General features: G+C 39.9%; 6 protein-coding genes and 2 long non-coding RNA genes across 24 annotated transcripts in view; 4 read left to right on the top strand and 4 right to left on the bottom strand.

The window, feature by feature from the left end:
• Nucleotides 1–33,343: 33,343 nt before the first annotated feature.
• LOC130571061 (uncharacterized) lies at nucleotides 33,344–39,672 on the bottom strand. Of its 5 annotated transcripts, none has more exons than XM_057361756.1 (10): nucleotides 39,102–39,631; nucleotides 38,829–39,012; nucleotides 38,647–38,740; nucleotides 37,829–38,173; nucleotides 37,534–37,651; nucleotides 36,532–36,813; nucleotides 36,031–36,222; nucleotides 35,638–35,790; nucleotides 34,746–34,942; nucleotides 33,344–34,107 (listed from the first exon to the last, which is right to left on the bottom strand). In XM_057361756.1, exons 4-9 carry the CDS (start codon nucleotides 38,084–38,086, stop codon nucleotides 34,746–34,748), a joined length of 1,200 nt encoding a protein of 399 aa, XP_057217739.1. In that variant the 5' UTR covers nucleotides 38,087–38,173; nucleotides 38,647–38,740; nucleotides 38,829–39,012; nucleotides 39,102–39,631; the 3' UTR covers nucleotides 33,344–34,107. The 5 variants fall into 5 exon arrangements, with proteins under 5 accessions (XP_057217739.1, XP_057217730.1, XP_057217765.1 ...); XM_057361747.1 differs by having other exon boundaries at nucleotides 34,746–34,948; nucleotides 39,102–39,615; XM_057361764.1 differs by having other exon boundaries at nucleotides 33,345–34,107; nucleotides 34,746–34,948; nucleotides 36,697–36,813; nucleotides 39,102–39,548.
• Nucleotides 39,673–41,203: 1,531 nt separating this feature from the next.
• Nucleotides 41,204–43,168, bottom strand: LOC130571146 (uncharacterized). The gene is made up of 5 exons (XR_008965057.1): nucleotides 42,589–43,168; nucleotides 42,269–42,361; nucleotides 41,838–42,033; nucleotides 41,397–41,566; nucleotides 41,204–41,302 (listed from the first exon to the last, which is right to left on the bottom strand). It is a non-coding gene; the product is annotated as an uncharacterized LOC130571146 (long non-coding RNA).
• A 2,617-nt stretch (nucleotides 43,169–45,785) lies between these two features.
• LOC130571080 (uncharacterized) lies at nucleotides 45,786–55,761 on the top strand. 10 transcript variants are annotated; one of them, XM_057361857.1, is made up of 9 exons: nucleotides 46,057–46,138; nucleotides 47,202–47,469; nucleotides 47,625–47,724; nucleotides 48,001–48,098; nucleotides 48,173–48,322; nucleotides 48,403–48,817; nucleotides 51,031–51,110; nucleotides 51,208–54,367; nucleotides 55,257–55,761. In XM_057361857.1, exons 2-8 carry the CDS (start codon nucleotides 47,218–47,220, stop codon nucleotides 51,268–51,270), a joined length of 1,158 nt encoding a protein of 385 aa, XP_057217840.1. In that variant the 5' UTR covers nucleotides 46,057–46,138; nucleotides 47,202–47,217; the 3' UTR covers nucleotides 51,271–54,367; nucleotides 55,257–55,761. The 10 variants fall into 10 exon arrangements, with proteins under 10 accessions (XP_057217860.1, XP_057217840.1, XP_057217803.1 ...); XM_057361820.1 differs by having other exon boundaries at nucleotides 46,061–46,179; XM_057361804.1 differs by having other exon boundaries at nucleotides 46,061–47,469; nucleotides 51,208–51,276; nucleotides 51,369–54,367.
• Nucleotides 55,762–63,372: 7,611 nt separating this feature from the next.
• fras1 (Fraser extracellular matrix complex subunit 1) lies at nucleotides 63,373–206,582 on the top strand. Its single transcript, XM_057361919.1, has 74 exons — nucleotides 63,373–63,803; nucleotides 64,548–64,579; nucleotides 107,856–107,963; nucleotides 108,393–108,485; nucleotides 108,974–109,133; nucleotides 110,174–110,307; nucleotides 110,526–110,609; nucleotides 112,089–112,190; nucleotides 113,036–113,227; nucleotides 114,804–114,893; nucleotides 115,097–115,135; nucleotides 115,267–115,414; nucleotides 117,122–117,268; nucleotides 126,788–126,922; nucleotides 130,031–130,174; nucleotides 131,238–131,378; nucleotides 132,117–132,257; nucleotides 133,248–133,415; nucleotides 140,231–140,371; nucleotides 140,515–140,658; nucleotides 147,809–147,964; nucleotides 149,378–149,524; nucleotides 151,344–151,490; nucleotides 155,232–155,372; nucleotides 156,016–156,156; nucleotides 156,304–156,444; nucleotides 156,627–156,897; nucleotides 160,470–160,554; nucleotides 162,120–162,440; nucleotides 166,354–166,513; nucleotides 166,624–166,799; nucleotides 169,900–170,016; nucleotides 172,251–172,365; nucleotides 173,711–173,848; nucleotides 174,223–174,255; nucleotides 175,712–175,843; nucleotides 176,609–176,737; nucleotides 176,843–177,090; nucleotides 177,359–177,510; nucleotides 183,117–183,279; nucleotides 183,373–183,505; nucleotides 183,994–184,184; nucleotides 184,338–184,494; nucleotides 185,388–185,651; nucleotides 187,460–187,648; nucleotides 187,750–187,869; nucleotides 188,273–188,452; nucleotides 189,974–190,098; nucleotides 191,999–192,139; nucleotides 192,690–192,917; nucleotides 194,220–194,333; nucleotides 194,530–194,680; nucleotides 194,791–194,950; nucleotides 195,047–195,215; nucleotides 195,315–195,561; nucleotides 195,680–196,024; nucleotides 196,708–196,868; nucleotides 196,982–197,129; nucleotides 197,226–197,431; nucleotides 197,574–197,730; nucleotides 197,910–198,110; nucleotides 198,208–198,395; nucleotides 198,543–198,818; nucleotides 199,246–199,478; nucleotides 199,623–199,783; nucleotides 199,950–200,164; nucleotides 200,326–200,476; nucleotides 200,583–200,690; nucleotides 200,849–201,008; nucleotides 201,093–201,209; nucleotides 202,540–202,706; nucleotides 202,786–202,991; nucleotides 204,321–204,467; nucleotides 204,716–206,582. The coding sequence occupies exons 1-74, from the start codon at nucleotides 63,737–63,739 to the stop codon at nucleotides 205,289–205,291; spliced, it is 12,015 nt and encodes a 4,004-aa protein (XP_057217902.1). The 5' UTR covers nucleotides 63,373–63,736; the 3' UTR covers nucleotides 205,292–206,582.
• Nucleotides 206,583–206,839: 257 nt separating this feature from the next.
• Nucleotides 206,840–210,738, top strand: anxa3a (annexin A3a). 2 transcript variants are annotated; one of them, XM_057361888.1, is made up of 14 exons: nucleotides 206,840–206,942; nucleotides 207,299–207,330; nucleotides 207,433–207,471; nucleotides 207,562–207,646; nucleotides 207,841–207,935; nucleotides 208,057–208,170; nucleotides 208,322–208,412; nucleotides 208,492–208,571; nucleotides 208,703–208,759; nucleotides 208,937–209,030; nucleotides 209,117–209,212; nucleotides 209,319–209,377; nucleotides 209,471–209,593; nucleotides 210,308–210,738. In XM_057361888.1, the coding sequence occupies exons 2-14, from the start codon at nucleotides 207,316–207,318 to the stop codon at nucleotides 210,362–210,364; spliced, it is 1,005 nt and encodes a 334-aa protein (XP_057217871.1). In that variant the 5' UTR covers nucleotides 206,840–206,942; nucleotides 207,299–207,315; the 3' UTR covers nucleotides 210,365–210,738. The 2 variants fall into 2 exon arrangements, with proteins under 2 accessions (XP_057217871.1, XP_057217879.1); XM_057361896.1 differs by lacking the exon at nucleotides 206,840–206,942 and adding an exon at nucleotides 206,949–207,068.
• A 1,525-nt stretch (nucleotides 210,739–212,263) lies between these two features.
• Nucleotides 212,264–254,205, top strand: bmp2k (BMP2 inducible kinase). 2 transcript variants are annotated; one of them, XM_057361736.1, is made up of 16 exons: nucleotides 212,264–213,276; nucleotides 234,089–234,207; nucleotides 235,387–235,492; nucleotides 235,918–236,060; nucleotides 237,704–237,825; nucleotides 238,108–238,189; nucleotides 239,437–239,569; nucleotides 239,847–239,950; nucleotides 240,038–240,117; nucleotides 241,036–241,181; nucleotides 241,254–241,444; nucleotides 243,486–243,608; nucleotides 244,999–245,147; nucleotides 245,363–245,517; nucleotides 245,755–245,874; nucleotides 251,209–254,205. In XM_057361736.1, the coding sequence occupies exons 1-16, from the start codon at nucleotides 213,132–213,134 to the stop codon at nucleotides 252,588–252,590; spliced, it is 3,300 nt and encodes a 1,099-aa protein (XP_057217719.1). In that variant the 5' UTR covers nucleotides 212,264–213,131; the 3' UTR covers nucleotides 252,591–254,205. The 2 variants fall into 2 exon arrangements, with proteins under 2 accessions (XP_057217719.1, XP_057217712.1); XM_057361729.1 differs by having other exon boundaries at nucleotides 212,265–213,276; nucleotides 245,360–245,517; nucleotides 251,209–254,203.
• Nucleotides 254,206–254,229: 24 nt separating this feature from the next.
• On the bottom strand, nucleotides 254,230–261,790 carry paqr3a (progestin and adipoQ receptor family member IIIa). Its single transcript, XM_057361906.1, has 7 exons — nucleotides 261,653–261,790; nucleotides 260,940–261,158; nucleotides 260,665–260,827; nucleotides 260,064–260,219; nucleotides 258,713–258,910; nucleotides 255,976–256,066; nucleotides 254,230–255,591 (listed from the first exon to the last, which is right to left on the bottom strand). The coding sequence occupies exons 2-7, from the start codon at nucleotides 261,125–261,127 to the stop codon at nucleotides 255,449–255,451; spliced, it is 939 nt and encodes a 312-aa protein (XP_057217889.1). The 5' UTR covers nucleotides 261,128–261,158; nucleotides 261,653–261,790; the 3' UTR covers nucleotides 254,230–255,448.
• A 13,039-nt stretch (nucleotides 261,791–274,829) lies between these two features.
• LOC130551398 (uncharacterized) overlaps nucleotides 274,830–288,358 on the bottom strand; it is a 23,835-nt gene continuing 10,306 nt past the window's right edge. For both annotated transcript variants that reach the window (XR_008962591.1, XR_008962590.1), the window contains one exon: nucleotides 274,830–280,145. This is a non-coding gene — a long non-coding RNA (uncharacterized LOC130551398). The remainder of the gene's footprint in view (nucleotides 280,146–288,358) is intronic.

Genomic DNA, 288,358 nt, shown 5'->3' with positions numbered 1-288,358 from the left:
ACGCCACGTCAGTGTTATGGCAGTTCTTGAGTTTGGGCTATGCTCTCATGCTCTGCCCGTTTGTCATCGTGCTGGGAGGGATGTTCTTCCTCGCCACCGCCCTGTTCTATCTCGATGATCGTGAAAAAGCGGAGCAACAGTGAGTGCTTGTGTCTTCTTTACCCATAATCTTAATAGCTTGCAGTATTTCAGTCAAATCAAGTCATCTTTATAAAATCTAAAGCCTCAGTTCATTTCAAGGGTTCGACACTTCACGTTCCTAAACTGGGCTTTCGTTTATCATTTCCTTCAGTGACAATGACAGGTCAGAGAATAGCTGTTGCCATGGTGATTTTGGCTATCTTGGCCATACATGTGTGCCTGGTGAATAGCCTCAGGTGGATCTGGCTAATCTGTGAGGTTGAACGAGTTAGACTGCCAATAGGTGGACAGAGATCTATTCTCAGACAATGACACATGGCATAAGTAATCCGCCGAGGGGAAAGTGAATATTTTTTATAGGATAAAGATGTCAGAGTGAGCTACTGGCAAGGTAGTGCTTGTATTGATCATGACTGCAAAAATGAAGGACACAGAACGACCCCTACACACATCATACTGTAAGCATAACCATTATGATAGATTTTAAAATAGACCATTCCTGTAAAACAGCTTTAAGCAGATTTCATGTGAGTAGTATTTGTGATGATCATACTTAAAAACAGAATCGTGACACTAAACTAAATATCAAATAAACCCCAATGTTGCTATTTTCATTATGTCCAAACATGCCATTGCATTTTAACAGGGCTTACTTAAGCTATATACTGTAGGTATATTTATGCCTATAATTTTTAAAACAAAGTTTTAAAGAAGAGACCCATTCCCTTAAAAGGTAAAGACAAACATGATACCCGAACTGTACGACTCACTTTCTTTTTTTGCGTCCGTCTTTTATCAAGTGGATTTCCTGTGTGGGTTGCCACTCAAAAATGACTTCCTTCCTGTCTGCTTGGGGACGTTTTTAGGCAGGGTGGTATGTTGGATTACTGCGGACTCTCTGAAGATCTTCCCACGATAGGTCTTAGAGACACAACCTAGGAGGTTGAGGCTTCCTTTTGTCTAGCCACATATTATAAATATATCAATCATTATACAACACAAGGAGTTGCTAAATCATTTTATAGTGTTATTTATTGTTTTCTAAATGCGGTGTACTGCTAAATACTAGGTCTTAATTAAAACAACCTTTGGCGATGTTTAAATATAAGTGTATCAATAATAGTGTTCAAAGAAGCTGACTTCCACCATGCAGTATAAACCACAAAAACCTGTAATACTTCAGTTTTTTTATTGAACAGAAACTTTTGAAAATAAGCCCTTGAGAAAGCTTTGATATTTAGCACCGATGTAATACACAAACACAACCTTGTGGGAATGATACAGCTATCTCGCAGTAATGTTTATTTAATGATGTTTTACATAATATGCAGTGTGATGAAATATAGTGCATGCCAAAGCAGCAGCTTCAGAGATTAAACGGTTATGTTTGTGGATTCTGTAAAACTTCATTTATCTCTCGTGGTAATGAACCCGTGCATTAGTACATTTCCAACCAATACTCTCTTACATCCACAATCGGGATTTTTCATAAGCACTGCATCACTGCTGACATTCGTGCGGTCCAAAAATAGAGCATTTATTAAAACTGTGCTTTTCATGCCCAGGAGTTTTTTTACTCACAATATCTTTTACAGTCTTCCCCGTGTCCTTATGCATCCTCTTCTATTTATAAAATGTGACATGCAAAATGAAAGCTGCTCACTGAAGCAAAGGAATATATATTGAGCTTGAAGAGTGCTTTATTATTTCTAGGTTGTTCGCTGTTTTGGCCCAAGAGGGAGCCATTTATAGCACAGGGGAAAACACTGTTCACCCAAGCAGTCACGCAAAAACACACACACATTTGTCACATATCCTTTGCGTTGCTGGTTGGTGGGGCATCCATGGAGACTGTTTAGCATCCCTAAACTTCTTGCAGGGAACACGAACACATTTCCATGAAGCTGGAACTGAGAAAGCCAACAGTCTGCATGTCTAATCATAGCGCAGAAAAAGAGAATTGAAAGTGTTGAAGGTGATGTTAAGAATAAAATAATAAAATGCCAAAAATAAAAGGTCATAGTATTTTCCCAAATGGAGGCACCGTATGTTAATTTTACTCAGAATTATAGTTTTTCCTGCATTAAGAACTTGGATCCTCATCAGGTTCTTTTACTACCCCAGCCATTTTGTGGTCACACCGACTCAAACCACTAGCTGCGTCTGCTTTACTTCATAACTTATTGAGCTTTAGCTTCCAGAGCTTATATTTTATTACTGCTGCTGTAAATTTGTATTTTAATGGATCTTGTCTGTGTTCAGGTAATCGCAATCAATCATAGCTTTGCTTTTTCTCATTATTCTGTTTTCCTCTAGAGTGGACCCGCTTTCCGGACAGCCATCTATAAAGGTAAGACCTGGTCAAATTCCTGTATCTGACTCCAACAAAGGCCCCCTGGTCATTTCCTTACATAATTGTGCCTTTCTGACCTTTTAAATAAAGAATACAATGGCTATTTAAAGATTATTTATGAGAACGCATTCAGGAGAGATGATAACATACCGCCTTTATGAAATTCCAGAGCTGAACACTTAACCTTTGTTTACCCCTTAACCTGCTTGTGACTTCTTACCTTATAAATACAATAAAATATATAAGTTCATAAAATATATTATGTAGAAGCTTTACCTGTACAGTAACACATTTTGAGCAGTGCTTGATTGTTATTTGAGCAGTTAATAATCGCAAATCTGGATTCCTGCCCCATTTCCTTGCTTCTCTTATCAGCCTTTCACACTCACTGTTATGAGTCTTATTGTATAATTACCGTTGCTTTATTTGCCCTAGAGAACAAACATACTAGCATCCAAAGAAAGAAAAAGAAAACATCTAACATTTGAGGAAACAGACTTCTGGTTGCCAGATTTTTAGGTTGAGGACAATATGTGTGGGAGCAGTGTACTAAAAAAATACATCCCCAAACTATTCGGTTGTGAGGGCGGATTTTCCCTCTTTATGTTATTGTGATAAATGTGGTTAAGAATTATGTTCTTCAGGGGAAGAGATCTATTATTATAGTCTATTATACTTAGGCTCAGTGCTGGACTGGGAATAAATATCGGCCCTGGCATTTTTAGGCCCGCATCGGCCCTCCACCGAATCTGTTGACGGGGAGGGTGTTGCATGCATGCGTGTCTTTTGCATTCGTGTTGCATGCATTCGCATTTATAATACATCCATCTAAGCGGCCAATGCCTCCGTTACAGCCCCATACGTTAGCGGCAAACACGTCCGTTATGGCCCCATACGTTAGCGGCCAACGCCTCCGTTACGGCCCCATACGTTAGCGGCCAACGCCTCCGTTCCGGCCCCATACGTTAGCGTCCAACGCCTCCGTTCCGGCCCCATACGTTAGCGGCCAACGCCTCCGTTCCGGCCCCATACGTTAGCGACCAACGCCTCCGTTCCGGCCCCATACGTTAGCGGCCAACGCCTCCGTTCCGGCCCCATACGTTAGCGGCCCGCCGGGAAAACGCCCAGTACGTAAAAGGCCTGATGGCCAGTCCGCCCCTGCTTAGGCTCTCCCATATCATGTGTCTAAAGTTTCTGTCTAGCTTCTGTCTTGGATTGCCTCTGTCTCCTGTGCACTTTCCAATTAGCAAAACCATTTTTACTGCTCTTACTAGCCTAAACCGAATGCCTAATTAAATTAGAAACTACAAAAACAACCCCGTCTTAGGGCGTAAACCACACAGCCTTCAGCACCCTCCTCCCGGTTGGCGTTTAACATGAAATCAATACGTTATCTCTGAGTGGGCGAAGCACCGTGGCTTCAGGGTGGGTCTGTCAGAAGCACGTAAATTAGCATAAATGAGAGCCTGATGGCAAGGCACACGGCCTTGGACACTTCTATAAATGGGAAAGCTCTCTGATCAATGAAGTCCATAGGGGTCGAACAACAAAGTGCACAGGAAAGTGCACCATTACATAACGGACAGAAGCCAACGTGTGCACTGTTAAATAGAGAAATGTATATGTATATACAGTATGGGTGTATATTGTATATATATACAGTATATGTATATGTATTGTATATATGAGAGAGAGAGCAGATTGCCTTTGTGTACTGTACAATTTAGTTCCAAATAGAAAAACTACAGCCACCCACCGATGAATGAAACCCTCTGAGGTCTGAAGCTTCATTAACCCAAATCACATATTTGTCATGTGAAATTAATAGGCCTGTATTACATAAATCTGCGGGGGTTAAATGGCCACATCGAGTATTATTTCATAATTACAGATTTTCTGTGCCAAAGCTTTTTTCCGCTGTGTATGAGTGTGTACTATCACATAATGAAGAAAACAATAAACACAACAGCCTAAAGCTCTAATCCTTGTTCATTGTAGCGGAGGACCTTCTGGGTCAGATTATTCATAGCATAATGATAGTCAAATCCTAAACAAGACCCTGGATGCTCTGGAAATCGTCACTGATGTGATTGTCTGAACTTAATATCCCTCGTCGTTTTGAAACATTTGTAGCATGATGGGAATATCATCTTACAATGCAGTTGTTCTCTGCGGTTTCATATGAAAATGTTATTAAACAGAATATTTGTCAGCTTTGGGATAAACACATGGTGATGTCCGTGGGGCAGTTGGGGACAGCATTTGCACTCAGGATCTGCCTGTTTGGGTGCGTGTTTGGTTTGGCTTACCAGAAGCACCACACAGATGGCTCAGTGGGTTACCGAGTTATAATAATTAAAATGAAACCTCATGTTGTGAAACCAGAGACTAGGATATTCTTGCTCTTATTCAACGACTACAAACAGTGAGATACTTACACCACTCTCTCTCTCTCTCTCGCTCTCTTTCAGGTCACCAAATGAAGTGGGCAAGCAGAAGGATGAAATCTTGCAGCTAACTCACGATACGCACACGCAACATTTTCTGTTCTCATTGCATCATCATCTCTGCTTTATTCGTTCCATTCAGTGAAGGCTATTTGGAAGTCACACTTTGCTTGCCCTGTGAAACCTGGAATCGCACCGGTCGGCTGCCGAGTGGCAATGCGATGTACAAAGGTCAGCCAATCAGCAGCTGGTGTGCGGCTATTAATGATGTATTATATTAAGAGGGGTAAAAGAGAGTCACCTGGGCTCTTGATGGGTATTTAGATGAAGATAAGTTAGCACTCTCTGTGCCATACTACTGAACACAGCACGGACACACGCTCCCGTCCTGTCACGCTGCCTGTCGATCTGCACCAAGTGCCATAGCATCACATTCCTAATGGGGGCCATTACCGATCGTGCTAACAGTCAACAGGGGCTCACCAATAAACCGGATTCTGCAAATGTGTAAGATATGAAGCTGAAAGATTTGCTTACATCGCAAATACCAACCGTATGCGGTGAGCCCTGCCTTAAGAACGGTGTAGGTCTGGTCCCTGGTCTTTGTGTTTCTTTTCTTATTACATGTATTTTTCTTTCTTTTTCTTAGCACTTACCATTTTAATGCAGTGCCAGTTACACCATGCAGCCACACATGACACAATTATCATTTTCATTCTCTTAACTGTGCGTTTATAAAATCGAAACTGGAGGAATTTCTACGGACAGCATAAATAAGGACACTGGATTGTAAATAATATCTTTTTTTTACAAAAAAACTTTATAAATTCTTTCATATTCTTTCATAATCCGATTAGGAGTTACTGAGCAGTCCGCCAGGTTAAACAGGACACGGGCACATCACACAGTTTGCCCAAGAGAAAAGTAGAAATACTGAAAGTATTCAGACAAGTGAACAAAGACAAGGTTATCATTGCTTATCTTGCGACAGCGCAGAATTCTTTCCACAGTGCACCCAGCCAGGCAAACTTTCATTTAACTGGGGTTCAGATTCAAAGCTCGATCTATAAGAATGAAAGTCTTTGTGTGCTGGGTTACCTTGCTCATTTGGTTTTACATATCCCTTTACTGAAAAAGGCAGAGAAAGGCTGATAGTGTATCGGAGTCGATTCCATCCTTTTTCAAAGAGGGATGCTAAATACTGAGGTGTTTTTTTACCTATTTTAATTATTATAGGAATTTGGGCAAGTCAGTTGTGGTGCATATTGTTTCTAAAGGACTTTGTCTTTTTTTAGTCTGTGGATCGATTTTTAGCTGTTTCATAGCTGATGCAGATATATGAATATGTTGCATGAACTAAGAAAAGCCTTAGGAACGAAAGGATAGTACAGTTGCAGAATCTTTTGCTGTTATTGGTCAGTGTGGTTTTAGCTTTGGAATATAGTTTTGTAATATATGCAATTTTTAAGAGTTAACTTTGACAGTGGCAATAATTAGAATATTCTCATATTCATTTCGATTTCTCAGATCACACCACTGTCACTTTTTTGGTGTTAGCAACCAAATGTTTGTCTGCGTCTAAAGCCTTCGAAGTACATCTGTTCTCAAAGGGAAACTTTCCCGTCATGAAAAAAAACACCTTGCCTGTGTAGTGTAGTGTTCATTGGAAGAGCGGGAGAAGCTTTAGCATAATCTTTTATTTTGAAGGTCTGACTTAACATGTCATGTGAAATTACCGTCCCTGTTCGCCAGTCTAAGCTTTGATCATGCCAGATGAAAAGCCTTTGAATGTGATTCTATCCAATCCAATGTGTTTACACATGCAAATTGATCTTAATGAAGCTTTTGTACTATTGTGTCTTTTTTTTCTTTCTTTTTACAAATATGAGTTTTATATATAAACACTATAAAGATAAACTATATTATGCAGCAATTTTAATATATTGTAAACAAACTGCTTTGATGCCATGTATTTATTATGTTTTTGTTTTGTTTATTTGCTACCCATGCTGATAAGATGGTATAAAGGGAATATAATGTTATAGATAATGTACAGTTCGGTTTAGGTTTATTTTTGTTTGTAAATGCCCATGAATCCTCATCACCAGTGAAGAATCTCCATTGTTCATCTCAGAGAACTGTGTTCACAGGTCAAAGAGACCCGAGCTAATTACTTACACATGCACACATACACACGCTCACAGAGGCACAGCATGCCAAAAAACACGTTGTGTATCATTATTTTTGTTAGACCAATGATCTGATCATTTACCTGATTGTTTTTTGCACAAATGTGTGACTTGTGTGCTCATCAGGGGGTTTTGTTTTACTGTTCAATCCAATAGTGTTACACTGGCATTTTGTAAGTGCTAGCTTTGAGGGATTATTACCCATTCACTGCCTGGCTACTAGCTTTTTAAAGTTATATTACATGCTGTTGATTATTATAAATATTGATTATTTGTTTGAAAGGCAACACTCACAGTGATCTAAAGATGAATGACTGGCCTAATATCTGTAATGCCAAGTTAATGCCAACAACGAATCGGATGCTGATGCGTAATTGTGTGAGATCATTGTAATTGCATAATGGTGAGAGTTGAGTATTTCAGAATGCACATTTTCTTGTCATACAAGAATTCTGTAATATGTAACCTATTTCTGATGTCAAGCAGAAATTCAAAGGTGATTTTATTTTTTAGAGCATATGTGATTATAAAGAAGGAAAGTATCTAGGAAGTTTACTGTGATGCTCCCACGGGGATATACACCCTATATGTAACTGATCGAAATAAACTTATTTAATCAAAACAGAGTAATCCGTTATCTTTCTTTATTAAATTCAAGTATACCTTTTCTTAAAGGGGTCATATGGCGGAAGTATGTGTTTTTGGTGTGTTATAAGTTGCCCATGCATGTATTAGACACGTAAAATTGCACAAATGAAAGTGGGGGAACAAAAGATGCATTCTATCTAAAAGCGAATGCTCAACCAGACTTGCCTGAAACGCCTCGTGTAACCACACCCCGGCGAATCTACGTAACTTCGTAACATGATTTGACTAAGACCGCCCAAATCTACACGTAGTTAAGGTGGGCGTAATTGTAAATCTCATTGTATCGCCTGTCAGTACAATTGCTTTGGAACCTGATGTTCCGAATATGGTAAGAGGCGTTACATTTCCGTGAAATGCTTGCAGTATTTGACCAATCACTACGCACTGGTGAACTGGCCAATCATAGCACACCTCGCTTTTCAGAGCGATGAGCTTTGTAAAAAATCAGCGCGTTTCAGAGGCGGGGCAAAGAGGAGATACAAACATGCACGGTATGTGGAAAATAAAGCGTTTTTTAAACTTTAAATGGTGTATACACATTGCGTTGCATCTAAAACAAACAATAATATTCGTTTTAGCAATAAAAGGAAACCTTTGCTGTCTATGCTGGCTTGCTGGTTTTAGATGAAAAAGAACTTTTCCATGATATTCTAATCAATTTTTTTTAGATGCACCTGTATATGACTATCTAGGCTTCAGAAATCAGACTACGGACTTCTGAATCTCGTTAGATTTTTTAGTTCGATTTTGAGACTTGAATAAAAGAAAAAGAACTCTGAAGCAGGACACCTTACCCTGAAGCTACACTTCCAACCCAGTCTCACGGCAGTTCGTGATATAGTCACGAAATTTTATCTATTGGTTCGTGTTGGTGGACACGAATTTCCCTCTTTTTTCGTGTCACTCACCACGAATTTCCATCTAATGTATTTCAATAGGAAAAGTCTTTCGTGACCTCCACCACGAACATAACCCGTAACGCGAACATAACCCGTAACGCGAACTTGCATTGTTGGTTGCGGTGCTCTTCCAAGCCAAATCAGGGTCCAAGCAAGGTCATCGGGATTTCCCGGTGCTCCCAATTGCCAGTGAAAATGAAATACAGCCTGAATCATTATCCCACGGAACAGAACAGCCCGGATAAAAAAAAAAACAGCCACTGGCACGCTTTTCTTATACTTTTCATACAGGAGACGCGCGTTCAATGCAAACGCGCAATCAGTTGCTGTGGGAACATAATTCTCAGTCGTTTCTGTGAAGGACCAGACGCATTTGAAACTCATTGTCAACACAGTAGGCTATACACACGTCAGGGTCGAACACCTTACATTGCCATTATTTAGAATAAACTCCTACTACACAAAATAAAAATAAATCAACTAAAAGATGTTTATATTGTTTTTCAATTAATCTTTTTAAATATTTCCCTTGCCGCGGGCTCCCTAGAGGGCGGAGCCCCGCCCAAAAGACGGCTCTGGCGGTCATACATACAAATATACGAGACTGCGTTAATTAGAGACACACACATTTATTACAGTATGTAAATGATAAAATATATATTCTGCCTTATTCTCTGATAAAAATTGGGGGGGGGGGTACATTTGGCATTTCTGTCAGCATTACCCATGATCCTCAGCCTCCGGAGCCAGGCCGCAGCCGCGGGTGAATTCTTCTCATTGCGCGCTCAAACCACAGTCCAGGTAAGTTACGAGCTAATTACCAATGATCACGTTTTGTTTAAATGTTGTAATTGATGCCTTTCTTTGCATTAAACTCACATGGTTTAAATGCTTAGAGCAAGCAATTAAACCCGACCATTGGGTTTGCTCCTTATTAGCGAATAATCATAATAACAACAAATTAGGCTTGCTGAATGGAGCTAGCTAACTTCAATATAAGCTAACTCTATTAATAGAAAGAAATTCAAGGCACTTCTTCTGGTCCAAAAAAGTTAAAAATCCTTTATTCACTTCACTGCACACTGATGCATTTGGGCCTTCATCAGTGTGTGTATAATTAACAGGTGTAACTGTTATATATAATTAGTCAGTGAAGTTGGGAGAAATCAAAAGAACTGTTACAGGGGGACCTAAAATATACAAATATCAAATAAACAACTACAATAATCATACATTAATGATACTAGTAAAAGCTAAGTGTAGTTTAAGTTATATCAGCTGAAGGGTAACTCAACATGGAGCATTGCATTATTGTGTGAGCTCTAGCGATGACATTTTCTCTCGGATCATCGTGGTTCACCCACAACTTCACTGTAATGTGTCAGTAATAACAATATAACTTTGCCTAAAGTTTCTGCACATAAAGTGTCCTTTAAATCTGGGATGAGGAACCCAGTATGTTATATGCATTTTAACTGTCATACAGGAAATTGGTCAATCTTGCATTTTTATTAATTTACCTTAAGTATTTATAAGAAAAAGGGAACCTCTCACTATTGGGGTTACCCTTTTTAAACCTTATTTTAACATAACTACTCTACACTACATAAATAACATTTTCTGTTCTCACTTGCAGATCCTGTCAAACAAGTCACCTGTCCGAACATATACACCTGATTTACTGAACCCAAAGGCACTTTTAAGAGCCAGCCTATCTATCTATCTGTCTGTCTAACTATCTATTTCTCTGACAATGCCAGGGGGGTCTACAAAAAAGATTTGTCCCTTTTGTCAGTGTATTTTATATTGTGCACAGAAGATCTGTTTGAATTGTAAAAAGGAGCAGCCTCTGAAGCAGCGGCTCAAGAAGAAGCTTCAGAGGTTTGATGAGAAGCGAGAGGAATGGGTGGTAGTTCATAAGAAGAACCACAACATTGCATCCATCATGGATGAAGCAATTGTCATGGTATGTACAAATTCTTACATGACATTACACTGTCGGGTTGAAAATTGAAGTCTCAAACCAAAAGAGATGTTTTATTTAAAAGCGGAGGCTCATCCAAACCTGCCCAAAACACCTCGTTTAAACACGCCCCCACATTTCTACATCAGTTCGTGAGAAGCGTTGAAGAACACCGCCCAAAATGTATACGCAAAGAAAGAAGGCGTGTCTATCCCCGCTGTACTGTTGTTGTTGCTGCCGCCATGTCGTGGAGACGCTGCGTTTCATTACAAAAGGAAAACTACTTAGTTGGGTCTTCCAAACGAGGACACGATTAGAAATCAGTGGTTTAGTTTTATTTACAACACTGTTCCAAAACAGCACAACTCCAAGATCCGAGTGTGTGCAGCTCATTAACACCTGGTTGTGCACAAAGGCTGTTTCTAAAAAGTGGGGCAAATCCAACTTTGTAAGGAAAGTCTGCTGCTTCTCACTCACAGCCTGTAAGTATGTTTTCATTATTAAAGAATTTGCAACTGACTATTCAAACGTAAGCTTTTTTGTCGGTCCTACGATCACAAATGTAGAAATGGTTTTATATTTAGGAGGCTGAATCCATCGGGAGCTGGACACGGCGAGACACGGCGTCAAAGGCTGTTCAAGAAGTTAGCTATAGTTAGCTAATTGTTAAGCCTAATCGTTTTTTTTTCAAATAAAACCTTACCGACCAGTAACGCTCTGCTGGCAAAGTCGCACTGGCAAAGTTGATAATCTACTTAATCAAATGCATTTTCTGAATCATATTCGGGCTTGAACTCACACGGTGCCGGTGACGTTATCAGCTGTCAATATGCTTTGAAGGCTGATGTTCCGAATATGGTAAGGTGTGTTACATTTCCGGCACATGCTTGAGGTATTCGGCCAATCACAACGCACTGGGTAGCTGGCCAATCAGAGCACACAGCGCTTTTCACAACGATGAGCTTTGTTAACAATCTAGGCATTTCAGAAAGGCGGGGCACAGAGGAGCAACAGTAATGCACAGTGTGTGAAAATTAAAGTGTTTTTTTAACCGTAAACTGCATAAACGCACTGTATTACAGCAAATAAACACAATAATGTTCGTTTTAAGCATCCAATATGACCCCTTTAAATAATACAATTTTAGCCTTAACACATCACAGTCCTAAATTATCTACCACGACAAAATTGGAACACAGCAAATATAAGTGATAGTTGGGAATTCTGAATTCATAAAAAGCAGAGACATGCATTAATGATAGAATCACAGATGCAATATAGTAATCAAACTGTCTTATCAAGGGTATGAGAAATAACAAATGGACTGCATTCATTCTACTACATTCATACTGTAGTGTTTAAAGCTCTTTACAATGTGCACATATCAGCTGTAAATGTATGTGGAGCATTCAGCCATTTGGCCATATAATCACAAAGGTTCTTATTTTGAATAAATCTGTAGATTGTCACTGTCCAATTGTACATTGGTTACACAATCTTGCCAATGTACACTGTAAAAAATGATTCGTGGCCGTAGTAAATATGGCTCAATTAAATAGGCTGATTTTCCTCAAAAAAATAAGTTTTGCACATTACTTAATTTCTTGCTATAAATGTTACTAAATTTATTGAGATTGCAGTTTGCTTAAAATAATGAGTAAACACAGCAAGTAATTTTTAGTAAAGTCGCATGAATCTGGTTATTAGTCAATTTGACTAAACATTTTAAGATTCGGTTAGATCATGTGACACAGCAGCGGCCATTTTCTGAAAATCATCTCCTCAGACGATAAAGGTGAGTAAACTTAACTTGTTTTATACTAAAATGTTTCATAAAATAAATCCCACCAATAGTGTGAAGATACATGTTTCTTGGTGTTTTCATTTGAAATAAGTTTAATTGTGGTGGTGCACGTTTCTTGGTGTTTTAAATAAGCTCCTAGATATCAAATGTACAGAAACGTGCGTGCACAGCCCACTTCAACTTTTGTGAGAAGAAAGTTTATTTACGTTGCTTAAATGAGATTTATGGTAAACAATCACGATTGCCTACTTTTATGAAGGCATGAAAACACGTTGATAGTTATATTCGCCGTCCAGCTCCTTGAGCTTTTTAGGTTCAATTTGACACAACGCGCCACATTAACAGACAACGTTTTTAAGTGAGTTAAAAAGAGCGCGAAGCCGTCATTGCTTTATTTCAAACCTTTCATCTGTTTATCTATACCGCGTGCGAGCATTGCGATGCATCGCGACAAACGCCTTGTTGTTAATGGTTTCTGTTATCTTTTGTCATGTGGCATCTTGAGGTGCGGACAGGGTGTGACCGCTTACCGTGAGCTAGAAGTGCGAGGCGGAGGCTGGAACAGCGGGCTCAAATCTCTATGCATCGTGTTGGTTAGAAACCTCCTTAAAACGGCACACTGTCACTTTGCAGACACGATAGAGGAGAATTGTGTCGGCTAAGGCTAGTGATTAATTTTTCTTTTATTGTAGTACTTATATAATTGTTTGTGTGTGTCATAAACGCATATTTTTATACTGAGCAGTGGAAGTGAACAAAACACAGTAGTGTTAAGTACAATCAACTTTGTTAGTGTGACATTACACTATGGCAATGTTGTGAAGTTCTGGTAAAGTTCCATTATGTGACTTTAATATCTTTGTTTTATATTTTAGGAAAGCCAATTCCTGAATGAATGTTAAAAAATATTGGGAGACCTAATTTTCATAGTGAGGAACTTATACAGAACTAGGTAAGAACTTATGCAGAATCCACATGATGCAGCAGACCTGTGTGTGCAACATAACAGTTCATATTGATTCTTTACATTCTTTTAATTATCAGTATGTATATGTATATATTTTATACTATTCTAAATTTATATTATACATTAATATCATATTGTTTTGTTTCAGGACAATAATGGTGAAGTTAATCAACCTTGCAGAGCACACAGTAATCACCAGAGGGGGATCTCCAGATACTCCAGATCTCCATATTCAGCTCAACACCACACATAACATGCAAGCATACAAGACCACACACAAACTTTATATAAATAACATAACTCTACACGGTTATCAAATGCACATACACACTCATGCATACAACACCAGAAATATTAAAAACCACTAGCCTTAGCCATGTTGATGGTTACTGTTGTTATAATGTTGTCAGAATGCCTGTTGTTTAGTATCGTTTATTTGTTTTTGTTGTACAATGAAATTTACATTTCTGAACTGCTGTATGTTTCATGTTTAAATTATTCAGTGAAAAAATAAAGCTTTTAACATTTCACAGCTGTCCATTGTTTCTGTATTTTAGGTGTTAAGAACATAAAATTATTCATCTAAATGAGCTTACATTTGATCATGAGGGTAAACTAGACTTTTTTGGTAGAAATAACAAAAATGTGTTAGTAAAAACAACTTAAAATTGTGAGTCACACCAACCGAAAAAATTAAGCAAAATCCCTTGCTGGGAATAGGGTTAGGGTTACTCAAAAATTTAAGCAATGCCTACTAAATAATTTAAGGTAATGCTGCTTAAAATTTAATGTAGAACTGGCTTAAAAAATTGGTCGCAAAAATGATGCACTATATTTTTAAGTAACTTCCGCGTAATTTTTTTTCAGTGCAGGTGCTTAACCTGAGCTACTAATGTTGCAAAAAGTTCTATGATACCCTCATGGTTTCAGATTCATCTTTTTGCTTTTTTTCTACTGTATATAGAAGAGTTGTTTTTTCCTTCTGCTGTATGAGCCTTTCTTGGTTGCACGTACTTGGTTATACAAAAGCTAAATTGACCATAAAGTAAAAAATCCTGAATCGCATTAACCTGTATGCATTCATCAATAATGTTATATATTCTCAATAACTAATAAGCTTAGTTTTTTTTGCTGTTGTATTTCTATTACATTACAGTAAACAGCAAATACAAAATGTTGTCATTGCAGCTTGAAAAACTCCATGCCATTGGATACAAGACAGTTCTCCTTCTTGGCAAGGAGACCAAAAAGAAAGAAAACAAGTGTGAAATATTAACCCCTCGCTGCATACTCTCCTCCTATGCCCAGGACTACCTTCAGAAGATAGGTTCATTTTATGAATGCCTTTGTGAAGGTTAGATGCATGCACTATATTTTTAAAGTCACAGTTCACAACTTGTGTTGAGTATGCAAAGGATTTTGTATCAATGTTTAGGTCTAGCAAGCACCTACAAAATTGGATTTTATGATTCAAACAGAATTAACACTTAAAACATAGAGGTTAACCATGAATTTGAACTGCACCTGTTTTAAGTAAGCAAAACATAACACTTGTTTAACTTGCACAGGTTGGAACCAGGATTCCAGTTGAAATGATGATCAGCTGATTACACTGCACCTCACACCCTGTGACCCATTGGATAACACACGCAACCAGGAGGAGGTGAGGACCACACAGGTGGAAGAGACAAGAAACATGCAGGTGGAGCAGATGAGCACTACAGTGGAGCAGGTGGAGCAGATGAGCGCTACAGTGGAGCAGGTTGAGCAGAATAGCACTACAGGGGAGCAAGTGGAACAGATGAGCACTACAGTGGAGCAGATGAGCACTACAGTGGGGCAGGTGGAGCAGATGAGCACTACAGGGGAGCAAGTGGAACAGATGAGCACTACAGTGGAGCAGATGAGCACTACGGAGGGACAAGGTAATTAGGACAGATTAAAAGAGCTACAGTTTAAATTTGTTAAGGCTTGAAGTATTTGAACCATGGGTTACCTTAACATTACTCGACTTCAAGCGTTATGACATATCTTTTCAGCATAGACATTGCTATGTGTGCATGTGAAATAGTCACATTGCAGGACGCATAATGCCAAGTAGGGGAAAATAACTCAAACACATCATGCTATGCTGGTGCACTAACCATATCAAACTCCTACTTCATGTCTCATTCACATGTATGAAAACTCTGAACATTATTAACAAATTCCCCGTGAAACTAAATAAATACAGCAACCATGGTGTCACTTCAGGCTCTTCAGCTCCCTAACGTTAGTTCACTGCTGGTTCGGCAGCATACCTTGGTCCCTCGGCGGTGTGTCAAACTTGTATGGACTCACTTGTATTATACAGGCACACACTCCCGATCTTAGCTGCCAATGTTAATACGGTGGAAAAGGCCACTGCTTATTACAGACATTCGAGGAGGCTACATTTCAGAATTTACTATATTAGGATTATTTTTATATTTCTATCTGGCTATGCCACACCACCATTTACCCACCCCTTGCGTTCCCTGAACAAGTCAGAAAAGAATCAGCACTTGTTAAAACAAATTGTGATTATCACAAACAGTATGGGCATAAGCAAGAAAACAAAACACGTGGGGTTAATGAATCAACCTTAATTCAATCGCAATAAAAATGCATGTACTGTACAGTACTTTACACCTATTAGTACATATACTGCTGCCTATTAGTACATGTACTGCTGCACTTGTGTGATGTTGTGGTCTTGATGTATTTGAAATAATATGTTTAAGCTTTATTTGGTATATGAGTAATTTTCTTTCTCAAAACCCACTGCTGTTTTCACAGGGTCAGCCATGGGCGCAGTTGATCTCAGTTACAAAAAGAAAAACTCAGGTATGTAAATTATGTTTGTAGGGTAATTATTGGTGGTTCTGGTAACTATGTATTACCATAGCTCATTAGTCAAGCAGATTCTCTTAAGGAACTGAATTAATTAAACACACTCAGGCTCTAAAGAAAGCGGCCCGAAATATATATATATGGATAGATAATGATGGTCTACTCACTGTTGACAAATGGGAGGATTGGAAACCAGTTTCTGGATGAAGTCGTTTAAGCCCATCTTTCTTTCTTTAATGAAAGCTGCAATAAAAAAAGGCATTTACGTCAGAAGGAATTCCACAGCTGACGTCACGAATACCACTGCTTTTGAGCTGAACAAAATTTCAACCATGTGACAGAAAACCTTTAAACTATCAAATAGTAACAGTAAATTATATAGTATGTTTGCATTTCAATGGTATGCCAGAGAAGATGTTATACAGAAAATGGTCACAGTCTTACACAACAGACTCATCATAACTGTATGTACTGCATAGGCAGCTATTTTCTTATGATATGTTACAGGAATTGACGCTCATCATTTACACTTAGGTTACTTGAATGAAATGCTGACCCCTATATTTAATTGAATGAAAATAAATAATCAAATACACTTGAAAATACAAGCCAAATGTAAAATGTAATGCCAAATAATTTAATACACGATTATCTATTCGCAAACACTGGATCCTCTTTGGAAAACAATCAAAGATCACAAATCCAAGACAATTGTTATACGCTTCTTTCATTACAATTGCTCCGTTACAGTTTTGTACAAAAAAGCACAAATCTATGAACCACAATAACTAAAATCTTTTCAAACGCACCAGTAAGGACTGACACGATCCCCCTCATCTTGCAGTATGTCAAGTCGCATCCAGCCTGAGTAACAGCCATCACACTTAATGTGTGATGATAATAATAAATCCAAAAGAGGACAAGTGTCCCTTAATATTGAATCGCGCTGGTATCCCAGCAGCAAACCGCGCTACTCGGTCTCGATGTTCCGCTGTCGGTCGGTCAGCGCTACTGTGTTCCCTGCCAGCGCTCATCTGATGTTTTTATACGGAACACGTGGTTGTGGAGGCGAGGCTCGTGACATCCCTAGTGACGTCACGGGATTCCGCAACTCCCCGTTGCGCCTGTAGGTGGCGACGGGATGAGAGGCGGAAGCGCTCGTTCAACCTGAGAAGATTGGACACTTTCTAAAAAAAATTTACAACACATCTGGCCTGTAATCCCATCAGAGTGTAACAGATGAACTGACATAGCCTACTAATCCTCATCAGTCATTATGAAAAAGGAAAGTGAAGCGATGAAAATGGAGAAATGAAATGCACGCAGTAATGTAGTGCTTTGTGAAAAAGTTTCAGTATGACGTTTATAAAATAGTTCCTGTAGCTCCATTGGTAGAATACAAACGTTACAGACTATGGAACACATACTGATAACCTTATATGCACTATTGGTTTGGATAAAAGCATCTGCCATATGCTTAAATGTACTGTAGGATTAAGGTCTGCATGAAATAAATGCAATTTATTCGAATGGTGAACAGGTGTTCTAAAAATACATTGCTTGATGATTAGCTTTGCATACAGATGGTGATAAACTCATATGACGCATATTTTAAATCTTGTGACTCTCATCCCATCTACAACTCAATGATCAAGCCATCCCAGCAGGTCAATGGTGTAAGGAGGCAGCACTGTCAAGATTACATAAACTGATGCCCTGTGCCATCTCATGCAGACTGCAGATGCAAATCTGGTCCACTAACCCTGTAAATTACATAAGTGTGCCCTCATGTCATCCTTGCTGTCTTTTAATACAGAACTCGTTTAGCCGAGGTCAATGTTGAGGAGGCACTTTGATAAATAGTATATCTTATACAGTAGACTAGGGTTTAGCCATAAATAAATATTGTAAATTTAAGTTATTCTACAGACAAAATATGATGAATCAAGTGGTTTTACTTTTAATGCTTTACTCCTTAAATCCCACTTCCCCTAGGACTTTGCTTGTGGAAGGCATAACCTGCTCTCTCTGTCAAACCGGTCTGAAATGTATAATGTTCTTGTCATCCTTTCATTGTAGACAAAGACTTTCAGCAGTTTCAGAGAAGCCGTTGTCCGGTCGTGGAAGCAATTTAACACTGCAGGTGATGGGTTACTTTAGATGAGCAGTCCTGTCAAGATCTGTTGACATGAAAACGGGATCGGGTGGCATGACATCATCTAACTTAGGTAACATGCGAATAAGAGTTTATTCAACCAGACATCCCATCTTTCAGTTGTTAAGAGGAAACTAGGGTAATTTTTAAATAAAAAATAAAGGGTTATAGTTAAGTGAACTACTGGATAGTGCTCTTTAACTTGCAATGCACATATTCACCTCAACAGATCAGAATCAAATGAGTTTGCTACCGGCAACACCAAAGTTGTGGGTTTGATTCTCAGGAAATGAACATCCTGATAAAATATTAAGCCTGAAGGCACTATAATAAATAGTGTCTGCCAAATGCAAATAGATTTTAATGTACTGTTGTAGGTTAATTGTAGGTTAACATCAGTGTTGGGTGTAACTAGTTACTAAGTAATTAGTTACTGTAATTTAATTACTTTTCCCTTGAAAAGGTAAAGTAAGGGATTACTCTTTTTTTGCTGAAATTTTATTACAGTTACTTCTGATGTAATTAAACAAAATACTGTGTAATATATTCAGTAGTGGAAATGACATCAAAATTATAAGTCTAACTTTAAAATGTATGCTGTAATGTATCCTTCTCACATTTGAATACTTTGGTTGGTTAATAAGTATAATTTATGTTGTTATTTATTATTTATTTGAATGAATTAAAAGAGCCATTTCACGTCTATCCTTGAATCAATTCTATTCAGAGAGAGTAATTTGTACAGTAATCTAATTACACTATTGAATATGTAATTAGTAACTAGTAATTAATTCCTTTTTCAGAGTAACTCACCCAACACTGGTTAACACATTTTATTTTCACGAGATGATTCTATAACAAACGCAGCAGGTTAAATGCATTTTTCTTTCATTAAGAAATATGTTGTTATATACGTATGTTATTATCTGGTTAAAATAAGCCAAATCATGTTGCACTTACATATACAAGTTAACAAGTTAACAATACTATGTGAAGATTGGATAATGTGGTGTGCAGTCAATGCCTGTTAGCTTAAAGGTTAAATGCTAAAGACAGACAAAATTCACATTTAGCAGATATGCATAGCTTTCTCTTTCAGGAAAATGTTGATGAATCATCTTGCACGTTTTTCTCCACCCAATACCACCTGACAAAAACTTTTTCTATACTTAAATATATTTAAACATGTATATTTTACAAATGTTGCAATTGAAAAACAATCAACCTCTTTTATAAGGAAATTGTCATGGCTCTGCTTCCTTAGTCATGTTTTTCTTGGTCCTGTAGCAGAGCCATGACAAAGTCTTTGGTTATGTGTGTAGAGAAACTTATTGTTGTCCTTTGGACAATAATATACGTTCTCTCCAGTGTCTTGTCATTGGCCCCGCTCCTCTCGTTTCCTTGTCTCGGTTACGTTTGTAACCTCGGTTCCCTGATGGAGGGAACGAGACGTTGCGTCGAACCGACAGATGGGATTCGTCCTTGAGAACCAATCACTTCTGACTTCTTAGAAAAGGCCAATGAAAATTGGCGAATGAAATTTGCATGCCGGACTCCGCCCCCGGATATCCGGGTATAAAAGGGAGACGGCGTGCCTCATTCATTCACCTTAGTTCTGAGGAGCCTGAGACCTCTCACGACTGCTGCAGTGGACAGCACGTGTTGTGGCAAGAGGACACAACGTCTCGTTCCCTCCATCAGGGAACTGAGGTTACAAACGTAACTGAGACATTCCCTTTCTCTCGGTCTCTCGACGTTGTGTCGAACCGACAGATGGGGTTCCAATGGAAAACGCCATAACACTGTGCCCTGTCACAATCTCAACGAAGCGACGGTGACTGGCCTGGGCGTGTCAGCCGTGACGCTACCGCGAAATTGTAACCTACCAGTGGGTAGGTAGGGGGTCCCAGAGCTTTCTTGAAAGGTGGGAAGGCCCCTACCTTCGGCCTCACAGGCGGCGGCCTTGTTTCTCTAACAGCGAGAAGCCGCCCGGAACCGTAAGGCCACTGGGTAAGCGCTACTTCCTCAAGCGGGGGATGCGCTACAGAGACCACTTCCTACCACAGGGAGGAGACTAGTGGAGATACCAACATGGTCTCACCGATGGGGGAGAACTCATGGGAAGAAAGTGCGGACTGAAGGAGTTAACCGCGAGGTGGAGGTCCACCTAAGGAGGTCATGGGTTACCAAGGTGGGAACCAGCATGAGGATACATCAGACGGAACCGCCCTGCTGGGGGGTTGCAACGTCTGGTAGCACTAGGTCCGGTTAGAGCTATGTTGCGAATAACTCAGGTGATACCCGGCCTAAGGGGCAGGGCTGCTCTGCCCAGCCCGCCCACAGGAGGTGCTTGCTAGTGATGGATGGAGTGCCTGTTCTTCACCCAGTGGGGGAAGAAGGGAGGCTAGTTAGTACGCTGACCCCCTTAGGAGAAAGGGGGGAAGGTACTGTCATAGGCGTACACCCTACCGGCCGCCAGTCTTGCCTGATGCCTGCAAGACTCGAGCTGAGACCGGTTTTACGCGGAGGCTGTAGGACCTCGCGAAGGTGATGGGTGTAGCCCAACCCGCAGCTCTGCAGATGTCTGCCAGAGAGGCGCCTCGAGCCAGTGCCCACGAGGAGGCTGTACTCCGTGTGGAGAGAGCTCTCACCCAGTGGGCGTAGGCGATCTTAGGACAGGTACGCCATAGTGACGGCGTCCATGATCCAGTGCGCCAATCTCTGTTTGAGACAGCCCTCCCTGCTGATCTCCAAAACAGACAAAGAGCTGCTCAGAGCTACTGTGGCTCTGCGTGCGGTCCAAGCAGAGGCGCAATGCGCGTACTGGACACAACACGGATGGGGTTGGGTCTTCCTCCCCGGTGGGGAGCGCCTGTAAGTTCACCACCTGGTGTCTCGGGGGAGTGGTGGGAACTTTGGGCACGTAGCCGGGCCGGGGTCTCAGGATAGCGTGAGAATAACCGGGCCCGAGTTCTAGGCAATCTGTGGACACGGAGAATGCTTGTAGGTCCGCTACCCTCTTGAGCGTCCTCCCGAGAGCCGTCTTCATCGTGAAGTGAGAAAGAGCGGCATCTCCGAGGGGCTCCAGGACCGCATCAAGGTCGTAAGAGGGTACGGAGCGTGGGCGAGGTGGTAGCCTTCCCGCGCCCCTTAGGAACCAAATGATCAGGTTGTGCTGTCCTAGAGACTACCAGCAACTGGGTCGTGATGAGCGGCAACAGCGGCTACATACACGTTCAGTGTGGAAGGGGAGAGATTATTCTCGAGTCTCTGGGAGGACCGCACCCACTTGATCAAGCAACTCCGCGGGTCTTCTCTTCGAGAAGAGCACCAGGATGAGAAGAGGCACCACTATAGGCGTATAGTCGCCTAGTGGCCAGGGCCCTAGCCTGAGTAGTGGTCTTAACCGCCGCAGGGGTTAGGCCACTCAGGATCTCCTCGTTCCGTCCAGGGGCCAGACATGGAGGTTCCAGAGGTCTAGCCCGTGATGCCATAACGTGCCCTTCCCCTGGGAAAGCAGGTCCTTCGTCAGGGGAATCGGCCAGGGGGGAGCTGTCGTCAAGAGCATTAGCTCCGAGAACCAAGTCCGGTTGGGCCAGTATGGCGCAACTAGTACACTTGATGCTCCTCTTCCCTGACCTTGCACAGGGTCTGTGCAATGAGGCTCACTGGGGGAAAGACGTACTTCCGCTTGTCCCACGGCCAGCTGTGCGCTAGAGCATCCGTGCCGAGGCAGGGAGTACCTTAGCGGGCAATGGGTGGTGTCCAGGGAGGCGAAGGGGTCTACCTGAGCCCGCCCGGACTGTACCCAATGAGCTGGCTACGCGGGGGTGGAGTCGCCACTCTCCGCGAGGCGTCAACTGACGAGAGAGCACATCGGCTGTCTGGTTCAGGTCACCTGGGATATGTGTGGCCCTGCGGACTCCACAGGAGGAGGCGTCGGGCGAGTCGTGTTAGCTGCCATAAGCGAACGCCACCCTGGCGGTTAAAAACGCTACGGCAGTTGTGCAGTCCGACCGGACCAGCACGTGCTTGTTCTGCACGAGAGGTTGTAACCCCTTCAGTGCGGGTAGCACATCCAACAACTCTAGGCAATTGATATGCCTGCGCAGGCGGGGGCCCGTCCATCGCCCTGACACTGCGTGCCCGTTGCACACGGCACCCCAACCCTGCAGGGAGGCGTCTGTCGACCCTGACGCGTCTCGCCTGCCCGAGAGGGACCCCCGTCCGTAGAAAAGGTCATTGAAGACCAAGGGGTTAGGGTGCGTCGGCAGAAAAGCGTAATCACCATCCGCCTGCTGCCGGTGTGCCACGCTCTCCAGGGAACTCGACTCTGTAGCCAGTGTTGGAGCGGTCTCATGTGCATCAACCTGAGGGGTATCACCACCGTCGAGGATGCCATGTACCCAGGAGCCTCCTCCCGCTGACTGCTTGAAATATTCCAGGCAGTTCAACACTGACTGAGCGCAGTCGCGCTGTAATGGAGACAGAGTTGAGTTCCATACCAAAAAAGAGGATGCTCTGCACAGAGGAGAGCTTGCTCTTTTTCGGTTGACCTGTGGTCCCAATCGATCTAGGTGCCGAAGCACTAGGTCCCTGTGTGTACATAACAGATCTCACGAGTGTGTCAAATGAGCCAGTCGTCGAGATAGTTTAGTACCCGCACACCTCTCTCCCTGAGGGGAGTGAGGGCGGCTTCCACGATCTTCGTGAAGACTCGTGGGGACAGGGACAGACCGAAGGGGAGGACTCTGTACTAATATGCCTGACCCTCGAAAGCGAACCGTAGGAACGGGCGATGACGAGGGAGAATTGAGACATGAGAGTAAGCGTCCTTCAGGTCGATTGCCATGAATCCATCTTGACATCTGATAGATGCCAGGATGCGCTTCTGCGTGAGCATCCTGAACGGCAGCTTGAGTAGGTGCCTGTTCAGGGTACGCAGATCTAGCGACCCCCGCTCTTTTGGGGACGATGAAGTACGGGCTGTAAAACCCGTTGAACATCTCGGCTAGAGGGACGAGCACGATCGCTTCCTCACCAGAGGGGTGGCGACCTCGGCCCGAAGCACGGGGCATCCTTGCCTCTGCTGAGGTTAAGAGGATGCCCCGAAACTTGGGCGGGCGTCCGGGGAGTTGGATCGCGTAGCCGAGACGGACCGTATCCCGTAGTCACCGTGACGGTTTGGGAAGCTCTTGTCAGGCTCCCAGGGACCGAGACAGGGAGGCTAGGGGTACGTTCTGCTTCATCGACCTCCCGGGGGTGGTTCGATGGCTGGCAGTGCGGATCCCTCGCCGTGGGGGGGCCCCCGGAGAGGAGATCGGCTCTGCAGTTTTACCTGCCTGGCGATGATGTAGCACAACGCACCATCGAATGAGAGTGCTTAGGCTGATGATTATCCTCGACATTGGGTCTTGCCGCAACGTCGAGTTGCCGAACACCGTCGTGTAGAGGGTGAGAGCGGCTGTGATAATACCCAGACGATGATGTGGCACAAAGCACCGTCGATTGAGAGTGCTTAGGCTGCTGATTATCCTCGACATTGGGTCTCGCCGTGACGCAACGTCGAGTTGCCGAACACCGTCGTGTAGAGGGTGAGAGCGGCTGTGATAAACGCCCAGAGAGGGAGAAAACTTTTAGAAAGGTATTCTCGAACTCCCTGGGGTCTTCCCATGAGGGCCGCATTGGCTTTCGCCGCGGCTGCTGATGGGGTGGTGGTCTCCTCTTCGATGTCTCGAAGAGGACCAGGGCTGCTGGGAAGCAGACGGTGCACGGGATCTCGGCGGCCAGAGGGCGGTCGAGTCGCGGCTGGGGAGGACATACGTGATATCCTCTGTCTGCTCCCTAACTGTCGAACCCGACAGTATCACCAAACAGCCCCCCCTTGCGAGATGGGTGCATCGAGAAAGCGGACTTTCTCAGAGTTACTCACCTGTGCAAGGTTCAGCCAGAGGTGTCTCTCCTGGACCACAAGTGTGGACATCGCCCGACCCAGGGCCCGCGCGATCACCTTGTTCGCCCGAGAGTGAGGTCGGTGAAGCCGCGGAGTTCCTGCATAAGCGCTGGGTCGGTCTTACCCTCGTGGAGCTCTCTCCGCGCATTGGCCTGCAGGAAGGCCATAGCATGGAGAGAGGGGACAGCTTGGCCCGCAGCAGAGTAAGCTCTCGACACCTCAGATGCCGAAAAGCCTACGTGCTTTGGACGGGAGTCTAGGTCGAGCCCCGGGGGGACAGACGTATCCTCTAGCTGCCCCACCATCGAGGGAAGAAAGGGTGATGGAACTAGTTGACGTGTACACACCGAAGGGGGCGTTCCAGGTCGTACTAGGTTCCTCATGCACTTCCGGGGGAATACGGCACTGAGGGCGAGTAACGGCTTGGAGCCGCTCTCAAGCCCGATGTACCGTGTATCCAGCCGCGAGCGTTGGGAGAGGCAGTGCGGTGCACCGCAACCCAATGCCGGCGGCCCGGGAAAGCATGGCTGACATTTCGACATCCGCTTCTTCCTGATCTCGACCCCCCGAGGGAGGGAGCTTCAAGGAATCGTCGGAGTCTGATGCCAGTAAGTCACCCTCCGATGCTGCAACAGACATCTCATCATCATCACGTACCGTGTCCGATACGTGATTGAGGAATAAGACGGCGGACCGTCTTATGGGGAACGGTCAGACGAGCAAGGCGAGGTGCGAACGGTCCGCGAGCCAGTGGCTGACGGATTAGCGCTCACAGTAGTCCTCATATCACCCTCGCTGCTCGCCGTAGCGGGCGGCAGGGCCGTAGTCCTGCCATCACGCAACGGGAAGCAGACAAGGTGGTGGCTGAGTCCCGTGGGAACAGCCACCAGTCACGCAACGTCTGAATCGTCAGCCGCCCGCAGTGCGGGCAGGACGTATCCACAACATCTGACCCAGCGTACTGGAAGCAGACATCGTGTCCGTCCCCCTCCTCGATGAGTGTGTTGCACCCAAGAGAACAGCGGGACATGCCACGCTGGAGAAATTTGCTCTTTTAGAGAAAAAAACTCGAACACTTCTGGAACCGCCGAGACGCCCAGGGGAAGTCGCTGCAAGAAGGGACAGTCCGCCGCACCACGTCGTAGAGCCGGCAGTCTTGTAGCGAAGTCTGTTGATCATGAGCAAAGGCTCCGAAGAACAAAAGGTGAATGAATGAGGCACGCCGTCTCCCTTTTATACCCGGATATCCGGGGGCGGAGTCTGGCATGCAAATTTCATTTGCCAATTTTCATTGGCCTTTTCTAAGAAGTCGGAAGTGATTGGTTCTCAAGGACGAACCCCATCTGTCGGTTCGACACAACGTTGAGAGACCGACAGAAAGGGAACCACTTTTCTTAGAACCACTGGTCCAGTATAAAGGAGAAACTGTCTAAGTTCTGTAGCCTTCCATCTGTCTAATTCCAGTAAAGTCCTAGGTTGCCGTGCAAACTCACTAGGTAGTTCTCCATTCAATGCCTTCAGTTTATCTGAAATGTCACTCCTTTGCTGAAATGACAGTCTGCATGTGTGGGGTCCTCTCTGCATGTAGTGAAGCATTCTCCTAACTACACCCAAACACACCAAGTGCATGTAGTCCAATGCAAATGGCTGAACACATGGAATTCCAGCTAGTGTCAGTGGGGATTTCCTAATTTGATGGTCTTTGTAGGCAAGTCTACTGAATTTTGCTTCAGACCTTGCAACAACACCAGGCGCTGAGTGTACTACAGTCACTTGCAGTGCTTTCTCTACATGGACTATGCCATCTGCATAAGTTGCTGCAACTCCTGTAGAAAATCAGAAACGTAATCTTCAACTGGGCTGGGTTTTGCTTTTCCACAATAGAGTGCCACAATGAAGGGTGCAAAATCATGTAAACTGCACAGGATTGGCCACATTTGCAGACTTGATGATTTAAACAGTGGAATACCATCAATGTTGAAGCACATATCTATTCGGTCTTCAGGGAAAACAGGATTCTGGGATAAAACCTTCAGAACTCCTGATGCAATACCAAAGTAGGCATATTGTCCACCACACAGTTCAACTACTTCCACTCTTTTAGGGGTTTTCAGCAGGGTTCTGGCATCCTTGGGGAGGCGATGTCCTTGGCGCCTTAGAATATCTAGTAGTTCATTTAGTGCAGACCGCTTGCATTTGTTGGTAGCTGCCCAAGCTGCAATTTCCTCACCCAGATCAGGAGCAGTTTCCTCTGCAGAATCATAACACAAATTGTCAGCAACCTCAGAGTCAGTGTCAGAAGACAGCACTAAGGCATCAGAGTCATAATCTGAAATGTTGCCATCTGCTGGTGACAAAGAGGCAGTTTCATCCTCACTGAACAGAGCCCTCAGTAACCCATCTGTATCACTGCTATTTGAATCATCAGCTGCAAGAGACAGCACTTCAGCATGACATTTCCTCCAGTTTCTGTGGTATGCCATCATTTAGCGTCACAAGTAGCTGCAAAATAGGAGGAGCATATGCATCTCTAAAAACATTTACATATATTTACAAAGATGTTGTGGAATAATGACATGCATGGGCCTTTGTTATATTGTTAAACATTAAAACAAATTCTCATGCATTTCAGCAGTAAGGAATACCATCATTCATCATTCACCATAATCGTAATCGTATTTATGGGTTTGGTGAGGGGAAAGATGTGGAACTCGGTCCATTGTTACGCCAAACAGCACATATAGGCTGATCACATTGTATCTGTGTTTTATGTGTTTTTATTTTGGCGATAACTGTCTGTGCTGTTTAGCTTGTTGCGTTTCTTTGTCTTTTGTAAACGTGATGAGCATTACTTGGGAAATAACAGTAGATACATTACCTAACATTACTGTGGTGTGTTTTTTTTGGGGGGATAGGGTTGTCGGGGCACGCACGTCATACTTGGTCATACTTTCAGGTCTCACATCAGACGAATTTATACTGTAAAATATTACTGATAGGCTTTAAAAAGGCTTACATCTTCTAAAACTGGCCTTAGACGAGTCATATTACATTCACAAGGTGTATTCTCAGGGTTTTTCCTGGCTCAAAATGAGGCGGAGGTGGTGCCATCCTGATCTTGGCTTGTGTACACACACACACACACACACACACACACACACACGTAGGCCTACCGTACCTTTAAATGGCTTAACCAAGTGACTTCAACATATTATAAGTTCTAATAAAATTAGATGAAAATGACAATTATTAAGTTATATAAAACATTACTTTTATTCAACCAAACAGGAATTTTTTTAATCAAATAAAGCTTTTTATCATCTTCAACTAACTTTTCAGTCTTACTAAATGAGCAAAGCTCATTCACATCTTGCATGCTCTTGTGGTTCACTTTAAATGATCTCTTATATTCGCTAGTGACTGAAAAGTTCAATAGTTTAAATGAATCGGTTCAAATGAGTCATTCGTGTGCCGTTCATACTGGCGAACTCGCTGTGTACTGTGCTGATTCAACGATCTAACTGCACTGATAAAGACATTACAATGATGTATGTCATGTTAATTTGAGAAATTTCAAGAAATTAAACGTACTTCGAAGCAAAACAAACAGCCGTGAAACACAACAAGCTCTTGTTCTGCAACTCTTTTTAGCGCCTCAGTGAGCTGATAACGAAATAGCGCCTCCATTGTGGCGTAATGCCACAACTGCAGTTACAAATGACAGTCTTGTGAAGACACCCGACATAATGTTGGCGAGAGTCTGAGACGGCACGACATTTGACGGAGGGGGCCGCCTTCAATTTCTCGATGCAGGAAAAACCCTTATTCTGATTTGAGAAATATTTCACAGGTCCGTTTTGCCTACTGACCTTTCTCAATGATCAAATTACGTGCTTGCAAATTTGCAGCGTTTTGCTCCCCCTTTAGGTGACCTTTGCAACTGTTTATGAGGAAATTTACTGTAGCTCATGGTTAAATTTCACTTTTTCGCGATGGGGTGCGACAAACCAATAAGAACAATATGTATTTGTCGCGTCGCATCAGAGTGGACAAAATTTTGAATTATAATGGGTTATGTTGCGTTTTGTCGCATTCAAATGAGGGCATTTTTATTAGACCGAACAAAAATTGTAAAACTAACATTACTCGCGACATTTCAAAATCGTTAGCTCAACAATAGTTACATGCTTAATGGATCTAACTTAACTCTGTTAATATTACCTCAGAAACCTTTGCAGTACTATAACTGGCGGGAAATTTTAATTCACCAAAAAGAACAAAATACTCATTGCAACGTCAAATATTTCATCAAAACACAATCTTCTAAGTTTTCAAAGTTACCCAATATAACTTAAGTTTTATTTCATGAGATGTTTATTACTCACCTGATAAAAAAAGCGCCAACCTTCTCGAGCTGCTTCGACTTCACCGCACAGCGCGCACTGGCCTTTACGCAAGACGTGATGACGTGCGTTTCAACGGTCATCAACGTCGTAACTCCTCCAAATATTGTTTTTCTTAATTTTTTACGTGTATACATGTATAACATTATGTCATACTACATTTGCATCAAATTACACACAAAAAAAGAAATTAATTGTTGTAGTCCATTGACTAACTTCAGTTGCTGAGAAACCCGGAAATGTGAAAAAGCTCATGGCGCCATCTACAGGTGGTATTAAGAAATAGAGAATATGAATGGGCATTGTAGGCCCTACATTTTTTATAATTAAAAATTAAGAAAAAAATGGAATTTGTGAAAAATAACTTTGATTTTTTTAGAGCCCTAGCATTGCATCTATCAGTTAAAACCAAGAAAATCTAAATAATTTGAAAATATGTAGCCTGTTCACTGTGAAAAATTTAGACTAATGAAAACTTTACATAAATGAACATGTACTTGTAATACTGTATATATGGTACTTACATTATAGGGTATTACAATTTTATTATCAATTACAGCAAATATATTTTAATTTTACAGTATATAATATCACTATAAATAAAAAATAACGATGGGGTTACAGCAAAAATGCTGCATAAGTTTTTCATTTTTTAATTGTAATTAAGCAAATCAGTATATATTTTTTATACCTCTTATTTCATTATCAGTAATTTACATACTTTAAATAGTTTTTTGTTTATTTGTTTTTAACCACAGAAGTCCATTTTCATGCAGAAATCCAACAACTACATATGATTCAAAAGATGTGCCAAATGGATGCATTTTGAGGCCCCAGTTAAGAAAAAAAGCTATTTAAACTTAACATATTTTTAATTTACATTGATATCAATGTGATGTCAATATGACATCAACTGAACGCCATAACACGAAGTTGATTTTTGACGTCAACTCAATATCAAACATATTGGCCTATACTTACATTAATCAATTTCAGTATGGGATAAACCTCATATTTTCACCAATTAACCACCGGAAGAACTTGATGTATGATCTGAATTTGAAATGATGCTTTGCAGCATCTTGATCAAATCTTGTCTAATATTTGACGTCAAATTGACATCAAGGTGCCCGCTGGAAGTACAGATTACGATACATTTGCAAATGTCACATTTACTTTCTTGTCAAAACGCTGCTCATAAATACATATATTTTGTGAACTAATCAATAGGCAGACTAAATTACATCTAAATATTTACTTTGCTTTTACCACTTTGGAATCAATAAGAATCGTAATCAATAATCAGAATCTTGATAAATTTCAGACAATAACCAACCCTACTGATAACATGTTCTTTTTCTTGTAGAGGATAACCCTGATTGAGACATCCTGCCCTTAATTGTCCCCCGTGTAATGCAATGGCTTACTGGCCAGGGACACAAACCTTTTCTAATGTCAGAACTTAAAGAATTCAAAATCTCTCTACATTTTGACCATGAGTGTATGAAGAGGATGCCAGAACACAAAATATGCTTCCCAGTTGTAAGTGCCTGTGCCAGGAAAATTACATTTCCCACAGCACATAAGGGTGACTATAATTCTTTTAAATCAGTCATGTTGCAAGCCATCCAGTTTGACTATGGATTTAACCGATTTTAAAATGTACAAGTGTACAATGCTATACATTTGGTAACATGTTCGAAATGTTTTTATGATATGTCTTACTGTATATATGTGCAGAAAACATAACCTGTTACACATTGTTAAATGTTCTTATGATTGTGTATACAACTGCATGTGTTCAGGGAACACAACAATGTTTTCCTCTGCTTTAAATATAGAAAATAAAGCCAGCATGCAATGTCAACGTTTAATTCAAGAGTTTTATTAATTGCATTGGATGTTCATTTACTTTGATAATTTGGTCACTATTCATTTCAATGTTGTCCATTAAGTATGAAGTAGCACAAAATTTAAAACCGCTAAGTATTTGTCTCTTCCGTAGTTTAGAGAGTGTGTGGTTCTGTTAAAGGGCATCAACTGGAGGAACTACAATTCCCATACATGGCTGATCACTCCATGGGATATTCCTTTTCATATCATGCATTTCTCTTCTACTTTTCAAATGATGTCTCCATGTGTTCTAATTGCCAAAGTCTAAATAGTTTCAACTTATGCACCTTGTCATGTTTGATCGCTCTTGCAGTCAATAATTAAGCAATAAATAAGCATTTGGCATTTGTTCACTTGTATTTCTGAGAAAGACCACAAATACACTATGATAAACACTTGCAAAAGATAATCACTTTTCCTTACATATTAACTGAAAACATTGACTGTGACAAAGTTGAGAAAAATAAGCAAAAGAAACAACCTACACTGAGCATATTTATGAGGAATTTGTTCAACTTTATATCACATTGATTTACTAGTTGTTTTTAGTGGATTATTTTGAAATGACAATTTGGGGTAGCATATACATTTATTATAAACATACTTATCTGGATAACTGTCGTGATTCAGGGCAGGATCCCTTGTTATGTGTGGAGAGAAACGTATTATTGTTCTCTTGACAATAATATGCGTTCTCTCCGGTGTCGCGTCTTCTAGCCCCGCCCTCTCGTTACCTCGTTAGCTTCTCCTTAGTGTTTGATCCCTATCACCTGCCCGTCACCCTCCCTGTGTTATCATCCCTCGTTTGTATTCCCCTATATATTGACCTTGTGTCTTGTGCTGATTCGTTTTTTATTACTTTGTATTGTTCCGTGTCTCACTCTCTAGTAAGTTCTGATATATTGCTCTTGCTCAGTCTTGTGTTTGATCAGTGTGAGTCCTGTCTCAGTTTTATTGATTACCTCGTCCATTTGTTTTGTCCCCCACGTGGGAAGTTTTGGTTTATGTTTTATATTATTTATTAAAAAGCCTTGTTTAACCCCTTACCCGCTGTCTGCGTCTGGGTCCTCTCTCCTTGTCTCACCTTACCCGAGAGCCGTGACAGAATGAACCGTCCAGCCGGCCATCCAGCCGGCGCCATGTACCGTCCAGCCGGCCATCCAGCCGGCGCCATGTACTGTCCAGCCGGCCATCTTGCCGGCACCATGTACTGTCCAGCCTGCCATCCAGCCAGCGCTATGTACTGTCCAGCCGGCATTCCAGCCGGCGCCATGTCAGTGTTTGTTTTTTATGTATCATGTTTTTGTCATGTCTTGTATTATGGTTTTTGTCATTGTCTTGTCTTGTTTGTGCCTTTTGGAGCGTCAGGATATCGCTCCTTAAGGCGGGGGTTCTGTCGTGATTCTGCCTCGTCGTGTCATGTCTTTCTTGATCTTGTGGTAGAATCACGGCAGGATCCCTTGTTATGTGTGCAGAGAGTCATTTTGACCCTGTCGGCCTTCGATACTCTCTCCGGTCCTTGTCTGTGTTCCCGCCCTTTTGTATCTCTGTTATCGGTTGTTTATTAGTTCATGCCCCACACCTGTTCCCCTTTGATTTGTCCCTCTATTTAATGCCCCTCTGTCTGGTGTCGGATCATTGTACTGTTATGTTGTACTCTGTCGTGTTTCGTGTGGGTGAGTTCTTGTCCTGTTAAGTGTAACTTAGTCCTGTGTAATATGTTGTTAATGTTATTTTTAGTGTTGTTTAGTGTAGTTAGTCTTTGTTCTTATTATAGCCTTGTTTTCCCCCTCGTGGGTTTTTGTTTTGTGTGTTTTATTTATTAAAAAGCCTTGTTTAACCCCTTACCCGCTGTCTGCGTCTGGGTCCTCTCTCCTTGTCTCACCTTACCCGAGAGCCGTGACAGATAACCATGGTTATAGCCACTAGAATTTATTGAACAGTTTTTGTCACTAAAACACAACTATTGAGCACAGATGCAGTTTACTACATTCCCGAGGGGGCTAAACAAACATATTCATGCCATATTATAAAAAAGATTGCATAACTCGAAATAATTTCTGGAGTAACTACCCCAGATGAACTGATATCCTGAAGATTTTTTCATAATATCCTTAAGATCATCTTAATGTTTCGGCTGTAGGACACTGTTGATATAAATATACGTTTTCATAACCCCATTCCTACTCTGGAAACCGGAAAAACTACAAATATGGTGGCTGATTTATATGCTTTGTAAGAAGTTCACGCGTCTCTACTGGGAATTGTAGTTTAAAAATACACTGGAGACGGCCACGACTTGGTGGTTCTACATTAACGGTTAAATATCGCCGATNTTGCTTTATTTATTCACGCATAAGATACGCGTCAACCTCATTAAAACATGTCCAAACATGATCTCCGGAAAAGAGAGAAAAATGTTCGGTAACCGTACGGGCAAAAGTTCAAGAGTTCAACTCCAGACGTGGGCAATCCCTCACGACGTGGACAGATACTGTCAAAGGGCAAAAGTTCAACACAAAGGGGGCAGTCCCTCACAATGGGGCGGATACGGTCAAAGGTCAACGCAAAGGGGGCGGGCCCTCACAACGTGGGTGGTCCGGAAGTAATTCAACCCCCTCGCAAAGGTCAAGGGTCAACATCACTCATTTTGACACTATGTCCCCTATATATACTACTGGGAATCAAGTTATTTGTCAACTGTAATAGCATGCAACATAAAGTTCTGTTACATAATATCTAATGCATTACACATGTACTTAATGTAAGTGTAATGTACAATGTGCTTATAACAGTATCTGCAGGATTTTTTATTTAAGACTTTTAAAGAGTTTTTAAGGCCTTCAAACAAAACGTATACCATGAGTGAATGTAAAAAATACATGTTTTACTGTGAAAAGAGCAAGTTCAGTTCAGGCAAGATTTTCACAAAAACAGTTTTATAAAAGAAAAACTTCATATTTCAACTTCTTTTAAGAATGGAGACAAGTCAAAAATATCATATTAATTTAAACAATTATTATCAATCATTTATATTAATATAATAACATAACATATCCATTTATTTATTTTTATTATTTATTTATATAAATTAATTGTTTGGAATTTTATAAAGCATTAGCATGAGTCTACTGCTGTCTACCAGTTCACATTTACAAATGCGTGTTAAAATATTGCATATTAAGTAAAAATATGTGGTACATATGGTATGTGCAAATTTAACATTTTTGGCTGAGATTTGTGCACCTATACTAAGAGGTTTGAGCATCTTCAAGTGCATTCATGTGCTTACTGAATTGCTTGGCCAATCTACAGACAGGTTTAACTTGCATATGATGTGGTAAATCAATCAGCATCCTAAAAATACACAGATACTGGGCAAGTCCATTTCCTTCAACACAATCCTTTGTGCAGCTTCCATCTGGGGAAATACATAAAAACAAAAATGCAAAAGGTAGAAGGTGAAGCTCGGCTGTTTAAGAATGAACAAGGTGTGTAAAGCATCAATAAATACACAAATAAATGACGAAGAGTAGCAGTAATGGGGACATTCCATCAACACAGCTAATGAAAGCTGTGCTCTCTTGAAAAAGCCTGGCTTGAATTAACATTGACTTTCACTTCAGGCTCAAGCCAATCCAATGACATAATTTAGCCATGTCTAGTCAACGTTGACTTTAACCAGGCTTGAATAAGCATGTACTGTGCTTGTGCATGGAGTACATAAGCAGCCCTGAGGAGTTGAGTAAATTTTAAGGCCTGTGTCATGCAGACACAGTTGTTCCTCAAACAAATGGATGAATTGATCCTGTCTTTCCTCCATCCAAAACCTCAACCAGGCGAAAGTTTAGTAACTTTACCAGCATCTGGCAAACTGACAAGCTGAGTTGCAGCGGCGGCATCAGCCGGCTTTGAGTCGAGCTAAAGACGGGCCAGATGACGTTGCTGCAACTTTTCTCTGCAATGTTCCTAAGCCAGGCTTTTCCTTTATCTACCTTGATGGAACACCCCAGTCAATTTTTGAGAACAAACAAACATACATGTGAATAAATGAATTACCTAAATTGTGTTTTCTTCTTCATCCTCACTGGTGTCTGGACTACTGAGGCCACTTTGATCTTCTGCTTCAACATGTAGAAGGGCAGAGGCCTCAGGGCCTAGAGCAGTCTTGTACTGTTGGAGGACCACTTGCAACCTTTCTGACACCTCTGACAGTCTTCTTCTTAAGACACAGAAACGTCCCTCATTTCCCTTGTCTACATCTGAAAATTCAAAAGAGACAACATTAAGGACAAACTACATATTAATACTGCTTCACGACGCCAAATAACTTCAATGGAGTAAAAAGATTTCACCCATTCAAATCTTTATACCAGGATGGCTGGCATGTTTATGTGTATCATTGTCATCCTACCTGGCTACCTTCTGTATAAACTCTGATGGCTCACTGAGGAGACTTTATGCAGCGAGGCCCAAAGCAGCAGAAAAGCGTTTTGTGTTGCAGCCAATGTCTAATAGCGAACATCTTTCTTCTTCACTACAGTTGTGCTAAAGTAACACCTTGTGAAGCATTCGAGAATTTACATCAAGAAAAGGTGTGTTTGATGGTGCTGAGTTAGATTTTCTATGTTGACTGGAGGAGATAATAAGAAGCTTAATCTTTATGTTAACCTCGTGTAACACAACAGGACACCAATTCAAATGTAAAAAATTGTTTTGTTCATTTCAGCTTTCATGTAACAGCCACAGTATAACAAATCTCTCAAGCAAATGTGACACACTTTAAAGCCTTACTGACTTGTTCCCATAGTGAACAACTATTCCCATTTTATTATGTGCAAGCCAAATGACCATGGCAAACAGAGCAATAACTGTTCTACTCCATCCAAGTTCTGTGACTGATGTTTTTTTTATTCATACTTTAAATGGACAGGGTTTTTATTCAACTTACCCTCCTCAGCTATCTTGTTCTTCAGAACCAATGCCAGGCTCTGCAACCATGTGCAGTGTTGTGCCATCTCCAACACCAAAATGCTTTTTTCCTCTTGCAGTCGCATTGTCAACATGACTTGGTCATGCAGTTGTTTCTTCATTGAAATATTTGCTAAGAATCAACAACATGAATCAATGAGACAATACAGTATATACATGAGCATAATAACATTTCAATGTTTTGTAATGACAAACATGTACTTTTTTTAATCAAATTGATACATAAGAAAACTGGAAATGTGCCTATTAACTAAATTAACATTTCATCACTCAATATTACATGCATGTCTTAGTTCAGTGTACTAGCAGAAATGTAAATAAATTCTTTTGAAGCATCTGAAATCTGATTTACCACTTGCATGAACCTCCCACGGCCATATTTGAGACACAGTGCTCTCTCCAGTCAGTGAATGCTCCACCACAGCTACATCAATGTTAGTGGCAGAGTCTAGTACAAGACCATTGTATTTCTCTATCTCATGAAGAAGGAGCTTTTTGTCTTCTGCCAGCTTCCTTCGAAGGCGGTGGCGAAGCTTGCTGCTGTCTAGAAAGACAGGAAGTACAGGTGTAGGGGTTTGTAACAGCACTGTTCAATAAGGAAAGATATATTGCACCCAAAAAAACAAAGACAAAGCTGCAGTAATTTAAGTATGTGAAAATTTTTATTTAGATTTACAAACAGATAACCCAAAGGTCCAGTGTGTAACATTTAGGGGATACACACATTCCTGAAAATAAGACTTTCGAGTGGGAAGTTTGTATGTAAATACGGTCCCCTTCCACAGAGGCCACCATGTTCCTACGGTAGACCACAATGGACAAACAAACACTGGCTCGAGATAGGACCACTCACTTTTTCTCGTCTGCCACAGTAGTTCTACTATAGCTTGGAAAGGGAGAGGTGAGGGGAGTTGGTTGCAATCTAGAACCTTGTACATGTAACATGTATTTTTGGTGGAGTAGGATGCATACAGTGGCTTGAATATATCAATCAATCTATTATATTCTGTAGTTATACCATTCTGACGGTAAAGGGTTTGCTTCCGCTGCCTCACACTAAGGTAAAGCCCCTCAATTGACTGCTGAAGTCCTCTGTGTGTGGTGCCTTGACTGGCATGAGATGTATCTGGTGTCTCTGTAGAAGTAATCGTGAAAGCAAATTCACTGTAAAAACAACACAGAACCGTTTCAGTGTTTGAATTTGTATTTGTATATTAAACCCCTTTTAATCCTTCATTGATATTTATTTTAATACTTCATTGAACTTGGTATGTGCACTTCCTGCAGGGAAACAGAAATACCCAACATAAATGTGGCAAAACATCTGATGGTGACATGTGGTTTACTGTAACCCATAGATGATCAGCCTATTACCTTTAGCTGCTCTTTAATATCAAACCTAAAATTTCAGATAGTAGTGGAAAAGGATATTTGCTGTTTTTTTTATCTGGTCATGCTTACCGCCAGCTGCCCATTCCTTCACATCAGAAAGCCACTGTGACACCACTTCATCTGTGCAAATTAACCCTGTTTTTAGTTCATTTAGCCTTGCCGTTTCATCCCGGAGTCTCTGACAAGTCTGATGAACAGTGTTATACAATAATCAGGACTTTAAAACACGATTAAAAACAGGCCAAGTGCACACAACAAAAGGATACACAAAACAATTAATAGGAGACTTACCTTGTTGAAAGTGACTGATGTAGAGATAGATGTTTTTTGTGGTTCCACCCCATTGCATGCAATGTAAGCATGTCCACCCGTGCTGTTTAAAGCAAATAATAAGGTTATGATGCTTAACCTAAAAAAAAATGTTTTCATAATAAAAAAAGAATATTGCTAACAATCTGATTACCTGCTTTGGACATATATTTGGTTGTCAGGGCACAACGTGAGAGGTAGCTGTTCACTTGCTCGACCTCCTCACCGGCGGTTGTCCCTGCTCCTTCCTTGTTCCTACCACTCCATTTAATCTATTAGTAAATGGTGAAATTAAATGGGCACAATTTGCCTCAAAGGGCTTTACAACCTGTACAAGAAATGATTAAGCAAAAAGGCTACATAATATAGTGTAGTCCATCACTTCTATTTCACATTATTAATGTGTAAACATTACAAATGTACATGTGATGCAACAATATTATACATACTTCACACTTAGTAGCATGGGCTCGAGCATGCATCACACTGAGGAAAGGTTTCATTTTGGTTAGATCCTGAAGAGCAGGAAGGACACTAGCAGCTTTCTCCAAGTATGGCCAATATTTGCAAGCCACATCCATTGCAAAGAATTGCGCCTTGGCTGGCATGAGCTCCTTCTGAAGATACAGAGGGTAGGCAAATATCTCCCCCCTGTACATATTAAGAGCTTTCAGAAGGAATCCGTGGCGACACACTGCAACCTCCATCCCTTCTTCATCTAATTTGGAAGCCCTCCTTGATGTCTCCCTTGCTGCTGTCCACTGGGAGTCCCCACATGTGCCTTTTCCCTGTGTCTATGACACACATAAGGGGCAGTTGTGGTCTAATGGTTAGAGAGTCGGACTCATGACCAGAAGGTTGCCGGTTCGATTCCCAGGGCCGGCGGGTAACAACTGAGGTGCCCTTGAGCAAGGCACCTTACCCCTACTTGCTCCCCGGGCGCTGTAGTGATAGCTGCCCACTGCTCCGGGGGTACGTGTGTTCACTACTCTCTGGATGGGTTAAATGCAGAGGTCACATTTCGTTGCCTTGTACTTGTACATGTGCAATGACAATAAATTGAATCTAAATCTAAAAAAAAAAAAAATAACAAACACAACAAATCAAACAAAAGCAATGCTGTCATACAATACATGGCATTTATTCTCTCAGTTTGAGTTTGGAGTAGTTGGTTGGTAGAAGTAGTTGAAGTGGGGAGGAAATCAAGGTCAGACATATATGGTTCTTTTTGTGACAACTTTTCGGTTAAGGTATGATTGAAACTTGCATTTCTCACTGCTTTCTGTATGGTTTCCACAAATCTAGACACCGCACCGTCTTCAGCCACAAAGAGCCCCTCAAAAAAGGCACGATCATTAGAGCTGAGGAAGAAATAAAAATTGGAAATACATCCATACAATATGTAAAGTAAATAAATCAATCAATAAAAAGACTGGAACAAAAGACCACCTTGTGTCTCGGCGAAAACGATATACAGTAGCTTTCTGTTTCCATCAGCTGAAACAGCCAACATTTCCAGCGTGCAGGCTGGGCAGGTGAAAGGAGCACCACAGCAGAGCTGGATTTCCTCAAATGAAGCATATGAAAACTCTAAGAAGCTGCGCTGTAGTGTATCGCCTTTGATTTGTCCAGACTGTTAGATATATAGAATGAAACAGTATATGTAACAATGTCTGATAATGGAAAGAAATTTTATAACATGGTAATAACAATTACACTTACTCTTCCTCCAATCTTAGTGCGATGCTCCAACAGGAGCTTGTCTGGAGAATCCTGGAGATATGACCTTGAGTTCTTGAAAGGAGCTCAGAAGGTCCAGTGTATAAAGTGTTGAACTGTTGACAGAGGCAGGCCAATATCCACTCCTAAGGAGGTCCTTCAAGTCAGGGGTCCACTGATGCTGGCACGTTTGACATACATATAGTGGCTGATGCAAGTCAAAACGCCCTTTGAACAAAAACGTACATTTAAAAAAATATTTTAAAGAGTAACTATTACAATGTCCTTAAAATGACTTTTCATGCAGTGTGTAATGTTGCTGTGTGTGAATGTCAGCAGTCTGCCAAGTTGTGAAGCCGAAAGTGAACGAATAACAAAGTTATCGGCTTGGGAAAAAAGGAGTGGACTCTGAACCATGCAAACAAGTCTCTTGTCATTCTATTTTCAGTTCCGGGTCAGATTTGCGTCACTCTGTGTATTGCCCGCCTACGTTCCATTTGCGACAGTACGATGCTGTACGCGGTAGACCAATCACAGCAGACTAGACCATCTGACCAATCAGATTAGATTAGGCTGACAGAAAGGAGGGGATTAGACAGATGAATCGCCAAACGAATGATTTGAGAGTCAATTAAGAAGTGAGGTAATAATAACTGCCTATTATTAGAAAATAAAAGTGTTTCACACTGTGTATGCACGTAAACTTGTTGTTAGACACTCCATAAAGCAAAGTAGGATCTTAAAAATCACAAAATACTAATAACTCTTTAAAACAGTTAGGTAATTCTGCACATTGTGAATGGTTGAGAGACACTGCACAAATTTCTATAATCCTGGCACTCAAATCAGACTTCTTGAGTAGTTTCACACATTGTTTACATTTGTCTAAATCATCAAATTACAAACAGCCATGTTGGCTAATGACAATACCATGTGCAATACCATAGATTTTGACACGACTGCAATTGACAATTCGCAAAACCCCGTTCCCCATCGTTACTGTTGCTTTGTCCGACAAGCTTCGGTATCAGCCATGTGCTCCCAGTATAAATGTGTGCACTCCTTGGAGAAAAATGGTGAAGAATTTCTGGAAAAATGACATGCTGACAGAAAGGTCAGTGATATGCATTTGACGGATACATTCAGGATTTGAGATAACTAACAATAATTATACCTATATTTGTGTCCACACCAGCAGACGATAACATTACGTTAATTCTAAGCTCACATGATGCAGTAGGCTACTAACGTTACTGTCACACAAATGGATGTATAGCTAACCTAAATGTGGTGTATTAAGTGTTTATATTTACTCCGAAATTTGTAGTAATGACAATTTTAGAGAGAGAGTAACTCCAGGCAGAGTTTTGGTCGGCCGTGATCCTTCTTTGTGAAAACTAAAGTAAACTTTGTTTTAAATATTAGTTCAGTACAGAAAAGAATAACAGTCCATCAGTGTCTTAATCTTTATTTGTGTTAAATACAACAAACATGGTACAACTTTTGCTTTACGACTTCATTGCTGAAAACATCTTTCTTTTAAAATGTCACTGCAAATGCTGCTCTCTGAAGGCTGAAGGTGCGCTCATCACATCACAGGACGCAAAACATATCTTGCCAGCTTGCTCATACATGTAATATGTAAGTAATATATCAATAAGTATTATATTCCGCCTTAAAACACCACTTCCGAAGCTTCCGTCTGTAATTCGTACATTAATGATTCCAACAATATCGTGTCTCTTATCTGTATTGGTATAGTTGTGATGTGAACTCCGTTATTCTCCTTCATTTAGAATGATGTTATAACTTAGTTATCGTTTATCGTTATAGTGTGAAGTCCATTAAAGCTTGATATATCTTCTGTTTACTATTACAATAATTAAAAAGCTATTTTTTCATATTAATCACCAAAGCTCTACTACGCCAGCAGCTCGGACTGGTTTGTTTGTCGGACAAAATGGCGGTCAGTCACGGGGCACATAATATCGGCGTTATGATTGGTCAGATCGCCTGTCAATCAAACTGCTTGCGAAGGGTCAATTGTAAGCTGCCATCACTACTTATGCATACTAATAAATCATACTAAAAAGTGAATTGATTTACATTGTTGGTAATTAAAATCACTGGTTTGCCCGGTAATATGGTGAAGTTTGTGCCTTCACAGGAGCAGTATGGCACCTTCACTGTTGGCGAAATGCATGCTGACAAAAAGAAAGAAAACCACTAATTTAGATTATCTGTAACTGGCTGCAGGCACACATGAGCAGCAAAATGAGGGCTTTTGCGAGAACATACCTTTCTCACGGATGCAATATCCATCTTGCCCTTTAATGACGCATGAGGTTGGAGGGTTTGCTTCAAAAAACCCATGAATCACACGTTCCCTGTTGTGGAGTGGCTGTTTTTTGTGTCGCAATACATCACAGTCCCCACAGAACCACTCCTCAGGAAGACACTCTCTGCACCTAGGGAGAAAAGAAAAAATAGTGTAACATTATTTCAGGTGATTAACTCATATAAAGTATAACACACTCAATTTAAGCTATTCCAAATGTGGTTAGATACTAGGTTTGATTTTATTGTATTGGACTGATGGTGGCTCAGTGTTTAGCGCTGTCACCTTACAGCAAGAAGGTCGTAGATTTACTTTCCTCATAAATGTGGTTTTCATCTGGGTGTCCCCCGAAACACATGCACATTAGCCTATAAAGCAGAGCACTAAACATTAAAACCAACCTAATAACAGCAGGCTCATAGTAAAGAAAACACAACGGCTGACCATCAGCCTCTTTTGCAATAAGGCATTTTAGGTGGTATGGTCTAGCGCTCTGAGGCTTTCTGCTGCCGCAAAGACCATGATGATGCAGAGCTTTTCTGAGGCTCAGCAGCAGGATAAGATGTCAAAATATCAGAGAGCCTCTCCATATTTTTTCTGTAAAGAAAATATGAAAAAAGCTGTAAGGGACAATTTAGATGAGGACAAATTAAAAGTCAACTGATCAATATTTAGAATAAACACCATTTCATGATTCAGTATCAAACTGGCCTTAATCTTTACTAAATTGTGTTCTCAATCCATTTACGGCACTGTCAGTTTTGTCTAAGGGGTTTTTCTTTAATCACACATGGATTTTAGATGTAAACTTAAATTCATCACTTTGATTTACCAAATTGCTCTTGAGGATTTAGCTCTGCTGAGGGCACAGTAAGTGGAACCTCCACACTGGATGATAGGGAGCATTCAACCGGGGTGTGTGTGACTGAAAAACAGTACATAGAAGAATAAAAACATGTTAGGCTATGTTTGTTTTTATCCAAAACTGAACAATTTATGAAATCAGACATACTTCTGTTATGTTCTTGGTAATGTATTCTACTACAGTGCCACCGAAAGGTTTATGTACTTTTTTAATGCCTTTTTAGATATTGGAATATTTTAAACTCAATTAAACTACAATTTACAAATGTAAAAGAATTCAGATATAACCTGTAGCTGAAGATTGGCGTCGCCCTCCTTGCCTCCCCTCGGCTTGCCATGTCCTTATAAGTCCCTTTTAGAGGTCTGTGGAGGGTCTCCTACAGAAGAGCGTGCACGTTTCCTCTCCACAGCTGCTGTCTGTGTGTTGGGGGAATATTTCTTGTAAGATTGATGTTGTTAAAGGTACTGGATCCAAAAGGCAGGTGATTAGTGAAAGGAAAACACAACACAGTGTGTTAGTAAGGTGTTGAATGGCTAAAATGAACCTTGCCATAGATTCTCCAAGGGCCCTATTTTAACCATCTAAACGCATGGTCTAAAGCGCAAGTGAACTTAGGGCGTGTCCGAATCCACTTTTGCTAGTTTAATGATGGGAAAAATGGTCGGCCCAGCAGGCGCATGGTCTAAAAGGGTGGTCCCTATTCTCTTAATGAGTCGGGTGTGTTTTGGGCAAAACGTGCAGTAAACCAATCAGAGTCTCATCTCCCATTCCCTTTAAGAGCTGAAACTAGCAAAAAACACTTGCGTTCAAATTTTTCCTTTAATTTGTCACCCATCCACGTTCAAGTAAAATGCCCCCCTCTTGGTAGTGGGGATCCTGTGAGTCAAGTTTATATTTGGAGGCCATTGCAACGTAAACAGATACAGACAGACAGATGAACACACACACAGCCAGTCAGACAGACAGAAACAAACCGACAGATGTACTGTATACAGAGAGGTTGTGAGAGTTAGACAGATAGATAGATAGTTAAATAGACGGACAGACAGACAGATAGGTTAGGCTCTTAAAGGTGCCTTTGGGTTTGGTAAATCAGGTGTATATGTTCGGACAGGTGACTCGTTTGACAGGATCTGCAAGGGGAAACAGAAAATGTTATTTATGTAGTGTAGAGTAGTTTTGTTAAAATAAGGTTTAAAAAGGGTTCCCATTTTCTTATAAATACTTAAGGTAAATTAATAAAATGCATGATTTTCCAATTTCCTGTATGAAAGTTAAAAGGCATGTAACATGCGTCTGGGGTTCCTCATCCCAGATTTAAAGGAAACTTTATGTGCAGTAACTTTAGGCAAAGTTATATTGTTATTACTGACACATCACAGTGAAGTTGTGGGTGAACCATGATGATAGAGAGAAAATGTCATCGTCTAGAGCTCACACAATAATGCAATGCTCCGTGCTGAGTTTCCCTTCAGCTGATATAACTTAAACTACACTTAGCTTTTACTAGTGATCATTAATAGTATGAAAATTGTTGTTTTTTCATTTAGTTGTTTATTTGATATTTTTATATTCCCTGTAACGGTTCTTTTGATGTCTCCCAACTTCACTGACTAATAAACGTTATATATGTAGTGGGTTGGATTCAGCCCTCGTCTAATGGGGTGACATCACTGCAAAGTGCGTCCCACGTAAGTTCCGCTTGAAACGGGATAAAATGGCGGACGGTATGGCGTGTTCTGGAGTGCGCACATGGCTGTCTAGCGTGACACTCGCAAGAGGCTCTCTTCAGGGAGTTATGCATTTTTCGTTTTGTTTAATTTTCTTTTCTGTGCTTCGGATCTTGGAGACAAACGCTGTGGATCAGTTAACTCTTGTGTGCCATTTACCAGTTACTCGCCCATCTAAGGTCGGGCTGTGGACGATAATGCTTCCGGTAGGTGGGAATTGCATTACGAGCAGGGTGTATAGCATTGTTTGTTGACGGTACCTGACTGGTTTTCTTTATCTGCAGTAACAAATTCCGCATGCCAGCTGTGGCTCTGTGATAGGGTGTGTGACTAATACACCAGTACAAATTCTTATTCTCCTCGATACATGAGGTTTTCTATAATGGGGCAAGTCATGATCACGGTGCAGTCTGTAAGATGTCATGGTCAACACGTATAACGTTTATTGTATTTGCAGTGAAGCGTGTTGTTCTGCAGCTGCTGCTGGGTGACATGGCCCTAGAATGAAAGAATTGTAAAGGTAATGAATGTTTGTTTTTATGATAGATGTATGTATTTATTATTGGAATGGGTGTTTTAACTGTGTATTGTGTTTTAACAGAGTCATCGAAGTTTGTTTTGTTGACCACTGCTTTTCCCATTACTTCAATTTGGTAGAATCTGTTTTCTATTATTTGGATGTTTGATTACGTTTCGTAGTATTGTTTTTTTTGTATTCTTATTATATAGTTTTGTTTGTTCTTGGCTGTAGCCGCCATTAACAGGTTAATCGTCCCCTTGGCCACTAGAGGGTGGTGTGTTGCAGTGAATACACATATAGTGGATTGATTGGTGCTGATTATATTACGTGTGTGCTGCGATTTGATTTCTTGGGTTGTACTAATGATAGCCAAGGGTGGTCGTTTTGTATACATCTAGAATCTAGTCTATTGACTCTTTTGTGCTGGCTACAGCATATTTGTTATTTGTTTTCTTTTGGCGTAATCTCAGTTTTTCTGTTACATGTTTTGTTACCTTGGTTAAGTGTGCATTTTGTTATTTTTTTGTCTAAATAAACGAATGGAGGTCGTGTACCAACACAAAACCTAATTGTTCATTCCATTGATGACTTGAGCGGGGTTATTGCCTTGATTGGTAATTAGGGTGAATGTGAACATCATTACATATATATCAGTTCCACCTGTTCATTATACGCACACTCTGAGGAAGGCTGAAGGCTCAAATGCGTCAGTGTGCACTGCAGTGTTTTAGTTATGTTTCTATTAATAGAGATGATGGCCTTGACGTGAATAAAGGATTTTAAACTTTTTTTGGACCGGAAGAAGTGCCTTGAATTACTTTCTATTAATAGTTAGCTTATATTGACGATAGCTAGCCCCGTTCAGCAAGCCTAATTTGATGTTATTATTATTCGCTAATAAGGAGCAAACCAATCTAATATTTAAACCATGTGAGTTTAATGGCAAAGAAAGGCATCAATTACAACATTTAAACAAAACGTGATCATTAGCAATTAGCTCGTAACTTACCTGGACAGTGGTTTGAGCGCGCGATGAGAAGAAGCTCCGGAGGCTGAGGATCATGGGTAATGCTGACAGAAATGCCAAATGTAATCTCCCACCCCATTTTATCAGAAAATTGGGCAGAAAATATAATTACAATTTCTATACTATAATAAATGTGTGTGTGTCTCTAATTAACGCAGTCTTGTGTATTTGTGTAGGTGTCCGTCTTTTGGGCGGTGCAACTGCGACCGCACTAGGCTCTGCCCCCAGAGAGCCGCTGCAAAGGAAATATTAAAAATATTAATAATAATTTAAAAACAATTAAAACATATTTTAGTTGATTTATTTTGTGAAGTAGGAGTTTAATCTTAATACTGGCGATGTAAGGTGTGCTTTGCGCAGAGTGAGTGTATTGGATGGCTAGAGATGTAATTTGGAAGTATTCAAAAAGTAGCGAGTGTCTGACCACCAAAGGACTGCGGTTTAAAGAGGCTTTGACGGCCCGCGATAGAGAAACACGGAACTGTCTTTGGCCGGCAGTAGAGAAAGCAAGAAAGGAAGCAAAAATGCAAACTTCAGCGGAGCAAGAGCTTTCGTGGATGGTAAAGAAACTCACCTTGAAGTCAACGGAAACGGTAGTATAGTGAGTAACGTTAACTAGTATCTGCAGTCGACGGTAAAGATAAATATTCGCTGTAAAGATGTGAAGGTCTAGATATGTACTAGACTATGCTGGGTATTGTAATAAGAAGCACTTTAAGTTTTATTTAAATGTTTGGACCTGTTAGAGTTTATAATTAGTGATTGTTTGTGGGGATTCCCAATTTTGTAATTTAAACAACTCTTGTTGTTACATTTCAGTAGTTATTTGTTCTTTTTATGTCTCTTTCTGTATTTTCTATTAATAGCTGTCGGTGTCCCGGTGGTACATCTCAACCTTTTCCCCTTTAACTGCTAATTTTCTATGCCAAAACATAAAAGATCCCTGACAATCTATATATCATTGGAAAGCTTTAAGTCTCTAGTTTTAAAATGCTTTTTCCGTTTTGTGATAGGATAAACGTAGTAAAAGTGTTAATTAAAATGTCACCTGTACCACCGGTATAATGTTGCAAAACGTTTTTTAAACGGAAACGGTGGTGCGGTTGAACACTGTGTTGTGATGACGCAAGAGTTGAACTATGGCAGCTGAGAAGGCCATTCTTTGTGTTACTTTTAAAGATATTTCGGAGCCTGGTGAAATCGGTATAAATACGTGTTGAATACTGCAAAAATACATTTATTTTAATATCTCCGATTGTTGCGTATACCGTGCTGCAGCAGACACATTTAAACAACTTTACCTAGACCCATTGTGCGAGCTGTCTCTTTAATACCGCGTGGGTTATATACGTGTTGCTGCTGATTGGGCTGACATTCTTGACACACCCACAAACGAGGGAAAACTTATCCCGTTGCAAACCGTTTCCAGGAAACACGTCGTTCAACCCAGAAACCGCAGCAAAACGTTGCGCACCGGTTTGAGCTTGAACATGCCCCAGGGCGAGCCAAACGTTCTAAAAATGACGTCACAACGGGTCTGATGTTATCTGAGCGTTTATAGACGCTGCAAACGCTTGTTTTGCTCATTCTGCTACTCGTTTGCTTTCTGTTGACTTACTGCAGTTGATTATTTGCGAAGATGGGTCAGAAATTCCGCAAATCCGTTCAACCCGAAAGCGTGGACGATCGGAGCGGTGTCAATCAACGTGCATCTGCACCATCGACCGCAAATCGACCTCCGAGCTGCGAAAGCGACCAAGAGGATGGTTTGTCACGGACAAGGCAAAGATCAAAAACATGGTCTGCCGTGTTGTGGATCCTCCAGTTCAGAACAATGTTTACCATCTTCTTTTTTATTAGTGTCATCTGGAACTGGTTGCATCTTTATATGGTAATCCTTTTTGTTTTTACTATATTAGAGGTTAAAAGAGATCCTGTACTGTTTATGTGCTATATTTATGCTTTTTTAATAAACAGATGACAGTTAGGTGGATAATTGTTTTGTTTGAGATGAAGAATTTTGTAAATCCTTTTTATTTTTGCTAGCTCGAGCTTGCTGAGCACCAGAATGACCTTGTGCAGATGGAAAGCTTGCAAGCGAAATGTACTGGGGTGAAACTGCTAGACTGGCTGGAAAGTTTGTCAGGTGAGATGCTTTGTTTACGTCATTCCTATGAGTCCCTTTAGGAAACAGGTAGCAATATTTTCACATTGTCTAACAGAATTCCTTTGTAAACGTTAACATTCCCTCACAATAACTCGTTTTGCATATTGCAAGTGCACGCAAAAGTCATTCACAAGGTTTTGGGAGTCAACACAAAACTTGACATAAATAATGACAGGATCGTTTTAATTGAACTATTCTTTCATACTACAACAGGTCATACACACAATGTTCAATCTTTGTTTTATTTTGATTCAGAGTGGTATAGACGTACATGGACACTGCAAGAGGATCCATGCAAAAAGTATCATGAGGTCATGATGGTCGACCCTATTTTACGTGTACCTCCAATTAAGGTTTGTATCGTTTCCAAAATTGAATACAAGACACATTGATCATGCATATGAATGTCATATGATTTTGTTTTAAGGCAATCGAATTCACCATAATCAGCACGATCACTGATCCACTCAAGCAAATTGGACAGGGCTTCAGTGAATTCATCAGAGCTTTGCTGGACGGGATCCCAGTCACTCTTCAGATTCCTGTGCTGCTTATAATTTCAGCACAAGTCGTCTGGGTAAGGATTTATGCAAATGTATTTTATGATATCTTAGGTTAAAAAGCACACTTAAGCAATCACACCTTTGCTTTCTTCAGGTGTGTTCATGTGCTGTTGACCCTATACTACATGCAATCTTGCTTTGGCTTGGTGGACGTCTTTACCTGCCGCCACCAGCTGTAGAGCCACGTCTTTACCTGCCGCCACCAGCTGTAGAGCCACGTCTTTACCTGCCGCCACCAGCTGTAGAGCCACGTCTTTACCTGCCGCCACCAGCTGTAGAGCCACGTCTTTACCTGCCGCCACCAGCTGTAGAGCCACGTCTTTACCTGCCGCCACCAGCTGTAGAGCCACGTCTTTACCTGCCGCCACCAGCTGTAGAGCCACGTCTTTACCTGCCGCCACCAGCTGTAGAGCCACGTCTTTACCTGCCGCCACCAGCTGTAGAGCCACGTCTTTACCTGCCGCCACCAGCTGTAGAGTCACGTCATGACGTCAGGCCTCAGCGTAGGTGTATGTCTGGACCTGCCACACTATAATAAACAACTATAGAATTTACTTACAAGTTTTGCACACAGTTTTTTAAAGTAAATTTTATTTAAAAAAAAAATGGTAATGTTTTTCTCACACAGTTTTTTAAATAAACTTAAAAAAAATTTACTTTAAAAAAATATATGCAAAAATGTGCACAAATAATACAGTAAAATAAGTAAATCTTACTAGTTGTTTTTTAAAATGCATTGTCTGACACGCGTGCGTTGCGTTTGGTGCGTTTGCTTGGATGACATATTTTATGGAGGTAAATGATAGGAGCAGCTAGGGCGCAGGAGTTGACATCTTTAGGTAAGTTAAACGAAGTCCTCTAGGTCCTTGCTGAATATTTTTGCATGACAAATCAAGATCTGCGTGTCCACATTTCGTTGGGAATGTCACGTCGTTTGTGATGCACTGTATTTCGCGCCAGTTAAGGCTTAGAAATAACGTTGAATCAGTTTCCACATAGACTAATCTATTTATTATAATGCGTATTTTCTGGTGGTAGGCCTATATAATGATTGTATAACATAACTCTGTAATAAACGTATTGGCTTGAAATGATCTGGGCTATCAAATGTATGTAAATCAATTATTTGGTCATAATAGGCAGAAGGGGCAATATTATTATTCTAAAACTGGAAAGTGTCTGGGTTTAACTGGGCAGAGGGCGGTGAAAGTGCTTGCGTAACTTGTTTGTTTATAGAGCTGTCAAAATGTCGCTGCAAGATTTAAACCGCTTACTGAACCTCTCAGGCGGAAACGAGGCTTCAGACATCATCTGTGACGTTAGGGCTGGGTGGAATGACGGAATATTCCATTAAAATGTCAACCGTAAGAGATTTTTCTATTCCGCGGAATGTAAATAAGTGGGCGTGGTTAACTCGGCGCTCTGCAAATTAGGCGCTATTCTGAAAAAAACTAATGAATTCATCCACACGTAACAAACATTCTTTTGACCTTCTTTCAGTCTGTAGTTTAGTGATCCGCTCCAGTCCGGTGCTTCTCTCACCCGCAGTGCTCATGCAGGGATCTGCGCCAGCATTTAAAAAAGCTCATTCTCAACATGTATTTCAGAAGTCAGGTTGTTTTGAAAAGCTGTTAATAGTTTTATAAAGTTTAACTTCAGGCGTTGAAATGCGCGATGATGCTCGCGAGCGCTTTGATGTGACGCGCTTCTACCTCCAGTTTTGGGAGACGCGTGAGGAGTCACCAGAGACTCGCAGTGCAAAAACAAGCCCGGGAATAAACTAACCTAAAGACAGAGAGTCGCAACACACTAAAAGTGCTCATCTAATAGAGAGTGAAGAGCGATAAAGACCTACAGTACATACCCCATGAACACCAGTTTAGTCATATACTGTACTCTCATTGTTTGTGCATATTCATACTTTACTGTTATACATGTTGTCTATCTTCCTACTGTATACATGATATAGCCAGAAGATAAATATGAATAAATAATACATCTGATTATCAGAACTTCATTTCATATCTTTAGTACATTTTCATAACTTACCTACATTTTAACTATGGTGAGCATTTAAATGAACTGTAATAAATAAATTAGTTAAATCAATCTAAGAAAAATGAGGTATAAAATATAGAATTATAATGGGAGATTGTTTAATGAAATATATCGTTACCGTGAAATAAAATGACTCATTCCGTGAAATAGATTTTTGGCCATTCCGCCCACCTCTATATGACGTCATTGATCTAAAGCGATGCAAGCCTCGATACGCGCTTCACTGAAAGCTTCCAGGATTTCTCGGCACAGAACGTAACATCACTAGTGAAACCGTCTGAAGGATCTTATGGTATTGATGCACAACTTGAAACAGGTGACTCATTTCCCTCGAAAATGAAACCAGTAGATGCTTTATTTGAAGCTATGGCAGCCGTTCATAAACAAAAAAACTCTAGGTTAAAGAAGCTACATTGTTTTTTTTAGTTTTAGTATTCTAATCTATTAGATCATTGTGCATGAACTGTCGATTTTTGCGTTTTCCAGTTTGTTTGACTCTGAATCCAAAGACAGCGGCCTCCTTTTTTGAGCTGAACTTTTATAGGTTTGGATATCTAAAATTAACAGAACATGTAAACAACACCAAAAATGCGTAATTGTAAATTGTGAAAAGCACCACAAATTTAGCTTTTTACATGTTTGTTGTTGCTTTTTTAAAATACAGGCTGGTTGATGAGATTACATATGCGCTCAAAGGACTCAATTTGCAGACCGTTGCCTGACTGTTACATGTTTCTGGTCAAGGTCTGTAAATTTATTATAAAATGTGATTTTACATACTAACATTTGCTGTATAAATCCATCAGATTATTTATTTGCAGATTGTCTTTGTCTTCCACAGTTGCCATATTGGAAAGTTGAAAATAACTCGATTTCGTCAGTAGCATGTGCAAGAACTAGCTGATTCCAGGTACAGGTATATGAAGAAAAAGGTTTTATTGACATGAGAATGACATGTTAACTTCATCTGGTCAGTATGATGTACTATTGTCTTATTCTCAGTTCAGAAGAGTACACACTACCTCCTCTTGTTCGATGGCTTTGATATTGTGATGTGTGTCATCTCTGCGGTTCTTTGCACACGGTCCATTATACTCGCTGTCAGACTGCTTCAGGTAAACCTGCTTGAAGGAGAAACAATCCATTAAAGGTCTCCTCAGCTGAGCACTTTCAACAAGTTGGTATGATTTATTAGGGTCTTCATGAAATGTCTGGAACATATTTTGCTTAAAACACTCAGCGGCTGTGTAAACAAAACCCTTCTTGCCTCGTCAAAAACAGCTCTGCTCACAGCAACCCGTTTTGGTGCATGTCTCTTTAACTGATAATGCGTTACAGCGAACCCCACCCCCTTCTGTCCGGCGTGTCAACACAACACACGTGTAGTACTGCCATGGCAACGGTTTAGCTAAATGATATTTCCTGAATTCCTCTGCAGTTAGTTTCGGCTTAAACGTCTCAAACCATTCGTCCGGAGACAAAAAAATCAGTCACAGCAAACAGCGCAGCCTAATGCTAAAATCCACGGAATCCACTGCAGATCTCAACGGAATTACATGGATATGGATTCAGACACAACGTGAGAGCTAGTTTGCTGTGGCAGATTTTTCAGCCTAAGCACGAATGATTTGAGACGTTTAAAACGAAACTAACCCCAGTGTTCACCCCTGTTCATTAGCAAAACAAACCGCTTGCCACAGCTGAACATATTAACGCACATAATGTATTAACATTCATACAGCTAAACTCCAAGTGTCCATCTGCACTTATATACAGTAAGTTTAACACTGGCTTTGAATGTTCTATTTAGACCGTGACTGACTTAGCTCCCTTTGCTATCATATGCTAACGTTATCCTCATATATATACGGTACATTTACGTCAGTTCAGACTGTTGATAAATATTACTTGCATCTGTAGTTTTGTCTCGTTCAGTCGGTCTCGATCCCTCTTGAGGAACAACTTTGAAGCTAATCCTGCTTGTACTGTCCCAGGTTGAAAAAGCACTCCGGTTTGAAGTGATTCGCGCAAACAAGCAGGTTTTTACTTAAGGTTTCTGATGGATTTCCCACTACCGCTGTCGCTTGTGAAAACAACAATGGTGGAGCGCGGTGGGTGGAACTGTGTAGATTAAGGGGCGGTAACATTATCATAAAATCCGCTTTGGACGTCACAATTGGAGCGAAATCTGAACGGCTCGATTTCTCACATGCTTGCAGGGAAAGGCACACCAAAACAAACTTACTGGGTTCTTATTTTTCACGTCTTCTGGGTTGCTAGATGCACCGGGCACCCGATTATAGCACTTAAAGGGCTCATATGGCGGAAATACGCGTTTTTCTGTGTCTTTGGTGTGTTACAAGTTGCCCATGAATGTATTAGACACGTAAAATTGCTAAAATTAAAGTGTCGGAACAAAAGATGCATTCTATCTAAAAGCGAATGCGAACCCAGACCTGCCTGAAACGCCTCGTGTAACCACACCCCGACGAATGTATGTCACTTCGTAACATGATTTGACTTAAGACCACCCAAATCTAAACGCAAGTGAGGTGGGCGTACTTGTAAATCTCATTGTATCGTCACCGCCGCAGCCATGTCGCGGAGACGCTGTGTCTTTCGTTGCGAAAAGAAAGACACTTTGTTTGCCATGCCAAAAGATGAGACAGCTAAAAACAAATGGTTACATTTTATTTACAACACTGTTCCAGAAAAGTACAATCGGAATGTTCAAGTTTGTGCAGCGCATTTCACCGAAGATTGCTATACGAACCTGGGAGAGAGATTAAGACCGGCTGTGCACGAAAGCTTTTGTTAAAAAGTGGGGCCGTTCCAACCATTACAACTTCGCTGGCGCTTCAGATTCGCAGCCTGTAAGTATATTTTTATTGTAAAAGACTTTGTTACGGACTAACGCGAGTTGAGTTTGTCGTGTGTTTGTGATCTGCAAATGCAGACACGCACGCAACGTGAAAAAAGACAACATAAGTCCTAATAATCAGTAATTATGTTCCCACTAGAGGCAACAAATGTCGTGTTTATGTCTTTTTATATTTAGTATTTATTTTGGGTTTATTGTCTTTGTTGAGTCGCGACGAGACGTGGCGTAACACTGGTTGATCAAGAAGGGCCGAAGCGCTGGCGTTATTTATACCATTCCCTGCTGTAATGTGAGCTTGTTTCTATCTCACACAACTCTGTATGATGTATATGCTTGTTTGTTTATAGTCTTTATAACGTCGTATATAAGAGGTAAAACAGTTAGCTATAGTTTTTAACTATTTAACATCATTTTTTTAATAAAACCTTACCAATCCTTTACATCCTGCTCAAGTCGCGCTGGCAAAGTTGATGTATCGGCTTGATCATCTTCATTTTCCGTATCAGATTCGGGCTCGAATTGATATAAGGAAGTACCGATGACATTTTATCACCTGTCAGTACAATTGCTTTAGAACATGATGTTCTGAATATGGTAAGAGGCGTTACATTTCCGTGAAACGCTTGCAGTATTCCACCAATCACTACGCACTGGTTAACTGGCCAATCATAGCACACCTCGCTTTTCAGAGAGATGAGCTTTGTAAAAAATCAGCGTGTTTCAGAGAGGCGGGGCACAGAGGAGATACAAACATGCACGGTATGTGGAAAATACAGCGTTTATGAACCTTTAATCCTGTATACACACTGCATTTCATCTAAAACAAATGATAATATTAGTTTTAGCCCTGTCATATGACCCCTTTAAACACAGAAAAAGTGGGGTTTTCATCTGATGACTCCTTTAAATCTACGTTAGTGTGTTATACTCAATATGAACTGTTCTGATAAAGTTTGTTACATTTCTGCAGTGTTTTTCTAGATTCTGTCTTGACAGTTATAATCGTGAGGCGTGTGAAGATGACCGAAGGGAATTCCTGAATGGCTGGTACTTCTTGGTTATCATCAGTGATGTTCTGACCATCATTGGGCCGATACTGAAAATGAAAATGCAGGCTAAGGTATGTTTGTGTTGATGTAATTTTTATTTTGCTAATGGGCAATTTCATGCAAATTTAGATGAAAAAAGTCAAGGTTTTCACCATACTTAAAGCACCTTTTTAAAGCATAGTTTTCAATAGTCTGCTACACTAAGTCACATCCATAATCGAACTGTCACATCCATATCGGTCCATATTTCTCATAAATGGGGACATGAAAATTTAAATAACTATATTTTGTTCTATGAAGAGCCCTCCCTTCTCCATTTGTTGGGTGTTATTGCTTCTGGTTTGTGTATTTTAGTTCACAAAAATCCTACAAAGTATGTTGTCTCTCAAAAAGTGTCCTTTTTTGGTCACATCCGTAACCCATTCGTTTTTCTCTCTTTTAAAATAGAAAATTTGGTCATAGACTGATATTATTCTGATGTCTGGACTCTATCGTCAAGGGTTTAGTAAAATATGAACAGATGATTTAATATATTGGTAATGAATACATTCTGTGAGAATTTATATTTCAAGTTTTGACTGAAAATATCACATCCATAATGCTGGAACTGCCCAAATGCATTATTACATGTATCTCTCATCAGTCTTCAATATTGTATTTTAGAAGCATTATTGTTTACCGAATTCATCATTTGAAAATGTGAGAAAAGATTTTTTCACTTATTGGAACCTGTTTTTGCATTATGATAATTGGATTTTTGTGGTAGAAATGTGCTTTAACAACAAAATCAATATAAAAACTACACCGGTTGATGCATTATTATTAGTTATTATTATACTATATCATATAACAACACTAACTGTCTTTAAGACACTGTTTACTGAAGTTCAAACAGTATTTACTGTGTATAACATGTTTACTGGTACTAATAAATCATTCCTTTTGACGTTTTATCCACAGAGTTCGACTAATTATGACGTATGCAGTAGCTTTCTGGGCACATCTACTTTATTGGTCTGGGTGGGCATCATCAGATATCTTGGATACTTCCAGAAGTACAATGTAAGTTATGCAAAGTTATGAAATGAGCAGGAGTGTTTGCCAGCTTCTGTTTTATGATGTGATTAAGTGCATGTGTTTTTACATTGAGTCATTTAGCGTACGCTTTTATCCAAAGTGACTTACAGAGAGTTCAGGGAGCAATAAGCCATATGTCATACAGGAGCAATAATACAATAGGTGCTAATACAAAAGGTTAGTTTTTTTATTTTTTATTTGTCTGTCAAGTATTCACAAAAGAGACTGGTTTTAAGTAGTTTTTTGAATGTCGTGAGAGATGTGGTTGACCGGACCGAGTTAGGAAGAGTGTTCCACCAGGAAGGATTTGTGAAGGAGAATGAGCGGGAAAGCGATTTACTGCCCTTATGGGAAGGCAATACAAGACGCCGCTGGTTTGCTGAATGCAGGGATCTTGATGGGGTGTAGGAGGGTGTGAAAGTATGCCGGTGCAGATCCAGTGATAGTCCTGTAGGCAACATTAGTGCTGATCTGCCATACGGCTTTTCACGTTTGTCTGACCCCCAGGGTATTTTCCAATTAAAATCAATAGGGCCCACTCTATACTATTCTCCAATATATTTCTCTTGTAAGTTCAGCAGATGACAAAGAAATGTTACAGTTTAACAATAGCGGTATGTTTATACTGATAGACAGATTTTATTTTATGGGCGACATAAGCCTATTAAATATTATTGTACACTCACCTAAAGGATTATTAGGAACACCATACTAATACGGTGTTTGACCCCCTTTCGCCTTCAGAACTGCCTTAATTCTACGTGGCATTGATTCAACAAGGTGCTGAAAGCATTCTTTAGAAATGTTGGCCCATATTGATAGGATAGCATCTTGCAGTTGATGGAGATTTGTGGGATGCACATCCAGGGCACGAAGCTCCCGTTCCACCACATCCCAAAGATGTTCTATCGGGTTGAGATCTGGTGACTGTGGGGGCCATTCTAGTACAGTGAACTCATTGTCATGTTCAAGAAACCAATTTGAAATGATTCGAGCTTTGTGACATGGTGCATTATCCTGCTGGAAGTAGCCATTAGAGGATGGGTACATGGTGGTCATAAAGGGATGGACATGGTCAGAAACAATGCTCAGGTAGGCCGTGGCATTTAAACGATGCCCAATTGGCACTAAGGGGCCTAAAGTGTGCCAAGAAAACATCCCCCACACCATTACACCACCACCACCAGCCTGCACAGTGGTAACAAGGCATGATGGATCCATGTTCTCATTCTGTTTACGCCAAATTCTGACTCTACCATTTGAATGTCTCAACAGAAATCGAGACTCATCAGACCAGGCAACATTTTTCCAGTCTTCAACTGTCCAATTTTGGTGAGCTCGTGCAAATTGTAGCCTCTTTTTCCTATTTGTAGTGGAGATGAGTGGTACCCGGTGGGGTCTTCTGCTGTTGTAGCCCATCTGCCTCAAGGTTGTGCGTGTTGTGGCTTCACAAATGCTTTGCTGCATACCTCGGTTGTAACGAGTGGTTATTTCAGTCAAAGTTGCTCTTCTATCAGCTTGAATCAGTCGGCCCATTCTCCTCTGACCTCTAGCATCAACAAGGCATTTTCGCCCACAGGACTGCCGCATACTGGATGTTTTTCCCTTTTCACACCATTCTTTGTAAACCCTAGAAATGGTTGTGCGTGAAAATCCCAGTAACTGAGCAGATTGTGAAATACTCAGACCGGCCCGTCTGGCACCAACAACCATGCCACGCTCAAAATTGCTTAAATCACCTTTCTTTCCCATTCTGACATTCAGTTTGGAGTTCAGGAGATTGTCTTGACCAGGACCACACCCCTAAATGCATTGAAGCAACTGCCATGTGATTGGTTGATTAGATAATTGCATTAATGAGAAATTGAACAGGTGTTCCTAATAATCCTTTAGGTGAGTGTATATATATATACATATATATAATATTTATATATATATATATATAAAAGGTATGATCTTTTATCAGGCCATTTATTTTATATTTGATATCCACAGTATGTATGTATTGTAGGCTCTGTGGCTTTAGGGGAATGCCCTCTTAAGTCTGATCATTAATATTTGTAAATAAAAAAGCTATAAACAACAAATTTAATGTAAGAATTAAATTGCTCTCATCATAAACAAGAAAACAAAGTTACTTACTAAATTATCCTTTCCATGCCTTTCATACCAGAACTACTTCTATCTTTAAATTCCCAGTTAGAACAAAATGTGATCCTGCTTGTGAAAACCCAGCGAGTCTTTTTACTGTTTTCTACATAAAATCATCCTACAGAATATTCTGTGAAAATATAACAACAATATATTCAATATTGACTGAATAATGCCATTTCAAAGATCAAAATTTTAGTTAATGCTTGAAATTAATCTTTTATGCTTGTTATTTAATAATTCATTCGTTTATGAGACTTAGCCTGGGTTTTCACAGGGACACAAATGTTTACATGCTGATCAATAATGCTAATGATAAATGTAGGCTAGATAAANTTTTTTGTACATTTTGTAATGTGAATAACTCACCCATTGTGTTTTACCCTTGTCCTCCATCCCACAATAAAAGCACAGGCTGCTTAGATCATCTGCTAAGACAAACAGTATTCAACAAATATGTTCAGACCAAAAAAGTTTGCATTGCACAGCAAAACTTCACTAGCGTAGAGCTGCATATTTATGATAGACCTATTAAATGCATAAAACCAACAACATGAAGTGATTAACATGCTGAGCAAAAAAAAACGAAACAGACCTGATTCTCTGAGGAGGGAAGTAGCTATGTCAAGCCTCAACTTGTCCACTGCCTTCTGTGAAGTGTGAATATTTATCGCCTCCCCCAGTAAAATGTTCTCTGCAAACTGAAGAGAACTTTGATTAGCAAAATGGCACAAGCAATGCATTATGTCAACCGGCACTAGGAAAACACCCCATAACAACCAATGTACTTGTTACTTTATGAAAGAATGGCATCTACAATTTGTCTCTCTGTTTCATTCTTATTCCAAGGTCACCGTAGTCCAGTTTGTATCCAGATGACTACTGAGGCACCCGGATCCGGTCCAAATCCAATTCAGATGATCACAGTAATCACCTGGATACAATCCGAATTCAAACTAGGAGGTGACCACAACAGCACTGACAACTAGACGTGTCTTAAAGACAGATCGCCTGTGAAGACTTTGTCAACTAGACGACCATCTGCACAAATCCTCAGCTAAAACCATGAGAACCAGACCAGTCCTCTGCAAAATGGACTCCATTCACCTGTGAAACTGAATGAATATTATGAATGATATCAAACCACAAGAGAATTTAATTTAGCTGAATTATGACATAACTGTTGTACATTCCACTGTTTTGCACTCTATCTACCATTATCTATCTTATTTTTCTTTTTAAATATCCCTGCTTGTAAATATATATACTGTATATAGTACACACACACACGCACGCGCACACACGCACACACACACACACACATATACAGTAATATCTGTATGCATCTGTTTTTATATATATTTTTATTCTGTTAAAATATTTTTAATATTGCTGACATCTATGAGGGAGACTGCTGCATGTCCACCTTGAGACATTGTAGCCCTTTTTCCTCATGAATGCTCTGAAGAAATATAGTATGTGTGAAATCTGTTGCAGATCACAATTTAACAACTGAAAAGACACAAGTACAACTACTTTTTAAATTCAATTTTACCTTGTAGACTCCAGGCATCTATTCATCTTTGTGTCAGTTTCTCCTAGTGGATCCATGAAAATGGTTCTTTTCTCGTGTGGGTACATAACCTTTTATTATTGACATGGAATCACAACATACATTAGGCAGAAACCTATGGTATTAGTGAAATTGTACAGTATGGGGTATTGTAGATCAATTTTAATAATTGAGGGCATGTATGGATTGCCCAATATAGTTAAAGGGATAGTTCACTCAAAAATAAATTCTGTCATGAATGACTCACTCTATAGTTGTTCCAAATCTATATACATTTCTTTGTTTGATTGAACACAGAGAAAGATATTTGGAAGAATGCTTGTAACCAAACTGTTCTTGACCACCATTGACTCCCATAGTAGGGAAATTTACAATGGTAGTCAAAAGTGCCCGAGAACTGTTTGCTTTCCTTAATTTTTCAAAATATCTAATTTTGTGCTCAACAGAACATTTCATTACGTACATTTAAATTTACGCATTTGGCAGAAAGTTTTATCCAAAGCGACTTACATTGCATTATACCTTTACATTTGTATCTGAGTATGTACAATCCTCTGGGGTCGAACCCATGAATTTGGCGTTGCTTGCTCCATGCTCTTATCACTGAGCTACAGGAAAGAATAAAAAATAAGAAATATTTTTTTTACTACGGTACTCAATGAGGTCCAAGAACTGTTAGGTTATAAGAATTTTTCCAAATAATTTTCTCTGTGCTCATCTGTGACATTCTCGTCGATCCCTAGTCTAGTTTTCCCCGTTTGTGCCCAAGAACGTTACTTTTCCCACGCTCCCTCATCATTGACTGTTTTCACCTCTTCCTCATCTAGTTCATACCCTTCACCTGTTTAGCCCTTTTTATCTGTTTTATTTAATTTCTCCCCTTAGTTCAGTTCTTTGTCGAGTATTAATGTAATGTATAGTACCATGTTCCGTGGATTTATTTGGATTACCCTGTTATTTGTTCCCTTGGATGTTTCCCTGTTTTTGGATTGTATCATTTTGTTCCATTGATGTTTTGTGGATTACCTTTTTGTTCCTGACTACACCTATTGTTATTAAACCTTTTTTACTTAACTCCTGTTCCTCTTGGATTTGTCATCAGTGAATTTTACATCGTCAGAACAAAGCAATGTGTACAGACTTGAAACAATTTGAAGACGAGGAAATTATGACAGAATTTTTATTTTTGGGTGAACTATCTCTTTAATAAATGGCTAATTTTGTGGAGTGTATATATCACTACAGATAAAGAGCTTGAAGTAGCGAGATCTGTGCAATGCTCTTGTTCTCACCACCAACAACCAATGATGGTGCTCATTCACAATTCCCACAATAATTTTGTGTGCCATTGGATCAATATGAAAGTAGTCACAAGAAATACAAAATCACATTTACTCGAAAAGTGCATATTTGCATCATTTACAAAATGTGAAATTATTATAATCCAGTACAGACCCGGATTCTTCCAAAGGTTCCCTTCCAGATTGCGTTCATTGCATAGCTGTCAATTACAGCTGCTTCACTAGCATTGCACTTGTTGTATTTCCGAACAAGAACTGTCAAATATGCATTGATCACCTATAAAAACAAATTGTCCCACAAATGGCATTATGTGTTAGACAGATTGTACTATTATCAACTATATTGTTGTTGAAGTGTTGCTGAATTTTAAGACAGGGCCTGGTGCTGCAGAGGAGACTGGTGCTGCAGAGAACAGATACGGGAGGGAAATACGGGAGGGTGCATTTTCTGGCAGACTGGCTTGCCGTGAAAAGCAACCCCCTCTTAAATTTGCTTGTGTTCGCCTCAGCATGAAATAACTATGAGATTTTAGTTATAGGACTTATATAGTTAAATGGGGTGAGTTTCATGCTTGTGACACGTTCCTAGTGAGAGATACGGGAGGGTGCATTTTCTGGCAGACAGGCTTGCCGTGAAAAGCACCCCCCTCTTAAATTTGCTTGTGTTCGCCTCAGCATGAGATAATTCTGAGATTTTAGTTATATGACTTATATAGTTAAATGGGGTGAGTTTCTTGCTTGTGACACGTTCCTAGTGGGAGATACGGGGGGGGTTTGCATTTTCTGGCAGACAGGTTTGCCGTGAAAAGCATCCCCCTCTTAAATTTGCTCGTGTTCGCCTCAGCAGATTTTAGTTATAGGACTTATATAGTTAATAGGGGTGAACTATAGGGGTGAGTTTCATGCTCATTTAAATGAGGTGATTTGTTGTGAAAAGCAGTACAATTGCTCTGTGCACGTACATTGTTACACAGTATATGTCACTTTACAAGCTTATTGGCTGAAATAATCCATACGAAAAGTAATTTATAAAACGGTCAATTCTGGTCCTGATTTGTATTGCTTTATAAAATTATAAAATAATTTTTAATAATAATTGCTTTATAAAATGCCTGATTTGTATTTATGAAACTATGCTACGCGTATGCAGTAACCGTTTCATAAAAGCAATTGCATTTTATAACTGCTTAACACACTGAGGACATCTAGTGGATTTAAACAGCACTGCAGTTTCTGCCTTCTATTTTTAGAAGAATTTCAGCAAATGCGCGTTCCCGCGACGGGGGTGCCTTTCACGGCAGGCGTGCTTTTCACGGCAGGCGTGCTTTTTTCGGCACAACACAGGTGTTGTGCCTATTTTCGACCCCCCGGCTGGAGACTACCCCCCTTCGCTTGCACGCGGAGACTAACGTCGTGTCTCCTGTAGATGGCAGTCAAAAACCTTCACTCGGACGAAAACTTGCGCAATTTCCTGTAGATGGCAGTAAGAAATCATAAATGCGATTCCTGGTTCTCGAACCAAATCGTAAATGAGACTAGCAATGTTCGTGGCTTCTGTTTAGGTGACGCGTGTTAGGCTTTACTATGGCAAGCCGAATTAGCTTTTGCTCAACAACAATAGCTTTAAACAAGAATAGCTTTAGTATTTTGTAATTGAAAAATACTAAAGGGTTTATTTTTACCCACACGCCTGGATTCTACCCCCCNCGAAATTTCTCAAAATAATGAGAAACTAAGTCGAAATTTCGACTTAGTAACTCATAATAATGACTTAGTATCTCATAATAAATGGACCCAAATTTCGACTTAGTTTCTCATTATTATAAGATACTAAGTCATTATTATGAGTTACTAAGTCGAAATTTTGACTTAGTTTCTGATTATTTTGAGATACTTAAGTCATTATTATGAGAAAGTTTCTCATTATTATGAGATACTAAGTCATTATTATGAGTTACTAAGTCGAAATTTCGACTTAGTTTCTCATTATTTTGAGATACTAAGTCATAATAATGACTTATTAAATCTAAAAAAATCCCAACCCTGGCGGAAACGGGCTTCCATACAAAACTGCTCAAAATGCAGATAGAACTTTATAATTCCACACTGAACAAATACACAGCCGTCCATGTTATGTCAAAGAAAACGGAACTCTGCCTCCACAATCTCTTTCAGCGATGGACCATGAAATTTGTCAAAGTAGTTTTCAATTTAAACATCAAAAACGCACAAAACGTTTTTTTTGTCTGTGCAGCTGTTCGAAAACACGTAGCGTGAAAAGCACTGTATAATTATAGGAATCTCTTCTTGTTGTTCTCAACGTATCAACACCAGGTGGCAGTAAAACATCACGCGCCATTCTTACAGGCAGCAACCACCTCACGTGTCGCTGATGATTATACTGTTAATACTGCGGTAAAAATAACAGTCCTTTATTTGGTATTTTCAAAATATCTTTAGCACATGAATGTTAAAAGAACAAGATCAGAGTTTTGCTGCATGTACCAAATATGAAATCAATATAATTTATTTACAATGCTTAGGATTAAATGGTGATTTGAAAATAGTGCATTGGTTATAGGGGTGTGTCACGGTTTATTGCAAAGCAAAAAATGTCCATGTTTCTTTTTTATCTGTGGTTATTGACCAAGGATCGGATTGCACTGTTGCACGTGACTCACTCAAAGCAATCCGTGTCAAATATAAACGACTATCGTTCTACTAATGCATTTTGTTGACACGTTTAATAAAAAATAGAAAGAAATGTATTCTATAAAATTCAGAATACACATGCAGGATTCTGAAAATGAGGCACAACTAATTGAATGTAAAAGTGCTTCCATTGATTTGAAGTTTCACAAGAATTTAACATATCCGTCAAAACTCGAATGGCTACAGGTTTTGTTCCCACAGAAGGGTGAGGAGAAGGAGGGGGGACTGCTTAACTCGTGAATGCATCTAGTGGTAGGGTCTCCAGTAACTCACTTTAATGAGCAGCTCGTAAGTTCAAAACGACGTTGGTTGTTAGCGCGCTCCTGTGTAATTATTCGCCTCCCAAGTTTTCCTTGCAATGTGCTTGTACTTTTAGGAGGCAGGACTTTTCTGTTGTAAGTTTCGTTGATCATTAAGTTGGACAGCGCACCGGAGTGTATATTCGGACTGGAAGCTTTCCAGCAACGAGACCGACCGTCTTACTGCAGGACTTCAAGCTCAGTCACTGTCGCAGCTTTTGCTTTGAGTCCTCGGGAAAGCAACGATGATACCCTCTATTTCAGATTCAAGTTGAAGTGATTGTGATTTTTAACATTTGGATTACAGAAACAGTCTTTAAAGTGAATATGGGTCCTGTTTGGATCCTTATCGCCGCTTTAATTGGATGTTGTGCCAGCTCGCTCGGTGTAGAAGGTTGGTGTTCTAGCTATCGGGATTTTACTTTATTCAGTAATAAATTGTTTGTCAAACTAGCAAATTCATGCACATTTTGAGTGGTTGGTCGATTTACAATCAGTGCGCAATACAGATAATTCAATGGTGGTATGTTCCATAACTGCATGTTTATGACTGATGCTGCTTCCTTATTTGTGCATCAGCATATCAAACGCGATCTGCATCCTGCATTTCGTTTCTAAACTATAAACATCTCAGATCAAGGGCAGAGATTCACTACAACTCACTAGCGACTGTGTTGTTTGGCAATGTTGTGATAGGTGATTCTGTGAGGAACTTTGATGCATAAATTGTTCTCATGCGTTATGTCGTCACTTTGAATGAAATTCTGAACTTTTTCTGTAGGTTTTCAGGTATGTAATCAAAAAGAATGAAATCTTAATACATCGTCTTTACAGTATTTACTAATATATAAACTAAGAATTGTAAACAACTCAAAACATATTAGGAGTGTAACACACTGACATCAATTTTCTCTTCATCCATTTGAGTGTAAACCGTTAAATTTCATTAAAGCAGTGCGTGACAATCTTTTGTTTTCTCTCACACTGGGAGACAGGAAGGGCATTTATGACTGTCCAAGACGTTGTCAGATACATGCCATGACTGTGACACTTGTCTGCAAGTAATAATGAACTTGTCAATTGGATTGTGGGTGAAAGCTCATGCATTGATTCTTTTCTCCGTTCTCCCCATCCACAGGAGCATGTGTCCATCAAGGCTCATTGTTTGAGGTATGTACCCCCTCCCTTGTTTTCGCTTTCTTTGAATCCGAGTTTGAATGTTCCTGGGTGGAGATCTGGAAATTTAAATAATAATCTAGTCCCATTTTTGCAAGATGGACATTGTGTTATTCATTATTTGGGGGACCATTATCAGAGCACTGGCTCTGAAAGGAGTCGCCTGATAAAGTATCAGTAAAAAAAAGACCTAACTGTCACTACGGATATATTTGAGGAGAAGTGCCTCATAAATAATGAATCCATACGGACTTTGTGAATGCCAATGAGGATGAGATGGTCTAGATTATGTATATTGAGAAATGGCTGCTGGGAGAAAGCATTCAGGTGTCTCTTTCGCAGCTTAGTGCAAATTGTAGGGCACCTCTCAGATATCCACGGGTTTGTTTTTCTTCATTTGCCACACTGCGTGCTTGCGGAAGATAAGATTGCCCTTTCGTTGTTCCCTTTACAGATCTGACAGCAATTTGGGTTTAACATAAGCGTGCAATTTTAAACTTCACCCATGATTACTTGCAGGAATTATATTATCATACATGCATAGAAGCTGTTAAAAGTGTTTCTCTCTTGTGTTATTACAAAAGAAAATGTTTAATAGGTTTTCTTTACAAATGCATAATTTAGAACTGTGCGCAACAAGTTTTCTTTGTGGTTTAATGGGGAATAATGCCATTGCGTAAATGACCGTAATTAAAAGTAGTGTAAACACAGCAGCGGGATTCCTCTGTCCTTGCTCTGAGAACTGTGCCATGGAAGTGAATGGTATGTGTAATGCCCTATAACTTGGCTTCTCCTGGGATTGAAGAGTCTTTATGTGAAAAAGTGGGGGGGGAGAGTTGGGAAGATGGTCGCGGGCAGGTGGAGACATGCTGGAAAGAGGCAGCAAGAGGCTTTTTAGAGTTCAAAAGAAAAATCTGCCAAAACATATGAAGCCAAAGTGTCCTGATAAAACACGTAAGAAGACAAGATTTAAGTAGCTGGTCCAAAAATGTGGGTAGTTTGAAAATCAAAGCTTCAATATAGTAAAAAAATCTTAGTTTAATTTTATAGTGGCTATGTACTCAAAACCAAATTTGCTGAGTATATCCGTTTCTGTGAGTGTTACATTTTTTTTCAAAGGTTTGATATACCATTATGTTAATATAGCAGTGTTAATGTAATTTACTTAAGTGTCATGATTATTTTGTACATGTGATGTATTATGTGATTTTAAAGTAAAGATTATCTTGTTTTTACAGATTAATGAACCAACTAGAAAGTAATTAAACGTTGTTCTTTAAAATACAATGCAAGTGTTATGATGTTGATATTGGCTTGTAATTCGAAGGTGCTATTGAGTTGCTTCAGGCAGTTGCTTCAAAGTTTTTCAACAATTATTTGTAAATTGTTACTCTGTGCTTTTTAAAACAGGTGTCTTTACACAGCAGGTTTAAAGCAATTATGTGTAAAGACACAGTGCAACAAAGCTGTGTTAGAATATGTATATTTGTTTAAATGCATCTCTTTGTTGTAGTTGTGCTGCTTTGGGATGCAGCGTCTGTGTCATGTTTACGTCTTACAGACAACAAGAGAGTATTAACTGAAGATAAGATGACCTGGCAGATGCTGTGATTTTTCAGGAGTGTTGATTTCTAATGCGAAGACACCTGTAAACACCTGTGTTGCATGTGTCTGCTGGACATTCCACAAAGATGAATGAGACTCGGTACCATAACACTTGCCCCTATGCAGCACCCTCTGAAAGATAGTACGATACCATAACTAAACATATCACTCTTGCCCAGGGGTACAAATTCCGTGCGTTGCAAGTAGTACTCCTTTAAGCAATCGAAATGTAGGGCAACTCAAGAATAGAACTCAAGAATCATCTATATTGCCAAGTACTGTGGGTTTACATGTACATGAATTTGCCTTTGTGTACTGGTGCATAAAAATGATATTAAAGGGATAATTCACACAAAAATAAAAAATTCTGTCATAATTTACTCACCCTCTTGTCCTTTTTAAACCTGTATGACTTTCTTTCTTCTGCAGAACACAAAAGAAGATACTTTCAAGAATGTTGGTAACTGAACAACGGCAGTACCTATTGACTTGCACTGTTTTTTTGTCCATACAATATATAATAGTGAATGAGTACTGCCGTTGTTCGGTTACCAACATTCCTCAAAATGCCTTCTTTTGTGTTCTGTAATTTCTGAAAACAACAAAAATATGGGAACCCTGTATCATTATTTTGTCAATGGGATAGCTAAAGTGATTTGTATTTAATATAACATATAACATAGAATATACTGTAACATCAGTAACAATGGACTGGATTATTTGCCAAAGCTCTGATAATAATTCCCCAGTGGAGGAACTGACGTTCGTACCACCCATGATGTTAGAAATACCTCATGTCATTCAGAAGGGCAACCATGTTCTTCACCGGCTAAAACATTGAGCGTTCATGACCTCATGACACAAAGAGCTTCTCTTTGACTTAAGCCTCAGTAGAATGTTTCCCTAATTTATTGTTTTACCTCTTTTATAGTGAGACAGGTCATTTAATACGATTTATATAGCATGTGTTAGTGCACGTAAAGATGGAAACCTAATCCTGTAGACCTTTACATGGCCTTGTAAAACAAAACATGCATCAAAACATGTGGATGACAAGAACATTTCTCCTTCAGAGAGTTTTTTCCTAGTTGCTAGTAGTAACAGACCTTTTTGTTTGCTGTTGGATTCTATTTTTACATCACCACAGATAGACTTGGGTTTTATTTGTGGTGAATTGGCCCTGTTACATTAATGCTACAGTGATGGGTTGATGTAGTTTTGCATGTTTGTGAGTGGCTTCAGTGGGTTATCCAGCAAACCTTTAGGTAAGCTGATCCCCTTTTCTGGCCCACTGAACACATGATTTTCTCCCACTGACAGGACTAAACAGCACTATAAAAAAACCCATTCACTTGTGTCCAGAGCACACAGCGATGTTTGACTTACAGAAAAGTTGCTTAGCCGCATTTAAATTCCTCCATCTGGGATTTCCTGGATACTTAGTATAAAGGAGACCAGATTTTGAATTGTTCTTCATGTCTGCACGTAGTTGACTTGCTTGAAAGCAAAGACACTGATTGGCTAATAGACAAACACTCAAAACACACCAGACTGTCTTAACACCTCAGACTGCTAGTTTTAACTTTGTCTCATTTTTGAGTTGTTTGTCTAGAGGTCATCAGCTTTTGTTGCCCAGTTCATTTCGAGTATTTTACAGCTTAAAGTGTGTTTGTCTTATGTCCCATGCTGTGGACAGATTTGTAGATGTAAAGGGTGTGTGTTGTTAAACTACCACCACCCAGGAACTTTAGGCTCACATAGTGTTCTTCAAGCAAGTCTCTCTCCGTCTCTCTCTCTCCTCTGTCGCCTAAAGATTTAAACAGTAGGTGCATTTTGCCTTGTTTATGGCCATGGCACGGCTTTTCAACACAAGTGTTAAGCAACAGCAGGTAGGAGAGATGTGTGGCTGTTGTCCAAATGAGAAAATCAGTCATGAGCAGTCAATCCATACAGGGTCAAGAGTGTGTGTGTGTTTGATTTTTCAGCTGGCATTCTATTCCAAAGACTTATGTAGTCTTTGGAATAGACCCACAAAACACGTTTGTTGTAAAACAAATAGTTCCGAATCTAAGTTCTGATTGGATGCGTTGTGTTTGAAGGGTTTTTAAAATGCAGATAAACACATCTGTGACTACACATGTAATGTTAAACTTCATTCATTGACAACTGTAAACAGCTGTGCTAGTTTAGTGGCTTCCTCAAGGATTTTTTTAAATACCCCTTCCATTGATAAATATCCTCATGTAGTAGTACACACCTAGCAATGCCAGGGTCATAGGTTTAATTCCCAGAGAATACAATGCATGGACTAATATACTCTAAAAAATACTGGGTTATTTTTAACCCAGTGTGAGTTATTTTCAAAAAGGGACGAACCCAATCATTGGGTTGTGTAATATGCTATGCTGGGTTGTTTTAACCCATTGTTGGGTCAAAAATAAACCCTATTCTGGGGTTAATTTAACCCAATGACTGGGTTTGTCCATTTTTGAGCCAACGCTGGGTTGAAAATAAGCCAGCAATATATACACTACCGGTCAAAAGTTTTGGGACACTTATGTGTTCATATTTTTCGCATTTTATAATAATTGTAAACTCCTCAAAATGATCAAATAAAACATAGGGAACTATGGGAATTATGTAACAATAAATAAACAAGTTAAAATAATGTTTTATTTTAATCATTTTCCATGTAGTCACCTTTTGACTAGAAATTGCAGAAATGTTTTCTTGACATTTTATCAAACAGCTTCTTGGTGTCCTTTTTTAACAATATTTAAGGAGTTTCCATCTATTCTGTACTCTTATTGGCTGTTATTTCTTCATTATTCAGTCATACATTTCAGAAACATTTTTTATAAAAAAAAAAAGTTTAGTTTTGTCAGGAAAAAACATGTATGTTTGCAAAATTATATTTTTGTCTGCTTCAGATATTTAAGCATATACCTTCATATACCATATACCAGATCTTTTGACTGGTAGTGTATAGTGTCAATTTTGTATCATGCTTAAAGAATAGTTGAAAAATCTGACAAATAAAATTCTTTCAGAATTTACTCAACCATGCAATTCTATTACTGTAAGATTTTTCATCTTCTGCAGAACACACAAGATATTTTGAAAACCCAAAGATTATTGGCTTCAGTTGACTTCCATTGTATGAACACAAAACCAGTAAGACATTTCTCAGAACGTTGTCTTTTATGTTCCACAGAGTCATATACAGATTTTAAACGACATGAGGGTAAATAAATGATGACAGAATTTTTATTTTGGGGTGAACTATCCTAAAAAAAAATAGATTCATGGTATCCTAATATAAAGCCATCCCAAGATGAGGTCATTTCCAGATTGAATCTGCAAATGTTTACCTCAGAATAATGCTTAAGAAACTCCTACGGAGGTTTCGGCTACTTGTTGGTTTCCCCTAAGTGCTGCTGCTGGCAGAAGTCAACCTGCTGCCAGTCAGGATAATTCATGCTCAGACATGATTCATTCTGACATTTAGAATTCAGCAATTGATGCACTACAATTTCATCCCCTACCAAAACGACCAAAAGGTTGAAGGTTGAGGGATGAAGAATTATGTGTAGACTGAACTATATACTGTAGTGCGTAATAAACCGGAGGCCTTGTTCGAAAGATCACTTTAAAGTGTTTTTGTCATTCTTGCTAAGTTTTTGAACCAAGGAATTTTGAGGGCTGTAACAAATACTCGGCATCTCCACCCTGATAATCTGTGACTTCACCTCTGCTATTGTGTCTGTTGTGTTTGTGTACATGGCTCTTTCTCTGTGAATTCCATGGAGACAAGCGGAGGTAAAATGACAGAGGTGCAGAAAGATGGTAGCCTGAGGAAGGAGAGAGCCAGACGGGGCCTGTCTTTGGCTCCAGCCTCCTTCCCCCTCAGGTGCTTAATTTTGCTTCTTGCTTATGTTCTTCTGTTCAGGGGGCAAAACAAAGCCATTTGCGGTGTGGCCCTCCGCACAAGGCGTTGGAACAGAGTTTCTACTTGTTTTGCTAGTACAAAGAGATCTTCACACGTCAGTTCTACAGGTTTTGGATTGAATCCCAATTTATAACAAAGGATCTAGCAAGAAGCTTTAGCCAAGAAAACTGTCATCCAATTCCACATTGTTTAGATCATTTGATAATGAACTTAACTAGAGGCAAGCCCTTGGCAGGTTCATGCGGCAGAATGAATAGCTTATATAATTAGCATCAATCTCATTCACGCTGGCATTTATGCGTGCTAATTTAGGAGTGATTTGCGATAGAAGATGCGATTATTATCTTGATTGTATCTTTTTCTGTGTTTAATGAAAACCCCACAGGTGCTTTGGCAGTGTAAAAGGTGTTCGAAATCTGAATGTTGGTGTCAGTTTTGGAAATAATAATCCACCTCATGAGCCCCTTATCACTATTATAATTATTATTATAAATGGTGGGAAATTGGTAAACAGAGGTAAATCTGAACTCTCTTAATAGCATGACTTATATTAAAGGTATAGGTTACAAAAAATAATGAATGAATTCTTTCATCATATAGTCATCCTCACGTCATTCCAAACCTGTATGACTTTACTTTTCTGTAGAACACGAAAGAAGATATTTTGAAGAATGTCAGTAATCCAACAACATTGGCCCCCATTGACTTCCACTGTATGGACACAAAAACTTTCATTTCACAAAACACCTTATTTTGTGTTCCACAGAACAGTCAAATACAGATTTTGAACAACATGACAAAATCTAATGACTTTTTTTGGTCAGTTACACACATTAGGGGCAAGTTTTTTTTCCATCAAGGCTATATCATTTAAGATTGAGAGAAGTAAAAAAAAATCAAAGCCAAGGATTCATATTGTTTGGTGATATTCACATTCGCATTGTGGTAAACAGTGTTTTTAAGACATACTGCAGACAGAAATCACAAGGAAACTTGAATTTGAGAATTTTAGTTTCCACATTTTATCCCAATCGAAACCTTAGCCTTTCACCTCCCCCACTAAAAAGCTCTTCATCAGGATGAGATGCATGGGAATGAAGAAAGACGGGGACAGAACAACACACAATGGAGTAGGAGGGTTAAGTGTGGGCTCTAAAGGTTAGTGACCTTTACACCATGAACCTTCTCGTAAGCAACACCGGCGAGGGGGTCAAACCTTTGCAGGAAGTATGTGACGAGTGACTCAGTCTTTGCACGTGTGACAACAGATGAATGGCTTAGAATAGACTTTGCTTCTCAAAGTTGGTTTATTGGTGAAGTAATCAGTCTAGTCACTTTGTTTTTGATTCATTTACAAGATATAACATTTTACATTTTTATTTGGAGCTTCATTTCGTTTTCCTTGGTCGTACTCAATAACTGACTTAGAGAGAAAAGCTAAAAAAAACACAATTTTTTTTTTCCACAAAGTGAAAAAACTCAAAGGGGGTTAAATAATGTCATCAGTTGAACTAGTTGTGCTAGTTTTAAAATGTGCTAGGCTGTGCTGCCCAGCAAGTTGTGAGCTCCTGCTTCTCAATGGTGTCGAGATGCCACAACCAAACCTGTGAGTGTATAAATAGTAAACAGACGATTACATCTGCTAGGGGTCATGCTTCCCATGCCTTTGCACACAGGCATTCTTTATATTGTCCTGAGGAGACACCCTCTTTGCTATAGAGAACCATGTCAGCAAAGCTTGCTTATATTTCTAGCAGTCAAGGTAACAAGACTCTTCATGCCCCGCCCACACTCAGTTTTTCACTTCAGTAATCTCATCTCATCAGATTTACACAAGTGTCAGAATCCCTGGATTTGTGTTTTTCTCTAATATTGTATATTTTTTCTATTTTTAAAGGGATAGTTCACCCACAAAGAAAAATTCTGTCACCATTTATTCACCCGCATGTCATTCAAAACTTGTGTATGACTATCTTATATGAAACACAAAAGAAAATATTTTGAGAAGCGTCTCAGTGATTTTGTGTTCATAACATGGAAGTAAATGGGGTATCGTATGACTTTAGCAGACTTGGAATTCAACATGTCTTGTAATGCTTATACTGTTTTTAAGTTTGTTTTGTTATTTTGCAATAAATATCCGTGTCTCACTTCTTTTTGATTGTTGCGTGTTTTGTATTGTTGGGATAGGTTTAGGTGATCCAAAATATCTATTAAAGTGGGAATAATACGTATTTATAAAATCGCTTCATTTGGACGCATCTACTCTCCACTGAAGCTAATGGGAAGGATTGGCGTATTGAATGCACGCAAAATTTGACGTATACATTACACGCAATCAGTAAAGTCTTGTTATTTATACGGAGATTGATGAGAGTGGCCCCACAGTTCATGTCTACATAACTATATATGAAATAGTTATAGAAGTATAAATCCTAAAGTTTAATGCCGCTTCAAAGGTTCAGAGCTATTCTGAGAGAAATATGCTATACCAGACTAGGGTTGCGCGGTGTACCGGTGCTACGGTAGCATCGTGATGCTAAAGCTTCAAAATACCCGCGATGCCTCTCTATTTTTGAAACGATAGTATCGTAGTACCGTAGTTAATGTTGCATATGCGCAATAATATTTATTTGAACACTTACATCTGCCTTTTTGCGGTGTTTATCTCCTAAATGAATGTGTGTTTTGAATGTCTCGGACGAGTTAATGATTCAAATTGGCGATTTGAACGAGTTGGTTAAATGATTCACTAACTAAGTGGAAAATTGACGCCACCTACTGGCCGTTTTAGTTCTGCATTTAAAGTAAGCCTAATATTTCCCTTTATAAAGACTGCTGTATCAATTAAATTTTTCCAACATTTGAATTAGTTCCTACGTGAAAAATGATCTAGTGCACTTTAGTATTTACTACAGTAAACTACTAAAACTCATAGATACTAGTGTTTTTTACTCTTATCATAGTAAATATTTAAGTATACTACAGTATTTATAGTATTTACAAATGACTAAATGTAAATGTATTTGCTACAATTTATCCAATTACTACAGTTAATACAACAACATATTCTAGTGCAAAGTATAATACAGTTTACTATAGTAAATACAAAATGTTTAATCTAAATCTGTTTTATTGTATAGATTTGAATTATATGGCACAGCATCTTGATACTACTTGGTATCGAGATACTTCAGCTGGTATAGTATCGTAAGACATGTTTATGGTACCGTGACAACCCTATACCAGACCCATATGCACCACTATCCAGTCTCTTTTTTAATATTACTCCCCCTACCTTGACTTTTTTGGCATAGTGCTGTCTTGTTGAAAGGAATCTGCTTGTTCCTTGTACCACCTGTGTTCAGTCTCTGGTCTCTGGTTGACTAATTGTCAGTATCTGTGCTATGGGATGATTTACAGGTAGACAGGGCAGCGAGGCTGGTAATGTTTCCGAACATTCCCTGTGGTTATCCCACGGCTGTCTCTACCTCTACCTCTCCTGTCATCCATCTCGACATCAAACGCATGCTACACTTAGCTTCTCTGTGTTCAGGTGTCATGACAGTGATTGTAAGCAGTACAAAACACCTGGATACGGTCTGCTTTGCCTTTTCATAGGGAAAACTGTAATTTGCAATGGAAGGATTGTAAAACAGAGAGGAACGGAAAGGGAGGGATGACCTTCAAGGTATTTTCAGAATCGAGTGCTGATCTGTCATTAGGACTGTTTAGTCATTTCACAGGCGCTTGGGTTAAAATGACCATTTACGCAATTGATAACAAAGTCTTAGGGTTGTGAGAGCCTGAAAGCATTTCGTGGGAAATGTAATAATTTGTAGGGGGTCTGCGTTTTAGATCTTTTACACGACAGCTTTAAGGATTTAGAGTAAAAAAATAAAGTAAAGGGTTATTTAGGAACCCAGGACCTCTCAAGTGTGTGTGTGTGATCCAGATCTCTGTTATTATACCAGATTCTTTTCTGTGCTGGAGAGATTCTCAAGTAAGCTGCTGGAATGAACATTGCAGTAAAATATTCATGTCTTTGCTCTGTGTAGTGAGTGTTTAGGGACGGGGCTTCAGCATTAGGGCTACTTGGTATAGGCATTTATACTAAATATTCTTAGCTTTTTAAAGAAAGAAAGATTTTGAGACCGTTTCTCTGAATTAGATAAACCAGATCCAGTTGTGTCATTCTTTTAATATCTTTAGATGGAGGAATAAACACGTTTTAGTAGCTAGTATGAGTCATGCCATCTGTATTATAGTGAGATAGATATGGAGGACCTCTCTCTGTTAAAGTGATTTTTAATACATTTCAACAACAATTTTTTAAAGTTTGGTGCAAATATCATGTCAAATGTGTGTTTTCCCGTTCCAATGTACTACCACAATAACTCGCCATTCATGGTCAAACAGTAGTTAAGAGCCTAAATTAGGATTTAACAACCCAGCAGACGTTCCACTACCTGACCTCGAGTCATTCCATAACAAAGCCATATTAATGAGCACCAGGCATTCAAGTCAAGCTTTATACAAAGGCTGCCTTCCTTTGACCCCTCAGAAGATTTTTGGTACCCAATAAGACCAATAGCAAAGAAGTGATAATGACAGACGAGAGCTTCCAACCACCCACTACTTGATCCTGCATTTGTGAAGATCAGAGAAACCATTGAGTGTTTTTAACAATAAAAGCATGTGTAGTTTTATCATGTACACTGCGAAAAACAAATGGCTCTTTAATGTTTTTATTCAATTACACTATTTAAATGATGTGATTCTGACAGCTTTAGCTCATCAAATTGATCTAAAGTACATTACATTTTAGTGTGTGTATTAAGAATTATATTTTGTTTAACGTCAGAGCAAACTGATTTTATGATTATAAATGGGCTATAAAGTTATCAGTATAATGGTGATATTAAATGTGAAAATATGCATCGCTGCAGATTTTTGCTGTATTATTGTGAATAATGAGACCGTAAAGGGAAATTCTTGGAATTTATCAAGCCAGAAGCTCCCTGGAGTATTTCTGCACTAAAGGAACTCTCACAAACTCAATAATATTTGAGAGTCTTTCTCTAAACACATTTCAGTAGTTTAAATCAAAGCTTTTTTTACAGTGGGATTTATCTTGTGGCCCAGCAAGCAGCACTGTGCTGTACATTAAGAGCTTACAAAAAGAATACAAGAATGACCTTTGAGAGGGCCGTGTTGTTATCTTTCCTCTCAAACAGAAATGGGTCAGGAGGTGGACAGGTGTGAGGTTTGCTTTTTTACTGCATTGAGTGATACATGGTTAGAGAAAGTACTTTAACAGACAGATTAGATATCTAGTGAAGTGCTAAATATGTAGACTGAAGCTAAATCCACTGAGGAGAATACTTACTGCTAGTGCTGATTAATACTGAAGGGGGTTTGTGAGTCATGCAGCTGTCACCTGTTTTATGAGTTATTATCATTTAATAGCGTAATTCTGTCAGCTATGATTCGTTTTTCTGTCGGTTTGTTAAATTATAAGATGAAGTCACAGTAAAGAGTGCCAGACTCATCTCTCGTTTTTGATGAAACAGACAGTAGCTGCATTTCCTTTACTCTTCAAATTGAAATTGAAATCGTGAATTAAAAATACGCCCAATTTCGCGAAAACTCCCATATATTGCAAAAACGTTTTTACGCTCGCACGAGGTGTTCTTTTAGGCAATTCACTAATGGAATATTTCGTAAAACTGCAATGGAAAAGTTTTATGGCATTTACAGGTGACGTGGCGTACGAAAACGTCACATTATCGTTCTTTTAAGATGGTGTGGTATGTTTGAGCTAGATTTCTGTTTACACTTGGGTGGTGGTATGAAAAATATAAAGTTGGTTTACAAACTGCCATAAAACCTAAAGAAGAAATTTGGATTGAACAAATGGATGTGTGTCGTGGCTACGTGGCTATATAAAAGCAGTGAATAATTGGATAATAATAATAATAATTTGGATGACATGTTGACACTAGTTCACAGAACGAAACAAAAATGATCATTTTACTTAAACCTATAAAAAGTAAATTCAGAAAAAAACTTTTTTTTCTGTGTCTTTTTATATATATGTGTGTGTTTATGTTTTCCATAGTCACCTGCAGCATTAGCCATGCCTACTTATTTATATACCACGATATAGACATTTTATTCTGGTGCACTGGTATATAACTTTGATACTGTCCAGCCCTATCCGGTTAGGTCAAAGAATGACTTTAAAAGAGTTGCCTACATCATCAGAATTGTGTCTTTGAGCAAGACACTTAAAGTCAGGCTGTTGCACGAGATCCACCCCTGCAGAGACTTTGAGTTACTTCGGAATGATAAGTAATTTTAACTAAACATTTACATCCAAAAAGAGTATAGTCTAATACTTTAATCTGTATGGTTTTTTTTGTATGTGCATTTACAGGGAGGAATAATCTTGGCAGAAAAAGCTACATCTTTGTTCATTTGTACAAAAAACAATTTATTTATTTATTTTGTTAGGGTCCATTTATCATTTTAGGATTTAGTAAATTTGGTTCAATTGACCAAAAAATGTGCTGCCCTTTGAATCTGCTGAGCTTTGTTCTATTTGTTCTTTTCTTTTACATTGTGCATCTCTTTTTTGCTGTCATGTTTTATTCCATTTATTGAAATCCTCTTGGACACCAGAAATACCACCGTGACGTGGCATTCATGGTCAAGCAGGAGTTCAGGGTCTAACAAGCAGACAGAGTCATGCCATTACAAAGCCAACAAAGCTCCAGGGGCATTCAAGTAAAGCTGTATACAAAACACGACACCCACGAAGACAAGACTCAGCGCTTGGTACCCAAAGTTTTGTTACAATGGAAAAGGAGTGATTCAGACAGAGCTTCCACCCACCCCCTACTTCAGTCTGTGTTGTTGTGCTTGTGTCTTAAGATCCCTAAAACAAAGATAAAATAAGTGTTAAGTAGCATTTCACATTGTATTATTCTAACAGCTCATTGTTTTGTTGAGAAGCCTTTGAGATCGAATCGGGATGGTGTGTGTAATGTTAGACTGGTGCCCCCGGGGTGAGGAGGGGAATGATGTTGTAAGATATGAATACTATTCTTTCATATCCTTTCTTTTCCAGGGGTCAGAATCAGGTCAGCACATTGTCTTATGGCGGTTTTGTTATTCTAACGATTTGTGTTGTAACTCAAATGAGACATTCACTAAAATGTGATTTTAAGTGAAAAAGTCTCATATGGATCACCAATAGGCAAAAGGGAACCTGTTAATGAAAATTGTGTGAACTGTTTATTTTGCATTTACGTCTGACATGCTCTTTAAAAATCTTTAATACAACCTGGATGATCCATATTTTTCATTTATTTTCTTTTGTAATTTGTGACCCTGGACAACAAAACCAGTCTTATGGGTCAATTTTTCGAAATTGAGATTTTTACATAATCTGAAAGCTGAATAAATAAACTTTCTATAGATATATGAGTTGTTAAAATAGGACAATATCTGGCTGAGATACAACCGTTTAAAACTCTGGAATCTGAGAGCGCAAAAAAAACAAAATATTGAGAAAATTGCCTTTGAAGTTGTTAATCAGGGGCACTGTGGCAGACCATCCACTCAAAAAAATGAAGTTATTATATATTTAAGGTAGGAAATTAACAAAATATCTTCATGGAACATGATCTTTACTTAATATCCTAATGATTTTTGGCATAAAAGAAAAATCAATAATTTTGACCCACACAATGTATTTTTGTCTTTTACTAAAAATTTTCACGTGCTACTTAAGACTGGTTTTGTGATCCAGGGTCACATTTATATGTATGTCATGCATTTGGCATTGATTTCACACAATCATCAGCATTATTGCCATGTCACCAAAATGTCACAGCAATTCCGATACCATTATTGCTACAAGTGCCGCATTCTTATTTCCCAAAGTACCACAACAACAAGAGCGCATCCTTCAATTTAGCCAAATGTGGTGGACCAGGGAACGTTTTCTTGCCTCCATTCAAGGCATGTGGGTGGAAAAGATGAGGGGTAGAAAGAGGGGGAGGCTTTTGTCACCGTAAACCTACCATGAACCCCAAAAAGAGATGGCAAGGCCGAGTTATGTGTAAAATCCCGCGACTGGTCGCCATGAATACGTCCATTGTTAAAACCTTTGGCTGCGTTGTAAAGGAGCTGACCCCGTTCCAAAACCTGCCCCTCCATCCTCACCATCCACCCCGTTTGTCTTCTAAGCATCTCTGCTTTCCACCTTTTCGCTGAGGTTCAAGGACTCAGGGCATTCTTAGATGTGCAAGCCAGAGACTTATTACCTGTGTCCACAAAGCCTGTTAATATTATACCTTCATCTCCAATATCGGTTTTAGTCTTCCGTAGTCATTCACTAAGTTTTTTAGTATCAACAGTGCATGCTGCACTGAAGTGAAAGGGGAGGAGGGGTTTGCACCAGCCAGACTCTGTCCCTATTTTTGACATTGGATTTGATTTCATTTGTTGCACCGAGAAGGCGCCATAACTTCTCTGAATGGATCCCTGATGAATAAGCGTGTTTAAGCGCTGTTTCAATCAATTGCACGATGCTCGTCCTCTATAGAGTCAAGCTGTTTGATTTTCTATGAAGGCTGATTTTTAGCAGTTGCACAAACATTTCTTACTGTAGCAGGTGTTATAGTTCATTGTATTTTCTGTTACAGTCTTCATGCACAGAAATGAAGCAGGATTAGCATTGCTGTGAGTTTTTCTAATTAGAATGCTGTGCTTTGAAGTGGTGCCAGTGGATTGCTGTGCTGTTTTGTGTGGCGTGGCTGGGTAAGATGTCTACCGTTCTCTGGAGGGCAGCCACTTATCCTGCTATGTGTGCTCAGGGATTTGCCCAACGTGGGACATGTTCTAGGTAGCAGCAGTGTTGGTGCCGGCACATGTCACCGTGTTTCATTCTCTTTCTGTAGTATTTCCCTTCTAAATAGAATAACATCATAACATGTTTTTTCTTTGTATTACATATGTGAACTTTGTTAAAAGGTAACCAGTGTTAGGGAAGTTCTCTTGACAAGCAACAAGCTAAAATAAGAGTATTGTTTATTTTGTAAATTATATAAAGATACACGTAATGCTTAATAGGATGTGTGTGTTGAACTTTAAATATCTATCCACTACTGTACGTCTTTTACGTTATCATTAGACGATCTCTTCTCAGTCAATTGTTAAGCCGCAATACTTGGATACAACATCAGATGGCGATCATAATTGATTTTAGTTTGTGATCTAGTAAGAAGCTACACTGCGCTGGTTTAATAAATTGAAGGTTTGTCAAAAGGAGAAACGGAATGTAGCTTTTGGTCACGCTACATTGCTACTTGCTGGAAAAAGTATTTAAGTACTGGAAAAGCTACAGTGTTTTAAAAGTAACTGAGATATTGTCAAGCTACTGAAAAATGTAAGTTAGTAGATTTGCTAGTTGTACTTAGCTATTCCCTATCACTAAAAGTAACAGTTGTCCAAAGAAATGCAGAGCAAAAGTACTTAATAAAATAGACGATTTCCTTATGTGACCGAAGATTTTTCCATAACGTCCATAGTATTTAGTCGTAGACCAATATATCGCCATGGTCATTTTAAAATGTTCAGTTATTAGCATCAGCCGATACATTTTTTTTTTTACAATCGACCGATTCTTCTTAAAAAAGAATAACCAAATGTCATGTGGGCACCTAGGCATGGGCTCTTGTATTTATATTAAGCTGACATATGTTTATTTTTGTTCCAAATATTCTATATGTTCCCTATAAATAAAATATATTGTGTTCAATTAAAAAAAGAGACATTTAAAAATGACATATTTTAGAGATGTAATTTCAATACCGTGGTATTTTCGCTTAAAGTGATAGTTCACCCAAAAATCTTGTCATTTAAAACCTGTAAGACTTTCTTTCTTCCGCAGAACACAAAAGAAGATATTTTGAAGAATGTTGGTAACTGGCCCCCATTCACTTGCATTGTTTTTGTGTCCATACAATAGGAGTGAATGGGGGCCAATGCTGTTCGGTTACCAACTTTCCTCAAAATATAACCTTTTTTGTTCTGCGGAAGAAAGAAAGTCATACAGGTTTTAAATGACAAGAGGATGAGTAAATGATGACAGAATTTTCATTTTTGGGTCAACTATCACTTTAAGGTTATCACACCGGCTCAATGTGCACCTTTTCTTAGTTTCAAGTCTGTTTTAATGCTATGCTATACAATGCTATACAAACTAGCTATGTAATAGACAATAATTGTTAATTTAGTTTGACCAATTTTCTATATGTTTCTCATTTACTGTAATTGAATTTATGTTATAATGACCCTTATCGGCCTTAGGGCTTTTTTAGTTTCTGTATCGGCCTTGGCTATTAAAAAAACAAATCAGTCGACCACTAATTGTGTTTATTATATTATTTCCTGAACAGCATGACAAGGCTTTTATAGCAGATTTAAATTATCTTGGTGAAAAATCACAGCTGAAGTGAGACTTCTGTTCAGACTATTTGTGGAACAACAGATCAAGAAGATAAACACTAGCATGTGTTACATTCGGTGTTGTCACAGTTTCTCACAGGAAGTTGATAGACTGTGCTTTGTGTGAACTGTTGCTTGTCAGACTGAGTAAGCAAAGGTGAAGATATTGTCTTGAGTTAGTTCTTTTCTCTTCTTGGGGTTTACTTCCTGTGCTTTCTCTGTCTGTTTGCTTCTAGTGGTAAAATAGCATGCTTAGCTCGAGAAACTGTCTTAGATGAAGTGTATGGTAAGGTCAGAGGGTTCTTTCTGATGGCATACATTGCTGCATGCGCAACAAAGTAATTATGGTGCGATCTGATGAAGCATGCTAGGGAGTTGAGCTTAGGGAGTGTGTCTTGAAAGTACACCTATAACTATGGGCGTGACTCCACTACCCTTGCATCCTGGGAACAAGTGGCTTTGAAAATTGCCTAGAATCCTTGATAGACCTATTAGGAACAACAGTGCCTGTCTCTTGTTTTAATCTCAAACTAAACTTCAAAGCCTTCCACAGAGGCCAGGCTAGATTCAAATGTTTGGCATACCATACAAAAATCTTATCGCCAGCTCCCCTTGACTTGGATGTTTGCTCATCCACAGCTGACTTGACCTGGTGAACTGCATATAATTTTAATACAGACCAACTGACTGAGAACATCTTTCAAGCATATATTGGGTTGTGTATTTTGTTAATCGATGTTTATTATATGCTATTTACTGCTTCATCACACATTCTGTCAGCTGTCATTTACAATAAATATTTGATTGCAATTGAAGGTCTAAGTGTGTGAAGATCTTCTGCCTCAGCACTTCTGTAAATTATTAAATCAAGCCCTAACTTTAATTAATATTATAATGGAATTTCATGTCTTGATTGTCAACTGAAGTCAAGAAAGTTTCACCTACAAATTAATAATTTAGCGATTATTTACTCACACTTATGCTGTGTAATATTTTTTTTCTATTCTCCTGGTCTCCATGCACAAAATATAATTGAGTAAATTAAGAAATTTGAGTTAACAATGAGTTTGCATCAAACTAATGTTTTTTTAAGTTGAATGGACTCAAAATTTTAAGGCAACCAGGTAACTTATTTTTTTTAAGTTGAACCAACAAAAACAACAAATATTTTTTTTACAGTTGAACAGGTTGAAAAACAAGCTAAAATATAAAAATATAAACGTTTATAATCTTGAATGACATGAGGGTGAGTAATGACAAAATAACAAACTAACGCTTAAGTCAGTGGTTCCCAACCTGGGGTCCGTGAATATTTTTGTAGGTTTTAAAAAAATCATGTGCTTACAATGCCAAGATAATGCAGTCAAAATTAGTTATATCTTGTATAAAATAATTATTAGAATTTTTCCGGCTCCATCGGCAGACATTCACAAAGGGATTCGCGTCAAGTCTCAGACAGAATGTGTGTTCTGTGGTGAAAAATTGGTAAACGACAGCATGAAACCAAGCAAAATGAAAAGACACCTTGTAAAATAAGCAGTAATTGACAGTAGCCTACATCTCTTTATGCAAGTACAGCAATGTTAATGTTTAACAGTTCTTTCATAACGTTCAGTATACTCTGTATGTTTATACAATAACCTGAAAATAGACTGAAATAAACTGAAAATTTATTTGAGTATTCAAGTAAAAATGTAAATAAAATCTTTTATATTACTCATATTTAACCATTTAATTTAATTTATTATTCAATTATTTCATTTAATTTATTTATATTTACTATCTATATATGTGTGTTTGAGTAGCAATTATGTGTGTATACACACACACACACACACATATATGAGGGTTGGGGGGGCTCCGATTGTCATATACCTGTATGTACGTGGGGGGGCCCCAAGGAAAAAAGGTTGGGAACCACTGGCTTAAGTGATCAGTCAGACAGTAGGGATGGGCTGCAGCGTTGTGAAGTGAGGCGCGTGTGGCACGAGCTTCGCAGAGACACATCTTTATTCAGTGCGAGCTGGACAGTTATAAATTCCGGCTTGTGTCCTCTTTATACAGCGCGAGCTCCACTGATATTCTGATGTTATATTCAATAAAAGAGTTATAAAGTGAGGTGCGTCTTCTGTAGTCATTCACTAAGTTTTTTAGTATCAACAGTGCATGCTGCACTAAAGTGAAGGGGGAGGAGGGGTTTGCACATCATTTGTTGCACCGAGAAGGCGCCATAACTTCTCTGAATGGATCCCTGATGAATAAGCGTGTTTAAGCGCTGTTTCAATCAATTGCACGATGCTTGTCCTCTATAGAGTCAAGCTGTTTGCTTTTCTATAAAGGCAGATTTTTAGCAGTTGCACATACATTTCTTACTATAGCAGCCAGGGGCGGACTGGGATGGGGGGGTTACGTGTCATTGCGTTACATGTACTGTATATGTGTCTGTCTCTCTAATGCCTTTGCGTTGCGTGCATTCGCGTTAATAACGTCCGTCTGTCTGCCCCGAGTGTCCATTATGGCCCCATACATTAGCGACCCACTGGGAAAAGTTCCAATACTCCAGATGGCCGGTCCGCCCCTGATATCAGCTGTTTTAGTTCATTGTATTTTCTGTTACAGTCTTCATGCACAGAAATGAAGCAGGATTAGCATAGCTGTGAGTTTTTCATTTGTGTGGCGTGGCTGGGTAAGATGCCTACCATTCTCTGGAGGGCAGCCACTTATCTTGCTATGTGTGCTCAGGGATTGTTCTAGGTAGCAGCAGTTTTGGTGCCTGCACATGTCACCGTCCTTCACTCTATTTCTGTAGTATTTCCCTTCTAAATCGAACTCACTCCTTAACATCATAACATGTTTTTTCTTTGTATTACATACACAGTTATAAAGTGAGGCGCGTCTTCTTTATACAGCGCGAGCTGCGCAGACACACGTCTTCTTTATACAACGCGGGCTGCGCAGATACAGTTATAAAGTCAGGCGGGTCTGCGCAATCTGCGCGTCCTCTTTATACAGCACAAGCTCCACAGTTAAAAAGTCAGGCTAGTCTGATCTGTACAGTGTGAGGTTTTATGCTCATTAGCTTTGTTCATATTTCTTTACAACGCGATTTGCAGCCTGCAGCACGTAACAAAAGTGAAGCATTTGTTGGAATCACGATGCCGGCTCAGTCTATCGGCCCAACCCAACTGTACGATAATACCTCGGTACAAAGTCAACGGTCCGGTAGTTATTGCAATATGTAAAATGACAAATGATGACTTGGAAACGTGCCATAAGCATCCTCTTTTCTTTATCCTCTAATCATAACTGTTGGGTATGAGTTATAGTATGAGATGTGTCAAATGACCTAAAAAATCCCTTATATAATCCCTTAATAATTGCACCAGATGGACCTTGCCAAAGATAACATCTATTATTTTTCTAACTTTCTCTGTGTTAGGCCTGGAAGACCTATCGTTTCATACAGTTATGTGACCACGATAATATTGAGACAATTTTACTATTGCGATAACACGATATCGATAATATTGTTACATCCCTCTCAGACAGTGTTGCATTTATGCTATCTAATAGGACTGTGCAATTAATCGCAATCGATTTTCAATTTCAGTTTTGACTTCCGACAATTACGAAAACAAAATAATCGAGGTGAAACAGTTATTGTGCTGGATATCGCAAGCATTCTCTCATTTCTTTTCCCTGAAAGACAAAACTAACTCCCTGTAAGGCTATAAGGTTAGACTAAATGCATGTTTTGTCAGACATGTTGAACGTTGAATCTAGGAGTTTTCAGTAGATTGTGGCAGTGCACAACATATTTTGATCAAATTTATTTTAATGTGATTGATGTTAATTCATTTATATTATTAATATTATTTAATTGATTGAACTGTATGCATTTATACTATAACTATAATATATTTATACTTTTTTATTTTAATTGGTTTTTATTATTTATTTTTTCTTAAACAAATATATGTTGTTTCCAAAGTCAATGAGTAATGAAAGTCAAAGGCTAATCGTGTAAACTGTAAAACTGTAAAAATCAATACAAAGAATTTATATAGAAACATATTCATCATGCCAACAAATGTTTCTTATTTACAGTTTGCGGGACTACTATTCCAGAAGGTTGAAAAAAAGGCGATGTCAATGTTTACCCTCGGGTCCTTTTTAAAGAAATAATTAAAAGAGTGCCAGGGCTTACATTGTTTGTGTGGGACGTTCGCTCAAGCTTTGCACATTTACGCAAGGTTAAGTTATAATGTCTCAGGGATTTTAGATATGCAGCCTAAAGAGCTCCAATGTCTTAGGGTAACATTATTAAGTGACAGTTAATTTACGTAGTATGTGCTTAAACACCTGGGATGTTGATGCCAAAGGTGTCATGGTTCTGCTTCTTTTAGTCTTGGATTTCCTGGTCCTGAGGCAGAGCCATGACAAAGTCTTTGGTTATGTGTGGAGAGAAACATATTATTGTCCTTTTGACAATAATATGCGTTCTCTCCAGTGTCTTGTCATTGGCCCCGCCCCTCTCGTTTCTTGTATTGCTTTCCTGCCGTGTCTAATGTCTTCCACCTGCCCTGTGTTGTTATCCCTCGTTTGTGTTTCCCTTTAAATGCCCTCATGTTTCATTGTCCTGTGCTCGATTGTTGTGCTTGTTCCTGTCTGTGCCAGTGTCCTTTTGCTGTCTAAAGTACCAAGTCAAGTCTGTGTAAGTCTGTTAGTTAGCGTTTGTATAGTGTTGTTCTTTTACCCTGTCTTAGTTTATATTTGTCCTGTCAGCGTTAGTATCTAGTTTTGTTGGTTTGCCCCATCATGGGTGTTTTGTTTGTGTTTTTAGTTAAGAAATAAAAACCTTTGGTGTTAACCCCTTCACGCCTGCCTGCATTTGGGTTTTTTTGCCACATCCGTGACAAAAGGTATACAGTAGATTAATAGTGAGACTGAATGTTAAAACTGTAGCCTTTGGCTCTCCTTCACCAACACATGCCCAGTATTTACATTTTTAGCATTGCTAATGTTCCTGCTTACTGTTCCCCTGGGCACCTGACTACTGTATCTCTGAGGTCTTTGCTCAGGGCGAACTAGTCAGGAACCTGTCTTTCAATGTTACACCATGACTTCTTCAGCTCTGTTTTTTTATTTTTCTCCCACTGTCAGCTATGTTTTCCTTCCCTCAGAAAATTACTCGTTGCATGTATTTTTTTGATACAATTACGTTTATTCATTTGGCAGACGCTTTTATCCAAAGTGACTTGCAAGTAGGAGAGCATATAAACATTTTGTCAACACGCTAAACAATACCATTAGTTTAAAAGGCCAACTGGCAGCCAGTGAAGTGAAATCAGGAGGGGTGTTACATGATACAACTAATAATCTGTCGGTTGAAGAGAACAAATTTAGCATTTTAAGCTAATTTATTTTAAAACATTGTATACATGAAAGTGTTTTATATTTTAGTATTAGTTTTATATTCTTTGAACTCCATGCTGATATTTTTGTAGATCTTTTTATAGAGTTCATCCAAGTAGGCATCATCATATTTAGAAATGCAGTTTGAAGCAAGCATGCAGTATTGCTGTTGCTCTGAATACAGCACATGGCATCTGAGGTATATAACTGTTTCCTTTATGGAGTCGCAAATAGCTGGCCAGCAGTATCATATCTGACTCTTAAAAATAGGCCAATCCATGGCGACTTCACTACGGTCATTACTGACCAGACTGCTGACTCCCAGTGATCAATGAGAGGAATGTGGTCCATGTGCTGCTTTAACTCAGAGGGCACAAGTTCAGTGTCTCTGATGTGCTGTGTGTACAGTCTACACGTGACGTGTCTGTTTGTGGGAGTATCGTTTAAAATATTAACTCTATCTCCTATACACTGCCTTAGAATAAATAGTTCATCATTTACTCACCCTCATTTCATTCCAAACCTGTATGACTTTCTTTTGCAGAACATAAAAAAGGTATTATGAAGAACATTGGTAACCAAACCAATTGTTTGGCCCCCATTGTTTTTCATTATATGGACACAAAACCACTGAGACATTTATTAAAGGGACAGTTCACCTAAAATTTTTAATTCTGCCTTCATTTACTTCACGTTGTTCCAAATCTGTATGAATTTCTTTGTTCTGATCAACACAGAGAAAGATATTTGGAAAAACCAAACATGCTTATAACCAAACAGTTCTTGGACCCCATTGACTACCATAGTAGGAAAAATTGCTTTATATATTTTTTGTTCCGTTGAACCGAAAATAAGATATTTTGAAGAATGTAGGACAGCAAACAGTTCTGGGGCACTTTTGACTAATGTTGTAATTTTTCCTACTATTGGTAGTCAATGGGGTCCAAGAACTGTTTGGTTGCAAGCATTCATCCAAATATCTTTCTCTGTGTTCTACCAAGCAAAGACATTTATAGAGGTTTGGAACAACTAGAGAGTGAGTCCATATACATGTATGAACGACGTGATGGTAAATAAATGATGACAGAATTTGTATTTTGTGTTGAACTATCCCTTGAGGGAATGCTTCATATTCATGTAGCATTTTCTCCCATATATTCAGCAAGTTAAAATAGAAAACATATTATCTGCCATGGCGCCAGGGTCAGCTGATTTTGATGCGTTCAAAGTCGTTACTAAAATAATCTGTTCTCCGGATAGTAATAGGAGGATCATAGGGTTTGCTAAATATGGATGGGACTGAATTATATATACCAGAACACCTGTTTTAGATATCTAAATGGTGTAGGTAAAACATCACTCTGGGAGCAATACAACACCAGACCAAATAGAAATTGGTAAATATATGACAGTCATCTATTTGAATTGTGTATTATGTGGTATTGATTTTAGTCTGACCTTTTAAAGCCCCGGTGGTAAGCGGACTGATTGAAAAAGCAGCATTCATCTCGGACAGTTGAAACTCAAATCCATCTTTGAAAACCTCATCTTAATTTGTTAGACTTGCCCCTTAGTGGGTAGTAAACTATAAATCATGCTGGACATAGCTGAGATAATCTATTCTTCCATTTCCAAACCGACAATCTCATTGAAACCAAACACCTCTGTGTCTATGAGGTTTAGTACCTGCAGGTTAATACACTGTAACAGGAAGGAAATTACTGTGTCATTCAGTGCCAGTCAAGGCTTGTTTGAGCCACGATTACCTCTTTGGCCTTTTCTCTCCTAGAGTTACAGTATGAGGGACTGCTGGAAAACTTGCTTTACTTACTTTTTTTCATTCTCAAGTTTGCAGGGGTTTATAATTTTTGTCCGTTTTTTTTTCATTAAAGCAAATTCTGATATGGCTCTTGATGCTTAAGCAACAACTGATTTTTAAAAGGATAGTTCACTCAAAAATGAAAATTCTGACATCATTTACTCACCCTCATTTCAAACCTGCATGGCTTTCTTTCTTCTGCAGAACACAAAAGAAGATATTTTGAAGAATGTTGGTAACCGAACAATGGCAAAAACCCATTTACTTCTATTGTATAGACACAAAACCAATGCAAGTCAATGGGTACATCTTCTTATGTGTTCTGCATAAGGAAAAATGTGTTAAACAAGATACAAATTTGGTATGTTGTAAGGTGGCGATAAAGCAGAATGAGAGAAAATATACTTTATCATCTTTTGGGGTTAATAGAAACCATGTTGATTAAAAGCTTTCCTGTGGCTCAGTGTATAGAGCATGGTACTAGCAATGCCAAGGTCATGGGTTTGATCCCAGGGGATTGCACATAGTCAGAAACAAATGTATAGTACAATGCAATGTAAGTCGCTTTGGATAAAAGCGTCTGCCAAATGCGTAAATGTAAAAGTTCTTAAATTAGGTGTCTATGAAAATAGACCAGATTTATGAGTGCTCTCTCAAGAACAGCCTACGGTAATATTTAATTGTAGTTACATATTACTACATGCTCCAGGACTTCGGGGCACAGCTGTTGTGTTGCATGTACTCATACTACTCCTACTGCTAGTAGACCCATTTTGCGCCGACGTTACGCTTACGTCACAGCATTAGCTGGAGGCAAATCATCTCCGAGAGGAATTTAAAACGCCAATGGGCTTGGCGAATGGCACACGCACGCCAGTCCCCGCCCCGTACATACGGGTATAAAAGGAAGATGGCGGCGGTCATTCATTCATCCTTTATTCTTCGGAATCTGTGTGGCACATGTTGTCAAGCGATTTCTCTTCGAGAATCTTCATTACTGCTGGATTTACGACGCAGAGCAGCGGACTTCTCCCTTCTGAGAGCAGACTTCCCCTGGGCGTCTCGGCAGCGAGCTACAGACCTAAAAGGGAAAATTTCTCACAGTTGCGAGCATGTTTCGCAGCTGTGTCCTTGGGTGTGACAGACTCATCCCTGAGTCAGACGGTCACGACACCTGCGTCACATGCTTGGGGGGGTCAAGCATGCTGAGGCAGGGTTCGTTGATCCGGCATGTTCTGTCTGCGAGAACATGCCGATCAAGGTGTTGCGGTCACGGCTGGCGACGTTCTTTGTGAGCGTTTCCGCCACCCCGTCTGCTTCCCAGGTGATTTCGACTGCCGCTTCGGCGAGGTCGACCGCTTCGGCGAGCAGCGGGGGTGATTTGGGGATTCCTATGGATGTCGCTCCATCAGCTTCGGCCTCGCGGACCACCCATACCCCAGCACGCTCACCTGGCGGTGGTAGACCGTCCCATAGCGGGCAGACTCCACAGAGGTATGAGGACAAACTCTCTGTCATTGCATCGGATAGCTACCTCCTGGCATCAGATGCGGAAGACCTCTCTGAGCTCTCTCCCCCGTGCGGTCGAGCTCAAGATGAGGCCGATGCTGAGATGTCAGCCATGCTTGCCCGGGCAGCCACGATTCGTGGTTTCTGGGGTCGGAGCGTTGTCAAAAGCCACGTGCCGCCCCGGTGCCATTTTTCCCGGAGGTGCATGAGGAGCTCACTAAATCCTGAAATGCACCGTTCTCGGCGCATTCCAGGCTAGCGGGCTCGGTGGCTGTCACTTCCCTGGATGGCAGGGTGACCCCCAGGTGGAGCGTGCAGTCGCGGTGCACCTGTGCCCGCAGACAGCTGCCACCTGGAGGGGTCGACCTAGACTTCCATCCAAAACTTGTAAGCTTTCTTCGACACTCGTGTCGAAGGCTGACAATGCTGCTGGACAGGCCGCTTCTGCCCTCCACGCTATGGCGATCCTTCAGGTCTTTCAGGCTAAAGCCCTGAAAGACCTGGACGATGGTCAAGAGACACCCCGCGGAGAATGGCGACTCCATCCCCGCACAGTTCGGTTCATATGGAAGCGGTTCGGCCTGGCACAGGTGGACAGGTCCTGTGCAAGGTCAGGGAAGAGGGGCATCAAGTACTTATAGTTGCACCTTACTGGCCCAACCAGACTTGGTTCTTAGACCTGGTGACTCTGACGACAGTCCCTCCCTGGCCGATTCCCCTGATGAAGGACCTTCTGTCGCAGGGGAAGGGCACGGTCTGGCACCCCAAGCCAGGCCTCTGGAATCTCCATGTCTGGCCCCTGGACGGGATGAGGAGACCTTGAGTGGCTTGCCGCCGGCGGTCAGAGAGACCGTCCTGCAGGCTAGAGCCCCCGCCACTAGGCGTCTATATGCTTATAAGTGGCGTCTCTTCTCGTCCTGGTGTTCTTCCCACCGGGAGAACCCACGGAATTGCTCGATCGGGTCAGTGTTGGCCTTCCTACAGGAGAGACTCGAGAGTAACCTCTCCCCATCCACATTGAAAGTGTATTGTAGCGAGTTCGTTGTTAGAAGGAAGGAAGAGGACAAGGTTGGCGAGTCTGACACAGCTTTATTCAAAAAAACCAAATGAAATAGAGCACCCAAAGTAAACAGTATAAACGTCCACGGCTTCTCTCTCAGCCTGGCTTGTGTCGCTCGGAAGCCAGCGCAGGTCCTCCTGGCTGACTGGAAGGTTTGGGTCTGTGGCAGCTCGTGTTGAGTCCGTCTCTCCTCTCCCATTGTGCCTTCCTCTGGTGCTTATATCCTCTCTCCGCGCCCTTACTGGAACGAGACACAGGTGTTGGTCGTCTGTAATTACTCCACTCACTTACCGCTCGTCTCCCGGCTCTCTCTCCTGCTGCACACCTCGCTACACCACGCTCCCCTCGCCACATGTATGTAGCCGCTATTGCTGCTCATCACGATCTCGTGGAGGGTAAGTCTCTCGGCCAACATGACCTGGTCACCAGGTTCCTTAAGGGCACGAGAAGGGTGAATCCACCTCGACCGCACTCCGTACCCTCTTGGGACCTTAATGTGGTCTTGCAGGGCCTTGGTACGGCCCCTTTCGAGCCCCTCAGAGACGCCAGTCTTCCTCATCTTACGATGACAACCGGCACTCTTGATGGCGCTCGCTTCTATCAAGAGGGTGGGGGACCTCCAGGCATTCTCCGTGTCCCATGGGTGCCTAGAATTCAGGCCCGGTAGTTCTCACGTTATCCTGAGACCCTGGCCCGGTTACGTGCCCAAGGTTCCCACCACTCCCTTCCGGGACCAGGTGGTGAACCTGCAGGCGCTTCCCTATGGGGAGGAAGATCCAACCTCCAACGTGTTGTGTCCAGTACGTGCATTGTGCCTTTACTTGGACCGCACACAAAGACTTAGAAGCTCTGAGCAGCTCTTTGTTTGTTATGGGAGACGGCACCAGGTGAGGGCTGTCTCTAAACAGAGATTGGTGCACTGGATTGTGGATGCCATTGCTTTGGCGTACCAGTCCCAAGATCGCCCGTGCCCGCTGGCAGTGAGAGCCCACTCCACTCGGGTATGGCCTCCTCGTGGGTACTGGCTCAGGGAGCCTCTCTGGCAGACACTTGCAACGCTGCGGGTTGGGCTACACCAAGTACCTTGGCAAGGTTTTACAACCTCCGAGTGGAACCAGTGTCAGCCCGTGTCTTACACGCTACCGGCGTATAAGACAGGCATCTGGTTTGGGCGTACGCCTGCGAAAGCGCCTTCTCCCCTCTCCAGGTGAGTCTAGCGCGCTATCTAGCCTCCCTACTTCCCCTGTTAGGGCATTCCATCCATTACTAAGCTTATTTGGCATTACGGTAAACAGACCGGGCGGAGCGGTCTGTTGAAACCAAGTCCAGTACTGGTAGATTCGCCCCTGCTCAGGTGGACCCCTATACTAGGACTGTTGCCCCATACGTAGTGACTCCCCTGCAGGGTCGTCCTGTATGTTGAATTCCTCACTCCTGGTTCCCCTGTTGGTGAACCTGTGACCTCCCCTCCGGTGGTTACCCCACCTGGGTTCTGTCCCCCCATCCGGGCTGACACAAATACTCACGTTGTTCTCCCCACTGGTGAGACCATGTTGCTGTCTCCACATGTAACCTCCCCTAGTGGTCGGATGTGGTCTCTGTAACACACTCTTCAAAGAGGAGAGCAGTGTTTCCCCAGTGTTCTTATGGCTCCGGACGGCGCCTCGCTACTAGAGACGAACGCCACCGTCCGTGATGGCTGTCGGTACAAGCTTCTCAGTATGACTAGTACTGGTCCCACTAGAAGATTACGTCTCGCAGTAGCGCTCACATGTGACTCGTTTAATCCAGTCAGTGTCACTCCCCTTGAGGTCTTGGTACGGGTCAGCGCCGTGGCGTGTAAAGATAGGTCCCCAGTCTGTCTCTCAACACAACGTCGAGAGACCGACTGAAGGGGAACGTCTCTGTTGCGGCTGTAACCTCCGTTCCCTGATGGAGGGAACGAGACGTTGTGTCTTCATGCCACAGTGCTTCGCCGACCCGCTGCATACCTCTCAGGTTCCTCAGCCCAAAGAGTGAATGAATGACCACCGCCATCTTCCTTTTATACCCGTATGTACGGGGCGGGGACTGGCATGCGCGTGCCATTCGCAAAGCCCATTGGCGTTTTAAATTCGTCTCGGAGATGATAGGTTCTCAAGATCAAACCACAGTCTGTCTCTCAACACAAAATATCATCTTGTTATGTTGTTTAGTGCCACAATCGACAGAATATAGTCTCCAATTTGATATTTTAACACATACCTGCTGCCATTGCCAAACAAAAACACTGACAACAGCTGTAGTTAAACACAATAAAACTAGCGGACTGAACAGAAACGATCATCTAAAGTGCTCGCGTTTCACTTCATAACACTTAAGATTAAAAAACTACTGTCTTTTGTTGGTGTGGATTATGATTTATGTATGTGTCTAAAAATATCTCACGTAAGTTATGCCGAACTCAGAAATTGGGGAACAAGGTTCTTTTTCACGTAGAGTTAACCTATATAGGGTATGCTAGCTAACTTTGTTAGTTATACAACTAATTTAGCAGTTAAATACCGGCCAGAAACTAAACATAAAGGAAACTGTTTGTCATCTATTTTTCTTTAGTTGTCACAAGTGCATTAGTATAAAGGGACAGGGAACAGTGAGAAAGCTCATGTTATGTGTCAGGTTTGTGTTCAAGTAAATGCATTTGCTAACGTTTGCCACTGTTAGTACACCGGTATCTATAGATGTATACGCTCTCAGTTTATCTTTACTATACAAGCTTGGTTTCTCTGTCTGGTAGGTGTAACGTTAGATGTCAGGCCACTTAACTGGAGGTAATCCTGTCAGTTCGTACCTGGATCCATTAAGTGAGCGTACAGGTTGGCCAGGTTCCTTGCGTTAAAGTTAACTTTTTCAAAAACAATATCGGTCCTAGACAGTGAGTGGCTTGCATGTTAAAATTCAATCAGATTTTTTTCTAGTCATTGTCAAAAAGCAACCAAACAAAACGTGCTACCTAGCATTAGTAATGCGATCAGGGGGATCTTACTGCCTCCACATAACCTCCGCCCACAAAAAAAGTGTCACAGTGTTTACTAATAGTAAAGGAGATTGTCGTGCTGCGGGATGCTTGTACAATCAGGTTGGTCTATGTTCAGCATCCACAAACACAGCGTGCATTTAAAAGAAATGGTTCCACAATAATATTAAACCTCCAGGGAGTGGTGTTGTGAAAGAGAAATAGATTACAATGGAATATAATAGCAGAAAAATCACTAGCTCTTGGTGAAAAGCTACTCAGTTATTTATAAAATGTTATATGCTAGCTTTGCTGCACAGATAGCACTGATTCTAAATACACAGTACACGGCTTTTGAAGTTCAGAGGCCTTGTATAAAGGCTTTGTGCATAGAAAATGGGCACCAAGCGTGTACTTCTTTTACACATATTTTGAAGTATATAACAAATTTGACTTTGCAGTGTGCATCTTAAACATTACTGTATTTTATCTACACAAGAATAACAGGAATAATAGGCACAAATGTAACTATGGGAATTATGTTGTGACAAAACATCCCAAATAAATAATATTTATCCATTAATTTTACAGACATTTCTATAAAATTCAAATTAAGAAACAGTAAAAATCAATAGGGAAATTCCTTTATATTAATATAGTACATTGTGCTCTATTTTTATGGGTTTTTTTCTAAAATGTGTCACTCAGGGATGCTTTTTAAATACTATTTAATGAGTTCCGATCTATAGGGACGTGACGATCCACTCAGTTCGCGATGCGATTCACGATACTGATCTCACAATACGTTTATTCACAATTTATTTTTACCAAATGAGTTGCGACAAATTAGAAATGATCAACTGCCCTTTTATTATTTCTCAAATGCTGCACATTTCTATTTTTTACATATTTTATGTCAAATATCAAAACTAAACTGAAATTTCAAAACAAATTCCAAATAAAAAAAAGAATGAATAAAACAAAAGTCTCAGACTTTGTCTGTGCTTTTCTTGGATTTTTTTACATTTAAGAAATATCATTTACATTTAAGAAATATCAGCATATCCACGTTTTCCAAGTTTGCAGTAAACAGCCCCTGCTGTTCAAAACATGTATTGCGATTCATATAACACCTCAACCGACTTGAATCGTCACATATTATAATCGATTTTCAACCGGCTCGCGGTGAATCGTTACATCCCTACCGATCTATGATGGACTGATTGTACTTCATTATTTGTTAGAGGTTATCCATTTCAATTTTTTTGTTTGGCGCAGTAATTTTTCCCACCTCATAAATAATTACAAGCATTCAGACAAATGCTTTTGGTACTTCACAACAAGTAGCAATTCAAAACAGTCCCAATTACAAATGCGCCCAGCTACCAAATTAAAGCACTTTTGTCAATAGTAATCACTAATTTCATCAGCATGCAATTTATCGTCAATGTGCAGTTAGTTGTGAAGCGGACTGAGCCACGTTTCCTGCTCTTCATCAGATGGCAGTGTTGGTAACTTGTGAATTATCTTCTATTCATTTTAGCTCTCAGATTCTAGCTCCTCGCACCCAGACAGAAAACACGAGGTGAAATTGCTTGCCACCTACAGTGATAGAAAAGCTTCAGTTGCAAGATGAAGCTCTATGATAATGTTTGGCTTCATTGGTTGGTACAGTACTGTTCAACAACAAATGTGTTTTCTCATTGTATTGCCTCGTGAAACATCACCCTTAAAGGATTTCTTATACCATCCCTAACCTTGAGCCTTCATCACGGTGGCCAATGCAGCGGCAAATTAAAGATTTTAGGACTCTATAATCCGCTGCGAAGAAAATAAGCGTATTTAAACATGCTCTGTCAATGCATTTCAAACAATTAACTGAAAGCCTTTTTATGTGAGTACACAAAATCAGCTGCATTGGTATGGATGGAAGCTACACAAAGTTATATTCACGAGGCCCAAGGGCTTTAACTTCTAGGAGCATTACTGATTAACAATTTATTCCTGTCAGTGTTCTTCGGAACACGTTGTATATCAGCATCGAAAAAGTGAATTAAACCGATGACCTGGAGTACCCCTTTTAATCCCAAACATATGCTTATAATCCTTTTAGTGCAGGCCTAAAGTGCCTAGCTCTGGTCCATGCATGGCGTCTGGCGAGAGCAGTGATAGGCTTACTGCAGTTGTCGTCAAAATTTGACATCTATTTGTCCCCAGCTGTCTGGTCCTCGGTGGGGTTCGTCCCCTGGCAGAACGCTCAAAGAGTTTGTGGTATTGACTGAAGCTCTTTTTTCACAGTCGGCTTGCTTCTGACCTGCTTCCTCCTGCTGGCTTGTAAAGCTCTGGGCAATTTGTAATCCATTCATCCTCATTTCCTAGTGTTTGCCTGCAGGTACACAGCGGGCAAAGCGTATTCTAATGATAATGCATAAAGGAGAGAGGGGAACTCTGTATTTTAAGGACTACAATATTTTCATATCACAATACTAAATAGATATTTCTATATTTTCTATTGTACGGAAAAATTATATTGACCACCATTAAAGGAACAGTTTAATGCTTGTAACAGTTACCATTGACTACCATAGGAGGAAAAATTACAATGGTAGTCATAATTGCCCCAGAACTGTTTGGCTTCCAAATGTCTTTCTCTGTGTTCATCAGAACTAAGAAATTTATGCAGATTTTAACCAACTCAAGAATGAATAAATGATGACAGAATTTTCATTGTGGGTGAACTGTTCCTTTGAGAACATGTGAAAACTAGAAATTCACTGTTGCATTAGGTTAATGAATACTTCTTTTCATAAAAACAGTGCATACAGTATGAAAATAAAATAGAAAACTCACTGAAGTCTATATGTATACCTGAGCAAATCCATACTGCATGTCAAAAATATGGATTGCTTAGTGCAAATATGTCATTTTTGACTCACAAAGATGTCAGTATGCCATGAAGAACTGTTGGTAAGAAGTAAATCAATGTCTGTCTACAGTCTTCTGTGGAGCATGCTATTTCTCAACATAACACTGTTTATATAGGCCTCTGTCTGGGGTACATTGCAGTCAATAGTCTATGGCAGTATTAGTTCCCAACAGAGACAAGTGTTTTCATTTTAAAATTTTACACACCCTCTGCAGTTCCATCTTGAAACCATGAGGGGTTCGTGGCGCTCTGTTTGGGCTACTGGATCTTGTCGGATTTGGCTAAATGTAACATGATGAATGTAGAGAAACACCAACAGAGTTTTATTCATAATACCAAACCGTAAAAGGGGATATGCACTGAATATAATACTTCAGCATAATGTTGAAGCAAAGCACACTGCAAACAAGATTAAGACCTGCGTAGAAAAGAAATCTGAATGGAATTCCACACAGGCCGGCCAAGGTAGGGATCTAAGCTCTGTGTGGAATAAACGTCACATGCACCGCTATTGTAAACGCTATTGGATGTTACTTCTGAAATACATGGCACAGTATTAAAGCTCTGCATGACTTTGTGAGCAGAATGTCCTTCTGGTTCACGTCTGTTTAATAAACCATACAGCACTTAAATGTTAACCATTAACAAGTGTTGTCTACATACTTTAGTGTCAGAAAAGGCACACGTAAAGAGATGTCGTTCTCATGGCAAACTTACACATTGTTTGACAGAGTCTGCTCCAAGGACAGGATATCCACCAAACAATTTTCTGTGAATAATTTACTATCACCCTCTCATGTCTTCAGGAATTTCATGGTCCGATGTTTGGGATCGTAGAAAACATGCTTTGTTTGCACAGGTTGAAAGATTGTGTGAACAGGTGATTGATCAGCATAAGGTGCGGTGGTCTTGTTGTACCCCCCTCTCGTCATCCGAGGTTAATAATTTAGCAGCGGCATTGTGCACTCACATAAAGGTATAGTTAACTCAAAAATACTGTCATCATTTATTCACCCTTGTGTTGTTCAAAACCTGTATGACTTCTGTAGATTACCAAAAATATATATTTTGAGAAAATTACAAAGTATTTTCAAAATATCTTCTTTTGTGTTTTGCAGAAGAAAAAACTCACACAAGTTTAGAATGACAAGAGGATGAATAAATGATGACAGATTTTTAATTTTTGGATGAAATGTCCCTTCTTTTCTATGGGAGGCAAATCCTGCCAAATTTAAATAAATAAATTAAACAATGAAAATGAAAACCAGATTAGCAATTTCATTATACACAACTGCGTGCACAATATGTGCCAAAATGAAAAATAAAATGAAATTATTTTATTTTCATTTTCATTTTTACACTGACAATGCGTTGTCCCTGTCAAATTGAAAAAGAAAATACAATTGGTGATTTGACATTTCATTTTCACTAAAATCTCGAGGCAAGACTGCCAATTTGAAAATGAAAAGGCAAATGTGAAAAATAAATTGTAAAAACATTTTTTACAAAGGTTTTATTAATGTTCACACAACAATACTGACACAATTAAAATTAAAATGTAAACTTTGATTTTCATTTTATTTTATTTTATTTTCTCTTCTCTTCTCTTTTATTTCATTTTCTTTTTCTTTTTCTTGTTCTTGTTCAAAGTCATGCAAATTACATGTTAATTAGTGGGTGTGGACGAGCGTCTGCATTACTGGGAACGCCCACAAAAACCGTCATATCCGTTTATTCGAACGAACGTGTGTAGACCTTGTCAGGCGCTTGACCTTAGCGATTTGTAATGATGACGATGACTGTGCCTGGTGCAATACCGAAAATTGTTGAGTGGTGTACTGCATATCTGATAAGTTAACAAACGAACAAACTAAAGCATTAGAGAACCAGTATCTCTAGCGTGCCCTGAAACATGCCGGAGCGCGATTGTCCCCACTCCGCCGCTGACCTGCACTAACACTGTACATTACCATCCGCACCCGAGCACGCTATCATCATTACACTGTGACTGCTTTTAAGAAAACATAAACAAAGCGATCTTTCTCAGCACAATAGAATCCATCGTAATGTTCGGTTTGAGGTTGATAAGATGTGTTTAACCTCACGCGCGCTGTGCGCAGACCAATTCGCTTATGGTATCACAAGAGCGGCTCATATGTGTTTAAATCAGCCCCGCGTACTTCATTCATTATGATTATGAGCCAATCGTTATACAAAGTGCTGCACTATGTTATGAATGCATGTTTTAAATGATGCGCCTGTTTAAATTCCTTGAAGTTCAGCTGTCATGGCAAAAAACATCTAATTTTTTTTAGATGTCATCTAATTATGGGATTTGCCTCCCATACTTTTCAACCTTTTTAATAATAAAATTAAAGAATTAACCAACTAAAAAATGACCAATGTTGATATCAGCAGTAGTGTCATGCAGCTACACTGAGCTTTATTAACAATGTCATTGTAATAAAGATCAATAAAACGGAAGGAAGGAGGCGGGAACCGGAGAACATTTAAAGACTTTTAATCAAAAATAAACAAACAATAACACAGAAGTAAAAGGCCGGCAGCCACCTCACGGTCAACTGCCGGCCACACAAACATAAATAAAACTTAACATGTCCGGGCCCGGTCCTCTCTCGTCGGCAGTCCTGTCGCTCGTCCTCTTATGCTCCCGATCTCCTCCGTGAGGCATGCGGGACCGGTGCGCGTACAGCTGATACACATTACCACTCACGCCACCGGCCCCGCCTTCCTGCCCCACGGCTCTCGTCCCACCTTCCTAGCTACAGTCATTTATATAGTTAATTTTTAAACCAAAGTCAACGCGCTTGCCTTTACCATCTCTTTTTCATTAGAGATTACAAGCTGTAAAACAGAAAGGGTGAATTATTGAATCATCCGTCTGTCATAGTCATGGTGTTTGGCCACATGGGGCTGACTACACTGTTGAATGAAGTTTATCACCAAAATGTTTGATCGTGTTCCATTTCCTCCTTATTTTCATTTTCACATTGATTACTTTGTCTTCCCATTCTTTTCATCTTCTAGCACGCAGAGTCTCCATGTCTACACTAATACACATCAACTATAGTATATTATATCAGCTGCCCTCCAGTCAAACTGGAAGAAGCTTTCTGCACTAATGTACTGTAGAATATTATTTGATTGTGATCAATTAAAATGTCTTTGATACTGTATATTTCACTGTTCTCTCTCTATAGCTGTTGGCTCAATAAATTTGAATGCAGCCATTTCAAAGCATTGGATTAAATACAGCATTGTAGAAGGTTTTTAAAATTCGAAATAGCTTTCGAGAGAATCTGTTCTGAGTTTTAGAGCTGACAGACACATTACTGCCAGTCATTTTTAAAATGATGGCAATATTAAGGTTGATGAATTCTTGCTTTCCTTTAAACCCGCCATTAGCCTACAGGATACTGTTTTATTTAATCTATGACATCAGGACAGTTTGGAGTATAATTTTAATAACTGATAGATATAATAATTGTAATTATTAAAGTAATTATGCTGATGACTGGTAAGTCTTCAAGTCATTTGCAAACGGAAGCTGTGAAGTTTTTCTAATATGAATGGCACAACAATACGCTTTGGGTGAAGTAAAGCTATCATTAAATGTTTTCTTTTTATAGTAGAGCTGAGCTACATGTCTTGACAGCATTCGTTTTACTGTAATAATTTCAGTCTTTACAACAGGAGCTCGGTTGCGGTGAAGAACTGCACATGGAAAATATTATTCACGCTGTGTGATGGAGATGAGGGATGATTCACATTTAATTTATTCATGAGACTATACAGTATCTCTACACTGTAAACCCCGTTAAGATAAGATAACTCGAAAGTTTTGTGGTTTCCACAAATGTTTTAAGTTGATAAATCAATTCTTTTGAGTAAAGAACAAACTCAAAATAATTCATTTTGAATAAACTTCATTTTTCATTTTACATTTACTTGAGTTTCACTTATCAATGTTGTCATGAAGGAACAACAATTATCAATGTAATGCCTTTAGATAAAATTTGAAATGAGTCTGTTTTCCTCCTAAGCAAATGCTCTACTCGTCTGCACAATGGTTACCTCATTAAAATACTAATGTAACAAAACTCTTTAAATAACAGAATAGAACAGAATACTAAACATGTATAAGCCTCCCATTGTAATTTTTATATAAATACATAAAATAACACTTTATTTCCAGATTTACTTCCATTATCCAGTCCACACAAAGCATGATGGGAATCGCTCTGACGTCATTGGAAGATATAATTACATTTTTTTAGTTAAGTGACTTATTATTTTTGTGTCCCTGGAACTCAAAATATCAAAATAGTTAAACACACTTAAAAGTTATAAGATAAATGAACTTTTTACTGTTTTGAGTACAGTTTGCTTATTTTAGCTGAGTAGATTATACTGTTCGGGAATACAGTGTACTCATTCACATGATCATATTCGCTTTTGAATTTTGTGAAGGCTATAATACCAGATAAAAGTCACGGTACATTATAATTGTAGTTTTTATATATATAAGGTAGTAGAATTAGAGCACATTATAAGCCTGTAATCCTTATCCTCAACATTCATATATTTCTTCCCGCTTTAATATTCCTAAACAAGATGTGGCCATTTAACCATATCTGTGTGGTGACAAATGGAATTAGACGTCTTCCCTGGCAACCTTTTAGTCTCACCGCTTGCCTTGCAAGAAATTTGCATATAATCACGCTTGGCTGGCATAAGAAAGAAGTTGTGTAGAAGGCGATTCAAGTGCAGAGACTGAATATATTTAAATGCACTGAACCTCAGATTTATTCAAAGGAACGGGAATCATAGAGCTGTCTTCAGTGCATTATCCTTCCCTAAAACATGGTGCCAGATGTCCCTCGTGCATTTTACATCATGTTGCAGGGCTCGACATTAACGCTTGTCCGGGACAAGTGAATGTTTTGTATGGGCAAGTGAGAGAGAATTTTACTTGCCCGACCAGACAAGTAACGTTAACTTGAAAAAAAAAATTAACAACAGTGCGACATATATGTAGGATAATAAGAATATGTGCATTAGACAGAGCTGTGTGTTTGTGTGTGACAATAATCAATGTCGATGTAACTAGATACGGACACGCAATCCTGTTATTTAAATGTCATCTGGCTGTTCTGCGTGTCTGAGTGAATTATGTGCACAGTTTAACATACAACACGAGTGATGGTCGAGGATTTATCTGCGTCTGCACTGTATGAGGATATGAACACATGAACACATGAACTTTATCTCCAGAGTTGCTCTGAGAGTTTATTTTACGAGCGTTTTACTGAAACTATCGGCAAACACACAAAAACTCGAGTCTTTCCGATGACCCGTCAAAATAAAAGTCCCGTTAAATTGAACACTTGGACAAAAAATACTGTAGGGTACTATAGTATTTGCTATTGAAAATTGCAGTGCCCTTGTAGTAAATTGATAAACACTGTATAGCCTACTATAGTAAAGTTCAAGTTCAAAAACACTATAGTATCTAAGAATTTTACTGCAGTTTAGTATAGTAAAAACTATAGTATACTACAGTCATTTATGTGGACAAATATACCACTATTGTATAGTAAAAAAAAGAAAAATGAAAACAAATTTAGGTAATCTAAAAATGATATGGCCCTAATTTATCCATCCGTATGTAACATTAATGTCTTTTGTCAGTTACCTGCCTATTCATGATGAACTGCACTTGCATATTTTTTTAATGATGACAACAGACGATTTATACTTGTGCTACTACTGTTTGACCTGTGCTACCAAACTTTAAACCTCTCTAGCACCAGCGCTATGTGCAAGAAAAGTTAACTTACAGCCTTAACACTAATAATAATTACTGCTTACCTTTGTTTTATAGCAGTCACGGAGAATAGGCCTATAACCAAATTCAGGCGGCCGAAGCGGACACTAGTTAAAATGCTTAGAAGCAAACTTGACCAATCTAAATCTGAAACAATTATATTGATTGTATTATATTATAATTCAAATGAAATATATATTTTTTATCTTTGGACAAGTAATTTTTGTACTCTGACAAGTGAATGACAAATGTAGGCCTACTTGTCCGAAGGACAACCACATGAACAGTTTAATGGCTTAATGTCAAGCCCTGTGTTGTAAAAAGTCTGCTGCTAAAAGTCTGAGCCGGTTTGCTGGTCTCCAAGTTTGACTGGTCTGTTTGGTTGTTTTAGAGGGGGGTTGTCATTTTTTAGCTTGTTAGGCAGGGATACAACTAAACTGAGCACCAACACGGAAGCTCCTGGTTCTTTGTTGTGTCACTGGCACCATTTTAATCATAATTCAACTATGATATCATGATGCCTCATTGAACTGTGACATAAATTTCAATGTGTTTCATATTGCGAGCAAAGGCAAATCTTGCTGGTTAAGATGCCCGATAGGGGCACATCGACATATATTCTGGTGACCAGCCATATTTGTCATTTCAGTGGAGTAAGAACAACTGCAACAAACTGCAATTTTCAGAGACTCCTTTGTCGTCCCACATGGCTAAATATCCTCCATATAATCGATCTAGGATGTGCTTACTCAAGACTTCTGTTCTGTTAATCAACAGCCAAGATCTTTTATACCATATGTTAAGTTGCTCTGGTTGTAACTGGCGATCAGCCACCGCTTTAGTGGACTAAATTGGCTGGGGACATGATTTAGCACATTCTCTAATTGAATTAGTCTGCGCAGTGGTTCGGTTCTGGCTGAACTCTCACTGCCTAAATCAAGGCCAGCTCAATTTGGACTCAATTGCCTTCTGCTTGCTTGGCAATCGGTCTGTAGCTTTTAGGACTTAACTAGAAAAAAGGCACGCGTGCATATAACTCTCTTTACAATATGATCTTGAGGTTTTTCAGCTTTTAATGTCCATTTATCCTGCATTTTAAATACCCACTACTGCTTATTTTATGGAGTGCAGCGATCATATGATACTTCAGAATGACGCAGCAACAGAAGATAAATTGTTCAACTGTAGTCTATAGTTTTGATACATCCGCTGCACACAAGAGACCGCTTGTCTGTGGTTAATAGTGTGTATCTGAACTTTTCCTCAGCGGCCCACCTAAGATGTCACATTAGTTCCCTAGTAGATTCATCAGAAATGTTCTTTCACACAAACTCAATGTTCCCTAGAGATTGTGCAGGTACACCTTATCCAGAGAGTATATTCCTGTTAAACATCAACTGGACAAGGTCCAGACTTATGCTTCAGCGAATTGCCAAGTGTCCTTATTTGTCCACTTTTCTCATTCCCTGTTTTAAGATATTCCAGGGGATGGTTTGAACTTTTCTTTGCTTTTCAGGCAACCTAATACTTCAACCAAACAGCTTTATAGCATAGATGCTCATTCTGTCTTCTTTTTGGGGAAGAGCTAAAGCTTTATGGGCCTGCAAAGACACCATTACTTCAGCTGCAGTGTTCAGCAGAAGAACTGTCAACGCTGTTTCAAAAATCAGTTTAAAGGGATAGTTCACCCAAATGAAAATTCTGTCATGAATTACTCACTATCGAGTTGTTCCAAACTTGTATACATTTATTTGTTTTGTTGAGCACAGAGAAAGATATTTGGACGAATGCTTGTAACCAAACAGTTCTTGGACCCCATTGACTACCATAGTAGGAAACATTACAATGGTAGTCAAAAGTGCCCCAGAACTGTTTGATGTCCTACAATCTTCAAAATATTTTCTTTTGTGTTCAACAGAACCAAAAAAAAATAAAGTAATTTTTCCTATCAGGGTTAGGGTTAAGGTTAATGGTGGTCGAAGAACTGTTTGGTTATAAGCAATCTTAAACACCATTTTTGAAGATAAAACATAAATATATGTAGTCTGAAGTCTGACGTTTGAGAAAATATAAGGGATCACTAAAATTGACAATTCTTCCACTGTTTTTTTTTTTTTTTCTACCAAACTGTACTGTAAATGTGTCTTATGGTGTGACAGCAAATATTTAGAAAAAAAACATTAACGTACAAATAGAATAATGCAGCAGTCAGACTAGACTTTGAGCATGCAAAATTTGTTCGGACGGTGCTGCGAAAATGGGCAGGAGCAGGATGTCCTCCATCTTTTAAATTTCTGTACCGAGAGGTTACGCTGTGAAGTTTTGATCTTCTATTGGTCTCACAAACTCACATGACGCAAATTCGCAGGTCAGAGTTCACCAAACTTGAAGTTTGCTACGCAGCGAAATGCGGATTATCTTCGGACGGGCTTGCGTTTCCGGTCTGCTGGTCACATGCGTTTGAATGGAAGTCAATGGAGCAAAAAGGCAAGTGTGACCGCAGCATAAGAGAAATTATCTTCATTGTCAGGTATTAATTGACATATAACGTTATTTATTTAATATGAAAGCATTGTTTTCCCCATGAATATGTTGCACAAAACGACAACAAATTTTTTATAGTGGTTCCAAAAAAGGCTTCAGTAAAATGGTTTTGAAAGGAATCCTTCAACTAATTAAATTTTTCTGTGGAATTACACAATTCAAAATCAGGATGTGGTGTCACACCAGAGGACATGGTTTTCAGTGACAAGATCAAGTCAATTTCCTACACTTTTAGAAATAAATGGATGGAATTAATTGCCATTTATTAAAATAGAAATTATTGTAAAATTATGCCTGAGGTATTATTAAAAATTTTATGCTTTTCTTTTTAATTTATAAAAGTTGTAATTTGTTGAAACATGCTTGAGACAGTCAAAGTTGTGTAAAAGTGAAAATGCCATGTCATGTCAACAATCTATATAGACAGTTTCATTGGATGCACGCTCCTGGCCCGAAGTTAACGTCTGTGTTTGGTTATCGGTCTGGATAGTAGCTAGTAATATAACAATTTATTTATTTTTGATTTATATTGTATTATTTGTATTAATATTTTATTGTATTAAATTAAATTAAATTAAAACTACTCAACAGTTATTTATTCTTTGCGGAGGTCTAATGGAAGTTAAGTTAACACCACATAACTTTTGTTTTTGTTTGCCGCTGAAACCGCCTATACAGTAGTTTCATTAGAGCTGTATCAATCTGATGCATCATATTTTGTGATAACATTTATTTGACAATACTGTGATGTGATGCTAGGAACACACGTCTGTGTTGCTCGCTCAAAAATGTTACAAACCTGCTGGGAAAATACAACACGCTTTGTATCTTAACTAAAACCAGCGATTAAAAATTCAGTACTTGACAGCCTCGCTTACTCATGAAACCCACAATGCAACAGTAATGTAATCCTAGTGAACATGAGGCAGACATTTCGGTGTTAAGCCAACAACGACAAAAAACAATGTTACTTCTGACTCAGGTGGTTTTGTAGGCTTAGTGGATACAGACTAACTTTGGCTAATTAAAGTTTGATTACATTATTATTTATGAAATGTATGATATGTAAGGGTCTTACCAAATGATCAGATAAAAAGCTTAACGTTTTATGTATAATCCTGCAGGTGTCCTTGTGTACCGGATGAAAAGAAAAACAAGCTTTTGTCTGCGACTGTTTCCATCGTAATCACTTGATAAATGTCACCAAAAATACTTATCATCCTAATGTGTTTAAGGCTTCATTAAACCATCAACAAATGAGCACAAATGCGTTTTGGTTGCAGATACTCCAGTGCAGCTTCAAGTGGAAAAGGGATTAAGTGTTATGTTTTCACATTCAGTTTCAGTAGAAGGTGTTGCGTGTCACACATCAAGCGGGAAGTTTTTTTTAGAATGCCAACAACTGACGCTCTACCCAACCCTCAGGTCCTCTGGATACTCACGGACAGTTTGCTGAGAGATTGACTGTCCTTAGATCTCCGGCCATTCAAGAGAAACTGGGGCCATTGGCCATTACGTCGCCTGTGCCGGGTGTCACTTCAGAGGATAGGTGCTGTGCTGAAATGTGCAACCCATCAACACTTGCTCAAAGTTTCAGATTGACAAGATGGCTCCTTGGGATAGCTGTCACTGGTGTGTGATTTATAATACATCTGCTTGTGAATTTATGATCAGTGAGAAGAAATCAAAAGCTTTGGGTACATATCTGAATCCTCAGTTAAACCTTGAATATTCCAACAAAGCTAACTTCTTGCTACCTTTAGCTATTTTTGTTTGAGGCAAATTGGAAAGTTGTGATTCCTCGTAAGCAGTAATACTGTATTAACATAAGCATAACATACGTTGATGACATCTTTGCATTGGCACTGTGTGTTGGAAGGTTGCTGTCGTCATTTCAAGACTGCCTCAATTAAAGCGTCTGTGGAGTTAATGGCGGTGTTTCTATCTTTAGTGCAGAAATGTCCTTTTTTATCTCCTCTTACAACTGATTCCTTTTGGCTTCATAGTTCACAGTGTTCCCTTAATCTGTCCTGAAGGCGTTTTAGGTGCATGTCTTTGCAGACGCCCTGTTTGAGGACTAGCCTATACTCCAGGACGTGTCTCTGTTTGTTTGGGTCTTGCTGGATTAGCTCAGTAAAAAGGCTACATTCACGAAAAGGAGACTTGTTCTCTGTTTGGTCTGTTATCTGTTCATCTGACACTCTTTCTATGTAGTAGGTACCTCGGGCAAGACTGTTAATACATCCTTAAATACCACAGATATCTTTCGCAGTCTTATCTGTTGATACTGCAACATGTCAATTATTGCAGGGATGTTTAGAGATACTGTACATAGAAGACAGCAGGGCAATTGTAAATGTACATATCAACCTTAAAATTAAATCTATAACAGAACTGTCACATCCATATCCCTCATAAATGGGCACATGAAAATTAAAATCAAATAACTATTTTGCGGTCTATGAAGAGCCATTCTCAATTTGTTGGGTATTATTGCTTCTGGTTTGCGCATTATAATTCACAGAAAAAGTATGTTGTCTTTCAACACGTGCGTCCTTTTTTGTCGCATCCGTAACTCATGACTTTGAAATTGAAAACTTGTCCATAGACTGATGTCTGGACCCTATCATCAGGAGTTTATTTAAATATAAAGATACGATTCAATATGTTGGTAGTAAATACGTTCTCTCAGAATTTATATTTCAAGTTTTGACTAAAAATGTCACATCCATAACACTGAAACTCCCTAGCTGTACTGTTTCTAATGGACTTGTTGAAACTTGCTGAAGATGCTGTTTAACTTTCTGCTGTTCAGAAAAAGCCTATAAGCTTATGAAACACTATAAAACTCAATGATATTTGAGATATTTGGTGTTCAGGTTTGTCCTTGGGATCTGTAGTAGAAGTTGGACACCAAGCTCTCTAACCTGTTTTTATTTTGTCACAGTTTTACACAGGTGTAAAACTGTCGAGCCTCTGCTTTTTAGTGCTGTGTCATTTCCATCGCACGCTTCATAAACTGAGAAATGAAGGTGTTTGGCATGCTTGGATTTATGTCTGTGTACCGATCTTCCTATTACAGAACAATACATCATGGAAACCGGACACCTGTCAGGACTGTACCTGCTTCAACGATATTGTCATCTGCCGACCCACTCGCTGTCGAAATCCCCAATGTGACTTTCAGAGGGTAAGACTGAAGTCTTTGCTCATACCCGGGCCATTACAGCAGGGTAATAACAGCGTCTGGATGGATGAATGAATCGATAGCGTAAAGGATGGAATGGATGGGTGGGTGGGTGGGTGTGCAAGCGTGATGAATGAGTAAAGGATGGAGGTCTTTTTCCTGCATCATCTCCGCTCAATTCCAAGATGCAGTAGCCCGAGACAGAAAAGGTACACGTAACACATGGCAGTTTAATGTTGTTGACATTGGGCACGGGTAATGGCTTTATGTGTTGTCGAGGCTTAAAGTTATAGATATATATGATATTTATAGGAAGGCATAGACGAAGCCAACACTGTTAATCCCGTATTACCTCATTGCCCGATGACTCTACATTTTTTTTAAATGTTCTCTTTTTGGGATGCTAATGCATTTCTCTGGATGCTTTCCCAGGGTGAACGCTTGAGAATTCCACCCGACAAGTGTTGTCCTGAATGTTTCGCATCGTCGTCTGGTATCTGCCACCATGAGGGAGTGGCATACGGGGTAAGTGCTTTTCCTAATGATACGACTGAAATGAAAAACACTTAAAGGCCTCATCCTGTCCGTTGGCAGATTTTCCCACTTCTGGTGGAGTAGCCAACACGCTGATTGCCTCGCTTTTAGCACAATAGCGTTCTTGTTTGTGCCCCACTCTTTTTCTGACAGAGCGAGCTTCTTTCTTGTCCCAATCACCCCTGCTAAAGAGCCACTTGGTGACCTGTTTGAGATTCCAGCAGTGTAGCTGCCAAGTCAAGTGGCATTTACTTAGGAAAGCGGGCTGTGTTGGCGTTGAGGCTCGGAACTGTAATTGACATGTGATACACTGGCACAGATTTAAAGATAATGCAGGATAGGTTTCAGGGAATCAGATACCGAATCACTTCCTTTGCTGATATGTTCTGGAGAGCTATTATGGTTAATATCATTACTGCACTTCAACCGTGTCTCGATCTGCTGTTCTGACTGTGTGATTCTCTCTCCCACTCCATCAGCATGACAGTCAGTGGAGTAATTCCAAATGTTCGGTGTGCACATGTTCTCATGGGAAGGTATCCTGTGGGTCACATGATTGTGCTCCCCTCAGCTGCGGGAGAGACCAGAGTCCCTTCATCCCAGATGGTGAATGCTGCCCTATATGCGCTCAGAATGGGGGTATGTTGAGACTTCATCCAAGTGCATTATGGGATACTATGTCATTAAATATTACCGCAGTGGCAACTTTTCTGAGTGATTTTTCTCCTCAATCTTTTTATGGTATACCATCCTTACTTTACACTGTCCTAATGTAAAATCACATAAATCAGTTCAGTCTTCAGGAAATCTTGGTAACACTTTACAATAAGGTTGTGTTTGTTAACAATAGTAAATGCATTTATTAAAATGAACTAAAAATGAACATTATGGTTTGGTTTTCAGCATGAATTAATTCTTGTTAATGTTAGTTAATGTCAACACAATTCATGGTGCATCAACTAATGTTAACACTTTTAAAAATGTTTTAGTAAATACTGAAATGAACATGAACTAAGATGAATAAATGCTGTAGCAGTATTGTTTACGGTTAGTTCATGTTAGCGAATGCAATAACTAATTGTTACCAAATAGAACTGTATTGTAAAGTGTTACCCAAATCTTTTAAACTGTTATACACAATGATCAAATTGTTTTGTTGTTTTTATAGAAAAACATTTAATAAAATGTATTAATTTATCCTTTATTTTAGTAATTTATTATTACTAGAATATAGACTAGATATGATATTTATATTTAAGTGTTTGAAAGTGTTTAAAGCTTTCATTATGTTTAATGAAGATCTGTGTAGATGAGTCATCAGCTGTCCATTTTAAATGAAAAAATGTTCTTTTTGCCTAGTTTCAAAGAACAGTATCATACAGATGGCCTCAAATCTTAGTAGAGATGGCCTGAAAGCAACAAAACTGCTCATTTGATTTCATGGTGTCTTTAACTTGTGTCCTTAACTCAGTAACTTTTAAATGGCACGTTTGCCTCAGATGCAGCTTTCTTTGTTGTATGTTTTGCTGATAGATTTTAAAGGGATTTTTTTTAGCTTTATTCCCTTAGACCAATGCTGTGCTTTCTTTAAGAGTTTCCTATAGAGATACTAGTGGAATATTGCCGAAAAATAAAAATGTTAAAATTTTATTCTCTATCTTGCACATATTGCTTTATAGACTCTTGTTCCTGGGAAGGCCATGAGTACAGAGATGGTGTGGAATGGACACCCAGCCCATGTACAAAGTGTCGATGTAGAAACGGACTAACTGAATGTTTGGTTGCAGAGTGTCAGCCTGTTACATGCAAAACGGTCAGTAACCACCCTGAACAGTCTCAGTTGTGCTTCATGTTTTTATTCTGCATCTCCGAGGTCATGGGTTCCATTCCCAGGAAATCACCATAAAATTGCTTGTTTATGACTGTAAATGGCTTTGGAAAAAATCGTCAGCCAAATGCACAAATGCATTGAATGTTTTGACAGTAAAGTCTTAACACAGCGCAGCACTCATTCTGTGTTTTTGTATGTAGAATGAGAATCTGGTGGTCCAACCAGGGCACTGCTGTCCTGTATGTGAGCCGAATTCCTGCATGGAGGCTGGGATTGAGTATAAGGTAAGCATTATGAATTATGCACGGTATATACAGTATATGAAGAAAAAGGTGTATTATGGAAAAAATATATATTTTTAAAAAAGGGAAAGCATTGGAGAGGGAAAGCGAGAGTAGGTTTGGAATAGTTTAGCATTCATGCTTTAGCCAGATGGATTGAGGATCAAGCTGTGTGTCTTGGGAGAGTTTGGCGTATGCGCTTATCCACACCACTTCTGCCATGCTCTGTTTTTCTTTCTTCAACTTGTATTATATCTTTATCTCTTCCTCCCTGTATTTTTCACACACAAGACACATTATTCCACCAGATTGGCTATCCGTCTGTCTGGTCTCTCTCCCTCTCTCTCTTGAGGGATGAAGTGGCACCATGACTGTCTTTCTCATGATACATAAACATTGTACAATATTTTAACATGACATATTCAGAAATTATTTCATCCCAATAGTCCTTAAAGTGATAGTTCACCCAAAAATGAAAATTCTGTCATCATTTACTCACCCGCTTGTCAATTCAAACCTTTATGACTTTCTTTCTTCTGCAGAACACAAAAGATGATATTTTGAAGAATGTTGGTACCCGAACAGCACTGGCCCCCATTCACTCCTATTGACTGGACACAAACCCGATGCAAGTGAATGGGGGCCAGTTAACAACATTCTTCAAAATATCTTCTTTTGTGTTCTGCGGAAGTCATACAGGTTTAAAACGACAAGAGGGTGAGTAAATGATGACAGAATTTTCTTTTTAGGGGGAACTATCACTTTAATACAGTATGTGGTAACATTCAGTCTTTATTCGCCTCTATAGGGGGACATAATCTTTCAAGGCTCTCTCTTCAGCACGAGTCATTAAGGACTCCTTCTCTCTTTAGGTGCTCTTACCAATAATATCTCACTCAGCAAAATTCAGATGTTTGATCGTGTGATAGCAAAGAAAAGTTTATACAGGTAGACAGTCACCAGACTCATTATTTCCTATTTCTTTTCTTGTTTACTGTAACATTGGCTGAATTTCTCATTTATTTCTCATTTATTATTATGAATTATGTATGGTATGTTTTCTACTGCTGAGAGTTGCCTTAAACTTTAAAAAGAGTTTTAATTGCCTTTAATTTAATTTGTGATTAGTTATACAAAGATTTTTTGCTTATATACAGTATATACAGTGATGATAAATACAAGGTTCCAGAAGCCATGATAAACATACTTCTGTATTGCAGTCTATTTTTCATTACAACAGTTTAACTTTAAGTTTAACTGAGATATTACACTATTATTTGTTTTGATTGCCATTTTGCTGTAATATCAGAGGGCTATTATGACATATATGACTATAGGCCCACACGTTTGTGCAAAATCTGATGACCAATTGTTTTTTCAGTGTTGTTTGAATATTTTACAGAAAGCATCTGAGCAAGGAAAATGCAAGTTACCATACCTTATGATTATGCAAAATGAAATACTGTGTTTGTGTGTTCTTAGTATGGTGAACAATGGAAGAAAGGAAGTTGTACCACATGTTTGTGTGATGGAGGTCAGTCTCGCTGTCACACAGAAAAGTGTTCTCCTCTTCACTGTGACAAGGTCAGTAAAATCCATAACACTTCATATTAGTTACTTTACCACTGAGAAAATCACAGAAAGCAGAAGAGCTGTTGGCTAACTGACTAGTGTCTTAACAATGTAATACAAATTTGCTTTGATTCTTGTAGTTCATACTTACTGTATGCCTGACAGAGATAGCAAAAAAGGATTGTTTGCGCATGTATTTCACATTTCTCAGTTGCTCCGGGTTATGTGCAATCCTCTTGGAGTCTTTTGCTTTAATGCAATATTCATGATGTTATATAATTGTACTTTAGAACAATACTCAACAAGAACAAACAGACATTTCATTTTTATGACTTACCTTAATATGGGTGAATGCTTAGGAGCTATAGACCCTGTGAAATCAAAGTTTTCTCAGAACTTTTTGTCCATTTTTTAGTCTTGAGGCCATTTATTAGCTAGCTTCTAAACATTGACTGCTATACAATACACATTTTAATTAAAATGTTAAAAAAAATCCCGCAAACCATTGATTGACATCTTACACTACACAGATTTGGTTTTTGGTTTAATCAAATGCTTGCTATAATGAGAATATGTTTACCATCTAATATCACCTGCAAACAAGTTTGTGGCTGTGACATAATTAAAACCTTTTGGCCATTAAAGAAAAGAATGAACCCTTTGACAAAACCTCCTCAAAAAGATAGACTAACTCAAGAGAGAAAACTGTGATTGTGAAACAATTTCATGGGCTTTTTTAAAAGAAAAATTCCAGGTTAAGTACAAATGAATCCACTGCAGCTGTGATGAGCTTTTTTGTTTATTTCGACTCTGTCGACTTTTTGTAGAGTTCATTAAAACAAATGTGTTCTCCTTAGGGTCAGATGAAGGTCAAGCGAGTCGGGCAGTGCTGTGAAGTGTGTGTCGCATCTAAAGACAGCTGTCGCTATGAAGGTGTCATCCGGTACCATGGCGATATGTGGAACGGCACAGGTTGTGAGTTCTGCATGTGCGAACGGGGTCAGGTCCTGTGCCAACGGGTGGAGTGTGCCAGACTGGAGTGCCCACGGGTATGTGCCCAATTTTAGAACATTTTGGAAACATATTTTGATGCAAACTCATCAATGTTGAGTGAACCACATGCCTACATAAGACGTTGATCATTAAAAGACATCAGATCAACTAGGGGGCTATATACCGGCATTAAAATTACGAATATGAACGAAAAGTTGAGTCACTCTTATCGCTCCGCTCATTTTTCCTGGTTATGAATGATAACTACCCAATCAAAGTATTTCATGCTGCTTCATTAATCATAACTAACATTGAAAGGTTAAGCACGCTGGTGATTTATTGCTTTTTAAATGTACTTTTAGCCGATATCCATGATAGTCATTCGAAAGGTTATTCTTTAGAGAGGTACAGAGTACAATAAGTGTTACCTCTTAAAGGTCCAATGTGTCATGTTTTGGAGTATCTACAGTATTGACAGAAATGCAATATATTATACATAACTATGTGTTCAGAGGTGTATAAAGACCTGAAGCGTTATGTTTTTATTACCTTACAATGAGCTATTTCTATCTACATACACCGCGGGTCCCCTTACATGAAATTCGCCATGTTGTTTCTACAGTAGCCCTAAACGGACAAACTGTTCTAAAGAGTGCGTTTTGTGAATGTTATTTCCTTCGGCTAATAATAATTCGTTACATTTATATAGCACTTTTCTGGACACTCAAAGCGCTTTACATGGAATGGGGAAATCTCCTCAACCACTACCAATGTGCAGCATCCAGCTGGGTGAATTTGACCAGGATGCCGGGGTTACACCCCTACTCTTATTCGAAGGACATCCAGGGATTTTTAATGACCACAGAGAGTCAGGTCCTCGGTTTAACGTCTCATCCGAAGGATGGTGCTTTTTGACAGTATAGTGTCCACGTCACTATGCTGGGGCATTAGGACCCACACAGACCACAGGGTGAGCACCCCCTGCTGGCATCACTAACACCTCTTCCAGCAGCAACCTAGCTTTCCCAGCAGGTCTCCCATCCAGGTACTGACCAGGCTCAGCCCTGCTTAGCTCCAGTGGGAAAACGTGACGACATCTTAGTCCTGTGTCAGCCACCATAGTGCTTTGAGCTGTTGGTTGCAATTCGCAACCTCACCACTAGATGCCACTAAAATCTCCCCATTGCTCCATTAATACTGACTAATTGTAGATCCGCGAAAAAAATCTGATTTAAAATATGAAAGCAGTGTTTTGAAGGCCTTGCTTTAATAAAAACGAGAGCTAATGAAGTATCTGATTTAACAACACAGAAAACATCACAGCCTTCTATTTCATTTTGAAAACATTGATCAAACCTTTTGTACTTCCATATTTCACTGTCATCTGCTCATTTGCCTGTAGACCGCCATGAGCTTATGTAAGACAGTTTGATTACTCAAAGAAACAACCAGAGATTCTCCCATGAATGTAAATAACTATCGATAGCCGCCCCACTGTAAAGAGCCTCAGAGATAGAATTGGAAATTGCTGAGGTAATTACAGTTTTGTGGCTCCGTGTCAGACAGCTAATCATTCCCTTAGGAATTTTCACTCTGAAATTAAATGAGCTCAAACTTCACACCTTGTTTTAGGGAGAAAAGCTGGTCCAGTTGCCGGGAAAGTGCTGCCCCGAGTGTAAATCAACAACTAGCTTCTGTTCATACTTACTGCCAGACCAAAAGGTATGAACTTGTTTACTTTTATGAACTTATGAACTTACATTATTTTGATTTAACTGATTCTATGAATAGTGCTTTTGTTAACGTATGTATTACTTGTTTTAAACATCTGTGTTTGCATGTAAAATGTGTACAAGTAGTTTTTAAAAGAAAACCAATGAAATAAGCAAATCAGTATCTCAATAAATCACTTTTATCTTTGTTAGGGGCAGAAAACAAAAGTCAAGAGCTTCAGACGTCTGGCTGTAAGTAAACATCCTATGGTTTGGTTTATATTAATGAATAAATCCAGAATTCCTGGTTAAGCAAACATGCTTTTTTGTATTAAAAATGTTTTATGTTTTTATATTTTCTGGTTTGTGTTCGCTAATCTCAGAATTTAGAGAGTGTCAGAGAGGGGCCGTGTCGTGAATGCCAGTGTCAGGAGGGTCATATGACCTGTTACCAGCGCTCTTGTCCCACCTGTCCATTGGGCACTTTGACTATACCTCACCATGAGCAGTGCTGTCCAGATTGCAATCCAGGTAATACCAGCATCTGTAATTCACTGTATGGGTGACACAACGAAATCGAATTAAATCAAACTGAAATTGGGTTGTTTATTATATTAAGATGCATATATTTACACTGGATTGCATAAATAATTGAGGATTCCCAGTGTAACAGAATTCCTTTATGTGCCATATACGCACAGTAAAATACCTTTCAAATCATTTTGAAAATTTGGTCCTCCAGGGAACACTTCCTCAACCATAAAGACAAAACATTGTTAAGCTCAGCGGGAGAGAGATGAGAGTATTAGGTATTCTGGTTAGATAACATGGTTATTTAGCTCCGTGGCCCTCATGAGATTGTGACGTGCTCTCTATATACACAATTTCCTTGCTGAATTCCAAAGAGGCTGGAGGACGAGAACATGCTTCTCTCTCTCTCTCTCTCTCTCTCTCTCTCTCACACTCCCTCATCAGTCCATAGAGAAAGAAAAGTATACATTGATTATTACAACATGTTAATGTTGGGTTGTATGTGGGTTGATAGCATCTCCATGTTGATGTGTATAAGATTATGCTAATGTACCCTTTAAGTACATCAAATGTTCCGGCAGGCAACTGGGTGTCTTGTAGTGGTGGGAATCAAATCAGTAGTCGGCTGGTGATATTGGTGCCTCACGATTCAAATACAAGAAATATTTTATTTAGTGCATGGTTATTTCAAACTAATCTATATTGCAATCTTTACTCGCTTGTTGGGCTTTTATTTGCATCAGAATTCAGTGTTTTGTATTGTTATATTCTTAGCAGGTTTCAGGTTTGGATTTGGCTGAATGAATAATTAAGTGTGAGTTGACCTGATGATACAGTATTATTTGCCTTTTTGCTATCTCGCAAACTTATTGTACATTCAATATCCTCATGTGAAAACCTAATACTCCTTTCTGTGAGAATATCTATAAGGTGTTCTGATCTAAAATATCACAGTACTTCAAAAAAATATCACTCCCTCCACTGCTATTATTGTTAATGCTAAAAATGCTAAGAATGCTTGTTAGCTGGTTCAATCCAGATTTTTTCAATAAGGTGAAGAACCTGTACAGTATATGTTGATAGCGTGACAATATTTCAAGCTTTTGTTAACCACAGACCATAGTGTCAGGCATTTAAGCAAAAACCCTTTCAAAAAAAACATTGACTTGGAGGTGGTTGGAAGCGGAAATGCTAACTCACTTTCGGTTTTTGTTTGCAAAATTATAAAACTCATTGATCCATATTAGCGTAAGTGAGAAAATGTAAGTTTTGAATGCTTATGTCACCATGTGAGAATAGAGAAGTTATTCAATAATGCCCCATTCACACTATAAGCGTCAAAGCGACGTAATCCCATTTCTTTGAGTGGAGAGCTGGCGACATCCGGCGACACATTTGGACCATGTGGAGAAGTCATGTGCCTTATCAGTAAACCAAAGGCTGGGTGGGAGAATTCATTTGGATGAATGTTCCCTAAGGAGTTGACACAATTATTTTGACTGTGGATTGGTGTTTGCTAACAAATATTATAGTAACCAAGATAGATAGACTAGATTTTGACTACACTGTCTGAATAAACCAATCTGGTTACATCTCTTACAAAATAACAGTGTGAACAGTCAATCCTAAAGATCCAATTGTTGTTTGTGTGCAGTGTTAACAAAGCCGTTCCTCTTATTCTCTGCTGTACTGTATGTTTGTCTACAGCCGTCCAGTGTCACCAGGACTGTTTAACATGTTCTGGCATGCCAGATCATTGTGACAGTTGTAAGAAACCTTCTGCCATGCTGATGAATGGACGCTGTCTGCAGTACTGTCCCCAAGGCTTTTTCGCTCAGGGCAAAGTTTGTGCAGGTATGAAAATGAATACTTATCCTCCCTTTTCCATAACATCTGAGGTGTTACAGTAGCCCTGTTGGAGAAAGCATTTTAAAGCATATTAAGTGCACTCCAGATGCAGAGGCTGTTACAGATGGTAGGTTTCTTAATTTTACCAGCTCATAAAATAATAAGCTAATTTTCCAGAAATACGAAGGTAGGATCACATGTATACTCAATGGAAAAGGCAATTCCAGAATGCATTGCAAATAGCTAGGTGAGAAATAAGCTCGGATGGTGGAATACGCCAGAGAAATGTTGACTATAAATGCTTGATTAAATACATAATATACTGCATATATTTATGTATTTTCAACAAATGTATCTATACTAGTGCTGTCAATCGATTAAAAAAATTAATCGGATTAATCACACATTTTTCTGTGATTAATCACGATTAATCGCACATAACAATAATATTTTAAAATATACTTTTACATTTGAATAATTTCACATTTAATCTTCAAATTGATGTAGAAACAACATATTTCTTTAACAGCATCATTTTATGAAAGCTAACATTTTGATATTAGTATTGTAACTGATGTCTCTATTAAATTGATTATTTTAACATGAATTGTAGCCATTCAACAGTATAATTGAGAGCTCATGTAGGAAATATACAGAAATTGAAGGACACTTTACAGTCTTTAATGCTAAATTATAAATTAAATGCAGAAGAATTCTCATTAAAGCTACAAAATCACATTGATTTCTTCTTTTATTTTGTTCTTTGATTAACATTAGTGACAGGAGTCACAGCAGCACATTTAAGAACGCGGCCCCTTTAAGAGCTGTCTCAGTACGCAGATCTGACCGTCACCGCACTCCCATTTTCACAACTCTTTGCATTCATTAAGATTTTATTTTACACTTTGAAGTCTTGCTTAAGAAAATGCTAGACAAAACGGGCTTTCTGACATAATCTTGTGTGGTTTTATCCATTCAAGCACGAAAGAGAACTTAACACGGATGCGCTGTCTGACAGAGATTCACCGACGCAGCCTTCAGCCCGTCACTGTTTACACCAGACTGGACCTCTCGTTGCGTTTTGCCGCGTCCCACAGTTTAGAAGCTGTCTATCTTCATTGAACGCGTCAAAGCAACTGTTTCAAATCGCGCTTAAATGGTTTAAAAGCCTGTACACGAATAAGAGCGTGATTACATAATGTAACGCTAGACAAAGGATGTCAAAACAAACGGATCCTGCGTTAATTGCGATAAATATTTTCTCACGCGTTAATTTGAAAAAATTAATCGCATGCGTTAACGCGTTAACGTTGACAGCCCTAATCTATACAGTATATATTTGTTGATAATACATAAATTATTTGTGTATGTATTTTTTTTACATAGAAAAGTGTCATGAACGTGGGAGGAAGAACCCAGATGCAGGCAGCCAGTAAAGGGTTAACACAGAACTTTAATTATAAATACAAAACAATAACCCACAGTGGGGTAACAAAAAAAACACTATAAACAAAGACCTTTCAAAAAACGAACAAAAACTTCCCCCAAGGGGGCAAAACGAGAGCTAAAATCATAAACAAACAAAACTCACTCTCAGGGACACGCAGGGCAAGGCAAGGCAGGAACATGGGGAACACGGACAACATACGAGAAACCTTGAACAATGACCCGACACAGGACAGGAAAAACAGAGGCTTTAAATAGGGGAATACAAACGAGAGATAATAACACAGGGAGGGTGACGGGCAGGTGACGGGGATCAAACACTAAGGAGAAGTTAACAAGGGAACGAGAGGGCAGGGCTTAAAGATGCAACACCGGAGAGAGGGAGTATATGGAAGGCCCACAGGGCCAAAATGTCTCTCTCCACATATAACAAGGGATCCTGCCGTGATTCTGCCACAACATAAAGAAAGACATGACAAGATGAGGCAGAATCACGGCAGAAAAGATTTGTCAGACAAATGAAATTCATCCTGTGTGGAGCAGTATTTGTGTGCACTTTAAGGGTTCCAGTGTTTAGCTCCCTATGTAGGCAGGGAAACTGCCTGCTAAGTTTCACGACAGAACCCTCACCTGACAACCCCCAGGTGACAAACAGGACAAGACAGACTGTGACAAAGACAAAATCCAACAAGACATGGTAAACAGGACCAGGGGCAGACAAAAGTGTATAATAAAAAAAACAAGGGAGGGGGGAGGGGGAACAACAAAGTCCACAGAGGGAACAGTCTTGGTCCCTGGGGACCTAACAGGGGAAGTCCTGGAAGGAACAAGGCTGGGGGCCGGCTGTGTCACCGGCTGGAAGGCCGGCAGACTCCCCGGCTGGAAGGCCGGCTGAGTTCTAGGCCTGAAGGCCGGCTGAATCACCGGCTGGAAGGCAGGCTGGAACGCCGGCTGAATCACCGTCTGGACTGCCGGACTGGACACTGGACTGAACACTGGACGGGATGCCGGCTGAGCCGGACTGGATGCCGGCTGCATTGGACTGGATACCAGCTGCACCGGACTGGATTCCAGCTGCACCGGACAGGACGCCGGCTGTTGCACCGGACTGGATGCCGGCTGGATCACCGGCTGGACAGGACAGGGTACCGGATGCACTGGACTGTACGCCGGCTGCACCGGACTGGACACCGGCTGGATCACCGGCTGGGATGCCGGCTGAATCACCGGCTGGGACGCTGGCTGCACCGGACTGGATGCCGGCTGCACCGGCTGGAATGCTGGCTGGATCACCGGCTGGACAGGACAGGGTACCGGCTGCACCGGACTGGATGCCGGTTGCACCGGACTGGCCGCCGGCTGGATCACCGGCTGGGACGCCGGTTGCACCGGATTGGATACCGGCTGGGACGCCGGCTGGATCACTGACTGGGACGCCGGCTGGATCACTGGTTGGGATGCCGGCTGGCTCACCGGCTGCACCGGCTGGGACACCGGTTGCATCGCCGGCTGGATCACCGGCTGTGCTGGGTTCCGTGCCCCCCTCCGTTGTCTCTTCTTCTTCAGCCGAGCCACCCGTCTGGTGGGCGGCTGGAGGAAGGAGGTGAAGGGCATGGCAGGCTCGGGGTTGGAGGCCTCTGACGAGGACCCCCAAGACTCTCGCCTCCCCCGCTTGTTACCGAGGCTGGCCGGGGGTGGAGAGGCTGCAGAGATTGACGTGGATGGAGGTGCTGAGCTCCCCATGGTGAGGGTGGCCAGGACGCGGTCCTCCGGGACGGTAGCCAAGGGTGAGGACACCCAGGCTGGAACCAAAGGCCAGGGATCGTCCCGGTTGACCACATACCTGATCATATCACCCAACCACAGGGAACATCTCCATCTCAGGCCGCTTGAGAGGCTCGGTGAGACAGCAGTTAAAAATAACTTTGAGCTCTGCCTCACCGAACTCAGTCTCCCCTGCTGCAGCCACAAACTCCCGGGCGAAGTCCCTAATCCCGCGATCCCCTGCCGAAGCCCAAAAAGTAGGCGGGCCTGGTGGGATCGCAAGGAGCTGTCCATATTGCCTGCTGGGTTCTGTGATGGTCGGTTCATTCTGTCATGAACGTGGGAGGAAGAACCCAGATGCAGGCAGCCAGTAAAGGGTTAACACAGAACTTTAATTATAAATACAAAACAATAACCAACAGTGGGGTAACAAAAAAACACTATAAACAAAGACCTTTCAAAAGACAAACAAAAACTTCAAGGGGGCAAAACGAGAACTAAAACCATAAACAAACAAAACTCACTCTCAGGGACACGCAGGGCAAGGTAAGGCAGGAACATGGGGAACACGGACAACATACAAGAAACCTTGAACAATGAACAACTCTATTTTGGTCCCTTTAAACTTGTGTTTCACCTTTGTACATTTGCTCTTCATGCAGTTACATGAATTGCTTTTCACCTCTTTGTCTCACTTTAGTTCCCTTTGGGGTTCGCTCTTGAGAACCTATCAACTTCTGACTAGTTTAGAAAAGGCCAATGAAATTGGCAAATGAAATTTGCATGCCGGACTCCGCCCCCGGATATCCGGGTATGAAAGGGAGACGGCGTGCTGCATTCATTCACCTTCACACTGATCAACTTCGAGACTTCAAACTCTATGCCGAATTACTGCTGGAATCTTATGACGTGGTGCAGCGGACTGTCCCTTCCTGCAGCGACTTCCCCTGGGCGTCTCGGCAGTGCCAGAAGTTTTTTTCTCTAAAAGAGCAAATTTCTCCAGCGTGGCATGTCCCGCTGTTCTCATGGGTGCAACACACTGATCGAGGAGGGGGACGGACATGATGTCTGCTTCCAGTACGCTGGGGCAGGCGTTGTGGATATGTCCTGCCCGCACTGCGGGTGGTTGACGATTCAGACGTTGTGTCATGGGTGGCTGTGTTCCCACGGGACTCAGCCACCACCTCGTCTGCTCCCCGTTCCGTGACGGCAGGACTACGGCCCTGCCGTCCACTACGGCAAGCAGCGAGGGTGATATGAGGGTTACTGTGAGCGTTAATCCACCAGCCACTGGCTCACGGACCGTTCGCACCTCGTCTCGCTCGTCTGACCGTTCCCCAGGAGACAGTCCCACCGTCTTGTTCCTCAACCAGCGTCTCTTGCAGCATCGGGGGGTGACGTACTGCCATCCGACTCCGACGATTCCTCAGGCTCCCTCCCTCGGGGGGTCAAGCCCAGGAAGAAGCGGACGTCGAAATGTCAGCCATGCTTTCCCGGGCCGCCGTGAGCGTTGGGTTGCAGTGCCCGCACTGCCTCTCCCAGCGTTCGCGGCTGGCTACATGGCGCCTCGGGTTTGAGCGCGGCTCCAAGCCGCGCCCGTCCCCGGTGCCGTGTTTTCCGGAAGTGCATGAGGAACTTAGTAAGACCTGGAACGCCCCCTTTCCGGCACGTTCACGTCAAACAAAGTTCAGTCACCCTCTCTTCCCTTGAGGGTGAGACAGCTAGAGGATATGTCGATGTCCCCCAGGTGGACTGTGCCGCCGCGGTGCACTCGTGCCCGCAGGCGGCGGCCACCTGGGGGGCTCGACCTAGACTCCCGTCCAAAGCATGTGGGGTCTCGGCATCTCTGGTGTCGAGAGCTTACATTGCGGCGGACCAAGCTGCCTCCTCTCTCCACGCTATGGCTCCTGCCAGGCCAAGGCGTTGAGAGAGCTCCACGAGGGTAAGACCGACCCAGCGCTTATGCAGGAACTCCGCGCCGCCACCGACCTCGCTCTATGGGCGACCAAGGTGACCGCGCGGGCCCTGGGTGGGCCATGTCCACACTTGTGGTCCATGAGAGACACCTCTGGCCGAACCTTGCACAGATGAGTAACGCAGAGAAGGTCCGCTTTCTCAACGCACCCATCTCGCAAGGGGGGGGGGCTGTTTGGTGAAAGAAACAGACAGAGGATATCAAGCATATCCGCCCCCGCCGCGACTCGGCCGCCCTCGGCCGTCGAGTCCCGTGCACCGTCTGCTTCCCAGCAGCCCTGGTCCTCTTCGATGCCCTCCGGCTCTGGCGCCCCCCACTCAGGCGGTCCCCCCGGAAGAGACATCGAAGAGGAGACCATCGCCCCGTCAGCAGCCATGGCGAAAGCAAAAGCGGCCCTCATGGAAAGACCCCAGGGAGATCGAGAATACCATCGCGCCCGACCCCAGCCATTCCATCGCTGGGTGGTCGATCCGGGACGGTTCCTGCCCCGTCCCAACAGCCCACTCTCTTAAGAGTTTCCTCTCTCTCTGGGTGTTTATCACAGCCGCTCTCACCCTCTACACGACGGTGTTCGGCAACTCGACGTTGCGTCACGGCGAGACCCAATGTCGAGGATAATCAGCAGCCCTCAGCACTCTCAGTCGACACTGCGTCGTGCTGCATTATTGCCAGGCAGGTAAGTCAGCAGAGCCGATCTCCTCCCCGGGGGCTTCCCCACGGCAAGGAATCCGCACTGCCAGCCATCAAACCACCCCCTGGGAGGTCGATGAAGCAGATCGTACCCCTAGCCCCTGTCTCGGTCCCTGGGAGCCTGACTAGAGCCCTCAAACCGTCACGGTGTCTATGGGATACGATCCGTCTCGGATACGCGATCTAACTCGTCAGACGCTCGCTCAAGTTCGGGGCATCCTCTCAACCTCAGTCAGAGGTTAGGATGCTCCCGTGCTTCGGGCCAGGGTCACCACCCCTCTGGCAAGCGATCGTGCTCGTCCCTCTAGCCGAGATGTTCAACGGGTTTTGCAGCCCGTACTTCATCGTCCCCCCAAAAAGGGGGGGGGTTGCTAGATCTGCGTACCCTGAACAGGCACCTACTCAAGCTGCCGTTCAGGATGCTCACGCAGAAGCGCATCCTGGCATCTACTAGATGTCAAGATTGGTTCATGGCAATCGACCTGAAGGACGCTTACTTTCATGTCTCGTTTTCGAGGGCGAGCATATCAGTATAGAGTCCTCCCTTTTGGTCTGTCCCTGTCCCCACGAGTCTTCACGGAGATCGTGGAAGCCGCCCTCACTCCCCTCGGGGAGAGAGGTGTGGGGGTACTAACTATCTCGACGACTGGCTCATCTGGGCACACTCGCGAGATCTGTTGTGTACACACAGGGACCTAGTGCTCTGGCACCTAGATCGGTTAGGACCACAGGTCAACCGAGAAAAGAGCAAGCTCTCCCCTGTGCAGAGCATCCTCTTTCTCGGTATGGAACTCGACTCTGTCTCCATGACAGCATGACTGACTCAGAGCACACTCAGTCAGTGTTGAGCTGCCTGAAACACTTCAGAGGCTTTCAGAGTCTCCTGGGCACAAGGCATCCTCGGTGGGGGTGGTCCCCCTCGGGTCGATGCACATGCGTCCGCTCCAACACTGGCTACAGAGTCGGGTTCCCTGGAGAGCGTGGCACACCGGCAGCAGGCGTATGGTCATCACGCCTTTCTGCCGACGCACCCTGACCCCCTGGTCTTCAATGACCTTCTTGCGGACAGGGTCCCCTTAGGGCAGGTGTCAAGGCACGTCGTGGTGACGACAGATGCCTCCCTGCAAGGTTGGGGTGCCGTGTGCAACGGGCACGCAGTGTCGGCAACTGCCTAGAGTTGTTGGCTGTGCTACTTGCACTGAAGAGGTTGCAACCTCTCCTGCAGGGCAAACACGTGCTGGTCCGGTCAGGACAGCACAGCTGCCGTGGCGTATATCTATCGTCAGGGTGGCATTTGCTCACGGCAGCTAACACGACTCGCCCAACGCCTCATCCTCTGGAGTCAGCAGGTGATCAGCTCCCTGCGAGCCACACACATCCCAGGCGACCTGAACCAGACAGCCGATGCGCTCTCTCGTCAGTCGACACCTTGCAGAGAGTGGCGACTCCATCCCCGCGCAGTCCAGCTCATATGGGAGCAGTTCGTCCAGGCGCAGGTGGACCTGTTTGCCTCCCCGAACTCCTCCCATTGCCCGCTTTGTTACTCCCTGACCGAGGGACCCCTCGGCACGGATACCCTAGCGCACAGCTGGCCGCAGGGTAAGCGGAAGTATGCCTTCCCCCCAGTGAGCCTCATTGCACAAGTCTTGTTCAAGGCCAGGGAAGAGGAGCATCAAGTGGTACTAGTTGTGCCCTATTGGCCCAACCGGACTTGGTTCTTGGAGCTAAGGCTCTTGAAAACAACTCCCCCCTGGCCGATCCCCCTGGTGAAGGACCTGCTTTCCCAGGGGAAGGGGCACGTTACGGTATCCCAGGCAGACCCCTGGAACTTCCATGTCTGGACGGGACGAGGAGATCCTGAGGGAGATCCACACTCCTCATGGGCACTGGCTCAGGGCGCCTCTCTGTCAGACATCTGCAGAGCTGCGGGTTGGGCTACGCCCAACACCTTCATGAGGTTCTAATACCTACGAGTGGAACCGGTGTCAGCCCGCATCCTGCAGGGCAACATGTAGGACCGGCAGCTGGTAGGGTGTACGCCTGCGAAAGCCCTTCCCCCTTCCTCTAGGGGGATCAGCGGCTATTTACGCCTCCCTTCTTTCCCCACTAGGTAAAGAACAGGCATTCCATCCATCACTAAGCACCTTCCTGGGGGCAGGCTGGGCAGAGCAGCCCTGACCCCTTAGGCCGGGGAACAGTTGAGTTATCTACCACATAGCTCTAACCGGACCTAGTGCTCCAGACATGGTAACCCCCCCGTGGGTGGTTCCGTCTGATGTATCCTCATGAATGGTTCCCACCTCGGCAACCCATGACCTCCCTAGGTGGACCTCCACCTTGCGGTTAACTGCTTCAGTCCGCACATTTCCCCATGAGTTCTCCCCTGATGGTGAGACCATGTGGTGTCTCCACTAATTCCTCCCTATGGTAGGTAGTGGTCTCTGTAGCGTTTTTCTCCCAGGGGGGAATAATGCTTAACCAGTGGCCCTTACGGTGCCGGGCGGCTTCTCGCTGTTAGAGAATCAAGGCCTCTGCCCGTGACGGACGGTGGCAGGGGCTTCCCATCTTTTCTTCAGAAGCTCTGGGACCCCCTACCTCTCCACTGGACGGTTACAATTTCACGCTAGCGCTCACGTCTGACTCGCCCAGGCCAGTCAGCGTCGCTCCGCTAGAGATTGTGACGCGGCACAGCGCTGTGGCGTTTTCCATAGGAACCCCATCTGTCGGCTTGACACAACGTCGAGAGACCGACAGAAAGGGAACGTCTTGGTCACAGATGTAACCTCAGTTCCCTGATGGAGGGAACGAGACGTTGTGTCCTTCTTGCCACAACGCTGGCCGCCGCCGCAGCGGTCGAGGGATGCTCAGGCTCCTCAGACCAAAAGGTGAATGAATGCAGCACGCCGTCTCCCTTTTATACCCGAATATCCGGGGGCGGAGTCCGGCATGCAAATTTCATTTGCCAATTTCATTGGCCTTTTCTAACGTCTCGTTCCCTCCATCAGGGAACTGAGGTTACATCCGTAACCAAGACATTTTCATATTATTCTCCGTCTGTTTTCCACCAACAAACACACACTTTTGGCTCTTGTTTGACTCTTAGTATTTTTGCACCATGGTATTTAAATCCTCTAAACATTTGGTGCTTTGACTTGCCATCCAGGTAGCTATGGATGTGTATCCAAATAGCTAATCCTATAGCTTGGTGCATGTGTATGTACATGCACATGAGTCTTATTTGTGTCACAGTTATTTTAACAAGTCAAAACACAGACTGGAATTTCCCCTCTTATTAGAGGGCTAGTGGTGTTTTCACAGGATTAGAGCATCATTTGACAAATCTCGTATCTAACCAAACAAAACCACAACACAAGAGTCACTCTTTAATATTTGTCTCTAAAAAATGTAAAAATATTAAACACACTTTTTGAAAATGGCAACATTATGGATAACACTAAGTGCAACATGACTTGTATCTTGTAAGATATAAATAAGATACACACACACACACACACACACACACACACACACACATATATATACAAGAGACACAGTGTTTTGTTCTTGTCCTTTACAATTTGTTTTAATTATGCTGTCACAAACTGTCTCCCCCCTAACGTTTATCCCATTTCCTGTATTCTTCCTACCAGCCTGTCAGCTGTCATGTGCCACCTGTGAGAATGACTTTGAATGCACAGCGTGTGGTGGGTCTTTTCTCTTCAGTGGCAGGCAGTGTGTGACCACCTGTGAGAGAGGTCTTTTCCAGGACCACACACGCTGTCTCCGTAAGTCACTTTTATTGTTTTGGCTTTATACTCTTTACTTCTGTACTTTTTTTTAGCTCGAAGAAGGCAAATTTCCTATTTGCTAATAAAATCATATAGCGCATTCACCTGTACCTGCTGTTCATTTATTCACTGCATATGAATTAACTTAAATATAAAGTAACATGGTCTTGACAAGCTTTCTGACTGTAGCAATTTTTTCGGGAAAGTCTCAAGCGTTGGTAACCTGTTAACTGATCTGGTACTGTGAAACTGAGAGTACTGACTGTACAATTATTCCAGTCTCCAATCTCATTCAATTTCACACTTTAATAAACTCCTGCCATAGATTGAGCTTTAATGTTCTTAAAGAGACAAGATGGAGAAGGAATATCCATCTTAGATTGAACCCATTATGGTGGAATTAGCGAAACTGAGTCCTACCAAGGGATCGAATGTGGAAAGTTTTTATTGTTTTGGAGTCATAACCATTCATCCTCTTGTTTTTCTCCCTTGGCTGAGTGCCAATGTTAGTCTGCAAAAAGTTAATTTGCTTTACTAGAAAACGTTCTTTCTTTCTTTCTTTCTTTCTTTCTTTCTTTCTTTCTTTCTTTCTTTCTTTCTTTCTTTCTTTCTTTCTTTCTTTCTTTCTTTCTTTCTTTCTTTTCATGCTGCACAAAGCCATGTGAAACTTTAAAGAGTTTTGTAGACAGTTAAGCACAAGTGTGCCGTCCATAATTTTTCAAGCATGCCAAGCTTATCCAAACCCAATAAATATGGTTGCCACCAACCTCTCTTGTTCACACTCTGTTGTTGGCTGTCAAAATATTTTGGTACTCTTCCAGCTTCTCAATGTTTTGGGCCAGCTTGGTGCCAGTTTGTGTGTGTGTGCGGAGACGGGCTGTGTAAATGGTGAATGCATGGTCCACCCTGGGCACTGTGCCCAGAATTAGTTTAATCCTGAGCTCCACACTCACTCAAAGAAAGAGAGAAGACGTCTTCTGACATATTCATACATCCTTCTTTGGTATTTTTAAAAATGAATATTTAAATAAAATATATTTTTTAAATGATTCAATTTTGATTGTATTTGTACTTAAAATCTGGATGAATGGATTACCACGTGAGACAACATGAGAACTAGTTTTTATTTTCCTTTATTTTTATGAAAATGTAAGATGTTTACAGAAACGTGTACTTAGTGTTGCTTGCTAAGTTTAGCACTACCAGTACTATTGCACACCCAGTGTAAGAGACATAGTGTTATTTTATAGTGTTAAAGACATGATTGACACCTCAAATGTTGTTGAGCAGAGATGTGTGTTTTTTAACAACAACCTACAACGCCCATAAACTGGTGACCTGTAAACACCCACAACACACTAGCTTTATGGCAGTGAGTTTTGCATTGACAAGACATTTCATACAAACACATTTAGCCTGTTTGTTACTCTGATTATTAATAATAAACCACTTTAGTGCCAAAATAAACTAAAAATGACAATGTAATATATATGACTCCGGGTGTAACAACGTATGCAAAATATATATTTTTCTAAATATTGTGAATTCTTGAAGTAGTGATCAGACTTCCTTTATCCATAAACCATAAATCCGGAGACCTCTCTCTCTCTCTCTCTCTCTCTCGCTCAACACTAATAGAGAGCTAAATGAGGAACGAGAGGGCGGGAACAGAGACAAGACCAGAGAGAGAGTATATGGAAGGCCTACAGGGCAAAAACGCCTCTGTCCACATAAAACCTAAGGCTTTGTCATGATTCTGCCACAAGACCAAGAAAGACATGACATGATCTCAGCAACCTCTTCTCCGATGGCGTGAGGCACCGAGTGAGGCAGCAGTCGAAAAATCACCTTTAACTCTGCCTCATTAAACTCCGTCTCCTGCGCCACCGCCGAGAATGCCCTGGCGAACTCCCGGTTCCCGTAATTCCCCTGACGGAACCCAAACAGCAAGTGGGCTTGGTGAGATCGCAGGAACGACGCTGTATCGTCCATTTTAGCTGCCTGCTGGGTTCCGTGTGGCTCGTTTGTTCTGTCACGATTCACACAGAGAGAGAACCCAATTGCAGGCAGCGTTGAAGGGCTTAACAGAAAGACTTTAATAATAAAATACAAACAAAACAAAAACCCACGATGGGGAAAACTAGACACGATAACGTGGGAAACACAGGAACATAAACTGATTACAATAAACTAACAAAGACTAAATACAACACTTGACAAAACTACAATGAACTAACACTAGACTAAACTTTACTTGACTTGACTTGACTTTGTGAAATATAGCAGATAACAATAAGACACCGTCATCAGGATATGGAACAAAGCACACAAGCACAACGAACGAGCACAGGACAATTGACAAGAGGATATTATATAGGGGGACAGACAGAGGATAATTAACAAGGGAACAGGTGTAGGGGATGAAACACTAATGGAGAGCTAAACGAGGAACGAGAGGACGGGAACAGAGACAAGACTAGAGAGAGAATATATGGAAGGCTTACAGGGCCAAAACGCCTCTCTCCACATAAAACCTAAGGCTTTGCCATGATTCTGCCACAAGACCAAGAAAGACATGACATGATGGGACAGAATCATGACAGAGTGCGCCTCTTTCTAGGTCAGCTGATAAATAAATGTAAATAAAGATGTAATTATCAGGATGGCTTTGTGTCTGGTGCTTAAACTTTAGATCTCAGCATGCTATTTTAAGTCGCTCGATTAGATACACAGAAGCTTATGTGAAGTGTTTTTTTTTGTGTGTGTGCTATTTGTTTATATCTGTGTTATTTATCATACAGTAAATGGTTGTGTGTATCCACTTCAGATCATTCCTCTTGTGAATATGGGAGTATGTTCTTCTCTCTTGTTTCTTCACAACAGAAAGGTCTTCTTTTGCTCTTGTTTAACTGATGTGTTTTTTCTCAAAGTCAAAGCCATTTTTATTCCACAAAGAAATCTTCACCAAAACATGTCTAGAACACAAAGTAACCTTGTAAAGCTGACTTGGGCTATCGTTTTGTCTTGTTTTGTTTTGTTTGTTGAGAATTGACAGATGTGTTACCTTGTTTATTCTGAACAGATTATTGACTTCTCCCTCTTTAGGTTGCCATGACTCCTGTTTGTCGTGCCAGGGGGCGGGGCCTCAGGATTGTTTGACATGTTCAGACCCCTCTCACTTATTGAAGGATGGATTCTGTGTTACAGACTGTGGCCCCGGCTACTACGCTAGTCAAGGCAGCTGTTATGGTATGATGGGTACAATTCTTATCTGCACATTCTTTGCGTGTCTATGTTTTTGTATGTTCCATATAATGTAATTTTAAATGTAGGATGTCTTATATATTGCACACTGTAGTACTGTTACTGTGTTTTGATTAAACATAAAACAAATGTTTACGTTAAATATATATAAAGTATAAAAAATGAATTTATATAAAGTATAAACATTTTATGATATTTTTGTTACAAGTCAGATTTCAACATTTTAATGCCATTTTATGTCCATTTCTTGGCCCTAGCAATTTTGGTTATATCTTAGAATAGTTGTTGATTGTAATAGTTCTCGAGGCAAAATCACGCTCTATAAATTTCACCAGGAAGATATTTTCGCTTCAACCCGACATCATTTCTACAAATGCAGAATAACACTTTAAATGTTCTTTCTGGAGTGGGAGAAATTTGCAGCTACCACAGAGACAGCTTGTCTATTTATCATAAGTGAAAATTGTGTTGACGGATGCTGCGCATGTCTTTATTGAGTTTCTCTCGGTTTCTAACTGAGTAAAAATAGCTTGTGATTTGAGCAGTTTATATAATGCATTGGCATGCTAATTTCAGTTAGTCCTGAGGCATTTCTGCGATCGTTCATTTGTTCCGGCACAAATGCTTTTGTTGTTGCTATTTGATTAGCGTTTATTAGACATGAAGAGTTTTTTAAAGTCGTTTCAGATCTTTAACAAACTTTAGTTATGTTTGTTATTTATGATATTTTATTTCATTATTAAAGCCCCATGAAACAGTGGGTTACAGCGCATTTAACATTTAAGGGCGTTAAGGGCACGACAAGAAGCTTCGAAGCAGGGCTTATTGCTTTCATAAAACGGTTATTCCATATGCATAGCAAAGTCAAGCAACACAGACGCAACAACAGTGGCACAGTGATAGTTAGACTATGTAATGCAGTCAGCAGCTACAAATTGGGTATTTTATAACAGCCTAGAACGCCGCTCAACCAATCAGAATCAAGGACTAGAACTGACCATTTTATAATTTATTACATAATTTAATTTAATATAATTTCTTGTTATAGCTTGTGACCCTTCTTGTGTGACCTGTCAACCTGGCAGTCCTCGCTGCATGACCTGCCCATCAGAACATGCATTGCATCATGGGAAATGTGTACCACAGTGTCCACCACAGTATTACAAGGACAACCATGGCCATTGCCGAGGTAAAAAGTTTTAAGTGATTGTTTTACATCCATGTACCTTATATTTACTGAAAACTAGAAACATAATGAAAAATCTTTAATAACTTGTATGGTTCTGTTATATTACCTACATTTTTTTAGAAAGAGTACGCATACGTAAAAAAGTGGTATATGTGGTTGATATATTCGATTCATGTGCAATGATCATATTAAAAAAATATTTATACTAAGGGTGTCACAATATATACCAGTGTAATAACCGTGATATTCAAAAACCTATGATTATCGACATTAATTAATTTTAAACATACCTTGATATTGCAAAATATTCAGCACCCATTCTAATTTTTGCCATTTTTGAGTAAAAACGGTTCACTCTCACAATCACAATCACTCTCTCTGCCTCCATACACAAAACATTTGAGTGTGATTTATAGACCAAATAACAGCCAAAACACAAAATAAACCGAATTTCACAGATGGCATCATTTATTTCTTTAAAAATCATTTCGATGAATATTGTGATTAGATCATCATTGTAAAACAATATGGCCACGATAACTGTGTAGTAAAAATATCTGATATTGAATTCAGTTAATAACCAGGATTTCAACTTCTCTTGAGTATATTTGAAGTAATTGAGTAATCTTGAAAAGTTGCAGAAAGTAGAAAAAAGTGCCACAGAACCAAAACTTGAGATATACAGTACTGTATTTTGAATTCCTTACCTGAACTTTGTCCCTCCTGTATTTCTTTCAGCATGCCACAGTTTGTGTGCGTCCTGCTCAGGGCCCACTGTGTCTCAGTGCATCTCTTGCCCAAGATCTCTCTTCCTGAACCAAGGCCAGTGTGTGGAGTCCTGTGGAGAGGGCCTGTTCTCCAGGGGCGGCCACTGTCACAGTATGACTGCATTTTTACAACTCTGATATTACTCCAACTGTTCTATCACGATATTGTGGAAAATGGATAAACCACACTGTACTATCCTAAAGATGACTAGTTTTTCCTGAACAAGAACAAACAGTCACTTGAAAATATTTTGATGAACTGGAGATCATTAAATGTAAATTTGAAATTGAAGAATGATTTGGTCCGATTGAAAAATAAGTGACATTCTACAATCAGATATGCATTGTTAGTGCCTTGAGCTCCCAGTTAATAAATTAACGCATAGAGGGATAAATGGATGTATTGAGGTTTAGAGGAATGGATGGAAAGAAAGAAATAAAACAGATGCTGTGTGCTGCCTATACAGGATTATCATAACCGAACACATAATACATTAATATTACATTATACAGTGCTGTCGGATAGCAGTTGTCAGATATGTTCCCCAGTAAGAGTACTTTGGTGGAATGTGCCTGAAGGTCCTCCAAGATGGTGTCTGTCGAATTACAGCAAGGCTGAAAAGCATAATTGCAGATCATATATATAAAGTTTATAAAGATATAACCCATACACGTGGGGTGAGTGATTTTTGTTCTTTTATCTTACCTGTAGCAGTAATGGACTAGCTGTCGCCTTCCCCAGTACATCAATCAGTGCTGCATTGCGGGATAGATAGAGAGAGTGTGTGTCCCGAATACAGATAACCTTCTCTGGAGGTTCTGTGTGTAGATACAGATTATTTGTTCATAGGAGACTTCAAAAGGAACTCTCTAAAGCCTCACCAGGTAGCACTGGACTCAGCCCATAGGACCTACCTCATGGTGTTTACAATAGAAATAGACATAGAGAACATTTATAAAACGCATGTTTTGCAAGTTTTGTTTTTTAACAACAACAAAGAAAGTCTTAAACAAGTTGGTTTAACAAATTGATTCTGTTATAAATGTTCTGTTGGCATCTTGCATCTTGTTTTATCTCAGCACATTTTCTCTCTCTGTGCAGGGTGCCATGTGTCCTGCAGGGCGTGTGTGGGCCCTGATTCCTCAGACTGCATATGCTGTGTCAAACAAGAGGAGGTTCTGCAACCACAAAATGAAGACGTCTCTCACGGGTCCTGTCAGTCTGCCTGCAGGCCACAGCATTACATTGACCCAGATCCGACCTGCAGAGGTGAGCAAACAAGATATGAAAATGGGAACACACACATTCACGTATCTCCAGATCCTCAGTAGCTCCCAGATTATAACAGATAAAATTCCAAGATAATAGCTGGAATCTGCATGCTTTCGTGTTGAAAGACACACCACTTAATCCTTCATGACTGAAAAGGTTTGAAGATTCTTCAGGTTAGCCCAGATATGCTAGGGTGTTTAACTACTAGTATGTAATATGTTTACGTGCAGAATGGAAACTTTTACTTCACCATCAATACTGCACCTCACTATCAAAGCAACTGAATAACATTTACATTTGTATGTTTTTACAGTCGCAAAGAATAGACTCTGAATTTCTGTATTTATGACTTGGCCACATGCTGAGAGCTTTATAGAGAATGAAATCTTTTGTCCTCAACCAGCGTGCTCAGACAAATGTTGAGCGTCCTCAGGGCTACTTGTCTGTTGTGTGTGTATGTGTATGCGTGTATGTGTTCATGTGCTGATGGATCAGATGTCATGTAGAGGAAATTCCAGTATGTAAATCCCTTTCTGCATTCCTCTGGGTGTGTATGTTAGTCTGACTCAATCTATAAAGTGAAGATAACCATAAATAATTACATGGAGTGCTACTGATGTTACCGTCTGATACACATTTCGCTTGACAGGAAGTTTGTAAGTTAATATTATTTGACACAGTAGTGAACATAAGCTTACCATGACCAATAACTCATAATCTCTTTATTATAGTATTAATATGTGTTAATATACAGTATACAATATACAGCCACAAAAAAAATAAGAGACCATTCCAAAATTTCATTTAGTCAGCATTTCTAGATGTTTTGTGGTCATTCCAGTCCAGTGTCTGTTAAATTTCAACAAAATCAACCTCAGGAGTGACAGGAGTGAGTGTTGTTTTGACCTGTTTCTCCACTTTTAATTTTCTGCAAATAAATGCAAATAGAAACAATATTTTTATTTGAAATATGGTCAAAATATTGTTAGTTCACAGAATGAAACAAAAATGATAATTTTAGCTAAACACATACTTATAAATAGTATGTTTTAAAATCTCTCAGATTTCCGTGGCTATGTTAATATAAATAAACACATTTTAGTTGGAATGTAATAGAGTATGTTGATAAATTAACATTTACCTTAAATTAATGAATAAAAAATATTTTAGCGTTTGTTTATGATACCTAATGCATTAACAAATGATAAGTAATATTTTTAAATATTTAATATAACTATAAAACAAAAAAATAGTCTTGTCCTTGAAATCTTAACTTTTAAATTGGTAGAACCTTTAAAATAACTTAACTTTTACCATGTATATGCCCCATAAAAATAACATGACTATTTCATTTTATTGCCATGTTTCTTTTAGATAAAAAAAAATGATGTCAGAATAATTGCATAGTACCTCTTTTCAGTATTTTTCCCTAAACTTTTTAAAGAATTAAACCACATGGTTTCTAATCGATTAAGAGAGCATTAAAGAGTTCAACCTATTACTGCCAATGCCCAACTCAAAGACTGATGTAGCTTTCTTATCTCCCTGACTTTATTTTGCAGCACACCCCAAAGAGCTTAAATGCCATTTGAACGAATAATGAGCAATATTTAAAGCCTTCAGACATGTTATTGGATACCTAAATTCTATTAAAATACGGCTTAGTCTTGTCTTCTATAGAATACAGATGGGCTCTGTTAGCATCTAGTATGCCTACTGTTCTTCTTAAGGCAACATACTCAACTAGATAGTAAAGTTCGAGTACAAACTTTATGTTGGCTTGACAAAGCCTGTCCTGAAGAGTTTGAAATAGTTTGAAAGGTTTTATTGTTAATCTTTTTATAACATGATGGAAAAATTAATGTGACCCCGGTGTGTTAAAACCGGGCTTAGTATGTTGTTAGCATGATTAGCATGTTACTAGCATGATTATAACGACACATGGGCGTGGCTTGGAATCTGCAATTGATAATACTTTAAGCTATGAGTGAAACGAACCAACCCTGTGTCTCTATGATGTTCTGATGCAGAGATATACATATTGCTAATCAGTTGCTAGTCTAACATGTTTGGTTGCTATGGGCGTGGCTTGGCATCTGCACTTGATAATACTCTAAGCTATGAGTGAAACAAACCAACCCCCATGTCTCTGTGATGTTCTGATGCAGAGATATAGGTGTAGCAAAATGGTTGCTAGGCTAACCTGTTTGGTTGCTATGGGCGTGGCTTGGCATCTGCAATTGATAATACTCTAACCTCTGAGTGAAACGAACCAAGTCCCGTGTCTCTACGGTGTTCTGATGCAGAGATATAGGTTTTGCTAAACGGTTGCTAGGCTAACCTGTTTGGTTGCTATGGGCATGGCTTGGCATATGTCAGTTGATGATGCTCTAAGCTATGAGTGAAACGAACCAACTCCTGTGTCTCTATGATGTTCTTATGCAGAGATATAGGTTTTGCTAAATGGTTGCTAGGCTAACCTGTTTGGTTGCTATGGGCGTTGCTTGGTATATGCCAATTGATGATGCTCTAAGCTATGAGTGAAACGAACCAACTCCTGTGTCTCTACGATGTTCTGATGAAGAGATATAGGTTTTGCTAAACGGTTGCTAGGTTAACCTGTTTGGTTGCTATGGGCGTGGCTTAGCATATGTCAGTTGATGATACTCTAAGCTATGAGTGAAACGAACCCACCCCCGTGTCTTTATGATGTTCTGATGCAGAGATATAGGTATTGCTAAATGGTTGCTAGGTTAACCTGTTTGGTTGCTATGGGCGTGGCTTAGCAGAAGGCAATTGATGATGCTTCAAGTCCTAAGTGAAACAGACCAGCCCCCATGTCTCTACGATGTTCTGATGCAGAGTTATAGGTCTTGTTAAATGGTTGCTAGGCTAACAAGTTTTGTTGCTATGGGCGTGGCTTCGTAGCTTAATTCAGTTTCAGGGATACTGATTGGTTGCCTGAGCCAAATGAGCCCACCCCCTTGTCTCTAAAACACTGTGTTGCAAAGATATCCATCTGGACTTTTTATAATGGGAGTCTATGGGAGAGGTTGCTAGGTTGCTGTAAATGGTTGCTATGGGCGTGGCTTCGTAGCTTAAGTAAGTTCCTGGGATACTGATTGGTTGCCTGAGTAAAATGAGCCCACCCGCTTGTCTCTAAGTGGTTGTACTGCAAAGTTATTCAACATGGGACAGTTATGACGCCTAATATGGGCATGTTTCCTGTCCCATTATAAGTCAATGGGGAATTTTGGGGGGCTCTTACGCCCCAGGGGTACAACTTACACCCCATTGTGAGGTAAGTTCTTACAGAGCCTGCCAGCTTCTTCAAACGTGGTAACTCGCAAGTTTCTACGACATCCTCACTTTGAGTTATGAGCCGTCAAAGTTTGTCGCAATGTTAAGTCTATGGGAAATTAGGTGGTTTTGAGAGTCCCGTTTTCGAAAACCAGAACCCGGATCAGTTAGAAAAGATATAGCAACTCAAGTCAGACCAGACTGAAGGTTTGTGGAAAGTTTGGTGGATGTAGTTTGAAAGCTCTAGGAGGAGTAGCAGTCAGAAATTTTGGGGATCAGAAGAAGAATAATAATAAGCTTAGATACAAGATCAGTATGTTGGCTCTGTCAAGCCAACATAATTATGTGGATAGATACTGTTAGCCTGTTTGTGTCGATCAACAATAAAACTGGCCAAAACTGACAAATCATGTTAAGACAATGCTAACTTTGTGTTGTCTGTATGTGTCTGCTTAACATCTCTCATGTAATAAGGTTGGTGGTAGGGACGAGTCCAGACTTCACCCTGGTGAAAAGCTGTCGTTTTTGAGCGTGCTGATTTCATTCAGCTGTGTTCACACTTTTGACTCTCTGACTGACAGCCGTTTTAGAGGAAATGCTTTCAGTTTGCTACGAAGATTGAGATTAAGAATCATATTTTATCATCATATCATCTCTTTGATGATTTATATCATTACACTTTTGAAGATTTATAGTTGTTTTATATGTTCCCAGCTAACACAGTTACGTTGTGACGACGTACGTGTCCTGGACCGGACCGTATTCATTCCATGACGTACCATAATAACGTTCCAGCGACGTAACTTTGTGATTCCCATATTCGTCGTGACGACGTAACATTAGACGTTGTTGGGACATGGTGATTACCTCCTGAAGACATACCTGGAACGTACCATATTCGTCGCAGCGACGTACCAAATAATGTTTCTGAGACGTGATGAGCACGTCCTAATGACCAAACAGTCACGTTGTTAAAATCTTTTTATTTAATTTAATTTAAACAATTATCATCCCTCACATGTAAAATTAAATTAATTTGTGATTTAATCTGTGCATTAAAGATTACATTTTAAGCATAATTGGAGTAATTTTCTATTCAAATATGTATAAAGCACAGTATAGCGAGTATAAAACTCAACACAGCACTGTACATCACAATCAGATATATTATTTATACTGTAGTACAAGACATAAAAAATCAAATACCTCAACACAATATAGAGGATTTAAAGCAGATATTTATTGACAGATGAATAAACATTATGTTTAGGCTTAACATTATATTGTTGTCTTACCACATAAATTTAGCAGGTTGTCCGTTTTTAGAAACAACAATCAAAAGCTTTGTTGCAAAGCTCAATAAAACGGAAGGAAGGAGGCGGGAACCGGCAAACATTTAACAAACTTTAATGAAAAATAAACAAACAATAATACAGATGTAAAAAGGAACATAAACAAAACTTAACACTTTCGGGCCCGGTCCTCTCTCGCCGTATTCTCCTGCCATTCGTCCTTTTATGCTTCCGCTCCTCCGTGAGAGATACGAGGCCGGAATGACGCCCAGCTGACACTCATTATCAATCGCGTCCCGGCCTCGCTTCCTCCTCCCACGGCTCTCGTCACGCCTCCCTCGTCACATACCCCCATCGCCCCTCACAGGCCGGGGGTACCCACGAGACTGTGCTTACTCCCCCCCCGGGGGGGGCAGTCTCAACGGCCCCAGCGCCTGGGGGTATGGAAAGACGAGACGAGAGAACGGAGACGGAAGCACCAGGAACGACAGGGGCGAGAGAGGAAAAAAAAATTAGTCCGGTTCCCCGACACGCCGTCGCTCGGTCCTCAGCCAGCCGAGAGGCTCTTCCTCGCGGTGCTATGCTGTGGTGCTGGACGTTCGGTGGACGGCCCGATCCTCCTCTGCCTCCTGGCGGCCGGCGATGGCTTCTGGCTGAGGGCAGCCGGCAACGAGTTCCCCGTTTCCTGTTCCTCACCATCATGGCTGTTGGCAACAGGATTCCGGCTCACGGCCAATGGCAGAAACTCCTCCGCTCCCTCTATGGCCGCCATCCCACCTCGTCCCAGGAGCACGGTCGCGAGCTCTCCGTCCCCACCGATTCCTCTCGCTCCAGCACCACTGCCTCGGGCAGCCGCTGGCGGACATCCCTCGTCCGCGCTGCCCGAACTCCTCAGCACCGCGAGGCCGCTCGGCGGCGAGGGCTCTTCGACAGCATGTCCCTCCTTCCTCCCGGGTTTCGGCACCTATGTAGCAAAGCTCAATAAAACGGAAGGAAGGAGGCGGGAACCGGCAAACATTTAACAAACTTTAATGAAAAATAAACAAACAATAATACAGAAGTAAAAAGGCCGGCAGCCCCTCACGGACGACTGCCAGCCACACGAACATAAACAAAACATAACACTTCCGGGCCCGGTCCTTTCTCGCCGTATTCTCCTGCCGTTCGTCCTTTTATGCTTCCGCTCCTCCATGAGAGATACGAGGCCGGAATGACGCCCAGCTGACACTCATTATCAATCGCGTCCCGGCCTCGCTTCCTCCTCCCACGGCTCTCGTCACACCTCCCTCGTCACAAGCTTCTTTAATAACACTCACAAACATCAGGGTCCGTTCATTTAAATGCGCTAAATCGATCGAAAATCACTAAAATATGTGTTTACTCTTACATCTGTAAGGTATAAAGTAAAGAAAGAATATTAATAAACCAGGCAAGTAAAATCAGGCAGTGAGGTAAAAAGAAATGACCGTTAACGTTTAAATGATGAGAGCCCGTGAATCTTTGCAGAACAAAGGCGCGTGCGTGCTGGAGACGCGCACGCACATATCAGACACGCGCGCACAAAATAAATAGTTGTAATTGTGGTATCGAATTAAACTCCAGTTTAATAGCTGTCAGAAGTCAGATTAATAGCATTCGTTTTGACATTATAACAGATTTTATTCTGATCATAAATTTTCCATACAATAACATAATAAATAGAAATGATCGGATTCATTAATCAAATGACCAGTGTCCAGGTCATCTGAAGATCAGTACATCACGTAGCTACAACGTTCTCCATGGGATTAATTCACAACGTTATTTGAGGACGTGGCTAGGACGTTTCTGGTACGTTAGCAAAAATGACCAGATTAATTAATCAAATGACCAGTGTCCCTGTTATCTGAGGACCAGTACATCACGTCGCTACAACGTTCTCCATGGGATTAATTCACGACGTTATTAGAGGACGTGGCTAGGACGTTTCTGGAACGTAAGCAAAAATTCTAAGAAATGGAACGTTGCCAAGACGTCCTCAGAACGTGGTCACAAAGTAATGTCACCGTGACCAAATGAAGACGAGCTGGCGACGTTGTCAGAACGTACTGTGTTAGCTGGGTTTTAAGTGTATATATATTTAAATTGTTTATTATCGCTTATTATTATTGCTTATTTTCGATTAATGGCAAGAATCAGTTTACATATCCTCAAACATGATCCCTTTCTCTTCTCTCACAGCGTGTCACACCTCATGTTCAGACTGCACAGGAGGAAGCTTCCAGAACTGCACTTCCTGTCTACTTCCCAGTGTTCTCCACCAAGGGCAGTGTCTCAATAAATGTCCCCATGGCTTCTATGTCCAAGATCGCACATGCCAAGGTGACGTTGTTTTTTTATTTTTGGTACGTCCAAAAACCCTATTGTACCTAATAAGATCAAATCTGATAGATTTGTTATAAATGTTATGTGTTAGCTGTTGGATTCATGGCTCTAAAAGCCTTATTCTTTGTCTCTATTTTCAGCATGTCACCCATCATGTAAGGAGTGCACAGGCCCGTCCCAAGCAGACTGTTCTGCCTGTCCGGCTCATGCCAGTCTTCATAACAGATATTGTCGAACCAGCTGCCCTGAGGGCCAGTACCTGAATGCTGTGGGCTACTGCAGTGGTAAGTGAAAATCGGCTTCCCAGACCATCATAACATTGCTTAACCGCTTCCAAGTGACACCTTTGTTCTCACATCATTTCTTATGCTTCAGTGTAAGGTGTCAAATGACCACGTTTAGCCCCCGAGGGGGATTTAGTGTTCAAAGAGAATTTCAGGTATTGTGGAAGAGTCGATGCCAAGAGCGGAAAGTGGAGAATATGACAATTCTTTTGTAGAATGTGCTTTAAAGGAACAGTTCACCAAAAAATGAAAACTCTTTCTTCATTTACTCACCCTCAAGTTGTTACAAATCTGTATTAATTTCTTTGTTCTGATGAACACAGAGAAAGATATTTGGGAAAATACTTGTAACCAAACAGTTCTTGGCCACCATTGACTATACCATAGTATGAAAGATTACAACACAAAAGAAGATATTTTGAAGAATATAGGAAAGCAAACGTTCAAGGGCACTTTTGACTACCATTGTATTTTATATGTTAAAAATATTTTTTTTGTGCAGGAACCACAAAACCAGATTTAGTCCTCCCCATAAAAATGAGACAAAATCATACGTTTTTAAAAAGAAAAAAAGATTTTAGAATAGTTGTAACTACAAACAGTTGTGGAGACATTTGGTCTTTAAATCAAGATTTAGTCCTCACCATAAAAATGAGACAAAATCATACGTTTAAAAAGAAAAAAGATTTTAGAATAGTTGTAACTACAAACAGTTGTGGAGACATTTGGTCTTTAAATCAAGAAAATGACCAGATTAATTAATCAAATGACCAGTGTCCCTGTTATCTGAGGACCAGTACATCACGTCGCTACAACGTTCTCCATGGGATTAATTCACGACGTTATTAGAGGACGTGGCTAGGACGTTTCTGGAACGTAAGCAAAAATTCTAAGAAATGGAACGTTGCCAAGACGTCCTCAGAACGTGGTCACAAAGTAATGTCACCGTGACCAAATGAAGACGAGCTGGCGACGTTGTCAGAACGTACTGTGTTAGCTGGGTTTTAAGTGTATATATATTTAAATTGTTTATTATCGCTTATTATTATTGCTTATTTTCGATTAATGGCAAGAATCAGTTTACATATCCTCAAACATGATCCCTTTCTCTTCTCTCACAGCGTGTCACACCTCATGTTCAGACTGCACAGGAGGAAGCTTCCAGAACTGCACTTCCTGTCTACTTCCCAGTGTTCTCCACCAAGGGCAGTGTCTCAATAAATGTCCCCATGGCTTCTATGTCCAAGATCGCACATGCCAAGGTGACGTTGTTTTTTTATTTTTGGTACGTCCAAAAACCCTATTGTACCTAATAAGATCAAATCTGATAGATTTGTTATAAATGTTATGTGTTAGCTGTTGGATTCATGGCTCTAAAAGCCTTATTCTTTGTCTCTATTTTCAGCATGTCACCCATCATGTAAGGAGTGCACAGGCCCGTCCCAAGCAGACTGTTCTGCCTGTCCGGCTCATGCCAGTCTTCATAACAGATATTGTCGAACCAGCTGCCCTGAGGGCCAGTACCTGAATGCTGTGGGCTACTGCAGTGGTAAGTGAAAATCGGCTTCCCAGACCATCATAACATTGCTTAACCGCTTCCAAGTGACACCTTTGTTCTCACATCATTTCTTATGCTTCAGTGTAAGGTGTCAAATGACCACGTTTAGCCCCCGAGGGGGATTTAGTGTTCAAAGAGAATTTCAGGTATTGTGGAAGAGTCGATGCCAAGAGCGGAAAGTGGAGAATATGACAATTCTTTTGTAGAATGTGCTTTAAAGGAACAGTTCACCAAAAAATGAAAACTCTTTCTTCATTTACTCACCCTCAAGTTGTTACAAATCTGTATTAATTTCTTTGTTCTGATGAACACAGAGAAAGATATTTGGGAAAATACTTGTAACCAAACAGTTCTTGGCCACCATTGACTATACCATAGTATGAAAGATTACAACACAAAAGAAGATATTTTGAAGAATATAGGAAAGCAAACGTTCAAGGGCACTTTTGACTACCATTGTATTTTATATGTTAAAAATATTTTTTTTGTGCAGGAACCACAAAACCAGATTTAGTCCTCCCCATAAAAATGAGACAAAATCATACGTTTTTAAAAAGAAAAAAAGATTTTAGAATAGTTGTAACTACAAACAGTTGTGGAGACATTTGGTCTTTAAATCAAGATTTAGTCCTCACCATAAAAATGAGACAAAATCATACGTTTAAAAAGAAAAAAGATTTTAGAATAGTTGTAACTACAAACAGTTGTGGAGACATTTGGTCTTTAAATCAAGCAAACACATATATCAAAATTATATTGTTGATTCTGAACAAGAAGATAAACAAAGACAGTTGTTGAGTGCAGGTGTCCTGTCCTCAGCTCAACATGACTAATAAATGATGCCCGTTGGACCAGGGCTTTGAAGTAAATCTCATCTGTTTTTTGTAATCTGCTTTCATCTGTCCACCTTTGCTGATATAAGAGTTACACAATCTACAAAATCATGAAATTCAAACTCTGGATCAGGTATCCTGGTTTCTCTACAATCAAATCGAATATGAGCCGAGCCTCAGAGCTGTTCACAGAACAGTGAAGATTTAGTCCTTATGGACAACAGGCTTAAATAAAAAACAATATCAAACAGGATAACTGAGTATGTCTCCATGTTTTTCTATGATGAACAGACATACGTAAATACATTAGACAGATTGTTACAGTTATTCCATGTCTTATATATCACTGCCCAATATTCTTGTTTTTATAGAGAAATGTTATGTTATTTAAAGAGTAATTGTTATGTAATCTTAAAAGAAAATTGTTTTTAATATCTCTCCATGTAAACATCTGATGTCTGATTTTTTTTCTTTTGAAGCTCTGTATCATGATGTTTTGGGGATGACCTGTGAGATTGACATGACAGCAAATAGCTTTTAAATTGTAGTTCCCTTTCAGTCGGTCTCTCGACGTTGTGTTGAGGGACAGACTGGGGTTTGATCTTTAAATTCTCCGAGAGGAATTTTCAAAAGACAATGAAATTGGCGAATGGCACGCGAGTCCGACGGAGGTGTCTGCTTCCCGAGCGAGTTCGCCGCTTCGGCGAGGTCGACCGCTTCAGCGAGCAGCGGGAGTGATTTGGGGGTTCCCACGGATGCCGCTCCATCAGCTTCGCGGACCATCCATGCCCCAGCACGCTCATCTGACGTCCCTGATGGGCTGCGGTGAACCGTCCCATAGCAGGCAGACTCGACAGAAGGATGAGGATGACCTTTCTGTCATTGCATCAGACAGCTACCTCCTGGCATCGGATGCGGAAGACCCCTTGGAGCTCCTGCCCCCGGGCGGTAGAGCCCAAGACGAGGTTGACGCTGAGATGTCGGCTATGCTTGCCCGGGCTGCTTTTCACCACACTCCGACCCCAAGAACCAGAATCCAGCTCCAACTCCATTTTTTCCAGAAGTTCATGCGGAGCTCACGAGAACGTGGAATGACGAGCTCAGGAGCTGTTACTTACCTGGACGGTTGGCCGGCTAAGGGATATGACGATGTGTACCGCAGACAGCTGCCACTTGGAGGGGTCGACCAAGGCTCCCTTCAAAGCCTGACGGGATGAGTCCAGAGAGAGTAACATTGGGCCCGACACCCCTGCCATTCCACCGTCGGGTTGGAACGGGACGCTTCCTGCCGTGTCTCCACTAAAGCCTGGCGCCCAGTCTCTCACAGAAGAGTTTCCTCTCTCTCTCTGGGTTTTCTTTTCTCCCCGTAACACTCAACACGATGGTGTCTCAGACGAGTCCATACTGCGCTGCCTTCCGCAACCTCCACTAGACGTTGCGTCGGCCGGCAACAATAAGCAGGTAAGTCGCAGAGCCGTCACACCTCCCCGGGGTTCCGTCCTGCGCGAGGTGACCGCTCTGCCAGCCTACAAACCAACCCCCACGGGACGGTGAAGCAGATCGCCCCACTAGTTCCTCTGTCACTCGTCCTCTTCTCGTCAGGGGATGCTCCGCGGAGAGTGGCGACTCCATCCCGGGCAGTCCGGCTCATATGGGGGTGGTTCCACCAGGCGCAGGTGGACCTGTTTGCCTCCCCGGACTCCGCCCATTGCCCGCTTTGGTACTCCCTGTACGAGGGTTCCCTCGACATGGATGCCTTAGCCTACAGCTGGTGGCGGGACACGCGGAAGTACGCCTCCCCCCAGTGAGCTTCAGGGAAGAGGGACATCAAGTGCTGTTAGTTGGGCCTTACTGGCCCAACCAGACTTGGTTCTCAAACCTGGTGGCTCTGATGACAATCCCCCCTGGCCAATTCCCCTGACGGAGGACCTTCTGTCGCAGGGGAAAGGCACAGTGTTGCACCCTAGGCCAGACCTCTGGAACCTCCATGTCTGGCCCCTGGACGGGACGAGGAGAGTCTGAGCGGCTTGCCAGCAGTCGTTGAGATCGTCCTGCAGGCTAAAGCCCCCGCCACTAGGCGTTTATAAGCCTTTAAGTGGCGCCTCTTCTTGTCCTGGTGTTCTTCCCGAGGTAAAGACCCATGGAGATGCCCGATCGGGTTAGTGTTGTCCTTCCTGAGAAAGACTCGAGAGCAGCCTCTCCCTGTCCACCCTGAAAGTGTATGTAGCCGCTATTGCCGCTCATCACGATCTCGTGAAGGTTAAGTTTCTGGAGCAACACGACCTGGTCACCAGGTTCCTCAGGGGTGCGAGGAGGATGATTCCACCTCGCCCGCGCTCCGTACCCTCTTGGGACCTTAATGTGGTCCTACAGGGCCTTTGCATGGCCCCTTTGAGCCCCTGAGAGATGCCGGTCTTCCTCATTTAACAATGAAGATGGTGCTGTTAGTGGCGCTTGCCTCCATCAAGAGGGTAGGGGTCCTCCAGGCGCAGGCGCTCCCCCCTGGGAAGGAAAACCCAACCTCTACCGTGTTGTGTCCAGTACGCGCCTAGCACCTCTACTTGGATCATACGCAGAGCTTTAGGAGCTCTGAGCAGCTCTTTGTCTGGTTTGGGGGACAGCACAAACAGAGATTGTCGCACTGGATTGCAGATGCCATTACTTGGCATACTGGTCCAAGATTGCCTATGCCCGCTTGCAGTGAGAGCCCACTCCACTCGGGGTATGGCCTCCTCGTGGACAATGGCCCAGGGCGCCTCTCTGGCAGACATCTGTAGTGCTGCGGGTTGGGCTACGCCCAATACCTTCGTGAGGTGTTTACAATCTCCGTGTGGAACCAGTGTCAGTCCGTGTCTTACGTAGGTGAGACCGGCAACTGGGTGGGTGTACGCCTGCGAAAACGCCTTCTCCCCCCTCGATTGTGTCAGTGCGCTATTGAGCCTCCCTACTTCCCCCATAGGGCGAAGTATAGGCATTCCATCCATCACTAAGCTTTGTCAATATTGGTAGCAGACCGGGCGGAGCGGTCTGTTATACCGAGTCCGGTAGTGGTAGAGTCACCCCTATTCAGGTGGACCCCTATACTTGGACTATTGCCCCATACGTAGTGACTCCCCTGCAGGGTCGTCCCGTATGTTGACTTCCTCACTCTTGGTTCCGGTGGGTCAACCAACCTGGGTCGTGTGCTCCCTACTCGGGCTCGCGCATCATATCCTATGTAGGCCTCCCCGCTGGTGAGACCATGCTGGTGTCTCCACATGTAACCTCCCCTTGTGGTAGGATGTTGTCTCTTTTATTAGAGAGAGCAGTGCTTCCCAGTGTTCCCTTACGGTACTGGGCGGCTATCTCGGTACTCAAAGTATGCTACTTGTTACCGATCCCACTGGAAGATTACGTCTCACGGTAGTGCTCACTTGTGACTCGCTAGTCCAGTCAGTGTCACTCCGCTTGAGCTCGTGATACGGCTCAGCGCCATGGCGTGTCGTATAGGACCCCAATCTGTCTCTCAACACAACGTCAAGAAACCGACTGAAAGGGAACATCTCGGTTATGGAGGGAACGAGACATTGTATCTTCCTGCCATAATGCTTTGCCGGCCCGCTGCAGCGACTGGGAGATGTCTCTCAGGTTCCTCAGCCCAAAAGATGAATGGGCGCCGCCATCTCCTTTTATACATGTATGCACAGGGCGGAGACTGGCGTGCGCGTGCCATTCGCCAAGTTCATTGGCATTCTTAAATTCCTCTCGGAGATGATAGGTTCTCAAGATCAAACCCCAGTCTGTCTCTCAACACAACATGTGAATTTTGGGGTTGATACAGTGTTGTAATAGATCAGGTCGGTGGTTTTATGTGCTGTGTTTTTTTCCTGGCTGTTATAAAGGTGTTGGAGGTGGAATAAGTCAGAAAGACTATGACATTAAAGCCTATAAATATAATTGCATTATCTTAATACCTTAACGTTTAGGACTTGTTAAAGTGATAGTACACCCACAAACGATCTTTTCCAAAAAAATAATTTACTCACACTCGTCATTTCAAGCCTGTATGACTTTCTTTCTTTTGCAAAACACAAAAGAAGAAATCGTGAACAATGTTGGTAAACGAACAACGGCAATTTCCATTGACTTCCATTGGTTTTGTGTGCATACAATAGAAGTGAATTATTACCGCTGTTGTTCGTTTATGAACATTCTTCAAAATATCGTCTTACGTGTTCTGCAGAAGTAAATCAGTCATACAAGTTTGAAATGACAAGAGGGTGAGTAAATGACAAAATTTTCATTTTTGGGTGAACTATCACTTTAATGTCATCACAATGAAATATATTACAGCTATGTTTACCGCGTGAGAAATTGTATACAGAGCGTATCATAATGTATGACAGACAAACATTTTTGCTTTAATAAAGAATGAAATGTATCTTTAATGCAGAGAATATGTTCATCTTTGTTTGCATATTCTCATGTGGCCTAAGAAAGCAAAAAAGACGTTTTGATTGGTCGAAGCTTAATAATCACTTTATTATCAGCACCCTCAGCGTGTCCGTGGCATTGGAGCCAGTGTACTCCCATAGCTGATAAGCAGTGAGAAAAGATATAGAGATGAAAAGAGTGTTTTCTTTTAAACTCTGTCTTCTTATCTCGGTTCAGAGTGTCCTACGAATGTATTATAGAATATAGCACCTCATGATTACCATTCGTGAAGGCTATTTCATGCTTAATTATGTGTGCTCACTCTCTCTCCCTCTCTCTCTTTCAGAGTGTGAGGAGGGATGTCAGCGGTGTGTTGCAGATCTGCCGACTGGTTTTGGTAAGGTGTGTTTGTGGTGTAAGGTTCCAAGAATGTTGCTGCTGGGAGATCACTGTGTACCGCAGTGCCCATCCAAATACAACCAGAGACACGGAGCCTGCAAAAGTAAGTGTGAAAAGAACAAAAAAAAGAGTAATATATTACTATAATAAAACATAGTACATTACTATAATATACAGAATGTGTATATGACAGAGGAAATTTAAAAATGATTTATAACATCATTAAGACTTTTGAACACCATGCAAAAAAAACCATCATGCAACCTGTCAGCGGTGGTGTAAACAAGCATGCAAGCAGTAGGCAATGACCTCCAAGGACTATTATGTCACATGTATGTCAACTAATGAATACTCATTAGCTAAGCTGATAATATTTCACAATGTGTCTCATCGCCTTTCATATTATCCCTATACTCTTTATTAAAAGGGTCGTATGACACGGCTAAAACTAATATTATCGTTTGTTTTAGATGTAATGAAATGTGTATACACATTTAAGGTTCAAAAACGTTGTGTTTTCCACATACCGTGCATGTTTGTATCTCCTCTTTGTCCCGCCTGTCTGAAACGCGCTGATTTTTTACAAAGCTCATCTTTCTGAAAAGCGAGGTGTGCTATGATTTGCCAGTTAACCAGTGCGTAGTGATTGGTCGAATACTGCAAGTGTGACGGAAATGTAACGCCTCTTACCATATTTGGAACATCAATTGTACTGACAGGTACGCCCACCTTACTTGCGTATACATTTGGGCGGTCTTACCATGAACTGACGTAGATTTGTGGGGGTGTGGTTACACGAGGCTTTCAGGCAGGTCTGGGTGAGCATTCGCTTTTAGATAGAATGCATATTTTGTTACATTTGTTGCAAAAACACGTTTTCGCGCCATATGACCCCTTTAAAGCAAAATACAAAATTAAAGACATATCATCCCAGTATCTTTAGTGACAACAATATTTCTTTACATAGTTTTGCATCATGTGACCTCATCTGAATCCCATCAAAACCGTGTCCTGGACTGGGCTTTAATATTTGAATGTAGGCCTATTTAAATCCCATTGCCGTTGTCATTCTACTTGATCTCTCAGTGTAATGCAGAACTTGTGTAACTGCAGCCTCTGTTTTCATAACCCTGATGCAATTACCTGTGATGTTTTGAAAGTGGTTCCTCCGCTGACAGTGTAGATGAGACAGTGCATTTATTTTTATAAGGGTGTGTGATGTAGAGCTCGACTTTAATGTGAAATCATTTATGATGTTGATCTGATCTATAAAATCTTATGACCTTCTTTAATCGGTAGTGTGAATGTCCACAGATGTGTTTATACGCGAGTCTGTGCAGGTCTGTGTATTTTACACTGTGTGTATAAATAAAGCACACAACAAGTGGTTTTAAAGGTGAAAGTGTTATGTTTGTATAATGGAGAATTTACTTATTCCACCCCAGCTTTATATCGTTTATGTCCATTTGACAAAGTTGTATATGAATTTGTATTCATTCTTACTGCCATTCTCCAGAATGTCACTCTTCATGTGAGGAGTGTGGTGGGGATGGTCCTCTCTCCTGTACTTCCTGTTTGGCCCCTGCTGTTCTGGTCCCGTCAGGTTTTTGCAGCCCTCGCTGTCCATCTGGATATTACGCTGATGAAAACAGAGTGTGCCAAAGTAAGTACATCTTCATAATAGTGCTGTTTACCTCATTGTACTGTAATTGACTGTAAACTCATTTACAATATTCTGCCATGTGACCTCTGCTTTCTGTATTTATATGGATAAATAATCTGTCTGTTATTTACAGGTGCTGGTCATATAATTAGAATATCATCAAAAAGTTGATTTATTTCACTAATTCCAATTATTTCACTATTTCACTAAAAAGTGAAACTTGTATATTATATTCATTCATTACACACAGACTGATATATTTCAAATGTTTATTTCTTTTAATTTGATGATTATAACTGACAACTAATGAAAATCCCAAATTCAGTATCTCAGAAAATTAGAATATTACTTAAGACCAATACAAAGAAAGGATTTTTAGAAATCTTGGCCAACTGAAAAGTATGAACATGAAAAGTATGAGCATGTACAGCACTCAATACTTAGTTGGGGCTCCTTTTGCCTGAATTACTGCAGCAATGCGGCGTGGCATGGAGTCGATCAGTCTGTGGCACTGCTCAGGTGTTATGAGAGGCCAGGTTGCTCTGATAGTGGCCTTCAGCTCTTCTGCATTGTTGGGTCTGGCATATCGCATCTTCCTCTTCACAATACCCCATAGATTTTCTATGGGGTTAAGGTCAGGCGAGTTTGCTGGCCAATTAAGAACAGGGATACCATGGTCCTTAAACCAGGTACTGGTAGCTTTGGCACTGTGTGCAGGTGCCAAGTCCTGTTGGAAAATGAAATCTGCATCTCCATAAAGTTGGTCAGCAGCAGGAAGCATGAAGTGCTCTAAAACTTCCTGGTATACGGCTGCGTTGACCTTGGACCTCAGAAAACACAGTGGACCAACACCAGCAGATGACATGGCACCCCAAACCATCACTGACTGTGGAAACTTTACACTGGACCTCAAGCAACGTGGATTCTGTGCCTCTCCTCTCTTCCTCCAGACTCTGGGACCCTGATTTCCAAAGGAAATGCAAAATTTACTTTCATCAGAGAACATAACTTTGGACCACTCAGCAGCAGTCCAGTCCTTTTTGTCTTTAGCCCAGGCGAGACGCTTCTGATGCTTCCTGCTGCTGACCAACTTTATGGAGATGCAGATTTCATTTTCCAACAGGACTTGGCACCTGCACACAGTGCCAAAGCTACCAGTACCTGGTTTAAGGACCATGGTATCCCTGTTCTTAATTGGCCAGCAAACTCGCCTGACCTTAACCCCATAGAAAATCTATGGGGTATTGTGAAGAGGAAGATGCGATATGCCAGACCCAACAATGCAGAAGAGCTGAAGGCCACTATCAGAGCAACCTGGGCTCTCATAACACCTGAGCAGTGCCACAGACTGATCGACTCCATGCCACGCCGCATTGCTGCAGTAATTCAGGCAAAAGGAGCCCCAACTAAGTATTGAGTGCTGTACATGCTCATACTTTTCATGTTCATACTTTTCAGTTGGCCAAGATTTCTAAAAATCCTTTCTTTGTATTGGTCTTAAGTAATATTCTAATTTTCTGAGATACTGAATTTGGGATTTTCATTAGTTGTCAGTTTTAATCATCAAATTAAAAGAAATAAACATTTGAAATATATCAGTCTGTGTGTAATGAATGAATATAATATACAAGTTTCCCTTTTTGAATGGAATTAGTGAAATACATTTTTATTACTTATTTTATTACTTACTACATACTTTTTGATGATATTCTAATTATATGACCAGCACCTGTATATGATCTATCTGTCGGTCTTTCTTTCAAGGTATATACTGTAAGTGTGTATTTTTAACCTTTTGATTATTTGGTTATTTTTACAGTGTGTGACAGTCAGTGTCTGAGCTGTGAGATGCCTGGTGTGTGTACGTCGTGTAGAGATCCAGCTAAAGTGCTTCTCTTTGGAGAGTGTCAGTATGAGAGCTGTGCACATCAGTATTATCTCAACACAACCACACGCGTGTGCAGAGGTAAGTCTCAGCATGGTTGTGCTGCCCTGCTTCTGTCAAACCATGTGAAAGGATAATAATAACATCGGATGTTGTAAATTTGAACTGTGTGCATGTTGTATTGCTTATTTTTGCCTTTTAAACATTGTTTTATTAATGTCTATTACATCCTCTTAAAACATTAAATATCAAAATTACATAAGATATTAAATCTTGTTTTTAGAGACATCTAGTTAAAGGCATAGTTCACCCAAAAATGAAAATTCTGTCATCGTTTATTCACCCTCAGAACATTCCAAACCAGTATAAATGTCTTTGTTCTGCTGAACACAAAGGAAGATATTTGGAAGAATGTCAGTAACCAAACAGATCTCATTGCCCATTTACATTCATGCATTTGGAAGACGATATTATCCAAAGCGACTTACATTGCAGTGTACTGTACATTTTGTTTCTCTGCCCTGCCATCGTACCCATGACCTTGGCGTTGCTAGCGCCATGCCCTTACCACTGAGCCACAGGAAAGCATTTACTGTCATAGTAGAGAAAATAAATACTATGGGAGTCAATGTGGGATGAGATATGTCTGGTAACTGACAATCTCCTTTCGTGATTAGCAGAACAAGGACATTTATACAGGTTTGGAACAATCTGAGGGTGACTAAATGATGACAGAAATTTAATTTTTGAGTGAACTATGCATTTAAATTTGTTTTGTTTAAAGGAAAATGTTTATTTTTTCAACAAATATTTGTATTGTAAACCAGAAAGAGACCTTACACAACAACACCAAATAACTTGTAAAAAGATGTATTCTGTAAGTAATTATAAGGGTGAAGTATCTCATGAAATAACATCATTATAACACCAGGGTGAGTCTTTGCTAAATAGGTATGAGATTTAGATGTGTGCTTAAAGCATCATGGACCCCATACAGTGAGACCTTTCTGTAATTTTGTTAGGATTTAGAGATTTAGTTAAGGGAACAAGAGGGAATAGAGATTAATATCTCTATTAGTGTCTCTATTGATGTATACGCGTACGTGTGTGTGTGTGTGTGTGTGTGTGTGTGTGTGTGTGTGTGTGTGTGTGTGTGTGTGTGTGTGTGTGTGTGTGTGTTTGTCTATCCTGTATAAACCTGTATATTGTAACACTTGAGATAACCTACATTGTGGGGACCAGCCAGTGGTCACTGTAAAAAAATGCAGAAATGATAGAAATACCATTAGGGTAGTATAAAACAATAGATGATGTTTTATTAACAAGGTTCAGGAGGAGCACATGCAGATAATTTACTCGGCTGGCTTTCGATTAGCAATCACAGCAATCATCCCATCAGCCCTCTAATTAGTCAAGATGCTTACCTCCATTCTCTCCAATGTCTCGGGGCGGGTGCTCCGAGTTCGGGGAGAATCACAGAGCTCGGAGCCCTCGCCCTGGGACAGCACGCCAAAGACGCATACTATCCGTCCCACTTTATTATCTGCGAGGCGAACTTTTGAAATGTCTATAGAAAGTCTGTAGTTCTGGTAAACCCAACAGTGTCATCACAAAGACACCAGTAATCTCATTTGCAAAAACATTATGTAACTTTTTTCAAAAGAGCATCTTTATAGTGCATTTAAAAACAATTGAAATCTATGTTATGTCTCAATATGCCTCCCATTTGTATGCATGTGTGTGTGTTTGAGAATGTTGCAGAAAGAAATGACCAGAAGGATGAAGTGAGCAATAGAGGGCATATGAATGCGTTATGTGGGTATTTAATGCTGTTTAGCCCTGCAGTACAGTATGTGGATGAAGGTTACCTTGACAAGATTTGGAGAGAGCACTTCAATAATTGAGAATGTAGTTATTTGTGCCTCTATTGATAGGCGTGTAATAGGACTACATGGGCTGAATGGCATTTGGACAAATTAGCTGTGTTGGATTTAAAATGCAGCTGAGATTAAACTGAAGTAGAGTAAATATGGGTGTTACAGCTGTTTCAATTGGCTGTATTGTTAAATGATGTTGTCTTTTTTTTCAGAGTGTCTGTATGTTTTGACTCGGGTATATATTAAGTAAGGGAGGGGAGTGATTATGAGGTTAGGTGAATAGAGGGCAGACAGAAAGACTTGATGGGCCTTTTTAATAAGCTGAGCTGATTTAGAGAATTCTACAGCTGTGTTATCAAATGGTTGGGTAACGTTCTATTTAATAGATGATATGAAGGCTGAGCAGAGGAGCAGTTAAACAGTTGCTCTCTTTTTCTCAGCCTCTCATTTATTACAGTATATATTAGGCACACACAGTATTGAAGAACTTCATACTTTCTTCTTTTTAGCCTCTTATACTCTTTATAATTTGTTTTTTTGGGGGGATATTTTTAGTCTATCTATTGTGGGGTTTCCACAAAATTTAAGTAATAACTAAATGTGTTCAGCACAATAAGACACATGAGGGCCTGAGGCCATGCTATATTGTGAATATGTCCATTATTAGGCACGACACACAGTGGAGTGTCTGATACCCAGACAGTCGTGACATTTTTAATGTGGCACAGCTTCAAGTGTCTTACCTCATCTGAAGCTGGTGTGTCTGCACTTTCTGTATTATCCCTCAAGTTTCTACATTGCTTGGCAAATGCAAAAAAACTGGAGTTTGACTTGATTGAACGATTGTTTATGCTGATTATTACTAGTCATTATTAAAAGCTTGTAAAACTGGTGTTTTGTCCAACGTTGGAGTGAAAACCCCTTGAAGGGATAGTTCACCCAAAAATGAAAATTCTGTCATCATCTCACCCTCTTGTCATTTCAAAAAAGTAAAAAATGACTTTCTTCCGCAGAACACAAAAGAAGATATTTTGAAGAATGTTGGTAGCCGAACAACGGCGGTAGCCATTCACTTATATTGGACACAAAACCTATGCAAGTCAATGGGCACCGCCATTGTTGAGTTACCAACCTTCTTCAATATATCTTCTTCTGTGATCTGCATAAGAAAGAAAGTCAAACAGGTTTGAAATAACAAGATGGTAAATGATGAAATAATTTTCATTTTTAGTCAAATATCCCTTTAATGTGTACAAATTTAGCATGAAAATATCCAAACATGACATATGACATCAAAGTACCACAAAAGTGATTTGAAAGCAGTATTGTCGAGTCACAATATTTGTCATGCACTGATCAACCTGCACAACACCGGATGTGGTCGCACACACCCTATTGCAAAACAATGAACTTAAAAAAAGTGAAATAGTAGTGGTTGCTTGTTGATTCTATCGAGTCGCGCTTTTGGCTGGTTATAACGTAACGGTTATAAAGCTTTATGTCATAGTACAGTATATGATTTGTGAGTTTTGTTGGAACAATTTCTATCAACATCTGGGCTGAAAAGCTCTAGCAGTGAAAATGACATTTTGTGCCTTTAATATTGTGGAAAATATCAATGTACCGTGGCCAATTGCTTTATTCACTGTACATTGTTACAATGGTGAATATTCAGAAACTGCAGACAGTGATGTCAGTTTAATATTTACATACTGAATATTTGCATACTTATGATAAGGCTTTATCACACATTACACCTTGTAGCCATTTGTATTATCTTCAAAAAATGCAAATCTCATTTCTCTCATGCTCTCTGCTCTGAACACTGTGTCTTTGTCTTTTTTTCGTTTTAATTGATCTTCTCTCTTCTTCAATCTCACTCCGATTTCTCATATTTTCTTCTCAAATCTCTTCGACCCACCCTGTCTCTTTCTTTCTCCCACAGAGTGTGACTGGAGCTGTAACGCCTGCCGCGGTCCCCTGCGTAGTGACTGTCTGCAGTGCATGGAGGGATATGTCCTGCAGGATGGCATTTGTGTGCCAGGCTGCTCCCTGGGATACTACCAAGATGCTGAGAGATGTCTGAGTCAGTGATCAGAAATAAAAATAACCACCTTCATTATGAAAATGAGTTCAGCCAATCTATTTTCCAGCTCAATAATCTTTGACATTTCAATCGCTCAGTCGGTTAATGTAGGCAGTGCCAGCGATGCGTGCTGTGTAGTGCCCACACATCAGCCGTTGTGACATTGCCAAGGTTTAATGACTTCAATGAATTGATTTCAAATTAGACTGAAAGACTAATGAGTGTTGCTGTAGATATGGACCGGACTCATGAAGCTGCAATCATTTAGAATTCATATTCATATTGCCTGTCATAGATTGATATTGTCCAACATTTGAGCCAACAGTGCACCCAAAAAGGAAAATGCTTTTATTATTTGCTCGCAATCGTTTCACTTTCTTACTTTTGCAGAACATTAAAAAGATATTTGGAAGAACGTTGGTTATCAAACAATATTGGACCCCATTGACTTCCATTGTATAGACACAAAACCACAGAGCCATTTCTCAAAATATCTTCTTTTGTGTTCTTTACACATTGTTTTAGGGTGAACTATCCCTTTAACTCAGATCAGTTACAGTTGATCACCTGCAGGAAAACGATTTCACATCCCACATAAATCTAATTTTGTGTCATAAATCTTTCTCTCTATCTCAATGGACAGGCTGTGATGAGCACTGTGAGCAGTGCCAGGCCCACGGCCGATGCCAACAGTGCCAGCTGCCGTATGCCGTGTTAAATGGGCTGTGCGTGCTGGAATGCGGCAAACATCACTTTCTAGACGACTCTACCCATCAGTGTTCTGGTGAGGGATGTAAATTGTTTGGGAGATGTTTAGAGTTGTGGTCTTGGAATGATTACCATCCTACTGATTTCAGAGAAAATAAACATAATGAAGTTGTTCCCTTGTGTCGTATGTGAAACTGATTTGTTTATTGCTGTTATTTCCCAGCATGCTCATCTGGTTGCCGGGAGTGTGTGAGTTTAGCTGAGTGCCGTATCTGTGCTGAGAACTTCTTTTTGAAGAGCGGCCGATGTAGCCCGGAGTGTGGGCACGGATACTACGCTGACCGAAAAACCAGAACTTGCTACGGTAACCTGGACCTTATACAGAAATACATCCATCTTTTTTATAAAATGACTGAAAAATTTACTCTTCAGACAAAGCCAGCATAAATGGTGTAGTGCGTTTATTTACAGTATAATGTGATCAAATTATATTGTAAAGGTTTTAATTTATGACTTTTATTACTTTTCATACATCTGTTTTTACAGCAAACAACCGTGCTCCATCCCTCTACATCAATGGCTCTCTATTAGTTCCTATTGGTGGAGTTAAGCCTCTGGATCCTGCACTCCTGTCAATCAAGGATGCAGACAGCCAATCAGAGAGTATGCTGCTCCAGCTACTTCAGCCACCAAATAACGGTCATCTAGTGATCCTGGAGAATGAGAGAAAGAGAACACTGGGCAAAGACGACACTTTCACCCTCACTCAGCTCAAACGCAGAGCTGTGCGCTTTGTTCACGACAGAGAACAGACCAAGTGAGTGTGTGACAGATCTATGACCTGAAGTTAGTGTGTTCTTCCATTTTTACTGTTGTAATACTTACTTCGCCCTCATCTTTATATGCAAAGACAACTATAAAGAAGTCATATAGATTTGTTTTCCTCAAAAGTGTCGACACTTTGGTATCTTTGTTGGGCTTCTTGACCAGTGTTTCCCAACCCTGGTCCTCGGGGCACACCCTCCAAAATGTTTTAGTTCTCTCCCTATATAAAACACCTGAATGATTAGTTGATTCAGGTGTTTTATATAGGGAGAGATCTAAAACATTCTGGAAGGTGTGCCCCGAGGACCAGGGTTGGGAAACACTGTTCTTGACTACCCAGACACAGGAACAATATCTTATCCCGTGGCCTGTGTTCGGGGGTGGTGTTCAGGTAAACCAGGTCCATTTTTGGCACTAGTTATACAGAAATTGTATATTTCACATGTAAATTGTCTAGAGATTTTGCTGTCTCCTGGGGTTAAGTAAGTGAAGCTTTGCATGCTCATCGGCATTTAGGGAGCAATTTCCTAATATTTATTAATTAAATTATCTATGGAAGTCTAAAATCAATAATTTCCTGCTGTTTACACACTGTTCACAGTTCATGTAAAAATTAATTTCTCATCCTCTAAAATATATCACATTAGCTTAGAAATTTACATTCCTCATTCCTGCCATGTGAGGCATGTTTATGCATTTTGTATACAGAAATATTCAGTGAGATGCCTTGCCGCATTATTAAAGAGCCCATTATGTTCTATTTTTAAGTGTCCTTATATTGTATTTGAGTCCCCAACAACAGGTTTAAATGCATCCAAGGTCCAATAACGCTGTAATTTTCTCAAAATATTAATTTAATATCACCCCATTTCTCAAAGATCTTTCCACTTAGACGCACAACTACATTTCTGCTCTTGGAGGCTTATTAGTAAATTACACAAAGATTATTAGTATACAGAGATACTAAGCTTACAAAGATGGCATAGATTTGTGTTATAAATATAATAATGACACTTATGTAAGCGAAACGACCCACAGCTAAACAGTAAACACAGCACAGTAGAGCCACGTTAATGCGTTAGCCGCAATGCTAACGGGAATGACTTATGAAACATTACAGCATATCAACGAAATCTATCCCAATCCTTTATCATGAATCCAAGTAATAAAAACGACACATTTTTACATGTATGTAAGTGAACTGGACCCACAGCTAACCAGAAAAATTTTTGTAACTGTTATATGCGTTAGCCGCAATGCTAACGTGACTGATTTATCAAACATTACAGCATATAAACAAACTCTATTCACATCCTTTATCATGAATCCAAGTAATAAAAACGACAGACACTCTACATTAAATTTAGAATTAGATTTTAGACAATAGTGGGCTCACACCTGATTATCAGAACTATTTCAGTAGGACAGTAATAGCTGCTGTAAGTATACACCACATAACACACAAAATGAGCGATTTTCAACGATCAATAGAAGATATAACTTACACGTCTTATTAATCACACTTACAGGTTGTGATTCAGAGACGTTTATTGGTCCAAATAAAGTCATGCTGACCCATCTATCATGGACAAGTGTTTAGCAAATCCCAAACTAAACTCGCCAAGGTTGGAGAAAAAGGTTTGGATTATACTGCTGTGCAATCGTGGGAAAAATATTTATATCATCTGGTTCTTTACATCATCATCTTTTGGATTTGGAAGTAAAAACAACTACATTGATTTTGCAGCACAGAACACAGCGTCTCTGCTACAGGATGTAAACACAAACTATCAGAAGTGTTTGTGGGCAGGTCCGAGTGTTCGTGTTTCGCGGGCAGGCGGGGATTATGCAGATGTGTTAATTCGTGACGTGTAAAGGTTACACTCAAAAGACTCGAAAACGAAACGACTCGTACGGGCGGTTCGGAGTCGACTCCTTATTTTGGGAGACAATATCTTTATTCATCATGGACTTTTTTGATTAACAACTTTGCAGATCTTTAACATAGAAGGAAAGCTACGTTACACACTGAAATACAGTCAATTTTTGGACTAACAGGTAACGTGCTGTTTAAAATCACACGCTTGGCTTGTATTAAGTCAAGGATGTTTGTAAAAATGTCTTGTGTGTGTGTTTATGGGGAATGGAGTTTGAGCAGAGTGTGAAATCATTCGTTTTAATTACCACATCGGAGTTGCTGAGGCACTTGGCAGGACGCACACGCACAGTGCTCTTTAGCCACAGTATTTGTGTTTACCACATGCTGCAGTCCCTAATTGAGGCTGTTTGCTGCCCCTCAGATATTTTTCAACTTTCTTATAGTTTATACTTTCTTTTATGGCTCCTTTATCTACCCTTTAGCTGTGGTTCATTACCAAGTGATTCGAAGGCTTTTTCTCCTTATTTTCTCATCCTTGCATGTCAGTGTATGGTTTTTTCAGTCTATATCATTTCTCTTGTAGTTTTTTTTGCCTTTCTCTGAATCCCTAAATACAATTTGATGGCATTTATCTGTTTTTTTATTATTATTTTAATGAGAAATTTAGAAGAGCATTTTTATATTTATTTCAGTCTGCTTTTTCTCTCCTGTCACTAAAAGAATTTCTTAACACAAACAATAATCATAATTTGTCGGATTATTAGTCAAATGTGTTCCTGTAACTCAGTTGTTAGAGTATTGATTTAGCAATGCATAGGTCAACGGTTCAATCCCAGGGAACGCATATTGATAAAAGAAATGCATATATTAAGCACACAACAGACATGTAAGTCCCTTATCATTCCATTCCATTCCATTGAATACTAAAAGAGACTCATACACACAGACATCTCACGTCCATCCAAGCAAATACGCACATTTTATACATCTTTATATCAGCTTTCTCCCGGCCTTTTATTATGTCATACCTTTTTTATACCGTGTGCGACTTTCACTGTGTTTACTTTATGTAGTACTATTAAATGCAAAAGAAAGTGATATTTCTCAAACAATATAACATTATTTGTTGTCGTTATTTTAGTCGTGAAAAAAAATCCAAATTCCAAATTTTCATTTCAAAACAGCATTTCTAGATGTTTTGTGGTAATTCAAGTCCAGCATTTGTTGAATGTTAACAAAATCAAACCTGAGGAGAGACATAAAGTCATCCAACAGTAATGTGAAAGACACATGAAAAGTGTGGTAAAAATCGAGGTTATCGCTTTTTTTTTACTTTTCCTAAATACATGTAGAAATATTACTGTTGTTTTGCTTAAAAGTGAAAATAAAGTTAAAGTTGTTTTCTTTGCAGTATTTGAGGTTTAAAAAATACAGAGCATCTTTTCTGTTCTTTTGACCTGTTTCACCAGTATTCATTTTCTGCAAATAAATGCAAATAGAAACAATATTTTTATTTGAAATTTGGGAGAAATATTGTTAGTAGTTTACAGAATGAAACAAAAAAAATATTATTTTTATAATATAAAAAGTATAAAAATTGAAAATAATTTTGAAATGGTAATTTTTTTTCTGCGGCTGTATATATCTTTATTTTTAACAGCAGATTATGTTTACTTGTTTTTCAGAAGTGGGCAGTTCGTGTTAAGGGCAACAGATCCTCAACTGTTTTCACAACCACAAACTGTTCCTGTGCAGGCGGTCTCCAACCAGGTACACACACACAAACAGAATAGTGAATAATGGGCCTTCGTTCTGTAGTCACAAAACCAGCTACACAGGAATCACTGGAGTGGATATATATCATCCCAGCCAATTATTCTGCCTGTATATGGCTTTTTTATTATTCATTAAGACAAGTCTGAACTTCAGAGTGAATGCTTACTTTTCATGTGTTTCGTAAAGGTGCGTGTGTGCATACCTAGACAACTTAAACCTATCGTCCACATCCTTAATCTTGATTCACTACCCTCTTTACCTTACTCTGAGGGAGGATTATAGCACATTGAGCTGACAACACTTCCCCCCTCTCTCTCTCTCTCTCTCTCTCTCTCTCTCTCTCTCTCTCTCTCTGTCTTTTGCTCAATCCTCAGTAGCATTTTATGACACTTCTCAGATAAGTCACCAGAGAACCGCATGTGTCTCACTGTCCAACCTCCACCAGACAACCGACGCAGACTCGCACACAGAAACCTGAGCACCCCAACACAAATCTAATGAATGTCATTACAACAAATAACACCCAAAGTACATTCTTGCCCCTACTGGACTGATAACAGTTACTCAAGAAGTCAGTGCAATTCTTTCTGTTGAGTGAGCAGTTCTAGCACTAGTTATGGAAGATGGATTTCAAAGCAGAGTGAGATACAGAGAGAATGGACGGTGAATCGATTCCTGAGAGAGTAAAAATGGATCAATCTTTCAGCCTAAGAAAAGCGTGTCTTTTTAAATATAGAGTTTGCTTTTGAAGTATTCTGGTTTTCTGCACATGCACATTGGAACACATTGAGCTTTGGTGCTAATGTGGCCAACATAGGTTTGAATTTGGCTCTCAACATTTCCCTTCATTCCACTATGGACAAAAATAAATAAAACATTGACACTGACTGATAAAGTGATAAGATCAGTTGAAAGCCTTGTGTCTGCGCACAAACCCCCTTGACAACATCCTGCTACACCATCCAGTACTTTCATTCCTTTGTGTGCAATGTAGGCCTTGAACCTCAAATGCACAGAAGATAGCATCCTATTTTCCTCTTTTAACACAGATTGTGCCTAATCTCATTTAGCCTGGTAGGCGAGTACGCGAGTAGGTGAGCAGTGACTGTGATTTAACAGCTCTGGCAGAATTCTCACCTTTGGACACCTTCATTTATAACCCTACCACAGTTGTGCCTTCCATCTGGGCTCACAACTAAAAGATGTGTCAAGTCTAATAAAATGACCCAAAGCCACCAGATTGGCCCAGAATTCAGGACACAATCACATCCTGTCTAGCTCTAAAGCTGTACAATATTGAGTCTAGCTGGATGCTTCGTATTTTCTGTAAAGAGAAAAGGTGAATGATTAAAGTTTAGTGGACTTTAGATTGAAAACCCATGTTGGTCAAACACTAACTTGAATTTTGGGCATCATGAAAAATGTAAAGACAAATGATAAAACATTTAATACTTTGTCTGGTTATATTCACATTCACCCTTCAATAAAACTTCATTCAAATGTTGTTCTAATGTTGCTACAAGGTTTACATCCATATAAAACAGTTTCTGCCTCCACAGCCACCCACTGTGATGTCCAACCAAGTCTTGCACATCAAGTCTGGTGAGACCGCTATCATCAGCAGGTCCATTCTTCACATCGATGACCTCGATAACCCACAGGACGTTTTCATCACGGTTTTGGATCCACCTCAACACGGCCACCTGACGCATGTGCACGGTGACGTGCCTGTAACCCATTTTAAGCTGGAGGAGCTGGATGGCGAGCAGCTTCAGTACGTACATGACAGTTCAGGTGGAGACCAGGATAGACTTCTGCTGCAGGTCAATGATGGACACAGCTACCAGAACATTCTGTTTTACATCAGCGTTGCACAGAAGGTATGGACACAGCAGGCTTCACTGTAGAAACATTTCAAAGTAAAAGTTGGCATGTGCTCTGTGTTTTTTAAGCTAAACGTTCTCCCATTTTGCAATGAATAACCAAATAAGAGCTATATCATGATTATTTATGGGCCCATCAATGTGTCATGTACTTTCATGTTAGTTTAATAATATTAAGTGTAAAAAAATGTAGGCCATCAGCTCTTCAGCATTTTGGGCTTTGATCAAGATTTTTTTAACCTAATTATGGATTCCTACACTTCACCTGATACTGAACACCTTGAGGCTATTTCTACATTAATTCTTGATTTATTTAAAGTTTCATCCCTGTTTCAATGAAATCACTTCAAGACTCATGCATGTGCACATGGCCGTTGACACATACTGTAATGAATGACATTGAAATCACGTTCTCTGTTATAGACAAAACACTTTTTTATAGCATGGTCACTATAACCAGGTTGGCAGTAACTGAGGTTGGACTGTCTTTTGTCTACTTTGTTTACAGTTTTTTATTTTCTCAACAGTTTTCCATAGGCAGCTATTCATGCTAGTTGCTTGACCACTTTTTTCAGGCCTTTAGCTTCCTAAAGGTGGTACTTAAAGGTATCTTCCTCATGTGGTTCAAAACCTATGACTTTCTTCTTTGGAACAGAAAACAAGAGAATATATTTTAATAACTGTCTCCGTGGTTTTGTGTCTATACAGTGGAAGTCAATGGGGGCACATGTTGTTTGGTTACCAACATCCTTAAAAATACTGTCTTTTGTGTTCCCTGTAATGGTCTAGTGTCTAGTTTAGGATCTATTGAGAGAAATGCAATATAATATATATAAAAATGTCTTCAGAGGTGTATTAAGACCTTACATAATGAAGCGTTATGTTTGTATTACCTCAGAATGAGCCATTTCTATCTACATACACCGCGGGTCCACTTGCATGGAATTCACCATGTTGCAAACTGCTCTACAGAGCATGTTTCGTAAATACGTTATCTCCTTCAGCAAAGAAGCGAAAACCTGACGACATCTTAGTTCTGTGTCAGCCACCATAGTGCTTCGAAAGGGAGAGGTGAGCGTTGGAGTGAGCCGTTGGTTGCAATTCACAACCTCACCATTAGATGCCGCTAAAATCTCCACATTGTCCCTTTAAGAACTTGAACTGACCAAGGGGGGATCTGTTGACTTTTAGTTACTCACTATAGATGACCTGTCAAAGAAGTTGATTTGGGGGCAAACAAATGATTTATCTGATCTACCGCAACTGTCACCTTGACACAGTTCTGTCGATGCAGAAGTTGGGTCTGTGACACCTACTGTAGAATTCTCTAAACACATCTGCTGATAAAAGACTTTAATCTCTTGATTTATCATCTGCTGTAAGGGGTTCCAGGCACACACAGATACACAGTATAGATAGTCAACTAAAATTATCCTTTTACGCGAGACGTTTTTCCACAATCAAAAATACAATCACCCCCCTTGTTGTTTTAAATTGCCCCTTCCTGACTTTGTGACAAACCCCCAGCCTGCTGATGTCTAGACAGATTGCAGCATTCCAGCTTTTCTCAACTTCCCATCATCTCTTTCATGCTCTGCACCCCCTTCCACACGCCTGTATCCACACATCTCTCTGTAGTGTCATCAGATTACACCTGCCTTGTTCTCTGCTGCAGCCTGTTATCTGGAATACTGCTGATTCTAAGCAGCTTTTGACTAGCGGAAGCCCTGTTTCAGCCCGAACGTTCTGTTTGCCGATCAATAGGACAACGGTTTGATTGAACGGATCACAGCAAGCTTCATTTTGCAGAGAATAAAGGGTGGCACAAGGTTGAATTAACATGCACATCAAAGTCGCTCACACCTTGGCTTCGAGGTGAAGGGTTGGGTAACATTCGTAATGCGAGACATTGAGAGCAGGAAGAGTGAATGGCTGGGCGGGCCGCTCGTCGACCGTGGCTTAATGACCAGTTGATTGATCGTGGCTTTGGCTTAGGGAGCAAGGTCCCAGCTCTCAAAAGATCCGTAACATGGGGATTTCTGAATTGAAGAAAGAGAGATAAAAGAGGAAGTTGACTTTCAATTAGATTTTAATTGGCCGGCATTGGTGAATAATACTTGATTTGATGTGGTCTGGGGAACTGGAACAACCCTTCCACTTATTCTCTGCCACTTTTACTTTGATCTTTAAATTGAGAAGTTGTAAGAAAGTTAAAGAAACTTTGTCACAGGTTTTACCAGTTGAAAAAATGCTTTATCTGGTTTTAATCTTTTGTGGATGGCATTATTTAGTCAATATTGAAGATATTGTTGTTATATTTTCACAGAATATTCTATAGGATGATTTTTTGTAGAAAACAGTAAAATGACTTTTGCTGGGTTTTCACAAGCAGGTCATATTTTGTAATGAACACCATTCTAATATGGGTTCTGGTATGAATAGCATGGAAAGGCTAATTTAGTAAGTAACTTTGTTTTCTGTTTATGATGAGAGCATTGTAATTGTTACATTACATTTACTGTTTGTATGTTGTATGTCAGTAGTTTTTTTATTTACAAATATTAATTATCAGACTTCTATTAAGAGGGCATTCCCCTAAAGCCACAGAGCCTACTATACATACATACTGTGGATATCAAAATATAAAATAAATGGCCTGATAAAAGATCATATCTTTTATACAGTATATCCAACTGGGCTAAATTGATTAAATATTTATTTATTTTCAAAAAACATATTGTCTGGACCACCGTTTGGAAGAAAATATAAAGACCGGACCTCTTGGAACTTTAATTGAATACCCTTGCTTTATATCTAAATGAACTCATTGTAGATCAAAAATATTTTGTAAAGTTGATGTAAAGCTGCAATCTGGAACCTTTTTTGGTTAAAAGTAAACAAAAATCTGTTAAACTGTCGCCTTAATGGGTTTGTTTACCCAAAAATGAAAATTCTGTCATCATTTATTCACCCTCATGTCATTCTAAACCTGAATGACTTTCTTCTGCAGAACACAAAAGAAGATTTTTTGATAAACAGGTAACCAAACAACATTGGACCCCATTGACTTCCATTGTATGGAACCACTGAGACATTTCTGAAAATACCTTATCTCCGAACAGTGTGAGTGTGAATAAATGATGACAGAATTTTTGGGTAAACTGTCCCTAACTTAAAGCACCCTTATATAATAAAATATAATTCAAGCTTTTGCGTCATATTTTAATATCATTTGAACATCATTTGACTTTAACATATAAAGTAACCTGCAAACTTATGTTTCTAACAGAGATGGCAGTACAGATTACAGCTTTTATAACCCTGACTACATCGTTTTTACTCAAACAAAACAAATTTATAGGTCTGATTTCATTTAATTGCTCTGACAAGTAAAAACAAATCTGCACATATTTGTAGATTAAGCTGTGAGGTCTTTTAGAACAAGACTTTTTGACCTGTGAGTGAATTGCCTCATAAATCCATTCCGCTCTCAGCGCACAGGGAGAATCACGCTCAGCAGGATGGTGGTGGATGGGTGCCAAGGTGCTTCCTTTTTGAATCTGAGCTTTCATCACCCCACATCCTTGAAAGTCTTTGATTATCTGTGAAGTAGAGGATCTTATTCACCACAATGAGCTCCTGAGCTAGCGTTCAGAGCCACAAAGCTGTATGATCTAAAGATTTGTACCGTAGCGATGGCTGAGTAGGTTTGAATACAGCGTACGTTTGAGATTTGTGTTGGAAGTCTTGATGTTTCTCAATGTAAAGTGCTGGGAAGACTTTTTCTTGTAGTTTTCTATTCATTATTCAACTGCAAACTACACATTTACCTGATGATGAACTTTTGAAACTGTGAAACTTTTCCTTGACAATAAACATGTCAATTGCAATCATGGTGGTTTCTTTATAGGTTGGGTTGACAACTTATTTGCGTTCAGTGCCTAAGACCTGGGTCAAAGAAGGAGGAATGGTACAACTGTCAAAGAAATGTCTCAACGCTCAGTTCAAAGGAACCGGTGACGCTGAAATCCTCTACACCATCAACTCAGAGAGCGGACAGCCCAAATACGGTATCATCATTTGACCTCATACTGTCTTTTCTTCCTTCCTTTCCTTTTTATTTCATGCAACAAAGAAACTCAATACACAAATAACAAAAGTGTCATGTGTGTTCCTGTAGGGGAGATTGTGCTGGTGTCCATGCCTGCTGATGGTCCGGTGGAGGCGTGGCAGTTTCACCCGGATGGCCAGGACACCACAGCTACAAGTTCATTTACACAGCAGGATATTAATGAGGGAACTGTCTGGTATAGACATTATGGATCCGGAACACAGAAAGACACTTTTCAGTTTCAGGTGACAGCTCTGTCATGTAGCGTATGGTTTACCAGGACCACACATCACACAAACACCGTTATATTTTCAGATCAGTGTAGAAGTCAACATGAATCTCATCAAGAGGTAGCCTAAACATGGACATTCATTTGGCCGATGTGTCCATCTGTCTTGCTTCTTCTTCACCAGTCTAACTGCATAGCTCTAGTATAAATAAGCTAATTTGTCTTCAAATCCAGTGTGGAATCAATGTAAGAGGCATTAAAGTACATTCAGTCTCCTTCAATTCATCACCTTAAAGGAATAGTTCACTTTAGAATTCAAATGTTAAGCTTATTTACTCACCCTCATTTCATCCAAGACGTCCATGTCTTTATTTCTTCTGTAGAAACTAATCCAGGGTTGTTGAGGAAAATGGATAATGGATTTAATGGGGGGCAACCTGATTTAAGGTCCAAATATCAGTTTCTTCGCAGCTTTAAATGGCTAAACGCGACACCAGCCGATGAATTAGGGTGTTTTCTAGCGAGACGATTAGTCCTTTTCTTCGAAAAATTATACTTTTTAACCACAAATACATGGCTTGCACCCAACCGTGTTATGCGTTCACGACTTCCCATAATAGGTAATCACGTTGGAAAGGTCAGCCATTTAAAGCTGCGAAGAAACTGATATTTGGACCTTAAATCAACTATTTCTTTAAATCCCTAAAGAATCCTGGCACAACTGTGTTTTTGTCCTCCTACAGAAAAAAATCGTCTGTTCTTTTTTCTTCTCATCTTGCCTGGGGCTCAATTGATGCCACAGACATCGTTAAATAAAATTTGCGTTTTAATGGTTCGACACAGTTTTGTTTATGTTCTGGAGGCGTGTTATTGTTTTCATATTGTGTTTTCATATCTCATTCTATTTGTAATGTAATAACTAATTTTGCAAAAGACATTATGGATTTTAAACTGTAATGAAATAGCGGGTGCATAACGTATAAAGTAGGTCCGTTTTAATTAAGAGTTGTATATTAAAGGGATACAGTAGTTCACCCCAAAATAAACATTCTGTCATGAATTACTCAACCTCAAGTTATTTCAAACCTGTACAAATGTCTTTGTTTGGTTGAATACATAGAAAGATATATGGAAGAATGTTAGCAACAGAGATTTCTGGGGCAGCATAGTAGAAAGAATTCTTGTATCATTTTTTTGTTCTGTTGAACACAAAAGAAAATATTTTGAAGAATTTATGAAACAAACCATTTTAATGTTAGTCAATGGTGCCCCAGAAACCTCAGTTTCTAACATTCTTCCAAATATCTTCTATGTGTTCAAATAAAACACAACGCAGATGACACTCAAATCTACCTCCCCGTAAAACAAGATAAACACTGTTTAGACTCTCTAGTAGCCTGCCTTAAAGGAGTCATATTGCACGGCTAAAACGAATATTATTGTTTGTTTTAGATGTAACGCAATGTGTATACACCATTTAAAGTTTAAAAAACTTTGTATTTTCCACATACCGTGCATGTTTGTATCTCCTCTTTGCCCCGCCTCTCTGAAACGCGCTGATTTTTTACAAAGCTCATCGCTCTGAAAAGAGAGGTGTGCTATGATTGGCCAGTTCACCAGTGCGTAGTGATTGGTCAAATACTGCAAGCATTTCACGGAAATGTAACGCCTCTTACCATATTCGGAACATCAGGTTCCAAAGCAATTGTACTGACAGGCGATACAATGAGATTTACAGTTACGCCCACCTTAACTATGTGTAGATTTGAGCAAATCTTGGTAAGTCAAACCATGTTACGAAGTTACGTAGATTCGCTGGGGTGTGGTTACACAAGGCGTTTCAGGCAAGTCTGGTTGAGCATTCGCTTTTAGATAGAATGCATCTTTTGTTCCCACACTTTCATTTGTGCAATTTTACGTGTCTAATACATGCATGGGCAACTTATAACACACCAAAGACACAGAAAAACACGTACTTCCACCATATGACCCCTTTAATGATTTAAAGGCCTGCATGGCCTTAAACTTTCTAAATTTAAATGATAATAAAACAGATTATCGTATTTGGACACACTGAATCAAAAAACAAAAAACAAATTTTAATTTTGGCCCGCTTTCCCCATATGTAAAACCCTATGTGAAAAATCTGGGAGTCCATTTGGATAGTGCTCTGAAGTTCGACTATCAGGTCAGCTCTGTGATCAAATCTAGTTTCTTTCATAGCACTGGCAAAGGTGAAGTCTTTTCTGTCCTTTAAGAACTTCGAGAGGGCTATTCATGCCCTCATTACTTCAAGGCTTGACTACTGTAATGCACTTTATATAGGGATAAACCAAGGATTACTCGCTAGACTTCAGATGGTTCAAAATGCAGCGGCCAGACTCCTGACTGGGGTTAAAAAATATGAACACATCACACCGACATTAATGTCTTTACACTGGTTGCTGATCCGCTGCAGGATCGACTTTAAAGTCCTCTTAATGGTTTATGAAGCTCTGAATGGCTTGGCACCTTCATATCTTACTGATCTTCTGGTAGAATATGACCTAGGGAAGTCCCAGAGATCATCAAATCAAGGATTATTAGTGGTGCCAAGAACAAAACTAAAATTGAAAGGAGACCGTGCATTTGCAGTAGCCGCGCCAAAACTGTGGAATAGCATGCCGGTTTCTATCAGGACTGCCAGAACTGTAGGTACTTTTAAATCAAAACTGAAGTCGTATCTGTTTGAAATAACTTATAACAAATGACATAGAGTCGTGCTATATCTGATCTATCATTGTATGTTTTGTTTTATCTTATTTTATGTATTTAACCGGTCTGATTGTATTGATTAATTGCACAGCACATTGGTCAACAGCTGTTGTTTTAAATAGTGCTTTTATAAATAAAATGACATTGACAAATAAGTTTATACAGGTTTGGAACAATTTGAGGTTGAGTAATTCATGACAGAATTTTCCTTTTTGGGTAAAGCATACCTTTAATGTTGAGAGATTACCCTATTATAGACAGTTGAATCTAAACAGCTGCATATGCCGTATTTTCTAATATAAATATACACATACAGTGTTTAAATGTAGATTTTAAGTGTTTGTGTGTGATTTTGTTGGTAGGTTTCAAGTGAGGTGTATCCAGAGACTCTGAGCGATAAACAGACCTTTACTATAGGAGTGATGCCGCAGACCCCCGGCCTGCCTCAGCTCTCACCTGGAGCAGACCTGCAGATCACTGTAAGATACAAACAGCAGGAGATGAAAAGGTTCACCGCAGGGGCGATTCTAGGTTTTCAATATTAGGGGGGCTCAGCCTCCAATGAGGATATATATTAGGGCTGTGTATTGGCAAGTGCCTCCCGATACGATACATATCACGATAGACGGGTCACGATACAATATATTGCTATGTGTTTCGATACGACACACATTTGCGATATATTGCAATACTTTAAATAGAAAATGTAAAAAGTAGAGCTAGAAATACAACATGCTGTGCACCACCGGGGGTTTTCTGTAAGGATAAGTGTAAAAACATCCCTAACCTCTGCAGAGTGGACATGATGTGTGATGCATGGACCTTTAGATCAGAGGTTTGGGTTCTCAAACTGTGGATTGCGCCCCTCAAGTGGGTAGCACAGGGGAATAAGGTGGCTCACGCAAGTCACTTGGCTGTTGTGGTGCATTACAGTTAAAACACTGAACATGAGCAGTATAAAACCCCTGGTTCCTCCGTTCTGTAAATGTGCTGGTGTCACATCCGTGAAAGCACAATAAATGTCATTGTTACTTTTCTTAATAAACTTTTTGTCTAATGCACTGCAGTAGCCAAGTGACTTGTGTCATGACTTGAGAAGCTTAGAAACAGCATTATTTGATATAACTCATTACTCCATTATTTATTTTGAAAACCAAAGCACACCCACACATCAGCCCTATACACATATTTTATATATATATATATATATATAGCCACACTCTAAGCACCACGTACTGTATACATTACTAAAATATAAAATAAATAAATTAAATAAAAATAAATTAAATAAATAAATAAATAAAAATAATTCATAAAGAATATGCAGAAAAGTATAAAGACAAGTTATTGTTATTGAAATGAATATCACATTAATCGGTCAATCTGCAACGTTTATAATTCAAAGTGACAACAACAGCCACAAATCCATATAATAAATGTCACAATCAACTGCTGAATCGTTATTTAGTAGGAATAACTTGATATGTTTCCCTGCCATTCATTCTGATTAGCACGAGTGCTGTCACTCCTGTGCATGACTGCGTGTTCATCTATTACATCCACAATATGTTTTAAATTAATAATAAAAATACTGCAGCGTCTGAAAACGACAAAGAGCTTCTAGGTACACGTTTGTTTCCTCGGAACTCATAATAATGAATAACACAGCCGCACCAGGCTGAACTACAGTAACGTAAATCTATATGCCCGCCGACGTCTTTCCGCGGCTGTCAAAACTACCGTCAACTCTCTAACTTAGGTGCAGAAAAATCAAACAGCACATCATCATGAATGACACATTTCTGTGCGCTACAATATCATCATGATCGTTTTCTAAAGTATGCCGTCATTGGTGTGAAGTGCTTTCATTTCGCTGGAGGTAACGTAAACAACTAACGTTAGTTAACGAGGGGTGAACGCGGACAAAACTTTTTTAAAAGTGGATGGGAAAGGGTCTTGTATCGCTCCCGCATCATATTAAGCTGCATTTATACAGCGATCTCGAACTCTTGTACAGATTACATTATTACTCACAGTATTTTAGGGGGGGCTAAGCTAGAACTTTAGGGGGGCTTTAGCTCCCCTAAAAAGGGCCTAGCAACGCCACTGGTTCCCTGACTGAAATATTTTTAAATTATGTTCTCTAGACAGACTTTGATGTAAAACCACTTTTTTAAACTTGTACTTTTGTGATGGTTAGTCAAATATGAGCAGTTATAGGTGAGCTGTTTGTGTTTTTTATTTTAAAATACTTCCTCCTCTCTCACGTAAATAAGCTACATAGGCAACTATAAGCAAAAAATAGCAACATTGATTTAACCAATAGAATTTGGGTGCTACTTGGGATCCAAACATGAGAACTTACAAAGCCTGTTGTGAGGAAGTCATTACAGTACAATTTAAAATTCCTTTTGATGAAGAAATTATACATCTGACATTTGAAGGACATAAAGAAAATGTAATATTGTTTTATGGAAATTCTATCTATTAAAGGCCAAAGTTGGTTCAAACATTTGCAGTAAAGTGGAAGTTACTAAATAGGGTAAAATTAAAAATTCATTACTGCAAGTCAGACCTACTTTATTCAAGGCTGCTTCATTTTATTCATGACAAGCTGTTCTGATTTGCCCTGGACTGTCAACTGATGCGTGTAATCTCCAGACATCATTGTCTTCATCGGTGTAAATGTTTGTGGTTGTGTGTGTGTCTGCAGGCACTTGAAGATCGTGTGACTGTGATATCTCCCTCTGCTCTTTCCTTCACTGACTCCGAGACGCCCAGCGACAAGCTTGTCTACAACATCACCAAAACGCTCACCTCAGGCCACGGTAACTAAACCTCCATTATTGTCATAAGGGTGAAGAGAAGGGCACTCACTCAGCCATAATGGTAGCCTGATAGTTTTGTTTTCTTCTTCTTTCTGTTCTATTAAATATGGAACAGTGTATGTCCAAGGTGAAACCTGCTGAGAGGGTATTAAAATAATAATTCTAAAGCTTCATGTGGTTCTTCAGTGTTTCGGATGCTAATTATAATTTTGCTTTCTAAAAGATGGGTTACAAGTTATTTATTAAGCACATGCTTTTAACCAAAGCGACTTACAAATGAGGAACAGAACAAAGTGATGAGGCAGTATCCTGAGAAGTGCGGTCGTATAAAGACATTATGTACTCAATGGGACCCAGGTTTGAGTCCAACCCAGGTCATATGCCACACCCCTAATTTCATCCCTAATTCCTATTAAAGCAACACTTTGTAGTTTTTTGACCATAAAATAATTACTCCAAAATTATTTCAGTGGTAGAACAACTCTTAACTGGACGAATTCTACTGCTACCTGAGCAGCCTTATAGCGGCTTCAATCCTTAAGTTCTGTGTTCGGGTCGGAACATACAGCCCCGCCCATCCCCTGCCTGCGGAAGAGTGCCACATGGTTTCCAAATGACGTTTTTGCATTTGCATAAAATTTATAAAAGAGAGATACAGCTATACGATTATTTCCGGAAAAAGACGAGCTACTGGAGCAGGGTGGACGGAACTACAGCACGAGCACACCATACATCATCGCGTTATCCCTTGTTGTTTACATTATACGCGCCGATTGCCAACAAAACACAGACATATGACTCAGTTTGACTTACTGCGTGCGGTTCATGTCCGGCATCTTTTAGCGCTGGGACCGCGCCATCTATCCATTTCAATCGATCTCAAAATCAAGCATTATATCCACCGTTTATATAACATTCATCACCGAAATGCAGTGAGCAAACAAACACAGATAAACTTCCATCAGCCGAGTGAAGCGGCATTGATGGGCGTGCTGCTTTTTCTCACGGTGGCTGGTTGACACGTGGGCGTGGACTCTCACTCAAGCTAGCGCGTGGGCGTGGTCTTTCGTCGGTGGATGACGCGTGGGCCTGCTTTTCCGGGAGAATGGCCAATTAAAGGGAGTGCTGGGGGAGTGTATCGAGCACAGAAATACTACGTCCAACTCGTTTTTTAACAAGTTGACCATGTTAAGCATGAGAAGCCAGCACGTTTAACAGTGTAAAGAAGTCAGAATGCATGAAATAGCATGTTACCCCATCTTTAATGTTGTATGCACTTTTCTTCTTGAATGAATGTGTCTGGTCTGAATGCTGGATTTATTATTTTATCATCATTTACTTCCAGGTGCGCTGGAGCACAGGGACAGACCTTACCAGCATGTGCGTCTCTTCACCCAGGCTGATGTAGACAGTGGTAAAATTATCTACAGGCCCCCGCAAGCCCCCTCTCATCTCCAGGAGCTCTATCAGTATTCTTTTACAGGTTAGTCTCAACGGCCAAGATATAAAAAATAGAGTGCTTTTTTTTTTTAACATCACTATATCACATTTGGCTGTGCAAGTGCATGGCATAATTTAATGAATTCGTCAAACTAATGAATTCACAAATATAACTGCATTTTTGATGCGTGCGCTTTATGTTGAAGGTTCTTTAGTGAATGTGCCAGTGCACGCTTCATTTAGTGCTAATTTGCACCTCTGAACAGTCACATGCAGCATTGCAGATGCATTGTTAGGGATTCTCACCTGTATAGCATAAGCTATAAATATAAAACGCCCTCTCACCCCGCTCTCTAATTTATGCGTTTTCAGCAGGTTTTCGTGAAAGTAACCACTAACACTGTTTCATTCCTACAGGTCTTCCAGAATCCGTGAGTCTCCATTTTACAGGTATATAATCACTTTCGGCTTCTGTATCCCACCCCGCGGCTCTGTTCTACTTTTCTATTTTCCGTACGCGCTTCCAGCAAACCCAGAATTCAATTCTTCCTCCCTTAAACACCTTTACCCTGATCCCTCTGTGCTGATGTCACATCCCATGTGTACTGCTCTTATTTATTTATGGGGCCTTCTCTCCCATAAGAGGGAATATAATTTTCTCTCTCTTTCTGAAGTCCATCCAGGCGCTTTATTCTGCCTGACAGGAGAACGCGACTGTGCATCCGTCTTCTTTTCGCAGCAGTTATGAATCAGTGCCACAGCCCTTATGCGTCCGTATATGGAAATTAAGCGCAATATGTCAGAAAAACTCCTTTTAGTGGTGTTGTAATAGAGTGTAATGAATGAAAAAAAAAGCTGCACTGACAACAGCAGTGTTCGTGTTAGGATGCACTTTTATTTCTCGCTGGAGTTGTCATTGTAATTGTATTCTCAACTGGAAGCACTGAGGAAGCGAGTAGACGGCATAATAAACAGTTAGAAAAAACATGGCATGTCTGACAGCTCAGTGGCTGATATCTCTGTTAGCTTTCACAGTCCAAATTAACACATTTCTTTTGTCATTGTTTTCTCTTTTTTAGGGATTAGCGTATGTTTTTTTAATTAAAAGTGTTACATTAAAACAGCAGTTGCAATTGACACAACAGTATGGAATTAATGTGCCATTGCTTCCTGTAAAAAATTATATTATTTTTTTATTAAACAATTATAATAGTTTTATAGTAATAAGTGTACAAATAAAGTTGCATTTTCAGAAGAATATACAATTTAAGGAAAGCATCAAAAGAGCAGAATAACGCAGATTTAATGTGGCCTATAATATTAAAGGGATTTACTCAACCTCATGTTGTTCTAAAACTGCAATTCTTTGTTCTGTTGAAACAGATATTTTGAAGAATATGGGGAACTAGATGTAGTTCTGGGGCACTATTGACTACCATAGTAGTCTTTTCCCTACCATGGAAACCAATAGTGCCCTAGAACTGCTTTAATACAAACAATCTTCTAAATATGTCTTTTTGTATTCAGTGAAAGAACAAAATATAGACCGTTTTGGAACAATTAGAGGATTATGAGTAGGCTAAATGGTGTTCCCTTTAAGAGACACTTGAGGAATGATTTTCGAATTTTAGTACTAACATTGAATAGTTCTATGTGCCTAGCTGTCCTAGTAGTCTGCATCTTCTGTACGCATTCGTTTTTGAAGGAAGAAGAGATTTATTTTATCCTCTCGCTCTCCCTATCTCTTTGATTCATCCTCCTCGTATCCTTGCTGCACTCACTCATCTGTGTTATATTGAGCAGAAGTGCAGAAGACAGAACTGACCTGAAGGTCAACACTGAATGATTTGTATGTGAATGTGCTCCTGTGATTTATTCCTCTGTATGAATCATTGTCTCGTGTCAGTATCTGATGGGGAGCATAAGACACCAGAGATGGACTTTTCTATCCTGTTGTTGGTCAATCATCAGCAGCCGCCGGTCTTTCAGATACTGGATCCAGTGCTGGAGGTCAGCCTGGGGGGCAGGGCACCAGTGGGTAAGGATGGCTATTTTTACAAATTCCATATGCTTTTGTGTAATGCGCTTATACAGGTGTATTCTTTTTGAACTATAAAACTTATCAGTTCATATTCACAATTATTTATTTACACTTACAAATGATGGAGTGTTTACCATTTTGCCATAAGAACCAATAATAAAGATAATAATAATAACTTTATAATAATAAATAATATTATAATATTTGATTACACATAAGATTTATTATAAATAAAAATATAATAAATACCACTACTACTACTAATAATAATAATACATTTGAATTGTTAAAGAAATGTAACCAATAAAAAGTTAAGGGTTATTTGCTTAAAGAGTCTTCATTTCAAGATTCATTTTCAGTTGTACTATAGGACTTATCAGTTTATATTTAAATGTATTTAATTATTTACACTTAGCAGATGCTTTTATCCAAAGCAACTTACAAATAATGGAGTTTTACCATTTTGCCATTAGAAGCAATAATAATAATAATAATAATATAATAAGTTTATAATAATTCATACTGTTATAATAATTGATTTCAAATAATATTTATTATAAATAAAATAATAAAAGTTTAATAATAATAAACAGAAGAATAATAGGAATAATAAAAAAGTAGGCCTTATGTAAAATATTTTTTTACCAATATAGTTATTTGCTTAAAGAGTCATAAAGAGTTAATTTGTCACTCGGTGGAATACGTTTTTTTTTCCAATTAAATGTTTTAAATTTGCAAAAAAAACATGTTCATGTCGTGTAGGTGCACGGCAGTTAGCGGTGACAGACGCTGACACGGCTCCTGATGAACTGGAGTTTGAGCTTGTGGAAGGGCCTCTCCATGGCACTCTTCTGAGAGTGGAACTTGGTTCCCAAATCCAGATGGTCAATGGTAACCATTTCTGTTTCTCCCCAGGGTTGTGTTGGCCATACCTCTTCTTCATTTTTGGAGAGTAGCTACCTTTGTTTATTTATTTACAACTTGCCTCTACCTCAGGTGACATCTTCACCTTCAGTGACATCACCAGGAACGTTCTGCAGTATGAGCATGCCGGTCTCACCACAGAGGAAGACTCCGTGACCTTCTCTGTGACGGATGGGCTCTCTATGACCTCAATTACAGTGCAAGTGTCGGTGTCAGAGGTCAAAGGTGACGCACCCAGACGTGACCCTGAGGCCTTGCTGTCCATGGAGGTGGCGGAGAAGAGCAGCAGCAGCATCAGACGATCACACTTAGCTTATGTGGTGAGGAACAACACATTCTCAAAGTCATAGAAAATAGGTTTCATTTGCCTTTCACATTCAAAACATAGTTCTTAAAGTCCCCCTGTATTAAAACTCATCTTTGATCATCACATATTTCAAGTTCGTTCCTGTGAAAATAATTTCTTCATTTTAAAATATGGGAATTTACACATGGTTTGTCCAAAAGCATATAAATAAACATCCTTTTAAAATTCACAGTGTTAAGTCCACAGTGTGACTTGAAAAGTTTTTTGTCAATGTCTTTTAGGATGATGAATCTCCAGATGAGAACATTTATGTGCAGCTAATGTCTTTGCCAATGTACGGAATCCTCACCAGAGCCAAATTAGAAACAGACCACGAGGAACTTAGTGAATATTCTTCCTTTACCATGGCAGACATCAACAACCACAAAATCAGGTAAATACTGTGCTTCAGCTGTATTTTACATTGTTGGTAACTTTGTTACTCTAACATATTTATTGTCAATTGAATTTACCTGCAGTCAAGACATTTTTTTGAAGACCACTCCAAAACTTTCCAAAATGTCGATTTTCGAAATTTGCAATTTATAGGTATGTGATTAAGTAAGATTATGTTTTATTCTGTGAACTAGTGACAACATTTCACCAAAATTTCAACCAAAGTTCAAATAAAAATGTTTTTATTTGTATTTATTAGCAAAAAAATGTACAGGACAAACTAGTCAAAATAACAAAAAAGATGCAATGATTGTAGATTAAAGGCAAAACTAGAGTGGTCTCTTTTTTCCATGGCTATATATAAATAATGAATATATATACTGTATATATACTGTATATATAAATAATGAATATATATATACTGTATATATATATATAGCCACGGAAAAAATTAAAGAGACCATTGCAAAATTTCATTTCAGATCAGCATTTCTAGATGTATTGTGGCCATTCGAGTCCAGTGTTTGTTGAGTTTCAAACAAAATCAAACCTCAGGAGTGACATAAAGTCATCCAACAGCAATGTGAAAGAATGACAGCATGACAAGACACATGAAAACTGTGATAAAATCAAGGTCATCACATAAAAAAATCAATTTTGATTTTGATTTTGAAAATCAATACATAATTACTATTACTATATTAATATTACTGTTGTATTGCTTAAAAGTGAAAATGAACTTGTTTTCTTTGAAGTATTTGAGGTCTGAAAAATACAGAGCATCTTTTTGACCAGTTTCTCCAGATTTTATTTTCTGCAAATAAATGCAAATAGAAACAATATATTTATTTGAAATTTGGTAGAAAAACTGTTAGTAGTTCACAGAATGAAACCAAAATTATAGTTTTACCTGTACGCATACGTATAAATAGTACAATTTAAAATCAGAAAAACTAAATAGAAATGGGGTCTTAATTGTTTCTGTGGCTGTATATACTTATATTTCCATATGTGCTGGAATCACATATAGTTGTTTAGAATATTGTCAAGATCGTGAGGCTGAAGAACCCAAGTGCAGGCAGGCGGTGTGTAAGGAGTTAACAAAAACTTTATTTACAAGACAACAAAGGGAACAAAGCAAAACACCCCGGGGAAAACTGAACTAAGAATATATATATAAATGGATAAACAAAAACTTCCCTCAAGGGGGCAAAAACGAGAACTAAGTAATAATCAAACTAACAAGCAAAACAAGGCGGGAACAAGACAAGAGACTCACTGGGAAGCAAAGACAGAGGACGTTGAACAAACGCGACGAACTGGATACAATACATGAGCACAAGACAAAGAAACATGAGGGCATTAAATAGGGCAAGACAAACGAGGGATAATGACACAGGGCAGGTGAGGGTAATGGAACAAGGCTGGAAAGTAATACAGGAAACGAGAGGGGAGGGGCCAATGACAAGACACTGGAGAGAATGCATATTATTGTCAAAAGGACAATAATATGTTTCTCTCCACACATAACGTCTCGGTTACGTTTGTAACCTAAGTTCCCTGATGGAGGGAACGAGACGTTGTGTCGAACAGACAGATGGGGTTTGTCCCTGAGAACCAATCGCTTCCGACTACTTAGAAAAGGCCAATGAAAATTGGCGAATGAAATTTGCATGCCGGACTCCGCCCCCGGAAATCCGGGTATAAAAGGGAGACGTCGTGCTTCATTCATTCACCTTTGTTCTGAGGAGCCTGAGACGTCTCACGACTGCTGCAGAGGACAGCACGTGTTGTGGCAAGGAGGACACAATGTCTCGTTCCCTCCATCAGGGAACCGAGGTTACAAACGTAACCAAGACGTTCCCTTTCTGTCAGTCTCTCGACATTGTGTCGAACCAACAGATGGGGTTCCAATGGAAAACACCATAACACTGTGCCCTGTCACAATCTCAACGAAGAGACGGTGACTGGCCTGGGCGTGTCAGCCGTGAGCGCTACCGCAAAATTGTAACCTACCAGTGGGTAGGTAGGGGGTCCCAGAGCTTTCTTGAAAGGTGGGAAGGCCCATACCTTCGGCCTCACAGGCGGCGGCCTTGTTTCTCTAACAGCGAGAAGCCGCCCGTAACCGTAAGGCCACTGGGTAAGCGCTACTTCCTCAAGTGGGGGATGCGCTACAGAGACCACTACCTACCGCAGGGAGGAGTCTAGTAGAGATACCAACATGGTCTCACCGATAGGGGAGAACTCATGGGAAGAAAGTGCGGCTGAAGAGTAAACCGCGAGGTGGAGGTCCACCTGGGGAGGTCATGGGTTACCAAGGTGGGAACCAGCATGAGGATACATCAGATGGAACCGCCCTACTGGGGGGTTGCAACGTCTGGTAGCACTAGGTCCGGTTAGAGCTATATTGCGAATAACTCTGGAGATACCCGGCCTAAGGGGCAGGGCTGCTCTGCCCAGCCCGCCCACAGGAGGTGCTTGCTAGTGATGGATGGAGTGCCTGTTCTTCACCCAGTGGGGGAAGAAGGGAGGCTAGTTAGTACGCTGACCCCCTTAGGAGAAAGGGGGAAGGTACTGTCATAGGCGTACACCCTACCGGCCGCCAGTCTTGCCTGATGCCTGCAAGACTCGAGCCGATACCGGTTTTACGCGGAGGCTGTAGGACCTCGCAAAGGTGATGGGTGTAGCCCCACCCCGCAGCTCTGCAGATGTCTGCCAGAGAGGCGCCTCGAGCCAGTGCCCACGAGGAGGCTGTACTCCGTGTGGAGAGAGCTCTCACCCAGTGGGCGTAGGCGATCTTAGAACAGGTACACCATAGAGACGGCATCCATGATCCAGTGCGCCAATCTCTGTTTGAGACAGCCCTCCCTGCTGATCTCCAAAACAGACAAAGAGCTGCTCAGAGCTCCTGTGGCTCTGCGTGCGGTCTAAGTAAAGGCGCAGCGAGCGTACTGGACACAACACAGACGGGGTTGGGTCTTCCTCCCCAGTGGGGAGCGCCTGTACCCCCCCCCCCGCGGTGAAGTACGATGAAGTAGGGGCTGTAAAACCCCTTGGACATCTTGGCTAGGTGGACGGACTCGATCGCACGAAGGGTGGCGACCTCGCCCCATAGTATGGGAGCACCCCGGGGGGTGGTTCGATGGCTGGCAGTGCAGGTCTCTGAAGACTGGCTCTGCTGGTTCGCCTGCCTGGCGATGCAGCTCCCTGCACCGTCAATTTGAGAGTGCTGAGGGCTGCAATGTACATTCGATGTTGTGCCTCGCCATGACGCAACGTCGAGTTGCCGAACACCGTCGTGTAGAGGGTGAGAGCGGCTGTGATAAACACCCAGAGAGAGAGAGAAAAACCTTTAGAAGTGGGTAGTTGGGACGGGGCAGGAACCGTCCCGGATCAACCAACCAGAAATGGAATGGCTGGGGTCAGGCCCAAAAGGTGTTCTCGATCTCCCTCGGGTCTTCCCATGAGGGCCGCTACGGCTTGCGCCGCGGCTGCTGATGGGGTGGTGGTGGGGGGCCACCGAGTGGGGGCACCGGAACCGGAGTGTCGAAGAGGACCAGGGCTGCTGGGAAGCAGAGGGTGCACGGGATCTCGACGGCCAGGGGGCGGCCAAGTCATGGCGGGGGAGGATATGCTTGATAGTCTGCTCCTTTTACTGTCGAGAACTGTGGCTCGGCAGTATCACCAAACAGCCCCCCCTTGCGAGATGGGTGTGTCAAGAAAGCGGACTTTCTAGCAACCCATCTGTGCAGGGTTTGGCCAGAGGTGTATCTCCTGGACCACATGTGTGGACATCGCCCGACCCAGGGCCCGCGCGGTCACGTTGGTCGCCCATAGAGCGAGGTCAGTGACGGCACAGAGTTCCTGCATAAGCGCTGGGTCGGTCTTACCCTCGTGGAGCTCTCTGAAAGCCTTGGCCTGCAGGATGGCCATAGCGTGGAGAGAAGGGACAGCTTGGCCCACAGCAGAGTAAGCTCTCGACATCCTGGATGCCGAAAAGCCTACGTGCTTTGGAAGGGAGTCTAGGTCGAGCCCCAGGGGGACTCGGCGTATCCTCTAGCTGCCCCACCATCGAGGGAAGAAAGGGTGATGGAACTAGTTGACGTGCACGCGCCGAAGGGGGCGTTCCAGGTCGTACTAAGTTCCTCATGCACTTCCAGGGAAACACGGCACTGGGACGAGTACGGCATGGAGCTGCTCTCAAACCCGAGGTACCATGTATCCAGCAGCGAGCATTGGGAGAGGCAGTGCGGGCACTGCAACCCAACGCCAGCGGACCGGGAAAGCATGGCTGACATTTCGATGTCTGCTTCTTCCTGATCTCGACCCCCCGAGGGAGGGAGCTTCAAGGAATCGTCGGAGTCTGATGCCAGTAAGTCACCCTCCGATGCTGAAACAGACATCTCATCATCACGTACCGTGTCCGATACGTGATTGAGGAATAAGACGGCGGACCGTCTCATGGGGAACAGTCAGACGAGCAAGACGAGGTGCGAACGGTCCGCAAGCCAGTGGCTGACGGCTTAGCGCTCACAGTAATCCTCATATAACCCTCGCTGCTCGCCGTAGCGGGCGGCAGGGCCGTAGTCCTGCCGTCACGGAACGGGAAGCAGACGAGGTGGTGGCTGAGCCCCGTGGGAACACAGCCACACGTGACGCAACGTCTGAATCGTCAACCGCAGTGCGGGCAGGACGTATCCACAAGGGCTGCCCCAGCGTACTGGAAGCAGACCTCGTGTCCGTCCCCCTCCTATAGAATGCAGACGGTGTGGGCACCGTCTGCTAGCTCGAACACCTCTGGAACCGCAGAGACGCCCAGGGGAAGTCGCCGCAGGAAGGGACCGTCCGCTGCACCACATCATAGAACCGGCAATCTGGAGTTGCTAAGTAGCAGCGAGAGTTGATCTTCACAAGCGAAGGCTCCGAAGAACAAAAGGTGAATGAATGAAGCACGCCGTCTCCCTTTTATACCCGAATTTCCGGGGTCCGGCATGCAAATTTCATTCGCCAATTTTCATTGGCCTTTTCTAAGTAGTCGGAAGCAATTGGTTCTCAGGGATGAACCCCATCTGTCGGTTCGACACAACGTCGAGAGACCGACAGAAAGGGAACCAAAGACTTTGTCATGGCTCTGCCACAAGACCAGGAAATCCAAAACTAAAAGAAGCAGAACCATGACAGAATATATAATGCGATTTTTGTTAATACGTTTCTCAAGTCATTAACATTACGTATAAGTAGACCATTGCTCAGTTAGTTTATGTAAATATTAGAGTCCTTAAATGAGCATTGTAAAATGTTTAGAGAACTGGACTGCTTGGGGAAGCTTAAAATGCATTACAGCTTGAGCTTCTTTAATTGCTTTAAACTGCGGAGTCCCGCTGAGAAGAGTTGAATTTAAACACAGCATGATTGGCTTGGATGCAATAAGAATCCATAACAGAAATATGAAACAATTCTCTCAGGCAATGAAGTTATTTTGCCCAAATTTGGCTTTTCTAATCTGGTGGTGTCCTTTTTAAGCAAATGCAACATTTGTGTTACATGGGAAATGTTTTAATGGGTTTTTTAAAAGGTTGGAAATGGTGTCTGATTTTCAAACAGGTATGTTACGTCCTTTGAAACTGGGAACCAGCCAGTGACTGACATTTTCCACTTTGTTGTGTATGATGGAGAGAACAATCGTCTGGAGAATCAGATGTTTACCATCACAATCACCTCTGCTCAGAAGCAGCCACCTGTCGTCACCGTCCGCAGCGGTATTAAGGTGAGCACTTTCACCTGTCTAACATTCCTGTGGATCTGGATCTACTACCTGCATTTTTCCCCAATAACCTCTATGGGTGTTTCCTGTGTTTAGGTCCAGGAAGGAGGCAGAGTCCAAATCTCAGCCAATCACATTATTGCATCTGACCCAGACACGCCCAGAAAGGATCTGCTGGTGTGGCTGATCACTCCACCTAAGTACGGCTTCATTGAGAACACAAATTCAGGTGAGTCGTGTCCTGCCGTGCATACAAACGAGAGCTGAGCAAGTTGTAGTGTCAACTTTCCAAGTCATTTTGGTTTGCTCGTTTTATTCATGAGCAGAGCACTCATTTGCAATAATACAGATTTACAGATGTGCAAAATTCAGAAACAGTCGCCTTCGTTCAGGCTACCTCTTTGAGTGGTGAAGATGAAAGGGAGAGATGCAGATCACGCTGAAACATAAACACCAAACTACAGTTGTACAAAACGTTGTTTTTCATCTGAAGCGCAGATGAAGTCTGATGTTCACTTTGATGTATCTACTTCTAAACACTCTCTGTTCTATCTTTTTGGGTTTGTAGTGTTCCTCTGAAGTTGGCAGCTTTTTATTTATATTAGCCAATTCTTCCCTGGCAACTGACACTCTGAGGCTCTCTTGTGTTTTTAAGGCAGTCATTTGGTTGTTGTTTGTGTTCCAAAATCAATTACTTATTTTACTTATTGTGTCTAGCAGTGGGAACGATCGGTGGATCTCGTGTCATCAGCCCTGACGTTCCCTTTACTCTAGAAGATCTCAATTCGGACCATATATTCTATGTCCAAAACATCCACCAGCCCAACATCCACCAGGACGTCTTTAGCTTTTACATAAGTGATGGATCAAGCCAAACAGAGGCTTTTGATGTTACTATAGACATCCAGGTATTGGACCAAAGAGTGTTTTCTGTATAACTAAACTAGTTCTGAATAACTAAACAACTGTTCTCAATATAAACAGATTTGCAGATTTTATATTGTAAAGTTTTTGTTTACTGTAGTTCATAAATGTAAGACGTTATTGGATGTACATTACAGCAAACCAAGGAGGACAGAGTCCCTATCATCTCGGTGAACAGCATCCAAGTGGAGGAGAACTCAGGTGTGGTCATCACTAACTCCTCTCTGAATGTGCTGGACCACGACACACCTGAGAATGAACTCGTCCTTACCATCATCAAGAAGCCGGTGTATGGTAAGCTCTCTCTCTCTTTCTCCCCCCAGTCCAGTTCCCTTCAGACTGTCGCTCAATCATGGCCAGCCTTCAGCAAACATCCATTATATGCCACATTACCGTTCCGTCTGGCTCCTGTATGGCTGATTGATGCGTTTGTCATTGTGGCTCAGCCTTTGACTAGTGAGCCGGTGGCAAGGCCACGGCCCACAGGGCTTCATTGGTTAAACTTTTATGGATGCATGTCGAGGTGTTCGTAGCAGCTCTCTGGAGTTTTATAGGAGTCGGATGTGAGGAATGAAACTGGCAGAGCTGAAATAGCATGACGGCGTTGCAGTTTCTTCAAAAATTACACCATTAGAGGTCAAGTACGCATTTAATGGAAGCCAAGTGACGTGTGTGTTTGTTTTATGAATGTGTTTGTGCAGTGTGTGATGGAGGAGCATAAGCGATGAAAAAGTGAGAAAGAATGTGAAGCATTAACGTCTACTTCTCTGTCATATTTCTGTTTATGTGTGGGGGTTTACTTTTGTGGGTTATATACTGTAAATATGACCAAACTTACTTTTGCTTTCTTTTAGCATTAGGTTAGGCTGAAAGGGATAGTTCACCCAAAAATAAAAAATCATTTACTCACCCTCAGGTTGTTCCAAACCTGTATACATTTCTTTTTTTCTGCTGAACACAAAGGAAGATATTTGGAAGAATGTCAGTAGCCAAACAGATCTCATCCCCCATTTATTGCCATAGTAGGGAAAATAAATACTATGGTAGTCAATGGGGGATGAGATCTGTTTGGTTACTGACATTCTTCCAAATATCTTCCTTTGTGTTTTGCAGGACAAAGAAATGTATACAGATTTGGAACAATCTGATGCTGACTAAATTGGGTTCGGGTTTTTGTGTCTCCATAGGGAAGTTACGCAGAAGGCAGTTCTACTCCCAGCCTTTAGAGAACGGCAAGATCCTTCAGCAGGGATCCACATTCACCTACCAGGATGTTCTAGATGAGCTGCTGGTTTATACTCCAGACGGACATAGTTCTGGGACAGACGAGATTCAGTTTTCAGTGACAGACGGCATCTACACAGAGACGGGCCGTCTGGAGATCAGCATGGACATTAGGAGGAAAGAAGGCCCTAGAGTCACTTTCAACAGAGGACTACAGATAGCAGCAGGTCAATACACCTATTGCACAGACACCAGGCCCACACTGAATAAGTGTTCACAGAAAATTTGTTCCAATGAAATTTGACTTTATGTAAAAACAATATATGTTTTTTAAATGTGTGCTTTCACTAGGGCTTGGTATCGGTTGGGTTTTTTATGATACTGGTGCCAAATTGACATCAGTGCCTAAACCGATACTTTAAAAATGAGCCACAAAATGACATTAAATAAGGACTTTTTATTGATCAAAATTATTCAAATTGAACAATATGTTAAAAGTATATGTAAATATATAAATATAAGTGAAAACAAAACACAACAAATATTAAAAAAATCACAATAACACCTAAGCCACCCACCCAACTACAACATTTTAACATTAAAATAAGTAAGGAATCATTATTCCGCTTATACCGTGGTTAGCACACCACAGAACATTATTCAAATGTTTAATTTCAGTGTTTGTCATGTTATCGTCTTTAAAATGCTGTTGATGGTAGGACTACTTTCTTGCGCATCTCATTTCCGTTAGAGCGAACGGACTCGGAAGCTTGAGCCACGTGGTGTGTGTGTGTGTGTGAGAGAGAGAGCGAGAGATCGTGCGCACACCTGCGTGTTTGCGGTAATGTGACAGAAAAGCCAGTGATAATAAATTATTTATTCCTCGTATTGTTTGTATCTTCAGCAGTAAAAAAATCACGCAAACTTTTGAAAGAGTAGGTCTATCAAAATATATTTGTTATCAGTCGTAAGCAGCATGAAGAGGAAAACAAACCAGTAGGCTATCAGTGTTTATTAATGCATTTTGTTTTTCTATTTAGTTCTTTTATTTATTCAATTTCAGTATATGCATTTCTTGTTTTTGAAATGCTTTGTTTATTGAAACGAAACTGCGCACGTTTCATTAACAGTAAAGTTTGACATCATAAACGTCAGATCAAGAGCAGGGTGCTGTGTGGTGATGGCCTGTAGGCTACACTATAACCTTTCTCTTGTTTAAACTTGGCGAAGTGATATAGAACTGTAATACGGTCAGCAGACCTGGAACACCTTCATAGGTGTGCATTTAACTGAAAGTTAATGCATACCCATGGAACGTTTGTCAACCAATCAGATTGAAGCATTCAACAGCCCCGTGGTATAACACAAAATAATAGTTTCAGACGGCAGGCTACCTGTTGCCATAAGATCAAGATTGCAAACAACAGCCTTGTGTTCTCATGGAGACCGGTCTTGCCAGGCAACCTTAGAAGAACGAATTTGGATAGACACACTGCACTGGGTTTTGCAGGTGCAAGTCTGCATTCAGTGCATCCATGATATCAAGGACACATCAGGGTACTTTCGTGCGTTCTCTATCCTTGTGGTCTTGAATATTGAAACCAGATTTTTGACGGTTGGTGATGATGTAGAGCGCGAACACAAGGATGCAATAACGCAGAATGCTTATGTATAATTAAGAAAAGCTTAATTTCATTTTCAGTAGTCTAGTAGTAGTATATCAAACATGATCAGGGCCGGCCCGTGGCATAGGCGATATAGGCAGTCGCCTATCATGACGCGATTATAATGAACTATGATTGAAAATCTTAGCGCATTAATTATGCATGTGTAACGGAGACCAGCTAGTGTGGTCTGTGCAGCTAAACTTCACTCGTCGAGTTCAAGAAATGCCTTCTTTAGAAGCTTTTGCGCACACATTCATTACGAAACATCGACCTAAACTCTTGCTCTGAATAACTGAAATTCATATCTAGACAAGTTAAGTTGAAGGTAATAAATAACTTCAATGTCTGTGTAATTTCTGTCTCAACAGGTTCCTCATCAAAGATCACGGAGCAGCATCTGAAAGGTACAGACATAGACTCGGATGACCTGAAGCTGCGCTTTGCCCTCACTAAAGACCCGAGCGTGGGCTCTCTCCTGCTGAACACAGGCAAAAACAAGGCTCAGATATCCGTTAAAGGACTTGTCAACAGCTTCACCCAGGATGACATCAACAAAGGTTTTCCCTCAGTTGATCTTCTCTCTCATTAATAGTCATCCGTAGTGAATTTGTAAGCGGGGCTGCATTGTCTCATGTGGTTTTCGCGTCTCGTCTGTCAGGCTATGTGGAATACATTCACGAAAAGGGAGAAGGTGGCGGTAGTTTCTCTTTCAAGTTCAACCTGGAGGATCCTGAGGGAAACAGAGTTATTGACCAGTCTTTCTTCATTAGCGTTCTGGGTGAGCTGAGAAACTAATGTGGGGCAAAGATGTTTGGGAAAGCTGTTTTAAATCTAAAATCTTTTTCTTGACTGCAAAGGTTTTTTATTTCAGGGATTGATTGTTTTCTAATACCATGTAAATGCCAGTCATGAAAATGTTTTTTGGTTGGATAATCATTCATTAATATTATAATTAATATTTAGTTATATGTGGTCATATGGGAAGTTACTGTGTCTTTGTTATATATTTAAAACTATGCAATACATCTAAACAAAGTACACAGTATTTCATTTAAAGTTTCAGTTTTATCCATTTTTGAATCACTTTTTTGATCAAATTTTATACCTCTCATGTCTTTTAAGGGATGTTTTCATTTATATCGGTACCAACAAAAATTTCTCCGTCTCTTTTTCTCTCTCAGAGGACAGACTTCCTCCCGCAGTGGTGGTTAATAAAGGTTTGGTTTTGGATGAGAACACACTGAAGAAGATCACGACACTGCAGCTCTCCTCTACCGATCAGGACAGTGAACCTGACGAACTCGTTTACAGAATCACCAAACAGCCTCAGCTCGGACATTTAGAACACTCCAGCAAGCCGGGTACGCACAAAAATACACTCGCCCACCCTCCATACAGCCCATGCAACTTGAATTAAGCCATTTCAGTTGATCCGTAGGGGATTTGTAATGCTGGCAAATGAGTTTACATTACTATTTGATAGAAAGTGCAGTATATAAAGTGGTGGGCTGCTGGTCACTGGGGAAATTTCACACAGACTTGCTTTTGCAAGAGTACCGTGGAACACATAACCTGTATTTACTCACTCAGAAATGTGTCACATACTAAATACACGTACCTCGTGTTCTCATAAAACAAATGCCCACAAAGATAATACAGCATCTGTATAGATTTACTTTATAGAGCCATGGGAGATCATAATGTGTATTTATAGCCTGCAGTCTTGCTGCTCTATGGGGTATTCAGCAAAGCAGTACATTTATAAATGTGGCCCACACTTGAAACAGTGCTTGTGTACGGTTTTCTGGGAAGATATATAGTTTGTTTAAGCTTGCCATCTTCAGCAGAAGATAACAAAGAGCACTCTTAGTTTTATTTGGGAAGATAAGGAAAACTTCATTTTTTTAGCCCACATTTAAGCACTCTAGTGGTGGCATATGACAACTGACCACAGTATAACAAAACATTAAAATTCGACATAGTCACAGTGTACGGTTGCACTTGTACTGCGTTATATTTTTATAAGGAGGATCACAAAGTCACTGCTTGACTGAATCTAGTGCTACAATGCAAATTATTTTTCAAATTTTGGCATGCTGCCGTTTACTGGCATGCTCACTTGCATCTGGTGTAAAAACAAATGAATTTTAATGTCGCACACATACAAGTTTCACTTCAGCCTTGGCAAATTATAACACTGCAGAATTGTGGCTGTGCATGAATATTTTAAGGTGAACAGACTCGCAGTTTACATTTTAAGTGCTTTGCATTTGTTTTTATTCACATAGTGAGAAATCCTGTGGATAATGTGCAGCAGTGAAATAAATACGAAACGGGCTTAGTGTTTTTATATTGTATAATTTACAGTATTCTGATGAAAAAGTGCAAAAAGCCAACACATAAAAGTGCACAAAGGCTAAAAATATCACATTTGTACTTTCTTCTTTTGTACCCTTTGTACAAAACAGCCAATGTTAAAAATCTCACACAGTTCACATATGTCTGTTTTACATCAATCCTTCGCAATTTGTACTCTATTCTAATTTGTAGTTTTAACATTCATATATTCCTGCAAAAATATTCAAATACCGAGATTACTGACGTAATTTCTGTTTGGCTCTAAATGCTGAACAGTGACTGAGGAAAAAATCTGTATTCACTTTCCTCTCTTTCTGGCCAACAGCATCAGCCACCGCATTTGACTCGATGATATTGCACTCGATAGAATTTCTAGTGCATGTTTTATTCATCCATATCAGTTGATCTGTGGATATTTATAATGGTGGCAAATGAGTTTACATGATAATTTGATACGGAGCGCAGTAGGGGATGTGGGGCTGCCGGTCACCAGGGAGTTTGACTGCGGTCTGATGCTGTTACAGGAACACGCATCAGCACGTTCACCCAGGCTGACCTCACCTCTCGCAACATTCAGTATGTCCACACCAGTGAAGAAGAGATGCATTCTGATGACTTCACCTTCACGGTGTCTGATGGAGCCAATGAGGTACATGCACAAACATGACAACAAACACCTGCTCTTTATTTTTCACACAAACTTTGGATGAAAACTAAATTTGAATGCATGATATGCTGATTAATAAAACCGATTAAAGCCCTCAAAAGAGGAAATACGAATATTACGTGGTACCACTTTAGAATAAGTTTGCGGAATTTATTTTATTAGATTAATGTTTATTTCGCCGCTGTCCTTCTAAAACCTCGTACCTCCATGTTTTGTTTATTTACTAAAATTGACTAATTTTAAGACCAGGTTGTAGTCAGTCAATAGCGCAGTCTATTTCAGCTTATTTGCTTCTAAATAGCAACTTGCCAACAATGCGCCTGAACACCTCGTTTTCAGACCAGCGCGCACAAATGGGTGCAAATGCATTCGATATTTAAATAACATGGCACTGGACGTGAAAATATGATAACTGCGTCAGGCTTAAACTAGCAAAAAACACTTGCGTCGTGCTTGGCGCCGCATTGCACTGAAGGAATGTAAGGGCCCTTTACATTTACATTACATTTATGCATCTGGTAGATGCTTCTATCCAAAGCGACTAACACTGCATTCAAGGCACATTTTATGAGTTGTCTGTTCCCTGGGAAACTAACCCATGACCTTTGCATTGCTTTGCTAATTGAGCTACAGGAGCACAAAAAAACGTCTTTTTGTCACAGCCTCATAACTCATTCTGTGCGGTCCTGTACACGTTGTGGTTTGGAGAGATGTTTTGCTGCAGTGGTAGGAAGTAACTTTTAATAAATGCACAATGTTTTAGTTCATCGCACTAAATTACCACAAAACACTGATCTCTCTAATAAAAACACAAACAGAATACATACATTTCGTAAACTCATCCCTCCCTCTCCTTTTTTCTTTTCGCTTTCTTTCTGCAACTCTTTTCTTTCCGTTACGAACACATACACGCCCCCACACACACTAATTAGAGCCGAAAGTGCTTGAACAAACACAAGCTGGCCAGTGAGGCTGTAAATAGAGATTCACATTCTGGAGCATTCCAGAAGGCCACAATGAGATACACCCTCAGTGGGAAAACTCTACTCCTTTACTATTTTTTTTATTTAAAATGGTTTGCGATTATGCTCTGGATTTGTATCGTGCCGCCCAATGTATGGACTCGTTTTTATAGTCCCGTTCAGTCAAATTACCATACAATTTTTAATAAAAAGCACATTTATGAGGGATTGGTTATTGCATTGTTTCTCTCTTTGACTTTATAAACTGCTTGTCTTTATGGTCTCTCTGTATCGCTACAATTAACTACGATTGGATAATTGCAGAGATCAAATTAGCAGGAAATTAGATTTGATCTTGAATCGAAACCAATTTGTAGATGTAGATTATGTTTTCATTTAGATTGAATTTATGTTGTCAGACCAACAACTAGGTGTTTGTATACAATTTATTATACAGTATAATATGATCCCATACAGTATGTTCCATGTTTTTGTTGACATCTCTGAAACGCCATAGAATGTTTTGAATATATAATGTGGAAAAAAATACTGTCGGAAATAATATACTATTATACTTGATGTTATGGCATGTGAACATCAATATTTAATGTTTATTATGTGCAGTAAGTAGTAGTACCACTTTACTGCCTAGTCTATGATGACAGTATAATGTAAAAATGACTAATTATCAAACATGCATTAATAATCACTATTATTATTTTATTAGTATTTTGATCGATGTGATAAACCTGATTTTACATATGGTAGACACAGAAAATGTGCTATAGCCCTACTTATAATACTTGTAATAGTATTATCTTTCAAATGTCCAGTATACTAGACACTACATATTAGATATGTAATTATTAATCATATAAATTTCAAGAGTACATGTTGACAATGATCTATGTGTCTTCCAGATGTCACAGTCATTCTCCATCACGATTCGGCCGGTGGACGACTCTCTGCCCGTGCTGCAGATGCCAGGGATGAGAGTGCAGGAGGGAGTGAGGAAGACCATCACTGAGTTTGAGCTGAAGGCCACAGATGCTGACACAGAGGTAGTATTGTGATAGACCGGCTGCTTGGTTTACACAAATTGTGCTTGCGGTTATATTCTGTATTAGAGAGGATTGTGCGGGTAATGTGAAATTGGTTCCTGCTAATTTAAAATGCGGTATGTGTGGGGTGTGAAGTGGAAGTTTATGTTTTGATGCCACTCCATCATAAGCTTATCACTTTTCATAATGCAGTTACATTTATCTTATCAACAATTCAACAAATAGATGAATGCAACCAAAGATTCTGTCTTCTCATAAGTGACCTGTTCTCAATTTTTGTATCATATCATATTAAAGCATCTCTTTTGCAACTGTTAGAAAATTGTGCATACATCTGGAGCTTTACTTAGGAAAATTGTTGCTTTGGTGAACGCTCATCAGTGGGCAAGGATTGGAAAATTGGAAACCCGGGAATGGAGTTGGAGCTATAACAAACTGTTTTGCTCTCCGCTCACATTCACTGGTGCAAACAGCTGACATCTGTCTAATGAAGCCACGTGTGCTTGTTTCATTTCCCACATGTTTGACTATGTCTTTCTCTCTTTTTTAGGAGGACTCTATTACATTCACTATCGTTCAGGCTCCTCGTCACGGTACCATCGAGCGCACCAGCAACGGTCAACATTACCGTCAGACAAACACCTTCACTATGGACGACATCTATCAGAACCGCATCAGTTACAACCATGATGGCAGTAACTCCCTTAGAGACAGATTCACATTCACTGTCGGCGACGGGACCAACGTGTTTTTCATCGTCGAAGAGGGTGGAAAAGAGGTTGGTAGATCTCACGTAAATCCTAATTTAACCCTCAGGAAAAGTGTATTTGTGTTACTGTTTGGGTTGTTACGATATCCGATTTTCACTACACAATTACTTCACGATAACGATATTATCACAATATCTATTGATTTTTTATAAATAAAAAATAGGGTTGTAAAATTATTAATAGCGATTAATCGCATTCAGAATAAAAGTTTGTTTACATAATATGTCTGTGTACTGCGCATATTAATTTTGTATTTATAAAAACATACACGTACTTTACATGCATATATTTAATAAATATATGATATAAAAATCAATCAACATTTATATAGAATTTAAATGATTGGTAAATACAAATAAATACATATACATGTATGTGTATGTGTTTATAAATACGAAATTATTATGCACAGTACACAAACATATGTTATGTAAACACAAACTTTTATTTTGGATCCGATTAATCGCTATTAATCGTTTGACATCCCTGATAAATAAATCGTGTTTTTAGACAAATTCATCCTCAATTTTGTTTATTTTGTGCTTTCTCTTTTTTGGCCAATGAATTACACCCAATATACGAGGGTAGGGAGGCGGAATGTTTGTAACCAAGGCAAAAATTTCAATGGGTGCTAAATTGTAGTAGTATTTAATATTTGTAGTATTAAACCAATATCGATAATGATGGTTTTTAATATGACAGGTATTGTTTGTAACACTCATAGTTACCATACTGTAGTTTTACAACAAATACCATGGTTAAGCTATTGTACATTTCAGGTTACTATAGTTTTAACACAAAGAAAACCAAAAAACTATGGTTACTATTATTTAAAATGTGCATTTGTGCATTCTTCATTGAACACTGTGTATGACCTTAAAAACTCCAGTCCATTTGATGAACATCTGCATTTACGCAAAATGTCATCTTTCCATGTCTCTCTCTTCATCATAATATCCCCATCAATCTGCAATCGCATTTACTCTTTTAGCTGTGTCAGCTCACTGTCAGTGGCTCTGGGAGGTATATAGTCTCCCGGTGGACATTGGAAATAGGGAACCTCATCTTGTTGTAAAATGATAAAATAGCAGTTCTGTGACAGTATTTAATCAGAAAGACCTGGAACAGCATTACTCAGCACTTTAGAAAGCTCAACTTAACATTAGAATTTAAATAAGATACTGTACCATAGACCTGAGGATGAAACAGAAAAGTGAATGTTGTTCCTTGAATGCAATTGCTTGCAACACGGAAGCCTAAATGTTTTACATTATGTGTGTGTGTGTGTGAAAATTTGTTCTTTGTTTCAGGTTGTAACCGCTGCTCCACAGAAGTTTAAAATTGACATTTTGCCTGTTGATGATGGAACTCCTCGAATCGTCACCAACCTGGGTCTGCAATGGCTGGAGTACATGGACAATAAGGTAGATCAGTCATTCTTTTTAAATTTAGACAACGCCTTGGATTGCCATCACTCAGAGAGCGGAGATGTTGGCATCTCAATAAACAATGGTCCACTTGCACCACCCACTGGCTGGATCTTAAATGCACGCAGAAGTGTTACAATTTTGTACTGTTTATTTCCTTCAACTTCAGTCAAAAATAATATTTGGATTACAGGCCACCAGTCTGATCTCCAAGAAAGAGCTTCTCACAGTTGATCCGGACACAGATGATGGACAGCTGACTTATGATGTCACTACAGAACCCAAATACGGTTACCTGGAGAGTAAACTCAAACCTGGAAAACCTATCACTTCTTTCACACAAGGTATTTTTGACACAGACTAATGTTATATATATTCATTTTAATAACTGTCTCCGGGGGGTCACCTCTACAGAACAATAGTTACTGAATGTACAAGATTTACTGTCTCACAGCTGACATAAACCTTGGCCTTATCCGATACGTCCTGAATGAGAACGGTGTTCAGGAGACCATGGACAACTTCAAGTTTCTCGTGAAGGACAGCAAGCCCAACATCGTCAGTGACAACGTGTTCCACATTCAGTGGTCATTGATCAGCTTCGAGCACAAGAGGTTCATCTCCCCCGAGTTTTGTTCTCAAACCGTAGTCATTTACTTCAGGAACACAATTAACTCATTCCCGGTAATGTGTGTTCTTTCTGTCTGCAGTTACAATGTTAGTGAAAAAGCTGGAACTGTGGCGGTCACGGTGAAGAGAACCGGCAATCTGAACCAATATGCCATTGTGCTGTGCCGAACTGAGCAGGGCACTGCGACATCCACGTCTGGCATGGGCTCTAGGCCTGGACAACAGGACTATGTTGAGTATGCAGGACAGGTATGGATCTAATTGTTTATTCTACTATATTAATCATTTCTTTGATTTAAAAATAAAAGATTATAAGTGTGAATATTCAGAGGCTCTTTGGTTGAACAGGTTCAGTTTGATGAGAGAGAAGACACTAAGGTGTGCACCATAGTGATCAATGACGACCAGGTCTTTGAGAACATCGAGAGCTTTAACGTGGAGCTGAGCATGCCGGTGTACGCCCTGCTGGGCTTGGTGACCCGAGCTAAAGTTAATATCAATGACACAGAAGATGAACCCAAACTGCAGTTTGATAAGAAGATCTACCACGTCAATGAGAGCAAGGGCTTCATCTTCGCTCCTATTGAGAGAAAGGGTCAGTGTAACAATAACGTTTGCATACACACACACTGTTGTACGTAGTATTACATTTTTTACCTAAAATATGACACGATCATTCTTTTCATCGTAATCATCATCATGTGTATCTCTAGGTGACACCAGCAGCACAGTCTCAGCTCTCTGCTACACCGTGCCCAAATCAGCCAAGGGCAGCAGCCTGCATGCTCTGGAGTCTGGATCGGACTATAAGACCCGCGGGATGAGCAGTGACAACCGGGTCATCTTCGGCCCAGGTGTGAGCATGTCCACCTGTGATGTGAAGCTGATCGATGACAGCGAATATGAGCTCTCAGAGGAGTTTGAGCTGGTGCTGTCGGACGCCTCGGACAACGCACGCATGGGGGATGTCACAGTGGCCAAAGTCATCATAGATGGGCCGAATGATGCCTCCACTGTCTCCCTGGGCAACGGGTCTTTCACCTTCAGTGAAGATGCAGGTTAGTACAATTTGCAACAATCAGTGTTTTTCAACCAGGGGCCCACTAGGGGGCCTCAACAAACTTCCTAGATGACTTGATGTTGACTTTTCAAGATGACTTCACATTACTTAAAATAAGACAACAGAATCATAATCTAAAGGTGTTTATAGTGTTTGGTTATTTTTCAAAGAATATACTACATAACTATAATAGTTATGCCAAGCTACCGAAAATGTTATTGGGTAGGAATTATAAGGAGGGGGGTAGTGAAAATTAAGGAGGGGCTTGAAGTCAAAAAGATTGCACAGGGCTAAATGGCTAGAATATTACACTTTTTTCATTTTTTTTTAAACAAATTAAGTGTTCATTTATTCTATATTTGCTAATGAAATCATATCACTTGTTTTGTCGCTTTTGTAATTTATAATGCACTAAAACTTGAAGAAAAAAACATGCTTACACATTATACCAACTTGGTTAATCAAATCCATGATCAGATCCTTATTCTAGGACATGTGAGAAATGTTTTAATTGTATTTCAACATGATGATACTGTACATAGTTTGAAGAAGTTTGACCTCTTAGCTCATTTATTCTTCATGTGCTAACATGTCAATTCATCTGTATGGCTAAAATAAACTAACTGCATTAGGTTATGACCCACCTATGCGATATTGATAATCTGAAACATCTTCCCACAGGCACCATTGAAATCCCTGTCTTGCGGCAGGGCAGTGACCTCTCCTCTGTGACCTCTGTGTGGTGTGCCACGCGTCCTGCGGATCAGGATTCTGCCACGCCTGGTGTGGACTACATCCCCAGTTCCAAAAAGGTGGAATTTAAGCCGGGCAAAACTGAGGAGGTAATAAAACTTCAGTCTTTCCTCACAAACAGCACATTATAAGATGGTTATATTTATACTGATGTTTACATGCCCCATTTCAATGTAATCAACTGTCTTTTTTATCATTTTAGACATGCAGTTTAACTATAATGGATGACATCCAGAACCCTACGATTGAAGGGAAAGAGTCCTTCATTGTGTTCCTCAGTTCTCCCAACGGAGCAGTCCTTACCGAACCATATGAAGCCCCTGTGTACATCACGGACACCACACAAGACAGTCCGTCAATTACAGTCATATAACAAACATGTGCTTTAACAAACGTGCATTACATCACATGGAGTTACTTACAGAGTAAATGCTTTCTGCTTACAGTACCCAGCATGCAGTTTGAGAAGTTGGCGTATACAGTGAAGGAGAAAGATGGCGTTCTGCACATTCCTATTTTTAGGACAGGAGATCTTAGCTACAAGTCGTCCGTCCGCTGTTTCACACGCACAATGTCCGCTATGGTGATGGATGACTTTGAAGAGAGGAGAAATGCAGATGACTCGCGAATCACTTTTAAAAAAGGAGAGAAGGTACTGTTTCTAAAGTATTTCTCCCCATGACGACATTACATATCATCTCATAATGCCCCAACTAAATGAATGCTTGTTTTCGTAGGGCTTCTTTACAAGAGTGTTTTAATGAAATGTTAAACCTCTAACTTCTGATTGACAGGTGAAGAATTGTACTGTATTAATTCAAGACGACTCAGTATTTGAACCTGAAGAGGAATTCCAGGTCCATCTTGGCAGCCCACAAGGTGACCATTGGATTGGAGCCATGATTGGAGTCAACGACATTGTAACTGTGACCATTACAAATGATGAAGATGGTGAGTAGTTTTAAACAAAACCTCTAAAAATAATGTTGAATGAAATTATGGCTTTTACAACTACATTACAAGGTCATGGGTCCATAATGTAGCTTGGAGGCATTTTCAAGTCAAATTGAATGAAAACATCTGTCAATTGCAAATGTAAAACGGTCTAAAGTGTATGTCCTTCTTTTCAGCACCTACAATCGAGTTTGAGCAAGTCTCATACCAAGTTCGAGAGCCCCCTGGCCCAGATGGAATCGAAGTTTTGAATATCAAGGTCATTCGTAAAGGAGACCTTGACCGCACCTCCAAGATCCGATGCAGCACGAGGGATGGATCTGCTCAGTCTGGTGTGGACTATAACCCTAAGAGTCGAGTACTCAAGTTCAGCCCTGGTAAGTCACCAGCCTCACTTCAGTTATTTTTAGTTTTAATTTTTTAAAGTATACATTATAATTCTATTTTATTGATTTCCTCTCTCATTTATGACAGGTGTGGACCACATCCTCTTTAAGGTGGAGATCCTGTCCAATGAGGACAGAGAGTGGCACGAGTCCTTCTCGCTGGTCCTTGGTCCGGACGACCCCGTTGAAGCCGTGCTTGGAGAGATCACCATGGCAACAGTGACCATCCTAGATCAGGAAGCGGCAGGAAGTCTCATCCTTCCAGCTCCACCTATTGTAAGAGACATACAGTATAATGTGATATTTAGATTTGGTATATTAAAGTTTTGTAAAAAAATGAATCAAGCTTTTCCTTAGTCCATACATTTGTTTATTATTAAATCTTAAAATAGATACATAATGGACGCTTTGTTTTCCTCACAGGTGGTGTCTCTGTCAGACTATGACTACGTCCAGGAGGTCACTAAAGAGGGCAGTAAGAAGTCTCCATCTCCTGGATATCCTTTGGTGTGTGTGACTCCTTGCGACCCGCATTACCCCAAATATTCAGTCATGACAGGACGCTGTGAGGAGGCAGGGATCAACCGGACCTCCATCCACTTCAGCTGGGAGGTTGCAACACCCACAGACACCAATGGAGCCCGTTCACCTTTTGAGACAGTGACGGATAACACACCTTACACCACAGTCAATCATATGGTCAGTCTATTATCTGTACATTTTAATATAGCCATTAAATAAACCTTACCATATAACAACCATGTGGTTTTTTAAATGTTAAATGTATAGCAGGCATGTTAATGCAGAAATTGTATTCACCAGTCATGTTGTTCCAATGTTGTATGACTTTCTTATAACACAAAATAAAAATTTGCCTTTAGAAAGTTGAGATTATTAATCATATTGGGCTAGTTTTTAAGATACTTTATGATGCTTTTTTGTTTTTTTAATCATTCGTTGTAATTGCGTGAGAAAAAGTGACCAAAACACTTCCCTTTGTGTGGGTGACATGATAAATTACATCATTTTTTATTTTTGGGCGACCTATTTGTTTAATATGTAATGTGATTTAAAAGCATTTCTCTGTAGCTGTTCCTGGTCTTACGTACATGTTATTTCTCTCCAGGTCCTGGACAGTATCTATTTTAGCAGACGTTTCCATGTGCGTTGTGTAGCGCAGGCCAGAGATAAAGCCGGGCACTTGGGGACTCCCCTGAGGAGCAACATTGTTACCATCGGCACTGAGGGCTCAATTTGCCACACCCCCGTTACCACGGGAACCGCTCGTGGCTTCCAGGCTCAGTCCTTTATTGCCACTCTAAAATACCTAGATGTGAAACACAAAGAGCATCCAAACAGGTCAGAAGAGACTTACTAAGTCATTGCCTTTGGGTAAAGCAACATCAATGCATATGAGTTTGTTAAGGAAATTGTTCATGGATGTCCAAAACAAGCTTTTATTTTTGAAATAATAAGCAAGTTTTTCTTTTTCGGTGTGTTTAGGATCCATATCTCAGTGCAAATCCCTCATCAGGATGGAATGCTTCCCTTAGTGTCCACCATGCCTTTGCACAACCTACATTTCCTCCTGTCTGAGTCCATTTACAGACAGCAACATGTCTGTTCCAACCTGGTCACACTTAAAGACCTGCATGGTATCTCTGGTAAGAAACACCCGACAAAATTTTTTCTACAAAGATAGTCTACAACCCAATGTTTAAATATGGCATCGATATCAAACATAAATTTGTTCAATCTTTTTTTAATACATTTTTCTTTAGCGTGTCTGTTACAGCACACGGTACATTTCTGACTCATATTTCCCCGCAGAAACCGGCTTCCTGGATGATGTGTCATATGACAGCATATCCCTCGGTCCCGGGTACGACCGTCCGTACCAATTCAACCCCAATGTGCGAGAACCCAAAACCATCCAGTTATACAAGCATCTCAATCTGAAAAACTGCATATGGACATTTGATGCTTATTATGACATGACAGAGCTGATCGATGTGTGTGGAGGATCGGTCACTGCTGACTTTCAGGTTTGTATCCACCTGCCACTTAATTTGCATCTTATTTCAATATGCATACAAAATGTGTCTACGGTAAATATTATACTATAATACATTATTAATACTATTCTACATTCGATGTGGTTATTTACCTCCATCTGTACAATACATCAACCTATTCATTTTTGCAGGTCAGAGACTCGGCTCAGTCGTTCCTGACAGTGCAGGTGCCGCTCTATGTATCCTACATCTATGTCACGGCTCCCCGTGGATGGGCCTCCCTGGAGCACCACACAGAGATGGAGTTCTCGTTCTTTTATGACACAGTCCTATGGAGAACAGGTACCTACGTGGCTTTATCGACAAAGTTCACGTGACATCACCCAACTGCTATAGACTGTGTTTATTTAGTTTCTGATACTGTTCGTATGCTTATGATTGTCTGCAGGCATTCAGACCGACAGCGTTCTGTCGGCTAGATTACAGATCATTCGCATCTTCATTCGGGATGATGGGCGCCTTGTGATCGAGTTCAAAACCCATGCCAAGTTCAGAGGTACATTCTTTTAATTTATTTGGTGTGTCCTATTTGATTGTATTGGTAACCTTTTGTTTAGCAGTGCAGTTTTGTATGCTGAAGCCTTACTCTCCATGCAAGGACACTACAAGTTTTGCTGATTGAATGAATGTTTTCAAACTTTTATCTCCCTCTAGGCCAGTTTGTGCCTGAACATCACACGCTCCCTGGACAGAAGTCTCATCTGATGGCCCCAGATCACTTGGGAGGCATCGAGTTTGACCTGCAGCTGGTATGGAGCGCACAGTCATTCGATTCCCCGTACCAGCTCTGGAGAGCCACAAGCTCCTACAGCAGGTATATAAGTTTAATGAAGTCTAATGCGGGCAAATCAGAAAAGTGTATGGAACATCATGTGACGGACTTTTTGTTGTGCTCCAGGAAAGACTACTCTGGGGAGTACACAGTCTTCCTCATTCCGTGCACGGTGCAGCCAACCCAGGCATGGATTGACTCTGGGGACAAGCCTCTTTCCTGCACAGCTCATGCGCCAGAGAAGTATGTCACCATGGTGCTTTTCCATTGATAAGTCCCAGAGCACACTTAAATGACTTTCTGTGTCTTGTTGTGCTGAGTTTAATAAGAATCACTGTTCCAAGAATTAGTGAACTGCCGTCGCATTTTAAAAACAGCTTTGGTGTACTTCCAACATGGTGGGTGTTTTTCAAAAGTAGGCATTATACTGTACTGTAGCTATATTGCCTGCTGGGATACCTATTTTTTGCATTTAGAGCAATCCTAAAATGTATTGCAACAAGCAAAATGTGTAAATTAATGCATGTCGAACACCAAAAATGTTTTTATTGTACTTCAAAAGTATCAGTAAGATAATTTGAACAATTAAAACTGGCCATTTTGGCTAAAGATTGTGTTAACTATGTTTGTATGTACATTACGTCACACCTTGTCTCCTGAGCACCAGGGTTGCCAGGTCTTCGGTTTTCACACATAATTGAGCTATTTTTAACTCTTGCCATGGTTTGTTTTTATTGTAGAGGTGGATAGATTTTGTTCATCAGCTGCCATTATTATTGTAAGTTTAAAGGGACAGTTCACCCCAAAAATGTCTATCTTCATTTACTCACCCTCGAGTTGTTCCAAATCTTTATAAATGTCTTTGTTCCGATGAACACAGAGGAAGATATTTTGAAGAATGCTTGTAAACAAACAGTTCTTGGCTACCATTTACTACCATAGTAGGAAAAAATGACAATGGTGTCAAAAGTGCCCCAGAACAGTTTGCTTTTCTTACATTCTTCAAAATATCTTCTTTTGTGTTCAACAGAACAAAGAAATGTATAGAGCAATTTGTCCTACTATGGTTGTCAATGGTGGCTTTGGTTACAAGCATTCATCCAAATATATTTCTCTGTGTTCATTAGAACAAAGAAATCTATACAGATTTGGAACAACTTGAGGGCGAGTAAATGATGACAGAATTTTCATTTTTGGATGAACTGTTCCTTTAAGTTAAGTGTGTTTATGTTAACCATATAGTGACTGTAAAGTATGTATTTTAGATATCGGAGTGACATATTTTGAGTTTTGGTATTTGGGCTGCGATCATTGGGATAGTTTTGGTAGGCCACTGGGTTGGTTTTGTTATGCAGATCTGGCAACCCTGCTGAACGCTTCTACTTAGAAGCTCTACCTGTATGTGGGGTAGTCGGCAATGCAACCTAGTCAGGCAGCTCGCTGGTTTTGAGACAGTCAATACAGCATTATCATCCACTTTTAATAGACTTGTTTTACAGGTTTCATACTGTTTGTTAGTCATAGACTGCATTCTACAACTTGCAAAGGCTTGTAACTTACTTTCTTTCAACAGATTCCTGCTGCCCATTGCCTTTCAACAAACCAACCGCCCTGTTCCTGTAGTCTACTCACTGAATACTGAGTTCCAGCTCTGTAATAATGAGAAAGTCTTGCTAATGGATCCTGCTACTGCAGAGATGTCTGTAGCTGAGATGGACTATAAAGGAGCCTTCTCTATGGGTAAAACTAGATGAAATGAATATAAAATTATTTATAGCCGCCATCGTGCTCCATTCATTCATTTTGTGATATTACACAGGTCAAACACTGTATGGAAGAGTACTGTGGAACCCCGACCAGAACTTGAATTCGGCCTATAAGCTGCAGCTGGAGAAAGTGTATCTATGCACGGGGCGGGATGGCTACGTGCCTTTCTTCGACCCCACGGGCACCCTGTATAATGAAGGCCCTCAGTATGGCTGCATTCAACCAAACAAGCACCTCAAACACAGATTTCTGCTTCTGGTAGGTATCTGTTGTAAAATCTGGACCGGTTCAGCTGGTCTGGATCAGTTCAACTGGTCTGACTAGACACTTGGCGTGGTCGTGTTTTAGTTGATCGTTAGAAAAGCCGTTGTGGATGGAAATTTTCAAGGAGTGTTTTGAAGATTAAACTGTTTTGTATGGTTGACATCCAGTGTTGGGTGTAACTAGTTACTAAGTAATTAGTTACTGTAATTTAATTACTTTTCCCTTGAACAAGTACAGTAAGGGATTACTCTATTTTTCTGTAATTTAATTACAGTTACTTCTGATGTAATTAAACTAAATACTTTGTGTAATATAAGTGTGTGCAATAGTGGAACTGACATCACAACAGTCTAACTGACAGTCTAACTTTAAAATCCTTAATGCTTTAATGTATAATTCTCACATTTGTAATACTTTAGTCTGTTACTAATACTACTTTATCTAGTTTTATATTATTTATTTGAATGAATTAAAAGAGCTGTTTCATATCTATCCTTGAATCAATTCTAACCAAGGTTGATGTAGGACATAGAAAGTAATTAAATACTTTTTGGAGAGAGTAATTTGTACAGTAATCTAATTACACTATTGAGTATGTAATTAGTAACTAGTAATTGATTACTTTTTCAGAGTAACTTGCCCAACACTGTTGACATCTGTCTACATTGGTTAGGCTATTTGACAGAAGGGAATTCCTTCAAAAATAAAAATAAAACAGCTCTGGAAAAAAATAAGAGACCACTACAAGTTTGCCTTTAATCAGCATTTCTATGTGTTACAGACATTGCATTCCAGTGTCTGTGGAATTCCAACAAAAGTAAACCTTAAAGTCACCCTACAGAATTCAAGACGCATGAAAGTTGTGATTCAAAATCAGGGTTATGTCATCAAATAATGTTTTTTCCCTTAATTCTTTCAAAATACAAATGAATAAATGAGTATTGTATTGTTTAAAAATAAATATACTGTAGACTTGTTTATGCAACATTTGAGGTCAGAAAACATTGCATCTTTTTGTTATTTTGACCAGTCTCCATTGGAGAAATGTTGACAGTTCACAGAATGAAAGAAAACTTGTTTTACTTAAATACATACCCATAAATAGTAAATTAAGAAAAATAATAATAATAGTTATAATAATAAAATATAATCATAAAAATAGTCATTTAGATCGGAGCCGAAGGCCTCGTGGGCAGTCCTTTCCCGACCCCACCCCCTTCCTGTCCTAGTGGTCTCTTAGTTTTTCCAGAGTTAATGTAAAAAAGTAAAACGAATTAGCAACATTTAAAAATTAATCATATGAAATCTAAATTGACCACATAGGACCGGAAACAGCCTGATGTTTGTGACCGCTACTTTCACGACGTTCCCTTTGAGGCCAACTTTGCATCTGATATTCCCGACCTCCAGTCTTTGTCTGCGATGCCAGGAGTGGATGGCTTCACAATGAAGGTCGATGCTCTTTATAAGGTCAGTAGCTGCAGCATTCACCCAACCAAGCTGTAAAACAGCCCTTCTCTTTAACGCAAACTAAAATTCCTGGCAAATGTCTACCCTTCAGGGAAATGCCTTGATATGCTTGCTTAGGAAAAGATGCCAGGCTAACCGTCTGCCATGACCATAGGGCACTTGGCTAAAGGACGACATCACTTTTGTTCGATTTATAAATAAAAATCCCTTTAGCGTATTTGGTGCATGATTGTATTTACTCTTTTTAGGTTGAGGCGGGGCACCAGTGGTACCTCCAGGTGATCTATGTTATCGGACCCGAGTCCATATCCGCTCCCAGAATTCAACGCTCTGTGACCTATGAGCTGAAGCGAAGTCGCAGAGATCTGGTAGATCGTTCAGGTCGCCTAACGCTGGATGAATCACTAATCTACGACAATGAAGGTGACCAGGTAAAGAACGGCACCAACATGAAGAGTTTAAAGCTTGAGGTGGAACCACCGGGCACCTTCAACCACCAGATGGGAGGATCCATCGGGGGTGGCGTGGCAGCCATCGTCCTAGTTTTTCTGCTTCTTCTAGCTTTCTGCCTCGTGGTGAGGAAGTGTCGGAGGGTCGTCAAAAAGAGGCCTTCAAAGGCGGTGGAGGATTATCCTTTAAACACCAAAGTAGAAGTTTGTATAGAACGACTGGAGAAGAACCTCAACAGCAAGCACTGCGCTGTGAGGAACGTCAACCTGCTCAACAAGAATCCCGAGACTTACAAAGTCAACAGTGTGAAAGTTAAACAAGTCAATCTGGAGGTCAAACTCCACAACAACCTGAACGATGGCACTGAAGTCTGACCATCTATAGTATTTAATGACAAAAAAACATTTTCGAATAATATTTGTAATAATGATGTTGTTAATGTATTTTTGTATGACCATGAGTGAAAAAGGGAAAGCATGCTTGCCAGCTATGCAGTGTAAATCATTTCACAACTGAGCTACCTCAAAAAGAAACACAAAACAGTGTCTTAAAATCTTGTTTTCAGTCTGTGAGTTTCTGAGTTCAAAATCATTGTTCTATATGAGCATCAAAACAGCAAGCGGTAGCTCAGCCTCTCTGTTTGACTTGAAATGAATAGAGAGTTTGTATCACTGCACCTGCTATTCTATCATGCCAGTAAAACACACATGAAAGTATTAAAGGAAGGACGAGTGCCAATGCTTTAGACCGGGTGAGTGATGTAAATACTGTATGTTTATTAAGTGCAATTACCTGATGACATGGTCATCCCTGTATTTTGATCTGGGTTTTGACACTGCCTCATTGTGACATTTACTTTAAGCCTGATCACCGGTGTGCCATGCTGTCAAGTGCGATTTATTTAATTCCAAATCTGAATAGACTGCCCAAAGTGATGCATTTCTTTAGTTTGTATCACTACATGCTTGAGATCATCAGCTGACAAGAAACCAAGTGTTTTGATTAAATGTATTATTACAGATAACCACTAGAGATGAACTGCCAGTCTGGTCACACCACTAAACTGCTGTAGCATCTAATGCTGTATAACACTAGACATGACTGATGTATGTACGAATATACCCAAACACTACCAAAACTGTTATTGAACTGTCAGATTGCACATGCTTAATGTTCACTAGCTATTTTAATATTGTATCATGAGATTATCCACTTCATGTTATCTTGCATTATTTAGTCTTGTATTAATGGCACATCATGTATTAATTAAGGCATATCTATTTTATTTGATTGGTTCTATATTTTTGTACAGTTGTTCTGTAATCTTGCCATATTAGAGTATTGTTACATATGATATGTTGGTGATGTGATCACAAAGATCTTTTAACCACACCCAGGAGTTTTACAGCACTGAGTGTAGGGTAGGAAATATTACGATTATCATTTCTATTGTCATTTCAGTCATTTCTATGTTTTCCCATCCATCTCTGTTTTTATCAATCCCCCTCCCTTCCTCACTTTAAAATAAGTTACGTTTTTATCAATTACTATGGAGTGCCTATGGATGGACGATTCGGAGATAAACGGTTTGGTGCTATCATATATGGTGACATAATGAACATGATGCCTGTATTTGTGCCTTTTTAGCAATAAAATAAAAAAATTCAACCCATCAGTTGTATGTGGTGTATTGTGGTCAAATTTATGTTTAAAACATAAATGAATATATGTTTGTTTAATAACCTGAATTAATTTATCATCACATTTGTTACAGTAAAAACAATTTAAATGAATAGTTAGTGACAATAACATTACGCCATTGGAGGGCAAAAGTGCATGCTTCTTTTAGTTTGAAGTAGTAAATTCATAGCACCTCTGCATGTGGATGTTTAAAAAGGGAGAGGCTGAGAAAGAATGTATGTCTATTGTGAAAAATGACACCACCTAACTCACACACCCCAGATAAGCTCAGGTGAGTTGAAGGTAAACCTGAGACAGAGCTGCGTCCAATTTTGTATCGCTAAGGTAAGCGCAAAGAAAATAAAAACAATACACAGGCTGTTAACATTGGCTTAGTTAACGTATACGCGTTAGTACAGGCTACTTGGTAAATTGAGAAATACAAGCTTGCAGATTGTGAAAGTTAAAAAGGTATGCTATTCACTGCATGAACATTATAGTCTCAGTCAGTCAAAATAATAAAACAATATCTGTTAGGTGATGTGTGATAGCTATCTTAAAACTTAAAAGTTGGAATGAAAACATTTGCTTGTGTTAAAAAATAGGCTAAGAACAGGTAAAGAAACTACTGTACCTCCATGTTTGCAAATACTGTATCACTCACTGTATGAGTAAAGTGTCTTTGTACTTGTACAATGTAGAATTCACTCTACCAAAAATGGCGCACGTGTGGGTAAGTGAAATCTTAGACCTGTTCATTTGTGTATTGTTTGGTTGTATTCTTTTTGCATTGTTCTAGTTTCAATTGTTACTTTGTATTTACTTAATATTGCAGGATGATCTCGAAAGCATGCTAAAAGCTCCCTATCCTCCGGTAAATAACTCTATTTTAGCATCATTTCATACTTCATATATACATTTTCCAGCAGAATTTACACATGACTCTTTTTTGTTTATTGTTCAGGTGGAGAAAGGGACTATTAAAGCCAAGGCTAACTTTAATGTTAATGAAGATGTTGCGACTCTGCGCAAAGCAATTCAAGGCTTCGGTACGTAACATTCAGATGAGATGTGTTCTAGTCCCTGTGTTCCTGCTACGTGCATTGCACCTGTAGCCTATGTGTAGGCTACATATACAGTTTTGCTTTTTGGTCTTGATGCTGTATAACATTTAATTGATATGTTATATGATTTTGAGAATGATATTCCATCAAGTGGATATTGTTTTTTTCCCAATTATCAGGTACAAATGAGAAGACTTTAATAGACATACTGACCCACAGAAGTAGCAGTCAAAAACAGGCCATTTCTAGGGCATACGAAGAAACCACAAAAAAGGTCAAATCTTTCTTTACCTGCAATATGAAAATGCGTGTGTTTGTGTGTTCACCAAATGATGAAAATCCACTTCATTTGTTTGTCTTGAGCAACTCTTGTTGTCTTGTTGTTGTGTTTACAGATTCTTGTAAATGACTTGAAGAGCGATACCGGTGGTGACTTTGAAGATGCGATTGTTAGGCTTGCAACCCTGCCTGCAGTCAATGACGCTAAGGATATAATTAAGGCAACAAAAGTAAGTTGTGTTTCTTTTTTTTCACAATTTGTTTTTCAATGTACCATGTTCAAAATGGCCAAATATTTTAGAATGGAAATTTGAAATCCATATGAGAATATTAGCATTACCCCCCTATTTTTATTAATATGTTCTTCAATTTTTATTCCAGGGGGCTGGAACGGACAAGAAAATCCTGATAGAAATGTTAGCCTCAAGGACAAATAAACAAATCAAGGACTTGTCTGCAGCTCATGCTGATGGTGAGCTGGAGAAGACGATTCATATTTTAAAGGACAAGCAATATACTAAATACTTTTTTTTATTTCCATTGCCCAACAGAAACAAAGAAAACATTGGTACAGAACCTAAAACACGAAGTTTCAGGGGACTTCGGCAAAGCCATTGTTATGCTGGCTGAGGTGATTATAAACCCTTATGTCAATGTACTGCAATTAACTGTAATTAATAGCTACTGTAATATAGATACTTCGTAAATTAAACACTTTTAAATTGATTTTGTTTGTATTTATTAACTGTCTCACCCTGTAAGGCTGCAAGGGATGAGAGCACCAGTGTGAATGCAAGCAAGGCTAAAGAAGATGCACAGGTAAAAATAAAAATAATTGATTGCAATGCTTAAGTTTCTCTTGTAGCCTTACACATTAAAACGAATGTTTAGTATTATTCTATTTGCCTAACAATGGTATGAGCGAGCTTCCTGTCAGAACTGAAAAACTTCTGTCTGGTTTTTAAAAATAAAATATATGCATTGTTTCCTCTATAGGCTCTCTATAATGCAGGAGAGAAGAAATTTGGAACTGATGAGTCCAAGTTTATTGAGATCCTCTGTAAAAGGAGCATCCCTCAACTGAGACAAAGTACAAACATAGAAATCTAAATAACAAATGAGAATGTGCAAAACTGCAGGTGTGCTTCTAATAAAACTTTAAATGCCCCGTTGCAGCATTAGTGGAATATAAAAACATCAGTGGCAAGACTCTGCAGAAGAGCATTGAGAAAGAAATGTCTGGAGACTTGGAAGAGCTGCTGGTTACCATCGGTATTGTTTTAATGTACACATGTAAAATGAATTTGTCACAATGTTGAAGTTCTAAACTTGCTTCAAAAATATTTTATCTCATTAAAGTATTCTTTTTTCTTCCTAGTGAAGTGTGTTATAAACACTCCAGCATATTTTGCTGAAAAACTCCATAAAAGCATGAAGGTACAAATACAAGCGTATTCCTCTTTCTTACTGTTTTAATGCGACACTGACATTTATTAAATATAATGGAGTTTTATATTTGTAAATCTACAGGGAATTGGCACAGATGAAACCATTCTGACCAGGATCATGGTCTGCCGTGCTGAAGTTGACATGATGGACATCAAAGCTGAATATAAAAAGCTCTATCAGAGTTCACTCTGCAAGGACATAAGTGTAAGTTTATTCACTCAAGCAGCGTTGCAGAGTTCTCTGATGGATTTAATGCAGGTTTTCGTTTAACTTCCATTCTTCAAAGTTGTATGACACCTGAATCTTTCTTGGGGCCCACAATTCATTTACAGTAGGGGCCAAGAGCAATATGCAGGGATGTATTTGAGGGGTCGAGAGCAATATGCAGTGAGTGGGCCTGTAATTCCATGCTACAACCAGGGGTGGACTGGCCATCTGGCATTCCGGGAGGTTCCCCGGTAGGCCGCTAACGTATGTGGCTGCAACGGACGCTTGGGCAACAGAAATGGTGGAGGGCCGATGTGGGCCAAAAAAGTCAGGGCCGATTTTTCTTCCCAATCCAGCCCTGGCTACAACCCTCACTGGAACGTTCACGATGTGTTATCACTAGAATCTGTATAAACACAGCACAGCAACAAACTAGACATTTAGTTTCTTTTGACACAGTCTGTTCTTCCTGACAATGACAGAAAGACTCATTTCTCATCTCTGTCATTACTGTCCTCGTTGCCCGTCCTCTGAAAATGATGTTCACGTCTGTGATGCAACATTCCATGCAAATTAAACTAATTCATTTTTGGTGATAGATGACTTGCTTGAGATTTTAACTCTTTGTTTGCTATCTGATGTTATAAAACGTTCTGTACTGATTGTCCCTGTGATTATAACTATGGGTGACTTTGCTCTGCTTTATTTCAGTCAGATGTGGGTGGAGACTACTGCAACTGCTTGAGGATGATTTGTGGAGAAGATTAGTACAGAAAACTACTGACTGAAATATCTTCTGTCTGTCATTGCAGTGTCACATTGCTTTATTATTTGTTCAAAAATGTATACATAATACAATGTTTCATTGAGTAATAGTAGTTTCTTGGGAAGAATATATAAGATGGTTACGTTCAGGTTACTATGGTAATGGTTAAACCCAAAGAAAATAAATGAAGGGTAATTCGTATTGATTTGTGATTGGTTTCTGAATGATCTTTGGTGGTATATTGACCAGGAATGATTGGACAGTAATGGAAGGCAACACTTTCCATAGCTACGTTAGAAAAATTGTTTAGACTATCCTTTTATTGTATTTTGCAAATTGTAAATGTATTTGATACAAAATAAATTGCACACAACGACGTCTTCTCTAGCACATCCCAAAGATTCTGAATGGGGTTAAGATCGAGACTGTATTGCATGTGTGAAAATGATGTTTCATCCTCCTTGAACCATTGTGTATGAATGCCATGAATACTGGCATTGTTGTAAATACGCCAGTGCCATCAGGAAGAAAAAAATCCATTGTTTCGAAACACTCATTAAAATCAAAGTGGTGATTTTTTCGGTAGAGCAGTGTAGCTCTTTATACAGCTATGTATGCCCGTAGTTTTTCTACAATTAAATGAAAAATTGGACATAATGCTGAACACATGTATTACATATGAGAGAAGATTCTAACAATTTAATTATAGTATTTATTTTGAAGCTCAATCATTGCAAAATCAATATGCAAGACGATATGGGTTTACCTTCGCCTGACAAACATTGCATGTCATGGGCAAAAAGCATTATGATTGAGATAAAATCTTAACAGCTTAGACACTCTTGTGTCCCTTGTGCACAGCATGGAGTCATCTGTTTGGGGAGGTACTGCTGAATGAACTCAGGCGAGTCAGGGGAGGTGGAGAAATGCCGGAGGGAACAGCAGATCCTCATTAATCCAATGTAATATTCTCAGACTCCCATTGAGTCCTCTGCTTCTCCATCGACCTACATCCATAGCTATTATCAGATAGCTGTCATAACTGTAGAAGCAATACATGCAACCAGCCTTACAAACCGTGTCACCTTTTTTCTCAACAACACAATTTAAATAGGTCATCATGATTTCCTCCTTTACATTTATTCATTTGGCAGACGCGTTTATGTAAAGCGAGGATGCTCTGTGTTTTGTTATAGTTATATTGTGTTATTTTATGTATGAATGTTTAACCAATGACATATAGCCTATTGTAGCCTATAGGATATCTTGGGAAAATGTTGACAAAGTTTACAGATAAAATGTACAGTTTCACTAGGATTGGGATGGCGCGTTTGACCTGAAGATGGCGCTACATTCTCACGAACCGAGTAACAAAAATACCTGACGTCTTGTGTTGAAAGAACAAGTGCCCGCCTGAATCGTTGTCATCACGTTACTGCATCAGTTTTACGTAATCTCTACCCACGATGCGTCCTAAATCCTAATTATACAAACATGTAATTATTTTTTAATTGTTTTATATACATAAACAGGTTATATACTGTATAGGTTATTCATTTACACATACTAACAAATAATTATTTAATGTAAGGTATCAGGTTAAACCAGAATCTGTTTACTACTGATCATTTTCATCATTACTAACATTTATTGTTAAATAAACCAGACTTTGATGTCATGTGTATTTTGAGTATGTTTAGATCTATTGTTGTATACATTTAAAAAATAATGTATTTTCGCAGTACATCACAGACTCCAAACAATTCGTTCAGGGACTAAAGTACACATTGGTCAAGATCTTTATCGAGCAAACTGCCCAGTACAGACAGTCACTCGAGCCATCCCATCAGAAAACAGCATCCACGCGACGCATCCCGTTCACACCAATCCTGACAATGGGAAGAATCGGACAAAACAAGTTCGGTTGTCAGACAGGCGGATTGGGTAATAACAAACCTCCCACTCAATCTACGGCGAGTCACGAGAGTTCGAACTTTATCAGTGTGACTGGGGACTTCCAGAGCACGAGGAAGAGCTCTGCCATTCAGAAAACAACAAATAATCGACGCCGCTCGCTCGAAACCGTTCACCCGCTCGAGCTACTATGTGCTTATTTTTTATCGATATATTATTATGATACACGGTGCCCTCTCCAAGCAGACAGAGAAAGACAGTTAGCTAGCGAGCTGGCTAACCAAACTATCCTTAGGGGAAGTGGCAGCAGTCATCGTTGCAGGAGTTTCGCTATCTGGCTCGACTGCTAGCGTAGCCTCCGCCTAACACACCCACTTTTCGTGTGTTTGGTGTTTACACAGGTTTCGAGTGACCTGGATTTAACCAGCTTCGGCTTTTTGTTGAATAAAAAAGAATGGTTTGGCTAAATAGAGCATTTCACTACTGTTAGCAAGCAAGCGAGACGAATGGTATACAAAGCTTCTCGCTAGCCAGACCAAACTGGAGTCGGCCTGACAATACAGCGGCGTGGACTGCAGAAGTCGTGCTTTTATCACTCATTAACCACAAAACGCTGGTCTTACGCTGGTTTACTTCTATGCAGTTGCTTCACGGGGGTTTGAGGGATATAGGAAGCGTTCTTCTACGCCTTTCTGAGTCCCTCTGGCTCTGAAGTGCCAGGAGCATCTCAGGAGTACCGAACTCTCAGCATGCTGGACTAAAAAGCGGTGATGAGCAGATTGGAGTTTTAGTCGTTTTCGGCTGTTTTGGACTCTCGATTGTCCATTTGGGGAAGGCAGGAACACAGAGGCGAGAATGAAGAAGTTTGCGCGTATGCCAAAGTCGGAGAGCGGAAGTCTCGGGGGTGGGTCTGGATCTGGTACTGGCAGCAGCAACTATGTTGGAAAGGTGTTTGCCGTCGGTCGATACCAGGTCACGGTGGAAGAGCTGGTCGCTGAAGGTAAATGATGAATAAAATGTGCTTACCTCAATAAAAGTGGTTATAGATGACATACCAAGAAGCCCCCAACCCTCAAACATCTGCTTTATGTAAAGCCAGCTTGGTGGAAATTAAAGATACATAAGGCTGTTTTACTGTAGGTCGTTTTTTATTATATTGTGTGTCTTAAGACCTGCTGCCACGAATGGAACTGGCCACAGTCCCAGTTACAAGTTAAACAGGAGTATTTTTAGAGATAAAGATGATAATCCAATGCATCATTATTTGGAGTATTTCCATTGTAAATAGTCACAAATCATTGGGTTGAGTGAGTGTAATATTTACAAGGTCTGTGCTGATCCCAATCTTGGCCTGTGGTTGTAATGACATGTGACCTTCTGTCACTGCACCCGGATGACAAAACAGCGTTCCCGCAGTTATTGCAGCATTTCAGCCACTGGTTTGTGCCTTTCATTTTGCATCAGGAACGTTTTGTCTATACTTGTTTAGCTGCAAACAACCACTTGTTTTAATGCCATTCATTTAACTTTACCACGACACAAAGTTCACCAAGTGTGTTAGGTTAAAAAAATAAGATTTCACTTTAATTTCCACCTATTAGGGATGTAACGATTCACTCAGCTCACGATGCGATGCGAGTCACGATTCTGATCTCACGATGCGATTTATTCACGATTTACTCAAGATTTATGAAAAAAAAATGAGTTGAAACAAATTAGAAATGAACAACTTCCCTTGCATTATTTCTTAAATGCTTCACGTTTCTTTGTATAATAAAATAATGTTTTATTTCAAATAACAAAACTAAACTGCAATTTTATAACAAATTAATAATAGAAAAAGTCTCTTTAATATAAACAAACTAATACTGTCTGTGCTTTTCTTGGATTTTTTTGCATTTAAGAAATATCAGCATGTCCACGTTTAGGTTTGCAGTGAAAATAGCGGCCCCTGCTGTTCAAAAAATGTATTGCGATTCAGTTCACACCTCAACCGATTTGAATCGTCACTCATTATAACCGATTTTCAACCGGCTCACGGTGAATCGTTACATCCCTACCACCTATGCCTTCTCAATTCGGGCCATATCTTTTTTTATATTGGCAAAGATTTCCCCACTTACAGGATTTCAGTTTTTATGTACTCTTGATAATTGATTTAAACTTTTGTCTATTTTTTTAATAGAATAATTCATGCACAGTGTGTTTTGCTCAGCCTCATCAAAAAACCATTCATTTTTCTGTTAATACCTTATTATAAATGAAATCTAGTTTTTCTAAAAAACTAAAGGGTAAAAATGATGTCCCCCCTTAAAGTGATAGTTCACAAACATTCTGTCATCATTTACTCACTCTCTTGTCATTCCAAACCGGTATGACTTTCTTTCTATCGCAGAACACAAAAGATGATATTTTGAAGAATGTTGGTACCCGAACAGCACTGGCCCCCATTCACTTCTATTGTGTGGACACAAAACCAGTGCAAGTGAATGGGGGCCAGTTAACAACTTTCTTCAAAATATCTTCTTTTGTGTTCTGCGGAAGAAAGAAAGTCAAACAGGTTTGAAATGACAAGAGGGTGAGTAAATGATGACAGACATTTTTTGAAGGTGAACTATCACAGCGAACATCGTAATGATGAAAGCGTGCCCGGGTGTGGATGGTAAAGAGCAATGTGAGCGCAGGCCAGCGGGGGAGTGAGGAGGGGGGGACAATCGTGCTCGGGCACAGTTGAGAGCAACCGGGACAAGTGAGAGTACACCCTGAAACTGATGTCTGTGTTTTGTTGGCAATGGGTGCGCACATGCTTTAGTTCAGCCTACCCCTCCCCCCGCATGCGCAGTATGTTTTCGGAAATAATCGTACAGCTGTATCTATCGTTTATAAATGTGATCAAACTAAATACTCTTCGAAGATACGAAGTATGCAATACTACTCTATAGTTACTCAAGATTAATATGAGATTGGTAGAAACCGCGTGTGTTAGGCCGCGTTAAAGAGCGTGTTTATGGGATGTGAATGTTTTAGATCACTGGAGGCTTTGAGTCGTGGGACCACCGGTTGCGCCTTTTAGTTTGTGCAGAAGTGAAATTAGCGATCCATTGAAACAGCGGAGTTTCAGATGTTGTGTTTAAATAAAGCTCTTATTTCTGGAAATTGGCAGAGTAATCTAGAGACTGTTCATAGATCATGTGTGGTCACTAATAGCCGGCCACCTGCTCACCTTTCTGTCAACAGACCCTGTGAGACTGCTTTCTGTTATGTAAACAAACCTTGTCATGTGTCCAACCTTGTCAAAAAAACGTTAACGTTTGCACTGTTTCACTTATTTAGAATCTGCCTTAATCTTTGATCTTTTACTAAAATAATACCTGATTTAAAACTAAACCGGTTCAGAGTGGTGCTTTATTGTTTTTAGTGTGCAGTACATTTTATTGCACTTTTGATTAGAGGACATGTGAGGACATTGCAGTGTTACCAGACTGACCTTGAATAAGTCACGTGTAGGTGTTACCCCACTCGCGGAGCATGTGATTGGGGAATGTCAAAGAGGCACTCTTGATTTCTTTATCTTCCTTCAAATAAATTTATTTAGCTACAGTATAGTGCCTAAGGTAGGCCTATATGTCCTATAGTCTGTTTAAGGGGTGTTTGCATGTGTAGATGAGAGTTTAGTGATCATCATGTGACATCATGTGTTGATGTTATGGCCTCTGTTGTGTTTAGTCATTGTGTTGTCGTCTCTGTTTCCAAGCAGTGGATGGTTATTGTGTATGTGTTTTGGATCATGCGTTGCATTGACACCTTGCTTTGTCAATACAGGCCTAAACATTTAGCCTCTGTTGTTTTCAACCATTGGGATTTTTTTCTTTCACTTGACACATGATGACCTTGAAGTGTCATCTTGATCTTGTGTTATTCTTGTGTGAAAATGTGAAAAAGTAATCCTGGAGTCTGGTGTATGTTATAATGGAAAAAGGCTTCGAATTAAAAGCAAAGGAGACCCGCCTTCTCATGTCATCTTTGACCATTTAACCCAAAACAGTCCTTTCTTGCACCTTTGTTGTTTGTCTTTTAATTCTGCTAGTGAATGAAAATGCATTCAACCAACCAAGGGAATTCAAAGGCCTGCCAGTTGTTTCATAGACAGGACCTAAGCTCGTGTGACCTGAGACCTCACATGGTTACCAAAACCCTCTTCTCTGACCTCTTCCCTTCTTTAAACAACTTCGGCATATGGAGATTCTTGCCAAATTTAGTATTCTAACCACCACATCTATAGGGATATAAATGGTCATTAATAAATTACACTTCTTTGTAGCCTCATGGATTGGTATAATCAGACATGCTAGCTGTGGTGCTGTTGAGAGATGACAAAGGCATGATTGTCAGGTTTTCAACACTCTTCTGTGAGGATCCATTTCTGCTCCAAACATTTTGGCTGTACCGTGTGTGCGCGCACAAACATTTCTTACACAGCTTTGAGAAAATAGGTCACTCAAGCTTTGAGTCAGAATAGGGTTGGCATCAGAAGAGTGATTCTTTTTCTTAAGTGATTCTTTTTCAAAACAATAGTATTGTAAGAATATCTAACACATAATTACTTTGTCTTAATCAGTATGTGATTGGTTATTTCTCAACTTGTGATGATTCCTTTGTGTTTTCTCTAGCTCTGACAAGGTCGACTTGTCTTAAACACAGCAGATTTTTTAGATGGTTGAAGATTCCATAGTGTAGTGTAGATTTCAGACTTAATATCTCTGTAATATAATATTACCTACCTATGATTGTAAGTAGTTTTCTATCTATCTAATGTAGATTAAAGGGATAGTTCTCCCGAAAGTGAGAATTCTGTCTTAAATTACTCTGTTTTTCCAAACCTGCATACATTTCGTTGTTTGGTTGAACACAGAGAAAGATATTTGGACAAATGCTTGTAACCAAACAGTTCTTGGACCCCATTGACTACCATAGTAGGAAACATGACAATGGTAGTAGGGACGGGCGATATTATATCGTTTGCAATATACCGGTAGAAATTCCCCACACGATAGGAATTAGTCTTCCCGCGATATAAACGATAAATTCTAGTTGATGACGTATTTTTTTGTGAGACCCATTCACAGCTCATATGTGAAGCGAAAACAGGTATAGCGGAGGGTAAGGATGTAACGATTCACTCAGCTCACGATGCGATGCGAGTCACGATTCTGATCTCACGATGCGTTTATTCACAATTTACTCAAGATTTATGAAAAATGAGTTGAAACAAATTAGAAATGAACAACTTCCCTTGCATTATTTCTTAAATGCTTCACGTTTCTTTGTATAATAAAATAATGTTTTATTTCAAATAACAAAACTAAACTGCAATTTTATAACAAATTAATAATAGAAAAATCTCTTTAATATAAACAAACTAATACTGTCTGCTTTTCTTGGATTTTTTGCATTTAAGAAATATCAGCATGTCCACGTTTAGATTTGCAGTGAAAATAGCGGCCCCTGCTGTTCAAAAAATGTATTGCGATTCAGTTCACACCTCAACCGATTTGAATCGTCACTCATTATAACCGATTTTCAACCGGCTCACGGTGAATCGTTACATCCCTAGCGGAGGGCGGACTTTCGTTTTATTTAATTCGTTTGTTAAGTATGCGTTGATAGTCATAATACGTTACACCACAACATTTAGTTTGGCTAAAAGTATTTATTTAAACATTCGTTAGATGTTATGCGCGCGTGCGCAAATTGTTTAATATGATTTCTTGCCTGTTATATACAGAATCAACAGAGCGTCCCGTGCGCAGCTCACGCCCACAGTGCCCAGCACTGCTGCCTGTTTACATACAGTACAAAATGCGTTTATGAGCGTATAAAAGCATGGATTATTTAATTAGATTTCTTTTATCCGTATTTTTCTGTTCTCTTTCTGTAGCGCGAGTCATAGACAGATTCAGTGTATGTTGCTGTGAGAAGAGAAGGTTCACACAGTTCAAAAGAGAGTGATTGACAGCGTGATGCGATCGATCGTTTCCACCCAACAATAGAATATATACAGTTTTATATATATATACAGTATATCGTCATTTTTATCGTTATCGCAACAAATACTAGGAATTATCGTGATAGAGTTTTAGGGCCATATCGCCCATCCCTAAATGGTAGTGTATATTCCCCCAGAACTGCTTGCTTTCCTTCGTTCTTTAAAAGATCTTCTTTTGTGTACAACAGAACAAAAAAATATAGCATTAGGGTCTGATCAGACAGAACGCATCTTTTGCTGTGAGACGCGCCTCTTTTGAATTGTTTTCAGTTGGCAGGGAGCGTTTTGCGCGCTGCTTATGCGCGCCGGGGGCCTCGCGTTTCTGCGGCCTGCTGCGCCTCGCGTTTTAGGCGGAGCGCTCTGAGCGCCAGAAGTTGAAAAAAACTCAACTCTGAGCAGAAAAGCGCTTGCCGTCATGTGCGCTTTTTTCCATTGTCCAATCGGATGAGTGGAGAGGCGGGGCTTCCCTTGTCGCAATGCTCGGAACGCCTGGAGACATGGAGGAGAAACTTGTTGTGGCTGTTTCGGGTTACCTAGCAACATACAAAAAACGCTGCTTTTCAAACACATGTTCGAAAACGCGAGGCGTGCCGCGCTGCTCTTTTGGTGACTCTTAGCAGCGCAGCGCGCCTCGTGTTTTCGAACATGAAAAGCACGTTCTGTGTGATTGTACCCTTAAGTTGTGTTTTGTGTTTCCTTATAAAGTTATAATTATAAAGTGCAACCCTGTACAGTGTTCAATATGTCCTGCATCATTGTCTAAACAAGCAAATCATTCACTCGCAAATTATTATTTTTTTCCGTATGTGCAGTGTGAGAAAAGTCTAGGAACACTTTTTCCAGACTCGGTATTCTTTAAAAATCTCCAAAAGACTCATCTGTAAACTTCTAAAAGAAGAACAAGCCAACCTCTAGGAAAGCTGTCACAATGTGCAGAATCTGTTAGCTTCCCACCAAAAGCAAACTTTGCTGTATTTTTAGCAGGTCATCCAGTACAACAGATAAATTTGTGAACATCATTGTGGTGTAAGTTGGAGGAAGCTGATTAGACAGTGTTCTTTAGAAGATATCTGTGAGGAGTGTGTGGGTCGGTGAAGTTTATGAAAGATTCATCTGTTAAAATAAGATACGCTTCCAGACCTTGGCGATGTCAGGCAGTTGTGAAAAGAAACAAGAAAGAGACTTGCTGAGACTTACAGAGTGCTGTTGTGTTTCAGTAGTATTACTTGACATGTGCATGTGTGGATCCTGTCTGAAATCTTGTAAGTCTAGCACGAAAGGCTATTGTGGATTAAGCATAATTTATTACTACACTGTTAAAAAAATCTGTAAAAAAATGGTAAAAAGTCTCCAGACATTCCGTAAAATTACGGAAAAACCTGATTCACAAAATTACACGAAATAAACTGTCAAAATTGGTTAAATTACAGTATAGCAATGTTGATAATTGCTCATTAAAATGTGTAAAAACAGATAAATTATATCAAAATACATTAAAAAGCAACTTCTTCTCAGGGTAATCTCTGTAAATTTAGGAATTTTAAGTAATTTTATTAAGATTGTCTGACAATCTACACACTAATTTACTTTTTAAAAAAATGTATAATAACTAAGAAACTTCTAATAAAAACCAAATGTCTGTACATTTACATGTTATAAAAAAGATATATATTTTTTAAATTCACAAAAAGTAGCTACATTTAAGACCTACAATACTGTTAATTAAAAGTAATTGGCAGTTATTTGAATCTATAATGAAACTCTCAGGTCCCAGGCCTACAATAATTTCCTGTTAAATTATTTACATGTAAAATAAAACACAATATTAAAAAACAGTACTTTATTTTGGACCTTAAATGAAACAGAAATATTTTTGCATTTCCAAAATGTCTTTTTCTTTTTAAAAATTTTCATCTGACAGTGGGAATACAAGCTGAGTTGAGTATATCAGATTCAGAACATAAAAAATAGCTCTGTACATGCAAGGTATTCGTTACACATCTAGACATTATTTGAGCAACTTGAGTCATATAGATTACTTATGCTGCCTGTAGGTGACTTGGATTGTCAGAGTTTTGGTCATAGCTGTATTTGTGACTGCCATGAATGGCGTTGACTCGCGCACACACAGTGCCATCTTAAAACGCATCATTTGTTTATTTTCATGTCACAGACACGAATGGCAACATTATTCCAGCTTGTTTCTAACGTACGTGTGCGTGTTTACTGTAGCCTATACGGCGTAATCAACTCTCCGGTTCCCCGAGGGCTGCTGCCGCTTGTGTCTCGTACGGCTCTCACTAAATCCTTGGTGTTTCGAGTCTGACGTCATCACCCAAACGTGTTTTTTCATCAATTTTAACAATCATAGGTAGTTTAGATGGTTAGAGTAAGGTTAGGGTGTGGGTTAGAGTAAAGGTTTCGTAAGACTTGAAACACCAAAGATTTAGTCAAAACCAACAAGCCACGCCCACGTACCGTCCCCGTAAAACAGATTAAGCGGCAGACGGGCAGCTTGAAACGGAGCTCTGAATACACCGTATATATCATTTACACACAGAAACAAGATTGTATAGTGTTGCTAATAGCTGATGTCAGTAAACACGCTATTTAGGGCGCAGACCAAAGAAACGACGCGCTGTCACTTTCAGCCGAACCAACCCAAATAGACGAGAACGATGTAAGTGGTCGCTTTTGACCATAGGAACTTCGGCCTACTTATGTGATTATTTTATGTGTCTGTGACATGAATAAATAGATGATGTGAATAAAAACACCGTTAGAGTCTCTGTGTTTGCGCGGGAGTGACACCCGCCACAGCTCAAGTACAAAAGCTTGTGTCATTTTACAAACGTCCTCTGCTTGTACTTTCACATAAGATCGTTAATCGTTTTAACCGCGGTTTACTTCCCACCGCTGCCTCGAGTTCAACATGGCTGCGTATCAAATCTGTAACATGCTCATCCTCCCCGTTATACGCGTTGTGTGAAATCAGGGGCTATTTTTAAATTGCAGGCTTATTGAAATAATGGGCGGGAAACTATAGAGATCCGATCAGTATCCATATGTGGAAGCCACTTGTTGACAAGTGTAAACGCGCTGTGTCCTGATTGTCTGAAGATCCGATCTGCTTGTTCGGATCACCGAGATCGCATGTTAATGCCAAATATAAACGCACCCTAAAGTACGTTAACTAGATACGAACGTGGAATCCTGTTATTTCAATGCCATCTGGCTGTTCTGCTTGTCTGAATGAATTATGTGCATAGTTTAACATTCAACACGAGTGATAGTTGAGGATTTATCTGCGTCTGCATTGTATGAGGATATGAACACATGAACTTCATCTCCTGACTGAGTTGTTCTGAGAGTTTATTTTACGAGCGTTTTACTGTTTGAGTGAAGCTATTGGCAAACACACAAAAACTTGAGCCTTCCCAGAAAACCCATCAAAATAAAAGTCCTGTTGAATTGAACACACACTGTAGTGTTAAGTCTAAATGTTTGCCTCTTCCTCGATGTTTTTGTTGTTGCCTGAATTCGATTTAATTACATCACAAGAATATATATTACCTGTTTATTTCAGTATGATAATTACATATATATAAATAATAGCATTTCTCTAGGAAATGTTATTTCGGAAAAATATCGTTATCGCAATATTCAACAACAAAATCGCATATTTTCTCAATATCGTGCAGACCTATCTTAGATGGAATCAGGTAAACCTATTTTTTAAATATCAACGGTCGCAGCAAAATACTTAGACTGACTACAAATCTCTATGTACATTATAAACTATTCAGTTTACTTTCGTATAGCAAAACCTCCCAAGAGTTACTTTTGCAATAATAAATCTTGAACAGTCACGGTGAACCAACAAGGACAAAACAAATGAATAATAATGGATATTATAGGAAAATGATACCGTCTAGATCAACTTTAATTTATTGCCACTGTCAAAGCAATCGTATGGAATTAAGTTACTTGTCCATCTTTGGCAATGTAGATTTTAGATTATAAACAGTCCAATCTTTCCCATACCTAGATTGTCATGGTCATCTGCGGTAGATTAGCACAAGCAGCAGATCCACAGAATCTGAAAATAAAATATTTAAAATAAGTTGTAATACATTCACACGTACAAGATAGATTTTAGATTATAAACAGTCCAGTTTTTTTCCATACCTGGATTTTCATGGTCATCTGCTGTAGATTATCACAAGCATTAGATCCCCAGAACCTGAAAATAAGATATTTAAAATAAGTTGTTTGTATTTACATTTACACATACAAAGCACAAGTTCCACAGACAGACATACAAAACATAAACAAGAAAATTAAGCTATAGAGTATTGCTATGAAATGATAACAACATGTATAGGGAAATCTTAAAGGCGCAGTTCTTGAAAATCAGCGGCCACTAGCTTTGTATTATAGTTTTGCAACGAATCTCTGAGTCATTTGCCCACCCCTCCCTTTCGAATTACGACGGAGGCCACAACAGTAAAAAAAGATGTAGTCTACTGAGACAGCGGATAGAAGTGATACAAGCAGGTAAGGCAATATATTAACGTAATTAATCATTTAACATGTATTCTATTGCGAAAGTTACTGTTACAATTCTATAATTAGATATATTTCTTGTGTGCTATCTAGTACACGCTGAGAGTAGTGAAGTAACTAAAGTTAGCTAATCATAAATAGCAACGCTGTTCAAAGCGTTTGATCTGACAGCGACATAGGCAGTTAGGTGTAAGTTAGTAGACGTTTGTCTCCCCCTTTGTAAAGCCAGGAACAACCGGAGTACGTACCGCAGGGACGGAAAAACATTATTATTCGGAGGTTATATGGCCATTGGTATAAAATGCTAACATTACCGTTTCAACAAAACAGTTGTTTGGTAAACATTGAAAAAGTGGAAACATTGAAAATGTTGAATTATCTTACCAGTCTAGCAGAAAACAGGCAACTTAAAATTTTTCTGTAATATTAAATTATGGTTAATTTCTTGTAATTTTAATAGAAAATGTTTAATGGGAAAAAAGCTAAAATTCTGTTAAATAATACAGACCATTACCTGTAAAATATATATTTTTTCTAACAGTGTACAATAGTTCTTAAATTGCTATTGCTGACCGTACTGTAGAATAGGAGTCTACTCTGCATGCATTTGTTTCTGCTGAAGGATCACAGATATTTTTCACTTATTGTTCAAGCAAATTAAAGCCATCATTTTCCATTATTGGTATTGTCAGAGCTGCTGTATGGAATGACCCAGAACAATCAGGCGAGTACTCTCTGTTTGCCTCTTTATACACAGTAGTATCAACATTTGTGGTTGTCAGCACATTAGGCTGGTGGCCGAGTGATTCTTTTCTGGCTTGTGTGGTGATATAGTTTACTGGAGAAGAGAGGGGATTACTTGGTCTAGAGATGCAGAAACAACCGCATGGAAATGTATATTTTATGATGCTTATTGTTCGCCCCACTTTTGTATGTAGTTCTCCCTCATGTAACATACTTTAATTCCTCAGCTGCAAGACCTGAATTGGGTGTGTCTGATAATAGAGGCATCCAAAATGTGAAGTCATAATGACATGTTTCAACATGGCTGACCGGGGACCCGGGTTTGGAGAGAAGCATGGGGGTAAATGGAGGGGTGGTCTGCAAGATGTTTAAGGCCAACCTATAGACTGTTTCAAAGTGACAAGTGACAACATAAACAAATGTTACTGCGCGTACACCCGTTCGTGAACTGTCCTTAACTTCCGGTACACATTCACGGACAGTGCCTGTTAGGGTTGGGTAGATAGACCGTGCCATCATCCATCACAGATGGCTGATAGTAGTGTTGTAGTCGAGACCACCAAAACCGAGACCAAGACAAGACCGAAACCAGAGGGTGTCAAGACCAAGACAAGACAAGACTTTGAGGGGCCTAGACCGAGTCGAGACCAAGACCAGCACTCCCAAAATTCATTCGAAAGATCCACAAAACACTAAAAAGTCATAATAAAATAATAATAGAAGTAACTTGGGTGATTTATTGTGCAGAAATGTATGTGTAGGATGTTAGGGTTAGGGTTAGTTTTATGATTTACCATGTTTTATCACCCACATACTGTAACATATTAACATTTTTGTGCATGTAAAATTCCAACAACTAAACATTGAAAAAAACCTGATAAATACCCAAGATAAATTTAAGTCTGTGACCTTCAACAAAACAAAACATTCAGTGACTTATTTAGTAGGGATGCCACAATTCTCAATATAATATTGAACCGATCGGTACGACCTCCACGGTTCAATATGTGTAAGTGAATTATGGTTTTCCGGTTTTGCGCTTAAATTATTTCCATGCGCTTCCTGGCTCTCTCCGTTTTTGTCTGTATGTCTGTGCGCTGAGATAGATGAACACATCCCCACGAGTAATATCTAATAGCGAGTGGTGGTCGGGCGGTGAAGCGAGGCTGCCTGCAACACGAGAAGCAATGTGCTGTTGTCGAGTATAATGCTGACGAACAGACGCGAGCTGGCTTTATTGTATGCCTGTTGTACTAAAGTGATAATGTCCAAATTTGGCACATCAAGAATGTATTTTTACACTGCATACGAAAGCAGCACGTTCACGTTGCTCTCACACAGCACATGCAGAAAGAGTGTCTACAGCACCATGCCAAAGTCCGTTTAGCCGTCGGCAGCCTTTCGGACAGCTATTTACGTCGTAGCAAGAGCGCCTCCAGGCAGCTATTTAGCATTGCATTTATTCCAATTTATTGCAATGGCAGTGACGCATCTTGTTAATATATTATCTTTGGCCTTTCCCATTGAGCGCTAGTGTTTGCAGTGTTACGCGCACCGCACGTTTACTTCCATTACAGCAATTGCAAGTTTTGCATTATGTTATCTTAAATACTCTGATGCGCAAAACCTCTTCAAGAAGCTTATTTTACTGGCATGTTGATGAACAGTAAACCAAAAACTGCTGTGAGCTGCCAGTGAAAATCTTTACATTTATTCAATACACCAAGAATTTGTAAAAGTGGATTTTTGCTCTAAGGTAATAAAATAAGTCAAGTAAATAAAGACAATTTCAGTAAAGTAGTTTTTTTCTTCTTAACCTTTATCTGTTCCTGTGACATAAGCATAGAACAATGAAAAAATACTTTAATGTGCCAAGCCATCAGAACCAAACCGAAAACCGAGGTTCGTATTGAACCGTGGGTGAGCTGTATTGTTGCATCTCTATTAATTAGTTTCATTGCTTTTTATCTAATCTACAGCAAAATAGCTGTGTGTTGCTCAGAAATGCACAAAAGTTCAGATTTGTTCTAGATTTGTTTGGGACTAGCCAAAATAGAAAAAAAACTTGTTTAATTGTGTCTAAAACTTAAGTCACCTATTAACTCAAGGTTTATTGAATAATTATACAAAATCAATATCACATCAGATGTTATAAAATAAAAACAAGATCTCATTCAAGTACCTTTTTTGTAATTACATGTCGGATAATGTGGGCCTTTGTGTGTAACATTTTGTTGACAGATTTCTTTAAGACAATCCCCCATTCTTCTCTTACTAGAATCAAATAAGGAACAGGTAGTAAATGCTTTTAAAGCCAGAAGTTTTACATCCAATCACATGAATGATGTTAACACATAATTCAGACAATGCACCAGCAATTTAGTGTAATTCCCACAGTTGTGGTCTTGACCGGTCTTGAAATAAAATCCCGAGACCACTAAGTCTGAGACCAAAGACAGTCGAGACCGAGACAAGACCAAGACCATCAAAAAATGGTCTTGAGACCAGTCTCGAGTACTACAACACTAGCTGATAGACATGATGATGTTGAGCCAGCATTGTGATTCCAACATATGTTTCACTTCAGTCACGTGACACTCACTGCTCTGTGCTGCGGGCTGCAAATCGCATTGTAAACAAATATGAACAAAGCTAAGGGGAATATACAGTGCTGTATATTCCCCTGTCACTCTTCGCAATCCTCATTTATTGCCCTCTTTGCAAAAAGCTGTAATTTTGCCACTGGCCTTCTTTATTTTCACCACATATAATTAAATTAAATTAGCTAGCTCAAAACACAAAAGTAACTCGGAACTAAATTATTATATATGAACTTTACTACACATTGTCATAAATAAACTTTAAATACTTAATCTAACTAACCACTCTTGTTAAATGGTCTAAGCACGCTTATGTTCTGATGTGTTTTGAGTGACTGATTTGATGGGTTCAGTCAGTGAGTCTCTTGAGTTCAGTGTTTGATATATTTACATTTAGTCATTTAGCAGACGCTTTTATCCAAAGCGACTTACAGAGAGTTCAGGGAGCAATAAGCGATATGTCATACAGGAGCAATAATACAATAGGTGCTAATACAAAGTTACTAGTTTCATACTAGTTTTTTTTACTAGTATACTAGTTACTAGTCTCAAATAAGTCATTATGTCGGAAATCAGACATTAGCGTACATTGACACGCTGTTTGTTTTTCCACAGCTGAAGACATCGCAAAAGATAGAAGTTAACATGTAAAACACTTCATTGGATAGGATTTTTCCTTTATGTCAGCTGCATGTGCGGAACACAGGGAAGAAAAGGCAACATGTTCTTGAGCACATTCACACCCAGGTGTAATTCAGGTAAAAATATTCTCTGAATGCGCCACGTGAAACATGAATTCTGTCTTCCGACTTAGCTTTTGATTAAAGTGTGAGGGAGAGAGACAGTTCAGAAACCGACGTGTTTGATTTCATTAAGCGCTGCGCAGAACGATCGGAAAATCACATCAATGTTCCGTGAGATTGTTTTAAAAGCATATGGTGCACTCTGTCCCGCAATGCTTTTATGCCGTTCAGTCTGCGCAACACTGAATGAAGTCAAACACACACTTTAGTTTGGAGACAGAGGGAGTGCATGAGCTCTCTGCTCGCTTTTTCATGCACTTATCACAAGCGCGTCATTCACCACTCATAAATCACATTAAATGCTCAAATAAATCTTTGGCGGGGCAAACATTTTTTTTACGCACTCGCACCAATGAGACCCTGTGAAATTTTACCTCGCACGTTATAAAAAAAGGTCGCATTTGCAAGCATTTTGGTCGCAGTCTAATGCCTGTACATTATTTCTGATAACAAGCAAAAGAAACCGAGAAGAACTGTTACCTGGCTAAATTTGTCTCTCCAATATTGTGAATTTAGACTGCGATACCAAGCTCCGCTAGATATTTCCAGGCATTTCATTAACAGTAACTCTTGGAAAGCTCAGAAAGCCCAAGAACATTTGCACAAAGCATAACTCATCAAGCTTCAATGTCTTTGTGATAATGAGCTGTGAATGACCGCTAATGTGTCCCTTTAAAATAGAGGAAGCTAAACCACTGGCCTGATTTATTAAAGCGGCCCTAACACACGCGGTTTCTGCCAATCTCATATTAATTTTGAGTACCTATAGAGTAGTATTGTATACTTCGTATCTTCGAAGAGTATTTAGTTTGATCACATTTATAAAAGATAGATACAGCTGTACGATTTTTTCCGAAAGCATACGGCGCGTGTGGGGGGGAGGGGTAGGCTGAACCAAAGCACGTGCGCACCCATTGCCAACAAAACACAGACATCAGTTTCGTCCGGCATCTTTTAGCGCTGGGACGACTCCATATATCAGTTTCAAACGATCTCCAAATCCGGCGTTATATCCACCGTTTATATAACATTCATCACCCAAATGCAGTGAACAAACAAACACCTGAACTTTGCGAACGTATGCTCTCTCACTCTCTCCTGCACACAAGTGAAAGTGACGTCTGCGCATGCTCCTTCTCCTGCTCTCCTTGCTGCCACGTGCTTTTCCGGGAGAATTGTATAAGAGACTAAGAAAAATTGTTGCGAAACAGTTTTATATGTTCGAAAAAAACTTTCCAAAACCTGTGTGATCGCTGGGGGAGTGTATCGAGCACAGAAATACTATGTAATACACCCAACTCGTTTTTTGACAAGGTGACCATGTTAAGCATGAGAAGACAGCACGTTTAACATTGTAAAGAAGTCAGAATGCATGATACACCGTTGCACCACCCCTTTAAGATCTTGAACCTGCAGCATCTGTGGGCATCAACACCATTGACACTGCCAGCTTCTGACACTTTCTTGAAACGCCTGCCTCACCGTGAGCCCTTATGTGAGGAATCAGATGCTGCTTGCAGACAGACAGGTGACAGCTGCATTGTGTTTGTGTGCTTCAAACTGAAGTGTATTTGTACTGGTGCATAGGAGTAATTTTTAAAGACTTACTTTAGGCTAAGACTTCAGTTTATGTCCGGATGTTTTTGGCCTGTAAGATACTAGCAAGTGATTTGTAGAAGTGATAAGTGATTAGTTGATAAGCGTCCTTTGAACATTTTAGTCCTTTATTATAGGGCTGCACGATAAATCGATAAAAGCGATTAGATGATTTACCGCAAATACAGAGCCAGAATTTTTAATTTTATTTTAAAGAATATGATGCGTTTATGTAGATTAAGAGAGCACAGCAGTATATTCAATTAACCAACCTTAGAAATGTAAAACACAATAATGCACCAATAATTTTAATGAACAACATCATATATAATATTAAAACACTGACAGGGACCATTTTTGCCAATTACATACTTTTATTTAACAAAAGTTTTGAATGATTATTAAAAAAATTCCAGCCATTACAAGCACGCAATGAATCTCGGGATAGCCTAGGCTGTGAAGGATACGTTCGCTCTATCGCTCTAAAGACTTAGTTGTGATTGCTTGTTGGTCCGTTTTTCATTTGTATTATTTGGCTTTAAATTGTGGTACAGTTGCATCAACGACACACGGGCTTACGTGAGTATTTCCAACAACCAAAAGGGTAATGATTCAAGAATGCATGGGATGGATTGCAAAAGATGTAAAGAATGCAACTGGTAGTGCAACGCATAGTATTTCTTGAATGATGACTAGGCTACATGAAGACAAATTGCATAATGAATGTCAAAATTTTCAGTTCATGCACCAGTGTCTTGAACAGAAGTGCATTTGTAGCAAATGTGAACTTTACTTGTATGTACATGTAAATTATACCAAAGCTGCATCTGTGTGCAGTTCACATTTGTGCACCACACTGGAAAACAGCTTTCACATCAGCCAGATGAACCAAACTGTGACGTCAAATGGACTCGGCTCAGCACCAGAAACTCTTGTGTGGAAAGCCTCCTGACTAAACAGTTTTGTTTGCCTGTGTTTAATAGAACGATGTGTTGCCTCTCATGTCTCTCGCTACTGTTCTAGAGCAGGGAAAGAAATAACTGGCAAGTATGTTAGAATAGCACTTGACCTGGTTACATATTAGTAACAACCCAGCGTAATATAGGCCAGTGTTATGAGTATGATTTTATGGCTTGGAAAGCTCATCACTAAAGATTACATTTGGTTGTTTTGATCAAAGCCTGCTTACACATGTTTGTCATGTAATTCAAGATGCTTTCTGTGCCACTGAATTTGTTTAACTTTGTTTCCTGGTTTGACATGTAGGGTTATTTTTTATGGGTCTGTAGGTAACTCTATAGGTTGTACATAACGTGATAGAAAGAAATAATCAAAGACAGGATTTTTAGTTTTTTTGTAGAGAAATTGAACACTATAGACCACTTTGCAAGATGAAAACAACACGGGTCCACTTCCTTATACTTCAGATATATAATTACATCTTAAAGATGTTCAGTTAACAATATAGTTTGGTTGTAAATGTTCTGTTGGTTGTATTTGCCACGTTTGTGTAGTGTTAAACCAAAACAGGAAGTGCTTCTTGACCAGTGTTGGTCTAGGGCTGTCAAACGATTAATCGCATTCAGAATAAAAGTTTGTGTTTACATAATGTATGTCTGTGTACTGTGCATATTAAAATTTTTTGTAAACCAAAATATACACACATGTATATGTATTTAGGGAATATTTAGATGTATTTATTTATATTTACCAATAATTTAAATTATATATAAAAATTGATTAATTTTTATATTTTTATTAAATATATGCATGTATGTGTATGTGTTTATAAATGCAAATATGCACAGACACATATTATGTAAACACAAACTTTTATTCTGGATGTGATTACTCACATTAATTGCGATTAATTGTTTGACAGCTCTAAAAATTTTCCATAGAATAATGGTATTGTTATATTTTATATATGTAACTGCAGTATGTTTTAGAAAGGTGTAACAAACCTATTCAAGCATTTATTTAAAATGCATAAATGAATTTTTTTTGTATTTTTTAAACATTATTTTATTTTTATTCTGTGGGCAGTACATCAGTGAGTAAGAGTAAAATGTTTAATAACATTTAGCACAGTATGTCCAAGCAAAAACATTTTCTTTTAATTTTTTTGTATTCAAAGTCACTTCATTGACTATGTTTACATGCACCCTTATAATGCGATTATAATAGCATTTTGGCAATACTGCGATTATGCTTTACCTCATGTAAATGCAACCATTCGATTTAAATAATTTGATTAATCGCAGTAAGCATAATCGAAGTAACATATGTGGTGTATGCAGGTTTAAACGCAATAAGATTGCATGTAAACACCTTAATCGCATTTATGCTGCTCTTATCAAGGTGCGCATGTGCTTCTGTCACTCACCTTAAACGCAAATACAGTCTGAAGTTTTATCGTCAACACAACTTGCTGTCATCAGTCTTTGCTACTTACCTTCAAACAGAAACAGTGCCAACACGATGACAGCGTACAACACCGTTGCGGAGGCATTTTCCATCGTATTTCTATATTCATCATGGCGCCGAATAACCAGAAACTATGTCCACATAACAGTGTTTTGCATTTGACGCGAATATATTAAAACGATAGCCAGTAACACACACCTACTGTATCTGAGATCATCGTTTGTGCTGTGTATTATAGCAAATAATCAGACTAATAAAACTCCCATATAAACGGGAGCGAAGAAGTGTTCTCATGTCTTCTGCATGTTACTGCGATTAAGTCCTTACTGTGATTATTGGAAATAATCGCATTATTGATGCGCATGTAAACAAAGTCATTGTTAAAACACGTTTTTGTCCTCTAATACAATTAAAAATCAACATAAATATTAATTTGAGTTTGTTACCCAGACATTAAATAAGGGTTAAGTAAGATTCTAAGAAGCAAGTTTCGTGTGTCTCAGTGTCTGTGTCTCTGGAGCCTCTTAAGTCTGGTGATACTCGGCACTGGTGAAGCGTTTTAGCGTTTGACAGAATCTCACACTGCTCCCTGTCTCTGTATTATCCATCAGCAGTATGCAACTGCCAGAGAGCTCTCTTGCTCAATGCCATGGTGAACCCTGACACACTTTCTGAGCGGTCTGCTGCATCTGAGGTCTTTTTCCTGTGAGCTTTTGCTGAGTGGTGGCTGAAACTGCTTTATCTGCACTAAACGCTAAAAGACGTATGTGCACTTCACGTCTTGCCACAATGTGCAAAGATAAGCATTTTCATGGGTAACTAGGGATGCCACAATACTCATTATAATATTGAACCGTTCGGTACAACCTCCACGGTTCAGTACGTGTAAGTGAATAGCAGTTTTCCGGTTTGCGTTAAAAAATTTCTGTGCGCTTAATTACACTGTGAACTGGCTCTGTCCGTGTTTGTCTGTATGCTGAGATAGATAAGCGCATCACCAATATCTAATAGCGAGTGGTGGTCGGGCGTGAAGCGAGACTGCCTGCAACACGTGAAGCAATGTGCTGTTGTCGAGTATAATGCTGACGAACAGACGCGAGCTGGCTTTATTGTATGCGATAATGTCCAAATTTGGCACATTAAGAATGTATTTTTACACTGCATATGAAAGCAGCACGTTCGCGTTGCTCTCAGCACATGCAGAAAGAGTGTCTCTTCCAGCACCATGCCAAAGTCCGTTTAACGAAAGTCATGCCACGGCGGTCTTTCGGACAGCTATTTACGTCATAGCAAGAGCGCCTCCAAGCAGCTATTTAGCATTGCATTTCTTCTAATTTATTGCAATGGCAGTTAGTTACCTTGTTAGTATGTTATCTTTGGCCTTTCCCATTGAGCGCACGTTTACTTCCATTACAGCAATCGCAAGTTTTGCATTACGTCATATTAATTACTCTGATGCGCAAAACCTCTTCAAGAAGCTTATCTCACTGGCATGTTGATGAACAGTAAACCAAAAACTGCTGTGAGCTGCCAGTGTAAATCTTTACATTTATATTTAAGTAGTTTTTTGCTTAAAGATAATAAAATAAGTCAAGTAAAATAAAGAGAATTTCAGTAAAAAAAATGTTTTTCTTAAGTTTTTACTGTTCCTGTCACATAAGCATAAAACAATCCAAAAACACTTTAATGTGCGGAAGCCATCCGAACCGAAAACCGTGGACCATAAACCGAGGTTCGTATTGAACTGTGGGTGAGCTGTATTGTTGCATCCCTATGGGTAACTGATAACAAACACGTATCGCTACCCAGTTCTGCTGCTCGTTGAACTGGTTACAGAGGTCTTTCTACAAACAAGTAGGCTAAAGTGCTTATTTAGATGAAGGAATGAGGTCATTTGCTCAAGGCCGGTTAGAGGGAAGAAAGGTGGGCAGATGCAGAAGGGACATTAGCAGGAGATCGAGGCACAGGGCCAAGCCGTTGTCATTATAACAGAAGCCTGCCTGTATATCCGGATGTTAAATGTGGTACTGGTATAGTGATGTCATAGTGCTGGATTTATGACTGCGGTGATAAAGCACAAAAAGCATTAGATCATCGTATTCTTGAGTCATTTTGAATAAAAACGGATTAAAATGATTACATGCACATGTCATGCATCATACCCCTCCTTTCTGCTGTTTTCGTGTGAACCTGAACCTGGATAGGTGCATTGAGAACTGGGCAAGTACTAGGATGTCTATCTTCTGTCATCACATACAAAATTTGGGAATATGTATGCTTGTCACATAATGCGTTGTGTTGTGTACAGTAGGTCCCGAACAACAAAAGCACTATATGAAAGCAAAACGTGTTTTTTTCATGCTGTCATTTAGAACTCCACATTATAGTAAATCTTTATATATCTTTTCCACATACGTCTCTTCGGGGTCTTGATTTGCGGGTCTCCATGCAAATATACTGTATTTTCAGTTAAGGGCGGCTAAACAAGCATGAGTTTGTTAGGCAACAAGTGCAGCATTGTAGGCCCTCCTTTGTGTCAGGGCACCCTATTTTAATGCGGGCCGCTCCGTGACTCAGCATGCTGTTAATGAGAAAAGGCTTGCCAGTCATACGTTGCCAGGATTCATTCACCCTGAAACGGATGGGAAGAGCTTTGTGGAGACATGGCGCTCCTCTCTGCTGCATGTTGGTTCAGAAATCCCTGCCACCGGGTAGGCGGTCAATACTCGCTTTCATTGAGTTTCACACTTGGCTGCAGATTGGAAGCTTAAGATAGATGGCTGGATATTAAAATGCGTGGCGAAGTTTTGGACTTTATTGCAATTGTTAGCCCACACGCTTTGAATAAAAACATTGCATTTTAACTTCACTTTAAAGTTGTTGTTGTAGTTTGGGTGGTGTTTTCTCATCTAGAATCAATTTATTAGCCCTCTTAGATTGTCACTGTTTATTGCATCTTTCACTGTCTCAATGTATTGAGGTCACCGGTGAATCTGAACTAACATGTTTTTTGGTGGTTTTGTATGGCAGGAGGTTTTTCTATGGTGTTTCTGGCCCGCACACACAGTGGCGTAAGATGTGCCCTGAAAAGGATGTATGTGAACAATGTCCACGATCTGAACATCTTCAAGCGGGAAATCACAATTATGGTAAGATCTATCTTTCTTCAGATTATTAGGTTTGGGTATGCTCCTGTAATTGAGGTCATGAAGACATGATTCACTAATTCTGGTGTTGAAGGACTTGTCTGTTCCACACAAAGTCCAGACTTGAATTAACAATATTGGCTATGAAATGCAATATTTCGGTGAAACATAAGCTTAAAGGGCCCATCACCTGACGTCAGTGGTGGACCTCGCTGAAGTGTCTAAATGCCAGTGAATTCTTGCAGCGTTCTAACATCTAGTGGAATGCCATCCAATATGAATACAACTTGTTACTGCAACAGCGAAAGAAATGACTGTGCATTGTTTTAAAATTAAATGTTTAAAGCAAATATTGTGTTTGAGTGTCTACATTTTTTTGGAGATGTAATCTATGTGCACATAAGAGATTAGATTGCTCAGAACATGTTTTACAATGATAATGTGTTGATGTAACTTTGTTTATGAATTGTTTCTTATCTTGCTCAAAATTGCGGTAATCTTGCAAAGCAGTGTTATTTTTATTTCTTTTTTAATGTTTAAAATTAGCTTTTAGTTTTATATTTTCAGTTTCCATCTTAATTTTACTTAAAATTTTAGCTATTTTGATATTTCATTATTATTTTTATTTAGGTTTAATTATTTCCGATTTGATCATTTTAGTGCTTCAACTTAAACTTATTTCACTAAAATGCTACAGTAACAGTTCTAATTGTTGTTTAGTTTAAGATTTTCAAGTAACATTTAGATCTATACAGAGTTATTATAGTTTTAATTTTAGTTCACTAATATTTCAAATTAGTTTATTTTAGTTAAATATTTTTTTAATTTTTGTGTTATGATTTTGCCATTGTATTATTTATTTGTTTTTTATATGTTGCTATGTAAGATTAATTCATTTTAGTTTCATTTTAGTTTTGGTTATTATTATAACTTTAGTGCCTTAAACTTATTTCAGTTTATTTCTGAGGCTACATTTAAATTTTGTTTGTTTATTTTTTCCAATCATTTTTCATAGATTTCAATAAACAAAAACACTTACAAAGTTTTAATTTTAGTAAACTAAAATAACCTTAGGTCTTATATGGTATTTGATTTTGCCTCACAGAAACGGTGTAATAGTTTTAGTTTAAACTTTTAAGATAAACTAATGTTCAATGTTATTTTTGTGTCTGCCACTCACAGAAAGAATTGTCAGGCCATAAGAACATAGTGCGGTATCTGGACTCGACCACAAATGCTGTTGGAGACAGTGTATGGGAGGTTCTGATTCTCATGGAGTACTGCAAGGGTAATTCAGCTTTGTTGAAAAATAAACAATGATCTAGCCATTATATCGCTCTATCTCGCTCTCTTTCTGTGAACATGCATTATTTGTAATTATAAGAATGCAAGCTCATACACGCGTTGCATTAAGTCCCTCTGTTGCCTGTCCAACTGTTTCAATCTTATAAACCTTATAATGTGTGTAATTAAAGCATTTGAAAAGTTTTATTATGATACATAATTCTGTTGAATTATCTTAAAGTGAACCTTGACAGAGGTCAAAACTTATGCAGTTGAGCATTGATGCTTCAAATGATGCCTTTGCATTTATCTACTAGATCCGATGAATTTTGTGTTTATTTATGCAGCCTATCTAATGTGTATATGTTCACCTAATGTTATATAACATGTGATTCTGCAATGTTTGTTGATGGAAATGTTGCTGTGCAGCTGGTCAGGTGGTGAAGCAGATGAACCAGCGGCTGCATGTAGGATTCACGGAGGCAGAAGTGCTCGGTATATTCTGTGACGCCTGCGAAGCCGTTGCCAGACTCCACCAGTGCAAAACTCCAATCATCCACAGGGACCTAAAGGTAGAAAAACAGTGTTAACAATATCACAGAACATTTTAAGCAGTTTCAATATAGATGATTGATGAGTTCATTTCCAACACAGTGAAATGCTTCACTAAAGGTAGAGTCGGCGTGAAGCCGTAGACACGAGCACGGACGTGCCTGTGTTTTATCTTTGTGATTTCATAATTTCTCAAGAGCCAGTATAAAACACTTTTGTCTGGTTATGTTTGCTCAACAGGAGAGATAGATTTAGGACACTTACGGTCAGATTAGGGAACCATGTCTTGACCATTTCTGCTGAACTCTGTGATACCAGACATGATCTCTCAAACCAATTACTCAGCCCTCAAACATTATTACTGGAAGGCATTAGTGAAACCTAGGCAAAAACAAGCCTGTTATGCTGCGTCTGTGAAAAACAGCAGTGTTTGAAAGAGGCACGGCCACCCTTTTGGCAGAAAACTGTGGGAACAGACCGATGGTGCCATTGAACAGAGCACACTTTTCCCACCAGTCAAAACCAATCGCAGTGTAAAATAATTAGGGAATCATTGCACATTAAAGTGAAGGAAATGAGCTTGCTTACTCTTTTATCTTTAAGGCATTGTTTCAACTTATTCTCATGTCAAACAAAATAGGTGATTTCAGGTTGATGGGACACTTTTTGACATTGAGATGAAACTTGAATTCAGTTGAGTTCAACCTGAGTTATAGGCAAAAGTCTAGGCTTGTGATAAGGACCCACAGTTATCAAAACAGAACATATAAGCGTAGGCCATAGAGAAAATAATAAATGAAATGAAAATAGAAATGTAGTAAAAAGTTATTTATCGAAAATCTTGCTTATTACTCATTTGAAATGTGCATTTATGTTTAACAAATCGCTGCTGGCCTTCTGAAGCCTTGTATCTCCATAGGGAAAATAATTTATAATTGTTTTGTTATGTTGAACAGAAAAGAAGATATTTTGAAGAATGTTGGACAGCATACAGTTCTGGGGCACATTTGATAACCATTGAATTGTTTCCTACTATGGTACTCAATGGGGTCCAAGAACTGTTCAAGCATTCGTCTTTCTCTGTGTTCAACCAAACAAAGACATTTATACAGATTTGGAACAACTAGAGAGTGAGTAATTCATGACAGAATTTTCATTTTTGGGTGAACTATCCCTTTAATGTTTGTCACTGGGTTTTGCAAATATCTAACCAATAAAAAGTATTAAAAAGTGCTTGTCAACATTGACAACACAGTATGTAATCATTGAAGAAATACAGTGTTTTTTCCATTTCCTGAAAAACGGTGAATTTGGACATCCAAGGTTTCAGAAGGACAGCGACGATATACATATTATGCTGTTGCAGTATGCCAACGTTAATATACGTATTATGTGCAAGATCTCTGTTGTTTTCTGTTTTTGTAAAGCACGTTTATTTTTACATTTTTGTTCACACTTCCTCTTTTTGTATTTTGAGATGTAGCAGCAGGAAGTTCTGCACATCCATCTTTTAGGTTATTGATATGGAGAAGATGCAGAAAATTGAGTTTGACAAACATCACAATTCAGATAATATAGTGCTTTATAACATTTCCCTCTTCTGTCCGTTTCGGGATTTTGAATCAAAAGTCACTAATACAGGTTTGAATGTGTGTGTTGACAGGTAGAAAACATCCTCCTGAATGACCAGGGACACTACGTCTTGTGTGACTTTGGCAGTGCCACACATAAAGTGCTGCTTCCACATAAAGATGGAATAACTGCCGTGGAGGATGAGATCAAGAAGTAAGACTCTTTCACCAACACTGTGAGGAGACTTTTACTAGTGCAGGGTTCATATTTACTGTATATTTGTCATAGTCGTGGCATAAAATACATACAATGACAAAAAGTGCCTTTGCCTTATATGACCAGCATATTTACATTTAGGCTATATAATAAATTCTTAAAATCCACTTGTGTATTGCAGTGAAACGGCTTACCATTTTGACTTTTGTTGTTGCTTGTTCTGCTGCCAAGAAGTCAGTGGTTTTAAACCTCTCATTGTTCTCGATCCTCTTTGCTCAGGTACACGACTCTTTCATATCGTGCCCCAGAAATGATTAACCTGTACCAAGGGAAAGCCATCACCACAAAGGCTGATATCTGGGTAGGCACCAAACACAAGCACACACTCACATTCCTCCCAGTCTTTCTCTTTCCCTCACCCACTCCCAGCCAAACGCTCACGTTCCCTTTTTCTCGCTCCTTCTCTCCCAGTCTCTCTCTCTCTCTCTCACACACATCATGCATACATACACAAGCTGGAGAGCTGGTTTGGTCAGACCGACACGGCAGGCACATATGCCAAACCGGTTTCCTCCATAAATAAGGGCTCTCAGGGGGGTGCTTTACAGCAGTCCTTCAAATCCTGGCATTGTTTCAAAGTTGGGGCTTTTGTTGCCTCCGTTTATAAAATATCATGCAAATGCGTTCAGATGTGAAAATGATTTAGGTTGTTTTGTGAAGTAAGTTACACTGTGTACACGTTGAAGGTTCGGAGTTCACAATATCACAACAAATACCAATTCACAATAATAATAGATGTCAAACCTGTCTGACTTTCTTCCGCAGAACACAAAAGTAGATATTTTGAAAAAAGTTGGTAACAGAAAAACATTTTGTAAAAATTCCCCATTGATTAGCATTGGTTTTGTGTTCATACATTAGAAGTCAATGGGGACCAACTGTTTTTGGTTACTGACGTTTTTGAAAATATCTTCTTTCGTGTTTTGCAGTTTTAAAATGACAACAGGGTGAGTAAATGATGACAGAATTTTCATTTTGAAGTTAAACTATTCCTTTAAGCATGTTTACGAGATCTTTTTGAAGCAAGCTGTTCTATGCATATGAGACTGATGGAAAGCAGTAAAGAAAACGCTGGCTGTAGCTTCCTGGTTTCTGGCTGCGTTGTAAAGACAGGAATGAGGGCAAACTTCCTCTTTAACACTGTCACGCTGTGAAAGAAGTATCGTAGACTCATTTTTAGCTCTTCTTACTAAAAAGATCCTGGACATTTGAACGAAGTATTCCCTGAATTTCCAGAGTTCGTTTATGCAAATTGTTTCTTGTAATATATGTCACTATTGCAGAAGATGATGGCAGAGCTTGCTTTGGTAGGAAGAGGAAATGTACGACAGTACTTCCTGCCCATTTGCTAGTTTTAAAAATAGAAGGAATTCATCTTGTGCAGCTGTCACCTCCACAACTGTTCTCACAGTGCAGTATCTACATTAGAGCATCGAAAACATATTAGAATTTGTTAGAAATGCATAAAGATTTTATTTGTGACTTGGTTTTTAGTGAAATTACAGATTGTTGCTTTTTTCTCTTTTATATTCTCTCTCTTGCTCTCAGGCACTTGGATGCTTGTTGTACAAGCTGTGTTTCTTCACACTTCCATTTGGGGAGAGTCAAGTTGCCATATGTGACGGCACCTTCGCTGTTCCGGACGGTTCAAAATTCTCCTCCAAGTTGCACTGTTTAATCAGTAAGCAGCTTTCAATGATTCCCAAGAGATCTGAAAATTATTATTTTGTGGGAAATTGCACAAGAGCTGTGGAGGAGTTTTAGCGTTTTGATATAATGGTTTAGTTAAGCAACAGCTCCACCCTCTGGTAGAGGTCCTGCATGCTCTTGTTTTTGCGCACCCTCATAGAGGTTCATTTACAACAGTAGATTCTGAGTAGATTTTATTCCGTTTGGCCCTCAGAATGAAAAGATGTATGGACTTTGACATCTGAACCTCATTCACTTCCTTCTCACAGGATACATGTTGGAGCCCGATCAAGAAAAGAGACCTGACATCTATCAAGTGTCTTACTTTGCCTTCCGGTTAGCTGGAAAGGAGTGTCCAGTGCCAAATCTCTTTGTAAGTTCCTACACACCGAGGGAAGGTGTTGTTAATTTGTTGCCTTTTTTCATTTTTAACGTGTTGAATTTGTTTTCTGCAATGCAGAACTCCCCCATTCCCACCTCATTGCCAGAGTCCCTTACTGCTAGTGATATTGCTGCTAAGAAGAGCCAGACAAAAGCAAGGTAACTGTACTTCACGTGTGATTTTCTGATAGTTTGAATCAGGGTTTTTCCTGGCTCAAAATGAGGCGGAGGTGGTGCCATCCTGATCTTGTACACACACACACACACACGTAGGCCTACCGTACCTTTAAGTGGCTTAACCGAAGTGACTTTGAGTTTGACATATCAAAAGTTCTAACAAAATTAGATAAAAATGACAATTATTAAGTTATAAAACATTACTTTTATTCAACCAAACAGAAATGTTTTTTTAATCAAATTAAGCATTTTTATAATTTTCAACTAACTTTTCAGCCCACAATAACCAACTGAATTAACCAGTCTTTCTAAATGAGCAAAGCACATTCACATCATGCATTCTCTGTGGTTCACTTTAAATGATTCAAAGATCTCTTATATTCGCTAGTGACTGAAAAGTTCAATAGTTTAAATGAATCGGTTCAAATGAGTCATTCGTGTGCGAGTCGTTCTAAACGCAATGTGCGTTCATACTGGCGAACTCGCTGTGTACAGTATACGCTGATTCAACGATCCAACTGCACAGCTAAAGACATTACAATGATGTACGTCATGTTAATTTAATAAATTTCAAGAAATTAAACGTACTTGGATGTAAAACAAACAGCCGTGAAACACAGGTTGGCTCTTGTTCTGCAACTCTTTTTAGCGCCTCAGTGTGCTGATAACGAAACAGCGCCTCCACTGTGGCGTAATGTCGCAACTGCAGTTACAAATGACAGTCAGTTAAATGCACGTAGCATTTCTTGTGAAGACTCGCAACATAATTTTGGCGAGAGCCTGAGGCGGCACGGCATTTGACGGAGGCGGCCGCCTCCAATTTCTCTATGCAGGAAAAACCCTTTGAATGGAACAAATCTTGTAAGTATCCTGTTCTCACCTTGAATTTTTCTTTGTCAGAATAACAGATTCAGTTGGACCAACAGAAACATCAATCGCACCCAGGCAAAGACCAAAAGCTGCAAATAATGTTCTGCCTTTGGCCAGCTCTGTAACTCCTGTGAAGATGACTGTACCCTCAGGTACGGTTAGCAACGGCCAGAAAGGTGAGAAAAAGGGAGGACGGAAGTTTTTGTTTTGTTTTGAATAAGCTTTATATGTGTCCATTCTTATCTCAGCTCCTGGAAATGAGCAGCAGTCGGCTACGCAAATACCAAGCAGCAGTCAACAGAACAGAGTGTTACAGCAACTGCAGCCTGGAGACCTCCGACTACAACAATTACATCATCAACAACAGCAGCAGCAGCAGCACAACATGCACCACCATCAACAACAAATCACCGCACATCAGCTACATTACATGCAACAGGTACTGAGCACCAATGTGCACTATTGCCAGGTCTTATTTAAGGGCTTCAGGCCTTGCTGACAGATATAGTAGAATATTGTAAATCTTAAATTCTAGTCATTATATTGCAGTTCTTCATTCTCATAAAAAACATGTTTGCAGCAGATCCAAGCGGCATAAAGTATTTTTGTATTAGAGCATGACCTGTTGGGATGGTTGGTTTGTCTTTGTTTGTATTGAACACTTTAGTGCTGTTAAGCATGATGACTATATTGTTTACATATGATAAACATAACCTAAAACATAGTGCCCTTTTATTTGTATCAAGCTTTTTTAGGTTTCCAGACAAAGCTTGTAGTAGAGGTGTACCGATACTTCGTAGTACGATATTTCGCGATGCAAAAATGTTACGATGAGCATCGTAGAGAGATGGGGATATTTTATGATATGTTTAATTCTATTCGTTCAGCGGTCAAGACGCTACCTACTCTGCGCCAGCGCGTCACGTGTGCTTATCTCACATATGCGGTGGAGAGAGAAGCACAAGACACAATCTGTGTCTCCAAGTGGTTTACAAAGCGTCATATTTTCCTTCACAATCACCGCTAAAACACAGCAAACTTGAAGCGTGACTGCAGGCGAGTCACCCCGAAACTCATTATAAAGGCAGCACAAATGTTTTTAAATGCCAATGTTCATTTATCCGCTAACGTGAGCTGCTGCATAACGTGATATGCAACATAAAGTAAGTCAAAAGAAACCAGCGCTGTTCCGATCAGAGAAGCGATTTGTACTGTATAATAAAAGATGGAATGACATGCTAAAAAACAAGTATGTGATTTGCATGATTGAAGAAATGTAATACAGTTTATGTAATATGTCTTTTTGAAAGATTTTTCTCATTCATTACGGTCTCAAGCAAAGACAGCGCAGCTTCAAAGAGACACGAGCCAATAGCACTTGAGCGTGAGCTCTGTCAGAGCGTTTCATTGGTTGAATGTACTGAATGAACAAACCCTTCACTGAACGAACGAGTCAATTGAGTCAAAATGAGACTGAATGAACTGCTACATGTTGTTCATGGTCTAATATTCTCTGTTACAACAATGCATATCCAGTAGTTACTCAACTTTTCTGAAAAATAGAATTAAATTAAATCAGGTCATTACCTTTAAAGTAAATTTATGTCGAAACAGTTAAATCTTTGTATGGAACATTTAATTACACCAATTAAATGAGTTAATCCAGATAGATTTTAGTAGACTAATATAATGTAGATTTCGTCGACTAAAAATAGACTAAAACTATGATAAATTGGGAAGACTAAAACTAAATTGCATTTTAGTCAAAAGACTATGACTAAAACTCAATCAAAATTTGCTGTCAAAATTGACACTGATCTTAATTCTAATTTCAGTTAAGTCTTAAAATGTTAAAATTCTTTATTAAGTTGAATGTGTAACAAAATAAGTTACTGAAATTGTTAATATTTTGAAAATAAATGTTATTTGAATTTGTTTCATTTTTTAATTTTGTTCAAAATATCGAGATGTGTATCGTATCGTGAACCCAGCATCGAGATATGTACCGAATCATGAGCTGAGTGTATCGTTACACCCCTAGCTTGTAGTGTTTACAAATAATAACCTCTTAATGCCCTGTTCATTTGAATGACAACGTTCTTAAATGCTATGCAGTATGTTTCATGATGTACATTTAAAGTGGAAAAACAAATATATGAATGCGATGAGTATAAAGAATTGTTTTATGCTATGTTCATCTGAAACATTTCTAATGTGTAGTTCCTATATAACTTCTCCAGTATTTTGCCAGTTTTATCTAATGTCACTGCATCTCTTAACACACAGGTGGCGCTGCAAGATTTTGTTTGATATTTTTAAAACATGCACAGCTCGGGCAAAGTTTTTTTTGGGCATTGTTTGCATGCTTGCAGTATTGCTAAAGCGTTCATAAACCAGAACAAACTGTGACAAAAGAGAAAAAATAGATATTGTGTTCGTTTATAACAACGCTCTCTTATTATTCTGTGTGTGTGTGTCAGTATCAGCAGGCCATGCAGCAGCAGCAGCAGCATCAGCATATGCTTCAGCAGCAGCAGATGATGATGCAGCAGCAGCCCATATATCAAACCCAGCAGCAACAGCAGGCTCACTACGCCGCTCTGGTGAGACCCCTCACACACCTTAAAAATCAGCGGCAGGGCCGTTTGTTTACTTTTAAAGTAGCACCACCAGATTTTTCATAGATGCGTTTCTAATGGGCGACGTGCCTGAATACGAGAAAACCTTATTTATAAATTAACCTTGTGAAGAACTTTAAAAATTAACACTGTAACGTGTGGCACTCGACAAGATGGAAGCCTCTGTGTTGAATGTCAGTGGGTTATCTTGTATATTGTATTTTAATTAATGATTTCTCATAGAAGTCTGAAATTAGACTCTCTTTGCCTTAGATGCTAATTTGGCCCCACTCACTGAAGCAGGTTTCTGTGCCAGACAGTTTTCCTATCCAAGTGAATGTCGCCCAGTCATAACTGTCGATAATTCCATTGAATTGTATTTACGCTAAACGAGGAAATGTTGCTAACTGACTTTCACTAAATACATAATGTTAAGGCAGAGCAATTTTTAGCTCATTTTCCACCGAATGGTTACCATCTGTTTAATTTCAGATGCAATCTGCTCCGTGCAAAACCATCAGGGGATTGAATGGGGCGGTGAAATCGACCGATTCTCTGTGTTAAATCATAACATATGAGGCAATTACACTGTAGGGAAATACACTGACGGCCTCTGTAGCCATCTCGCTGCATAAATGTTTTTTTGGCCATTTTCCATATAAGCTTAAAAAAAGGTAACGTCAATATTCAATACCGTTTGTAAAATAAATACATTTAAAGCCACGGAAAAAATTAAGAGAAATGTTCATTAAATCGCATTTCTAGATGTATCGTGCCAGTCTATATGTATTTCAGTCCAGTGTCTGTTAAACCTCAGGAGTGACATAAAGTCATCCAACAGCAATGTGAAAGACTGACAGCATTACAATAAAAATTGAGGTTATCACTAAAAAAATATTTTTGAACTTTAATACTTGTACAACAATATTACTGTAGTATTGCTTAAAAGGGGATATGAACTTGTTTTCTTTGCAGTATTTGAGGTCTAAAAAACAAGCATCTTTTCTGCAAATAAATGCAATTAGAAACAATATTTTTCTTTCAAATTTGGGAGAAATATTGTTAGTAGTCAAAATGATCATGTTACCCTAACACATACCTATCAATAGTAAATTCAGTCTGCAAACACAAACGCATAGTTTTGTAATATGTAAATAATTTGGGGGTTGCTTTTCGATAATTCCAGTTTGTTGAATAGATGATTCCTGCCGCAGTACGTTTAAATGCACCATAAATATTTAATGCCAGACAAGAACCTGTCATTCCAAATAACAAATGAATTATTTCACTTTTTATCATTTTTTTATTATATTTCAGACAAACATAGCATAGTATAGCACTTGAATAGACTGAATTTAGTTCTTCTATCTTACAGATGCAGCAGTACCAGCAGGCCTTTTCCCAGCATCAGTGTGCACAAGTTCAGCAGGGTCACTATATCTCCCCTCTGGAGTTCCAAGGCCCAATGGGCTCCTACACCCCTGTCGGACCTTCCCCAGTAGAAACTCCGTTTGCTAACATCAGGTAAGTACATTGAAGTTTTTTATTTCTTGAACGCAAAGTCAGTTTAGCTGTCACACTGAGGGACAAGGGTTAGTTTGGCCTTTTGGCACTGAATTTCACTGGTGTTTTGAATAACACTATATGTTACACATTGTTGATTATCATACTGTAAGTGGACGTTGTATCGTGCTGTAACGTGTAACTTTTTTAATGTCTGACGTTTTTGGATACAGCAGAAACCCAGTGTCTACCGCTGAGGTCCTGAGTCCACCACCCCAGACTGTCAGCAACCCTCCTGATATGTCTGGCTGGAACCCATTTGGAGAAGACAACTTCTCTAAACTTACAGAGGAGGAGCTAATCGATCGAGAGTTTGACCTTCTCAGAGCAAGCGAGTGTCTTTTTTTACGTAATTCATGTCCAAAATAAATGTAGACGTGTATACATTTTTTATTTAAACGCTTTTTTGTCCCGTATCATTCATACACACAGTTAGCACAAAACATTTCATTACTGTAGATTTGCACGATTGTAGATATGCTTATATTATTCTTCAATCTCTCCAGCAGAGGGTGCAAACGCCTTTCTGTATTCCCCGCTAATGGCTTCTGTGTCGTCTTCCCTACAGAAAAGCCAGTAGAGAGATCTGTCAGCATGGAGTCCAGCAATATAGACAGACAGCAGCCGGTACTGCCGCCCTCACTGCATGAGGATCCTTTTGGCTCTGTGCCCTTCCTGGCCAACGCAGGCAAGTTCTAGCAGCCGGCTCTCAGAGGACCCTCACCAAAGCCCCAGTCCTCTTTCTCTCTCCTCACCTCTGTGCTCCCTAATGCCTGTACACCGCAATTCATTGTCACTTCTGGAGTCGGGTTGCTAACAAAATCTATGCTAATCTCCATTTGTCCCGCTTTAAACGGTACATTTAGCTACCTGCAGTCATGTCATTATTATGTAAACCCTGTATGTCTTAAAACTGAGATTTAACGTTTTGGGTTTTGCTTCTGATAGTTTATAAAGACATAAAGTAAGCACATCGTAATACAGTATAGATTACAATGTATAGACATAGATTTAGAAATTTGAATAGCCCCTAGCAGGTCAGAGATAGTATATACTAAAATGCAAGCATAGAAATAGAGAATTTACAGACTACAAATATAATACTGAAACTATAAGAGATATAAACTTGTTTTCTAGGGATTTTTATGTACTAAAGTTCTTAAATCATGGCTTTGTTGCATCTCCATGTTTGTTGCTGGTGCCTTTTGTATTTTCTTTTTCTTGTTGTCATTGTTTAGAATTTTAAAGCTTTGACTTTACTTTTTTCTAGCTCTTTTAAAACATTGGGGGATTTTTTTTATTGTGTTCTTGCTTTTCAAATCTGCATTTTTCTTTTATAAGTAATAGATTATATTCTAACAAAATGGGACGCATTTTATATAGAATGTACGTTTGGAACTAATCTCAGTGTCCATTGAGAGATAATATACGTGTGGATTGTACTGTTGACTTTACTTTGTTAGTGTAGTTTAATTGTATTATTTTCTAGGGCTAACGTTTAATCAAAAAATGTTCTGCACGTTCTTCAGCCACCAGAAGTGACTTATTTTAAACGGCGCTGAAGAGTGAATTTTCTTCAGATGAGAAAACAAACAAGCTTATGGGAATTTTCCTTTTATTTCAATTCTTTTTTGGCATTTACACATTTCGCTAAAACGCATCAGGTTGGCATGAGAGAATAGCTTTGCGAATTCTTGAGCGACCTAATTTTCCACTAACTCGATTTTTATTCTTCCCAGATCAGTTAGCTACACGTTGTGCTTGAGTTCTCGATAGCGACGGCGAGTGCCAAAAGTTCTCAGGTACAGTTTTTATGGACCTAAAATGCTAGAAAATTTCCAGCGATCCTCATAGTTGCTTTGTTTACTTTGTAAGCATGCCAATTTTTTGGTGGAGTTAAACACCCGTCTCTCCGCAGTGTTAGAGTTGGCTTTAAACTCCTCATTGAGCCTTGCTTTTCCTTCTTATAATTTACTGTGAAGATACTTTAGGTTGCCAATTTAGGGAACATTGGCAGGTTAACTTGGAGGGAGGTTAGCCGAATAATCAGAACTGTTGCATCTACACAAGCAACTCGAGTTGGCAGGCCTTTTTCTTGCTTTTACCCTTGCATAATTTGATGTCTTCTTATTATGTAGCTTATGCTAGAACTTTTTCTGGTCACGGATAATGTTTTCCATAGAAAACACAATGTTGAAGTATGTATGAGTCGTTTTACATGTTAACTACATCACATAACCCATGTCATTGTTACTCTCTCTTATTCATAATGGCAGCATTGAGCCTTAATTTAACATTTAACATCATTTTGACATCAGTACATTGTCAGCGAATGCATTAAGGAAGGGTTTACATAAGGGCTTTTCACAATGTTTACTGAAGCGTTATTTTCTCAACGGTAAGTTGATCATAAAGTTTAGCGAATCCTTGATGTGGATTCTTAATCTTTATGTACTCATTCATCTCATCACCCACTCAGGTTCTTTTTATCCGATAACAATTATTGTGTTTTATTTTAATATTCAAATGTGTTACCATTCTGTATTAGATAAAGACAGCCATTCATTTTGAGACATCTTGGTCGAGTGGGATATCGGTGGATAATACAGACTCGTGTAGGCATCGCTTGTATTATAAAATATTTTTGAGCCATATTTTGTACTATGCAAGTGTAAGCAGAACTAATATAAGCATGTTGAGAATCACACCAAACCCACTTGCATATAGAGGTACTTTTTAAAAACATGTCCAACTAGCTTTCTAAGCACTAATACTTAAACTACACAGGCAGCATTTTTTTTCTTTTTTATTATTATATTATATTATATTTTGCCTGAGAATCACAGTACAGGTGTCAGAGCCTTGAAAACAGAGTGTTTATGTTGCATATGTTTCTCCTTTAGAAAGAAGGATGTAGATGATTGTGCAGCAGATCAGAAGTTCATAGCTCCACCATTCCTCAGTGACCTGTCATCTGTACACACACGCATACATACAACATCAGTTGCAACAAGTTGTTAATGTCTTGCATTGACAGACTGATGTAAATATTGATGTATTATAATGTATAACTGAATGTTTTCTTTCAAATGCTAATTATAAATAAAGCTCATTTAAAAGCAATCTTACATTTGTTGATTTTGTTATAGAAGCTCCTTACCGGAGAGTTTGACTGATGCTATATTATCAAGTTGTCATGTTTTCCACCTTTATACCGCGAAGGCAAGATGCTCTATTTATTAATGATATATTAGCTTGGCTGTCTTTGTCTAATGTTTATTAATTTAAAAGCCTAAATGTGATTAAAATAAGGTCAAATTGGTCTAAAGTTATATTCTTATGTAAGGGACAAAGAGACATTTTTTCGATTTGCTTTAGCTCTGTTTGGGTTCAAGTATTAGTGTTTGTTCATATCATGAAAAATAATAAATCTTATATGGTCATATTAAGTGAAATACTTGAACGGCATGACAAACAATGCTTAAATCGGAATCCAAACATGTTACATGATTGAGCACCGGTATATGTGCTATAGTTGTTATTGTGTGATTTGTGTGCTAAACACCTTCGTTAAACCTTAGAGTAGGTCATTGGATTTAGCAAAAACACAAAAACTGCTTTTATAGTCCCTTGTTGAGGAAATAATGTAAATCGTAGGAAAGTGCTTGGTCACGTGATTAAAGACAATAAGAACTTTCAAAGCTTATCATTACCATGTGACCTCTGTTCCTAAATCATAAGACAAAAAAAAGACAATCAGTTTAGGATCTGCTGAGCCGGGTGAAGGAGGTTCTGGGTAATCCACTGGATGGATATGTGGCTTTCAGAGCAATATGACATTTCAATTATGTGCCATATTCAACCAAAGTGGGCAGAGGTCTGGCCATCCGTTTTACATGGGCATTTTTCCTAGAGCAGTCATCGGGGTGTCATTAAATGGGCCTGGAAAAGAACACTCAATACATTTCTTCTTCTGCTCAGGATCTTCTTATATGATTAAGGATGTTCCATTATGCTGCCCTTTGGATTGTTGTATCCCAAATGGTGGGCGTGATTAGATATGTTGTAATCCGGATAGTCTAAACAGATGCTGTCTTACATTTTCTCCTCCAAGTTTCAGACGACTTCATAAATCAGAAATCGTTCCCCCTTGTTTTTGCTGTAGCCACACTTCTTTACACAGCCACAATGCATGCAGATATATAGTTATTACTATAAGAATACTAATAGTAGCGGTGGTTGTTTTTGCTCTTGTTTAATTAATTAATTGAAGTTTGCTTTATTTATATATTTTTGGACTTCACATAACACAGAGTTTGGCTAATTCAGAGTCTTGGTTTGCCAGTTTGGGTGGATCTGCAGCTCTGCCTGCTCAGCAGGGGGAGGATGGCAATGTTTAGCTATGCAGAGAATTTCAGTCTTTTGAAATTAGAGCAATAGCTCAATAATTATACATGTTGACAAATACTGATATGTGCAAGTTATACTAGATTACACTATTTCTCGTGTAATTACTTCAACTTTTTCGGTGTCTTAAGACATCAGTATGCATTTTGCTCATGATTTCAGTATTCTGAATATGACGTGTCTTCTTAAAAATAATCCAAATCATGGCTAAGGTGAATCATTTTGGATTTTTTAAAGCATTTTATGAGCCAGGTGGGGGTCTATATAACTATAACCTAGATTTTTGCTATTTAAAGTAGTGAGAATTTCTTTGCCGCAATTATAATTAATTTACCAAACCTATACATCATTACACATGCAAATATAAACTCATAGTTTTGATTATATTCTATAATAAATAATTATCAGTCACACTTTAGAATAGCGACCCATTCTCACTATTAACTTCGACTTTTGCCTCAATAAACTCCTAATTACTGCTTATAAGGTAGTTTTTAGGTTTATGTATTGGGTAGGATTAAGGGAAGTAGAATAAGGCAAAGCAGAATACGGCATTAATATGTGCTTTAAACATACTAATATACAACCAATATGCATGTAAATAAGCAAGTAGTTAATGATGAATGTGTGTACCCCAAATTATCAATTATTTTAATAATAATTTTTGGACCGTTTCCCTTACTGGCGTCTTAAAGTTTGTAGGTTTTTGTCTGGCATTTTTTAGAGCTCTCCGTAGGAGGCATGTTTACATGTGCCTGTTTTCATCAATCCAAATGAATTTGAATGCAGATTACAAAAGGTGTTTTATTTGTTCCCTACATATCCTATATTCTGAACAAAACTATAAGTGCATAAGTCTGTCATCGAGCTTCATCTTTTTTAGTGTGTTGTTTCTAAGGAGATTTTACATGTTTAATGAAACAAAATTCTTATTTTGCTTTATGTAATGTTTTAAATTACAATTTTGTAATGGAAAATGTACAACATGTGCCACCATTCCCTTAAAAATGTGTATTGGCATTGCCTATAAATTATATTCTTGTGGCAAATATCGTTTGATTTCTAATGTTTGAAGGGATAGTTCACCCAAAAATGAAAATTCTGTCATCATGTCCTCACCCTCTTGTCATTTCAAACCTATGACTTTCTTCTCACACAAAAGATATTTTAAAGAATGTTGGTAAACGAACAACGGCAGTACCCATTCACTTCTATTGTATGGACACAAAACCAATGCAAGTCAATGGGTACTGCAACTATTCGGTGACCAAGTTTCTTCACAATATCTTCTTTAGTGATCTGCAGAAGAAAGAAAGTCATACATGTTTGAAATGACAAGAGGGTGAGTAAAAGGGTGAACTGTTCCTTTAAGACAAAAGATGAACCAAAACTCCTCATGTGCACGAGGTAGTTTTAAATCCAAATGCTAAACAACTTTAATTAATTTTCATGCTTAATTGATCGGTTGACTTCACGCCTACACAGCTTTTTCAAAATGGTGTAAATTATTTTATATCAGCAAAGGTGTGTATACCTGAAGGCTTTTCAGTCCAATTGAGCAGCTACTGATTATGAAGTGAATATCATATTATTAACTTGTTTAACTTATTTTCAGGAGCTGGTGTGCAAACAGCGGAGTGTCCAATTGAGAAGACCAGTGTTGCTATGGCTGGACCACCAGCTACACAAGACCTCACCCTGCCATCTGTCAAGGAACCCAAACCTGCAAAAAAAAGTAGCTCCACTAGTGCACTGTCCCAGAAAGCAGGCGAGGAATCTGACAGCGATTTCGAGTCTGACCCGCCCTCTCCCAAAAGCAGTGAAGACGAGGAGGTGGAAGAGGAGGAAGGTCTTAACAGCGAACATGAAGACACAGAGCCTGAAAACCTGGGTCAGAGGCCATTACTCATGGACTCTGAGGAAGAGATAGAAGAAGAAGAGGACAAACCAAGCTCAGATTCAGACTGTGACCGTAGCAAAGCCAAAACTAAGTCAAGAAGACTGCTGGACCAACCTGCTCCTACTGTGAAAGCTGAATCTGGAACTAGCGTGATCACTCTACCGGATTGTCCAAGTGTCACCATGTCTGCTGCAAGCCTCGTGGATGTGTTTGGTGCCATTCCTTTTGTTGGCAGCGGTCATCCCCGAGTGTCACCAGAGAGCATCGATATTTTTGCCAAAGCCCCTTTCAGGCAGGCGAGCCAGGAGAATGCTGTGGGTGAGATTGATGTGTTCACCAAAGCTCCTTTCAACAGAAACCTCTCCAAGTCCAGCAAGAGCGGCGACGGCCCCAGTGGCCAGACAACACCCGTTTCCCCCGACACTGTGGATGTATTTGGCTTTTCGCCTTTCCAGCCCAGCCACGTTATACCCACCTCCAAGAACCAGGAGGATATTTTTGGCCCAGCGTCTTTTGACGAAGCTAGCCCCCAGCAACAGAGACAGAACCAGCGCAGCCTTCAGAAACTCTCCTCGCGGCAAAGACGAACCAAGCAGGAGACAGGTGGCAACAATGGGAAGCGCCACCACGGCACACCTACCAGTGGCAGAAAAAGCAACAAACCCAGCTTCCGTACCCCTGAACGGGCGCGAAGGCACAAGAAGGTGGGCAGAAGGGACTCGCAGAGCAGCAACGAGTTCCTCAGTGCCTCCGACTCCAAAGAGAACATCAGTATTTCCCTGGGAGAGGTGATGGAGAAAGAAGCTGCGCTCCCCCCGGAGGAGGCCTTGTTGGACCCATTTGACGACAAGCCTTTTCATTCACAAGATGGCAGCCGACACGGTCAGCACCAGAGCTTGGGAGACAACAAAAGTGAGATGAATTCATCCAACGGCAGGCCAAGAACAAGCTCACTACATGGTGTTTTTGATGGAAATAAGATTGATGACTTTGGCGCCGTACCTTTCACAGAAGTGGTGGTCCCGAGTGGAGCTCCACAAACCCCACAAATGGATCTCGACCCTTTTGGAGCAGCACCTTTCCCTTCAAAGCAGTGAATGTCTTCCAGCACATGTTCACACACACACTGCTACATTATGCAAAGTCCAAGCAGCCTTTTAAATGTACTTAATGGACCGCAGCTTTGTGCTGTGCAGCCAGTTGGGACATAGGCCTTTAAATTATATAACATCCACCTTTTGTAGTTTTCTAAGTATTTTAATACCCAATTGGACAGCTATAACAATGTTTTCTTTTGTGACTTAAACCTGTGGTGTATGGATGTTTTTGAATAGGCTTTTCAAAGCATATCTGTTAGCCTTTGCTCACTAGAAAGCCTTCTATGCTGCATAAGCGCTCTTTGCTCAGTAAAAACATAGAGCATTGTGATTAAGTTTGTACTCCATCATTGACCACTGAGTTGGTAAAGCTCCTTGCGTGGATCTACCAACGTTAGTTAAACACCATGAAGCCTTATATGGGTAATGTCCCGCCCTGCTTTACAGTACCTCGAATACATAATGGATGTTGTAGCCCATTTGTGTCGAGTGTAGGTCTTCTCCATTTAAAAGTCATTGACGTAGTGATCATTTTATGCATATTTTTACATTTTTAAGTGCATTCAATGTTTTCAGTTCTTTTTATTATAACGATGTTCTTTTTATACACATACATGAAAAGGGATGCTCATTTTCCTTTCCAAAATTAAGATCACACTAGAGAGGGGTCACCTTATTGTTGGTTTGACGATGCGTTTGAATATGAAAAAAAATTGTTATAACTCAAATGGTTTGTATCATGTTCTTGTAGTAATTATTCCTTAACAGGCACAGGAATATTATTAGTAATGTCAGTATCAATAATGAAGATAACCTAGAATTTATACCCTTAGTTTATATATATAAAGGGATAGATCACTTCTGTATTCATTTACTAACTCTCCAGATGTTTCAAACCTGCATACATTTCTTTATCCTGCTGAACACACAGATATTTGGAAGAATGTTTGTAACCAAACATTTCTGGGTCACTATTGACTATCATAGTAAAAATAGCTGTAGTGAGAAAACTACTATGGTAGTCAGTAGTAAAACTATTTGGTTTTTCACATTCCTCAGAATATAGTTTGTGTTAAACAGCACAAAGAAATGTATACATGTTTGGAACAACATGAGGGTCAACGACGACAGATTTTTCATTTTTGGCTGAAATGTCCCTTTAAGGGGTGTCCAAAGTCAGTCCTGGAGGGCCGGTGTCCTGCAAAGTTTAGCTTCAACCCTAATCAAACACACCTGAACAGCTAATCAAGGTCTCACAAAGCAGACTAGAAACTTCCAAACAGGTGTGTTGAGCCAAGTTGGAGCTAAACTCTGCAGGACAGTGGCCCTCCAGGACCGACATTGGACACCCCTAAGATAAACGTTTAAAGACACTAAGGGTATCACATAAAAGGTGTCACATCTGAATAGGAAAGATGAAAAGGGCCATTTGGAAGAGACATTAAGGCTATGGCTTACATGACATTCAAGACCAAAAATAGCTTTTCATGTTTTTCTGTTCAAAGAGTAACGTTCCCTTTACATTTATTTAATATGTAGTACTGCACTCTCTAACAATGCAATATGATTTTTTTATTTGGTGATCAGTGGTCTATTTTATTTTTTAATAAATACAACAAAGACAAAAAAAACCCTCTAATAACAGTTTACATAATTTATTTCTATGAAATGGAGTGAGCAGAATTGACATTAAAGAAAAAACAAACATTTATTCCGATAAATCTGGAATATTCCTCTTTTATGGGGAGGCATATCCCAACATATGTGGTAAAATAAATAAAAATAGCCATAACTTATGCACTCATAATTCAGTAACAGCTCAGAAAAAAAACTTTACATATCAACCTGTCAAGTATAATGTCAAACTAGCCAACAATTAAATAAAATCTATAGGTCATTAATGAGGAACATGTAGCTGTATTTCACAAAGTCTGAGTATCTTTAAAGCATGTCTCATCCCTCAGTTTAACATTATGAACCCACGCGAGTTAAATTCTGTTTTAGGACGTCCAGTTCTGTAAACTTAGCCACTAAGTTAAGACTGTGTCTCACTGACTAGCAATTAGTTAGGACTAATCAGTCTTTTCATATTTCAATTAGCCTAATCTACCTTTTTATGTGACTGATTTAAAGAAGTTATGACCAGTATTGATGAAAAACATTTGATGACTAACTTCTAAGCAGTTTATGCAACCGGCCCCAGTTTAAGATAAAAAAATCAACAAGACCTCTTCCTACTGCAACACAAATTGTACAAGTTTACAAATGCAGATACACATTAAATACTTGCTTACCAAGGAACAACATCTACTAAACCGCTTTGGTTTATTTTGTTTCACAAATGAGACTAATATAGTGTAGTGTACATACGTTTACTGTAAAACGTGTTCCAGCAAATGGTTGCGAGTAGGCCTGTATTCTAGATACAAATACAAAAAGTAGAAACTGAAATAGCATTGAACAAACAATACTGAATGCATAACTATTATGTAACAAACCCCCCAACATTACTGATCAATACTGCATGTAACCTCAACACAGACAGAAAAATACATTCTTTGTGCCCTTCTGCTCTTAAGACATAGAAACCCACCCCCTGGCAAATGCTGTGAAATGATGCTTCGCCTTAAATTTGAAAATCCTAAGTCTGCTTCTCAATATGTGTGTTAAGAGCCTTTTTATAACTATTTCGATAGCCACAGCTATAGGCACTTTTACAAAATGTATAAAATGTCAAAATTGCCAACAATTTAAAAATCCATACACCTCGCTAACGTAGAAACACTAACCGTGTTGAAGCCTAAATATAATTTAAAACACTAAACAACGGTCCTCATGGGTGACACGAGCCTATTACTCTAGGAATGATGAGGGTAGTCTGGGCAAGGATGAGAATGACGGTGGTTGGTTAAGGAAAGTGCAGACTGATGCCACCAGTAGAACATAAGCACAACCAATATGTGCCAGATCTGATGGCTGGAGCCCAGATAGTTCAGCTGACCTAAAGAATACACAGAAGAAAAAAAACATTAAAACTTTTGATGTTGTTTTTTAGCCTGTAAAACGTATCAATGTGAGTCTGTTTAAGTATGGTATCTTTGGTTTAGACAGTTTTAAAGCTGCAATAAATAACTTCTCTGTTTGAAATATAAAATCACATGTTACTTCCTTTTAAAAAGAATTGACATTTACTACGAAATCCAAAAAGCACTTCCATTTTACGTCATTATAATAACATTACAGTTATGAATTGCGGTACAGTTAGGAGATATATTTTATATATGTCCTATATATACGGATATATTTGATATATTTCTTAACCAAAACCAGCAGCTTAAAATTAATAAAAGTGAAAAGGATATGAAAGGATCAAGTGAATCTGTACCTGGAAAATACCGCTCTGGGACTTTGGAGGTATAGAAGACGATAGCGGCTACAGCAAGTATGTACATTACCAGCACCCGGAAAACAAATTCCTAAAAAAGGACCAAAATGGGTCTTTTAAATATGTTCTCCGGTTGATAAATCAAGAAACCACACCTGTATTGTATTTGTCAATCAATTTACATTTCAATTACATTTATGCATTTGGCACACTTTGCCTACCTAAAGTGACTTGCATTCATTCATTTTTATCAGTATGTGTGTTCTCTAGGGCAGTGGTTCTCAAACTTTTTTGTTGTAAGGCCCCCTTTGTGTAGAGTGCATTGCTTTGCGGCCCCCCAAATAAAGGCTTATAATCTTAAACTTAAAATTTTAATTAAACCAAGAAAATATTCAGTTAAACAATGCTAAAACATCAATTATTTTGGTTGGTGGCGTTGTTTTTCTGATGTTTGATTGCACAAAATGTATGATAAATATCTATATTTCTAAAATGCCACAAAATCTGTGGCCCCCCTGGAACCATCTTGGGGCCCCCAGTTTGAGAACCACTGCCCTAGGGATCGAACCCATGGCCTTTGCATCACAGTGTTATCTACACTTACATTTACGCATTTGGCAGACGCTTTTATCCAAAGCGACTTACATTGCATTATACTATACATTTAGTACATATATTATATATATATATATATATACACAGGTGCTGGTCATATAATTAGAATATCATCAAAAAGTTGATTTATTTCACTAATTCCATTCAAAAAGTGAAACTTGTATATTATATTCATTCATTACACACAGACTGATATATTTCAAATGTTTATTTCTTTTAATTTGATGATTATAAGTGACAGCTAATGAAAATCCCAAATTCAGTATCTCAGAAAATTAGAATATTACTTAAGACCAATACAAAGAAAGGATTTTTAGAAATCTTGGCCAACTGAAAAGTATGAACTTGAAAAGTATGAGCATGTACAGCACTCAATACTTAGTTGGGGCTCCTTTTGCCTGAATTACTGCAGCAATGCGGCGTGGCATGGAGTGGATCAGTCTGTGGCACTGCTCAGGTGTTATGAGAGCCCAGGTTGCTCTGATAGTGGCCTTCAGCTCTTCTGCATTGTTGGGTCTGGCATATCGCATCTTCCTCTTCACAATACCCCATAGATTTTCTATGGGGTTAAGGTCAGGCGAGTTTGCTGGCCAATTAAGAACAGGGATACCATGGTCCTTAAACCAGGTACTGGTAGCTTTGGCACTGTGTGCAGGTGCCAAGTCCTGTTGGAAAATGAAATCTGCATCTCCATAAAGTTGGTCAGCAGCAGGAAGCATCAGAAGCGTCTCGCCTGGGCTAAAGACAAAAAGGACTGGACTGCTGCTGAGTGGTCCAAAGTTATGTTCTCTGATGAAAGTAAATTTTGCATTTCCTTTGGAAATCAGGGTCCCAGAGTCTGGAGGAAGAGAGGAGAGGCACAGAATCCACGTTGCTTGAGGTCCAGTGTAAAGTTTCCACAGTCAGTGATGGTTTGGGGTGCCATGTCATCTGCTGGTGTTGGTCCACTGTGTTTTCTGAGGTCCAAGGTCAACGCAGCCGTATACCAGGAAGTTTTAGAGCACTTCATGCTTCCTGCTGCTGACCAACTTCATGGAGATGCAGATTTCATTTTCCAACAGGACTTGGCACCTGCACACAGTGCCAAAGCTACCAGTACCTGGTTTAAGGACCATGGTATCCCTGTTCTTAATTGGCCAGCAAACTCGCCTGACCTTAACCCCATAGAAAATCTATGGGGTATTGTGAAGAGGAAGATGCGATATGCCAGACCCAACAATGCAGAAGAGCTGAAGGCCACTATCAGAGCAACCTGGGCTCTCATAACACCTGAGCAGTGCCACAGACTGATCCACTCCATGCCACGCCGCATTGCTGCAGTAATTCAGGCAAAAGGAGCCCCAACTAAGTATTGAGTGCTGTACATGCTCATACTTTTCATGTTCATACTTTTCAGTTGGCCAAGATTTCTAAAAATCCTTTCTTTGTATTGGTCTTAAGTAATATTCTAATTTTCTGAGATACTGAATTTGGGATTTTCATTAGTTGTCAGTTTTAATCATCAAATTAAAAGAAATAAACATTTGAAATATATCAGTCTGTGTGTAATGAATGAATATAATATACAAGTTTCACTTTTTGAATAGAATTAGTGAAATAAATCAACTTTTTGATGATATTCTAATTATATGACCAGCACCTGTATATATATATATATATAACCAGTATCAGTACATATATTATATATTTTTTTTAGGTCACACTTTATTTTAAGGTCCAGTTCTCGGTTTTAGTAAACTATTAACTACGAATTTTGCTTAGTTAACTCTTAATTTGTTGCTTATTAATAGTTAGGAAAGTAGTTGTTAGGTTTAGGTATTGGGTAGGATTAGGGATGTGGAATATGGTCATGCAGAATATGTGCTTTATAAGTACTTATAAACACAGCCAATATGCTAACAACAGGCATGCTAATAAGCAACTAGTTAAAAGTGAGAATTGGTCCTTATACTAAAGTGTTACCATTTTTTACATACATTTTAATATGTGCAATCCCTGGGATCGAACTCATGAACTTGGCGTTGCTAGTGCCATGCTCTAACCACTGAGCTACAGGAAAGCAATACCACACTCTCTACCAATTGAGCTACAGGAACACTGTACTGACTAAAAAGAATCTTACCTGGACTATGTCTGCGCTGAACCCCCCGCTGAGCCAGATCCAATGAACAGTTGGGATTAGGCCGTATCCTGCGACAGCACAGAATATAACGGAGCGTAGCTGCTGCCACTTCTTGGTCAAGTAATGAGGGTGTATCTGGGCGAAGAACACCGCCAGCATCATAGCCAGAACAGTTAACAGGTACACCTGCCGCCAGTACTGCACACACACATCACAAAATACAGATCACCAGCTTGCTTTTGAACTACATGGATTAATGCGCACAATACAGACCCGTCTCTCCTTGTGCAGGAATAAATACATTTCACTTGTTCTGCAGCAAGAAAAAGCAACGGCGAAAACAGTCTTTCTTTCTCTTGGGGCACTTGGCTGATTGAGTAGTCATCCAAAAAGCAAAGCTAAACACTTGGCAGGGGGAGAGTGGAGATGGCTCACCCACGTGTGAATGTCATATGGTGGGGAACAGGAGTGACGGAGTGGGTCCACGAACGCGGCCATCTGCTTTGGGCTGGAGCAGATTTCTGCCGCATTCTGGGGCACAATAAGCCAGCACTTCCAATATGTGGGGAGAACCATGTGGAGCAGCGTGGCCAAAAGCGGCGGCGCTCGGCAAATAGCAAGTGGGAGTGGAGGGGACGAGAGCAAGCAGCTTGCTCAGGATATCCAAGCTCCAAGTTTTCAGAAAACTTCACCGAAATCTCCGCTCCGTTTTCGCTTGAAACAAAGAAGATTCGGAGCCAAGCATCGCCTCATTTCATACAGGCAGTACAAAGCCGCTCCACAGGGGGTCCATTGTGTAAACCAACAGGAACAACGAATACAGTCTCTCTAGTGCTAAAGTAATCTCCGAGGAAATTCAACATGTTACACATTCGAATGTTTTTATATTCTATTTTTCATTATTTAAGTAAAGCGCTTTGAGATGCTACTTTTAAAGGCGCTATAAAAAATAAAGTTATTATTGTTATGATAAAATTGTTATTATACACGTGGATGGAATATGTTGTACTGCATCACTTTGGACAAAGCATCTCCTAAATAAATCGAAGTAAACATAAAAAATTATTATCCATTCCATCCAAACTCGCTACACCCACATACTAGTATTCTTCTAAAATGAACACACACTCTCTCGCACAGTATTCACGACACACACCAGACTGTTTTTCCCCAGGAACAGGTGCACTCTTGCTCTGTATCTGTTGCACAGGTAACATATGCCCAAAACAAAAGCAGGCCAACCATCTGCTGCTGGAGACCACTGTGGGATGATGCACCTCAAGCTACCCAATTAATCTACCCGTCCACTACCAACTTGCTCCGCCCCCTCCATAACAGAAGCCGCACGTACGTTATTGCAGTAGAAGGCGTAGAACACTCCTGGAATGTAACAGCCTATGATTCCAATGGAGATGCCAGCGTAGTCCAACGCCATCCAGCGGCGGCTGGTCTTTTCGGAGCGGTGACAGCAGAACAGGTGATAGCCCACAGAACACAGCATGCACACCTGAATGGTAACATGGAGAAACAGTATTCATTAAAAGCAACAGGTCAGCCAATCAAAGGATTCAATAATTACATCTTTGGGAGAGAATTAGCAAGGACACTTTGCCTAATCCTAACGTTTGAGAATGGCTGCCAAGGATAAAAGCTGCTACTTTCTGTCTATTACCAATGGCATGATAACAGCCTGTAACAGATCTAGAATTAGACAGGGCCAAGTTTAGGAGGTGACAAAAACGAATATACTCTTTCAACTCCGGCGACAGTGAATGACAGAAAGCATCCCATCAAAAGGTCCACTGATCACGTATTAGAAGTACCAATCCAAGACCAGTTTTTATAACTACGAAGGCCGTGATCCAAAAAACATACATGGTTACACAATGAAATGTGATTGTCACCCATTTTGCATCTGCCAAATGCAAAATGTGTAACCAGCACGGACATACCTGGAAGCAGAATAGTCCTATGGAATAGATGACATAATCCTCTCTGGACGCTCCTAACGTAGGCAGCACAGCCAGCAAATCATAAACTCCCAATGTGAAGAATAAGCAGAAGCCCAACAGGTGGCTCCAGATGTTTACCGTCTCATTGGACAGAATGAAAAGGCTACAACAGAGGTGACACAGGCGTATTCTTACATTGTGCAAACATGTTCAATCACTCAAATGTTTTGATAGTTTTTCATGAACGCAATTAAAAGCTGGATACTAGCACTCACCTTTTAATGCACAGTCTAGAGGTGAGATAGGCTCTGTAACCATCCGTGATATAAGGGTTTTCTTTAAGAAAGCCAGGCACCTGTTCATAAGTGTACAGGCGGATCCCTCTGGGCACCAGAACTGGCCAATACTGGTAACTGCCCAATTCAATGTACTGGGCATTTTTCTGCATCTTTGCTGATGGCATGATGATGTCACCCAGTTTCACACTCACAGTCCTAAAGACACAGAAATGAAATATTTCATTTTTTACGCTTTTGAAACTGAGCAATGTCTCTGCGATGAACAGTCCCAACAACAAGTAAGGATTTATAGCTATATGGTTATTCGTTTGCGTTGAAAAAGACAAAAGCTGTAAGTAATACAGATGCAAGTTTCATACAGGTTGCTGAGAACTTAAACTTCTATTAAATGAGACGAAACGAAGCTTTGAGGTCAGCTAACTCACTGTCCAACAAGTTGTAACGTTAAAGCCTTATGACTAAATATTTGACAAGCACACACAACATATACACGTGACAAACTGTTTATTTTGATAAAACTAACAGCTCACAGCTGTCTCTGTAACGAAACTGAATTATCAATCAATCAATCAATCACACAGTAACGTTACTGAAACTGATAAGCAGCTAAATGCTAACCACTTGTAGCTAATGGAGTTATTTAAAAAAAACGGATTCACGCGTTTACTGTATCCTTACTTTACACTCACCATTGAATTAATGTTTACATTACGGAATCCTTCGGGTTTGTGTCGATAAGGCTCATGAGCAACGACAATACCCCTTCCTCAGACTCATGTTAGCCGGGTGTAAGTAAGGAAGTAGGATGTTGTGTTGTCCTACTAACGTTAGCTGCTAACAGGCTAATAGAGGGATTACTTCATGTCACATGTAACCTGAGGCTGTAATCGCTGTCTGTCCAGCGATTCATTCATCTGTTTAAATCCGATAATATGTGGAGAATTTTATGAGAATTAAGGTTAAAAAAATTATAATAAAATAATAGAATTTTAGAAAAATTTATGTATTTCGTCTGTTAAAGGGATAGTTCACCCAAAAATTAAAATTCTGTCATCATTACTACATCTTCGAGTTGTTTCAAATCTTTATAAATGTCTTTGTTCTGATGAACACAGAGAAAGATATTTGGACGAATGCTTGTAACCGAACAGATCTTGACCACCACAGTAGGAAAAACTACAACGGTAGTCAAATGTGCCCCAGAACTGTTTGCTGTCCTACACCCTTAAAATATCTTCTTTTGTGTTCCACAGAACAAAAAATTAAGTAATTTTTCCTACTATGGTAGTCAATGGGACCCAAGAACTGTTTGGTTACAAGCATACTTCTATATATCTTTCTCTGTGTTCATCAGAACAAAGATATTTATACAGATCTGAAATCACTCGAATGTTAGTAAACTGTTACTTTAATATGTTTGACTTTAAGATTCAGCCTAGGTTTGTCATCCTCTGGACCTACAGTAGCCACAACCACTCCAGTTCTACAGCTGGCACTTTAGTTTTTATTAGTAAAATAATTTCGTCCTGTTGAATATGAATCCATTCAAATTTCAGATATAGGGAAACCTAGCCTGCATGACTGCATCATCGCACGCTTTTCACAGCATTCATTATTGACACAATTGAGAGCTGTAGGTGGCAGACTGCTGTCAACACGTTTTGAAGAAGACATTCTTATGTCATAAACATCTCAGGTGTAAATGTGTGATACCCCTCTGGGGCTTGATTCACACTTCATCTTCCCTCAGATATTGCACCCAACATAATTACCTCCTCAAGTAGAAGTGTGTTCTTCATTAGCACTCCTAAATCACCTTTCAGCACTTCTCTCTTCAGGCTGTCAACAGCATTGCCAAAGCAATTTGCCTGACGATGTTGTCAGGTAAAACTTGAGTGTATAAAGTAAATTCGTTTCGTTCCTTCTGTTTGGTCATTTGTAATGGATCCCAATAAAATAGATTTGATCAATCAAAGAGGTACTAAATGTGCATATACCACTAGGCTTCCATTTTCCATGATCTCCACCCTCTCTCAGCCTCATGTTTCCCAAACCAAGCCGACCCCCTCACACGCTGTTTTCCACTGGTGCTCATGATATGACCCCCAACCAAGAGCAGGCATCAAGTCCGATAACAAGGACACAGTCACTGTATAAGAGGTTGGCCAAGTGTCTTGCTGAGAAACATTTCAGCAAGTAAAAGACATTGCCACCCTGACAGCGGCCTCGCTAAGGCCCGTCAGTGCTCCGCCGCTCTGGTCGCTTTTATTTATAATCTCAGCCACGAGACATCTGCTGCCGCCGCGCTTCTGTCCCTGCCGTCCACACAGAGGGTGCACATCAACGTTTCCACCACAACCTGTACCGAAGTCCAGCTTGCTGGGCGGGAGACGCCACACTTTGCTCCAATAGGATGTCCGTCGTTTCAGATTCTGCTCCCCGGCGACTGATTAGCACGATACCGGGGACGGAGGGAGGATTTGCGAGCACCCAGACTGATACTTACATGATCGGAGTGCCTTTGTTTGTTTGGTGTCTGTTGTCTGGTCACAAGTCTATTTTGGGGAGCTGACACTTCGAGAGAGATCTGGAGCCATCTGACGAGGCCTAGTTTGCCGCCAGTTTCTGAACAGTGGGAAGTCAACAGGGCTCCTGCACCGGCCTTGACATAAAATGGCAGAGGCAGTTTCTTGTTTTAAGAAAAAAATCTGACCTCGTGCAGTTTTAAATGCCACTATGCTATGCTCCTGAAAAGAATAACTATAATATGTGGAGGAAAGGTAGATGTCCTACACGTTGTATGCGTGTGAGTGGTGAAAAGGGACATTTGCATGATTTTATAGAACAAAAATGAAAGACATCCTGATTAACATGAGATCGAATGTAGAGGAGATTTCTTACATAAATAAAGTATATTCTCCATCAATGTAACCAATATAACATTAACAGATGTGCAGTATTACAGGCGCCTTTATACCTAGAAAAAAACATTTTTTTACAACATATCACAATAAATCTTTTGTCTACCTCACAGAGGTTCAAATGAGGCAATGGTTGGAGATTTCAGATTAGATTTTTTCTTTCTTTGAATGTTCCATCTGCATGACAATATTGGGAGGAATTGAGCTTTAATATAAAGGCATCCTCTTACTTTCACTTACAATTATCTCTTCAATACATCTGGCTCTAAAACTATAATTCCCTAGAGGCCAAAAGAAAGGGAAAACAATTTCCACAATAAGCAAGAGATTAGGCCAGACAATGCAATTGTTCTTCTGCTTTTAGCATTTTCTGGAACGAGATTAATGTCTTGTGATATTAATGACTATTTGCTGCATGTCACTTTTTCTGTCAGCATTAAAATGCTCTAAATCCTCATTTATGGAGAAAATCATAAGCCTGCGTATGGGATTCAGAAATGCTAAGTTTTTGTCACCGGGTGATTAATTTTTCTTAACCCCTCTAACAATACCAAATACGCACATTGTTATAAAACTGATTACATATTTTCTCTGACATCTCAAATAGATCATTCAGGGATTTAAAGAGAAGCCCAATAAGGGAGCATTTGTACTTCAAAGTACTTTGCAGTTTATTTTTAACATAGGCCTAAATTAATAGAGTTAATAGAGTTGTATTTCCGTGACATGCTGGAGGGACGTGAAGGCCCTACCTGTCAAAATCATTCTCAAACCATTTGTTTTCGTCACTGCTTGTTTTTATAGCCTAACGATACATTTCTTTCACTTTTTTTCAGGGCTTGGGTTTTGTATAAATTAAATGATGTAACGTAAAATAAAAATTTTGTTTCAAACAGAGAAATCAAAAAAGAACAAAGAACGCGGACTAAAATACTTTCCTCCTGTAGATGTCACTCTGTATCTATTTTCTATCGCACGACGCTTTCACAGTATCATCATGTTCAATCTAGTACACAGTTTGCATTTCTAAAATATTTCTAAAATTCTTTGTGTTTGTAAAAATAGTTTATTGGAGATTAGGCCTACATACAGAATGTTAAACAGAGATAATATAACGTCCAAGTCTGAAAGAATTTTGATGATGTTAATAATTTGATCTTTGAAATGATAAATATATTCGTAAAATAAAATGGAATGAAAATAAAACAAAAACGCAAATTCAAAAGAAAAAGACGTCAAAAAGCCTGGTCGTTTGCTTTTGTTGTATTTATCTATATAAGATAATGCTGCTTACGGATGTACCGTCGTTCTAAACATCCACTAGATGGTACTGTGGTAACTCGTTTTGTTGTTCTCATCAGAGCCTGTCTTGGGCTCTCTAACTGGCCAAATACAGTATACTTTTTTTGTAGTTTTTGTTCTTAAATAACCATTTCACATAAGAAGTCCTGCACTGGGTACATGAACAGCACTAGGAAATTGTATTAATCAGTTTGCAAGGTGATAAAAAAATAATGAAAACAACTAGCTCAGACGAGTTCAATGAATGAGAAAATTGTGATATTTCCTGTAATTTGCATGTGAATAGTAGACCCAAATTTCTTATGTGAGAGCTTGGAGTACAGCTTTTCATTTACATTTATAGTTGCTTTTATCCAAAGCGACTTTGCATTCAAGTCCCTACATATTGATTAAGTTGTGTTCCCTGTGATTGAAACCCAGAACCTTGATATTCCCACGTGCTAACAATTTATACTGAGAAAAAATATCACAGCAATGTCATTATGGCCATAACCCTAGCCTTAAATAATATAACAAAAAAATAATAACACCAATAATCATAATCATAATAACAACAACAATTATTATTTTAATTCTGTATCATGCATGCCATTACAATAAAGCCACAATGATAGATCACAAGGCTAGTCGGCATAAAATATGTTTCTTTTTCATTTGTAAACAATAACTCCATACAGCACAGTTGCCATTGAAAAATCAGCCTTCTTGTGATAAAATGAATTGCAACGATTAAGTATTTGATGATGGCTGTCCGTACCACAGATTTGAGAAGACCTGCTGCTTTTCCCCGATACGGACGAAGAGAGAGTGTGTTGCAGACAATGCAGCAGAGAGGAGGAGGGGTGTCTGCCCTCCACAGCGTTTGTCTCGGCCCTAAATCTCCACCCGCCACAGGACTACCCCACGCCCAGGCTTGTCTACGGGATTGGCACTAATTCAGCAGCGCTAGAATCTGACCTCTGCGGCAGCGGTGCTAGGAGCTCCGAGAAGACCCAAGGCAATGCGAGGGATTCACCTCAGCCAGTGCGGGGAGGACGGTTGGGTAGGTGGGGGTGTCTCAAGGTCAGTTAGGAGGGTCTGGGAATTGGGGTGGAAGGATAGACTAATGAGATTTTCGTTCTCTCTTCCTCTGACGCTGGTGGCATCACCTTGCAACCCCCTGTCAATCTACTACCTTTCATCAGCTGAGAAGGACAGAGGTTTGTGGGCGGGCAGAGGAAAAAAAAGAGGAAAAATGCTGTTTATTTTTTAACAGGACTGTTAATCTGTTTGGACTGGGGTAATAGAACATTTGCCTGGCACCTGCAGAGACGCTTCTGTGGGTTGTGACATTCCCCCTAAATATGCTGAGCTTTCTCTCACCTCTCATCAAACAGCGTGATCTTTATGGACTGTATCATATTGTGCCGTAATGTGCTTTATTGTCCACAGAATAAGCTTTTCTTTAAGGTAATTGGAAACCTGGAAATGGCTGCTATCGACTGATTTTTAAATACATTATTTCTGAAATGTGGCCTGGGTAATGACCCTGTCGGAGTAAAATGTAAGATTTATCTTGGCAGACAAAATTGATCCATTTCACCTTTGTCTAATGGAAATTTTTATCAGGGATTATCTGTTTATGTAAATGAGCATTGCCCTGGAACAGGGAAATAAAAGGAGCGTGAGAGGGCAGTTAATCTAACACTTGACACGTCAGTGTGGACATAACGCATACAGAGCGCTCGCTCTATCTCTCTCTCTCTCTGTCTGTTTGGGTTGGAATGATGGGAGGGGGTAGTCTGTCCCAGACCTCGCCAGACTACTCATATCTATTTGAAATGGGACCTTCATTAGCATATTAAGAAATGACATGATACCGTAGCTGCCCACATAGATTGAGATGTTGTGTAGCATTAGGTACATCTACAATAGATAAAAAAAGATGTATTTTAATTATACATTTACACATAGTAGATTATATAAAAAATGGTTTCCATTGGTTGCATTTATTTTCAAACTCATTTTCAATATTTAATAATGATCTGTGAACACAAGGACAACCTCACACACCCATCATTACAGATTGCATTTACATCTCTTTTACCCTCGCATACACTCTATATCATTCACCATGTTGTGTTTTCAACAGGGCTACCTATCATCTCCCCTTAAAATGTGTTTATGTAGTGGCTGTCCGGTCTTTGACAGAGTAGTCACTTATGAGGAGCCCATTTGTATTGACAAGGCCTCCTCGCCTGCATTTGGTGTGCTACTTTGGATACAATGTTTTATTGTAGCATCTCAGCATGACAGCAATGCTATGTTTTGAAATACAGCCCAGGATCTCCACTGAGAGAGACAAATGGAAATTTAGCATGTGCGTGGCTAGTCCCATGGCGGACACATTGTCAGTTTTACTGATGCAAGTCTAGCCCTGATGGAGTGCCAGAATGCCAGTGTACTGGACGCTGTGGGTAACTCCATCACTGTTTCTCTCACTGACTGGTGTCAAGGGGCCCCTAGGTAGTCCTCGTCCCTGAGCCAGTCCACGAAGGGCCAGCAATTATTGAACAGGCAACAGATGCACAGCAGAGTATGTGGAGACATCCTGATGTGCTAAGATCAAAAGATGCAATTCAGCTGAATCTCAGGTGTGTCCTGTACATGATAGACACAAGGAGAAAATGTACGTCTTTAGTGTGTTTTTTTGTCTTATCTTATACACCAATGCATAGGATTTGACTTTGCTTTAAGAATATGATTCATTCAGTTCATTGGTGTGTTGTTCCAAGTGCCCAAGACATGGGACAGAACATTCTCATCAAAGTACCTCCATCACTTCAGCTCAAATTCTGAGAAGATGAAAAGTGAATTGCACTTCTCCACTCTAGGTGCAATGGGAGTTTTGTGCAATTTAAAGAGTTTCAGCAGGGGCATTAAAAATGAATTCCAATAAATGGAGTGTCCCTCACTCATCAGAGCCCCTAACGGCCCGTAAAGCACAACTATGAAAGCTGTTAAGAAAAGATCTCACTCATACACTTATGCATTCATATGAAGAGTGATGAGTTTGTCTTTACAATGTGGAACTTTCATGTATTTTAAGAAAGGCTGGACGGACAGTGATTTTTGAAAATGGCCCCCGACGATCCTGTTTAAAGTCAGCATGAAGTTAACAGAGTTAGCGTTTGTCTTGTTTTCCATACCGTGAAGTATATCTGAGTAAAACGGCTTCTGAAATATGAAAAAAAATAGGGTGGGACTTGATTTTGTCCATCGAGAACTGACTGGACTGTTGTCAATTGCTAAATGCTGCAATCTTTTTCTCAGAAAAGAGTCTCTGATAGCCCCACCCTCACACCATTACTCGTGACAGGAAGTGAGGTCGTTTTGAGGTGGGAGGAGGTTAACACTTTCAATTAAAGATTATGAGGGCCGGTGAATTTAAAAAATAACAAAGTGCACATATAAGTCATTTATAAAAACATTACAATATTCCATAAAAAAAGTAGAGTTGATGGTGACTTTAACTTTCAAAGGTTTTTATGATTTTGGTTATCTCCATTTCATACTATTCAACTCTCTCATCATGTTAATGATTCCAACAACAATCCAAATAAAGGCAAAAAACAGCACTTAAAATACCAGACACACATCTAACGTTTATTTAATGGAACAGTAGCATTGCTTGAAAGCTCACGCTGTAAACAAATTGCATTATCATACGATTCACGGTACGCAACATCTTCTGCTGCAGCACAGACGTGGCCTATTACATTAGATTGTTTAGTTCTCTTCTGCTCGGCTCTCTGTGGACGTCAGAGCACCAACCTGACTGTAATTTGTTGCTAATCAGCTGTCAGCGCACAAGTGATGATGAGGTGATCATTTCGCAGTTGCGGTAGGTAATGGCTTTAAAAGTCACAGAGTCAATGTCAATGGAATCTCTCGGATTCAATCAGGAAACAGGCATGACGGATGGCCCCTGCTGACATAACCACTCATTTTGAGCCCAAGCATCTGGGCCCTAGTAAATAACCATCAGAGGGTGGGTGCAAGGGACAGGTCATTAGCCCCGAGAAAAATAAATATCTTCTCTTTATGAAGGCTGCAAGTCATTTAGCACAGACAAAAATTTTACCCAAGATTAAGTATGATGAGCTAATATGAGTCAGAGGAGGCCGTACTGCACAGCGCTCTGATGAGACCGAGAGGAAATTTATACGCAGGACCTGGCAGGTGAATATGATTTTAAAGAGCTGCTGTGTTGGCTTGGGGGTCGGACAAAGATCATCTTGTCCCCCCTACATACTGCGCAAACTTCGGTCTCAATGTAGAAGCTTTTATAAGACAGAGAGCTGTCTTGCAAATTCATAATTTAGTCTTTCTGAACTGTACAAAAATATTTACTGTACCACACTTATTTCTTTAGTATAATGTGCATAAATGACCCTCCTGGCTCTGCGCTGTCATTAATTCAATTAATAGTAATGACTTGTATCCATCACGCCAGACTCAATATAAACATTATCATATTAACCTCCCAAAATCTATTCTCATTCTATCAGCATAATTAATTTAGTCTAAGAGTGGGGGTTATCTGAATAATTGACACTAAGTCGAAGATATGAAATATTCATATTCTTCCCGCGTGCCTGTAATACGATTGTGAGTAGCAGGTGTCTCCTTCCAAATGACTTCTGCACTGGGCAGGAGGGCGGCATGGCCGGAGTACTGAGGGATCTCCAGGGTTGAGCACTGACCTTCATGCAGCGGTCCATCATCACAGCTGAGTTCATGCGTCGTCTCGGTAACACCGACACGATGGTCATATATCTCTGTTTCACGCCAGATCTCACACTCAGCAGCTCTATGCTCTCTTTCCGTTTTGGCAGGCAATATCCAATGGACATTTAGAGAAGGGCACTGCGCTGGGATGGTGATGGTGCTGTATTTGGGAGTATTTGAAAGGTTAGTGGTCATCTGAGTAAATCATGAAATAAAGAGAACATTTACATTTAAAGGTACAAAACTTGCATAGAGAAACAGGTCATACCATGTAAGGAATTCACACGCAGGGACTCAATGACATCCCCTTCTCACACTAGGTGTACTAGTTCCACCTAGTTTGACATTCAAAAACATCCAGCCAAAATGAAACCGATCCTCTCATTTCTTGTTGGAAATCGTTAATGAATGATTAATTTGAATTTCGTACCGATGTTGCCTAATACTTTGCCAAAGTCCCGAGCATCTAACATCCCAAAGCCAGCCAGACTGGTGGAAATAATGGTGGATATTTATCTGTGTTTCAGCTGTAGCCAATTTCCTGTTACAACCTGTCAATGACTCAGGTGGGGAATGGTTTCTTTGTCCCTCCACTAATAATGACATAAGACAAGATAAATAACTTTTAGGAAGAAATTATGTGAATAATTAGAATGAAATACTTAAAATGCATTTGTGATATTTCAAATGCAATACAACACATTTCAGGGACTCCCACTCAACCTTCCACAGTCCATCAGTATGATGCAGTGTTGATGTAGCTCCATCTGCTAGTGTTAATGCTGTCCATATAACAAGCGCTTGTCAATTTAAGCTGTTTTATTGACTCATCTGTTGAGTTAGGCTTCAAATACAATAATCCTTATTTTTTCATCTTCTGCTTTTTTTTTAAATAAATGCATTTTCATGAATATATCTCACCCATGTGGTGGGGTGTTGTTTCTCACAGTTAATCACTGGGCAGATAAATCATGCACATATTTGGTGTCCATCTGCTGGGAAGGTGCTGCAGCCTTTCCATTCGGCCTGATGGACAATAACACCAATGGAAGGCAATGAGATTCTGTGCCAGTAGGCTACACCTCTGCACTGGAACATGTTGCCATTGGGCCAGGATGCAGTGATGCTGGTGCTGTGTGGGGGGTTGTTGTGGTGCTATAAAGCAAAATGTTCTTTGAGGTTTACTTGACTATTTTTGCACCATTTGCTCATTCATTCGTTCTTTTTTGCATTGTAACTTTGTAACTCTTCTTTTTTTATGTAACTGTGCTTAAAAATGTTTCAGAATTTAAGTCTGAATCAGCTCGAGTTGGTTCTTAAAGTAGCAGTCCACCAAGGACTGAGACATTTCATAGATCATATTCTCATTAGAGTCAAAAAGCACTCAGTTGTGTCCAGTCTGATCTCACAGGAATTCGTAACTATTTTAGGAGGTGGCTAATTCATATGAATTCGTACGTTGTGAATCTTATAAAAACTAATGATTAATAGAAAAAAACAATACTGAAGCCCAACCCCTAACCTCGCCCCTAAACTTAACGTCACTGGCGTGAAAGCAGATTGTACAAAGATGTATGAATGAGATCGTACAAATTCATAGCCAAAATTAGCCACATCGTAAAATAGTTATGTTTTTGCCATGATATTGTGTTGTTGTGTCTTTGTCTTAGATGTTTATCTTAAAAATATATATGAGACAATAACTGACATACACTGAGAGTATTTATTACAACTATTGTACTGTAGATATACTGTAAATATCTTTGCACTACTGTGGTGTCTGAAGATCTAGAGAAAAACATGTGAGATTACTGGCATCTGCTTTTCAGGTGAAAAATCGAGGATTTCTTTACTGCATTTACTTTTGGTCTAATTTCATTGCTGTCTATATGAGAAAACAGGAGATGTTAAAGACATCTTATCTGTGATTTTTTTCCAATGAGCTACCCCCAAGAAGGTCAATTTAAAGTCATCAACTGAGGATGCTCTTCTTGTGACCTTGAGCAACTTGCTGAAACAAACCCATTATCACTTTGGAATCATCTCAACTTTATACGTTTTTTAAGCTAAATTTGAGGGAATGCATGATTACAGAGGGATCTCTGTTATTCTGTCATGCTCTTTATGACTCACAAAATAGTGAATCACACGTCGCATTAGAACCCCTCTTTCAGCGGATGCTTAAAGACTCCTCTCCTTAAAACTCCAGAACACCCTATCAATTATTTGCTAAGCAGCCATACTGAAGACATCACTTAGAACAGTGTGAGGGGACGCGTGTGCCACAGTCATGACAGATGCACTGGAGGCAGAGAGGTCCCTGTAGAACGCACTTTGGACCATCTGAGATGTGGCATTTTAGCGGGGTAGGAAACGAGGAAAGTGATGTGCAGGGATGTAAGCTTGAGAGTGTTTGCACAGATGTGGGATGTCCACAATATGCATTTTTGATTTTAGAGCCAAAAAAGAAGATTCATTCCTCAAGTTTCTGTGGTTGCAGCTGTCTACATGCCCAAGAAGGAATGAGTAAACAGCAGCATTTGATTCCTGCAGTGTCTCTAGGGGTATAGAAGGGTTAAGTGTCAAGCTCAAGGGGGGAATAGCAGTGAACACAACTGAACTGACTTCATTCATCTGTCCCTGTGGATCAGCACTAATGTATGGTGACTGATGTCCTACTTTAACAGTGAAGCTATAATTGATTTTTATAATGATTATTAAAGGAAGACAGTCTGATAATGAACAGAAATTGTTTATTTGTATATCATAACATCTCAAACAACAACAGTTTGTCATTTTTGTTCATTTCTTTCTCACATATAAAATCAATTATAATTTATTAGTGCTATTTTATGTGCAGTGGTTGAAATGATGAATTGAAAAGCATTGTGTCACTAATTCTACAACGGGTACTTTGACATCCAGTAGTCATTAAAGGCTCATTTGGGTCTGGAGAAAATTAATAGTGCATTCATCAATATGAACTAATTAGCTAATAATGTTAATTAAATCCCTTTTTAAGGTTCTGAGGCATGAAATGCTTAGTCTAGCATGCAAGCTTCCGTGGTGGGGCAGTGATGTTCATATATAAGAGAGAGCAGAGAGAAAATGCTTTATGTAACAACCTCTCCTTGTATGTACTCATGTTATGTTCAACGTTCTGAAACCAAATCTTTCCTCTGAAGTGTGTCACCTGGTTTCTTCAACTCTGATCAATCATAGCGTGTTAGCTAAACAAAGTGGTAATAAATGAAGATTTGATCAGTCCTGCAGATGGGCATTTAAACCACCATATGCTTCCAGCTCCTGTTTGACACAGAGATCTCACACATAGTGTTGAGCGGGATCAAGAATGGCAGAAAGCCAATACAAACTCATGTCTTGAGTCCCAGATCAGTGAGTTATTTTACCGTGGGCCATTATTGTTCCTTTATGTGAAATCAATTGGCCCCCGTGGAATAAAACGCTTGACCTGAAGATTCGATTTCTTTCTCTGTGCTCCATCTTTGGTGGAGCACCATAAGCTACAGATAAGATTTTATTTTGATCTGATTATTAGATAAACAAGTTAAAAAAAATGTTTTATGCATGCTGCTTCTAATACGTCTGTAAGAAAGTACAGCATTGAAGTCCTACTGTATCACACACGTTCCGTAATATCTCACCTTGTTCCTCTATTACCCCCAGTCCTATCGCCTTAAGGTCCGGAGGCACAGATCAATACTTTTGATGGAAAGTTATAATCAGCCCTATTAAGTGACAAAGGTTCGCTCTGTAACAGCTGGGCTGGCAAGAGACTGGAGCTTGTCTGACTAATGAATCGTGAAACAATCAGGCAGTAGCCATTTGTGTTTAGATCTGTAAATATGGCACGGAACAAGTGCCAGACCATTGCCGGAGCTCCAGCTGGGGCCACAGATGGTCTGGATTCAGAGCAGCACAGGAGCCGTTAGCTCCTACGTCCCACACTGCACCTCTGCTGTCGCTGAGTGACAACTTCACTTTCACACCAACTTACCCGTTTGCCCTGCGTTGGGCGTCAAGCATTCTTAAAGTGGCTGACAGGTTCTCAAAGTGGGGGCTCTCCCATCTTGGGCACTGGCTAGTAGAAAAAATAAATAGAATGGAGGCGAGAGAGAGGAAGCCATGACAAGAAGCAATGTGGTCTTGCTATTTAAAGACATGATCACCTAATTAACCTTGTAGGCCAATGACTAATTCTGACACCTCACCCACTACAACCGTGGCAAAGTCTGCAATAAATCTCATTAAGTGGCTCTTTTTCAAGTATGAACGGCGAGGCTAGACGCACACTCACTTGCGTTTTTATTTCAGTTTGGCTATAGGATTTTAAATATGCGCTCCGATTATCAGCGCGCCGGTGAAAATGGGCTCGTGTTTTGACTTCTGGCTGACAGCAGAGTAAATATACTGCAACATTAAAACCGACAAATAATGGCTCTCTTCAAAGGGTTCTTGACATTCATCTGGGCAAATGATAGAGAAGAAGACAGAATGCATTTAATCTGAGAGGCGAGGGAGACGTCCTTGAGGATAGAGCCGTGAAAAGAGATGAAAGGTTTATTTAATCTATTTCCAAGGTAAATGATTCCAAGCGTCTTCAGCACGCGCCGCTGATTTTGACTGAAAGCTGTGCTGTGCAATACATCTTCTCAAATGTTAACAGTAATGTTAAACTATCTTTGGAATAGATAGTTGCACATAATAGGTGTATTCCTTTACTTTGAATCTATCCGGTCTCTTTAAAGCCTCCTAAAGTTTGTTTTCAATAAATGTTTTGATAGCTAGGATAATGGTAACACTTTACAATAAGGTTGTATTGCATTAACAACTCAACTCAACTCAACTCAACTTTATTTATATAGCGCTTTTTACAATTTTCATTGTTACAAAGCAGCTGTACATAAGACATATTGACTATAAGCAAAACAATTAAAAGTTGTACCTGCAAAAACAAGAAAAAGTTGAAAACACAGAAGATAGACATACCCACATACAAAACACTCCACACACACACAATATGCACACGTACTAACACACATAGACATAGACACACACACACGGACACGCACGCACACACACACGTACACAGACAAGTACGCACAAACACACAGACACGCACGCACACACACACGCTCAGTGAGAGCACACATTTAAGATAAAGGAGAGAGAAGCACAGGTCAAATATAACAGACTATAAATTCCTATATGCAATATTAATTAAGTAAAACTTTAAAATTCTAAAGCAGCCCCCTCCGGCCAGGCAAATAGTGCAAAAACAGTATACAAATGGTGGCGAGGAACCCAAAACTCTAATCGAGAAAAAAAACCTCAGGAGAACCCAGGCCCAACCAGGGGATTCCAGTTCCCCTCTGGCAAAAGCTGCTGCCTCTGCACAAGCTCCAGAGAACTTGCACAACAAGGCTAAATAAAATAAAAAAACTTACTAATAAGGTAAATTATAGTTTAAGATTATCATTAATAATCTAATAGCATTTGAAATTTTGTGGTGAAGACGTGTCAGGTGACCGCGTCCTTCTTTATCCAGCTCTATCATCTCAGCTCTTGTCAGGTCGCTGCTTCCCATTCTCCGCTCTACCATCACGTCAGGCCATGAACTGCATCCTGCTCGCTGTGGTAACCTTGGAACAATGAGACAAGACTGGCTGAGAGTAGAGTACTGTTCTGCACTCTTTGATGCAACAAGTACATCAGTTGTGTTTTTGGTTCCGGTTGATCTAACTAATGCAGCCTAAACCCTCAGAGGATTTATATTATGGAAGAGTAGTGTATGCAAGATTAAAAAGATGCGTCTTTAGTCTAGATTTAAACTGACAGAGTGTGTCTGACAGTGCAGGGAAGACTATTCCAAAGTTTAAGCGCTAGATAGGAAAAGGATCTACCACCTGCACTTGATTTTGTAATTCTAGGTATTACCAACTGACAGGACGCCTGAGAGCGTAATGCACGTGAAGGACTGTAATACAAAAGGAGTTCATTCAAGTATTGAGGAGCTAAACAATTAGTTAATACATTAGCTAACATGAACTAACAATGAACAATCCTTCTACAGCATTTATTACAGTAGAAGGATGCAGTAGTGCAACACTTTGGATAAAAGCGTCAGCCAAATGAATAAATGTAAATGTATTAATCTTAGTTCATGTTAATCTTAGCATTTACTAATAATTTTTTTTAAATCAACCGTTGTACAACCCTATTGTAAAGTCTTTGTAGAGAGGAAGGCGAGGCGAGAGCCGTGGGGCGGGTAAGGCGGGGCCGGCGGCGTAAGTGGCAACTAGTGTCAGCTGTGCGACCGCCGGTCCCCGCATGTCTCACGGGGAGCTCGGGAGGATAAGAGGACGAGCGACCGGACCATCGAGAGAGAGGACCCGGGCCCGGAAGTTAAGTGGAGTTTGTTTATGTTCGTGTGGCCGGCAGTCGACCGTGAGGTGGCTGCCGGCCTTTTATTTGCTGGATTATTGTTTATTTATTTTGATTAAAGTTTATTGTTTAAATGATGCCGGTTCCCGCCTCCTTCCTTCCCTACATTGAACTTTATTACATTGGTGCCGAAACCCGGGAGGAAGGAGGGACATGCTGCCGAGGAGCCCTCGCCGCCGAGCGGCCTCGCGGTGCTGAGGAGTTCGGGCAGCACGGACGAGGGCGTCCGCCAGCGGCTGCCCGAGATCGTGGTGCTGGAACGAAGAGGGTTCGGTGGGGACGGAGAGCCCGCGGCCGTGCTCTTGGGACGAGGTGGGATGGCGGCCATGGAGGGAGCGCGGGAATGCCGGCTGCCCTCAGCTAGGAGCCATCGGCCGGAGAATCGCGGCCGTGCTCCTGGGACGAGGTGGGATGGCGGCCATGGAGGGAGCTCGGGAGTGCCGGCTGCCCTCAGCCAGGAGCCATCACCGGCCGACAGGAGGCGGCCGGAGGATCGGGCCGTCCGCCGGACGTCCAGCACCACAACCTAGCTCCGCGAGGAGGAGCCTCGGCTGGGCTGAGGACCGAGCGGCAGCGTGTCAGGGAACCGGACCACTTTTTTTTTGTTTTGTTTTGTCTTCTCTCCCCTCTCTCGTCCCGGTCACTCGGGATGCTCCCGGCTCTGTTCTCTCGCCTCGTCCGTGCATGCCCCAGTGATTATCTCACTGGGGCCCCCATGGGAGAAGGCCCCCGGGGGGGGGAGTAAGCACAGGCTCGGTGCTGCCCCCCGGCCTGTGAGGGGTGATGGGGGTATGTAGTGAGGAAGGCGGGGCGAGAGCCGTGGGGCGGGTAAGGCGGGGCATGCCTCACGGGGGAGCTCGGGAGGATAAGAGGACGAGCGACCGGACCATCGAGAGAGAGGACCCGGGCCCGGAAGTTAAGTGGAGTTTGTTTATGTTCGTGTGGCCGGCAGTCGACCGTGAGGTGGCTGCCGGCCTTTTATTTGCTGGATTATTGTTTATTTATTTTGATTAAAGTTTATTGTTTAAATGATGCCGGTTCCCGCCTCCTTCCTTCCCTACATTGAACTTTATTACAGTGTTATTTAGGACTACAGTGAGCAGATCACAGTAGTGTAACATACAAACAAAATAACATGTTGTACTATGAATGAAACAACTTATGGAACAAGACAAAAATGTAGGCAGGGCTTGATTTTATATATTGGTTTTTGACTGGATTTTTTTAAATCCTAGCATACAGTGTTTACAGGGTCAAAAATGTTATTAAAATATGCATTAACAAATAGTTAGAAGGTAAAATGTTTCAAAGACAAAGCCAAAGTGTGTGACTTTCTTTATGTTAGAATAGAATAATATACCTAAAAAGTGTAAATACTGTGATGCTATCAAATTAGCATCCAGGCTAGCCCAACTCAGCAACATTGGCTCAACCAATGGCGTGATTGTGGGTTGAAGATTTGTACGACAAAAGGAAGATTAAGTGTATGCAAAATATTTTTAAATTCCTTATTTTTGCAATTCTGGTGGTTCAGAAGCAACACCCTTCATTTTAAAACTTTTGCATTACATAATAATACGCATACTGACATTTAACATTTAACCGTTAAAATGCTTTTAAAAGTTTCAATAACTTTTCAATAACGCATTGAAATAACACATGGATACTGCAACATCCTGTTCACATACCCACACACGGCTGCAGAGGAGAGTAAGCATCAGGTGAAGATGAAAGGCTATATTTATTGGCATCTAAATGAATTTGACCAGGTCAGGCAGCTCCTTCCGCCCATATAAGTAACAATAGAGAGGAGGGCAGTTGTCCTTGCTTTTTTCCACTCTCTCTCCAAACTTTAATGAATACCAAACCTGGCCAATGGAACTTTTCGCAACGTTAACTGTCATGACCCTGCACGGCCAGGCAAAAAGGCTTAACTAAGCTGTCAGCTCTAATCAAGCCAATAAAAGGATCAGATAAATGTTTATTACATTGTGGGAAAAGATCATTTCTATACTGAAATTGAGGATGACCTTTCCAGATAATTCCTAGTTGGCTTTTTTTAAATGGTGGATAAATCACCGGCCCTTTGTTTGAGGCTGATGCGGTGGAACCTTGCTGACGGAGGGTGTAAAACATTGTAGCAAGTACTTGTTCTAATCCAGGGCCCAATTTAGTCATACAATCAAAACTGTTATCTCAGCAAAGTTAATGGTGAGTCAGGGACACATTACATATACAGTAGGTCACTCGTGCAATGTTGTAGCTGAGCTGTTACTTTGGGAGTTTTGACACGGTCCCTAGGAAACAGAGGCACCTGATTAACTAATATATGTGCCTGGAGGAATATAATAATTACATGTGACAAAAATCTACTTTTCACTCTATTAACTAGTATGGAATTTAACTTTAATTTAGTCACTTCTACAAAAGATGGCCACAAACTACTAAAAAATTATATATTTTGAACAAATGGGTAGGAGGTGCTTAACCTTCAAAAATGTTGACCGTCAAGTTCAGGTCAAACTAAATATTACTAAACATGTTTTATTTTCATATCCATATCAAAGCAGCTCAAATATATGAATTACAAAAATATATTACATATCACAATACATGAACATAATTTTTTTATAAAAACATCAAATGTACAAAATAAAACATTTCAGTAGAATGAGTAAAAGCTACTTTGTACTTTGTAGCTACACTGTAAAACTTTGCTGTAGTTTTGCAGCAGGTTTGCCAGAAACTTATGTAGATGTAAATTACAATTTTGTTTTAAACTTACTTAGCTCTTAAATTTATTTCCTGTAGCTCAGTGGTTAGAGCATGGTGCTAACAACGCCAAGGTCATGGGTTTGATCCCAGGGATTGCACATAATTAGAAACAAATGTATAGTAGAATGCAATGTAAATCGCTTAGGATAGAAGCGTATGCCAAATGCGTAAATGTAAAAACTAGACTAAATATCTTAGGCCACTTTTCTTGTTATATAAATCTATTGTAATTTAAGAATTTTTAAATCTTTTTACTAGAAAACAAAACAAAAATGCTTAAGAAGAATGTCATTTTTTGCAGCGTTGCTGTGCTAATGCCAGTAATGAGACCAGTTTCTTCTTGCTCATTTTGAATCTCAAAAGTCAAAGTGTTTTAATTTTGTTTTAATCAAAATAAAGTTTAACTCAAATTGAAAACAGTCCTAATAGGAAAGTAGTATTACGTAGTAATTAAATCTACAGTAAGTTACTGGCAAACCTGCTGCAAAACTACTGCAAAGTTTTACAGTGTAGTTTGGGGGAAAATGTTGGTTTATGGTTTTTGATAAACACTTTTTTTGTGTGTTTGTATTATTTCACAAAAAGCATTACCTAACAAAAAACATGGGTAACAGGGTTGAGAGATTTAGAATTCTTGAAAAAAAACCCGATTTGCCTTTAAAAAGGCAATGGGTCACCAAAATGGACATTGGACTGGAAAACTGTACTGATATCTTCAGTCATCACTTACAAAGAAAAAAGCCAAACAGGAAGAGGGTCCACAGTGTGTCACACAGGCCATTAGATGTGTGCAGTGGCCTCTGAGATGCTGTATCACTTTAATTAGTAGGAGACTGAAGGTCATGCTGATGTGGGAAGATGTGGAGAGGTTGATTGTTTTTAGTCTCACCTCACAGCAGGAAGTCTCCTCCAAGTGGCTTTTGTCAAGCTTGACTTGCTCTGAAGCGATCTGAAATGAGATCTATAGTGAGCCCGTATGTGTCAAAATGTCAGGTTTCCCCCAAGAATGTGCATTCTTGTTGTGAAACGGTGTTCTTATGGTTTGAGAAAATGTACAAATAATGATTTATTACTTTGAGACAATGTACAAATAATGATTTATTACATCCAATTAATTAATTGATTAATTAATTAATTGTAGGTAAATCACTGTATGTATATATTTATTTTATCCCTGGACATAAGAAGCTGATCTACTGTATATCTAAACAAGTACAAAGGAAGAATTTGTGAAATGTCACAGAGCCACACAATAGTAACATAAACATATTAGCAGATAATAAGGAAACAAATAAAATAAAATATTTTTAGACGACGCGATACTTGTTTATGAAATTAGATAATATTTAGACAAATACACTCAGAAGACGGTGACTTGTATAACAGTTAATATCATGTCTAATGCCACCATGCACCGTGCAGACACAAGAATGCAAAAACAAAACATATATATTTATATTACAGCTCACATATGCGATGGATTCCACATGCTGAAATGCAAACACATTATCTTGAAACCTACGCTACCGTAAACCTTCTGTAATAGGAATGGGAAAATAAAGACTTATGGAAAATCAAATGAGGTATGAACTGCCATAAGCACAAAGAAAATGATTCTCTTGGGAAAATTGTGTATTTGCAGAAGATCATTTCTCCAGAATGCAGACTGTCTCAATGCACTTGACCCACCGTGATTATCTCCTCTATGCTTGAACTCTCCTTGAACTTAGAATAACCATCACACAAGTGGGATATGGCCATCTCCTTTGCATCTGGTTATTCAAGCTCCAATTTGCTGCCTAATACAGCAATTACCTTGATCTATGGCTGAAGTCACCCTTTCATGTATTAGTATTAGAATCAGCACATTTACTGAAAGAAGCACCTGACTGTGACCCTGCTTTTGCTTTTTAATGTCCTGATTAATTTGAATAGTAATTAATTGACTTTCCAGGTCGAACATTTCAAGTGGACAACCCCTGATACTTAATCTTCTCATGTGGAAAAAGGGGTTTTGTGAGGGATGACAAGCCCATAATGTTCTCAGGTTCATCAGAAATCTAGTATATGTTGATTTATTACTTAATAAGAAAGTGGAAGGGAACATATAAGAGATCAATCCCATTTGCCTCTCTACTGTTTCCTTTCGTTTGGTACTGTCAAACAACAGCTTTATCAGCTTGTAATGTTTGTGCTTATAAAGAAAAGAGAGCAAAACACAAAGACGGACAAGCAGACAGAGACAAAGAGAGAGAGAGAGAGAGACAGAGAGAGAGAGAGAGAGAGAGAGAGAGAGAGAGAGAGAGAGAGAGAGAGAGAGAGAGAGAGAGAGAGAGAGAGAGAGAGAGAGAGATCATATAGTTTCACCAGGAGATGAAAAAACAGATGGCCCTCAGCAAGACATGAACAGAGGAGATTTGAAAACATCTTGCGCCCAGCAGCTAGTAGGTTCTCAGTCTGCTTCCACAAGGGCAAGCAGACAATCACACCATGGAGGGAGAACAGCTTTTTTTGCATAGACAGCCATTGGATAGTAGGCCAGAATCTAGTTGTAAGGAGTTGGGAGTTGTATTCAATAATAAAAATAAAAATAAAATCCTATATCAAATCTTCCTTTTCTCGCGAAAATTCTTAAACGTGTTGTAGCTTTGCAGCTACACAGTCATTACACTAAATTAATCTATTCGAGCCCCTTCAGTCTGGATTTCGAAAATTTCATAGTACTGAGACAGCCTTGGTCAAGGTCTCCAATGATCTGTTAATAGCCTCTGATTCTGGTTCTCTTTCTATTCTTATCCTTTTGGATCTTAGTGCTGCTTTTGATATGGTCAACCACAACCTTTTACTCCAACGTCTGGAAACTGTCTTTGGTGTTTCTGGGACTGTCTTAACATGGTTTAGATCTTACCTCTCCGGTCGTCAACAGTTCGTATGTATGCGTGGTAGCCGGTCTGAGACTGGTTTTGTCTGTACGGGTGTTCCTCAAGGTTCAATTTTAGGTCCCTTACTTTTTAGCATTTACATATTTCCACTTGGATTGCTTTTAAGATCACTTGGGATTAATTATCACTTTTATGCAGACGATACTCAGATTTACATTCACTCTAAGCCTAGTCAAAATTGGGATGTTCCTTTTTTAACACATTGTATTTCTGAGATGAAATCATGGCTGTCCCAAAACTTTTTGTGTCTTAATAGTGAAGACTGAGGTTTTGCTTATTGGCACCTCCCATCAGCTTCGTAAAACTGGTTCACTACTCTTAAACATTGATGGCTCTGTTTTGGAACCACAAGCCAAATTAAAAAATCTAGGAGTAATATTTGATTCAAGCTTGTCATTTGTCTCTCATGTTCAGTACACCGTAAAGAACTCCTACTTTCATCTCAGAAATATCGCTAGACTCCATTCTATGTTATCCCTTTCCGTGACTGAAAGGCTTATAAATACTTTCGTTTTCTCCCGTATAGACTATTGTAATGCCCTTCTTGCTGGGGTTCCTAAAACCACACTTAACAAATTGCAATATGTGCAAAATTCAGCTGCTAGGATCCTGACCGGAGTGAGGAGAAATGAGCATATCACACCAATTCTAAAGTCTCTGCACTGGCTCCCGATCAGGTTCCGAGTTGACTTTAAAGTCCTCATGCTCACATATAAGGCACTGCATGGTCTGGCCACTCAGTATCTGTATGCACTCTTAACTTTATACACACCTAAGCGTCATCTACGCTCCTCACAAGCAGGCCTATTGGTAGTCCCACAGACACAGTTACGTTCTGTAGGGGACAGAGCTTTCTCATCCTATGCTCCTAGACTTTGGAATGCTCTGCCTCCTAACATCAGAGACGCACAGAATTTAAATATTTTTAAATCTTATTTAGGTTGGCTTTTTCCCTGACTTTTATGTATTTAATTGTTTATGTTTATATAAGCATTTTTGTGTGTGTGTGTGTTGTATTATCATTTGCTTTTATGTAAAGTGCCTTGAGAAGCCACTTTAAAGGCGCTATATAAGAATAAAGTATTATTATTATTATTATCCATTTTTAGGGTTTAATAAAGTGTGTGAAAAAAACGTAACTCTAAAAATGTATATTTTGTTAACTTAAAAAATGCTAATGCTATCATATTCTATATCTGCTGGGTAAATCATTAAGCCCAATGAAACTGCAAGGGCATAGATAAACATGGGGGTCTTATACAGTATATAGTGAACCGTGTTCTCATGACAATGGTATTTTTCATAAATGTCAAGTTGTTACATGTAAATGTGAAATTACATTACACCTAAATATTCACTGGAGTAAAAAGTGTGACAACTATCCCCATATATAATGTCTATATAATGTAAATTCAACTCACTAGTGGGTTTTAATTTTACTACTATATATATGTAAAAAATTTGAACTGTATACTGACTGACTGAGATAAAGCCTTTGCGGCTTCCCTTTATGACAACTTGCCCAGACTCGACTAATTTGCATATGAATTCTGTAGGCCTAATGTACTGTACATGAGGTCAACAAGTGTTGTATTTTAAACAATTGGCAAAAAAAGTACTGCATGGGACATTAATGTAAATGCTTGCAAAAATACTTATTACATTGTAAAATGTGCCTGTTCTTTATTTGTACAGAAATGGTGACTGTCGACTACAGGGTTACTCAAGGTCAAGTAAGGTTGTGTCGACTTACAGTTATGTCATTGTTCATGCAAATAAAGAGTATCTTCAAAGATATTAAAAACACTTTAGAAACTGAACAAAGAAATCTTTGTAATTACGTCTTTGAAATAAAGTTTAATATGTGCAGATGGTCATATAGGTAGTTGAAATGTGTTTTGTAAGGCTGAATGTAATGACTCTTCCTTCAGTGTCTGGGCTACATATTGCAGGGATGTTTGAACCATGTTTTACCAATCATAGCATGTACCTCCAGGGGGAGGGATGGAATTCAGTGTCAGCAATAACACAAAGGACCTTGGTTTAACATTTTGCCCAAGCCATGTCCCCGCTTACAGCCTAAAGCTTGCACTTGCTATTCTGGCAAGCTGCTTTAGTCCACAGACTGACAATCTCTCCTCCGGCAGTGCTTGACCATCTGAGACTCGATCTCACATCAACACACACATACATACACTTTCCTTCTCACTAAAGCTTTTATTCATTCACGATTTTAGTGTTTTTGTTATGTTAAAAACATAATAATTTACATAAGAGAAAAATAAGAATTCTGAGCACTGCGACACATGAAGAATGAAAAACTCTGGGTATTATGAGACACATAACAAGGTCATGGATTCAATTTCCAGAAAATTTAAAAATACGTTTTAATGCACTGCAAGTTGCTGTCAGCAAATGTAAATATACTATACAGTATGACATGATTTACAAAAATTTGAGTGCATGTCAAAATTAATTCAGCTCTATTCAATTTCTAGTATTAGCACCGTCAACCACACATGCAAACATTTGCTTTGTCTCTTTTTGCAGCTCGTCGGTCCAGCAGATCTGCACATATAAACACCCACACATTTCTCCCTCTTTTTCCACAGCTCTTCACAACCAAACTGTTCAAGCCTCTTGCCTGCCAGCCAGTCAAGATGGCCTCCCAGCCCTCCAGCCAATCCCACGGTCTGGCACGCACAAGAAAACCGCAGGCCAGCTGATCCTCTCCCCGGTTACCTTCATCTGCTCCTTTAGAAACTTTTGGACAAGCATGGATTTTCGAGAGCTTCATGGTTTACTGGGCAGAAGTGCTTAGAAAAGGAGTGGGGAGAAAGCCCTTGAGTCATATGCAGGCTTCTGAAATCTGTTACTTGATAACCCTGCTTCATCAGATCAGTGCTTGGGTGTACAAAAGACAAATGCTGTGGCTTGAAATGAGGGAAAAGGGCATGGTTAAGCAGAGCTTGGCAGATAATGTCAGTGGTTAGATATTTTATGCAGTTTTGCCCCAGTCAGTTTGGTGAACGTGACTATAACTAGAGCTAAACAAGATGCTATAAAGCCATTCAGTTTGTAGAAAAGAAACTTGGAAAAGAACAAACATTTTCAAGATTCTGGCCTTTCGAAAAGGACTTTTCAGTTGTGAGAAAAACAAGTCTCTGGTTAACATCCATTTGCTACCATTCAAAAATGTATGGCCATCTTATAAGTGTGAAGATATGTGTAAGTATTCAAAATTTGTTATCTGGAGAAAAATAAGCTTGAAGAGTTTATTTTTGCCAATTTTAGGCGAAGGGTGGCTACTTTGAAGATGCCAAACGATATTTTGGATGTTTTTAGTCACAACATAATTTTAGTCACCAGTGTTGGGTAAGTTACTTTGAAAAAGTAATTAATTACTAGTTACATATTACATAGTGTAATTAGATTACTGTACAAATTACTGTCAGGACCCAGACAGCAGGTGAGAGGTTAACAAAAACTTAATATAAATACAAAACAAAAACCCACAAGGGGGTAAAGCAACAGAACAAGGGTATAAACATGAAGGGTAAACAGGAAAATAGACAAATTACACTAAACTAAAAAAGACTAAATACAACACTAGACATCAACTACAAATAACTAAACTAGATTAACACAGCCATACAAACCGGGAGGGTGCCAAGAAACAAACAAAGCAAAATGATCCAGCACAAGACAGAAGACACAGGGGCATTAAATAGGGAAGCAAATCAAGAGGGGAACAGGTGTAGGGCATGAAATCATTAACAATCAATAACGAGGAGACGAGGGGGCGGGAACAAAGACAAGACCCGAGAGAGCGCATGGTACGTCATAACAACAATATCATGTCTCTGTCACACTAAACACGTGGGTCTGTCGTGATCCTGCCACTAGACTAGAAAATCAAGACAAAAGGAGGCAGAATCATGACTATTACTCTCTCCAAAAAGTATTTACATTTACACATTTGGCAGACGCTTTTATCCAAAGCAACTTACATTGCATTGTACTATAGACCAATTTGGAGTCGACGTCAGGGTTACGTCACTGCCAGCTGGGCGAGCATACTGGTGGCAGAAAAACAGTGGAAACAAAGCAGCAATGAATGAAACGTAGGAGACAATTCCTTAAAAAATGTGTTTTTGTGTTATTGAATGTCAGAATAGGAATGGCAAAAATAATGGTGTTATTTCCTATGGAATACCGTTGTTGAATATGACATTTTAAACTAAACAAGCCATTAAACGAACAGGCTGGACTGAAGAAATCATCCGGAATACTCGTTTCTCTGTGTTTATTTTATTTCAGGTAAGGTTTTCTGTACCGTTTATCACACACAAATGCAAAATAAATTATGTAACGTTAGTTAAGAATGATAATTTAGATGCTTTCTGCCACCAGTTCGGCTCCGCCCACAGAATCGCGTCAAACTGTTTGCAAACAAAAAATTGGTCTATACATTCGTTTCTGACTATGTGCAAGCACCTGGGATCAAACCCATGACCTTGGTGTAGCCAATGCCATCACTGAGCCACAGGAAAGCTCAGTACTTAGTTACGTATTACTAATTACTTTCTATATCCTATATCAACCTTGATTAGTTAAGTGATTCAAGGATAGACATGAAACAGCTTTTTTAATTCATTCAAATAAATTGTATAAAACTACATAAAGTATTTGTATTAACCAACCAAAGTATTACAAATGTGAGGACACATTAAAGCATGCATTTTAAAGTAAGACTGAATTTTGATGTCAATTCCACTATTGTATATATTACACAGTATTTAGTTAAATTACATCAGAAGTAACTAATTAAATAACAGAAAAATAAGAGTAATCCCATTCTTTACTTTTCCAAGGGAAAAGTAATTCAATTACAGTAACAAATTACACCCAACACTCATTTATGTCCTTCCATGCACTGTAAATGCATTGCATTGCATTTAAGCATTAGCGGAAATGTCTGTCAAATAAACAAATAAAGAACTGGCAAAAAATTACCAGTACATTTTCCATTTTTTACAGAGTGGTTCTAACGCGTTTATGTGCAACAAATATGAATAAAAGAAAGTTGAACCTAAACCTTTGAACAGCAGTGAATACCTCATATCAACATTATTATGCTAATGGGCTATAATATGTCTGGATCTTCAAGAAGAACAACTTGATTCAAGCCTTTAACTTGGGTTTTTATTTGTTCTCTGTGTAAATGTGTACATTTTAACTGTCCCTGAAAGTGTCATGGTTATCCTGATTCGTCCGTATACCTCATTTGAGACACTGCTACCTCACGCCTAGCGCGCTAATGACTAAAACCTCCAACCTCCCCTTCCTAGAAAGAGGAATAACTGGCTGTGTGCAAATAGATTATGATGAACTGCAATTAAGGCAGAGGGAAGGGAAGGAGACGACAGCAGTTTAGACAACAATTTGGGTGACTGCAGCTGCAGCTGCTCTGCGGTTTAATACTGTAATTGATAGACTCTGCCTGTCACTAGAGGGATCAGAACGAAAACTTAAATTACCATCATTAGGGGCCTCCTAATTGCTGTATCCTATGCGAAGCCTGTTTTTGTTTGTTATTATAAAATGACTCTTCTGTTATCTAATTTGTTCAGGCAGATCTTCCCGTTCTTTGATAGAGGAACAAATTAGAATTTGGCTTCACCGTTCATTGGTAAATCCAGGCAGGGACTGGTTTTGGAAATGCAGCCATAATACGGGCATAATCATCGCTAAGCATTATTTCATTAAACAGGTGCAGTGATTATGCGTCTTTAAGTGTTTGTTTGCAAATGCACATCAATCAGATACATCCATTGAGAGCATCTTGATCTATATACTGATTATACGATTGCAAACTCAATAGTGGCGTAATCAACTTAAAAGCAATAGCGAAAAACATTAGTCTAGCACAGTTATGATATGCTGAATGTCGTAGCCATGATGCGATGTCTGCTGCTATATAACAATCCATTTATTCAAGGACATGTCAGCAGGATTCCTAAGTGAGCGGGCAGTGTTTCTCATTGCCCCCAGCTCTGTCTCATTAGGAGGTCAAATATGAAGTACTAAGGTAAAAAAAAGTGCTGCGATGGCACTTTGGTATAACGCTTCCACTAAGACTGACAACGATGCTGGGAACATCTTTGCCCTTGTGCTTAAACAACCACTTCTCTCCATGAATCACCAATAGAAGGAAAGA

This window comes from Triplophysa rosa, linkage group LG2, assembly GCF_024868665.1.
Source record: "Triplophysa rosa linkage group LG2, Trosa_1v2, whole genome shotgun sequence".
Classification (NCBI taxonomy): Eukaryota; Metazoa; Chordata; class Actinopteri; order Cypriniformes; family Nemacheilidae; genus Triplophysa; species Triplophysa rosa.
Note: the sequence above shows the minus strand (reverse complement) of the source record. Positions and strands in the feature narration are given on the sequence as shown.

What these genes read in the sequence shown, in the direction of transcription:
- bmp2k (XM_057361729.1), top strand. Translation starts at nt 213,132, where the DNA reads ATGAAGAAGTTTGCGCGTATGCCAAAGTCGGAGAGCGGAAGTCTCGGG. An exon ending in AGCGGGAAATCACAATTATG is followed by an intron (nt 234,208 to 235,386) that starts GTAAGATCTATC and finishes TGCCACTCACAG; the next exon opens with AAAGAATTGTCAGGCCATAA. An exon ending in GTGGAGGATGAGATCAAGAA is followed by an intron (nt 237,826 to 238,107) that starts GTAAGACTCTTT and finishes CTCTTTGCTCAG; the next exon opens with GTACACGACTCTTTCATATC.
- fras1 (XM_057361919.1), top strand. Translation starts at nt 63,737, where the DNA reads ATGGGTCCTGTTTGGATCCTTATCGCCGCTTTAATTGGATGTTGTGCC. An exon ending in CCCAATGTGACTTTCAGAGG is followed by an intron (nt 107,964 to 108,392) that starts GTAAGACTGAAG and finishes ATGCTTTCCCAG; the next exon opens with GGTGAACGCTTGAGAATTCC. An exon ending in AGAGCTTCAGACGTCTGGCT is followed by an intron (nt 115,136 to 115,266) that starts GTAAGTAAACAT and finishes CGCTAATCTCAG; the next exon opens with AATTTAGAGAGTGTCAGAGA.
- paqr3a (XM_057361906.1), bottom strand. Translation starts at nt 261,127, where the DNA reads ATGCCATCAGCAAAGATGCAGAAAAATGCCCAGTACATTGAATTGGGC. An exon ending in ACGCCTTCTACTGCAATAAC is followed by an intron (nt 258,911 to 260,063) that starts GTACGTGCGGCT and finishes GTGTGTGTGCAG; the next exon opens with TACTGGCGGCAGGTGTACCT. An exon ending in TCAGCGCAGACATAGTCCAG is followed by an intron (nt 256,067 to 258,712) that starts GTAAGATTCTTT and finishes GTCCTTTTTTAG; the next exon opens with GAATTTGTTTTCCGGGTGCT.
- anxa3a (XM_057361888.1), top strand. An exon ending in ACGAAGAAACCACAAAAAAG is followed by an intron (nt 207,936 to 208,056) that starts GTCAAATCTTTC and finishes TTGTGTTTACAG; the next exon opens with ATTCTTGTAAATGACTTGAA. An exon ending in AGAGCTGCTGGTTACCATCG is followed by an intron (nt 209,213 to 209,318) that starts GTATTGTTTTAA and finishes TTTTCTTCCTAG; the next exon opens with TGAAGTGTGTTATAAACACT.
- LOC130571061 (XM_057361747.1), bottom strand. Translation starts at nt 38,086, where the DNA reads ATGGAGGTTGCAGTGTGTCGCCACGGATTCCTTCTGAAAGCTCTTAAT. An exon ending in CCCATGCTACTAAGTGTGAA is followed by an intron (nt 37,652 to 37,828) that starts GTATGTATAATA and finishes ATTTACTAATAG; the next exon opens with ATTAAATGGAGTGGTAGGAA. An exon ending in GTGGGAGGTTCATGCAAGTG is followed by an intron (nt 35,791 to 36,030) that starts GTAAATCAGATT and finishes GTTGATTCTTAG; the next exon opens with CAAATATTTCAATGAAGAAA.
- LOC130571080 (XM_057361857.1), top strand. Translation starts at nt 47,218, where the DNA reads ATGGGTCAGAAATTCCGCAAATCCGTTCAACCCGAAAGCGTGGACGAT. An exon ending in CTGGCTGGAAAGTTTGTCAG is followed by an intron (nt 47,725 to 48,000) that starts GTGAGATGCTTT and finishes ATTTTGATTCAG; the next exon opens with AGTGGTATAGACGTACATGG. An exon ending in TACGTGTACCTCCAATTAAG is followed by an intron (nt 48,099 to 48,172) that starts GTTTGTATCGTT and finishes TTTTGTTTTAAG; the next exon opens with GCAATCGAATTCACCATAAT.